This window comes from Embiotoca jacksoni, unplaced genomic scaffold (genome assembly GCF_022577435.1).
Source record: "Embiotoca jacksoni isolate LCO1_2020_lvr unplaced genomic scaffold, fEmbJac1.0.p SCAF_20, whole genome shotgun sequence".
NCBI lineage: Eukaryota > Metazoa > Chordata > Actinopteri > Embiotocidae > Embiotoca > Embiotoca jacksoni.
The window spans coordinates 9,048,602-9,336,959 of record NW_027185341.1 but is presented as its reverse complement, the minus strand read 5'-3'; the positions used below and the strand labels follow the sequence as shown (position 1 = coordinate 9,336,959).

The following is a 288,358-nucleotide window of genomic DNA, read 5'->3' as shown; positions in this document are numbered from 1 at the left end:
AGTGTCACGCCAACTAAACAAGTCGTTATTCGATAAGGTTTTAAATTAATTTATATCAAAATATGAAAGCGCATCAGGACAAACATGTTCTTGTCTGGAAGTGTCTGGAGGTTGATTGAAAGTGCTGTAATAAAAATGTCAAACTATTGTTATTGTTGTTTTTTGTTAAATTATTTTTAGGTCAACAAACAAATGTTTCATACATGTTTTTTTTATTTTTCTATTTAAAGCAGTACGGGGTTTCCATACAGGTACAAGCCGGATGTTTAAAAAAAAAAAAAAAAAAAAAAACTGCACTTGTCTGAGAAACATTAGGCTTCGCCGTACAATTTATAGACTGTTGTGGAGCCTTTGAAATGTTTCTTCTTGCTGTCATGAGGAGAAAGGAATCTCTGCTAGCGCTGTTTAATAATATCTCTCCAGGAGCAGTAGTTTATATCCACTGAGCAGCTTTATGGTGCAGTGGAGCAGCTGGAAGAAGCCAGCGCAACAACGGAGGGGCGCTGATAACATTCACACAAAGTGACTGAACGGGAGCAATAAAAGGAGCTACTGAGTCTCCCACCTCAAAGGGAACACAGCCGGCATTAAACGCAGCACTATGGCCATAATAATCTAAAGAAAAGTAATAAAAATCCATAGTGCTTTTTCCGACCACCCGACACATATCTCCGTGTCTCGCTCTTAAACTAGAACCGCCTCCTACTGACCTGTTGACTCTTTCTTCCTTCATTTGCGCCGTTCTCCTCTTCCGTTTGGTCTACATATTAATACTTCTTTCTCCGTTGTCACCTCGAACACCGAAAGCATTTAGATACCGTCAGATTCAACATTAGTTCATGTACGCAAGACATACACACATTGTGGCACATACTTAATCCACAGATGTGTAAATTCCACCTTTGATTTTTTTTTTTTCATTTTTAATTAAATAAATAAAAAAATGCTGTCAGATTCAGAATGTTGAATTACAGATAACAATGTAAGATATAGGTGGAAAAAAACCACCTTATTATGCTGGCAGATCTGTGAGGCTGTGCATTGGAGCTAAATGCTATCATGAGCATCCTAACATGCTCACAATGACACTGTCAGCATGTTAGCGTGCAGTTGAGGCCAGTAGTTTTGCTGGCATTTTATCGTTAACCATAGTATTTGAAAACTATTCTGACCCGAGGGTGGATGGCAGCTGTAAGGTTAATAAACATGTTCCTCATTTCATGGCTGTTCAGACATTTCCCCCCCAAAAAACAACAAACTCATGGTGGCACGTAAGGGTGAAAGAGAGTTTCAATAGGTCAATCCATCTTTTAGATGTTTCTTTTACCTGCTGGTAGCTGTGGATGAAAAGTCAGGAGATCACCAACCTCAGCAGGTATCCTGTTGATCAGCGGCTAAGTGTTGCAGATGTGGACAAACACACACAAATAAGACAAACAATCACGACCATTTGTTAATGGTCGTGATTGAAGTGAATAGTCTTGACGTGAGCGGTCGGCCGTCGTAGTCTGCGGGTTGAACGTGGGAGAAAAGGACATGTGTCGAGATCTCTGGATAAGCAGTGTTGAACTGTGAAGGGACAAACCGCGGAACCAGAGACGAGGTGTTAGAGGATGTACCGGAGCGAGTCTGATCTGCAGGGGCCCCCAAACTCAACCCAACTTCACGAGGCTTAAAGGATCTGTGGCGGCTGATAAACACGAGCTACCTCGTTGTGATCAGTGTCTCAGCTAGACGACTACTGTGCAGATAAGCAGAGGATGCAAACAGATGTTTGCGTGTTCTGATGGTACAATAAAAAAAAAAAAATTAAAAATAGTTGAAACACTTCTGGCACCATAACGGACCGAAAGTAAACACACACATGCTGTTTGTGTCGAAATTCCAAGATCAAATTGGGTGTTTGTCCTTTAAACGGTGCCTGTGACTCTATTACCTCCGCGCCTCCGTCCCGGCCGTCAGCTTGGCCCGACAGCGTCTGGCCGGCTGGATGCACTCTGCTGCTCATGACTGCTTTTGACACGCTGCTGCGTCCGATACGGTCTGAGCCATGATCCAACACCCAAATCTGTCATGTACATACAGCGTCGGCTAAAATGTCGCACAGAAAACAGCAGTAAAAAGGGTGATGGGTGTAGAAATGCAGCAATATGGGGTTTTAATTATGACGTGTCAATTTATAGCTGGTTTTTATCATCCTTCTATCCCTCCAGCAAACTGTAGAGAAAGTCATGATGTAGATGTTTTTTTTTTAATCTCCGTCCCAACTTCCCTCATCAAGTCCAATCAATCATTCTGGACTCAGTCGGTATTCTGATAACACTTCATGGCTTACAGCTCAATTGAAGGAGTTTGTTCGCCGACTGTTATGAAGCCTCCAGTTTGGGTTTCGGCCTTCGCCATCTAACTAGTTCGGAGCGGTTTGAAGCCAGAAGTGACCATATTTGGACGAGCTGGGGTGGAGTGAGCGGTTGATCTTCAAATATCTTCATTTGTCTTTGAACTAAAGTGTCAAAGGATATAAAATGAAGAAGGCAGCAAATAATGCAACCCTGACATGTCTGTTTCAGCATCTCGCAGCTCATTGTTTTGGTTTTAAAATCCACAATATTACTGATTTGGCTGCTGCACCAACTTGTTTCCAGCAGAAATGGGAACCCGTTGGATATCGATCTCTGGGGGCCAACATTTCAGAGGTTCTGGAGTGGCCAGTGTATAAGCCAGACAAGACTCCCTGATTATTGATGTGACACGTGAGAATTTAGTTGGAGTTGAAAGACAACCTCTACAGACGATTAGAAGCGGCCAGTTTACACTCAGTTTGCAGCTTCAAATCATTTCAACAAAGCTTATAGAAAGTTAAATCGTCGTGAGATCCCAGCCGCTGCGTAGCACCTACGCTGCTCTCCACGCAGACTGTTTACCAGATATCGATCTCTGGGGGCCAACATTTCAGAGGTTCTGGAGTAGCCAGTGTATAAGCCAGACAAGACTCTCTGATTATTGATGTGGCACGTGAGAATTTAGTTGGGAGTTGAAAGACAACCTCTACAGACGATTAGAAGCAGCCAGTTTACACACAGTTTAAGCAGATATCCGTTGAGAAATATGTCTGTTTCCTGCTCTTAATAAACCCAGAACATGCGACCTGCCCACTAAACTGCAGAGGCAACGTTAGCGCCTTGCTGGTGAACAGAGGAGCATTAGGCAGCTAAAGAAGTTAGTCAGGAGTTAACGGAGACTTACAGAATCAGCCAGCCATGACGTTCAGAGAAACAGGGAGCCAATCTTGGATGGCGTCTAACAAGGTGAGAGAAAACAAACTGCTGTGGTGACCATGCAGCGAGATGGAGAACTGAAGTCATCACCATGACTTATAATATGTATTGGATAAAAAAAAAAAAACCCGTCACAATACAACTGTACCACATCAACAGCATCAATTACATACATGGTGGAAGTATGTGGGATGTGGATGGCTTCCCAGGAGTCCCCTCACCTTTTAAGTCTATTTTGTGTGTGTGTGTGTGTGTGTGTGTGTGTGTGTGTGTGTGTGTGTGTTCTCTTGTGTAATCAACAAGCTACCAACCAACCTGAGCTGATCTGCAGAGGTATTGATTTTCTGGGAGTTCCTCAAGCTTATCAGGCGCCAGGGTTGAAATACCGAGTCTGAAACACATACACAACCCCCCCCCCCCCCTCCCCCCACACACACACACAGTGAGGTGATTACATACCTCAGATTATAGTAACTCCTTTCACATAAAGGCACATACACATACAAAATGCCGTTTTGCAAGTCAATTTGCAGCAGAAACAAACAAGAGTTTTTCATTAAAGAGAAACTTTGTGTCTCAAACTTTTTTTTCTTTTTTAAATGAAGCTACTTAAACAGTTCAGACGGTGAAATGTTCTGACGGACCTCATCTGAGCGGAGACACAATCAGAGGAGCTCAGTGACAGAAGAGCAGAATAAAAGCAGCCATGTCTTCACCCCAGATACCACAGCACCGCGCCTCTGAACGCTCCTCCTCTCTCAGTTAGTGTGTCGCTGTTGTCGGCCCCATGCGGCCTCATTATCACACAGACTGAGACACAGCAGCCATGTTTGATAGCAAGGATGACACACACACACACACACACACACACACACACACACACACACACACACACACACACAACCTTAGATAACCTTTCTTTACAGACACTTGCTTTCATCCCAAACATAGACTGTTGTGCACGCACACGCACACACACACACACACTGTGACACCAATAATGTGCATTCAAGAACCAGAAGAAAATCATGAAGTGAACACACACACACACACACACTAAATAAGACATTAGGCTAAATAATGCACACACATCTACCCCCCCAAAAAATAACACTACAAATGTACCTTCACTTCATTATTTGCACACACGCACGCACAAATGCAGTTTATACATGAATACAAATTACACAATCAACTACATTACGTCCAATTCTATTCTGAACAGGAAACACAATTGTGACACCCACAGTTTATTGATGGTGATATGAATTTTCAACAGAGTGTTTGAAAATGTCCCATTGATTTTAATGTGATGATTGCTCTTGTGGGTTATTTTTTGACAACTTTAGCCTTATTCAGACTGGAGAGCAAAAGAGGAAATAAAAACTTCAAAGGCCGTGCATTTTTTACAGGTTGATCTATTATCTTGAATTTAACCTGCTTCAGAGCAGGTGAGTTCAGCATCTTAAGTTACCATGGCGACGTATCCTGGTAAGAATTGAACTACCTTCGCAATCCTGAAAATCCAAATTTAAACCTGAAGTTATCTCGCTAACCTCAAATCCTGTTTCGTAGTCCAGACCTCTGATTTTACTTTTCACTTTTCGTTTCATCGCTGCTACTTGTTTGAGCTGTTTGTTTGCTGTCAGAAGAGCAACACAAAAGTTATAATTGATATCTAGTCAGATCTGCGGCGTGCAGATTACAGCTCCGTAATGAGCGGGGGCTGGCAGGTTAGCGGGGGTCAACCGCTAATCTCAGTGCTAATTAAAATTTAGCTTGTGCAGCTCATCAAAACAATTAGTGGCGAACAATAATGAGAGGAGTGATGGAATTGGAGAGGGGAGGGGGGATGACAAATGATGCAGCTATATGTGTGTGTGTGTGTGTGTGTGTGTGTGTGTTTGTGTTTGTGTGTTTGTGTGTGTGTGAGCAGGAAAGTATTGAATAAATGAGCAGACAGCAGCTCCAACATGCTCAGAGCGCTGCAGCACAGCCGAGCTGTTGGGAGACGGGTGTGTGTGTGCAACCAAAAGATAGATGGGTCCCAACCTGGTAGAGGATGATAGGATGAGACACTGAGGGAGGGAAGAAGGGGAGGGGATAAAACTGTGGAGGCATTTTGGTGGATATACATGAAAAGGAGCTCCCAAAGTGAAGAAAAGAAAGAAAAAAAAAAAAGCCTGACTTGTTCCCGATCTGACAGGTTCAGAAAAGTGAGGCTGGGACGCTCCGGAGATAAAATGGAACATTTTCTAACCCGTCTATCTCTGCGCCTCATGTTGCTCCTCCTCACCCTGTTTATTTTTTTGTTCTCCTCTCTTGGCAATTTCTTGTTCTTCCACAGCCGCCTGCCAAAAAAACGACTTCCCCCTCCTCCTCGAGGAGAAGAAATGCAAGATGGTCGAGGTGTTTTGGGGATTCGAGGGATACGAGGCCGACGCCGTCCTATCGCGATGGAAACCTCACACCTGCTGCCGTCCTTCCTCCCGTCTTCTAGGAGCGGCACCCTCCGAGACGAACTCCCTCGCCTCAACATCAGCGGTCCATCTGTCTCTTCTACACGCGCACACAAACAAACACACACACACAAAACCGCACCCTCCCATGTGCCTCCTTCTTGCTACAGCACACAGCCGCACAACATTGACATTACCTTCGGTGCAGCCTACAGGGGGACGAGATGAGGGGGAAGAACCCAGCTGAGGGTTTCTGTCTGTACGAGGAGTATTTATAGCGCGGCAGAAGAGAGAAGGCAGACGGCTGGGACTCCTTCACTCCCTTTTCCTGATGGAGTTTTCTCCATCCTGGACTGACTCGCACACAGAGGAACAACATAAAAGTATCACAAAACTACACAACACATCAGGTCACTTATTCTTCTCTGCGATTTAAATTTGTATCATTGTTTACATTGTTAACAATGCAACTTTATTAAAAAAAAAACCAAAAACAAACAGTCGTACACCCAAACAAATCCGTTCCAAAGATGAAATGGCCGCTGCTCGTGAGACAAATCTGTTTATTATTTATTTTTGTGCGTATACATGCGGTGTAGTCTTCATGTCTGAACCTGTAGGTAACATTTCACATGAAGTGAGTATCTGACGCAGTGGAGGAGAATCCTTTTGTGAGATGACGGATAAATAAACCAGCGAGAGCCGGTGGTGAACGGAGGCTCGTTCACTTCGACTAAATCAAACGCAGACAGTAAAACCAGGAGTCTTCAACCTGGCGCTCGGGAGGTACCAGCAGTTCGCCCGCTGAAGGCTCACACTGAGCTGGAAACAAACAGGTGTTCATTAATTTGGTCAATAACATAAATACAATATTTGTTTTAGCTGGAGCGCAAAAGCAATGCAGCGCTATAAAGCAAGTGTCACTGAGTGAGTGAGAGAACAAAGTTACACCGCAGGTCGGTTGAACGCCACAATTTTTCAAATTAAAAGCCCTCCAGTTTCACACAGGCTGCAGCCATGTACTAGGCCGACTTGTTTCTTTCAGAAGGAGCAGTGGGTCCCAATCAAAGGCGAAACACTGGATTTTATTAGTTGAATCTTATATCAGAACGCATCATTTGACACTTTTCAAACCAGTGTGGCCACACACAAGTTGTGTGCACTGCAGTAGGCATTTAAAACACATCTGTGTAATTGTAAAATAAACCCACCCTGCTCTCGACCGAAAACGTAAAATCTAAGATTTTTTTGAGAAGCTATACTTTTTGGTGAAGTTCAGCTATGTGAATAAATGTTGATCAGCTTTCAGACATTTTCATTTTGTCAACGCAGCTCTGGGAGTAAAAAAGGATGGAGACTCCTGGTTGAAACTGTGCGTACATCGTTACATACAAACCTCTAAACCAACCTTTTTTGATAAACATAAACACACACAGGCAGGACGGCCTCCACTGTCAGATCCACGGGACATGAGCGTGGGATCTGGAACTCAGGACAAGGAGAGGACAACAGCTCGCTTCATCTACAAAATGTTACGGGTCCAGTTCATCCATGTGGTCTCATGTTAGGCTCCATTAGCAGTCTGAAGTTGACTTCTGTGCCGACAGTCTTTTTATTAGGCTGCCAATGCTGCAGTGCGTAATTTCCTGATAAGGACATTTATACACCTGAATTTAAATCCGACTCAACTGATCAACGGTGCGCTGAAAGTCTGCTGAAATAAAAACCCGAGCTGATATTTGAGGTAATACTGAGCTGGTGATGCTAATAAAGAAAAGGCTGGAGCTACAGACCTGGAAGGACTGGCGGAAGGAGAGATGCTCCGATCACGTCCTGGTAACTACTCCTACCAACGTATCATAATCACCTGTTAAAGCCTTAGTATTCAATGAGGGCAGAGCCAGACTCACTAACAGCAGAAAGAAGCTAGGCTAAAGCTGCAGATCTGAAGACATCACAACCTGTTAAATCTCAGTCGGTTATCACTCTGCCTCCGCGGTCCCGTCCTGGAGCAGCCGGCGTAGTTCCTGCGGCTCGGTGACGGGGAGGGAACAGGTGAAGTCCTGGCAGACGTGGGCCGTGGCGACACCACCCAGCTGGGACATGGAGGAGAGGGCGGGCAGACGCTGGCACAGAAAACTGTCCACGTTTCCATCGGTGAGCATCAAGACCTATCAGGACCGACCGCAATCGAAATACAGGAAATGTTAGCAGCCAACAAAGACATTAGTGATTGTATCAATTAACAATATTGTTAGTTAAGTACATAAAATGGAGTAAATATAATTTCCTTTGACCAAAGAGTGTAGTATGAGGCGGATTCATTTCAGGTGAACTGGCTGCTGCCTGGCAGTGGTTTTACACTCGCTCTACTGTCATATCACACACATGCACACACTCAGATCCCTGAATCACACCTGTCCCGTTATAATTTAAGCTTTAGGAAACCTGGAAATGTTTTGTGAGGACAATAAGAGACGACCAAACAAGACAGAAGCAAAGAAGCTGAAATATAAAATGAGAAGATCAAGACAAGAGTAAATACATTTTATTTCTGTAATTGACTGATTGTTGATAAAGAAAAAAAATAAAATCCTGTCAATTTGTTTCAGTGTGCGCTGCTGCGGTAATATTTTCTTTGAGATTTGATTGTCAGCGTTATTTTGACTTTTCTCTGCGTGGCAGCAGCACAGTCACTAAAGATGAATGTTATTGTCAGGGAAGAAGATTCAGTGTAATTACATCTTTAAAACATTTTTGGGGTCAGTGGATCATCTCGTTTTGATCACGATCAATCTCTCTTTTCCTTTAACACAGCCAGAAGAATCACAAACATTCAGCCAAAATAAGCCAAAATAATTCCTTCAAAAAAACCACGCAACGACTCGTGGCTCAGTCGCTGCGGTGGTCTCACAGCCGAGTAAAAAGAGGGAACCCTTCACTAGAGAGGGTGTCACTGACATGACGTTGAAAACATAAACAAATGACTTGTCATTCAGTGTTTCTGATTTCTGTGCTTTCACACCACCGACCAGACCAGAGGCCCCAAAATATGGTCCGACCAAATTCCGTGGTCTCGGTCCGGATCCAACTGGACCGCGGTTCAGTTTTTTTGAACTATTAACACTTTTGGGATTTTGTTATTGTTCACATCAAAGAAGCTTATTCAGCTGGTTTGGTGGAGCTCAGCTATGTGAATAAATGTCAGTGAAAGTGTCACTTTCATCAAAGTTACCAAGTATTTAAGTGCGATTTGGTCCGACAAAGAGGTTGAAGTTCAACTTGAATTTTTTTGGGTGAAAAATGCAAAGAGGTATGACTGCTGGTGGTACTGCTATAATAATAGAAGAGGCTACAGCTGAAGTGACAACAAACAAACAAACCAATCGCTGTGGAGTACAGGGAGACGCAGCCCACTCAGCTGACGACGACAGGAAGTAGCTATGTTCTGCAAAGTTCTTTACTGCGCTCGTGAAACCAAAAGTAACCGGATCAAATGTTTACAACGTAACAGAAACATGAACCTCCATCTGACCTTGATCGGGACTTTCAGATGTGAGAGTCCCGATAAACATTCATAAAGACTTTTTCATGCTCATGACGTTCAGGTGTCATGCAGGTCTTATGCAAACCCCTTCAAGTAAAGTATTACTGCAGAGAATAGAGCGTGTGGACAGAAATGTGCTTCATGTGTTGGTGGCACCAAAAACAGACGTCAGTGTTGCTGCGTCACATCCAAACCAAGAATTTAATATCCAGAACTATTGACAAGTGTGTGAATACAGCTGAAGGTCAGAAAACAGCAGATGAAAGAGGTTGCAGTCGTTGTGTCTGCTTGTGTGTGTGTGCGTGTGAGTGCGTGCGTGCGTGCGTGCGTGCGTGCGTGCGTGCGTGTGTGTGTGTGTGTGTGCGCGTGTGTGTGTGTGTGTGCGCGTGTGGTCTTGGACAGCCAGCAGAGTGAAGTTAAAGAGGTTGCCAGTCTCTCTGTGTGTGTGTGTGAGTGTGTGTGTGTGTGCGTATGCTTGTGTGTTTGTGTGCGTGCGTGTGTGGTCAGCCAGCAGAGTGAAGTTAAAGAGGTTGCCAGTCTTTGTGTGTGTGTGTGTGTGTGTGTGTGTGTGTGTGGTCTTGGGCAGCTGCCAGCAGAGTGAAGTTAAAGAGGTTACTGCCCTGTCTGTCCCTGAAGCGGCTTCCTGTCAAACACGTGTCATTTCCTCCCGGCCCTGCAGCACCCCGGGTCCCAACTGAGTGAGAAATGACAACATAAAAAACCAGCGCAGACAAAAAAAATGACGAGACGAGTCCGAAGAGGGAGGAGACGGAAAAGAGGCGCGCGTGAGGCTGGAGGTTCGGTGATGTATCTCACGTCAGGTGAAGCTTCGCGAGGAGACGGACGTGTCTGTCGCTGTGATTGACTGAAGGTCAGTCAGAACGCATTAAAGGATACACAAATACTGATGACTGGAGGCTTGATGGATGAACGGAGCTGCACCCCGCAGTACACACACACCGTGTTATAGCTTCACAGCAGCTACGGCACCGAAACCCCAAATAATTAAAGCATTAAATCAAAAAGTTGCGTGAAGATTTTGAAAAGATGTTTCTGCCACAAAAGATCAACAGCAGAATGAATTCGTTTCAAAGACGATATTCTAAAAGAGACTATTTTCCACAGTGGGGTGAGGTAGCAACCTCAATACGTGTTCGTACCAAGTCAAACATGCTGAAACAAAAGAAGATGAATTACCCGAGAGCCGGCAATCAGTGTCGGATCAGATTTTGAACCTTGTTTACTCATTTCATCACGTTTGCTGAATTAAATCACATTTTGTTTCAAAACTACTGTATTTTTTTTGACAACGTAAACTACTGTTTGGATGCTATGTATCCTCTATATATATGTTGTATGCCTTCTTTGGTCAAACAAATCCTAATCTCATTTACAGGGTCAAAATGATTGTTCGAGTCGACACAGACGAGAAGCGTCAGAGGTTCAAAATAATGGAAATTGGTGAAGTGGATTTTGAGTTCAGATTGTTTTGTCAGCAGCAGTTTAAGGTCAAGAATCAACTGTGGTCACAGTTTATATGTATGTAATATTTAAGATGTATTTCCCCAGCTGTCAGTCAGTCTGTCCACACTGACACCCTAACGACCCCGAGGTTTCCTCTTGTGGTAAACAACTGGAGGAATTCCCGCCAGCCTCAGATGTACTTTGTGTTTCCAGCTAATTAGCAACCGTTAGCGTGCTAACATGCTGAACTCCAATCGTGAACACAGCGAGACGTAACGCCTGCTCATCATCAGCCCGTCGGGAACCGTCATATCCAGCATGGTAGCACGCCAATGTAAAGCTATCGTTCGGAGCGCCGCTGTGTGTACGTACGGCTTCACAGAGCCGCTGGTGTTCTCGTGAACTCTTAAACTTGGTGTTATTTCAGTTATTTTAAAAGATCTCTTTGGTGTCAGGTTTGAAAGGCAGATATTATATGTCGGATGCCCCGCTGATTGTCCCCCGCTCCGCCCAGTCCAACCAATTCATCTTAACCACGCACACATGTCGTCTGCTGGCCCGACCAGGGTGTCTCATATAGATGCAAAGCGAGGCCTAAAACCATGTGGTTAGCATTGGAGAAAGATCACGGTTTGGGTTAAATGGAACCCGGTCGCTGGTTGGTGAGGCTAAGACAACAAATCTACTTGGTCAGGAGAAAACCATCGTTTGGGTGGAAAAAAAAGTCATGAAATCCATTTGGACTTTTTTCTTTGTCATGTCCTCCAACTCCCGGATGAAAGTTCTGGGTTTGTTCGACCTTGTTCGTACTCGGACTTCAATTGTCTTATCAAACCTCAAACCTTAATGCTAACAGGGTTTCAAGACTACAATCACAGTTAAAAATGAAACTGTGAGCGATATTCAGGCAGCGGCCATGTACAGGTGGCTTTAAACTAACCAGTGCCTCACAGGTACACCTCATTCTGCCTTCACCGGGAATCTTTCCTTGGTCATTAGACACAGTGGTCCATTAGGAGACACTCGTCCTCTGTCCTCTAAAGGCCTGACAGCCAGCATCCACCCAGGCCACCATGCAGAACTGTTTCCATCCTCTCCATCCCGTCTCAATGAGCCTCGCAGTCTCATTCAGTGGCGCCTCGAGAGCTCCATTCGGCCATTTAGATGCTCATTTGTGCCGGCAGCCATCTGCACCTCTAATGCCAAGAAACTGTCGTTGGGCTACGCCGGCCGTCTTCCTGCTGGTGAAGAACGTCTCGGCAGAGGTGAGGTATTTCCGTTTCGATTACCGAACGCACTACAATTCTTCCTCGGAGGCCGGTGATGAAGTGATGTCGCTTCATCTCGTCTTGTTTTCAACAGTGGTTCACCCGAGAATCACCACCTGTACTGGCACGGCAAAGGAAACCATGGCTTCATGTGCAGCTGGCAGGATATCTTTAGATATGAAAAACACACACAAACCGACAGACGACTGGTAAGCAGCATGATGGGATGCGGTCATGATGGTGCGACCGTTGCTATGGAGACCGGTTGAGGATTTCCCCAACCACGCTGAACCTTCTCCTCTCCGCCTCGACTCGTCTCTTTGCTTGTCAGCTTCGCGCGGTCCCTCTGCGGGCTCAGACCGCATCCAGCCACGCGCCCTCGACTTAAAGGTTGCGCTGTTGTCTGTCTGTGTCACAACAATACTATCGGCACTGACCCCCCCGGGGACCGGACCAGTGTGTGTGTGAATGATGGAGAACAACAGGGAGACAGATTATGTGTGAATGTATACACAAGGCTTGTGAAGGTGATGGACTGAATGCAAAGTGTGTGGTCTTGTATTCGGTTCACCACAAAGCAAGCGTGTGTGTGTGTGTGTGTGTGTGTGTGTGTGTGTGTGTGTGTGTGTGTGTGTGTGTGTGTGTGTGTGTGTGTGTAACTGTGGCAGACAGCACAGTTGGCTACACATGAGAGCGCAGTCAAACTCCCACAGGGTTAATCCCCGTGTTCTGGGCAACCCTGACACAAACACATCAACAGACACACACTCACACATCAACACACACACATGAAGACGCACACAACTCCCATCCGTTAAATGTCCCTCCACTGACAGCTCCCTCCTACACTCCCTCTCTCATTCTGCCAAACCAGCTGAGCTCAGACACTTAAACAGAGCACAGTGTACCTGCGCTGATAGTAACACACACAGACACACACACACACACACACACACACACGCAGACACACACACACACACACACGCAGACACAGACACACAGAGCTTCGGGAGATGTTTTAACGCGTAACCCGGCGACCGTGCGCACGACTCTGGGGGGACGACTTCTGTCAGCGAGGGAGAGAAACAACCACGAACACACAATGCTCACTTTTGAGAGCCGCTGTCATACATGAGGAAGAGTGATGACGCTGCCTGCGAGTTCTCCGTGTGCAGCCAGGCAAGAGGAGACTTACTTCCTCCAGCCTCCTCGCTGTTGTTTTGTCCTACACACACACACACACACACACACACACACAGGCATACAGACAGACAGACACACACACACACACACACACACACACACACACACACACACACACACACACACACACACACACACACAAAGGGGACCAGTTCAGTCATCATAACAAGCTGGCATCTGGACGGCCGCCCCGGGACGGAAACAGACACACACGTTCACCCTCGGACATCAAATTTGGGCAGCGGAGGGAGTCGGGCGTTGCCACGGTATCAGTCATCCGTTGACTCAAACTTTTACCCTCAGCTTCGTTCGCCCGGCTGAATTTTCAGCAGGAAGGAAGGGAGGCGAGAGAGAGCAATGGGCAGGAGAAATTTCAAAAGAAAGAAAAGGTCAGAGAAATTGAAGCAACGAGAGACTGATAGCGCAGACAGATTGATTCGAGGACATCAATACGATTCAACAAGAAGGATGAGGCTGAGAGCGCCTGAAGAGCTGCCCGTCAATACACTTGATATATATTATTCACAACAGTAAATATGCTCGTTTCCGGGGGGCAGAGACGGTCCAGGATGTTGTGATGCGTGACAGAATGGGATGGCTACGTCTGAGTGTACAGACAGGTAAACAAATCTCAGGGGAAAATATGAATACACGAGTTAAAGATCCTGAGAAATACAGAGGTTGCGATACGGGACGGAGGGATTCGCAGTCACCTAATGTATAATTGTCGTGGACACGAAACGTGAAGATGCGTACGTGATTCCCCAGGAAAAAGTTGGAATCTATAAAAACAAACTTGACGGGAGACTGTGAATCCGTACCGGGACGTTGAACCAGGCGTACGAACATTTTGGAAACTGGCGACGCCGATGGTGAGCTGGTGAATTGACGCCGGAGTCAACTCTCACTTCCCCGGCTCACAATTGAGTTTTGCATTCATTTTGAAATACCGGTGCCGACTTTCAGAGGTCTGCACGGCCAAACACCACATTACATTACATGACATTACATTACATTACCGAGCACCTCGTCCTTCCTCATATGACCAATCGTGCCTTTAAGTCTGCAGATCAGAAATGACTGTTTGTGAGCACTTTTTGATTTTATATGTGAATATTTAAACCAACAATTTCATTTAGGCCAGAACTATTACATACGCAACTTCCCATTGTGAAATATAGAAGCCAACTTAAAATCTCAAATCAGATCCAGCTCAACACGTTCCCCACAGAGGAGGGAAGCAGCACGGCAGCTGTTAGAACGCAGGATGATTCTTGTACGCTGACCTCTACAATTCACATCCAAAAGGATTCAGGTCATTGGCAAGAGGGGAAGGTTATGACTGAAATCTTACACTACAGAAGAGTGGGGGGGGATGTAACATTTTAAAGACGTCTCAAGTCACAAAATCAAAAAATGACCTTTAGGCTGTCCAACATTTTCAAGAGTCAACTGAAAAGCTTAATACTAATAAATAGTTAAGTTAAATATGGAGTTATTAATGCAAAAATCATCCTAATCCACAATGATGTGCTATCTTTCCCACAGTGACCTGATACACGCAGAGATATTACAAAGGATGGCGGCAATCCACAAACTCTGTGACCAACTCTCTCAGAGAACTCCCACAGGGGAACGCATATTCAAATAACTTCACTTAGTGACATTTGGTCTTTCACTGAAAGAAAACAAACTATATCAAGGTAAGAGAGAAAAAAAAAAAAATCGAATAGATCTTAAAATAATTTCTTAAACTTAAAATATACAAAATGTAAACACACACACATACTTGTTTGCATTGCGACCTGAGTGAGACGGAGTGGGCGAGCCTGCGGCGGCGGTGAGCTCTGTGCTTTGTCACACCGGGCATCACTTCTCAGCTGCTGACAGTCTGAACAAGAACCTCTTCACTAAATCAACAGTGTCTGCAGCGAGATGTGAGGACGCCTTGTTGTCTGAGCAGAATTCAAAGCCTCTCTCGTCCATCGGGCCCCGACACTTACGGCATACTTCATCGGTTTATGTTGCGTTTTAAGATCGAAAGGAATCTTCCTGTAAAAGTCACGTCAAGTTTAAAATGCGAAGGTGATCAAATGTAAATGTTCCAAGGATGAGATTAGATGTTTAGAAAGATCCCAGACCCATTACATAAATCTCCAACACAGAAACATTTCAGAACACTGTCAGTGTTAGCAGCCCAGCTAAAGGTTGACCAACCCCTGCGCACGTCGTCACTTCTTGAGCTATACATTGTTGACTTCTTGGCCTGTTTAGCTCTAAGTACAAGGACTTAAGATCAGACCTACAACTACTCCCTTGATGAAATTATTTTTTTAGTAAGGATCAAGCGGCAACCAGCAGTAACGTTACCCATTAGTTTGTTAAAGGCCGGTGTGACGCCTCAAGTTCGGATTTTCGCCGCTGCCATCTTGTTAGTTCGGAGCAGGTTGCAGCCATAAGTGACCGTGACGAGCTGGGTGGGTGGAAGCAACGGTGGATGTGATTTGACCTGATAACAAACCCAACAATGTCCCACCCACTGATAGTGATCACGTTAGCGCACCGCAGGCCTGTCAATCAAACAGACACGCCGCTAAAAACGCAGCTTTTTGAAGCTTATTTTCTAATTAATGACGAGATTATTTTCAGATGGACCGCCAGAAAACTAATAAGGAGGAAAGAATTTAGCTAACGACACTGAAATAAGTTGTAGAGAAAATGTATTGGCTTCCTATTTCATGAGTGAAGTTGAATGGGAGTCTATGGAGCCGGAGGAACTTGGAGCAGCACTCGGTGGGTGGGTGGTTGTTTTTGTTTTTTTACCTCGCCGGTTATCTGCCTTTCTCCTAAAACAGCATTCACTGAACGAGCAGCGGCATCCCGTGCATCTTTTGAATTTTACATCCAGTGCTGACGCGACTAATCATGACAGCTCTTTAGCTGTCCGCCTCCTGCAACAGCTCCTCCAATTCACAACAACACAAGTTTTGCTTTCTCTTGGAGTCATTTTCTTGAAATTTTCATTTCCCCCCAACATCCCAAAACATGCATTTTAGGTTGATTGGTGATTGTTAATCGCCGGTAGTTGTGAATGGGTGTGATCCTGCTCAGGATAAAGCAGGTATAGATAATGAATGGACGGAGGATTATGGGATTATTAAATATTAAAGAACACAGCTGGGAACATCTGCGGGAAAAAAAACGTAAACGTGATTGAGGCCTGTTGATGGACCAACGATCACTCACTGTAAACGCAACAATTCATATACGTTAAAAAAAAAAAAAAAAAAATACACCCTAACTTACCAACGCAAAAGTGGAAAAAGAGACAGATTTGTTCTTTTGAAGTGACTGGAACAAATATACGTATTAATAATTCGGTCCTTGCCAGAGACCCTGGCTCTCGTTTCAGGTGCTCTTGCTCTGCAGTCGGGGTCAGATGAACAGTAATGACCCCTGAGAACCAATCTGAATTGAACTGTCTGAATGTGTGAGGTCAGAAACTGCAGGACTCCATCACAGGTGTTTCATTATCTCTCAGCTGTACAACGGATCTAAAATTCAGCTTCCGTCCCAACTCATCACAGGAAACTGAAAACTTAAGCGGGTGGAGACGTTGAGTCTTATGTCGTGTAAAAAACACAACGGGCACTACAACGTGACGGCTGTTACATCACTCTGTGGAGGAAATCATCTGCCGAGCCCATAGCTGATTTCACGCTACTGTAATGCACAGACATATGTTGTCTATTAATGACGGCACTAAACTACTTAGTAAACGTTGCTTCATTTACAGAAGGAGGGAAAATATAACAGAGGCGGGTGTGAAGAAGAGAAACGGAGGTTTGCCAGAGGGGAAAATGTACTACAGAATCACAGACCGCTTTTTTTTTTTTCCTCCCCTCTTTCCTTTGTTTCCTTTTCTTCTTTTCACAAACAGTACACATTTATGTCCTGTTTTTAAGACATCTTAGGATATCAGGATTTTGCCTTCAAACATTTAGAAAGATACAACCACAGGGACTGAATGATTCAAGGAAAAGATCTGTAGTATTTGACCCAAAAACATTTCTAACAAGCATAATCAAAAACCTGTCTTGTTTCTAGATACATAAAAAGTAAATAAAAAAAAACCTGTGATGTGAACATTCGACTCTTTTAACAGCAATTTTGATTTTTGAATTTAGGTCAAACATTCATGCATAGAAAAGAATCACTATTTACTGCATGTCGGTGAAATGTTATCCTGTATCCTACAAGAAGAAAACTTTAGAAAGGAAGTTGTGTTCAGGATTTCTTGTTTCACAGGAAGTCAGTGATTGGACATCTGGCTCAAATACTGCAGGCAAAAGCTCTGCAATCCACTGAAATGTGTCAATATTTGTCTGTCCGCTAACAGTAGAAAACTATTTTCTCAAGACTATTGATGTTGATTGAGGAAAAATTATATAAATTTGGAAGAATTCCTGAAAAAAAGAGCAAACGTGTACGTAAAAAACGAACAGCTTGAAGACCTAACAACAGAACATGTATTGTACAGAATCTAAAGCCCTTTGAGGCAAATCTGTGAAACAAAGCTACATACAGTAATTGACTTGACTATTTTTTTACCAAACTATTTTTTTTAGCAATACATGGGCTTTTTAAATACATGATATAAATGTAACCAAAAGCCATGACACATTTACATCTATTTTATTATTGAATGATACATATTGTTTTTAATTTAACATCCTTTTTAGTTGTGTTGAAAGTGGACTACTACTTTAGTGCTGGCTTTAAAGACCAGTGAGAACACAATCCAAACAGTTTTGAAGAAAATCATGTGGAGTAGCTGCCCAGTACTTCCTGGACTGCTTGTAGTTCAGAGACTGTAGAAGCAGGATGTTCTTCAACAGAGAGCCTTCCAGTACGTGTAAATGCAAATTGAGTCTTGGCATTGTCAGTGAACAAAATGCTCAGAACAGTTTTCCTTCTTTTGACTGCCAAGGAGATGTTGGCTTTCCTTTGAGTGCTTCCAAGTATATGTGGCCACACAGACTGTTCCGTTACAGCAGTTTTCAAAGGTTCTTTTTAAAAGTTAACGTGTAGGTTTGAGACCATATGTTTATGTTTAACATGTTTTTCAGTGTTTCTAAGTTAATACAGAAGTTATTCAATCTCACTTTTTCAAATACCACAGTAGGAGGTTAGCAACAGGACAATACACCCCGCCCACCAATAGCGGAAACCTGACTGCACCACAGGCCTGTCAATCAAACAGACGTGCCACCGAAAAAAGGCTTTTTGAGGCTTAATATCTAATTAATGATAAATTATTTTCAGATGGACCGCCAGAAAACTAATTAGAAGGACAGACTTTAGCCAACAACACCATAAGAACTTATGGAAAAAAGTTATTGACTTTTTATTTCATAAGAACAGTTGAATGGGAGTCTATGGAGTCGGAGGCTTTTTGGAGCCTAGTGGCCTTCAGTGGTATCGCAGTTTATTGCACTTCCGCATTGGCCTCATTTTACAGTCCCCAGAAGTTACGTCCAATTTTATATACATTGTATGTTTTGATCGACACGACTTGGAATAGTTACACCAGAAAGTTTTACCGCCCTCTGCTGCTCTATGTGCCTTACCGTGCTACACTGCGTTCATGCGCTACAGGAACAGTCGTTCTGATCACACCTCGTAGAGTTTCCCAGTCATGCAGCCCTTCACCAACTCCACAGTGCTTAAACTCAACTCGGATAACTCAGTCAACCGCCACTGCATCCCTGATTACGTCAGAGGAAAACATTCGCAGCCTATAAAGATAAAGAGGGAGTGACAGAGTGAGGTGAACACGTGGGCAACTCCGTACGTGTGTGTGTGTGTGTGTGTGCGTGTGTGTGTGTGTGTGTGTGCGTGTGTGTGTGTGTGCGTGTGTGTGTGTGTGTGTGTGTGTGTGTGTGTGTGTGTGTTTGTATGCACACACAGGCATCTTATCTGCTCAGCGTGGGTTTTATTTACGGAGCTGAGATGTGGATAAGTGGAGCGTCAAGCTCGACTGCAGCAGACGTACAGACCGACCGTTCGATTATATCAAACAACACCGCTGAAGCTGTCCCACTCTCTGCTGCACCCCGAGTGGACGCGCACTTCCCCCATAGATGTATGGATGTATGGACACGTGGGGGAATTAACTGGACAGAAAGATGGGGGAGAAAAATCACTCAACGGAGGCGCATGTAACATCTCAGATGAACACTTTTAAGAAGAACGAAGTGAGATAAAGGCTACGTGAAAGTGAATTTTAAAGCTCGACGACAAAATAAGAAGGAAAGCGGATGAGCGAGCGGCCTGCGGGCAGCGAACCATCGGGGACTTTTCCCACAGCTGTCAATCAACCTGGGTTCTGCTCTGCGGCTGGTCATTGGGCTTAGCAGGTCATTAACAGAGAACAGAAGAATCAATTCTTAGCACACAAATCACACACACACACACACACACACACACACACACACACACACACACACACACAGTCCCACAGGGAGCTTTAATGGGTGAACGGAGATGATTGTGAGAGGAGGAGGAGAGCAGCGGCAAGGTGGCAGTTTGGAGGAAAAGGGGGTTCAGAGTTCATCGAGGAGGACTGTGAGACCGCCGAGCTCTCATCCTCCTTCGCGCTGTGTTGTTATCAGCCTCTGACGAGGCTTTCTGTCTCCACCCGTCTGCCTCCTTCCGTCTCTCTGCGATCACTCAGCGTCCCGCTGCTAATTCTCTCCCCATGTCTCCAAGGTCTTGTTAGGGATTCCCACTTGTTTCCCTCAGCAGATGTTTTCAAAAGGTCTCTTTGTCCTCTAAAAAGGGCCACACGCCTTCCTTCCCGTCTCCCGTCTGTCCTCTATTCCACACCAGAGGTGATGCGGTGATGACCGAGGCGTTTGCTCGTGTCACCAGTCACGTTAAAAAGCACACCCTTGTGTGTAATAAGGCGATGACACAAGTTACCAACCAAATAAAATATGTAATCAAAGTGTGTTAATATTGTGAGGCAATTCAAAATACAAAACCTTTTGTTAGTGCGATCTCTGTTTCCATGGCAATACATGGGATTTAACTAACAGCTGGAAAATAATCAGTCACGTCAGTGGACTCGTATGTAACGTATGCAATGTTTACCACCCCACGAAGTAGGCCAACCCTTAGCAACCACCTAGCAACAGAGACCATTTCTAGTCCGTTTTTTTGCTTTGTAGAGATCGTGGGGTTTCTCAAACTGAATAAATACAACATAGAAACAAAAAAAACTGCTCAGCTAGCTCAGTTTTGTCGTAAGTAGGATATCCGCTGAAAAAAGATATCGATGTAGTCATGTGTTTCCTAAATTATTAGCATCGCTTCATTTGTTAAAACCAAACCGGTCAAGCTAGCTGCAGCTGGGCTTGTGCGACCATCGGTGGCGTTACGGTACGGGTACCAGGAGCAACGAAAAAGGACCCAAAAAGAAACGATTTCGCCAAATGGATCACATTCAATGGCAAGTAAAAACAACATTATATTATACATATTATATGAAATTTAATTCCAATTATATATTGCCACTGAGATGAGTGATATTTGTAGTGATGAGCACGGTGTGCTGTTATGCTGATTTGAGCACGTTCCAAATGTTCAGTTGACCAATCAGGTCGCTGGGGCGGAAATACGTGTTGTATTATAACCTGTCTGGCTCTCTTCTGGCAGGGAAACATGCCTTCTTACAGCTATCTCCACCCAGGAGCGCTCACATCTCGTTTCTTAAATCTGACAAAATCTCTGAAATACTTTTATGTCTTTCTGGCCCGAGCATCTTTCCACAACACCTGCCAGAGACACCTTCCCCAAGATCCTTCACCTATCAGTCGATTTCCAAACTCAAGTGCACTCCAGACGGGGCGAGCAAGCCAAGCGCTCTCTGCGACAGTCTGATTCTAACAGTGTGAAACAGAGACAGAGGCAGACTTAGTTTTCTGTGAGGCAAAAGCACAGACGGATTAATAAGCAACGCTGACGAAGAATTATCTGGTTTGTAAAACATTATTCAAGACCTCCCATATAAATCTGGCCCGGACAGAAATTTATACTTTAAATCCGCGCCAGTGCCACTGCCAAGATGTTTTTGTTGCTTCGGTATCAGAACAACCGTTAAAGCAGAGAAAAAAACAACAACAACATGATCTGTTCATGTAAATCTTCAGGTTCCCGCTGGATGGCTTCCAGTTACTGGAAATGTGTGAAAAAGTGCTAATGTAGAAAAAAAAGAAAAAAGAAGGAGAAGTCTACAAAAAGCCACCAGCATGCTGCTCGAGTCAAAACACAACTCCTTGTTTTTAATGCAGATGTCATTATTTATATTAGCATTAAAGCTGTCGCAATCTGGACCTGTTTGTCAAGCAGACTACAAGCTATATTTATGTACATATGGTGTGTGTGTGTGTGTGTGTGTGTGTGTGTGTGTGTGTGTGTGTGTGTGTGTGTGTGGAGGGAGGGGGGGGAGGGTGCGCTAAAATCTGGTGATAAATCAAGCATCAAGTCAGACACGAATCTGAGTGTTGGACAATGCTTTCCTCATTCATGCGGTGAGCCACATTTAGCTTCTGACTGAGCCGCTCCTACCCGGTGGATGACAACATGGACTGAACGCTGATAGAAGACGGCGTGTCACAGAAACAGCGGGGTTAGTAAAACTGATGGCTCGCTTCCACACCTACTACTTTACTAACTCGTCACAAACAAAGTCATTTTTGTGGTAACCCACAAAGAGTCAGTTAACATCAGTGAAGTCCACTGGAAGCCTCATTACATGCAGTTACTGTGATTAAAGTTGTCACTGGTCACAAACTGGATGCTTGTGAGAATTGCATTGAATTAAAACACTATTTTATTCTATTCTATTCCATTTGATGATGTCAGTTCTTACACTGATTCGCCAACATTGGTTTAGTAACTGGTATACGGGATTTAAATTAAAGTCTTGTCTTTCACTATAATACCTATGACAGTTAAGCAAATTGACAAAACAAGACATTTATACAGGTCAACTTGGAGTGTGATCAGTCTTTTCTTTTTAATCTCTCTCTAACTCTTTATCTCAGTGTGAAACTGAGAGAGCATGTGTGTCATGAGGGACCCTGAAACTAAAGCAGCTGAGATCATCCAAAAGGCTTCTTAACTGAAGAGCTCCTCCAAATGAGAGAAAGAAATTCAAGGAAGTCTCATTTCCTTTGGAGAACACCCAGACTGACCGTGACTGACGAGAGTTCAGTCACCATTATTTCCACATCTGCACGAGCGGTTTTCCTCATCCTTAAAATGTTTACCATGATCATGACCTCATGTCCTAATTAGGGAGCTAGACAACAAAAAGTGCTCCCAGTCCTACACTGTTCATCAAATATTGAGGGGAAAAGCTTTAACGCTAAATAGTCTCTTCTTAACCTCGTCGTTATTGTTTAATATCAAATCCAGAATGTTAACTATGTGCGCACAAAACTATGACGCACATATCACAGCACTAATTCTATCATATCACTTCCAACAATATTGGTACGCTCCAGTTTCATGCTTGCACTGTTGGCAACTGTCATTTCTCACTATCGTCTATGATCATGTGAAAAAGAGACTTTTCCATAGTAGGAAAACACTGTTGCTAAGCACCTGACCTGTTAACCAGCTGTGCCTATACACCCCTGACTGTTTCCCCGTGATAGCTTTCACACATTATTTCACACTTCCATAGGAGGGAGACAGAGAGCAGAAACTCAGGAAGCAGAATGATCACACAGGGCAGAAGGGTAGAGTGTGTGTGTGTGTGTGTGTGTGTGTGTGTGTGTGTGTGTGTGTGTGTGTGTGTGTGTGTGTGTGTGTGTGTGTGTGGAGAGGACTAATTGCTCTAAAGCCTGCTTCTCTATTTGTGCTCCGACTCCCTCCCTTCCTCCCACAATTTCAGCACCTCCACAATCAGCAAAGCTCGACCCAACTCTAATCAGGCTATATTTCTGCGTAATAGAAAAATTAACCACAATTTATTGCAGCAATTACAATCAGGGCCAATGTTTTGGTGCGACTGAGGGCCGTAATTGATTCCAACAAGCAAAGAGTGCAGAAGAGCCTCTGAGTGGCGGGTCAAACGGAGAAGCACGAAGAATCGTGGTGAATTAAAACAGTAAATAAATGAAACGAGGCAAAGATCTCAGTGTGTGTGTGTGTGTGTGTGTGTGTGTGTGTGTGTGTGTGTGTGTGTGTGTGTGTGTGTGTGTTTAGATTAGTGTTAGTTGGGTTCTGAGCTCCTCATTCACCACAATTAGTTTGTGCCAGCCCAAAACCAAGAAAACAGGCGAGGAGTAATTGAATTTAAATTGGACATGTTCTCTGCTCGTAGCTACCTAATGTAACGTGGAGCACAACCCCCTTCCTCCACTCCTCCTTCCGTTTATCTCATTTAACTTCTCTTGATCTCCTCCCACTCTTTAGCGCTTACATAATTTGCCCCCTTGATCATACACTTTCTCCTTTATCTGTCTCCTACGGAGTCCATTCTCTTCCAGTCTAATTGCTTTTCTTCCAGTTAATCTTATGCATTATCTATCAAAGCATACATTTTCTCCCGCTGCTCTTAGTGTACTTTGTTAACACTAGTAGGAATTAAATGTATAGTGTATTTGAGAAATCAATCGTTTAAGAGAAATCTCAGTTTCCCAAAACTCAGGCTAAGGACGTGGTGTGTTGTTTGATGGTGGCTTTTTTTTGTAGCCTTTCCAAAAATCACAGACACAAGAGCGAAAGTACAACGGAAATATTTATTTACTCCCTAATATTGGTATTGGCATCAGCCAAAAGAGTCCACTATCAGTCGGGCTCTAGATTAAACCGCATGTTTACCTGCTCTAGCATAAATTGCATTCTTTGACATGTCCTGCAAATAGCTTGCTGCAGTTTTCAACATGTACTGCTAACTAGTTTTCTACTGACCAGGCTAAACAGCAACTTCATTATTTGCTAACTAGGGTTACAGGTTATGTTAAAGAAATCTCAAAACTAATCCGTACACTACGTTGTGTTTTTCCCCCGAAAATAATGTTGTACTTTTTACTGGATTCACACCAGCAGCAACACCAGTGAACCTTCGCCAAGAAATTTGACATTTCATTAGTTTGTCCTAAAAAAGCTTTTGTCTGGCTACATTACAAGTGAAAACATGCAGATTGAAAATAGAAACAGGTGTCTGAGCAAAGGATCCAAACTGGGCTATACTTGAACAAAGTAACACTCTCATCTAAAGTTATGCAGATGATACACAACTGTACATCACCGCAGAACCAAACGATGATGCAGCGATGCGCTCCATCACTGAATGTCTTTTAGCAATACATAAATGGATGAGCAATAATTTCATCAAATTAAACGAGGATAAAACAGAAATCCTCCTAGTCAGTCCAAAACAAAAAGAGAAATCGTAGAAAAAGATCTGGGGCATCTAACTCCGTGGGTACGATCAGAGGTAACTAGTCTTGGTGTAATCTTAGACTCAGATCTAAGTTTCAAGGCCCACATTAACAAGGTGACCAAAACTTATGTTTTCCACCTGAGAAACATCGCCAAGGTGCAGCTGTTTATAAATCACAGATGCTGAAAAGTTGATTCATGCCTTCATTTCTAGCCGACTGGACTACTGTGATGCACTTTTTACTGGCCTACCAAAGAAAACAACAGAGAGACTTCAGCTCATCCAAAACTCTGCAGCTGGAGTATCAACCAGAACCAAGAGAACAGAACATCAGTCCAGTTCTGGCTGCTCTGCACCGGCTGCCTGTAAGACACAGGATTGACTTTAAGGTCCTCCTCACATATAAAGCTCTTAATGGGCTCGGACCGAGTTACATCACTAACTCTCTGGTTAATTATGAGCCTTCAAGAACACTGAGATCATCTGCTGCTGGTTTATTGGAGGTTCTCAGCAACGGCCGAAAGAAAATCGGGGATTTAGCTTTTGTCAGCTACGCTCCAAAGCTGTGGAACAAACTAGCTGTATGAAAGGTGCTATACAAATAAAGTGTATTATTATCTAACATTTCCGTCATCATACATGGAAGTAACCATGAACAGATACAGTAGATCAGTGAAGCTCTCTTTATTCACATGGATCATTAACTTGTTAGTAACTTTTGAAGGGGACCTGCCGTTTCAGCCTTGTCGACCTCCACTGTGCAATAAGATGAAGACCTTATTACAAAATCAGCTACAGGAGGAAATTTCACCTCTGCTTTTGGAGCTAAACGTAGCTCTCTTAGCGAGCTCCAGCTGACAAAATCTGATAAAGACAGCTGTCATTTCAGCCGATAAACTGGACGAGCTGTTGTAACATGTTGAACAGAGTAACGTGGGAGGGGTTTCGTCAGTTGTTCAATTATAAAAAACGGTTGGAGACAGACACACACACACACACACACACACACACACACACACACACACTTTTTTACCAGCATTTCTAATACCATTTGGATAAAAAAAAAAAAAAACTGTTTTTGCCTCCGTTTTAGTAATAAAAAAGCAGTTTTCCCCTCTAGGGAGTACTGAATGATCCTGACTCGTATCCTACTTTAAGTGGCTTTAAGTTCTGTCTCGCTTACTATCTTATGGCTCCCAGTAGTAAAGACCAGTGCAGCCCTCTGCTCACTATCATCTCTTCTCACAGTGTTGTGTCCTCAGCTCTGCAAGCATCGCAGTCATTATCAGACACAGGTCAACATCCTCAATCAGACTGAAGCTTTATTAGCTTGGATTGGGTACATTAAATAAACATTTGTGTGATGTTAATTAGACTGAACCAAACAGGGGTGGGTAGACCTTAGATGTACTTGGGTGGAAAATGTGCCTGCATGTGTTTAGCAATTTAAAAAAAACTGAATTATTGATTGATTTTACAGGAGAGGTATCATCAGGTTAAAATCCAAATATAACTTCTGCCTGGTAAAATGTAACTGCATTAAAACAAAATGTTATGACTATAACTAATGTTCCCTGAAGGAGAAGAACCAGGTACAACACACAATGTATGCAAGATATCCCACACAATATGTGTTGTACTGAGTGAATCGGCTGAAAGGGAACCGGTTGAAAGATTTGAAATGCTAAAACACTTTTTCTGTCTCCATGAAACTACACTTTCACTGACCTTTTTTCTTATACTATATCTTCACCAACACTCCCATCAACTCACCAAAAAATAGACCTGCCTTCGTAACATAATAAATCAAACCACTTCACACGATGTTTTTTGAGACATCTCTTCAGAGAGTTCCACGTGATTAACGTGACAGCAACAGGGCCGAGCATGTGACTCGTCCTGGCTGGATGTGACAGTACATAACATACATCCGCCTTAATAATACATCCCTCCTGATAATGGTGCATCCAGCTCAGTCCTGGTCGCTGCCTCTGTGCAGAGATCTGGGATGGCCTGATGTTACTGCAGCCTCTGCCTGATACTGCACAACTCATCTATATTTCAATCGACCCTGTTGAGCGTGTGAGCGTGTGTGTGTGGGTGTGTGTGTGTGTGTGTGTGTGTGTGTGTGTGTGTGTGTGGGAAAGAGAGAGATGGAGTGTGTTGCTGGACAATCACTGATTTAATTTAGTGTTCTAAATCTGGTTTCAGGCTGGTCGAATGAGCAGAACTCAGTGAGCAGTTGTACGCTGCACTCTTCGTCGGTGGGGGGGGTTTCTGCTGATCAAGCTTGCAGTCCAAACCAGAGCTACTAACATTAGGATCCTTGATACTGTCAGCAAATACAAGTAGGGTGTGTTTTGAAAATGCTGATATTCCGTTCTTGTATGAGGTGGAGGTTTTTCCATTGATAGCTTAATTGAAGCTTTTGTTGGGATCTTTTTTTTTTACAGTCACGTCATGAGTGCAGTTCATCAGCTCGAGTAACGTTCCCTTACGTCCATTTTCTGTCGGGCTGCGTTGCGCGTCTGTGTGAGGGAGGCACCGCCCCGTCCGTTATGAAACAGACACACAGCCCTCAGTGAAAATGACAAATTACCGCGACTTTCAGTGACATAAAAAATGCATGAGGGTCTCTCACACTGAGCTGAAAGGGATGCACAAGAACTAAGTAAATAAATAGGAGTTACTGGACGTAACTGCAGTTCCATGAGTACATTCGTATTTTGTTCCTTTCACGGGGGGGGGGGGAGGGGGGGGACTGAAGGTCCCGTCGGTGGGAAGCACAGCATCTCACAACAACATCTGCATCCTCATTCCTCACATGTGCAGCAACATCCATAAAAGACACCAGAAAAAAAAAAATCCACCTACTCTGCACATTTTAGTTTCTCTGCTGCTACTTCACGTAATCAGATACATTTAGTGTGAAATGCTGAGAAGTCTTTGAAAGTTAAAGGATGAAAGCACTGAGAAACGTAAATGTTGGCCGTCCACACTGAAGTCTGACTCAGACTGGCAGATGCCCAGGTCTTAACAAACATCCTGCGTTAGGGCCAGTAGGAAGACTCGCACTAACGCAGTACAAGAACATCACCGACTTCAGCGTTAAGATTTAGACCCACTATGCATTTAGCTGTCAGAAAATGGCTTTAAGGTCAACTGATGCCTGAAAAGAGATAGCTGGGAAGTTATTAGACTGAGGAGAGGAGAGAAGAGGAAAGGAGAGGAGCTCTGGCTGACCTTTAAAGAACCACACTTAAAGCAGCCAAGACCCCAGGCACTGTTCGAGGTCGCTCCCACTCTGGTGTCTGTGTGTATGAATGTGTGTGTTTATGTGTCTAAGTGAGCGTCTTTCAAAGGTTACTGCGAAATCTGCTGCCTCTAAAAAGGTACAGATGTTGGAGTAAATCAAGTTGATCTTTGCTGTTTTCGCGGTTCCTTCGGGGAGCGGTGACATGTTTGTCGAGATGAAGCATCGCTCTCGGGACGTGGCGCGCTCACCTTATACGGAAGGAAGAGGGAATTGACTGCCGCTAGGAGACTTGTGGTGTCTGGAGCGTCCCTCTGGCCGCAGACCACGATCTAAAAAAAGGGAAAAGGGAGTAGGAGAGGAAGAGAGGAGGGAGATAATGAGATGAAAGAGACCGTATGAATGGAGGGGAAAGGTGAAACATAAGAGGAGGAGAGACAGGGGAGGAAGGGATACAGGTCAGTGCTGTATTTGTAGCAGTAACAAGGGAGGCAGGTGTTTTGTCTGGGACTGGCTCGCCTTGCTTCACTCCTGAGCTTGTTACCTTCACCATGCCGCCCCGACTCCTCCTCCGCAGGTCACGCATGACTGGCAGAGAGCTAATGAAGCCTCTGTTACTACTCCTGTTATTCCCTTCTCTGTCACTTTGATTGGACACCGTTCACACTAGAACTTTTCCTCAGGCGACGAAGAAACTTTGGGGTAGCCCCTTGCTGTGCTCTGCTAGTACGCTGCTTTCAGGCTCAACAGGAAGAGTTAATATTTCAAATGTGATTATATAAGTGAGGCTGAACCAGCTCCAATAACCCTTTAAACGCATTACAAGTCATACAAACAGGGAGGAGAGATTTTGAGAGTCTGTGTGTCCAGAGATTGAGTGTACATGTAAGTAGAGAGCTGAAGTAGAGCCGGTGTCCTCAGATTACCTCCTGCAGTTGAAACGAGGGGAAACACAGTAGCTGCTCGCAGACACTTGGAAGCAGACGTTTATCCAAACATGGTTTAAATCACGGTGTGTTGAGCTTTCACTCAAGCTTTAGTGAATTCAGTTAGGTTGTTACTGTATTGTGAATAGTGACGTTAAAGAATAATGAGTCAATAAAATTCCATGTAGAAAGACATAAAGAAACGAAATGCAAACATACTCAGAGCTGAAGTTACTATTTACTACTATTTATTGACCCCGTTCCGGTGCACCTGTTTAATTTAAGCTCAGTGGAGGAGTTGCTCATGCATTTTTCTGTCACTGACGCTCTCAATAATTTGTCCTGTTTCTCTGCTCTGTGTGTGGATAAACATTGAAATCTAATAATTGTGTTGCTAAGCCCTCCAAAAAAATCTTTGAAAGGTGGGTTCAGCAATTTTGTCAATATGTGAAAAATGTGCATTGAAGCTAAAATAAATATTACGTTGCTTTACAAAGGTTAAAAAAAAACTGTTAGTTATTACTAGGATGGGTCATGATTTTGAATAGTCATAGTTTATGTGACTATTGTCTTATTTTCCTTTCCTCATCGCCCGGTAGTAATTCATCATTCTCGCCAGAAGGTGACGGTAATGCATCTAAAAGCTGTTTGTCAACTGCCATTAAAACAACAAGGTAACTATCAGCCTCCAATAAAACCAAGTGCTTCTGTGAGATTACATGTTACAGTACCAACAGCAGAACATGCAAAGACAACTACAGCAGTCAAAAACTCTTTAAAGAAATAAACAAAATTGAGGTGGAGTGCAAACTCCGTCAGGTAAAGCTAGCACATTGTAAGTCATTTTATAAGTGAAGTACCGAGGTCACAGCTCAACAGTCGATGGCCAGCTTGAGGATATTTGAAAAATAGTCGAAAAGTTCAGAGCAAAAATCAAATAAATGCACATCCCTAACTCTTACTTTGTAATACTGATGACCATAACTAAACTTAAACTTTACAAGGGCTTAGTGTTGAATTACGCCAATCAATCCAGAGGGAAATAAAAAATGTCATGCTACCACCATCACCTAGCTGATGTTTTTGTAATCTATAGTTATTGAAACCTTTAACACAAACTAAGCGTTACAGCTCGTACATGAATCCTAATGTAACTCTGAGCTTTTAATACATCTTTACCAGTTGTGTTATTAATGTGTCAAACACAGAGATGACAGAAGGGAAGAAAAAGTTTCCATCTACATGAAACCTTTCATCTTTTCTACTATTTCGCAGATTTAAAAAAAGCAATAAAAATAACTCCCTTTAGGCTCCGGCTAAATTGTGCTATCCACCGCATTGGAACTTACAGTAGATTAAGGGAATGAGTCAATTCATAAAAAAAAATATAGAAAAATCAATAGAGTTGATAATGAAAACGTTTGTAGGAACAGCTGTGGTTTAATAAGTATCATAGTATATGGAGCCTTGTCTCTGTACAGTGGCACTATGGGCTGCTGTAGAAGCACCGTTTACATGCACTGATGCGTTTCCTCTTCACTGCACGGTCAATAGAAGTGAGTCAGCACAATTAATTCGGAGATGTTCATTGTTTCACCAGCTTCTTTCTCAGCTATTCTTCTGCTACTCTGCATTGTTTTGTTCAGTTCCTGTTTACCGGTACACGCAACGTCTATTGTGCTCGCACAATTTGCAAGCACAAACACTTGCTTTCAGTAAGCGGACATGAAAATGAGTTTCGGCTAAGAGTCAGGTCACCTGCTCCCCAAACTAAGGTGGCTTTTATACACCGACTACTCGGTCAATAGCAATGGCAAAGTATAATTGTAATGGTCAATACAACCCAGCAGGAGACTCGATTCCTACGTAATTATCTGCATTTTATCGTATTTAAAGCCTACATATTCATTAAAGCACTTGCGACCACGCAGGACAAAGTGACTGAACTTTTTCTCAATGTGTGTGTTGGTGTAAGAATAACCTGTTTGAGTGTGTAGTGTTGGGCCATGAGAGCCCGGACCATTTCAGGCAGGGCGATGGGAACCCGGGTCAGACGGTCAGAGAAGGCTGTCAGCAGCTGCTGGGACTTCTGGAGCCACTCCTGTCTCCCGGTGAAGTGGGACAGACGCAGGAGATTGGACGCTGACACGGAGTTAGCACTGGGCTCGGCTCCATCCTGATCTGAGAGACACACAGAGAAGCACGTTTTCAGAGGGTTTTGAGTTACACACTGAGGCCGGCAGGAAACGCCGATCTGGGATATAATGAGTCTGGCGGGTTTCACAGTGTTGATGGACGGGAATAGAATGACAGTCTCTCCTGGTCATTACGTTCGGACTGTATATGGGGCATTTAACTATAGACAAATACAATACATTTAACTGATTCCTTTGGCTGAGGGCAGAAGAACTCATTACAAAGCCTACCTCTGACTTTGTATAGCTACATTCAATTTACAGCACAGATACACAGCAACCTTTGCAAGTGTGTGTGTCGGGTGTATCTGATCCAGTTTGCTAAAACGAATAACCAAAACAATAGGCTCAAAGAAACTAAAAAAGCAACGTAGATCTGAGTGGAAGTGCAGCATTGTGAGAACTTTTGCGTCTGGTTACTTGATCCATTGCAAAAATTAAAAAAACCTGAAAAAACAAACAAACAGTGATTTAGGGAGCTTCGACTGTATCAACTGTTGTGTATTTTTACAACAATTAATCTGTCGTTACCTTAATTATGAGATTATTAAATCCGTTTTCCTCTGGTCGTTTTTCTGTCAGAACATGAACTCAGCTTAATGTATCATACGTGCATGGCTTTTCCTTCTCCAATATTTTTTTAGTTCTGTACCAGGTGGAAAACTCTGTGCAAAGACACACAGGTTCAGTTAGGTGCTCAATCAAAGGCGTTGCTCAGGGATTTTTATACCTTTACAAAGAGGCAAAACTTCAAACATCTAAATTTCACCGGGATGGAGTGATTTAGAAGAAAATACATGTGCCTAGCAGCTATAATGAATCTCTTTCACGAGACACGAGTATTAAATTGTGTGCAAACGTGAGGCCTCCGCATTTTCTATTGCAATTTGTTAAGTCAAGATAGCAAATGCTTTCCTTTCACCCCCAGTAGACAACCATCCCAAAGTCACGGTGTGATGTGAAGTGATGTGATGTGATGGGACTAACAGATGACCTCATGACTTAGCTCTGTTAAGTGAATGGTCCTTATCTTTAATCAGCGTCCAATGAGAGCCTGGAGACGTTGTTAGCCTACGATCTCGCTGCCTGTCTGCCTCTCAGCAACGCCATGACGCTTGTGTTTTTAAACACGTGCGGGTATAAGCGAGAGAGAGAGGGAAAGACTTTTAAGTTGGGAACTGACGCAAGTCGCTTTTAAGTCAAATTGAAGTTTTAGGTCAAAAACTAAAAATAGAAACCAGATCCCTCCACGTCCATTAACACAAAGCCCCACAAACCGTACTGTACGGTGCACGTTCAGTATTTCTTATGAGAAGCATGAATTAACAATCACATACAGATGCACGTGAACACCCATGCATGACCAAACTGCAGAAATAATTTGATTTTATCCTGCAGTATGTCGCATTTCTGCCTGAGCCCCGTGGCAAGGAAGTTTCCACACATACACGTGTAATGTAAACACACAGAGGTTGAGCTCGAGAGCCTGTCTGCTTTCCACATTTCACATAGCTCTCCTCTTAAGCAGCCCCGTAGAAGGAGGTCACACACAAACACACATAAAGCCGTGACTGAACTGCTGACACACACACACACACACACACACACACACAGGGAAAGACTCATTGTTCTACAACACCACTTGCACTTTGATTCGTTTTTGGAAGTCCACAATAACGCTGATGTTTTTAAATGAGGTCCCCTCATCCTACATTTTTCGCCTTGTTAAATGATGTCACATCCCCGTGTGTGTGTGCGTACCTGCCTGTTCTGATTGTTCTCTTTTAGGAAGTCCAACCATCAATCAACAGCACCTGACCAATCAGTGGCACCTGACAAGGCTTAAAAAGGCCCGTCCTCCAACCCGCTCTCAGCCAGCACTCTCCGCACTACGTTATTTGTTCTTATAGTTTCCTTTGTCTTAATAAATGTAATATTTGGATTATCTAATTTTGGCTTTTCTTTAAATGTTGCTGCCCTTGAGCCATGATCGCAAAATATGGGGGCTTGTCCTGGATACAACTTTAGTAGTTAGTTATATTTAGGCCATTCTCCTAGATTTTGGTACAGTTTAGTGCAGTTTGCGTCCTTCATGTGGTGTGTTGGTGAGTAGCCTGTCTCTCCCTTTCATTTGCTGCACAGTGAAGCAAGTTATTGTTGACTTTAGAGGTAAACTCTGGTAAGTTAGGCAGCTGTGAACCAACTGAACTGATTTCTCACTGTGGCCTCAATCGGCAAAATCTGTGTACGATTTTCACAAACTGATATTTTTTAAGAAAAGCAGAAGAGATACTGTGCGTGTTTTTACCTCACTCCTCAAAATCAAACCCACACAGGGGAGTCTGGCAGGGCTGTAAGATGTAGAGTGGCAGAGTGGTGGGGTAATCCGTCTTGCACTGACAGGCTGCGCTGCTGGGACGAGCGTCCACACTGCAGCGGCTGTAGCGTCACTAATGGGCTTCAACCCTACGCAGCGCCGCCACCATAATGGCACCGTCAATCCTCTCAGATGAGAAACCTCTCGCACGTCAGCTCCGATAAACACAGACAGATGCAGGTGTGACGGCGCGCGGGGAGTCGGTCCCGAACACGCACACACAAGCTCGCATGCACATGCGGCCATCATCTCCGATCTGTCAGCGGTTCAAAACAAGAATAACTATTAGCTTTTTCCCTGTTCCCTCGCCAATCTATGGTATCGCATCCCTGTCTGAACTACTTGCTATCTGTCACAGGGGTTTGTGTGAGTCATGCTTTTTAAAAGGTGGGAAAAAATATATAGAGCCGTGGCACCTGGTGCATTAAAACTGACAATCTTCAAGATGGAATTCTCAGTTTAGAGGGTTTATCTTGTTATGTGGAGGTTGAAGGTGCAATGTGTGGTATTTTAGTTTAAAACATTCATTCGACATCCAAAACAAATAGCAGGGTTGACATTTTGTCAAAGTCGTCCATGTATGACGTTAGCATGGTAACCTTCTAGCCCTGGTCTGTCCTGTCTCACCACTTTGTAACACAAGAAGGGCTAGTGAGTAACTGCAGTATCTAATCTGCCCTCCAACGTGTCAAATATGAAGAGAAGACGTAACATATTATTGCTTCTTGTTCTGATGATTAAAACAGTTAACAGAGCAATGGTTTAAACTCTTCGCATACCAGAAGCAAAACAAGAGTTAACATGTTTCTTTCCACAACTGGAGACTAAATAAATGAAGTCTGATGCTGAACTTGCGTTTCTTCTGGACAGAAGAGTAAACAGCTAGTTTATAAAGGCAGCTAATCGTATAACGTCAGGGATTTACTGGCCGTCGGTTGCACAGGGGTTTGCGGGTGAGCCGCCACATCAGAGGTCCGGTGGTCCATCAAGAAATGCATAAAGTTTTGAACCGAAGCTGTCCGTCTCTTTAAAGGTACTATCTGTGCTCCTGTCATTCAGGGTGCACGTTAGAGCGCGCTATACATTAGTGGTCCACTCGCAGCTGATGAGTTCAGGATGGAATTTCTTTACCCAGTACACCTCTCTATAACTTTACTCACCGTGTTCATATGTTATTTAGTTGTTTGTTGATACGCAGTTCAGAACCAGAAGACTTTCTACCAAACTGAAGAAACCTTATGTAGCAAACAAACAAAGTGTACCAGCCTTGTTTGGACAACTTACAGCTGATATTCAGTGCAGCTAATAACGAGACAAATTGTTCAGAAAATCATTCCTAATGGCATTATTTTATTTTTGGATCAACTGCTGGGTCCATACAATCTAACGTTGTAAATATCAGCTATAAAAAAAACTATTACTTGTGGCACGGCCAGAATAGGCAGAATTAGACCAAACTGTTGAAACTCTGAGCCGGACTGAAGGCAGAACTGACTGGATGCTAAAATGACTCACTGTCGTCTTCTGAAGTACGACGTGGTATTAAAAGGAGGGACTTACTGTTTACATATTGAATCTTTAAATGTTTACACTTGGAAACTAGCTTTGAGTTTCAAATCAGGACATCTAAAGCGGACTGAATGAAAAGCTGTCAGCCCCTGGAGATTGAGTGAACTCATAAGAACTAGTTTATCAGAACACTACATAAAAAAAAATAATATATTTTTTTTTTTTTTTTTTAAACTGAAATTCCTTCTGGAAAAGCTATTGACAGAATATACTGTATTATGAAAGAAAATATGAAACTGAGTAGGGATGACAAGAGAATATGAATAAAAACACAAGTGGGAGAAGGAAGCTGTTCAAATAGACTGCTGCTGTCAGACAGAGAAATTGGAGAGCAAAAACACAAAGAAATAGGCAACTAGAGCCAAACGGGAAACTTGGATCCGACAGATCAAAGGTGAACGTCTGTTCATGTCTACAAGGTGTCAGTTTCTCTGACCTGCCGGCAGCCATCAGGTCGAGGAGTAGACTGGCAGCTGAAGAGAGGCTCGAGTGTAAATCAAAGTCAGAGGAATTTATATTTATATCCCATCAGGCCTTTGGTACAAAAATTTGATTTGCAACATTAAACTACATACTGATACTACAAAATATGAATATTTTAGTAAAGACTGCAGACTGCTTGTAAAAGATCACAGTTTAGACAGAATATGTGAGGAAGATTTCGACTAATGGTGTTGACCTCGTTATACATGTTACACATATACTGTATGTATTTGTGTGTGTATATGTAATAAGTCCATTTCAGCTTATAGTTAAATATACTGGTATCAGCCTATATGTAAAAAGTAACGAGGAATTCCCAAACAAATATGCCAAAGACATATTTGGAAAAATTCAGCTCCATTATAGAGTTTGTCCACTCAGTGTCTGTGCTCATCATTAGCGGAGTGAAATATATTTGGTTATGTTCTATATTTCTATAACCACATCCTGTAGTGATCGAGCACCGGTGCCAGTTTAGAGCAACGCTAGCAGCTCTGTGACGCTGTAATTACAGAGTGTGCAAACAGCTACACACTATTATCAGCATGCTAACAAGGTGTTAGCTAAAATACATCAGTTTATATGCTCACATTTACTAATTAGCAGTAAAAACAAAGTACAGCTGATACCAATAGAATCGTCATTGGTTTTGCAGTTAACTGTTCAGAAATCGACATGTAAGGCAAATTAAACGTTCTTCTTGATAATGCCAATAGGAGAAAAGTTATTTAAAGGAAGGGGCCATGAATATCTGTACTAAAATCTTGCACTCTATCCGTTGCTGTTGTGATCTTTATTAAATACTAAAAATGTTATGGCAGTGCAGAGAAAACAAAGTCAGTAGATGTCAATCTCTGAGACCCGAGTGCAGAAAAATGCACAAACATTTTGGGCCAGGGAACTCTATCTTTGGAAGAAACTGATATTTTAGTTTATGAAATAAATACAAATGACTTGTTTTAACATATTTTCTAAAGAAAATTGTAAAAGTTTCAACAAAACTGAAATACAATGACATTGCTGGAAGAAATTGCAGGCGACGTATCAATAACTGATCATTCAGTTGTTTTAACATGTCACACTGCCATGTCAGCAAGTTTTTTTTTTTTAGAGTTATTCCACTTTGCGTCAATGTGAATCTTATTCCTGAGCTGTTCGAGGAAAAAAAAAAAGGGGAAAGTGTAATGTAATAAAAAAAAAAAAAATCCAGATGAAGTTAAGACGTAAGTGGGATGAAATGAGGCAGAAGCACAAAGTGCATTCCAGGTCTCCGGCTCTACATTGTGCTGCTGTTTCAATCTGTCAGGAGCAGATGGACTGAGAGACGCAGAGGAGACGGATCTGACAGGTCTGGTGATCAGAATATGTGAAGAACGCGAGTCTGAGTGCTTTCATGGTGGAAAGGTTCAGCCTGGAACGAGTGAGCGTTGCACAATACTGACGGTAGCTAGAGGAGGTCAATATTCCTCTGCTCCCCTTCCTTCATCCTCCACCTATTCATCCATCTATCCCTCCATCCACCCGGGCCTCCCTCCTCTCTCCTGGTTTTAGAGTAGCAGCGGAGTGAAACTTGCAGGGATATTACAGCAGAAGCTTCCATCTTGTTGAGCTGGGAATCGATCGATAAGGATACAGGCAGGCGAGAGAGAGAGAGATGGATGTTGGTTAAATAGATTAATGAATTAATGAATAAATGATTACACCCATCCACGAACTCTTCTTTTGTTCCCTCCAGTCACTGCGGTCAAACTGTGTCCATGAGTTGATATTAGCGAACTGTCTGCGGGCCTCAAACCACGTGTTTATTCACCTGTCTGAGCTGTCCATCCTTAAACTTGTCTGAGGCAGAGAGGTGTGCTCCCGTTGTGCTATTATCAGCTCTACCCTGTTATTTCTTTTCTACAACTGAATAAACCTCCCAATATTACAACAGGTTTGTGTGTCCATGAGCTGGAAGTCAGTGAGAAATTTTACAAAATTATGACACTGCATCACATCATGCCCCCAATAAATTCCCAGAAGTCTTTGCCCAGGAAGGTTTTGGATGTATTCTATGTATAAAGGCTCATTAAGGGTTTAAAAAAAGAAAAGAAAAAAGGAAACAATAATAATGGTGATAATTGGCTCCGTCAAAAAATGTGATGTCACTTGTTGTCATGAGCCATGTCTCTCACATCATTATGTTAATGTCTATCACACATACAGGAGAGCTGGGTGTTAAAAATCAGCCCCATGAAAAAAAAAAAAATCGATTAAAGCCACACATGAGGCCAATTTTCAAAGCTATTTGTTTCATTAGTTATGTTTGTTTTAAGATCTATCCTGATGATATGAACTCAATGGTGGGACACTGTAACACTGTAACCGTCCCTCACCCTGTTTGAGTTGCAGCAGCACGGTGCTGTCGCTGGGGTCGCTGCAGAAGTATCCTCCGCCCTGATCGTCCCAGAACAGCACGTCCTGCCGGAGCTGCAGCTCCTCGGCCCACTGCAGCCACTCCGTCAGCAGCGTGGCCTCGTACAGGTCCAGCAACCCGCAGATGATGAAGGCGTAGTCGTCCAGAAAGCCGGAGATGGGCGGAGATCTGGAGAGAGAAAATAGAGAGAAGACGAGTGGGAACGAGGACATTTTTTCATTAAGAATTTATTGATAGATCAATGCGAGAAGCATTGAGACGTATTACTGCCGGTGAACTAGTTCAAGCCTCTTCATTTTTTTTTATACAAAAAATGCTTGCTTATAACGCCTGAAGATAAAGCTTTGGTTTCTGTCAAAAAAAATCCAGAATAAAGACGGACTACAGAGAGTCTGGAGGATTTATTTTGGGACAGTACAGGGCTGCATTATTATACACATAGCAGGCTGAGTATAATCTCTCCCTGAGGCATTTTTCAGCATGTGAAATTATTTATCTGCCTTCTTGGTGGTAAAAGCAGAGACATTCATATACACGCCCACAACTGTGTACACACCATCTCTGGAGTTTGAAGTGAAGCAGGACAATAATGAGACGAATCTGACCATAGTTGAACCATCCCTCCTCCCTCAGGCATCAGTGTGTCACCTCTTTCTTCTTCCTCCTGCACTCTCGGACCAAACAGCTCTCAGGACTTTTTCTTGAGATGAAAAACCCCCCAGAGAGTTTCCCCCAGAACTAAATAGGTTCTAAGGCCTTCTGCTGTTTGCATTCGCACCACCAATAGGAACTGTGAAATGACGTAGCACCAATGCCGGAACGACGCTCTGACAATTATTTTTCCAATTGAGGAAATACCGTTTTCAATTTTCTTGATCCGGTTGAAATTCACGTACATATATTACCTGTTTAAAGATCCAAAGCATTTTATTCAAGAGAGCCAATAAAAACCAATGGAATGGTCAAATTTGTCATAATTACATTTAAGATGTATTAACCGATTCACAAAATCAACTTGAAGCCTCGTTATGATTCGCTATCATTTGTGCTGTCATTGACTGCATTACACTCAATACAAACTCAACACTTCCTGTATTATTTCTAACTAAAACCCCATAAAAAAGGCTTTTATTGTTAAACATTTGCAGGAGCGCGTTGTGACTGAAGTCAGACGAAGACACTTTAGATGAATAATCCAGAACAACCTCCGGTACTTCAACAAATAGCACAACAACCCACGACGTAACTGGAGCAACTTTTAATATTTCTCTTTGTCAAATCGAAGTCACGCTGTATTTCCTCCGATTTGTAAAGACTTAACAAAGCCTGGACTTTGTTGTCGGCCCATTTCTCAGTATCGTGGGCCTCCGTTTGAAACTCGTTCCTCTGCTGTTTTAAAGGTTTGGTTCATAACTGTAGTTTACGGGGTTTAGTGTTTACACAATGTTTTAAACATGACGGTTGTCTGTGCTCCTGTGTTCAGAAAACGGAGTCATAGGAACTTAAAAAGGTTCTAAGTTCCCCGTGTCCGGACACACACACACACACAAAAAAAGGGGAACTCCCTCCCACTGTTCTTTAAACTGTGAAATAGTTCCTGTGGTCCGAAAACGCCGATGTCACCTCTTTCTTCTTCCTGCACTCTCCATTTCTGACATCCCCTCCACACCTGGACTTTGTTGTCCACACCAATCTGTCTCAATGTGACAAGCTGCCATTCTCCACCCTTGATGCTGCATGTGATTTATCAGTCTGGACATGCCTCTTCCTACATGTTGGTATTGAAGTCACCAAACGCTGCCCTTAACTCCAAATCAGTTTCTAAATTCTGCCGACCTTCGATTCTCACGGTGACGCCCCGTCTGAGTGGGTGCGGGGGGACGGACGGTGACGGGAGGAGAGATAGCGCTGTGTCAGGAGAGGCTGATGGCTGCTGGTTGGCTGAGTACAGGAGGAGGCTTCCGAGGAAATGACGGGCACGACTTTGGGAGATCACAGAGAGGTGAGGAGGTGAGGAGGTGAGGAGGCGTATCTCAGCCTATCTTCACCTGACTGACAGACAGAGGTCGAGCCACATGTCAGATTGAAAGGAACAGGGAACCCTCTTGCAGCGGACAGAGCGTGACCGGTTTAGTGTGAATCCCACATATTTCATGTAGCTACAATCCAGTTCCATGTAAAATCTCAAACAAGTTGAGATTTAGGGAAAAGACGAAATATGTACAGCTATGACACGGCTTCTGGGAAGTTCTGATGTTCATTGTAATGAAAACCAAACTGTAAAATGGATACAGTGCAATGTTTACCATCAGTTGAGAATATACTTGTGTTGGCGGTGGTTTATTAAATTCTGTGTATGCAACTCATGTGGGGCCAAAATAGTTTGAAAACTGTCAAATACAGCATTGTAATATATTAACAAGGAAAATCAAGTGTTTCTCCTTCGACTGGGACTCCCTGATCCTCCTGGAAGGAACACGTCTCGGTCAAAACCTAGAATATGACTGGACCCTACGTGAAACTGGAGGGCTTTTAATTTGAAAAGTTACGACATAGAGCCGACCAGCAGAATAACTTTGATCTCTCACTCACTCAGTGACAGAAATACTGTATTTATGTTATTTACCTTATTTATGAGCACCTGTTGCTTTTGGCTCAGTGTGAAAGTCTCTGCTGCTTTTATGTCCTCTGATCTCTGTGTGTTTCACAAAGGACGGAGCTCAACCCTGCCTATTCACCCTCCTCTACACTCACATAGTGGGGAGGAAACACAGGTGAAGGAGAGCAAGGGAGATTGTCCACTCATAAATCGATCACCATTGAAAGAATAAATAAACAAAAAAATGCTGAAATGAGGCATCAAATATACTTGGGCGGTCGTTAATTTATATGATACAATGGATACAACAGAGTTTAGCAATTAAATGACTTTCATTGAGGGCCAAAACTATAAAAATAGTAAAGTGAAACTGGAAATTTGCTATAACCTTTATAAACTTATAACTGGGCGGCACGGTGGTGCAGTGGTTAGCACTGTCGCCTCACAGCAAAAAGGTTCCGGGTTCGAATCCGGTCCTGGGCCTTTCTGTGCGGAGTTTGCATGTTCTCCCTGTGCTTGCGTGGGTTCTCGCCGGGTTCTCTGGCTTCCTCCCATCATCCAAAAACATGCACCTCAGGTCAGGTTACCTGGCGCCGCGCTAGTGGCAGCCTGCTGCAGCAGCTCCCCCCTGAGAGGCCCCCTGCTGTAGCGAAGAAATTTCCCCTCGGGGATTAATAAAGTGAAATAAAAAAAAAAATAAAATAAAAAATAAAGGCCTCGGCGGAGAAAAGCCCAACACATGATCTACACACACTCTATAAAGATTTAGAGCATATTTTGAACAAGTACAACTTTTTAACCTTGCAAAACAACTTTGGTGATTTGTCGCCATGCTGCCTGTTTCCCCACGGGAACGCCCTCCCGGCCGGGAGGATCCCTCCTCGGTCACACAGCGCCGTGCCATCTGGCTGAAGTGACTCCAGCCGCGGGGATGACAGTCTGAGACGAGACCCCGAGAGGGCCTCCCCCCGACACACAAACAGAGAAATGTAAAAGCCTTTCAGAGCCACTCGACAGCCCTTTCATTCACACCTTCAGCGGTGCGTGTTAAATGAGTCATTTCCCTGAGAGCGCGGATAAAACACCTCGTCAGTCCGCCGTATCGCAGCACTGGGAGACGGTCTTAGAATAATAGCTTCATAATGGGTTCCCTGATACACGAGCTACTTCACTTCCCCCTGAACAAGCCGAAGAAGTAGAAACCTGCTGGGGCGGTAAGGGTCACGCAAACAAAATGAGTCTCATCATTTTTACAGCAGCGGTAACCTTTACGTGAGAGACTGATTTACTATAATGGCTCATGCTACAGAATGTAATGTTTAACTCTGTTCAATTACATATGAAATAACATACAATAATGTCACATAGGAAATTAGTAAGGGAGGGTGAGCGAGAGAAAGACAGATGGGAAACGGAGTGACGAACTATAAGGCATCTGGAGAAATGTCCCCGTTTGACTCATTAATCGCACCACGTAGCCGCTGTTTGTTTTCCTGTGATAATCTGGAGACCCGGGGAATTCATCTCACACGTCCGCTATCTCTGGTGGAACTGCTCTTTGTGCACCAGACCATGCGGTGACACCAAATACGTTATCTCCGGCTTTCTATCTCTGCTTCTGTTTTCTCAAATCACTCACTGCATCTCTTTAAAGAATGAAGGATGCACTGCAAAAGGCACTGATATGAGCATAAGGGGAGGAGGTGGATCAAAAGTGGACTATCACAGTACAACTTGGGCTCATGTTTGATCACTGACAGACTTTGACACACTGTTTGATAATTGTTGTTGTTCTGGGATGTGTATGTAGCCAAAGACTGACATATCTCCTTCCTTTATGCAATATTATCCCCCAAAAAATGTGAAACTGAGCCACACTGTTGATCCTTCCTTACCATAAACATCAGCATTTGATCTTATTGTTAATTCTTATTGATAATTAATCTGTGGCTACATAAAGCGGAAACAAATGCACCATTTACTTGTATCTAAAAGCTGTTCTAGGAAATGACTTGGGCCTTTTTTTTTGTCTTTTTTTTTTTTAAACAGAAACTCTATTTTGTGAGGTGTTTTTAAAGATGTACATACTTAATAAAAACAAAGGATCTTCGGCTGAGAGCCACAGCAACAACGGTAGTGAGGTGGAAAATTACTGAGAGATGTTGAAAACTAAAAATAACGATGATGTGTTTTGTGTTAGCTGATAATGAATAAAAACACTATTCCATATTCACCAGTGACCCGTGCCGAGCATACACACCCACACACATATGCACAAAGAGAGAAAGAGAGCATCAAATTTTGTTTGCATGTTTTTCCTGTTTGTACGGTAACATCCGGTCTGACAGCAGCCTAATAGTAAGGTCTTCTTCTACTTCTTATTTTGTTATTTAATGGGAGTTAGAAAACAGCTGTTAGGTGCAGTACTGCCACACTCTGGCAGTAGTAACATGTTACTACCAAAGGCTGATAAACATAGGAAAATATATTTGTATTTTATGACTAGATGATAGGCACATAAACTACTCCATTTTATATAATTTAAAGACCATTCAACAATTTGAAAATGATGACCCCGCCTCTACACTCTATGGACCAAAGCGTATATAGTATGTGTTCATTCTGGACCTTTTCTTCCATCTGAAGAAATCTTAAAGCTACAGCAAAAAATGATTTGAAATTAATTTAAAACAATCCAAGTCAACACCATGTTTCCAACAGTTTGGGGAAGGCCTGTTCCTTCTGCAGAAATAGGAACTCACTGACAAGTAATCTCTGCCAGATGCAGAGCAAAACAAGCTGCATGTGACCAAACATGTTGACAAGTCAGCTAACAATGAGTCAACATCACCAGTGACCCACCAAGGACACTGCGAACCACATTGTACCCATTCTCAAGCCTCCTCGTGATCCCTGAAGACACTAGAAAGACTCTCCATCATCCAGGGTAAGACGAGGGCCACAGGAAATCTATGGCATCAGCTCCTCAACACCTCCACAGCCTATTAACCCGGTTAGTCTGAGCACCTACCATTCCTCCTGGTAAATTAGCCCCCAGCCCTTATGTGCCTGGCATAAGAGTGATTTACCAATGAATGGAAACTAAACCGGCCCTGAGAAAAGGGCCTTGGTAAGCATTCTCAGTGCCGACACCATCCTGAATTGGACAAATATGAATGAGACAAAGTTTGTGGAAGAAGGCCAGAGTGCAAAGTTACCAAGTGTGCGTCTGTGCATGGGTGGGTTTCAAAAATGTATGCATTTCATCATGCGTGTTGTGGGACTCTTGGCATACGTTTCTGCTGATTCGGTGGCATGTCCCACTCACTCATTCACAGTAACTGGGGCACAGGGCTAGCCAACGGAACGAGGACACCAGGAGTGGTGGTGGAGCATCGGTGTTTATGTTTGTGTGAATGTACTAGTGCTTAAAAAGATTCTCAGGCAAATATACTGACTGAGAGATGACATGAACTTCGGCTTTTGAAGTAACCTTTACAACGTAAACAGTAATGAATAAAAGGTGTATATCCTTTGGAATTACCTGGTTTTCAGCCATAATTGATCATAAAATGTGACCTAATCAAGATCAGATTCTTAACATGTCCGATGAAAACAGCTCTCTGGAGGGCGTGTTTGTTCGGTTAAGGTCTGCGCTCTGACTGGGCGACTCCAAAACCTGGATTTTCTTGGTTCAAAGTCATTGATGACTTCGATGACACCTCAATGATGCCAAGCTCCCGCGTCATGATGCCGTTGCCATGTACTTCAACTTTGGGGTGATGTTTTCATGTTGCTTTGCAGTGTCCTTTCTTAGTCCTACATATTGCTCTGTGTCCTTCTCAAACAATTAAACTCCCGTTTTATCAACCCAAAAACCACTTTTCCAGTAATGTGGGAAACTTCAGGTGTGCAGTGATGGTTTTAGTGTTTTGTATCTTGAAGAGCAGCAACTTCGTTGTGTCTTTCCATGGACCTGATTTAAAGCATTAACCAGCTCCAATGATTCCTTCAAGCTTTTAGATGTTATTACGGGTTTCTTCTTTACATCACTCTCTGAGGCAAAACAAATGAATGAGTGCACTGCAGTGTTTGAACTCCAGAAGGATTTCCATCATCAAGTTCGGGGTCCCGCCCACTTTTCCCATCCTACACTGAGGATGCTTGAATGAGTTTAGTTATTAGTTAAAATACATTGTTTATTGTTGTAATTTATATGCAGATCTGACCATATTTTAAGACTAATTTATATAAACGTGCAGATAATTCCACCTTTTACTTTTTGCTGCCACTTTATGTTATACAGTTTACGTTTTGTCAGGTTAGGGGATTAAACATATTTAAGATATTTATTCATGAGAAAACTTTTTAGCCTTGTTTAGTTCAAGCAAAACTTAAACTCTAACTCGTATAATACGCTGCTGTACTCCTCCACAGCAGAACAGTAGGCTTAAAGATGAAAATGCATACTCAGCACATTCTTCCTCTAAAGAGGCTCTCTTACCACATTAAACAATGTCTGACCAGGGAGAACTTTTCAACATCATAAGTCATTCAACAGGCCTCTATAATCCACTTATAATATAGCCAATCTTGTTTCAAATCTACACTGTGAGAGGCTGGAAGAGAAATCAAATTACTGACCTGCTGCATGTAAATGCAGCTTTTCTGTAACCACGTTACTGCAGCGCATGTGAGCGTGTTCTCTGATTTCTTCTGTAACCTGATTTGTGCAGATATCCTGGTTTCCTGTTTGCATATGAACAGCTAGTCGTCCTTGCAGAGTGCAGCTGCTTATTGTCCTTAAAAGTGAAACTCTTTCTTAAAGAATTTGCCACTTCATTATAAATATTAACAACAACATCCCACTGCGTGAAAGGGACTGAATGTTTCTCCAGGCATCGAGAACATTGAGACACAAGACCACGTAGTTTTGGCATAAAAAGGAAGAGAAACACAACATTGTACTCAAAGTGCGGATTCTAATTCTTGATATGAATTCTTAAAGGTAGCCTGTTGAGTTCCTGAGTGTTAGTGATGCAATAGGGGAAATGTTTTGATGATGTATTTCACACATGCGGACACTTCAGAGCATTAATGCTTTCACACTCCTCCACGGACTGCCGGGCTTACAGTAATGTGCAGGGACAGGAAGAAATATGCTGGCAAAAATTAGGCAAAAAAAAGACCGCAAGTCAGCAAATATGGAGAAAACAACGCAGACTTCTAATTTTTCAAGAAAAGCAGCTGTTCCTGTTTCATGAGGAAACAAATGTAATCGAATGTGCTTTTTGGTGTAAAACACTTTGTTTTGAAGAAAACTACAACGGATATTGAAGGGTATTTTTACAGCTGCCTCCCAAAAGTTGACAAAGCGCTGGTCCACTGAGAGAATCTTTAAGTCAGGGCAGCCTTAGACATTTCGGACAAGAGATACAATAAGTTTGAAAGATACCTACTTTAATAAATTAACTTACGACTGAAGCCTACTAAAAGTCATATTTAAAATTTGAACAAACATCCTTTGACATTATTTATTTACCAATCAAAAACTGGCCTAATCTGCTTTATCAAGACTGTGAGGGTGTACTTTGATCTATTTGACCGACAGCAGTGTGGGAATAAATGCAAACAGCACACCACAGTGGCCATTTAAAACCACAAAGAAAGCCACTGACGCACTTTATCAAAGCTCAGCCTCTTACATTTGTTGCACCTCCATCTCTTCTCCACGGTAACAAGACCGGAGGATGGTCTGCCGCTCTGCGTCCCACAGGTGCTCCTTCAGGAAGTTGCCGGACTGCACCGCTCTCTCCAGCAAGGCCTCGTTCCCCAGCACAGCTCCGACGCGGGCGTAGGCCGACAGCATGAGGCCTGCCGGGGAGGAAGCAGCGGTGATGATGTCGGTGATGGTTGTTTTTAGGTGATTAGCTCTAAAATGACTGCTGCTCATCTTGAAAACATCGTGTTCCCTCTCCGCTGAGGGACCAACGCGTTGCCCCAACACACTCCCAGGGGAATTATTTTTCCCGCTCTTTGAATTTTCCCTGTTCCCTCTCTACATCCGTTCCCTCCTCCCTCTTTCACTCCACTCCCCTTTCATGTCGTGTATCAAAGCCCGCCGAGCGCACAGCCTGGTCTTCAAAGTGTAGCGGCGGAGGACAGGTGATTAATGGAGGGGTTTCTTCATTAGAGAGGAGAAAGACAGTCTTGCGTCCAATTGAAAAGTTCTTGGGATCACCGAGGCTCATTACCTCACTAACACACTCTGTCTTGACACCTCAGCGCAACTTTGTGGGCGCAGGTGTGTGTGTGTTTGTGTGCGCTCCGGTAATTCATCACATCTGAGGCAGTGTGTTGGACAAACAATGTTAAAGAATGTCCAAATTGGCATCACGCTAATGCAAGATGACAACAAGTGTCTAAAATAATGTGTGTGTGTGTGTGTGTCTGACAATCTTTCAAAGTATAGTATATCTCGTTTCTTATAACTTTCTTATGTGCTTCATATCCTAAGATACCCTGTGTTGTTGTTTTCTATCTACCACACTGGACTGTTTGAATGATGCGAGATGATGTCATGATGTCGTGCAAACTTGTCCGAACTTTACCGTTCCAAGACGCCAACATTTTGGTGTCCAGATGTGGGCGTGGCCGACTCGTCCTCACTTCTGCCATCTTGGCTCGGGCGGAGGCCAGGAGCTCGTTGACTTTCTCCTCACTGATGCCAAAGCGAGCAGCTGTTAGCTCGACAGAATAACGCACGATCAGCACATTCTGGCCCTGCAGCTCCCCGTGGGGGTCCTGGCAACACACGATAGAGGGGTAGAGGACGGTGTTCAAAGTGACCCGCACTGACAGATGCCACGGTAACGGTCTTAATGGGCAACCTTTAACACCTCAATGCGCCGTCTGAATGAAGTGATAATCATTATCTTCATATGTAAACTTTATGAATAGGTTGTTTTTTTTAACATCAGTGTTACCTGCTCTAGATCAACATTGCCTGGATCCTTGACTCCGTAGTGGTGCATAAAGACGTCGGCCTGCGTGGCAGCTCCGGTGGCGTCTTCCACCACATCAGGCAGGAGCTCTCGAACCTCTGAGGCGGTCCACACGCAGAAAGCCCCCTCTCGCTTCTCTGGTCCCCCCGACGGTGGGACAGAGTCTGCATCCTCAGCACTGTAGAAGCCCCCGGACTGTTCCAGAGGGGACGGAGGGGGTGGAGAGGAGAGTCAGAGATGCTATTTTAGATGATCACAGATTAAAGTTGTACGAAAGCCAACAAAGATGTAAAACCGGAAAGCTCAAGCAAAGTTTTTCATCTTCGACTAACCTTGATAAAACAAATAAAGACTAATAGCGTGACACTTGGCTGCTGGGAAAGAAAAGTGACTTCAAATCTGTGTTATTCCTCGCAGACTGAAACACTTCACTTCGGTTTACTCACGTTGTTTCTCAGCTGATAACTGCCGTATTAATCTCAACTACATTAGACAAATGGCCTCTAAATGAGGCTCCCTCTTCGAAATCAAGGTCAACCAGAGTCTGACGCGTTTCCACTGTGCGATAGACAGAATGACTCTTTAACTTTCATTTCAGCCCTCAGTGAGATCAAGCTTCAGGAAATGGAAACACTTTAAAATAAAATACATGAAGCCTTAACAACAGAAGTCGAAGGACTTTGCTTACTGGACTAGTTTTTCACCAAACAGCTGGCAGGAAAACCATGTGACTGTAAAGGTAAAGAGGAACTACAGCAATTTAATCTCACGCTTCCACAAAGTTGGGGGATTTATCGGAATATTGTTATTAATTATTTAACTCTTTAAGTCTGAATAACCAACTTGATAAACCTAATGATATGATCCGTCTTATTTTTTAGACTTTATGAAGTTCCCTTCAGCGCCCCTAGAAGACAGGGTACATTTGTTTTCACAGGCTGAGCGGTAGTGACAAGGAAATTGAATTTTGAATAACAAAAGTGACAGTCATGAATTAATGAACACCTCTGAAGAATGTGATTATAACAACGTCATGTAAACCCTCTCTCAGGACCTGACCGCAACGGTGAGCTCTATTTTTTACACATCTATTTTTTATGACGAGGGAAGTTCCCACCCATTGTATCACCAAAAATTATTTTTTTTAAATAATGGAGCCTGCAGAAAATTACCTTTGCAGCGTTAATTCATTAGCCTGTAATTACATAATAAATCTTGGGGAATATAATGATTACAACGAGTGCGGTTGTAATTGTGTGCCCCGCTCGCTGCTGTCGCCTCATTAATCAACAGGAACAAAATAAAAGGAGGTTGACCCTCAGAGGAGAGCAGCGGTTTAAGAGGCTATTTGTCAGCGGGGTCCCGTCCATTTGCCCTCGAGAATGTGTGAACAAGCACACACTATACGCACACTGGTGGGAGCTACCGTATGTTCACACTATGTCATTAGCAGAATGAGACACTGAGACAACAGCCTACATTGTACTGGTCTTTAACTTTATCCCGTTCAGCTGCTGCTGGAGGAATTGTGGTTCCCAGGAAGCCGACCGTTACCATTTGTTTTGGGCTTGTCCAAAAGAAAATACTTTTTGGTGTCAAATTTATACAGAATCGGTGACTATATTTTGGTCAAAAGTTGCCCATTAGTGTGTAAACATGGTTGGACACTCCATCTATGGAAGATTGGTGTGATATTATTTATGAAAAATTTATGAAAGAATCACCTTCTCACTGTGGCTTCAAGAAATCAAATTCAAGGAAATATGGGACATTTTCATATGTATTTGTAAAAGCATAATACATGTATATAAGAAGACATGTATATGTTTGTACATCAATATTGGTGTGTGTACATATATTCTTCCTTAAATAACAAAACACCCGATGTTCAAATTTTTTGTTATTTTACTGTAAATAGTTAAAAAAAAAAAAAAAAAAAAGGGATCACTGTAAAACTGATGATGACTGTGAAATGACTTGTGATTCTAAATACAATTAAACAAAATAAAAAAACGTATCCTAACTCCCATTGTAGTTCTTTGTAAACCCTTCGGCTTTCGATTATTTCCACTACTTTAGTTTCCCATGCAAAACCACACGGTCCCCATAAGACCAGTAACACAAAAAAGCAGCAACAAGGCTGCAGATGATTCACCTTGTCGCTCAGGTCTCTGGAGACGTAGAGCAAAATGTCCTCAGCCACATCCGCAAAGAACTGCTCACCTGATACCTGGAGAAGCACACAAAAAACACACACACACACCTGCCTGAGAGTCATGATTCAACACGAGCGTAACATTAAAAGAGGGCGCCATGTGATTTATACGCGGGGGCATTTCCTGCAAGCGTCCAATGAGAGTGCTGAGGTAGCCTCCGTTTCCTCATCAAACCTGTCTGCATTTGAGTTTGTCTGCATGTTGGTGTCCTAATTAGGGTTTTTGTTTTTGGGTCTCTGTCCACATGCACATGCACCCCCCTCCTTTCCCCCACCACCACACACACACACACACACACACACACACACACAGAAAGCAAACACTCACAAGGAAACTAAAACCTGCGGTGTTCCAGAGTTGTTTGCTGCATCTTAATTCATCTCTGCCCAGCACTGAGGGAAAAGATTAAAACTGTTTGTTTGAAGTACTGTGTGTATTTTCAAGTAAACATTAGTCAAAATATTAAACATAAAAAAAACAAAAAGCCAACTGTGATATGTGTGAGATATCACAACAAATATTCCAACAGCCACTGTGACTGTTTGTATTTACTCCGAAGGAAAACAAACGTTTGCCAAGTCTCACCCTGAAAGAATTTGGTTTTCTGGGTAAAGATGGTGATACATTATGTGGATCAAAGATGGAGGCTAAATCACCCTGTCAGATACACAAACAAAAACACACACACAGAGAGACAATCACATACCTGGAAAGCGGTGATGTAGGCCACAGCCAGCTGAGCCTGGTCGTACAACATCTTTTCAAAGTGAGGAACGTGCCAGGAGCAATCTGTGGAGTAGCGATGGAAACCCTGAGGAAGATGAAGACGAAGAGGGAAACTGCGTCAACTTTCTGCTGCTAATAACGAGTAAATATGATCTACTGATGGCAACATCAGCTTCTGTCACGCAACTTAAACATATCTGACCTGAACTGAACGAACAGAACAGAAGATAGAATTCTGTTCATGTAAATACACATACAGCACATCTAAAGGTTTGTGTGTCAGGCTGCACATAAACAATGTTTTCATTCCTGATAAATCTGATGATTATCTTCATCAATTATTTAGTCAATAAGATGCCGAAACAGTAAAAAAAGGCCAACATATTAATATTAATTACGAGAAAAGATTCATAATTACTAGATTCGGATCTCAGAATTATTAAAAACGATAAAGGTGGATCAAACAGGATATTTGAGAGGAAGCATTATGATGCTATCTGATTTACCTGTCTGGACTATATAAGATATATCTATGTAACAAATATGAGCTGTTTTCTTTTTATTTGATTATATTTTAGAGCTGTACTGTGTTTAAAGTATTTTGGAAAAGCCTCATTAAATGTTAAAGATGTACATTTTTTACAAGAAACAGGACGATGTTGCCATGGATACAGTGAGTTACACTGAACATTGTTTTTAGCCTTTATTTGTTTATATTTTGGAAAATGAAATATGCCGAATTAAAGATAAACAGCTCCTGTTTGTTTTGTACTGACGACTCTCACTGGAAAACTTGAACGATGAAGGAATAAAAAAAAAATGAGGACCCTCAAGCAAGTTCTGCAGTAAATCCAGTGAGCTCCAGATTGGGCCTCATTTTTTTTTCAGCCTTTATTTACAATTCAGAAAATTAATTATGCCGAAATATCTTTTAAAAGTTCATTATTGCTTTGTATGAGATAAGGACTCCTTTTATGAATGCGATGCATTTCTGTCTGGATTTCTTTGAGATCCCACATGGGTTTTATTCATTTTTTTCTGCATCGCTCAGCAGACGTTCATGAACATATTGTACAGACTGCGGTGAGTCGCTGGCAACCGGACTCATTCAGCTGGAGTAACTTTTACACTTTGCAAGTTTTGCATTGTCTGTGACTCATGTTAATCCCCGTGTTTCATCTTTCCATCACCGTCCGACCTGGAGGGAAGTTTGAGGGCCTCATTTTATGCTTTCGCTATTTGGTAACCTTTTGTTGCTCTTTCCTGCTGTGACGTCGTCCCTCCGGGAGGGACGACCGTTACATCGCTGTGAGAACTTATTCATCAACATTTGTAACCGTCCCCGCCCCGAGTATGAACCTGCGCCACGTGGTCGTGGATGCCTCCCAGTGCCATCATGCGAAGCGTGTGCACGGCCATCTGGAGAGCCTCCACCCCCTCTGAGGTGGAGCGATTCACAGACCAGTAAGACATGAGGAACATCAGATTACCTGCAGAAGGACGGAGGAGAGAGAGAAGGGGAGAAAAATAAAGAAGCGCTGTGTCACGTGACGAGTATTCAATAGGTCCAAACACTGACATGAGCGCTCCTGTATCGTCTACCTGGTGAGGGGAACTTGGGAGCATCTCTGAAGCCTCCGTACTCCTCCTCGTAGGAGTGGGCCAACTGCTGGAAGCAACGATTAGCAACATCTTCGGCCAGTGGAAGACTGTCTCCGGGGTTCGTGGTGATGGCTGTGCCTTTCTTCAGAGCGTCAAGGATCCTGTCCCCACTGGACTCCACGGCAGGGCGATTATTCTGCCACTGAGGAACACAAGTTCAACTTCAGACGCGGCTTTACTACAGAGTCTTTATTTTTTTGTGCCAAATTATAGAGAGTAGTATCGATAAGAAAATCAATAAGTATTGGGTCTTAGTACCTGGTTCATGATTCTGGTGAGGACGGTCTTGAATCCAGGTCTCCTTCCATGGTCTCTGGGAGGGAAGTAGGTGCCTCCGATGAAAGGTCGAAGGTCAGGAGTCAACCACACACTCATGGGCCAACCTCCACCTCCGCTTGTCGCCTGGCAACACCAGCAACCAAAAGTCATGACGGTGCAGTCGCAGAGAAAAGTTTACAGAGATGTGTGTGTGAAAATCAAAACGTGCACAGTGTACACACACCTGTACAAAGGTCATGTAGACCTTGTCCACATCGGGTCTCTCTTCTCTGTCTAGTTTGATGCAGACAAAGTTGTCGCTAAGGATTTTACCGATTTCCTCATCCTCGAAAGACTCCCGCTCCATAACATGGCACCAGTGACATGTGGAGTAGCCCACTGGTGGTCCGAGACACACACAGATTTACAGGAAACCGATGCTTCACTAATGCTGTTTGCACAACTAAAGCAAGTCAGTATGAAATCATGTGACACGTGTGAAGAGTGTCTACACCCTGTATTATCTGATGCCATCTCATATCAGAGGTCTCGGTATAATTTACATGGAGTCATTTCTTTTCTCAGACTGAAACATGAGAAAATTCAAGGTGAAATGCTCCCAAAATGAAATGCATGTTGATAATAGGTTTGAAAAATGGCATGTTACCTGATAAAAAGATTGGTTTGTCTTCGTTCTTTGCTTTGTCGAAAGCATCTTGTCCCCATGGATACCTGAAAGAAACATGACATCAGGCTACGTATGACCAGCTTCCAGAACATGCACCTATTTGTAGTTTCAAGGTTGCTCACCAGTCCACGGGGTTGTGTGCGTGTTGCAGCAGGTAGGGCGACCTCTCCTCGGCCAACCTGTTGGTGTGTTTGCGAGGAGTGGATGACATCCCTTCACCCCCGGACGCCATGCTCATAAAGTCAGTGGGACTGGATGCACAAACACAACACATTCGCAAATGTAGTCTGTTTTGTAGTTTGTAGGTCACAATGCAAAAGAAAATATATTCATTTTGTGGGACATAAATTGAACCAGATATTCCCAAAGAGCAAGAAAGTGGAAAAAAAAAAAAAAAGACAAAAAATAATTCAGAATCGTGAATTGCTTTTGAAATAATGACATGGATATTTATTGATCAAGTTTATAATTGTTATCCCTTTCAATCATTAATATTTGCTAGTTAAAGAATTATTCAGCTTTAATAATTACACACACGTCATTGATTGAAATACTTGACATTCTGCAGATATTTGCTGTAATAATATAACAAAACGTGACATACGTAATGTTAACAGACACAAATCAATGCTTTATTTGACTGTAAAGTCAAATTAACGAGTTACAATACATTAGTCTGGCTGTTTAGTTTGTTTAAACCCGCATTCATACTTTCAAAATAAAGTGTTTTCACGCTGCCAGCTGATGATGATGGAGGCGTTTGTTCAGCAGCTGTCAAGGGCTGCAGCTGTTAGCTATCTCAGCACCGTGTCGAATCCCATTTGAATATTCTCTATTTTTATAAGACCTGGCTGAAAAGCAAATGCTCGAGCCCCTGATGAACACGACCGAGCAGCTCCCGATATAATAGACCTTTTATTTCAATTCGGGCAAAGTAGCTACGACACACAGGACACACAACGGCTCTATTTTGGACATGTAACCCCACAAGGACGACGCTGAATGTCACCGTCAGCTGAGGGAGGTCCTGGAGTCATCGGGGGAAACCAGCGACAAACACGGACTAAATATTGGGAAATAAACGCAGCTCGGCAGCTTCTGTAGTCGTGCCGAATTGAAAAACGTGGCATCCCGGCCCGAGTTAAATGTTTGTCCCCGCGAAGGCATTTCTCTTGGCGCAGTTTAAAGTTAGGCATATCTTAAAATGTGCGATTTTGTAGAGAAGTGTCGTGTAGCTCGTCAAAAAGCACGCTCACTTTTTCTTTTTTTTTTTACTGCTAGCACGACGCGAGCAACTCAACACGCATCCAAAAAAAAAAAAAAAATGAACCGCACACGACTTCTGCTGTTCAATCAGATGTTCACCGGTTCACATCGGGAGTCACGTCACGGTACAAGCCGGCGTTAGCGCACTACGAGCCGGGGGTTGGCTTTACCTGCAGTAGGCCGGCCGCGGGTGGAGGAGCGGCGACCTGCCGCCTGGTGGGTGGGGAGCTCGTCTGAAGCGCCTGACGTGACCCTCCGAGACGCGCTGCGGACTCTCCGCTCCCAAAACAACTCCAGTTAAAATGCGCGCAGGCTCCGCGGGGCTATTTCTGGACGCCGGCCGACGCCATGCCAGTCTTAACATCCTAATCCGACAAGCGTGTCGTTGTGTTACTTAAGCGAGCTAATGTGAGCTAATGTTGACAGAGACCGGCCAAACTTTCCGGGCGCGGGGTGAAAGACTTTATAGTAATACCGCTACACGCCGCACGATGGCGCGCTAACGGGACAGAAAGGATGAGAGGGGGGGGGAATCAAAAGTGTGAGTTGGTTCTTCCAAAGCATGTTTGTAAGAAAAAGAAGAAAGAAAGAATAACTCATTTATCATTTAAAAGAGTCTTCAGTACTCGTAAATAATGATTTCCTCTACAAAAGCCGCAATTACAACTGTATATTAAAAAGTGAAACTAACGTGAGTGTTATGGAAGTTATACCACTGTCAGCTGTAATGGGTTTTTTGTTTGTTTTTTTTGTAAAGTATTACAAAAATTATTATTTTGTGAAGCGTGATCATCTAGTAATATTTTGCTAAATTTGGAGAATATAATATAGAACCAGAAGAGAGGACAACGAAAGGCTAGAGACGAGGAGACAGGAGGACTGAAGTGGAATCTGAGAATATAAGAGGAACGCTTAAAGACAACAGAAACAAACCTCGGTCACAATATCTGGAAATGTCATGTTTGTTTTTTTTGTTTTTTTATGAATCCAAAAACTCCTGCGCCACACGCACACGCACACACACACACACACAAAACTTGACTTCCTCCAGCCTTGTCCTCTGATAATGTGAAAACAGTTATGCACCAAGTACCTGTATGTATGCACCTGTATTATTTATTTATACATTTGCATGTGGTATTAATTACTTGTCTTCTTTTTGAATTACGTTCTGTGGGGAAATATGATTTCAAAAAGTGAAGATTAATGTTTACAAAGAAAATAACAATAGGGCTTTCGCACCTTTGGTGCTCGGGCCCTAATAAAGTCAGATGAATTTTCACTGTGCTTTCACATGTTTCCTATTGAATTCCACAATCGTTGTGACGAAGTTATTACGAGTCACCAAGTCTGAAGCGACAATGTTGACGGGCGTTTTGGCAGACTGCTGTTTCACCCACTGCAGGAGCTTAAACAGACTCCTCTGTATGACGTTGAGGAAGTTGTCGCAAAGGCGAAGGACGTACTTCAGCGCCCTGGCATCATTTGGCAGAGTCAGGTTCAAGCCACATACGAAGAAATCTACGAGTCATAGGGGTCAAATTAAAGCTCATAATTATTTCAGAGAATAAAATGACTTTGCATTGTGTGACCAAATAAGAATCCAAACCCTTCATTAACATACGGCGGGAACACAGAAGACTCACATTTGTAAGGCCTTTCCTTTTCCAAAACATGAGCCAGCTCTGATTCAATTATTGTAGGGTCCATGCTATCGCCGTAGTAATAACGTATTTTTGTCCACAGCTCAGGATGCTGACTTGTTGGATAATCATATGAAACTATGACGTTACTGCCTTGGGTCCAGCAACTCTTCAGGGTGGGGCTGGCCTGTGGAGAAACATTGAAATGTATCTTATTTTGAAAGAATAAACTCCAGGTCTTTTAATTTGAAAGTCACGGTAGCTTAAGTTAGGTACATTAATGATGAAAAAAGAAAAAATTATACTTTACCGAATTAAGGACGAGTTTGGCTCCAAACGTGGTCTTGATGAAGTTGATAAGATGTTTGTGCAGTTGTGCTTTATTTTTTTCGTCGAACCCTTTGAAGTGGGATAAATCCAGGATGAGGATCTCTTTGGGGTGCCCCTCTGCCCAGTCACGTATGTCCCGGAGAACAGTCTGACCACAGGTAGTGAAGACAATAGGCGTCAAATATATAATAACGAATGTAAATAAATAATCTTCTCTGTTGTACTTTTTCTTTCATGTACATTTTAATTTAGTTATTATATATTTTAAAAAGAAAAACTAATTTCCTTCAGTGGATGATTTGGATTTTGTATTATATAATTTTTTTCAGCTCATTGTTCAGTTATTTTTTATATAGGCTATATAACTTAACCATTGGGTTAAAATGTCAAATATTAAATTGATATATATATATATATATCAATTTAATATTGATAATATATGTATATATGTATAGATATATATATGTATATATCTATAGATATATAGATACATACTGTAAAGAGTCTGATTTCCCTGTTTTTGTCCATGTACGTCCATCTTTACCTCCACATCCGTCTGCGTGTAGAGCCCGTGGTAAAAGTAAAGCCGAGTAGGATTGGTGTCGTTTGGCTTGCGAGCGATCCTCAGGTCAAAGTAGCGAACTCCTGCGTCCAGCTGATTTGTGATGGTCGCCTCCTGTGATAAAAGACAACACCAGTCAAACGGCTCCCTCTCTTTTGATTACTTGCACTAATTGGGGGCTGACAGGATATAAACTCCTCTCACCTGAGTGACTGCCCATTTACGCACTATTTGACGCACGCAGTACAACTTGCTGAATCTCTTCAGTCCGTCCGGCTCTACTATCGAGGAGTTGATGTCCAAGTCGTAACTCATTGAGTCATGGCTTCCTGGGAATGACACGCACGTCACAGCAAAGTCGTACTGTCGCTGTACAGTGAAAACAACGAATATACAAATTTGTGAGCGGCTCTAAGAGTCACATCATTGGTCTGTTTGTTAAATGAAATCTACTCCAGCAATCCAAGAATTGTGACACTTTCAGTGCTGTTTCACCATGAAGTCAAACTGTTATGTCTGTACTTCTTTATGTCAAGCCTAAGCTGTAGGCTACTCTGTTGGGGCGTATTTAGGGCTACTTTTTCATTGCTGGAATCTCAGCTCTACTCTGTTTGCTTTTTTTGGGTTTTCCATTGTCCACAAATATTTATGGTATTACCTCCGATACTAAAAAAGTGGCGTGTGAACACTGTAGATCACCAGTTGGTCAGAGGGAATAGTCACAATCTCTGCATCACTGCTTGTGCAACACGGGACATCCTACACACATGTACCATTGTTAAGTAGCCAAGTAAAGGCAGCCCGCAAAACCACGCGGCACTCAGTTGATGAGGTTCAGACGTTCCTCTTTGGTTGCCAATAAAAGGATCCAGTGAGAGTTGATGAGGCTACTTGGAATGAAGTATAACAAGTAGATGATCTGGTGACCTGGTTCTGACTCCATCTGATTGGAAACCCAAAGACATAACGTCCCGCCCACCGACAGTGGAAACCTGACTGCACCACAGGCTTGTCAATCAAACAGACACGACCCCAAATTCATCTACAGCGGAACAAAAAAAGTACATGAAACACACCCTGTTTTTTTTAACAATCCAATAAGGCAATGTAAGGCACATTTGACATGCTGTGTCTGGAATAAATCCCCTCTTCACTAAGCTATCAGTCCATATATAAAAACAAAGACAAAGAATTCTGCATCCCCAATTTCAGTTATGGAACTTTTGCAGGCACTACATGAATAAATTCTCACACAATCAAAATGGTGGACCAATAGTGAGAAGTGAAAGAGTGAACAAAGGGGTGACACCAACATTTTGCTCACCACGAAGCTGTTTGTGTGACTGCCTTGTTCAGATGAATTAAAGGAAGCATTCGTTGATTAATTAGGCTAACTCCTCTAGGTACTCTTTTGGCCAATCTCGAAAATGTGCTTCGTCCCAAGGCTGTAAGCAGTCGGCCTTCATACCTGGTACGGCCAGATCATAGAGAGGAATGGTATGAAGTTCAGCTGGTAGTTGCGACATCCAGTCACGGTTGTTTCGGACTTCTCCGCTCTCTTTGCCTTTTCCTCCAGACATCTCAAACTCTACACAAAATATTTCAAGCTCAATTTTCAGTCTTTTATAAATACAGTGATTCTTGGTAATAATGAATATAACACCATGACAAAGCACATAAGGTCAAAAGTTGACACCCCTTACCTTGCCCAGGTAATCCTCAGCTTTCCTTTATTTCCCCTCAGACGTCACGGTGCAGCAGCGTACATAGAACTGACGATTCATCCACCTGATTCCTATTTAACTGCTCATTGGGAGGCTGCAGGTCTGTTAATCTTGTACAAACAAAGAAATATGTGTACCTTTTGTGGGCTTGTATGAAGTAATCTGATAACAGATCTGGTAGTGAATGTTTGATAAATGTGAAACTTCCTCATACCGTCACACTTCACCAGCAGTAGTCCAGGGATCAGAGTGAGAAAACAAACTCTTTCAATTCAGTGTGAACTCTTAGACCAGAACTGTTAAACACCAAGCAACACAAGTTTGAGCTATGACACCTTATTTGTATGAGGAAACATGTTGTACTCCACAGCACATTCACCTTTAACCATCTTGTTTGCACTGATATTGAGATTCTCCGCAGATTAAGGATGTTCTTTGAACATTAAATGCAATTTAAGTGGGATCAAATTTAAAACAAATGGTCAAATAACACTATTTCATTCACAACTCAATAGCAATTATTACTTGACATCTGTCAAGTCATATTTAAAAGTAATCTACCAGGAATTGCATGTGTGTGATTGGCCAGTGCAGCATTTTACTGGATGCTGTTACATTGCAGCTAAAGTAGAGTTAGGTAGTCTCATGGAGGAGCTAGTCAGTTAACTTGGCTGAACTTGCACGTCCAAGCCAACACTCACATGCTAGTTTTGCACCGGGAAGGTGCAGTTTTACACTCAATAAATGCATTTTAGATTTTAACAAAATCTCCCGCATTGACATGCCAACAATATTAATGTGATTTTATGTACAATGCAAAAATAAAAGTGGTGTAATGTGGAGTTCCTCTTGAAAAAGGTTGGTTACAGTCTGACTCCCATCAAACCACAACTTGTAACAGTTCTACAAATAGGTCAGCTGTGGTTGTTTATATTTCCATGCTCACACTTTTGAAAGAAGAAATAGTTCTCATTCGCTTACAAAATGACAAACTGAACTCTTTTGCAGTACATCATGTCCTTTTAATTAACCCGGACCTTTACTCAGTCTGGTGTGACTGGTGGCTTATGGCGGCCAAAGTTTGCTGACTTTACCACTTACCTCTGTGCGTGCAAAAATTGACTACAGTTTTTTTTTTTGTTACCTGTGTCATTAAACTACAACATATGTTCTGTTGGGATTGCCGTTTTAAATGGTGTTGTGGCAGCTGTTCAGTGGCCTGTTACGAGGTCCTTATTCAACAACCTTCCTCCTAAAGCTCTAGATTCTCATATATGCAGAAGTTTCTGTCATGTAAAGAGACCTGAATCTGGAAATGTAGTGTCATATGTCTGTAGTTATTTCAGAGGAGCTGAGAAAATAGGAGGAAGGAAAAATCCAAAACACATAAAAGGACTTGTTAGACTGGTCTGACTTTCTGGGTGAGGCACTGACACTGTGCCACAATGGCACACACCACAAATACTCACTTCCTTTTCTCGGCTCTGCTGTCAAGCGTGGAACAAACAATCAAACTCATGTTTTTAAGGTTAGTTAATAGGCAGACTTACATTTTACCATCATGCTCAAGTTCCAACTGATGTGATAATGGAAAGATAACAGACAAAGCAGGCATTCACCTCAAGGCAGTATCAGTTATGTGATTAAAGGAACTCACACTTAAACTTAAAGGAAAAAAGCTTAGATAACTGCAGTACAGTACAAATATGAAGGTGGTAATCATAATATAAGGGTGGTAACTGGTGTTATTCTTTGTGGTACTCCTAATGATTTTATTTTAACTTGTCTTTGCATATAAATATACTCCAACCTGATTCTTTGCATTTTTCCTTTCCAAATATTGTAAAGGTGTTCTAAACACTGATTAAACCAGAACTGCACAATACCACCATGTATTATAAAATCACATTTCTCACACATGTATTTGATTTTAACGTTTAATATCATCTATTTACTTTAAAACAAACACCACAGTCAGACACCTTAGCAGATGAGTGTCCCCATTTACTATCATGTATTGACTCTTATTGTGGTAATATTATGAAATACTGATGATAAAATATTTATAGGGTCACTTAAACGACTGTTCAAAAAAATAAAACATACACCAATTTCTGGACCAAATGGTCACAAGTCTCTATTCATCTGTAGAGCAAAATATCTACACTTCTCTTTCCAATCATATTATCATTCACAGGTATGCAGTTTTGTAAAGTAGAGTAAGATGTTAAACAAAATCTCTTGAACAAACCCTTTGTTCAAAAAAGGACTTTCAGCCATTTCTTAGGAACTAAGGATGTTTCTACAGCCTACATAACTTCCAAGACTTTTATTTTGAAATAATTATAATGATGGTAAGAAGGAACTTCAAATTTAATTGGACATCTGAATCAATTATTGGCTAATGTGTAAGAGGAGTGAGTTTGAATCTCCTTTTGTCATTTCATCATCAGGGGTTATTTTTTTCCAGAGTTGGCAAAATTCCCCCAGAACTCCAGAAGAGGTTAAAAAAAAAAGAAAACAAAGTGCCCATTAAATTTTACTTGAAAGGTTCCTGTTAACAAACTGTTAACTCAATGTGATTGGTATTACTCCGTCTCTGGTCCTTCAGAGATCCAAGCCTTCCTTTTCACGGGTACCCCATCACTTCCTTCGCACCTTCTTACCCCGTCTTCACTTCTGGGTCGGGCGTTTTTAAATGCCAAATTTTCTCCTCCAATTCTATATAAAGCAACTCTTTGAAGCTGGAAGGCTCTCTGAGCAGCATCGGCTGAATGAGAGCTCCCAGCATGCCATGCTCTTCTTCTGGGGAACCTGTCAAAGCCAGAAGAAGCTTCAAACCAGCCAGAGATTCCAGGTACAGGCTCGGAGTCCACAGAAGAAGGTGTTTCGGTAGATGCTTGAGGCGGTAAAGATTCAGAGTAGGAGCTCTGTTTATGGAGAGAGATGCATATTGATGCAGCTGAAGAATGAAATGTGGAGGGAGTAAAAGGAAATGAAGATGGAAGGGAAACTTGTGTCCTGGGGTAAAGAAAACATGTCCTCGTGTGTCCAACTTCTCCAGTTACCCTTCCTTCATCTGTTTCCTTTGCCTGTCCAAACTCTTCCAATATTCCTTCGCTTTTCTCCTTTTTATTCATCCATGTCTGCCTTCTTCTGGCCTGAACCTCCTCTAGTTTGATTTCCAGGTTGTGAATATCCTCAGTTAACTGGTTGACCCGATCAAATTGAGACAGCAGAGCACCGACGCAGGGCTCCAGGGTGTCCAGGTAGGGTTGGACCTCGAACCCAGACTCGGACACTGACGAGTCCTCAGACCTTACGGAGAGAGATGAGGACGGGGGACAGGGGAATGAGAACGAGGAGGACAGAGACGGAGAACGGGAGGACGGGAGTGTGGAAGATAGGGTGGACAGATGAGATTCCTGCGAGGACCTGGAAGGAGGGACGTCCATGCCTTCAAACTTCACCCTGTGTCTGAACTAGAGGGGAAATCAGCATCATGAATTAACTATGAAGAGTCTTATTTTCTCAGTCCTTCTATTGAAGTGCTACATAACTTATTCACTCTTTACCTGTTTAGCTTTGGTAAGTCCCATCCACAGCTTGAGTCTCTTGATGAAGAACTCCACCATTTCATAGTCCTGAGGTTCAATAGTTGGATGAAACAACTCAGCCTCCTCTGCCCTTTAGGACACAGCAACAGTTAGCAAACAATCTCAATTGACGCAGTAACGAACCTGCAAAATTCCTTTATGGCACTCTGCTTGTAGGAAAAGTGTGAGCCATCATCACACATTCATCGTGCCATAAAGCAAAACCCTCCATCGCAGAGCTTGACACACTTACCCTGAACAGGTCACAGGAGAATGAAACTAATTGCACGTAACATTGAGCAAGAGGGGCAGTCAAACATCCTTCACTTGTTTTACCATTATACAGGTCATGTTGTGTACCTGTATGTACAGATCAGAACAGCTCCACAGAGTTTAGCCAAAAGCCAAACACCTCCGCCCATCACTAGAAGCCCATACAGAGGTCCCAGGACTGGGTGGACCCTGCTGAGTCTTTGCAGCACCATCCGGCCACGAAGGATGGACAGCACGGAGACACCGCTCTGATGGAGCGACAGGAAATCTTCCACTGACCGCGAGAAGAGCTGCAACCAAGACAGAACGATGTTAAGTACCTTTTGTCTTCATGAAGATTGATTTTAGCTCAACTTTGCCTCTCGTACCGTGTTTCCGAGGTGAGTGCAGAGCAGCAGCAGCAGCAGCACGAAGATGGCCAGAGCCAACAGCTCCCTGCGGGCTCTCTGCAGCACTCTGCCTATCAGCACCCACCTCCGCACAAACCTTAAGGTTCCCAGCAGCTGGAACACACAGCAATAGAACACATTCACAAAGGTGGCACGATGGTGCGTTCATAAGCAACCAGGAAGTGGGAAAGTTTCGACCTCTGAGTGGGAGAAATCACCTGAATACCTGTCGAACTGGGAATTTCCCACTAGGAAAGTCTGAGGTTTTCGAGAGCTCCTGGAAGAAGTTCTGATGTCACTCGGCATGGCAACGTTTGTGATGAAACCATAGGCTGTATATAAAAGTGGACGTAACTTCCGGCTCTGAAAAATGAGGCCGATGCAGAAGTGGCTAAAAGAGTGGAGCTATAGGTCTTCTCCAAAAAGCCTCCGGCTCCATAAACTCCCATTTAACTCGTCTCATAAAATTCTCATTCTCAATAACATTTCTAATCGAGTCGCTCCTTCTTATTAGTTTCACGGCGGACCATCTCAAAATAATCTTGTCATTAATGAGAAAATGAGCTTCAAAAAGCTTTTTGGGGGCGTGTCTGTTTGATTGACAGGCCTGTGGTGCAATCTGAACTCGAGGCTGCATAACGGCCGTACAAAAAACAATGGGTGACGTCGCTGCTGGTTGTTGTGCCGTTAAACAATAACAATTACTTTATTGACAGACAACGACAAGTGGAAACAGCTCACCAGCACGCTCGTTACCTTGTTGCTGTTAGTTTGCTGCCTGTTTTAAACGTTATCTGCTAAAAACGGCATGCAGAAATCTAGTGCACAAACAATAGTGACTCCATTTCATCCATGTGACAGTCTTCACGGGGGAGGACGAGGTTTTTTTTTGTCACTTTTCTGTATTCAGACAGCAGATATAGAGCAGATTTCCTGGGGTCTGCCGTGTTGTTGCTTTGTTTTGGTCACGTAAACGCTCTCAACTAGGAAGTCGGAGGTCACCAAACCCAATCATTCCCATTCACCAGCTGCCTGAAAGCACCACATCTTTGGACCAATGTTGTTGTATAATAATGAGCCAGAGCTCTGGTTTACCTTTAGAACAAGCAGAGTGAGCAGGACAGCCGCACAATGAGAGGACCTCTGTGCCAGAAGGGCGGCGCTGTGGAAGTCGACGAAGCTGTGTGGTTGGGACCACAGCTAAACAGTGCAAACAGGTTATTCAAGGTTAATCAGAGCCAGACGTTTTATTACCGTCACACCAGTGAGGCATTTTTGCAGTTATATGCTGTGTTCGTACTTCCCTCAGTACACAAACAAAGAGTGCTCTTCCATGTTAGAACTTTTTACTTGTGTAGTGCAGGAATTTTGACAGACTAGTGTTGTTATTAAATCTCACACTGCTGTTCTGACAGGAAATAACCTCATCATGTGAACACATCACCCGCCAAAATATCTGCAGCTTAAATTATTTGACCCAGAAATTAACATGTTTTCGTGGGGAACCAAGCTCAATAAACTCACTGATTAATCTGTCCAGCAGTGAAAAATAAACTTTTGTGAGGTGTTCAGGAACAGCTGCAGCCTCCTCAGATGCGTTAATTTGAAAATTCTTTACATCGATGGTCCCGCTCCCTTCTTCTACGGAGCCAAGATGGCGACCGTTTAGGGTGGAAAGTGTCCAGCGTTTCACAGTTCCTTTTTTTTTGGACCGTTTTGAGTGCATCATCCTGGTACTTGCAGTTGACTGCATGTTTCTATACTTGACAGTGTGAACGCACTTCTGTACTCAAAACAGTGAGAGTTAGTACATAAGTACGCCTTTTGGAACGCAGCATTAGTGTCAGTGGACGCAACACTTTTTTTTCCTATTTCACTCTTTACCTTGGAAACACACGAGGAGGCTCGAGACAGGAAGCAGAGCTGCAGGACAGACGTCGCCAGTGACAAGAAGGCCAGCAGGAGCTGAAACCAACGATGCCACTGATGCAGATACTGAGCACGCTCAGTGGCTACAGACCACAGCTCCCCAAACAAGATGAGCAGAGCGCAGACGAGAAGAAGAACCTAAAGAGAGTGAGATAATTGAGTGCTTATTTCTGCTGTTTCCAAAAGGACTGTATTGTCCGTCTGAAAGGGTTACAGGGTTTGTTACCGTGAGTGCCACCTGAAGGTCCGGTCCCGAGGAGGATGAAGGGACGAGGAGGGGATGGATGGAGAGGAAAGGCGTGACCCCTTGTGTCTGAGCCCACACTAGTTGTACAGACACACATAAAAATAAACCAGACTCTCTGTGGTAGTGTGTGAAGTCTATGGAAAGAGTTTTAAACCTGAAATAAAAATGGGATGAAAAAAAGAAGAAGCACCAAACCAAAATTAATATTCGTAAAGCAGTTAAAGCAGACATTTATAAAAACAAGATGATTCTGTGTCTCAGAGAAAATATGTAAAATAGTTTCAAGTAATCTATGTGAAAAAATATTCTACTCCATTTGTTTTGAGAAGAAAACAAAATTGTATTGTTTTGGTTTTTTGGCAGGTTTTGAATGCAGTGACACGCCTCGCTATTTCCAAAAGAGTAATTCGGCGTGTAACGAATGGAGGTGTTACTCATGCCGCTGTGACAAATCCACTTACTGCTTCTTGCTCTTGTCTGCCAGCTGCAGTTCAGCCAGGAGCTGCTGTGTCGTGACGCTGTCGCCTCCCAGCAGAAGGTCAGCCGCCCGGGCATCGAGCGTGCGCGTTCCCTGCAGCCGCGGCAGCCCGACAAGGTGCAACATGGGGTCGTGGTGCAGGTGTGGCACCAAAGAGTGGCTGATCCACTGCTCTGCATCTGACCAGCTGGATGGAGAAAGAGTGGACGTGAGTTTGTGGCTGTATATGTCAGGGAAATGTCCAAAATGTTTGCGCTGAGTGGCATCTTCAATCAGTGTCATAAACACGTATTGTGCTTTTCTTTGAAGCAATAATAATAATAGTAATACACTTTATTTGTATAGCACCTTTCATACAGGAAATGCAGCTCAAAGGGCTTCGCAGCAAGAGAATTAGATGCAGTGTTTTACATAAAATCAGATATAAAGGAACATTTAAAAATATAGAAAAGAAATGAGATAAAACAGATGAAATGCATAAAATTTAATACAAGTAGACTTGATTTGGTCGTTCTCTAGGATTCAATTTATGATATGAAGTCGTGGAAACAGCAGTTGTAGCAGTTGTACGTCTTGTGCACTTTTCTAGAACTTTACTTCACACAGTCTATAATATTAATACACTAGAGATGAAATCTCCTTTTCTCCTGTGGTCTTAGTAAATTATTGAAGGTAGACTCGTCAGTGTCCCTCCAGGTTTCTGCTAAACCTCGGTTAAAAACTCACACAGGTCCAACCTGTTCGTACATACTAAAGTTCCCTTTTCACTTACATATCAGTCTTTTTAAGTTTTATCAAAATAAATATAAAATGAGCAATATGCATTTCAAAGGCGCAGTAGTTGAAGAGCATGCAGGTGTGAGAGAGCTTCAAGAGTTGCTAGTTAAAGGCTGATGTAAAGAGATATGTTTTGAATTTTCTTTTGAAAGTATTAACTGAGCAGTTTCCCTGATATCGAACAGTTAGTTTGTTCCACAGCTTTGGAGCATAGCTGACAAAAGCTAAATCCACAATTTTCTTTCGGCCGTTGCTGAGAACCTCCAATAAACCAGCAGCAGATGATCTCAGTGTTCTTGAAGGCTCATAATTAACCAGAGAGTTAGTGATGTAACTCGGTCCGAGCCCATTAAGAGCTTTATATGTGAGGAGGACCTTAAAGTCAATCCTGTGTCTTACAGGCAGCCGGTGCAGAGCAGCCAGAACTGGACTGATGTTCTCTTCTCTTGGTTCTGGTTGATACTCCAGCTGCAGAGTTTTGGATGAGCTGAAGTCTCTCTGTTGTTTTCTTTGGTAGGCCAGTAAAAAGTGCATCACAGTAGTCCAGTCGGCTAGAAATGAAGGCATGAATCAACTTTTCAGCATCTGTGATTTATAAACAGCTGCACCTTGGCGATGTTTCTCAGGTGGAAAACATAAGTTTTGGTCACCTTGTTAATGTGGGCCTTGAAACTTAGATCTGAGTCTAAGATTACACCCAGACTAGTTACCTCTGATCGTACCCACGGAGTTAGATGCCCCAGATCTTTTTCTACGATTTCTCTTTTTGTTTTGGACTGACTAGGAGGATTTCTGTTTTATCCTCATTTAATTTGATGAAATTATATCCCACATTCACCCGCTGCTTTAAATACTCCACCACATGTATTTGAATCCACAGCTGTAGTCCCGAGTGAATAGTTGCTCCAGTTTGTTTAAGTTTACTTAAAACTACAATCGTCATCTGTTTTACAAAATCACTTGCGCTTCTGGCGAACAAGAGACACACCAGTGGAGTTTTGGTTGGTTGACAGTAACAAAACCACATTAAAAATGGAAACTGTATCCTTACTAGAGCTGATCGCTGCCATCCTAGAAAATGCGTCTTATTCCACCACATAGTGGATTCAGGTGATTTTACAATAATGAAAACATAATTATGAATATTTGATTTTGTTTCTGCCAATAGATCCCCTTAAAGCACCCACAATGAACCAACAAAAACACAGTGCACGCTTATGTTGGACCAAAAAAGTCATGTGCACACCCAAAAAGCCCAACCGTCTACTACTACTGTCTTGGCTGGAGCGTGTCTGTTGCATGTTGTAGTGCGTTAACAGCAGGAAGCTGCTCTTACTCTTTGAGTGAGGTGAGGTTCGGAGAGCCCAACGGTGCCGTGTGAAGATGTCGTCTGACGGCGGAGTACAGCAGCCTGCCCTGCCTCTGCTCTACTCTGTCCTGGTAGTTCACCATCAGCACCAGCAGCAGAAACAACAGCTGACACACACATTGCTGCAGGAAAGATGCAGAGGAAAATAAAAAAAAAATACAAATAAAAGAGACAGGTGCCATTAAATGTTTTTCCCCAGTTTTATTCTCACCCTCACGAGTGACCGCAGAGCTCGGACTTTGCGGGCCTCCTCTTTGGCCTGCAGCAGCCCGAAGCCACATGGCGCTCGAACCTTCCCACTTTGCTCTCCAAACGCCCTCACCACAGCGGTCTCCCGAGCCAGCTGCTCCTCCACCTCTGGATCCACCGGCCTCCACAGCGCTGTGTAGATCAAGGCCTGCGCACACACCTGAGCAGGAGAAGGAGGGGATTCAAATCAAAGGAATTAATCCAGCAAAGATCTAAGAAGCGAGTTAATTGGACCACATGTTTTGAACTCGCCTTGAGAGGTTCCAGCAGCAGAGCAGAGGTGAGAAAGGCAGAGAGAGTCGACACCAGCCACATGAGGACTACTCTTCTGGAGAAGAAAGCACCGTAGAGTCCCACCACTGCCAGGCAGGCTCCCAGCAGCAAAGCCACCAGCGGGTACATCACACACAGCACCCAGGGAGGGAGCAGCCGGCTGGGCCGACCTCGAGCAACACCTGCAGGGCGGGGGGGGGGGGATCCAGCAACAGATACCTCAGACACTGTTCACACCAGATGGGAATAAATAAGACAGGACTATGGTTATTGAAGATAACAGAAATTCAGATCTGATTTTTAAAAGGTAGCCCACATCCACATTAAGTCAGCTGCACTCGACACTATGTTCGCAATGGAGAATGCATGAAACAAGCGAGGAGAGGAGTTGAAAGATTTACTGAAAGAAGAGAAGAAATGTTAGAAACAGAAATGAATACCTCAAACAGTTAGCTGAAAGTAAAGCTAACAAACAAGCGAGTAACAATTAAAAAAGAATTAGCTAAAAGAAATGAATAATTGCTCTGTTAAATTCAGATAGTTCCAAAAAATGTATAATGGATAGGATCCTTTAAATCCTGATAACTGAAATACAACCGTAGTTAACAAAGCAATTGAAATGTTTAGTTAAAAAGAAATAAAGTGATGTAAAATGTTTAGCTAAAAGAGGAAGAAAGGTTTCAAATATATAGCTGAAAGTAATTGATAAACATTTAATACTGTTATGGACAAAAAGTTCAAACTTGCATTTAGCCTAAATCAAAGCTAAAAGTGTTGAATAAAAGAATGAATGTTTGAAACAGACGGAGTAAATCAGGCGTCTCCAACCTTTTTGTCTCCGAGAACTACTTTGACAACATGAAAGTATCCGAGAGTTACTCATGTTTCCGAACATTTATTCACATAGCTGAGCACCACCCAAACCAGCTGAATAAGCTTAAGATAAACAGTTGAAAAGATAGAATCTTTGGTCCAGATCTGTCTACAAGCCACATCATCTTCTCGCCCAGTCACGACCAACTGTGGGATCATTTGAAAAACCACCTTGGGTTGACTGTTGTCCCCGAAGTTCAGGCCAAACCTGACACAAGCTCATAATGCGTTTAAGCCAGATCAATGTTTCATTCTTAATGCAGATGAGAAGACCAACTTGTAACTGATCCGTGCCGGCCTGTAGCTGCTTCAGGTATGAATCCACATCATGGCCCCGAGCCATTTGGGCATTTGGACGACGGAGCAGATTTGTTTGCTATTCTGGAACCAGAGCTCACGGTGATTTAATGTTACTGTGAGAGCAGGTTGTCTCGGGTAGATGTTATGATATGTTCAGTTTTACTCTGCCTGACAAACAAATCCACTTATATATATATATTATTATTATATAATGAATAGCTTTAAATAACATCCAATTTTTTTTAATGAATTCATAAAAATAGAATAAAAACATGTACATTCAATGAAGGGGAACCTGGGTGTACATCTAACGAGGAAAAACGTGGCCTGGTACCTATGCGGGTTGTAGAAGAGGAGCGTGTGGAGTCAGGAGAAGGGCTTGGCAGGAAGGTGCTCGCCACCGAGTCTACAGAAAGTAAAGAGGGACACTTGCAGAGTCCTGCATCGTACAGAGAGGCATACGACTGAAGGTCCGGCTTGCTGATCACCGCTCCACACGTCGACTTCTCTTCACTCCGCTCGGACCAGCTGCTGCAGGAGGTGCTCGGCCTAAAAAAGGACCAAAATCACAGCTTTATAAAATGTCCTCGGGAACACAGAGCAGCGAGAAGGAGCGGGCGAGGCGCTCCTTACGTGGTTGAGAAGGAGGACGTGGTTCTCGGGGAGTCCCGGCCGCTGTCTGAGTTGCTGGTGGTTGCATCTGCTGCTGCTATACACATTAGCAGGTCCTCCTCTGGCACCAAGCACAAAAAAAAAAAAATCAACAATCAGACCACATTTGGAAGATTTTTGACTGACTAACTTCAGCATGGAAGCACACCCGTTAACTGCTGGGTACAGGAGATTTCTCATGAGTAATCAACCCTGATTTCCCTTCAGGGAATTAGAATTTCTCACCGGACAGAGTCAGAAGTGTTGTCAGATTGTAGTTGTGAGCTTTGAGAGACTTCTGGCCCGGTTCAGCAGGAGAGTCGTGAAACCTGGAAATGTCCTCTGAAGGGGAAGACAGAAGAGCAGCGGGAGAGACAGGGGACACAGGTGAGGCCAGGCGGAGCTGCATCAAGGCCTTTCTCCGCCTCAGCTGGCGTGTAGGACCGTGCGTGGGTGAAGCCTTGCAGAGGTCGGGCGCTAAGGTTATCTCGGTGGGGAGTGAACCCGCCGGCAGATTGAGGAGGCTGTCGCACGACGGCCACGCTGCTACGTCTTCCTCTCCGTCCGTCTGAGGCGCCAAGCCAGAGGCAGCCCAGAAGTCGAGGATGCTGGAGCCCAAAGCCTTGCTCTCAGGGAACTAGGAACAATCACAGGAACACTTACTGAGAATATGATTCAAAGACATGAGACAGCAGCAGAACAACAAGTATGAGTGCGAGTGCGAGTGTGTGTGTGTGTGTGTGTGTGTGTGTGTGTGTGTGTGTGTGTGTCTGTGTACTTACAGATGAAGGGCTGTCCCCGGCTCGGCCCGAGGAATCTGGCAGAGACAGGAAGGAAGGGCCAGAGAGCTCCGATTGGCCGAGGTAGACGTCCATCTCCACAGAGTGACAAACAGGAGAGGGAGGGACTGACATGTCCACGGTTACCTAGGTTACAGACACACATAAACACATACGCCTGCAGCCTGAACATGTGTGAGGACACTTAGAGTTAATTATCAAATAAACAAATTGTGATTTTATCGTCTTTTTCTGTTAGTTTTATGCCACGACTACAGTATGAGCCTCATTACAATTTAACAATTGAGAGGAAGAGACTGTTCAAGATTTTGAGAGGCACCAGCCTCATTCTTCAAACTTGAAGCCTTAAAACAACAGATGGCGTACATCTGTAGCCGTAACACAACGTGTCTTATGGCAACACAGAGTTCAGGAGGACATAGTGACATCATGAGAGACCGGATAGATGAGACAAGGAGTTTAAATGGTGAATGAAAAGTCCTTCACAGGTATATTCTTCTTTGTATTGTACTTAACTTATAATTTAATTTTAGTTCTTTAATTAATTGTCCATATCACGTGATAAATATGAGGTGCCCATGAACCCTCTCCTGTGTCGTTTCCATCCGAATATAAGAGTGTTTCACAATCAAAGCTTGACCAACACGACCCTTTAAAGACCTCTAATCAGCAACACACTGAAGACACGACGAAGAACAAAGCACAAGCTGCAAATTTTACACTGTAATCCTTCTTATTAAGTCATTTCAAACTGGTCCGGGACACGTGAACAGTAAAATATATAATAAAGGTGAAACGGGTTGAAGCCGTGTGGAGTTACCTGACTGTGAGCTTTTCTCAACAGAAAGCAGAGGAAACACTGAAGAGGAAACACCAGCGCGGCAACAGTCATCCCCACGGCAACCGTCTCCACGTTAGGCAGCAGGCGGGCTGACACGGGCCCACTTGTGTAAAAGGGACACAAATCTGTTTCATCCTGTAGATCTGTAAAATCGGTCATACGCTGACTAAGAAAATGAATAGCACTTTTTTATTCGCGTCTGTGAGCCGCCTCACCTGAGCCCCTCGGTGCCAACAGCTCCGTACCACAGAGCCCCCAGCGCCAGGTACAGGTGCAGCAGGAGGGCGCTGCAGGTGACCCTCTGACCCCTGGAGAAGGAGCTGTGAGTGGGACGTTCCCATAGCGACAGCCACAGGTGGCGCTCCACCATCCCAAACACCAGCTGGGACGTGAGCACCCGTCTAAACTGAGTCAGCTCCTCCGGACCTGCATATCGAAGGGTTGAAAGATGTCCGAGAAAATGTAACACAGGGATTTTTAATGACATAAAGAAGATGCACATGACAGTCTGTACTGGGAAAGTGACGTTTCTATTTGATACATCATCAAGTCTCCTCACTCTCCAGCATGGCGGCACATAAGCAAACAGCGTTTTCATGTTTGCAATGGTGCTCAAACTACGAGGTGTTCAGAATGGAGAAATATTTGAGACAAACAAGACAGTGTGACAGTAATTAGCCAAATAACAAGCCAAGAAAATGTGGCTGTTCACTTGAGAACAGATGTGCAGCGCAATCAAGGCTCATTGCAGCAGTTATAAGACTCAAATTGACTTGTGCATCTTTCTTGCGAAATACCTGCATTTGTTCTCTTTTGCACAGATTGTTTTCGTTACTGTTCTAGCAAAGCGAATGCACATTTTATTTTTCCGTATTTTTGAATAATCACGCAGACCTGCAGAGAAAATTTGTGAGCTTTATTGTTATTGTTGTCGCAAAGTGATTGCACATTTTATTTTATTTTTCTCTTTCTTTGAAAAATGGACTGATGGAGCAGTTTAGTGAAACACAAGAAGTGTTTCGATGAAGTGAAAGTTGCTTTTTACACATCGGCACAGCATAAATTACTGAGAGCAAGGTGAAAGGAGAGATTATGATCTTGATGTGATTTCAGTAAAAGTAAAACTTTTTTGTGACCGTTTTGTCGGGGTGAGGAGGGCATGACATTTTTCTCTCCTCCAAATGACCCGCGATGACACAAGAACGTTTGAGAACCACCACTCTAAAGAGCCAAAATGGAGAGCTACATGTGTTTATTTCTCATTTGTAATCACTAACTGTTCTTCTGAAATAGCCAATCGAATGATACGATTCTCTTGCAGCGTGGGAACTGAAAGTGATGTGTTTATGCTTACACGAGGCCAGAACTTCCTTCTCCACCGTGCCGTTCCTCTGGTTCTCCACGGAGAGCCAGTCCTCCAGCAGGAAGAAGAACATGTGGTCTGTCTGAGGGTCCCACACCACCACGTGCTGAACGTACCACGACGGCGACAAACCTGGGTTTAACATGCAGGACATGCAGCCATTTTCATATTCAGACGGCGCATAGTATCAAGTGGAAGAAATATTTAGATACTTAAGTAAAAGTACAACCGTGTAAAAATACTCCAATTCAAGTAAAAGTCCTGCAGGAAAAGTGAAGTATTAGCAGTGAAATGGAGTTAAGTTCTGATTTGGTCCCTCTGACTGATATATTATCATATATAACATTATCAGATGATTAATAGTGAAGCATCAGTGTGTCAGCAGCATGTTACTGTTGTAGCTGCTGCGGGTGGAGCTGCTTTATATGCAATTTTATATCCAGGGACAGCAGACGCTGAGAAAGGAAGAAGAAACCGAGTTCTAATTCCAGTTTTTGGACTTTTTCTCTCATCTTTTAATTTTGGATCATTGGAACATTTATTGAAATGAAACCATGGGAGAAGTTTAGAGGGAAAAATCTCATCATTTGTTGGATGTGTTAACAACTCTGACTCCGACTACACACTGCTGTTTGTGAGACCTCAAAAAGACAAACAGGTTGTCAAACACCCGAAGAATTTCTTGTACTTTTAGAACTTGTTATATTATCCACTGTTCTTCATCTGAAAAACTGCCAGATAACTGAAGTGGAGTTGAAAGTATGAAGTAGCATCAAATGGAAATACTCAATTAAACTACAAGTACCTCAGAATTATACTTGTACTTAAGAACAGTATTTGATTAAATGTATTCAGTTACATTCCACCATTGATCAAGTGAGAAGGTGAGTTTAATATGTAGCTCACTGACATGGCTGTGGATGACCCACACACACACACACCCACACCCACCCACACCCACCTCCCACACACACACCCACACCCACACACACACACACACACACACCTCCCACACACACACACACACACACACACACACACACACACCTCCCACACACACACCCACACCCACACCCACACACACACACACACACACACCTCCCACACACACACACCCACACCCACCCACACCCACCTCCCACACACACACCCACACCCACACCCACACACACACACACACACCCACCTCCCACACACACACCCACACCCACACACACACACACACACACACACACACCTCCCACACACACACACACACACACACACACACACACACACAGAAATCTGGTGCAGACATGTTCATTCCAGGTGTTATTTGCCTGGATTGGTTCTGTCTTTTAAAATATTATTCTTACTTAGAAAATTAAGCAAATTATCTGAAATAATTTCACTGTGTCTAAAACAAACGTGTATTTTTTTTTTTAAATGATTTGATTTTATGTGAATTTGATCCTGTAAGTGGAGATAAAATTAAGATAATTCCACTAATATTTTTCTGCCGATACCTGTGTTGTCATGCCAGATGCGTATTTTCCAAACTTCTCCCAGGTTGTCGTCGGTCTCCAGGTGAAACTGGTCCAGGCTGCCGCGCTGAAAGGCTGCGTCCCTCTGCAGATGGCGAGAGCCGCTCTTGTTCACACCGTACAGGCTGATGCCAACATGTGCTGTGGTGCCTGGTGGGTGATGCCGCAGTATTAATCATGTGTAATCACAGGTTTCATAAATTAAAAAATGAATCGTTGTATTTTTGCTTTCAGTTTTCATTCTCTAACATGTCCTCGGCTGACCTGCCCCGGGCCTCCACCCAGTCTTCACCAGCACTCTGTAGTGGTACAGCGCCGCTCGGCCGCACAGCGGGACCTGGCTCAGTCTCAGGCTGTCCAAGTGGTCCAGTTTGTGGGCGATGAGCCCAACCAGCAGGTGAAGCAGAACCAGGACAGCACACACGATTCCCACCACCATGTTCCGCACGGGTCCTCCAGACTGCAGACATACAGTACAGTAATGTCATGCACAGAGGAACACCATGATTGTCAAATATATGTTCTGTAACACTTTATGGTAACGGTACATGAATTATCATGAATTCATGCATTACTTCATGCATTAATACCTCATGAGGCATCAAGAAGTAATATGAGTTCAAACTCTTTCATTCATAAACCCATGCATGAACAAAACATGAATTAAAGCATTCACTAAGGTGATCAATGATTATGACTTATTAAGCATTATCATGATGAATTCTTTGCAAGAAACTTTGGGCCAATTTTTGGGTCGGTCCATTAAACTGCAGGTTACTATGAATAAGACATGAACACAAAAACTCAGACATCAAAATAATGTATAAACATTTGTTCTCATATTAATTGTTCTTGCACATTCTATCTTCTAGTACAGATCAAATGTTCACCACATCACGTTAAGGGCCACAAATATGATCAACTCACGAGTAACTAATGCTTATTAGTGAGTGATGATGTCATGATGTGCTGCAGAGTTTGGTTCAGTGGTCCACATTTTTTTGCAAACAATTGATCATGATCATGCTTAATAAGTAGTAATCATTGAGGCATTAATCCCTTTAGTTAATAGTTCATTAATGTGTTGTTCATGCATTAGATCACGAATGAAAGACTTTGAACTTCCTGATGATTTCATGCGTTATTAATGCATGAAGGAATACATGAATCCTTGATGTTTCATTCACCTTTAAGTGAAGTGTTGCCATGTTTTATGTGTATTGTATCGATGTTACTAAAATACTTGCGATTCTTTGTGTCGTGACATACCGGTGGCAGCAGCACGACGGCCCCGGGATGAACGAACAAACTGGCCCCGAACATGGTGAGGTGCCGGGTGAGGCAGTGCGCCGCGCGGAGTGTGCTGCCCTCCAGTGGCTGAAGACCTTCGCTGCTCCAGCGCCTCTCCTCCACGCTGTAGTACTGGCACAGAGAGCTGAACACACACACCGACACGTGGACCGGACCGCCGTCGAGCAGAGAGGAGGTCAGGTTGACAGAGAGAGGCCTGTCTGTCCCATTCAAACTGCGGCGGAGGGAAATGCATTCACGTGAAAGCCCATCGTTATTCATCAGAGCAATCAGAGCATGGAGCTGCAGAGAAGAGCTGTGACTCACAGTGGAGACAGAAAGATGGTTTCCTCTGAAGAGGTGGCCAGAGCGGAGAGAGCGAGCACCCACTCTCTCACCAGGGAATGCTGGGATGCATTAGTCCACGGCACTGTGGAGCTCACTTCTGTCTTGACATGTCCCAGGCTCACTGGAGTAGCTCCTGGAGATGTATAATGCAGTTTGAAAAACAGCCTTTTTATAAAAATACATAATTCATACAGAAACTTACGGATATACAGTGAGGTTAATAAGTCTGACAATCCTTACCATGTTTAAGATTTAATTGATATAGGGCAGCCCTCTACTCATTTTTTAAAATGCTTTCTTTTTAATTCTATGTGACAAAAGCTCAGAGGTGAGGCTGTCATTCGTTATGAATAACATGTCAGTCACTCTGTAACTGAAAATTTCTGACTTTTGCTGCCTGCTGTGGTTGTCAAGTCCAACTGATTTACCAATTTTTACAAAGAAAAACTCTAAGAAAGTATAAAATAAAACACAATTCTCTTCTACTCAGAATTATCAACATTTGGCTTAACGAAGCTTTTTAGCGACTTTCAGCTTGTTGTTTCGCTGTCCGGCCCCCAACTCTACCGGTTCACTCTCAAAGCTCTCATCATGTCTTTTTTGGCCACTGGTGGAACTTGTTTACATTGAAAAAGCTCTAAAACCTCACTGTGTACCAACTGTACAGCGCCAAACAACAGGTTAGCAACCAGCTGGTGAGGACAGTGGAACATTATGCGCCAACGAGCATTATTGAATTTGCATTCTCCAGGTTAAGAGTGTAAGGCTCCAAATGAATGATAATGTTGCTCTATCGTGATGTAAATCAGGACTGTTTACTAACGAGTTTTGGCTTTGCTCCCCCAAGTTCCTAAAATTGGTCACTACAGGTTTAAAGGAAAATATGATAAAATGTATTCTAAGAATGACATCAAAATTTGACAAAATTGGTTGTGTGTGGTTTTAAAATATATATCAACGTATTTATGATATTTAAAGCAGCACTTTTGAGTTTGACATTGCCTATCAGTTATGTTTTGGCCTCCTGATGAACGAATGAATGAATTGTAGGGTGTCGTCACGTTGCAGGCTATAAAAGAAAAAAGCAATGAGCTGACTAAAGGACTCTAGAGCTCTACGAGTGACACTTTTCTCCACATGCTGCTATGAAAATTTTGGTTACTGCACTATTAAACCCCTGTATGTACAATTTGAACATTTCTTACTGGGTGACTGCAAAAAACAAACAAACAAGGTTGTCAGTTTTTTTTGTGCTAAAAATGTCGAGCTGTGGTAAGTGTATAAAAAAAGAGAAATTAAATGTAAGAAATAATGAATGCTGAAGATGAGGGGACAGGTAACAGGATAGATTTAGAGAAAGAAAAAAAAAATACTATACCTGAAGTCAGGCTGAAGTTGAAGGAGACGTATAAACCTGCATTTTCATCCAGGTCATCCACAGCTTTCACTGTGAAGTTCAACCGTCCTTCAATGGGGAGCGCTACAGTCAGACACGTCCCGTTCCCGGCTCCGCCTCCTCTCCCAGCTCCGCCCCCGTCACTTTGTTCTACAGGGAGCTTGTTGGGCAGGGTGACCCGGATGGCTCGTTCAGGGTCTAAATCCTGGATGTGTATGGGCTGACCCTGAGGAGTGGTGAGCTCCATGGCAACCAGAGAGGTGGAGATCGGGGGGTCGGCAGCAGTCAGCAAAGGGTTGGAGTCTAGTGCTCCATCCAGACCAAACAACACCTGCACCACCTCGGACCGCTGACTCTTCAGGTGAGCAGTAAGAGAGGCGGGGATGTGAAACTGGCATGGGTGAGGTGATAACTGAGAGGGGGCGATCCGGTTCTGGGTGGACCGGTTTGACTGGTGAGCGCAGAGGAGGTCAGAAGGGTCTCCTTGAAAACCAACCGTGTTGATGTAGTTGGTGGAGAGAGAAAAGGGCTCCTCGCCGGGAACATGTGAATGCATCAGAGTGCGCATCAGGGCTCCGGCATGGCCCAGCGCTGACAAGGCGATTACTGAAGCTGCCTTCAGACTGCCTGAGTAGGCCGGGTCAGAACTGGAAGCACTGACGGACTCAGACGCTGCAGCCAGGGTGCTACCTGCAAACACAGAGAATGTTTGGTGAATTTCAACCAACCAACAGTGACGTCAACCATCGGTTTGTGAACGGCCGTTATGAAGCCACGAGATCGGATTTTGGACGTCGCCATCTTGCTAGTCCCAATCGGTTTGGAGCCAGTAGTAACCATATTTGGGCCAGCTGGAGGGGGGAGCGAGCGGGGGATCTGACCTGATCTCATTGGAACCCCGTCAATTCTATGTCCCGCCCACTGATAGCTGTAGCCTGACTGCAGCACAGGCCTGTCAATCAAACAGACATGCACCCAAAAACAAAGCTTTTTGAAGCTTATTTTATTGTTAATGACGGGATTATTTTCAGATGGACGGCCAGAACACTAATTTGGAAGAGTGAATTTAGCAAAAGACATCCAAAAAAACTTGTGGAAACATTTTATTGACAGAGAATTTCATGACAGAAGTTGAATGGGAGTCCATGGAAACCGGTGCTTTTTGGAGCCAACCTCTACTGGCACTCAGTGGTATTGGAGTTTAAGGCACTTCTGCATTGGCCTAATTTTTCAGAGCCGAGAGCTACGTCCACTTTTATTCTATTATTTACGATTTTACATCATTACATGATCGTTGCATGCAGGAAATGTTGGATGGTCGGTACCTATTACATTAAGGATGTTTCTTCCTGTGTCGACGGCTGGCAAAACAACAGGACTCGTCTGTTCCTCCACCACACGGATCATCTTCCCCACAGCTTCCAGAACTTTCTCCTGACAGCTCTCACACAGCAGCTCACTGGGAACAGCCTGGAATACAAAAGGAAACACACGACACGACACGTCGCCTCATGTCTGTATTTGCATGGTATCGTGGGATTTCTTATACAAGGGTCGACTAAAGAGTTCAGATGCAGCTTCTATTATATGTGAATGGAGTGCAGCACAGTGATGTGCACGGAGGAGGGAGAAGCTGCAATCAACGGTGGATCTGACTCAATCTGATTGGAAACTCGACAACAGTATGATGTCCCGCCCGCTAGTAGCGAAAACCTGACTGCACCACAGGTCTGTCAATCAAACAGCTTTTTGCTTTTTGAAGCTTATTTTCTAATAAATGAAAGGATTATTTTCAAATGCACCACTAGAAAACTACCAAGAAGGAGTGAAATTAGCGATCATAAAAGTGTAAACTGTTTATTGACTTTGTATTTCATGAGAGAAGTTGAGCCCAAGTGTTTTTGCAGTTTACGGCACTTTTACATTGGCCTCATTTTTCAGACCGGAAAGCCAGGTCGAGTTTTATATACAGTCTATGGCCACACTCAACAAAGACCCTGGAAATGCTTCAGAAAGCCTACAGCAATTAAGCAATGAGCCGTGCGAAATGTTTTGTGTCACTTTCACATTTCAAAAGGGGCAGTTTCACTGTCCAAGACCGGAGGAGGCGCATCAGGTCAGGAACACAATCAGGCGGGTTTTATTTGACATTTGTTGCTGGTTGATGTTGCCCGGCGAGGTGTTTCCCTCCACTCCCAGTCTTTGGGCTAAATGCAGGTAAAATGCTGCTGGCTGGAGCTAAATATTTAACAGACAGCTATTGATTATATCGATGGGAATCAAGAAGAGAAAAATGGAGTTGTGCTTTCTCACGGTGGACTGGGACAGTGCTGAGCTGATCTGATCAACATTCAGCAGGGAGGACACGGGGAGAGAGGCCAGAGCTCGGGTCACGTTTTCACGGATCTCCCTCCTGTCCAGGAGTTCCTCGGCAGTCCGTCCAAACTCCATCTGTTGGCAAAGGGGAAACTCATCATGCAATATTTTGAGCAGGCGTCCATCATAATCTTCAGTTGTCTTGTGGAAGACATCAGTGAGATCGTTATCATTTCATGCACTGGAATATGAAAATACAACACTGACACACCACCTGATTGAGCTTGCTGGTGAGGGCAATAGAGTATGGGATGATCTCCTGAGGGTTGCCATGTTGGACTAAAGCCCACAGTTCTGTCTGGCGCTTGTTTCTGAGCCGCCGGCTGGCGACTTCATCCACTGCAGGATTTTCAACTGTCAGCGTCCTGGTAAACGAAGGAATCAGGACTAAATTCGCTAAACGTAACCAAGATGTTAAAGCTGATTGGTTCTTAAATTAGTCTCCTGACTTGTGTCCAAGTGCAGTGGCTGGTAAAGCACAAAAACAGACACCTATGCTGCTTATTTTGCACCAGTTGCCTGGAATCTTGTTTTGTTTACCTGTTCATAGCAGTGACCTTCAACCCCAGATGGTCCTCGACCAGCAGAATAACTGTGATGACTGACATGTTTTTTTGTTGCCCAGGAATTCCCATAGGAACCAGGCTTCTGATCGTTGACCGAAGCCCCCTCAGGAGAAGAACACAAGACAAATCAAACCGTGTAAACTCCCATGAATAAAGGCTTGAACTTGTCAGGAAACAAAGGCAAACCTTACTCATGAATGCAGTTTTACACTTTGTCTGTTATATGATTGTAATCGGAGTCCAGTATTCACCTGTAGAGAGTGAGCACAGGGCACATAGCGCTGAGTGGGCATTGTGCCACCTGCAAGGTATAGATCAGCTGAGAGGTCGGGCTTTCATCATGTCGCCATCCTGCCAAAAGAGAAGATGTTTGGAAGACACAGTCAGATACAGCAACAGTGGAAGAAGCATTTCATATTCTGTCTTGTTAAAGACATGTCAATGCAATTTGGATGTTACAGCACCTCTGCTGACACCACATTGTTACCTGAACAGTTGTAGGTGACCACCGTCTCCAGCAGACGTATATCAGACTCTGGACTCAGATCACATCGGCCGCCGTGTGGTGGATTGTTTAACTTTATCGTCAGGGTGGCGCTGCCCCATCGCCCGCTGCCAGGATGGGATACATTGAGGGTAAATGAATAACTCTGACCTGGCTGCAGGACACCTGAACGCATCACCAAGTTAGGAGAATGTGTTCCTGTAGAGGGTGCGACCTCATCAAGGTCAAGGGTCAGGCCGCTCTGGTCCTCAGCTCTCCATTTGTACTGTGTGAATAGAGCAACATAATACTGAGTGTTTTATTATCTGTGTACACTTGTATATTTCAATAACCATTATATGAATATTTTATCTGCACATTACATGCATTTATTGATGAATATTTATATTTTAGGATTCTGTAATTCATTTATTTTCATTGTAAATTGTTATATTTATTTTATCTAATGTTCTCCGACACTGTTCGTTTAATTATGCCGTTGTTGTCTTTGGCCAGGACATGCTTGTAAAAGAGATTTATTTTTTATTTTTTTTATCTCAGTCAGACTTTTTCTGGTGAAATAAAGATTAAGAAATAATAAAAACTTGATTAAACTTTATAAATAATTAATCTAGATTAAACTGTCCAATCACAAGTACATTTTATAAGCAGATGAACATAAAAATCAACATCAGAGACTCAAATCAAAGCACCCTGTTAGATTTACTTTCCATTTGTACTACTGTGTTCATTTTCATGTGACAGGTTTTTCAGCAAGGAATTTCCTTATGCTGCAACTTTTGATTTATTCACAGAATTTATTTTCATTAAGTGGATTTTTCTGAAATTTAAGGGTCCGAATATTGACCTGAACCTGGTCATCACATTGTCCACATCGTCCAGCAAGCATGGCAGGGGTGGTGTAACTGATGTGGTGAGTGGAGGCGAGGACAGAACAGGATAAGCATTCCACAGTCACAGGAAGAACTGGAACTTCGCTCACAGTTACCTGAAAGAGATGAGACGTCAATAGGTGCTGTTTCTTCGAGGTCAAATATTTGCCTCATTCAGCTAAGTAGCTTTTTGCTAAGTTCTTTCATAACTGCCTAAATCTCCAATTTGCAAGAGATATCGAACATAACTCCATACCGTCTGGTTGACAGAAGCAGGCGTCCTCCCTTCCTTGTGTACCATGAGGGTGAAAATATAGACTGTGCCTGGGTGCAGCTGAGTGCTGAGTATCGTCATCCTCCTGCTGTTACTCCCAACGGGCTGCTTCACCGAACAAGACTTTTTGGAGTTCTGCAAGTACCGATTTTACTGTAGTAAGACAAGTGTTGCACAAATAATCTATCCAACCACTTGTTGTGCTTTTAATGCTGCCATTATTACTTGTACAATTTCAAAGACATTACAGATAGTTTCTCATCAAGAGGTGCTTACCTCTGCCATGCAGGCCCAGTGATACTGCAGTGTATCCTCTACTCCTGGCTCCATATCAGGGTCATGAGATTCAGACCCATCCAGGACAAGGTCACTAATACTGGGCCAAAGTCTGTGGGAGCCTCCCTTGATGGCAGCTACCAACGAAGAATGGACTACTGTGATGTTGGTTTTCTGTTGAGCGAGTAGAGGAGTTCCTTGGAATGAAACTGTGAATACCAGGCAATAGTGTCCAACATCAAGCATATACTTTGGGAGTAAGAGCGAAGGTGAAGTTGGGACCTCATGACTTCGTAGAATGACTTTGTTCCCAGACAAAATGTTGCCATTGGTACAGCATGACTCTCTGAATATCTCCCACAGATAGGTAGTCTTGTAAACAGAGCAGTTGTTGTCCACACTCGCTTCGAAGAAACTTGGTCTTGACCTGAAGATAGTGGACTGGCTCTGGACTAGAGAGGGCTGTGGGCTGGAACACTGAAGCTCCTCCACCTCCAGTTGTAGCTGGGTGGATGCATGGCTGACACTGTTGAGAGCTTTGACCGTAACACTGTATTTCCCAGGAGTATAATACGTATGATTGACGGCACTTGAGTTTGACACCATTACTTCAGTGGAACCTCCAAAGTCCCAAAGGTATATGACATTACTCTCTTTAATCACTGTTGCAGAAAACCTGACAGCATGTTCAACAAATATTTTCTCTGAATGACAGACAAGTTGGATCGTCTTAATAGGCCACTCAACTGTTAGAGTCTTGTTTACCTTCTGGGAGCAGACTCCATTGCTGGCTAGCACATTCACAGACAACAAACCACTCTCTGATGGAGTAAAGATCACTTCTTGCCCAATGAGCCACTTAGGCTCAAACCTTTCCAAGTGAAATATCCAGGTGTAGTTGACTGGAAAACCACTTCGAACTTCTGCCTTGAACTGGACTCCCTTCAGAGCCTCTAGAGTGGTGGAACAACAGTTTACAAGTCGTAAACCTTGAATATGCTCAGTTACTAGAATACTAGAGGATGCCTCAGCACTACTGACCTGGTTCAAAGCTGTCACTGTGACTTTGTGTTTCCCAACCGGAAGGCTGGATGTGGTCATCTGGCCTTCGATAATATCCTCAGTTTGAGTCCAATCTTTGTTTTGGAATGTTATAACAAAGCTAACATTGCTTCCTTCAGATATTGTTGGAATAAACGTAACTGGTTCCTCAGCGCAGAGGGAGGACTTGCTAATGTTCAGCAGAAGACCTTTGATTGATTCCTGGACTGTGACACTGTGTGAAACCACCTGAAAATTTAACCCATTGGAGACATTCAAATACACCTTGTAGATGCCTGCATGTGGAAATCCGTAGATAAAACTCTGGTTGATGGATGAAAAAAGGTTCTGTTTAACATATTTTACCCTCCAGTTCCAGTGAAGATCGTTTCCCTTGTGGGCGAACCCACGAAAAGAAAAAGAAGCACTTGCATTGACATAAAATGGGTTGTTTTTTTGGTCAATTTGAAAGTCCACCTCTTGGACCTCTTCCTGAACCAAAAACTGTTTGGTGTCGTTACTCTGGCTAAAGACATTCTGAACTGAAACCCTGACAAGACAATGACCGACTTTTGGGAAAGTGTAAAGCAGAAAGGGTACATGTGTCTGCAGAGGTGAAAGATCAGTATCCACATACCAAAGGTACTCCAGGTCTGATCCGGTATCCACAAATACAGAGATGTGAACTCCTTTCCCCAAAGTCACAATGTTTGATTGTGTTGCTATGTGTGCACTTGTTACACGTTCGATTGCCACTAGGGAAACACTGCCGGTAGCCTCACCCAAGATATTGCAGGCTCGAAGCTGGACAGAAATACTGCCAGGAGTTTCAGCTAACACATGAAAAAGCTCTCCATCACCTGTAATTCCTTGGTTTCTTCCACTCTCTGCAGCAAGCCAGTGATAGGAGATGTTGGAGCCTTTGGTGACTGAAGCAACAAACAGCATTTCCTCCTGAGTTGGTGCATATTTCATATTTGTCCAGCTTGGACATTCAATCTTAAGACCCTCTATTCTTTCAAAAACTTCAATTAAAATAGCTGCTTCTCTTTTGCTCACTAGATTCTGTGCTATAACCCTTACTTGATACACTCCTGGTTTGGGGAAGACAAATCGAAACTGATAAGTCCCCTGTTTGGTTGAAGTTATACCCTCTACTGTCCAATGGTAGCTAGTGCTGCTAATCGCACTGCTAATTGCTGTGATAAGAGTTTCCTCTCCTACCACAGCGTAAGGCTGGTTGGTGTGAAGTGAAAGGTCTGAAACAGGAAGTAAAACATTCACTTTGAGGGTTGTAGAGTCCCTACTAATGGCGTTAAATGCTGTGGCGTTGACTGTGAATTGACCCGTCGAGGTAAAGACATGTGACACGTTTCGCCTCTGTTCCACCGGAGAGCCGTCGCCGAAGTCCCACAGCACTGACACGTTGCTGCCAACGCAACTCACTACCCAAAATGATACAAATGTTTTGACCGTCAGTGTGTCACTTTGACTATCATGCGCAACAAAAAGCTTACTCACAGGTTTTTGAATGGAAATATTAGCTTTAGCTGTTTTGTTACTGAATTTGTTACTAACTATGACTGACAGCTCTTCAACACCTTCATCTCGAAATACAAAACACCTCCGAGAGTTTTCTGTCATGGCAGCAACACTTGAGGAGTTAGTCAACCAGTTATATTGGTAACCTGTTATTTGTTCAGGGGAAACTAACACTGTGACGCAAACCTCTTGTCCAACTGCCACAAAGTCCTGTGATGACCACACCGCAACATTAGTTATTGGACTTTGGACATAGATGCTTGTACTAAATGATACAGAGGTAACAGAACTGATCACAGTCAAATGAACGTGGAAAATCCCATGGCTTGGAAATGTATGCACGGCTGTCGACTGCCCCGTCACTACAGTTAAAGGTGAATCGTCTCCGAACAGCCAATGGAAAGCAAGAATGGATATGTTTCCATTCACCAGTGCGGTAAACTGTATGTCTTTTCCACTCATGACGCATTCTGTTGGCAGAACTCCGCTAACAGTCAAACTGTAGATCTCAATGGTGATAGTCTGATGAGCTTGGCTGACAGAATTAGAGACAGTCACTTCAACTTTATAGTTCCCTGGAAACTTGTAGGTGTGGGAGATTGAACCATCTGTAAGATTTTCCTGCAGGGACCCATCACCAAAGTCAATTTCCCACATGAGACTGGTACCAGTGGCAACTGCAGCTTTGAAATCTGTAGCAGACCCTAATTCACTTGGTCCGTTGTAGGTTAAACCTAATCCAGAGATTTCCTCCATAACTACCACCACAAGACAGGCGGTCAATGAAGTCAGGCTGTTGCTGGCACATACTGTGATGTTGTAAACTCCTGAAGATCCAAAACTGTGGCTGACTTTGCGGTGGATGCCTTGGACAGCTTTGGAGCCATCGCCAAAGTCCCATGTGTAAAAGACAGCAAAGGCTGAAGGCTCGGCAAAAGCTTCTAGATGAAAGGGTTTTTTGACGATGCGCACCGGAGTAGAAGGGGAAATGAGGAGGCTATTTAACTGAGGACGGACATTTATCTTCGTGGATGCGTCAGTGTTGTCATGTTGAGTGGAGACTTGAACACGAAGTGTGTAGTCCTCTGGAATGAGCAAACACAGAGAATAGGCATTTACTTTGATGTACTGATAAGTAAGAAGACAACACAGAGTCAACCAGAGTGTTGTTCTTGATACTATGATGTTGCCAAAGTAAGGTGTCGGTGTATGAACCTATGAATAAAAAAGACCAAAATGAGGTCTAAATATATCGCCAAACAAAACATAGATCTGTGTCAAAACAGCAGCAAACAGACACTTTAACTAGCTGACCTAAAATATTGACGGAGATTTCATTTAACGTTGGTTAAGTTGGCTGTATCTTTAACGATTGGCAACCCGCGATGATGTCACCTTTTGAACTGCACTTTTAAACTGTCGATTCTGGTATTTTGGCTGTTGCCATCTTGGTTTTTGGAGCCAGTAGTGACCATATTTGAAAGCTCTGATGGAGAAAGTGAGGACACTATGCCCGCCCATCTACACAGAAACCTGACTGCACTCCAGGGGTGTCAATTTAACCAGCCACACCGCCAAACATAACCTTTCTTTAACGATGAATATGTAAATAATTATGTAATTATTTTAAAAAAGAACCACCTGAACACTGATCAGGAGTGAATTTAACAAATGATACAAAAACAATTTGGGTACAAAAAAAATATTGTCTTTGCACTTCATGAAGCCAAGAAGTTGAAGCTTTTAATGGCAGTTTTTTGGAGCCTGGTGTTTTTTGAAGCCAGCCCCTAGTGGCCCTCAGTTGTATTGCACATTAAGGCTCTTTTGCATTGGTTTCACTTTTTAGCCCAAGAGACTGCGTTGTTATTTATGTACAGTCTATGCTATTTAAAGCACTATTAAATATATTTGACACTTTGATCAATTTGGGCACCAGAAGCATTTTACAAAATAGATAATTAGGCAATCACTCTCCTAATTACACATGCAGCAGATGCAAGAGCAACATTAGCATTCAGCAGGTTCTGTGTTTCTGTTTGTTTTGGTTTGCACCAACTGCTTATGGGAGATATGCTTTGCTTAATCTCCTTAATGCTCCAATATGTTCACCTGATATTTATTTCGTCAATGCTTGTCAGGTGGTGTGCGGTGGGTTTATCAAACCGTGTTAACTGAAAAAGGCTGCTGCTGTTAGAAGCAAAGGTGTTGAGAGTTGAGAGTCGTGGGATGTAAAACTAAGACAATAAGCTGAAAAACAACTAAATTCTCAGTAGAGTTGAGGGAAACTGCAGAGTACACAGTACATGATCCCTCTGTATATATTGCATTTGTGCAGCTTCTATAGTGGTGTGTGTGTGTGTGTGTGTGTGTGTGTGTGTGTGTGTGTGTGTGTGTGTGTGTGTGTGTGTGTGTGTGTGTGTGTGTGTGTGTGTGTGTTTACCTGGGATAGTATAGGTGTGGTGCATTGAGTCCTGGACATACGCCTGCTTCTCTCTTCTCTCCTCGAGCCCTTCCATGCTCTGACACGGAGCCGACTGGGTGTGAACGACATTGTTACCGCCGTCCCCGAAATCCCATCTACATGAGGCGCACGCACATTTTGAATAACCAGACAAGACCTCTGTCTTCTTGTAAAATGTGTATGCCATCCCTATATTCTCTGAGGATTTCTGATGGTTATTAATAAAAGACTGTATATATACAGTATGAGAGATACACTGGAGACGCCATTACCTGATTGTAACTGGAAGGGAGATATCCACTTTGACCCTCACGGTGTAGAGGTGAGCAGCATTTAGAGCTACGACCCCCCCGGCAGACAGGAACTCTGGCTGGGCCAGTGGTGCCATTTCATCAGCAGTCAGGAGGATCTGCTGGCTCTGAGAGCTCACAGGGTTCGACGCCGTCACCTAGCAGAGAGTCATTAACAGATGACTTTACACTGCTTTTTTTTTTTTTAAACCCTTTTTCTCGATTCAACACAAGCCTAAAGCAGAGCGGGCTTAAATCTGGGAACAGTTAAACGTTAAATTTTGATATTAAAAAACATGATGAAAACAAATACTGTGTGAGTAAATTGAACAAGTATCTTACCTGTAGATTATACTCAGCAGGTTTCTTGAACATCACACTGTAAGATTCCCCTTCGTGGGCAAACTTTTCCAGGTAGTCAATCACCCACGTGAAATTTACTGAAGACCCACTCTCCACCGTGGCTGTAAACGACTGCAGTAGAAAACATGACAAATATATCACTGTGACAACCTGTAAGGTGCTTTTTATTTTCATAGCCACAATCCTCTGGAAATATGTCAGCAAAATAATTTACACCATGCTTGCAGCTATAGCTAAACAATGCTGACAATGACTATGCTGCTGTATAGATGTTACTACGTAGTATAGGTTTCTATGGTACAGCGGAGGTTGATGGGAAGACCATTAGCTCTGCAGGTAGCCTATCTGGTCATGAAGTAAAATATCAGGAACAATTGACTTTTGTCTGCCTCATTGTATGATCCAAATCTTCGTCAAAATTTGACGAGTAAGTTTGCTAACTTTGAGGTGGTTGTTGTCGTTTCCTGATGCGACAGGGATTTAAAAAAAAAGGTAACACGCAGGTAGGGGAATGGGAGGAAAACATCAACTGAAATAGTTGGACGATGAAAGGTTTAAACCAAAGTTCTAAATCCAGTAAATCAGACTGTCTAACGGGTAACGTCAATATCTGAACCAAGTCTTACAGAAATACATCACACGGTTAAGTAAAGACATGCAGCTTCCTAATAACCACTAATGTCAACATTTCGGTGGTGCTGGTGGAGAAGACAGAGGATCTCAAAATTCAAGTCTCACATTATCCGGGAACCAAGAATAACTTGACCAGATGTTGTGCCAATCCAATCAGGACTTGTTGATATATTTGACATCATCAGTAATAATGAACTGTCGGGAAAAGTCAGGGGTAGTACAGAATCATTTGTTATAGATTACCTGTGATGTGTCTATGAGCATCCTCGGGCATCCACGAGGCTCCACACTGAGTCCTGTTACCGCCTCGTAGCTGCGCACCTTCACTGTCACACTTTGAGAGCTTTCTGCATCCGTCACACTGATGTTCAACATCTGAGCCCCCGGCGACGGCAACACCAGAGTCACAGCGGAGAACCAGGATTCATGGGTCTGTTTCTTACAGCCAGGTGAGGACTGAACCACCTCCTCAGGGCACGACTGTAGAAAGGGGACTCCGGTCTGGAGCACCGGGGCTGACCATGAGCTCCTGGCTGTTTCACCAAACAAGGCCTTCACCACAATAAGAGTTGGGACATTCATTTGAACATGAATCTGGTTGTTTTCATCCGGCAGGGGATGGATGACATCAAGTCTGAATTTAGAGCTCAGACCAGGATGAGGAGCTGCAGTTAGAGGCCTAATATGAGGGACTGTGGTCGTCTCTGTTTGAAAGTCGTCAAGGATGTCTTCGTGCTCAGTCGCTCCGTGAAGCGTGTCCACATACAACATCCTCAGATCACACACCACTCCGTCCACCCACTTGCTTCCCCGGGGTAGTGACGTGAGGCCTCCCTCCAGCCAGCCTCCCCACTCCGTCCCCCTGAGGGACAGGTAACTCTGGCGCCAAGGGGAGTTCAGAGAGGCATCGCCGTTCAGGCAATGCAGGAACGCTCCCGAGTCGAGAGTGTGTTGTACAGCCACAACATCATCGGGGTACACCGTGATGGCTCGCTTTGGAAGAAGCAGCTATTGCAGACAGAAAATGGCAAAGTGCAGAGATTGAATGTAGCCTGAAATATTCTGTATACAGCAAATGGTCCGTAGTGGCCGCAAAAGTCAACTCACGCTCATCGTCTTCAGTTCGGAGCTGGGGTTTACTCTCAGAGGCAGGTCCGCCACCAGGTGGTAGAAGGGTGGTAAGGCGAGGTACCTCGGCGGTAAAGCAAAGCCGCGGCCCGCCGCCGCCGAGTCGTAGGGGCTGCATGGACTAGCGGTGGGCACACAGGCCTCCAGCAGATGGCACCAGTACTGGCCCACGCTGCAGCCCCCGGTGGTGTTACACAGCGGCACCGCTGAGCAGCAGCTGAATGGATTCAGGAGAGAGCTGCAACCTGGCGGAGGGACGGAGGGAGTATTACCAGCGGCATCGGACACACAGTTAGGGGCGCTCACGGTAAGTGTTGCTCCGTACCTGGAGGTACCAAGTGGTGGTTGGGGTTGCAGTAAGGTCGAAGGATCTGGACGCGGGCCAGAGAGGTGGCCGGGCTGGGTTGTACCACCAGTTCCACTGATACCAGCTGACCTGCATGACTGAACCACAAGCCTGGGAAAAGCTGCATCTGTGGTGGATTACAGGAGCATCACATTGAACACAGGTTGGGTGTCGCTGTTTTAGACCACTGATTCCTGATCTTTTTAGCTTCTAACTGTTATCTACAATATAATATTATAATATATATCTGCAAGCCACGAGTTCGAACAAAAAGTTCTCATTTTGTCACATACTTTTATTTTGATGGAGTCCTGATTATTCCATATTTTTTCTTTCCCTTCTTGTTCATCGTGTAAAAACCCTTCAGATTTATCTTGATTCATTTGGTCAAGAATCAGTGTTTCAGCCTACTAACCTCCACTGTGCGCTGTCCAATGTCTGGGACACTGGGAAGGGGGTGTATCTGGGTGTCAGCGTAGACGCCGGTCATGAGAACCAATCCAGTCAGGTAGCTGTCTATAGACGGTAAAGACTCTGCATGAAGAGGAATAAACCAAAATCACCTCATGGTACCAGGGTTTGGGTCAATGAGAAAGAGAAATCAACAGGAATTTCTTATTAGTACCATAAGTAATCTTCTTACATAACGTAACATTTGACTTGTTTAATGTAGATTAAGTAACTTTTACAGAAATCAAACACATGAATTTCACAGTGGGCAAAAACTCGTGATTGTGCACATGTGAAACGTGTATTTTAGCTCATGGCAAACATGTGATTGTGGAACATTTTCATGGTGTAATGTGTGAAGCCCAGTGTAGATTCCCATGTAAAAACTTTTCCACACATTTTTCCCCATGTTATCATATGTTACGTGTCATACATGTGATCACACGTGGAAAACACTGAGAAACTGTTTTTATTTCTGAGTTAACTTACATGATGTTTGTAACATTACAATTCCTTATTTGAACCCAAACCACGATCTTAGTTTTTGTGCTTCACGTTAACTCAGAAGTGTTTTTCTGAACCTAACCAAGTGGTTTTTGGTGGCTGAAACCGAACACAACTTATTTCCACGCCTGGGCGAAGCTAAATGTGACACTGACACACTATCCTGGAGTGGACTGATGGATCTGTTAGGTGTGATACTGGGTTCCATACAGTATATATACCAGCTCCGCAGAGTACGCCCTGGTGGTTCAGGAGGCAGACAAAGGTCTTACCAGTTACTTCCTTTTCGCAGAGGAAATGGTATCGTCCACCACACTGCGCCGTCCTCCGCCTTCCCCGTGTCCCCAAGTCCATCTGAGTGCACCCCCCCTGACTGTCTCTGTCCTGCCAGGCTGCACTTGGTGGCTTCACCTCCCCAACACGGTCAGGCGCTTCTCCTCCCGATCCCTGCAGCCAAACCCACACGGTGGGTTTCCTATACAACAATAGAAAGGTGACAGTGGATCTCCTTTACAAGACTGAAAACAGAGGAGCAAGACCTGATATGAATGCAGATAGTTCATAAGACTCACACTGGAAACAAGAAATGGAGGAAATGTTGCTGCCCTGGGCCGTCGGCAGATGCCAGATCCCCTCCTGGATTCTCTCTGCATGAATCCCGAGCCTCGAACCACGACGACGTCACGTCAGAGAGCCAATAGCATCGCAGGCCGGACAGGTGGATCTGAGCTCCTTTAGGACAGGTAATGTAGTCTTGGAGAGCAACAGTCAAGAGTCAGCAGACAGCAGGGAGCAGGAGACAAATCGACGACTCAGGAGAATCAGCCTCAAAATATGGGTAAATGAAATCAAAGCGAGGCGGCTCATTCAACTCAAAACCAGCACTTCATTTACTTCAACAGACAAACTGAGTCAGAAGAAATATTACAGGAAAGATGTGTCACATTTAGCATGTTTCCGTTGATCACACACTCTCACTGATATGTTTAATATGGAGAGTTGTTCTGTTGTGTGACTGTGACTTCTGATCCAAACATACAGGATGTTCTCTGTGAAGTGACGTGTGTAACCTGTGTTTTAAGATCTGAAGGACATTCAAAGACGGCTGTCGCAGGAAGGTTATTAGCAGTTGCGGAAGAAATATTCACGTCTTTGACTTACAGTCAGTGAAATTAGAAATACCCAATTCAAAAATACTTTGTTAAAAGTAAAACTCTTCCATTAAAAACTAGAATTACATAGGAGATATCAAAACAAAAATTGTGTAAAGTATAAAAAGTAACGTAGTCATTAGGTAAATAAATGACCTGCTATGATGATATATTAGTGAATTAATTTAGACAATATACTGTATATCTATCTACGACATAAACCTTAATCTGAAAAGTAACAAGTCACTATACTGTCGCTGTTGAATGAATTTAGTGGTGTAGAGAGTACGATACTTCCCTGTGAACTGTTATGGAGTCAATTTATAAAGACAAGAACACAGAAATACAGAAAGAAAAGTACCTCAAATCTGTACTTGGTTGAGGGACTCGAATAAATGTCATTAGATAAAATAATATAAAAGGTAGTCGCTGCTGATACGGTTAAATACATGTAAATATGAATTATTATTAGTATACAGTATACCCTTACAGAACAAAAAAAACCCCGTGAATTTCACTTGATGTGATCTCCTGTTTTTAACCCTCCGCTTTTTAGAGTGTTTAGAGACTTGGACCAGTCGAGTTGGTACAAAGAACCTTTGGAGTATCCAACAAAAGGTCAAAGACCAACAAAGTCGTATTTATTCTCTAAATACAAATTCATCATTTGAGGTTGGTGCAACTGCATGTTTATTGTGCTTAAACATTGACAATAAATATCTTACAACTTGAACTGACCTGCTGCATTCCTTTAAAAAAAAAAAAATCTCACCTGCCGCCGTGCCGATCCACAGCACACAAAGAATCCAGAGCGGTGCCTGTTTCTGTGATGCCGGCGTGGCCGTCATCTTGCAGAGCGAATCACCGTCTCTGAAGGAATAAGGAGCATCGCAGAGACGAATCCGTGGATCCTTCTCATCTTTTTCTCGTCACGACCGCTCGTCTAAAGTTTGAAAGTGACAAGTCTAATCTCCTTTTAAATTCCTCTCGTCTCCGTTCCCCTTCACGCTCCCCTCCACTAAACGGCCTCCTTCCCTCGTCCTGCAGACACACCGTGAGTTACGGCGGTGTCGTCGATTTAAAGGCCTCTTCTCCGCTCTCTGTGAGCGCCTGGGCGACTTCTACTTTGTCTCTCGGCAACAGCCGTAGACGCAGAGTGGTCAGAGGAGGCCAGCGCTGCTCATTACCATGTTGTAAAACCCCTGAAGCTCAATGGGAGCAGGCGGACTCGCTCGGGCAGGACGCAACTTCAGGATCCCAACAGAAACATGTCCTGAGAGTCCTTGTGGTGTTTTGGGTGCCTCACTGTTGCTTTTTTTTTTTTTTTTTATAGTAAGAGGGATCAGTTTCTTCTTGGTACTGAGTTGCCGAAACCTTTTATTTATTTACTTTTTTTTGTCTTGAAATTCTTCGTCCTGCATTGTGTCCTCAGCCTTGTCGTCCCAGCACCAACACCGAGGCCTCGTCACCGAGCCAACAAAAGGCTCAGTGACGCACACGCAAAGACACAGAGAGCGCGCGTTAAAGGCGAGGATGCCATCTGGGTTGCCTGGAGAGGAAACAGATAAAGTTGAGGACAGCGATAAGGCGACCGGAGCTTGGCATTGTCAGTCTGTTGCCATGGAAACTATTGTATTTTTGTCTTTGAGACGTTTTTATTCCTCGTGAGAGCAAACGATTCAGCGAGAGGGAGCTGACATGGTGACGCCCGGCAGAGAATCAATTCCACCTATTTTTCTAGAACTCAATGAAACTTTTCAGTATTTTATACGTTATATGTGTCGAACACATTTCAGAGGAAATGAACTGCTGTCAGCTCTGCGAGGCCAACAACTGCGCTGCTTTTGGATTAACGATAATGTCAGTAGCTATTGGCAGCTTTGAATGTCAGTCATAAGCCAAAGTATTAAAACATTGACATGATAAGTGAAATGTTTGGGGGGGGGTTTCTACAATTTTACAGTGTATTTGTATTAAAATGTACAAAAGTTAGATTAAGTCTAAAATGTTATTTGTTCTTTAGTTCACAGACATTTTTTTCTTAAATTTTTTTTTTTAAATTTAATGACTTCATTTGTTTAAAACAGGACTTTATTAAAGAAAAAAAAGGACCAAAATTTAAGTGATCTTGATGAACAAAGGGTTGCGTTTTAATGTTTTCTTAAATTATTTCACAGTTTAGTTATTTATTTCTATAGTTTACACAATTTGTTCAAATATTGTGATTTCAATGTTTTGAATGTATTCATTATTTTAATCTTAAAAACCGGAGCTTTGATCATATTTTGATGTTGTTTTATAACTTTACAACGCACATTTAAGTTGACAATTTACAAAAGTGTTTTGTTGTCGTTATTGCTGTTCGACAATTTCACCAAATTTGACCAATTGAACACCGTGAAGGTCGACAGATGTTCCAGTGGCACAATTTGCTGCAGCAGTTTCCGGAGCGGTAGAGGGCGGCAAAGCTCCTTCACGCAAAACAGCGCCGAGGAAGAAGGAAACGGGAAGTAGAAGAAGAAGAAGAAGAAGAATGAGGCAGCTGATTGTGACACATCTCAGGTAAAGTGAAACGAAGAAAACATAACGGAGTGGCGTCTTTTCGCTGAAACAACTCTTTTAAAAACATGGAAACGTTTCTGCTGCAACGCGAAATTTGGGAGTATAAAAACCAACTCGACATTTCGACGGTTGTTGAAGCTGCAAAGTTGCTCTCGTCCGCGTATTATCTCTGATGCACGACGTCGTATGTTACGTGGAGATCGATGGGTAGCTGCAGTAATGTGAGGAAACGTCTGTGCGACGCGCCCACGATGCGTCGACATATTTCGCGCTGCGCCTTCATTCAGCAGATCAACGCGACGGCACGAGATGACAGTTCAAAGGTCACTCAATCAATCACGTGAACATTTGATTGATTATTCGTCGGCCGAATTTCCCGGAACTCTGTCACCGATCATAAGCGAGCCAGGGTTGGGGCGATTCGGTTTTCTGTTGAAGCAGATAACTTATTGAACATAAAAATCGTACATATTTTGAATGGAGTTTGGTGTAGGAGTCCAGTTGGTGTGGAAAGGGACCAGCCTTTCCCGTGTGGATATATTACTGCGCGGGTTGTGTTGCTGTAGAGCAGCAAAGGCTCACGTTAGAAACAAAGCAAATGTGGGGTCTGTTAAAAACAAACAAACAAACCAACCAACCATTGATTGTTGTTGTGTGCGTCTGTAATGTTCTCTGTTGTCCAGCAGGTTCTATGCTCCGACTACGGACCACTGAAGAAGAGCGAAGTACGTGTGAGATTTCGCAGCTCAGACAGGCGGTGTTGCAAAACAATGACCGACTCCTTGATGAGATGCTCTGCCAAGAAATCTACAAGAAGGTCATCAACTGCAGAGGCGGCTGGGGCATCGCGGGCACGCCTCTCCACGCGGCGGTGTCCAAAGGCCACCTCGGCTGCCTGCAGGTCCTGCTCGCCCACGGCGCCCTCGTAGACTGCGTGGACGTGAAGGCGCAGACGCCTCTGTTCGCGGCCGTTCGCGGGAAATACCTGGACTGTGTCTTAACCCTCCTCAGAGCCGGCGCCAACCCCGACGGCAGCTCGTCCAACAACTGCTCCCCCGTCCTCACCGCCGCCCGGGAGGGCGACGCGGAGATCCTGAAGCAGCTGCTCCGGCACGGCGCCGAGGTGAACTCCCGCTCCAAAGTCTTACTGTGGACCTCCAGCGCCCGGGTGTCGAGCGGGCCGCTGTACCTGGCGGCCGTTTACGGACACATGGAGTGTTTCAAGCTGCTGCTCCTCTACGGGGCCGACCCGGACTACAACTGCACGGACGCCAAGCTGCTGAGTTCTATCAAGCAGCCCAAGACCGTGCTGGAGATGTGCCTCCGGCACGGCTGCGGCGTGGAGTTCGTCCAGCTCCTCATCGACTTCGGCGCGAACGTCTACCTCCCCACGCTGATCATCGAGAAGTCCACGAAGCAGAACGAGGCGGTGGAGCTGCTCCTGCGGGAAAGAGGTGACGACGACGACGCTCGTCGGCAGCTCCCTTCTCTCGCTGCCGCCGGACGTTTCCCCGCTTCAGCTGAATTGTAACGGAGAGGGTAGCGCAGGGCTGAAGTGGAGCGCGTACAATAAGGCTCTATTCAGATGAATTGTTAGTGCTGAGCAGGTCGGGGAAGGATCGTAGACAAGTCTGTTTATTGAGGGCCGGAGTTGATTTCTTTTCAAATAATACCAAATTTTGTCGTCGTCGAGCACTTTCCATTTCTTTTAGCGCCCAGATTGGGTCCGTGTTCACGTTGGATGTTGGCATTAAAGCGGTGATACAATACACACCATAATACCGAGGTCACGGGACTGTCCCTGCTGCACATGAACCGAGCAGCGACGTGCACCGAGCGGAGGGAAGCAATAACTCTGATGAGAAAGTATTCCGCGTTACGTCTCTTCGTCGACATCAGCGTCCGTTACATGTTTTCGCGACCACTCGATCGTGCGCATTTGCGACTTGAAGGAATCGGCAACAGAGACGCTCAAAGTTCTTCAGAGAACCTTCGGCGACGCGTTCAGAGTGACGTTTTTTTTTTCTCCTGGGTTAGTTTACGTCGTTATGTTCAACTAAAAGAGTCAGGAATAGATGCGAACGTTTCTCCCCGGCAGCCGGGGCCCGAAACACAACCGCTTTTGAGAGTCACCGAATCGCAAATCACAATTTCTTACCCTCCTCTTCGCTGTCAACAATATATTTCTGCACCACCTGGATCAGAATCGTGAAATCACGTCATCGTGTTCATGTTGCACCTCTCTGCCGCCGCTGCACACTAGTTCGTCATCGACATCGAAACGAGTTACTTTGCCCGCTCGAATAGTTCAGCAAACCCTGAAAACATCGCCGCCGACTCTTTTCTCCTGTTTATTTACGGCTTTCGTTTTCTACCTTGAACTCCTCGTGGTGACGTTGGTCCTGTAAATCCATCCTTCATTATAAACAGCCTCGGACGGATCTCAGGAAAACAATGCGCTGACATTAAATAACCTGTTTTTCTTTTTTCTTTACACCCTGTCGTCTCCAGGAACCCCGAAAGCCTTGACTTCCCAGTGCCGACTTGCTGTGCGAAGATACCTCATAAAGATCAACAAGATCCAGTGTATCGAGCAGCTGGAGATGCCAACAAGTCTCATCAACTTCTTGCAATACAAACCAGTCCCAGTCTTCGTTCTGTAGCTACAGAGGTTCCCGTTATTTTACTTTGATTTCCGCTGCAGCTTTCGGTTTATTTGTGGACTCCTTTTTTTTTTTTTTTTTTTTTTTTTTTAAATGGCTTCTGTGTGTTGATGTGCTGTTTTGTTGAGTCACAGATTAAATGTGTGAAGAAGCAGCGTGTACTTGTGGTTTATTATTGTATTAGTACGAGCTGCTGGGAGATCAATGAAGGAAGCTGGAGCTGAACTTTGTCACACGTTCATCACAAGTTAGTCGCCTCTTTCAGAAGAGCTGTGAAAACCAAATAGCTCTCCTTAAAACGCATTCCAACACAATAAGTTCTTCATACGAGTGTTGCGACTTGTACAAAAACAACATCGGGGTCGGTGTGTTTAAAGGCCCTCGGGGGTCAAATTTGGGGCTTTAATTTGACAATTTTAGGAATAATAGAAAGTGAAATACTGAAAACGGTCACGCTGGTACATCCTGTCACTCATTTAAAGACTTGTATGAGAAATATCCACGATGGCAATTTATTCATAATGTCAAAAATACCTCAGGGGAACTGTCTTCTATGAGCTTTACACTTTTAATTTGTTGAAAAATGCAACCTTTAGATACAATGAAAGATGAATGGTTTCAAACGTGAAAAGAAGTTGTGATCCCTGATGTGAAGAAGCTCTGACACCCGGTGGTGGAAGAAGTCTCCACATCCTTTACTTCAGTGAAAGTACCAGTACAGCGGAGTAAAAGTACTCCATTACAAGTCAAATTACTGCATAAAAAAACCTAACCTCTGTAAAAGTACAATAGTATCAGCAGCAAAATGTAGTTAATGTATTGAAGTGAAATCCCTGGTTTGTTTCCTCTGACATTTCATATTTTGTATGACATCATTAGATGATTAATAGCGTCAGTGCTTCAGCAGCATGTTGTTGTTGATGCTGCAGGCGGAGCTGGTTTAATTTGTATCCAGCTTTATTTACAGGGAGTGCCAGTGGGGTCATATGACAATACTTTGTCACAGTACTTAAGTATTTTTGGGGAGTATTTGTGCTTTTATTTGTACAGTCATGATTATATTTCTGTCAACTTTTAATTTTACTCCACTACATTTCAGTTCCTTTAAAAGAATAAACCTCAACACAGCTGCAAGGAACCCGCCGGTCTTTGTTTTTATTCTTCTTCGGGCAGCAAAAACTGTAAATCCAAACTTTACCAAAATTTAGCAGCTCCGTTGCAAATCCCCCCCTCTACTGCCCAAGCACAAAACATGACAGACATTGACCTCTAGGTGGTGCTATAACAATCAACTTTACATTTTTGTGATTATCTCTGTTCTGTAATATTGTAATCTGTGAATGTATCTGCATCTTTGCTTCAATGGTCTTCTGCTTTAAAAAAATTCAACTTTTGTGACTTTTTTTTTAAATGTTCTCTAAAACCTGCTTTTGCTGACATCCTAGACTGTCGGGCCAATCGTCCCAAAGCTTTGGCAAAATAGTCTTTGGACCTTTGAGATCCAAAGTTATTAAAAGAACTTTGATATGTCAATCATTGCCAAACATTTTACTTTTTTTTTCCTGTAACTTCAATTATATATAAATGCTCAGAAATCAAAACTGCGTGAACCAAATGTAACCAAACTTGGTGCACATATCCGGATGCTCGATGCTTCGACGAGCAGCCTCGAGATGTTTTGCTGCAATTACAAATACAATAAAACTTCTCAGTTTCACCATGTTGTCTTTGGTCTATTTTCAAATATATATGGGTTTACATGATTTGCATTACTATAGATTAAACTAATCAACATTACATAAATTAGTTAAAATAAAGACCACCATAAATAACTACAACAGTAACATACACATTAATGCAACAGAAATATTAATCCAAAAACATCATATAGTAAAACACTGCCAAGGAGAATCTACTGCACAGTGTGTACTTTTACTTTTGATACTTTGAACTACATTTTGCTGATAATACTTACGTAGTTTTACTTATGTTCTGAATTCAGGACTTTAACTTGTACTGCAGTATTTTTCCAGTTGGCGTAAGAAGTAAAGCACTTAAATACTTTGGCCACCTTCGTGTATGAGTGCAAGAAATATACTTTATTATTAGCGCACAAAAAAATGCCAGTATGTGCAACAGACTGTTTGCATCATCTGTCCTTGAAACCTTCTCTTATCTCAGTATGTCAACAACCCTCCTCATTGGTGGAAACTGAACTTTTAAAGACTTTACAGGAATAAAAAGGGACAAATGTACCTACATTTGGTCAGATAGAAGAAAATCACTGCACCGTTGCTGCTGGATGATTTTTTTTTTTTTTTTTTTTTTTTTTTACAGTCCTGGTCTTGCTAGGTGAGTTCATAATTCTTACAAATAAATATTTTCTGCTCCCAGTCTCTTAATTCAGCAGATTTTCAAGTCATATTTCACTCAGAGTTGAGCCTTGATGGAGGGAATCTTTAGGGGGAAGGCAATTAAGGCACTGGCTCCAATAACACCCTGATCACTGACAAGTAAACATGAAAAGCCAGTTTAAGACGGGAAACAATGAGAAATCACGGCCCATACTATTGGTACAAATAAAACCAATTAGATATAATGTGCTAATTAGTGATCTTCAGAGGTGCTATCAGACAGATTATTTAACTGGACTGGACTGTGATGAATATTTATGATAAACTAAGTGTCCCCTGCAGCTTCAGTGAAAATGACTCGTCCATAACTTTTAAAACAGGAACATTAATCTCATATTTAGATTATTGACTGTCTATGAAAGTGAATGTAGCTTTCGGGTCTGAAGAATGAGGTCGATATGGATGAGCCTTAAGGTGCGATGCCACAGAGTATTCGGGTTGCACCTTAAGGTTGGCTACAAAAAGCCACTGGCTCCATAGACTCCCATTGAACTGGTCTCATAAAAGTCAACAAATTTTTTCCAAAAGTTGTTTAAGTTTTGTTAGTTAAAGTTGCTCCTTCTTATTAGTTTTGTGGCGGTCCGTCTGAAAATAATCCCGTCATTTTTAGAAAATAAGCTTCAAAAAGCTGTGTTTCTGGGGGCGTGTCTGTTTGATTGACAGGCCTGTGGTACAGTCAGGTTACTGCTTTTGGTAGGCAGAATGTAATATTGTCAGGTTTCCAATCAGATTGACTCAGATCCAGCGCTCGCTTCCCCCCCGGCTCGTCCAAATATGGTCACTTATTACAAACCCCAAGTAGCTACCAAGATGGCGCCGGCCAAAATCCGAACTCGAGGCTTCATAACTGCCGCTCACAAACCAATGAGTGACGTCACTGTTGGTTGCCACTTGGTTCAGAAGATTTGACATCTTGACAAGCACAGAACAATTTGAAATGAGATGTTCTCGTCCTGACATGGTGCTTAAAATACGGCTTCTACAGCTTCATAAAGTGGATGTTGTACAGAAATGCTCCTTGTTTAAAGTCAAATAAAGACAAAGTTGCTCATCAAGAAAAACAAAAAAGACAAGCGACATTTAATTCAATTCAGTCAAATAATCAGCTTGAGAAAGCACTCGATGATCCATTCACACTGAAAGAAAAAACAACACCAACTAGATTTTAAATCTAAATCTAACATTATTTTTCTTTTTTGCAGTGTGAAACATCTTTTTGCTCTGATTGCTTCTATTAAAAGAACCAAACTTAAAATGGGTCAGACGTTGTCTCCAGAGGAGAAGATGGTGGAACTTGACAAGTACAGCAGGGTAGTGTTCAACTCGCAACATTGGCCTGCGATCGGGATCGATATCGACAGGTAGGCAAGTTCCCGGCCAAAAGGCAACTATATATGTGTTTTATGGACTTCAGCCTACTGTGTGGTAAGTAAAAAACAATATTTGTCTTTTATCTAATTAGGTCCATTCCACTGGATCCAATTCACGTGTTTGATTAGTAACATTAGTCCTGGTATCACTGACATATTTTTTTAGCCTTGCTTAGTGACATGGTTTTAGAGCCCCAAAGGTCTTTTAATTCCGCAAATAATAACAGTGTAAAACATACGTGTTGTGCCGTAAGTCCATCTTCATTTTTTTTGTATGCCACTGGTCAAAGTGACTTGCTGAATGCTAAACTAAAGAAATATAAATCTCCACACAGTTCACTGCAGAGATTCTCCGGACTCAACTCATCTGCAGTGCTGAACGAGTATAGAGACAGCGTGATATACGATGATTTGAGCCAAGTTGCGAGTGCTGTGGAAAAGCTGGGCACTGCACTGGGTGAGCTCAGCATGGTGCCCGGCGCTGTGGGACTGGGGGCTCTCGTCATTTCTCTCGTCTTGGAGACAGTTGCCCATGGTTTTCAAAAAACAACCATGGGAACTGCTGAAATGCTCGAGAGGGTGTTTGCACACCAGAAGTCCAATGAGGTGAGACCTTGAACTTTCCTGGTGATACAAAGGTTGCTCTGTGTTGTCATTTTTTTTATTATTATTTTTTTTTGTAAACTGATCCAATGATTTGAGATACATTCAATTCATGTAGAATTTTTGTATTGACATCAAAAAAAAAAAAAAAGTTAATCAAAAACTTTTTGACCAACACAAAATGTACTCAACTGTGGAGGTCCGTGACCTGATGGACGAGTATTTGAAGCGGCTGCGGATCAACTTGGGGAACCAACAGCTTCAACTCAGTGAGACCCGGCAAATAGAGACTGATCTTAGTTTCCAGCTCACACGGCTAAAGGTACAAAAACAGCCATATTCTTGCAGTTGTATTTGAAGGATCATCAAAATTTTGTACATGAATATGAACTACCGTATACATGTATACTATGAAGGCCGGTATCAGATCAAAGCATGTAATACGACCATCAGTCCACTAGAGGATAATGTGTCAGTGTCACGTTTTGCTTGCCTAAGCGTGAAAAGTAAGATGCTTTAGGTTTAGGCAACAAACCCACATAGTTCAGCTTTGGAAAAGATCATAGTTTGATTGAGATAAGCATGTTACATAATATTCCTTAACCTACGTTGAGTAAGTTAAATATGTTACGTTGTGTGTAAAACTTACTTGTTTTACTTTAAAAAAAATTCATGTTTATATTTGATTCTCCCCCAAAAACTGTGTATAAAAGTGGACGTAACTTCCGTGTCTGAAAAATGGGACTGATGCGGAAGTGCCTGCAATACCACTGAGTGCTGCTGGAGGTTGGCTACAAAAAGAACCGGCTCCACAGGCTCCCATTTAACTTTTCTAGTGAAATTCAAAATCAATACACAGTGACTATTTGGATGAGTTGTGGAAAAAGGAGGGCTGAAAACGACGGAAACCCGAGGACACCACGCCCGCCGGCCCACCCACAACACAACACAAGCCGGACTGCACTCGCCACACGTGACACTGAAACAGTATGCTCGAGCGGACTAACAAGTGTATTACATGCTTTGGTGTGATATCAGGCTGATAATGGAAATATATGATCATGTGTATTCATTCTGTGATGCTTCTCTCAGAACACCATGCTGCGGGACGGACAAATGAACTCTCAGTTTCTCAAGCAGTGGGTAAACGGAGCTGCCTTCCACACCCAGATGTTGATCCATCAGGCTCGTCTGGAGGGGACAACTGGAAACAGAGCCACACAAGCAGCGGGGATTTACCAGCAACAGCTTAACCTTCTTCTGGGGAAATACAAGGACTACCTCAAAACTGTTATTGTTGTTCATATAGACAGTAACAGGATTTATCTTGAATGCTGTGTGGCGTACCGTTGGATTACAAACAATCGGCATGAACTCCGATGTTTTCAACTGAAGGAAAACTACTGTATGAGAGGAAGTGCAGTAGTTGATGTTATGTTTACCAAACGTCAGATTACTTGGGCAAAGACTTATTTTTCAGATTTACAAGCAAATATTCCGACCCTGGTGACACAAAATGACGTGTTTCATGTCAGAAATTGACAGCGTTCATTTATTCTTGTGAAGCCATAAGTGAGAGAGAAAAGAAAACTTGTGGTGAATTATCGGAAAAGGTTCCCACTAAATCATTTGTAAAGACTGAGCTTTCAAAGAATACTTTGATCCAAGAGTATTTACAGTTTTACACAGGGCCAATGACGCTTAATCCACTGGTTTCTAATATTTGACAAATCCTGGACTTTTTTTTTTTTAACAGTGAGAGCATCACAATAAGGGTTAAATTGTCATTAATACTTATGATCTACACTCAACAACAATATAAGCGGTTTGTTTTTGCACTCATTTTTCATTAGAATAAGTAAAAGACCTAGACCACTCTAAAAAGCAAAGGTAAAGTGCTTACTAACATGAATTTTAACCAATTTTGCGAACAAAATTTGAAATCAATTTAATATTTGATCTTTTACTTCAAGCGTTGTGTTTTTATTCTTTAATGGTAGAATTCCTATCCTCAAACTGATTTTCTGATAGAGGGTCATAAAATACCGAGCTAAAAGCTAACACATTCATTACACTTCTTCACATTCAGTGAAGCCAAAGATCGTGATAATGAACTCGCAAACATCCATCCGTTATCTATCCCCGCTGGAGCCCATCCCAGCTCACTTTGGGAGAAAGCAGGGTTTCATCCTGGACAGCTGGTCATTCACGCTCACATTCACATCTAGAGTTGTGCATTATTTTACTGTGCTTACGCGTGTTGCCCTTCTTGTACCAGTTTGGACACAAATGGTTTAATGTGTTGTATTCTAAAAGCTTGTAAGTGGAAAAGTCAAATATATTTCCCTCTGAAATTTAGTGGAGTGAAAGTATAAGGTAACATCGAAGTACAAGTACCCGATTGTACTCGAGTACTACACTTGAGGGAATGTTACTTCCCACCACTGCTGACACGTCACCTTTGCAGGCCTGCTATTGGCTGTTTCAGTGCAGGGGGGGGGGGGGGGGGGGCTTGTGGGCAGACTTCAGGGATTGTCGTCCTTGTTTTCAGGAATTCAGGACCTAAAATTACCAAAAAAAACGTTCACTCCCAAAATGGGGACAAAAATAACAACACCATATTAACTAACTTCAGGTTTTATAGGATCTGTTGTCCAGGTCATCCGCAGGGTGAAAAGGAATTTGAATGATTAACCTCTATTGAAAATGCAGAGGAGAGAAACGTCAGAGCTGGAGGAATCATTTGGGTATTTAATTATATAAATACTACACATGGAATTCACTGTTGAACTAATTTCAATCATTATACATGGACAGCAACACGTGACTCTTCAGACTGACCTGTAGATGGCAGGCTGTGCCCGAGCCAGACAAAGGCCCTGCATTCAGAAGCAAACAGACTCAATCATTTGTTGTAGTTTTGTTCCAGAAGGAGATAAAGCGAAGGAATATTAAAATGGATCTGAAGACGTAAACAAATTGGTCAAGAGGTCACATTTGGAGTTTGATATTTCAGTACATAGTCATCACATTGCTGTTTAGCACGGACAGATGATACAAGTCGAATGAAAGGAAGTGACACCTATTAATCGCCCATTAATGACCAAATCAAACACCAGCCTTCAAGTATCAGCATCATGAGGACATTGAACTAAAAAACCCATTCATTTAACTTTCATAACTGATGAAAAATAGCTCAACGAAACATTCCCCAGTGCTGGAATCAGAAGAATTATTATGAAATATTTATAAATTAGGTATCTGACATTTGAAAAAAAAAGTGTCAGCTGCTCTTCAGATACGTTTCAAAACACATGTTCAAGTACAGCCATCCTCATGACATGTATAAAATAGTTTCTGTTATCGCTGATGAACTTCAAGTAGCAACAATTCGAAATGGATAAACAGTGTTTCACAATAAAACACTTCATTTGGTCCCCATTTTGAAAAACTGAGGTCAGCATCATTGTGATGACGTCACGGCCACCGAGGGTTTGCTGGTCGTCATGGTGGCCTCAGCCCAGCCCCACGTCCAGTGACATCATCACTACGAAGCCCAGGATGGAGGTCCAGGATGCGAGCTTCCCGTTTCCGCTGGCGACGGCGAAATGGGAGACAGAAACAGGAGATTAGACGGATATCTAAAGACTCTAAAATCTCATAAAAATGACTTTTTTTTTCACAGGTTCAATAAGGAAGATCTGTAACCTCGCGTCATGGTTTATTTCCACCTGAGTGAAGGTCCTGTACTAACTCCATCCATCTGGGACATCGCTCTACGAAGCGACCTCTCAGCGTCGGACTCTAACCGCCAAAAGTCAAACTGTCGCTACTCCGATCGGCTGTTTTCCACTCCCGATGAGCTCTCCTCATTGAAATGTCTTTTCCCTCTCACCTGACTTGAGCCTCAGGGATGATGTCGTCCACCACCACGTAGACCATCGCCCCGGCAGCAAACGCCAGCGCGTACGGCAGCAGAGGTTCTGCCAGAACAACGGCGGCGGCGCCCAGCAGCCCTGCGAGAGGTTCCACCATGCCGCTCAGCTGACCGTACCTGAGGGGAGAACGGCGACGGGTGACACAGCCCTCAAAGCACACGGGTGGTACGGGTGCTCCGTCCAAACAGTCGCATCATCATAGCACTCTCTGTCACAGCGTTTTGGAACAGAAACGTCTTTCCCTACCAGAAGGCCGTCCATGTTGAGAACCCTGACCCGCGCAGTGGCAGGCTCACCGCCAAGCCTTCTGGGAAATTCTGGATGCCAATACCGACGGCCAAATTTCTGAAGGAACACAAACAATTAACAGTCAGACCATTTCTCTTCATGTGGGCTTTTAAAGAAGACTTTGATCCGAGAGTATTTACACAAGTCCAGCGATCTTATAGAGACTCAATCTGGTGGTTTTAAATTGAAAAAGGACCACTTTACAGAATATTCAAGGTGGATAGAGACAGAGATACACAGCTGACAAAGCACATTATTGGAAAAACAATCATAATCTGGTTCCAGTCTGCACCTCTTTGAGTCAAAGTGATGTCCTGTAAGAGCTGTCTCTGCAGTATCATTATGTAACCACAGGATGTCAGCACAACACAACACTACACAGGACCGCAGACAGCTATTCTGTCTGTTAAACTAAAGCCAACCAGATAGATTGCCATAACAAATACTGGATGGATTGCTTTAATTCAGTCTATCTATCGACCGACCAATCCATCTACCCTACCTTCATCTATCTATCTATCTATCTCTCTCTCTCTCTCTCTCTCTCTCTCTCTCTCTCTCTCTATCTCTCTATCTATCTATCCATCCATCCATCCATCCATCCATCTATCTATCCATCTATCTATCCATCTATCTATCTATCCATCCATCTATCTATCTGTGACACAGCCCTCAAAGTACATGACAGATAGAAATGAAAATGATGCATCGAGCTGGGATCATGTTTAGTTTATCCATCATGATTCAGGTGAGTTAATGCCCAACTATAATCAATCAACACATAAATGCATCCACTTATATTTTAACCACTCAATAAAACTGTTTTTAGGGACACAGGCTTGTTTACATAGTTTCAGATTTTTGGATCGTCCACCAGAGCAAAAAGAGGAAAAAAAATAGAGTTCTTGGCCCAAATCCTGGAATTTCTAAACAGTGAGAGCATTATATATGGGTACCAACGCCATAAATACTTATGATCTACACTCAACAAAAATATAATCACTTTTGACGCAAGAGCTTCTTTTAAGCACACATTTTGTCATGGAAGAGATGATGTGCTTACTAATAGGAATTTTAACCAATTTTGTGAACAAAATTTGAAATAACCGATTTGAACTTTGATCATTTACTTCAACCCATGAAAAATGGGAACAAAAACAAGTGTTGCATTTATATTTTTGAGTGTAGAATTCCTATCATCAAACTGATTTTCTGATTTAGAGTCATAACATGGCTAAAATCAAACACATTCATGAGACTTGACATTCAGCGAGGCCAAAGGTTGTGACCGTGAATACACCTCAGAGGGGCGGCTGGTGGAACTTGACCAGTTTCATTGGTAACACCATTTTTAGTGTATAACAAACAAGTGGATAGCAAATCTCTTTATCTATTTTCTCTAAAATATGATCACTGCACCTGGTTTATTTGAGTATTTTATTGGTACTTCATACTAAATAAATTATACTATACATTGCGGAGTGTATTTTATAATGATACCCTTGTCTGCAACATGTTTCTCTTTGTTCAAGATATGATAATGTTTCAAACTTTTATCAAACTGGTCCATAAGGAGAGCATGATTAGCTGCTGGTTCACCAGAGTGGGCTGTGTCGTGTCTAAAAGGTCGACAAGGGAGTTGCACCAGTACCGACAGTACCATGATTTAACCACTAGATGTCAGCAGCACGCAACACGGCACGGTAATGTGCACAGATGGAAAACTGCACAATATTTTTTTGGTAACCTTGAACACACAAAACATTTTATTTAATGTTATGACTGCCAATCATTTCCAGTTTGGAAAACCAGTCACAGCTCTTGTAAACAGATAATCCAAATTGGATCCATTATTCTGCCTCCAGCTCTGATGCTATATAAACTGTTGTTCCATATCTAATACCCAAATTGACAGATTAGGTATATTAAGAAATTAGGTATCAATTTCCTGCATATAAAGGTGATCTTTTGGATAAACAATGATGTGTTCTGGATGCATGTTTGCTTGCCGTGATATTGTTCTTACCTGGCACTCTCAAAGGTAGCAGAGGATGTCTTTCCAACAGCTCCGAAGCCAACCCCTACTGCCAAGCCCTCTGCAGATAGAGAAAATACACAATCGAACAGAGTTAATACAATTTCCTCCTCTTTGTGCCTTCTCGGAAGCCGTGAAAAAAAACACTTTAAGAAAAAGGATGGAAGAAAGAAGAAAATGTTGGAAAACTGAAAAATAAGTGAGCAGATGAATATGGTTAGAATGAGATACTGAGATTGTATGTATGGAACAAACAGAAGACTTTCACCCTGGAGACTGGTGTCCAAGTCCCTGAGAAAGCAAAAGTTGACATGAGACAAGACCTGACACTGATACAGTATCTTCTTGTGGCCGGACAGGTGTGTTCAGATTTAGACTTTATTAATCCCACAGTGGGGAAATTTAGTCGTCGCAGCAGCGTAGAAAACAAAAAAGGTGCACACAATATGCAAAACATTACACACACACACACACACACACACACACACACAGTCTATATACATAAAAAAAACAAATAAAATGAACATAAATAATAATTACACGCTTTGTCATGATGCCAGGATGAGAGATTAGGACTTTTTTTTACTGAGGTGATGAGATGTTTGAGATTGTAGTTGGCGTACACTTCAAAAAGCTTCTGCTTCTACAACTGCATCTGCTTAGACGGTTACAACAGGGAATTTTATGTCTTGTCACGCATCCCAAACTTTGAGTCGTTGTTCCACATTTTGATTGGCTCTCGCTTTGAAAAGTAAACACTGCAGGACAGAAGCTTTTCTAAAATCTCCCTCTTTTTTCCCCGCCCCACGGGCTGTAAAGAAAGCAGGGAAGACCGTCATCATGGGGCTGTTTAATGTCAATAAAACCGCACATACGCGAGTCAAGTGCAAGTTCATCTTGCCAACGTGACGCCAGACTGGGAAAATTGCAAATCACCCCAAAGGAACAGCAACATTTTCATCAGAATATGTGTGAAACTGCAATTAAGAAAAGGAAATGCAGCCACGACAAAGACTGGAAGCTACTCCGAAGTGGGTGACGCCAGTGGAAGAAGGAATCTTTTGCCTTTTTTGAGCTACAACTCAAATTCACTCGGGGGGGAGAATACGTTATGAAGCGGCATAAGCTCTTTTCCTTCTTTGGATGCTCTGCACACCCTGACCAGCATCCCTCTCCTCTGATGTTCCACTTGTCTCATTTGTTATGCCTGCCACGTATACTTAAAGTGCACCCTATCCAAACAGCAACAGAAAAGATCACAGACTGTGATGCATCTGCAAGTGCATTTATGCGTTTGAGATGCGTGTGTGTGTGTGTGTGTGTGTGTGTGTGTGTGTGTGTGTTTGTGTGAAGTTGGATCTGCCGGCTGGTTTCCATTTCATACCACAAAAGCAAAGGTACATTCTTACACTTACTTCAAAGACCGCCGAGCTGTCACATCTGGTCATGCCCTTAACGGCAAGGTTATTACAATGCTAAAACATGCTAATTCCCATGTCTGTCATGTTTTTTTTTTCTCTCACAGCTCGCATTAAAAGACAAGATAAGAGCAAACATCAAGATGTAGTTGTGCTCACAGTGGTTTAGATACCAGCATCTGGAAAGGTGACGGCGTCGATCAAATTCCAAAACATTTAATTTAGCTATTGTAGTTCCATCCTTTTAATATTCAGATATGACATGTTAGCGTGTTAATTTGAGCTTTTTTGCATGGAAACACACTTCATGACTAACACGCAGCGGTAATTCATGCAACAATATAGTCGTTGCCTATCTTCTAGTGTCACCTTCAGACTATCTCACTACTCTTTGAAAGACTGGTGGTAACCAATTACGAAAGGAAATGTGTTTCAGTGATTTTCCTCTGCTCTGCAATTTCATTTTCTGGTGCAAAGATCCGCCCTTTACCACACACTATGTCCACCTGCTCAAGTCATCACATATGATTCAAGATACACTTGGTATTATTATGCAATAGCCGGTAATACCATAAACATTCAATGGACCATCAAAACAATTGAGCTTGGCAGCAGATTTTGGCAAATGTGTGTGTGTTTGGCTGCTATGTTAACCGGCAGCTTCGGGCCGGTTAACACGAACTCATGCTGTAGACTCCAAACCACGGACAGTCAGTGTATTTAATAGCATTGGGACTGAAGAGGACCACAGGCAACAGGCTGAAGCGACAGATACCTTCACATATTGCCCCTCAGCAGCTACTTGTGCTCAACAAAAATAAAAGTTTAACACTTTAGTTTTCGCTGTTTTTTTTTGCACGAGTGGAAGTTAAAGATCAAACACTTTCACTTTATTTCGCTCAAATTTAGTTCACGCATTCGTTTGTTATAGCAGGGATTTTGCTGCGATAACTCATCCACCTGACGAGCCTGGCACATCAAGATGCTGATTAAACAGCATGAGGAAAGTACAGGTGTTGTTGTTGTTTTTTTAACTTGGTACAATCAAAGGCAACTCTAAAATGTGCAGTTTTGTCACACAACACAGAGCCACAGATGTGGAGCCACCTGCAGCAAAATATGTACATGTATTTTTTTTTACTTTTGACTGAAAAGTACGTTTTTGTTGTTTTATCTACCCTTTGAAAAGTATCCGCAGGACAGGACAGGACAGGACAGAAGGTAGGTAGGCAGAGAGGTAGATAGGCTTTTATAGCTTCATAAGTATGTGTATTAGTTATTTGTTTTATGGTATGCAAGAAAGACTGATCTCTTTCAGCCCATTGTCTCCATTGGATATTCTTCTACTGAATTATACATCTCTCTTACACACTTAGTGCAGTATTATAGGCAACATTAAGCTGCCTTATACCAACTGTAAGCGACAAAGACAGAGAATGAGAGAAATAAAAGAATGGAAAGGAGAGATAAAAAGAGTGGAAAGACGACATAAGCGTAAAAGAGTAGAATCTTGATGCCCCTGCAGCTGAAAACTTCCAGATTTCAGGAGCCACTTCATCATAATCTCACCCTGTCATTACCTCAGATAACAATGCACACCGGTTCTAATCAACTGCCAACCAGCTCATTACAAGCAGACATCCTATCGTGCCGTTATGGAAAAAAGCCCCCTCTGGGAACGCTGTGGGTTGTTTACCATCCATCTAAATCCTCTGGAAGTGTCTGAAATGCCAAAGTAGGACCAGTAGAAAGTGTGCATTGAAAAACCTTGAACTGAGTTTGAATAAAACGTAAGCTTTGAGAGTTTCAGGGTTTGCAGTTTGCCACGAGTAAAAGGCTCAGGGCACATTTTTAAATCAACTCACGAAATGACGCAACACCAAAAAAAAAAAAGAATTTATTTTTTAAAACTCAAAATTTTAAACTGTAAAAGAAATTGTATCACATATTTGGAAACATACTTTAATAGCTGAGATTCTCCTCTTATTTCCGACAACAGCCGCTCACCTGTGGGACTACTACACAGCTGGAAATGTGAGCTGGGGTTTGGGAATGTTTTGTGTATCCAGTGAGCTGGAAGTTTTTCTTCCAAAACAGAGTCCAGGGTTGGCGGGCGAGCACTACTGACACACCTGTCAGGTTTCACTCATGAGAATCACGTTTTTGTGTTTTTGCTTGATGAAACCCTTCTCCGTGTACAAGGAACAATCAGTTACCAACAAGGAATGATGAGCATGTGCACCATGTGACTCATGCTAAATGTGGAAATATCATTTTGAACCCTTCTTTTAACCCTCCAATACGAATCCAGAAACTATGCCAAGGACCAATGAAGCTGTTCTGTAGGCTTGTGGTGGCCGAACGCAGAGGTACCCCTAATGTTTCAGACCGTGCACTGTTTTCCCAAGTTCCCCTTCCCACTGCGGGCACCAATATGTGTTATGATCCATAAAACATATTGGTACATTATTGCAGCCATGTCAAACTTACACCTATTATGTTGCTAAAAGTCCACGTCTGAGGAGTCAGAATCTGTGTGGCCAAGCTGACGTTTGCGTCATGATGCGTGAGATTTAATGTGACATCACTCTACATGTAGCTAACCACAGGCAAGTTATTATTTCTAAAAAATGTAATGATTATCAACAAAAATTTTTTTTACATCATTGCAATGTCATGTGTATACGTATGAGTTAGGGCTAGCATGACATTCTAGTCTCCCAAGTTGATACCATCACAATACTAGGTTGCCGATTCAATTATGTATTGCAAATCTACAATTATTGCAATTCGATATTATAATTAAGTTAACTTTTTGCTTACTTTTTTAACACTAGAGCATGGGAAAAAGTTTGATTTTAAATGAAGTAAAATCATAAATTACTGTTATAAAGTTAGGAATCAAACACGATCACCAATGAAGCGCCCGACTTGTCTGAGCTCGAAGTGTTAATGTTGTCGCACCTTCTTGTCAACAAACGGTCAGGAAACAACCGTTACCTTTTGTGCAACGAGCACAATTTATCGAAGGTTTTCGAGTATGGGACGTTCACTGAAGAGGTTGCCTAGTACTTCCACGACTAAAGCAGGAGCAGCTTTTGATCAATTTTGATTGAGTTTACAGTAAGTTGAGACATTTTCAAACACACAAATGTCACCAAGTTAAACTGCTATTTACTCTAATTTACAGTTTTGATTAGGAAGAAGTTAAAATGTCAATTTTGGCTGGAGTTATTCCAATCTCATTCTGGCGTGGTGGTGCATGAGGAAAATATTCGGGATTTAAGGGATTGATACATTTTCCCTTCTTTGTTCAGTCCACTGTGCTGTGGTCAGTATGTGCTGGTGCTCATAAAAACAACAAGGTTTGAAAAAGAATCCCAACAACAGACATGAGGTTATGAAACGTCCCTACTGTGTCCGAGAGTTTTACCAAAGCACAACCATTAACAGCAGAATAAAGTCCAGTAGAGAGAAACTAGTGTCACTGGCAAACCATGAAGATTGGTTGAGAGCTGAGTCGTCATTCCTTTCATGGCTTAAACGAGAGGTGTCCTGTGAACACTGAAAATGGGTTTCTATTTGTGTGCCTGCATGTGCGCGGCAGCCAGTCCTATCCAATTCATGCCTGGCGTTGTATGCTGACAGGCCATTATCACAGCAGCCACTCATTTCCACTGCACTTTCCTTTAATCACCTGATGCACTCCTTTTTCCACCGAGCCGACCAACACTGCACCTCCTCTCTCAGCTCCTTTTTTGTTGTTGTTATGTAGTCCACAACTGTGAGGTCTTCCACTCTGTTTACTATCTTTTTTGTTTACATCTGTTTTTTTTTGTTGTGAGATCTTTGTTTCAGTCATATCAAAGCCATACAGTGCCTTTTAAAAGAAAAAAAACAAGAAACCTTGTTTCATCAGGAAGAACAAGGGAACATTTTAAATATAGTATAATCAACAGGATCACAAAGTAAAAAATGCGAGATGAAATACATGACTTAATACCCTGCAATACTCAACATCTAAGGGAATTTAATTAGCAGTAACTCCTCACTTACATTTAAAGGGGACTGCAAAAGATGTATTTGCCTGGAACACAATCTCCTACGGAGTATTTCGGCCTTGATAAAAAAATCTGTCGTACAATTAATTAAATTGGCAAATAATGCCTCATGGTCTTTATTTACCTCAAACAGGGTAGGACAGTGGATTAATCCCCCCACCCCCCCTTCATAGAATATTCTCTCTGAACTTAATTCAAGTATATTTGATCAAAGTTTGTGAAAGGACCTCCATCTTTCAGACCTGTTAATTTTTTATTTGGTGCCGATACTGCAGTTTGTAAAAATGCCTGCATGCCCAACAGATGTGTTGATGAACTGAGGACAATGCATATTTCCAGAGCATTTATTCAATCAGTGTAATGAGAGAGTCTCGTCTTCTTGTCAGGACAATTCTGTTCTAGGTTGCTTATTCAGTCTGATTCCTTCTACTTTCTTTTACTGTTCTTTCTTTTAGCAGCAAGTTAGTATCATTCTCACCGATATGCAAAATTGATCATGTAAGTTATTATACGAGTATTGTAAGCCATTAAGACATCGTGTCTGTGTGATGATCCACAAAACAATTCCATTTAGTTTACTATTAAGAAGGCACAAAGAAGCAACAAATCCCCACTGGACAAACTGGGACTACAGAATGTTGGAGGTTTTTGCTTTATTACGAATACAAATTATTAATCAATTATAAAATTGGTTATCTATCAATTTTCTGTTGACCAAGCAATTATTTCAATACATGTCCCAGTTCTAGTCTGATTTAAATCCTAAAGACAAACCTGATACATTGGGATGCAATTTCCATCTTTTTAAAATCACTGATGATCCGTGAATAATTCGTACAACTCTTCTGTCCCGGTATATTTGATACTTTACATTTACAAACTGTGATGATTTACAGCTACAAAATATATTTGTAGCCATTTAGTACTCGTATACTGCTCGTACTAGACAAGAATATTAAACATGTCTCTATACAGTCTTCCTTCAACGCATCTCGCGTTTCAGAATAATTGTCTACTATAATATCATATTCCTGGTTGACATATTCCGCTCAAGTCCTCTAGAAGCAGCTGTCAATGACCTCGCTCCATCCATCACACTAACAGGGATCAACCCTTATAAAGGGGAGACAGGGCTGCCGTCAATCTTCGTCTCTTTGCATCACAAAGCGCTCAGAGCCTCTTTGAAGATCAGTCCACATATCACGTCGTGGGAAAAGGCTCTCACTAAATGGCCGATGTTCTTCCGCACCGAATAACGGAACAAATTACTGTTCAATATCAGTGTTAAAGGCGAGCCCATATTTCTATGTTGAATACATTTCTTTCATCAGTCTGAATGACTAAATAAGGTTATTACAGAGCAAATCCCTCAGTATTTGTAGCTGGTGTTAAATGGCATGATTACTTGGTGAACAAGCACTTCAAAGAAGCCAAAAAAGTCCCACTTATTGCAACTTTGGGCAGAAACATTACACATAACACCCGTGCAACACAGGACAGACACCACGGGAGTAAGAAAGACATAGCTGCTTCAGAAAGAATACAGTAAATATTATAATTAGTTTTCAAATAACATTTTGTTACCGGATAATTCAGAATGGTGCTTATTTTTTAGAGCTGTCACTTATGACCCGATATTCAAACTTTTATTCTAACATTGGAAAAAAAAAGACTGAATTTAGAGAACATGTCAGCAGCGTCTATCTAAAGCTGTTAGCCTCGTGGCTCAGCAGAGGCTGTTCACAACATCAGCTTAACCTGCTACATGCGCCATTACCTTGACTTATCAGTAGATTAAGCTAATAAATGAAACTGAAGGAGGACAACAGCGAGCTAAGCTGTGCTGATTGGATAATCACGGCACCTGAGCAGCTGAGAAGTAGAGCACGGGAGTATTTTGAGTTCTACACTGTAAATGGCAAAATTACTAACAAACACAAGGTTTGAATTGCAACAATCAGCAGCCACTGGCTCTTCGGAGCAGCTGCCTAGCACTCTGGAATTCAAAATAATTGATGTCTACAAAGCAGGAAAAGGATGTGAGAAAGGAGCAGAGTGTTTTTGGGGAGCTGTTTCCTCATTTTGTGATGTTGGCAGTTAACAGGAATGTGGAGGTCAAGTTGAGAGCTGTTTGTAGGACTGCTACAACGGAAAATCAATACACTGGTTTTGGCTGCAAAAGACATTCAGAGACGTTTAGCAGACTCTGGAGTAGTGCTGCACTGCATTACTATGCAGTCACAACACAACATCCACTGGTCGGGAGGTTGAGAGCGGACATCTAAACAAGACTGAAGCCATTTGATAATAAGTTCTGTGGACTGATGAAATGAAATCAAAATTGAACTTGTTGTCTGCATTCAGCAAAGGTTTGTTTGGGGATAAAAAAAAAAAAGAGAGCAGAATTTCATGCAAACCTCACAACCTGCTAAGCACCGAGATGGATTGACCATACTTTGGGCTTGTGTTTCAGCCGTGCAAAGGATGTTTTGCTTCCAGCCCTTTTCCTGTTATTTCAAACCTAGAAAGATGGAAAGGAAAAAGTGATTGTGCTTTAAGTATTAAAAATATGTTTTGTCTTTACCTCTATGTCTTTTGAATATCAGGGCATCATTTACTCGCTAAGCCGTTCACAGTAACAGAAACGTTGACCAGGTGTGTCTGCACTTTTGCATGCCCTTGTATTGTATATACCAGCAGTTTCCACTACTTCTGCGTTTGCCAAAGCTTTTCAGCCCATATTTTCTACAGGCCTCAACAGAATACAGTAAAGATCGAAACTCTGGCATGTTGTCATTTTGGGAAAAAAAAACAAAAAACATTTGCATATGCAGATCGGCAGCATGCAAAATTAAATCTTACTCATACAGTACATCTACATAGTCATTTGATTCCTGTCCAGAAATACACTCACAGAAAAACGTATTCATTGAAGCAGTACTTTCCTCTGAGCTGCCAACACAAGACCAAACTTAGATCTTTTTCTGAGAAAATTGCCATTATTTGTTTGTTTTTAATCAGGGACTCACACAGTCTGTCCTTTACTTGTCATGGGAATGTGCTGGATTATTTTTGTATGCACATTAAATATCTTCTATAGGAACATGATTTGCATGCATATGTCACAATTCTGAGTATTAACTAGTAACAGCAACCATTATGGATTCTCCTCCTGTACACCATGTGTCCCTAAATTGCTTTTTATAAACAATTTATAGAGCAAATAATCATTCCACAGCAGTATGGAACTAGTATTGCTGCTGATGGAACTAATGGAAATCAGGTCAACAAGTCTGCTGCGGAAAATTATTCAAACAAGTGGAAGTGCATTTTTACATGAATTATGTGGGCTTCATGTTGATGGAAACAAATCTTTAATTTTGCATATCTCAATGCACTGCTCATAGTGATTTCTGTATTTCCACATTTATTTAATTCATAGGAAAAAGGGGAAAAAAAAGCAACAATTTCCTCACAAATGGGAAAAGTTAAAAATAGGAAATCTTAGTTGCCTGGTCAGAAAGAGTTGGCATGTTCACTGTGGAATAACAGCCAGAGGCACAACAATTTAGACTATAATGAGGTTGGCAACCTGTTACCAACTGCTAAAAATGGAAGCAAGCAAAGTAGCTGTGATGCAGCAGTGTGTGAATGTGTGGTGGAAAAAAAAGACAGTTGCCCAAATTTGTTGCAGTAGCAATTTGGACAATTTAGTTACCTTGCATGGAAGCTGCATTCACAAGATCATGCGAGAATCTACCATGTCAAGCTTCAAGTCATGAGCTTCTTGCCGAACCACAGTGGTTTCGGTCCAAACAGTGTCTAACGAGGACCTGATGGCAGCTACAGGCTGGTAGGTGTGACGAAAGTGAGAAGCCGTTCAACCAACGCAGTATCATAGCAAAGCGTGAACTAGACACACTGGTCTACTACAGCAAAACGTGAGATAGCCACGCTTTGGCCAGTGTAGGTGTGACAGTTACACATTTTGAAAGTGTGAAACTTACACACGTAAATGTCATGTGATACAGGATCATGTGACCAAGGTTCCGCAACAGAGGCGACAAAGGAACTTTTTTGGCGGTATTATAAAGCTGGAGGCAGGAGGGGAAGCGTGGTGAAATAAGTCACTGACTGCCATGAGGGACAATGAGGTTTGAATCCAGGAGGTGACACATTTTTTGTTTTTGTTTCCTAACATCAACCTTGTGCTTATTTTGTAACCCCAACCACATGTTTTATTTTCCTGTAAATCTCATGGCTCTACGCACGCAATAGGTTTCATTTTTGTCCACTACAGGAAAACGTGTAACTGTTAGTTTTTTTTACCTTTGTATGCTCTTTGAGTTCTGAAGTAATCATGCAACAAGTCGGTGTGGCTTTTTGCAGTATGGCGAAAACAGAGTCAAATGCTGTAATGAAAAACAAATCACACCGTCTCAAAAGCACTTTAAAATTCTCTGCAGTGACGCAAGAGCACATAAATGAGGCGCCACTTTATAGAGACATGTTAATTTTACATAAACTGTCTAAGTGAGTTTCAAAGGCTCAAATAGGTTACAGCTCTCTCTAATAAGACGAGAAAAAAGGTTCCTATAAACATTTGACCTTTTGAAACTCAAAAGTAAATGCTAAGTAAACAGCTGTTAATTGATTTGACGGCCTTCATGTTATTTGCTTCCCTGTAGCGTGTTTTTATTTTAATTTTATTTTTTTCATGAATTCTATCACCTTTATTTTCTGACTGAAATGTTTAGAGCTGACAGGAAAACAAAAATATTGAACTCAGTTCTTCCCCGGCTGTCGTCTTTGATGTATGACTGCCAGGTGATTAGTCTAATGAGCTTATTAGAATTGACAGGATAGCAACTCGCTGACTTCTGTGTAGCGCTCAATAATCAAAGGTTTCCTGCAGGGGCAACCTGGATGCTGTCTATTTGACAAGATTTTATTTCACAATAAATATTCAGACAGCTTATTTAAAGTGAGGAAAATAAAATAAATATATATTTACATTCAGTGAGCATTCCAGTCCAAACTCGGTATAAAAGCACCTGAGCTGGTAAACAGGACTCAGCTTCATAGTTGCTGTTCTGTGCAGCTCAGAAGCAGCAAAGCTTTTCCAACTGGATTGTAAATTCAGAGCTGCTGTATTTGTCAGCGACACGTCTTACTTCCAACTCGGGGAACATTACCAGCCTGTTCGCATCACTGCATTACCGTGTGACAGGCACACAAACAAACCTTGTTCACCATTCACTGGGATCTCCTTGAACTGATTCGGTGGTCTCATTCCTCATTTGTATTGATACTCGGTACACCTGAACTCAGTTAAAACCAACTTCCCATTCCCATTGAATTATGACAGGGTTACGCTCGTTACAGCTGTGCTGCTGCACACAGTGATTTGCATGTTTCCATAGCGACACTAGCCTAGCCATATGCATTCATTGTGGTGTGCTACCATGAGGTCATCTACAATATTTATGATATTTAGATTTTTTTTCTCTATTAAACCTCTATCAACCTGGTGTTTTGCACCATACTCCCCCTAGAAAGCTTTCAAATTTAAGCCCTTTACAACCTCATAAATCCTGTTTTAGCTGGTGACAATACTGATTACACTGGAAGCAAAAGTAGAAATGGAATTGTGAAGTAATGCATATTTCTTTTCTCCCAATATTAACAGTTTGTTTCTGTTGTACAAATGAATAAGATGAAAGGCCTTATTTTACACCCGGCGCAAAGCAGCATAAGTCTTTGCTACTTGCTGACTTACTGATGCAGTCATCACTTTCTGGTCCAGCACCCACGTTGTTTAAAGAGCAAAAGCACTTCGAACAGGATAGTGTTTACCATCATACTTTCGTACTAATTAGCACTAAAGACAAAGTACATCAGAGGCATCATCAGTTAATCGTCTTTGCACACTGAGCATTACATTTCTTTGCTGTTAAATTTCTATGAATCCTGTACTTATAACATGCTACCAGAAGACAAGACATGCACAAGAAGAACTCTAAACAAATGTATAGGTACTACATTTTATGGAAGGCCTGTTACCAAGCTGGTGTTGTTTACATATTCCTGATTGGATATTCAGGTGCCAGCTTCCACCTCTGCCAATCACGTGGAACTCAAACCAAAACTTTACCTCTTTAGGCTCGTTCTCACCTGGTATGTTGTGGATGGTGATGGCGAGGATGAGGAGAAGAATTCGTCGCCAGCTGCTGGCTGTCTGTCCAACCTCTTCCTGTTGTTTACTTCCGGTTTCCTGTCTGTCCGAGTTGCCTGCATGAGGTCCTCTCCTTCTCTGGTAGACATCTCCGTTCTCTGGTTTATCTGTGATGGAACAGAACAATGTTGAAAACAAATTCATACAAACACTATGCATAATTGATAATAAGACAAACAGTGCATTACTTGTCAATATTTGACCAAAAAAAAGTTTTGAGTGTCATTTAGTGCATTTGCTCAATCAATCAATCAATCAATTGGCTTTTCTTAATTTTGTTCTTATTGCTTATTTTGTCCTTAATGGCTTAAAGTGTTCAAGTTAGATTGTTTTACTTCCGTTTTGCAACTTTTATTGTGTGTTAATGTGTCATAAATAAATCAAATTTAACTTTGATTAAAGGCCTGTCAGTGTTTAATTGAGGACATGTACAAAAGGCTCACAAAAAGGTGCTTTAATGTTGACGCTCAACTCTGTGAGAACAAACATGTCACGAGCTCTATCTTATAAAAACACTCTAAACTACAATAATCAGGTTGATGAAGTTCTTTAAACAATCAGCAGTAAAAATGCACTTGTCATCCCGTCACCTGGTTTTCTGTTCTGCAATGAAACGGCCTGAGAAGCAAAAGCACTCAGCAAACACTCACCAGCAAGACGTTTTAAATCAAACTCAAATTCATTGGACCAGGTACCTCCGCTGGCTGCTTCAAATCTGATTAGCACCGCAATCACTGAAGTCATATCTACAGTCATATCTACAGCCTGAATCACAAGGAGATACAATATGCGCTAATAAAACAATGTCCCTGGTTTGTCCCTATATCAGTCCAATTATCAGCATACAATATCTGTTACAACATGAAAACAAAGTTAACGGCCCCTGACTATCTAATTAGCACAAACCCTGTGCTGGAGGCTACATAGACAAAGCAAATTACACTGAGTTGACATAAAAAAGCTTAAATATTGCAGGAAAAAAACAACACATCAAATAAATGGAAGCGATGGGGACATTCATAATGAGCGTCATGGTAATTAGCTGACTAAATGGTGCAATGTTTTAATATTTTACACGTCCCCTCCCAAAGGAGACTGCCTCGAGATGAGCACGCTGAAGATGGTTTAAATTATCCGTCTGTTCTTCTCATGAAATGTCATGAGAGATGGCAAGAAGTGGCTGAGTCAGTCTGCAGTGCTTACTCATGTCCTTATGAACCACAGACACCTAAAAACATCAGTGTTGGTCCACTTTCAAGCATGTTTTTTCTAAAAAGATTTTACAGATGAAGCCACTGAGGAAGGTTTTAATTCACTGTTAGTGTGTCACTACAGTGTGAGCACAACCAGACACCTTTCACATGACGGGATCCATTGGTAAAATTAGTATTAATTTCAGCCATTTATAATAATGCAAACCAGCAGTCACTATTTAGGAGATATAATGATCTGTTTGTTCATTTGAGTTGAGTTGTATGACCGTTCCCACACACTGCAGAAGGAAGCAGCACTGCACAGCAAATAACAGCCGGGTAATCACCCAAGATATCAATCTTGCTGCTTCTCAGAAAATTAAATCATCTTTATTCTGTACTTACTTGGAGATTTATCAATAACTAGTTGAAATGAAGTCACAATTCCTGCTTTTAAAAATGTCTCAATCTGCTAATTGGCTACAACTAAAAATAGATGGATCATCCTTGTTGAACACACCATATTTCATAATCTTTACTCTTCTTCCTGCAGCTTGTTTATCCTACTCACTGTGTCCTTCCATCTCTCTCTTTCCCTCTTCTACCTCCTCACACATCCCTCTCTTGGTTTCGGTCTCACATACTCAAACACATGCAATTGACCTGTATTAGTGCGTTCCAATAGTCTCCTCTTTGAGACGGTTGGACCACCAGCCATGTAGGTGGCTGTAAATTGGAATTATCGAGCGTGTAAAGGTCAATGGATTTGGACTATTGCTCGGGGGGTGCTCTGGTTCTACCCTTAGCCAGTGGACGTTTATAAAGTCTTTTTCTCTTCAGTTGAACTTATCGAACCACTGAACCACAGGGTTGTGTGTTCATACCCTTGTCAAAAAGTGATAATTGCTGTAGGACTTGATTCTTCATGATGTCCCACCCCCTGTTCTGTACACTGTATTTTTCAGAAATCAGGGTCAGTAGTTAAACTGGTTGGAAAGTCAGAGAGCTGCATCAGCATCGTAATATCAAATCGCTCTATGAATAAATGTGTAGCTAAAACATTCCATATGTGAGACAGTCCATCACACTAATTGACAAAATTAACATTAGCAGCTAAGGAAATTAGCCAGCAACAGTTGTTAATTATTAAATGTGGTAAAAATGTCTGCTCTATAAGCTAGTCTTAGTTATGTAACTGCAAATTAGGTCCGGGCTCTGGAGGTTTGAAAATTATACTTGTTTGAAGTGGCATTTTGATAAAAACATGACTAGTCTTTCACCCTACCTGAAGCCAGTAATACAGAGCTGTCTTAACCCAATTAGTGTATTGTACCGCAGTCATTTTAATATTCCAGTTTCTCTTGGTCAGCAGAGCAAAAGGACAAAACCAGGAGAGGTGATATGCAGCAATAAAAGGTCAGTCAGGCGGACTTTCAGATGCAACTCGCCAAGAAAACGACTTATAACTAACGTGTTATAATGTAATAGAAAATCTTAAGAATGAAACCTCCAGAGAGAAAAACATGAAATAAACCCTACATTACATTGGTGGCTAGTATGTATGTATGAAATAGAAATGCATTGACCAGTCAGGGCTATCATTAGCCTCCTTTTATGGCCATTGATTCAGGGTGAAATAAAAAAGCCAGACATCGCTGTGTGATATGAAATATTTGAAATTGAAGCTATAGTTATTCTGGCAGAGAAACAGTCTTTGCAACAGTCTTTTAGTCCAATTGGCCCAAAATTCAATGAGCCAAAACAGGACCTTTCTTAATATAAGTTCATCTATTTTCATCCATCCTTCAAGGCTCTTTTAATGCAAAATATAACCACCACAGTCCAACTCCAGAATCAAAGAGCTACTGAGTTAGAAATGGATCTGAATATAGTGTAATTTGCATCGTCTTGAACTCGAATGCTCGGATTGAATTTAGCTGTTTACAGTCTTGAACAGAAAAAGAAAAAAAGATTGACATGGAAAAACACCAAGGATGAAGAATGGGTGTACATTTCTAAACGTTACTTGAAGCTGACGATGGAAAGAAACTTGGCTGCTGATAATATTCAGATGTAAGTGCTTGTTATGACTATTCACTCTCTCCAAAAACCTGGCAGTTCTCAACAAGAACATGCATATTAACTTGGCATTCATAGACTTGGAATGAAAATAAAAAGTACTTTACAGTCCACTGAAAAGCCAGACAGTTGTAAACATCTTGGTATATATTCACAAATACGCCAAGCTAGAAAAACAAGGATGAAAAACCAACAAAAACATAATGATGATATAACGTCAGGCTAATTTTGAGGATATTTGGTTATAAACCTAAGCACAAATTCTGATTGGATAACGGTTCTGGGTTAGCCTGATATTACCAGACCCAAATTTACTGCGTAAATATATGCAACCCGGTTATACACACAGCAAATAGACACACCCGTCCACTACAGCAGAACTTGATATTGCCGCCTGCCGCTGCTCCGCGGCTGTTTATTACACGCCTCGGCCTCAAGCGATTTATAGGAAAACAAAACGATGTACAAAACCACATGGTTGGGACAAATGACAACTTTGATTAGATTGAAGTATAAAAACACATGGTTAGGTTTAGGAACAAAAACAAAACAAAAAAGTAATCGTTTCAACTCTTCGATTTGAACCTCATCGCCCCGCATGGCAGTCCATGATTAATGCTGCCTTTTCTTGAGTCAAGCTACTGGCATAGTTAAAAAAGCTTTCTTGAAAAGCTTGATAAAAAGTGAAAGCAGGTTCTAGTGCCAGCACACGAAAGTCAGATAGCAAGATCATTTGGGGTACCTGACCCAAAGGCATTCTAAGTATGTCACTTTAAGAACCTACAAACACACAGTTTCATATCAGCATCAGTGTGTGAAGTTAAACACTGAGCATTAAGTTTTGACCAGAAATACCTGCTTTGTGTGCAAGACACATACACACACATACATATTACAAATCTATCAGATATAAAAATCCGATTTTTTTTTTCAACGCATGTCAGGATGATTTTTATTTTCACTTTCCGATGTTAAAGCAGAGCTACTGCAATTAAGCAGGAACGAAATGACAGAAACGAAATAGAGAAAGACAAAATGAGATGAAGAAAAGGTGGGTGAGCACGAACAAAAAGTACATTTTCCAGGGACAATGCTTTTCTGTGATTAAAGGAATGTCGTGTCAGCTTTTGGAGTCCTCAAGCCTCTTTCACGAAAGCTATTTTCAAGCACTTTATAGACTGCAAATACACCAGCGTCTAGTTTTACAAATAACTCACTTGAGAACTACAGAACAATTTGAAAGTTGATGATGATTTCACATTGCAACTCCACACTGATAGGTCAGAGGTAGAACTTTACGTTTTCTTCTTTAGTTTCTCAGTGTAGTCCCTCTGTTTACTGGAATTATTTGGTTGATAAGTACTCTAAAGCTTTAATCAATTACACTTTGTGGCACAGGTATTTATTTTTATTTCCAAAAAATACATTTGTATAAGAACAAAGGATTTAGATGTTGAGTTTAAGGAACATGGACTGCCAATGTTAAAATGTCATAAACTCACAAAACATGACTTAACACATAACTTTTACACTTAACCAAAGCTATGGCTCAGTTCATTTCAAGGTCGGTGCATCTTATTGTTAATTAATGCTTCTGTACAGGAACTGTGGCAGTCTGGTTACTTAATGCAGGAAAGGAAACTACAATACTCCTCCATCAACCTCTTGGTAAGACTGTACATTACCAGGAGTAGTAACTAAAAATGAAATTGTAATCCCCTTCATTTGTTACTGAAAAACTTCCAGATCATGGGTTATAGCCTGATGGGAAGAGGGCAAACACAACTAATGATTTTGCATTTCATTAATCAGACAGTGTTTCTGTCTTATGTTGACATGTCAATGTGATCTGTAATTCCAGGAGGGAGATATCAGATCGAAAATAAAAAATACAAATAAAAATAAAATCCTTGGACACATCCTAACACTACTTCCCAGTTGGCGGCTCAGATTTATGGTAGATTTTATTTTCCTGTGAGTGTTATAGCTTTGTGAAGATTTCGGCTTCGATTGCCTCATCCTTGGAGATAGGAGGTACACTTTGCCGTCGACACACACACTCACACACACACACACATCTCATTAGAGCATATTTTTCAGTCTCCCCGAGCACCTAGCAGAGAAGCCAGTTACATTGACTGACAGGTGGGTGGAAACACTTCATTGAGATGATTATCTTTCTGCAGTGGAAGTCTCCCAATGCTCTCAGTGACCTTGGAACACTCACATAGAGACGCACACGTTGTCTTTGAAAGGCAAACCGGCCACCGACTATTTTATGACTTGGTTATTTTAAATTTGAGTAACATCTGGATGTGGTCTTCCATCGTTGACTTGTTTTCTTAATAATAGCGTTTTGTAACCAAACACCTGCCTTCATTTCCACTCTCTTTAATTTCCCCACTTCTACCTCTTCCACCCACAAACACTGCCTCAGTCTCTTTTACCTTTCTGTTTTATCTCTATGCTGCAGTCTGGCAGTCAGATTCATCCCTTGCGTCATCCCCTCTCTGTTGCCTCCTGTCTGTCAATGCCGGTTGTGATTTCTACTTAAAAAAAAAAAATTAAAAAAAAAAGAAATATGTAAATCTTTCATCCCTTATTTGGCTTGTTGACACTTCAATCATTCTTCTTCTTTTTTTTTTTTTACTCCACTGCACCTTAGTACCACAGTTATGGGAATAATGCAAAGTAAAAAGTTCCTCTTGTTTGTCTCCTAATGTGAAGTAAAACCATTTCAATGTGTGGAATTATTTACGGATCCATTAAATACATGCCTGCTTACAAAAACTGATTCCATCTCTGTCTACATTAGTGGCATTGCCTCTGCCTTGTTCATCTTTATAAATGTATGCACAACAATAGAGCACAGAAGATGCATTGAAGAACAGACAAGACATGACAGGATAAAGCAAGAATGCAAAATGCAAATTGTGTCAAGAAGTCAGCACATGTTCTAGTTCTTGACATAAAATGACAATAATATTCATTTTTGTTTTTTGTACGGGCACAGGCTGATTAGTAAAAGCCATAGATTGTACATAAAAGTGAATGTAGCTTCTGAGTCACAAAAATTAGACCAATGCGTAAATGCCATAAAGTGCAATACCACCAAGGGCCACTAAGGGTTGACTACAAAAAGCCTTTGGCTCCACAGACGTCCATTCAACTTCTGTAAAATGAGAAGTCAATACATTTTTTCAAGTAAAGTCAATTCTTATTTTTTGTTTACCGGCAGTCCATTTGAAAATAATCTTATAATTAATGAGAAGGTAGGCCTCAAAAAGTTGTGTTTTTGGTGGCGTCTATTTGATTGACAGGCCCGTGGGGCAGTCAGGTTTCCACTATCTGTGGGCGGGACATATTTTCATTGGGTGTCCAATCAGATCAAGTCAGATCGACTGCTTGCTCCTCTGCAGGTCGTCCACGTACGGTCACTTCTGGCTCCAAACTGCTCAAAATTTGCAAGATTGCAACGACCGTAAAGTCAAACTCAAGGCTTTAAAACGGCAGTTCACAAACCAATGGGTGATGTCAATGTTAGTTCCTGCTTGGTAAAAACACACCGAATTGTGAGATGAACTCTTCATTGCACAAGATACTTCCCCAAAGACATGCAGTGATTTCCACTTTCTAATCTCTGATCGTTTAGAGTCTGCAATTCAAAGACACAAAACAAATGACTGCAAAAGAAGAAATGGAGAAAAACAAAAACCCGGATATACGACTATGACGACCGAGTACAGCTTTATTCCCTCCTCAGATGGTGGAAAGCCATGAACACCAGCAGTCGCTTTACCACAGAGAAGGTCTGTGGCAATCCAAAGAAAACGTTCTGTTGCTTTTTGATCTCCAATAGAAGATATATTGTTTTTGTTTGTTTTGTAAGAAAATAATAATAATAATAAAAAACCTGTGCGGCAGTCCCAGCAAAATGTGTTTTGTTAATATTAACAAAAAGAAAAGTGCAATGCATCATTTCCTGTATTCATCCAAACAGCCATTCAACCTACACACTGCATTTTTGTGAGTTTGACTATTTTGGATAAAACTATCTGTAAATAAACATATCCAGTTATTAGTTAGGGGGTCATCTGCCGTCTTGCAGTGTGTACGTGCTCTCTCACACTGACACGTCTACTGAACACACCAGACCTTCCACACATCTCCCACTCAGCTTAAATCCCCTCTTGTCATTTTTCATCTCCTCGAGTGGTCAATAGCAACAGCTGCCTCAGCATCTGTTACAATGTCACTCTGCTAATAAACAACAAACAGTGTACCACTGTGTGACTGATTACTTTTTATTTAGGAGCCTCAAATGTGCCCTGCACTAATGCACCAGCCAGTCACAGTGGCTGCAGGAACACGGAGTCAGAAAAATGTAAATAATGTGACAAAGGAAAGATGTCAACTCACTGCTTTTCACAGCGATCTGACTCCTGAACTATTTCAATGATTAAAGAGTGTTAAGAATAGCGCAAGTTGGGAGAGTCAGGTGCTGGTAAGACTTCTTTTTTTTTTTAAGAGAGACATTTTGTCATGTTACAGCAAAGTCCTTGTTGTAATAACGAAAGCTGGGAAACGTATTGGAACAGAGCTACCATTGATTTCACATGTGCTTCCCCTACTGTGACAAGTCCAAATATCTATTCTGAAAAAGGTCTATTTGAGTTACAGATCCCGGAATCTGAAGGCTTATCAGATGCCTGAATATTGCACAGCGGTTTATTTGCAAACGATTTTACAAGTCTGGAAGGTACTTACGGCTGCAACCAATTAATACATCTTTTTTCAGATCTTTTGTTTGTGAAAAAACAGAAAAATACATGCTGCAAACTAACCTGGAGTGTGCACTTCCACAGGTATGATTAACTGCTGCGGCCCTAGCCAGATGACAGATGTAGTTACACCAACTGTCTTTTTGCTGCAAATCCATTTGCTGGAGCCCTCTGCACTGACAAGCTACAAGGTGAATCAGGCAAAAAAGGGAGCAGCTGCAAAAGTGTTTTGAAGAAAGTGACAATGAATCTTGTTTTTTTAAAATTTATTCAGGCAGTCAATTTATTTGTAGATTCTTGGTACAACTTGGTATATCTTTTATTCTTTGTGTTTTGTCTCATTTTTAATGGAACTTTATTCATTTGAATGTGTATTTAGTTGTATATTTTGGTTGGATTGTGCTACTTTATTTTGTCCAAAGGAAAGTAGTTATTTTTATAAAATTTGTAATTGAACTTTATTATTTATTTGTCTAATTTTTTGTATATTTTGGTCTACTTTACTGCTTGGTCTATTCTTTTACTCAATTTTATTCAACTTTTTATTCTTGCACCACAGGCCTGTCAATCAAACAGACACGCCCCCAGACATACCTCTCTTTGAGGCCTAATATCGAATCAATGAAGGGATTATTTTCAGATGTACTACCAGAAAAGTAATAAGAAGGAGTGACTTTAGAGAATGACAAAATAAAGAAAAATGTTTTAACTTTGAACTTCATGAGGGAAGTTGAATGGGAGTCTATAGAGTCAGAGCCTTTTTAGAGCCAGCCCCTAGTGGCCCTCGGTAGTATTGCAGTTCAAGGCCCTTCTGCATTGGCCTCACTTGTCAGACCCGGAAGCTATTTCAGCCACATCACGTGCTTCCTCAGGAGGTTTCTCAAGTGTCATGGGGGTAGCAAAATTGGCAAACTTTTTGATACATAGGCCATGCTTTGACAACTAGGCTATTGGCATTGCAACTGAGTTTAAAGTCAGTATCTGGATGTTGACTTATACCTTATTGACTTTATTCCACTGTCAAAACTGACAAAGCACACTCACTCTCTTTCACCAGCTGCCACGTGAAATCAGAGCGTCTACCGCTGACCACTGAGCAGGTCTGGGGCACATGAGTCAGGCTGAAGGTCATTTCTCATCAAGTCTTCTCATTGTTGTACATTCGCAGTTCTGTATCTACAAAGATGGCCTGCCAACAATTTTACTACAGCACAAGTACACCAGTATTTGGACATTAAAAACTGCACAGACCATGAAAACCATGAAAGGTAAAAGGAAGGATGTGGGGAAAATAAATCACTGGTATTTGGTTTGACAGCCTCCATCTATTATGGTTAGTCAGGCGGTGGAAGGCACTGATTGCTGACATTATCAGCAGTAGAGAAGCTAATGGTGCTTTACATGGCCTGAATGTGGCTGTTACGGATCTTGTCAGTCATGAATGACCATCGAGGGACAGGTGAGATTGGTCTTAACACAGACATTAATGAAATTCAGAGAAAATGTGTACCAACTAGGTGGGAGAAAAGGACAGATGAGGAAGAAAAATGGATTTATGTGAGAGATGAAAGCAGGAGAAACAAAGGTGGATAAAGACAGATGGGGAATTGGGGAGTCGTGTGGGTTAGAGTGAGAAGAAAGTAATGGGGAGAAAAGAAAAGGTGTATCAGATGTTGCTGCTCTTATGGTGAGAGCAAGCGGCAACCACCAGTGATTTCACTCATTGTTTTGTGAACGGACATTATGAAGCCTTGAGTTTGTAATTTGGTCGACTCCATCTTGCTAGTTCGGAGCCGGAAGTGACCATATTTGGACGAGCTGGGGAGGAGCAAGCGGTCGATCTGACTCAATCTGATTGGAAACTCTGCGATACGACGTCCTGCCCACTGACAGCTGTAACCTGACTGCACCTGTCAATCAAACAGACACGTCCCCCCCAAAAAAAGTTCTTGAAGCTTATTTTTGAATTAATGACAGGATTATTTTCAGATAGACTGCCAGAAAACTAATAAGAAGGCGTGACTAACAACACTGAGATAACTCGTGGATACATTTTATAAACTTTGAATTTTATGAGACTAGTTGCATGGGAGTCTACGGAGCTTTTTGGAGCTGAGGTCCAGCGGCACTCGGTGATATTGCAGTTTAAGGCATTTCCGCATCCACTTAATTTTTCAGACCCAGAAGCTCCATCCACTTTTATATACAGTCAATGGGTGAGAGCAAGAATAAAGATTTGGTTTTTAGTATAGCAATTTGACAATATGATACTGAAATACTAGAGAAGGAAGCCAGAACCAAGGAGAGAGTTGGAAAAGAGAACCAACCTCAGCCAAAGTCACTCACTGTACTGATTAACTGTCTAACGAAACAGCGAATAACCCAGTGCCCACAAATTATGTCAGCCTGGCAGGAATATCCACTAATTACCATGAACACAAAGCACTCTGACATTTTTCCACTGAAGGGAACAGCAGCTGGACAAAGCTTGGTCCATGCTGTTTCTGAAGGGCCATTTGTTCACTTTGGGGTCACGCATTGTCCCCGACTCAAACTTTTTCCACATCCTTTGTCTTCCATTTTCTCCATCTTGGCATCCAAAGTAAATATGCTGATCCAGTGGCGGTATGTGACTTTTTAATTGTTGTCTTGAACCCTTAAAGTCACGACTTCATACAGGCTTGACCAAGTCAGATTTACGCAATTAAAACGCAATATCTGGCGGCACTAATCTTATTCACTAGACTGTGAAGAAAAAGCACATCATGAGTAAGACAAAAAAAAAAGGGAAATCCTCCAGAGGGAAGACATAATTCTAGTCTGTTTCTCCTCATTGGGCTAATGTGACGATGTACATGTTCACTTGGCAAACACGGGTGTAGTTAAGGACATTAATAACAGCTGCATTCCATTTAGGTGTGCCAGCTCTGGTAGCGGGTGTTGTGTGTGCTGGCTCACTGACATGGCTGACTGGCACAATGTAAGTGGAACATTGTTAATTTCTATTAGCTACACCTGTCAAATCCAGTTATCTGCCATCAAATTGAGTTGGATTATTCTTTAGTCTGGCATTGGAATTTGTCTTGTTGGTTGCTGGGATTAGGGTATACATTTTCTATGTTTGGAGGTGCTCTGGTTAAAATTGTGTTTTATACGTGTATTTTAATTTGCTGGTTGGTTGTGGGATAAGGGCAAGAGTTTGGTTTGGTTGGTTGCATGGTTGGTTAGTGGGATTGGGGTTACAGTTTTGTTCACTAGGTTGGTAGCTTGACAGAGTTTTGATTCTTTTTGTTGGGTTGGTTGTGATTAGGTTTGGACCATTTATGTCATACCGTTTATGTCATGTGATGGTTGGTGGGATTAGGATTACAGTTTCTGTTATTTATTGGTTGGATTAGAGATAGAGTTTCTGTTATTTGCTGGTGGGATTAGGGTCGAATGTGTTTGTTTGTTGGCGGGATTAGGGTTGAATGTGTTTGTTTGTTGGTGGGATTAGGGTTAAAGTTTTGTTTGTTTGTTTGTTGGAATTAGGATTAGGCCCACTGCATATCAAGTTATTGTTTTAATAAGTGTATTATGGCGCATACTTTCAGACAGTCTTAAACAATGAATTACTATAAAATTTTCAGTTTTGGAAAGTTACAGAAATGGCCAAACAAAGCCCCTTGAATCTACTGTCAATGGAGGGTTAAAAAGCCATTTAACCGCCTAACAACTTCTGACAGTCAACTGGCTTTTTAAGATTTATGTTCCTTTTTTAGCAAGATGTGCACTAATAGATGACCTCAGTACACAAAGACAGTAGAAACTTTTGCACTTTAATACTATTACATGGAAATGGAAGAATTTAGTGATGAAAACTATGGATTTTAGTCTTGCAACAACATAGAATAACACGGAAAAAGACCAAATGATATAACATATCCACGATGGAATAATGTGAAACTTTCTTTTGCCAGCAGTTGAGAAATTCAAGGAGAGATGAAAAAGCAAAAAGGTAGATAAACAGATGGTGACACCAAATGACGAGTGTGAAGATCAGATATAGAGAGAGCTGACAGTACACTCTCTGCTCCCACTGTGATGATGGAGGATGGATGCAGAGATTCACATACAGAAATATGTAAAAAGCATCAGAAGCTGATATATCGCCCTTAATACTGACATAAACGGCATACTCAATTGGGATGACTCAGGAAATTCAAACTTTCAAACAAACTAGTACAATTTAAGCACCTTATCATTCTAATAATGATGACACAACTGCATTGCCTTTTAATTTATATGTTTTTCTATGGTTTTGCAGCTGCCATTTGTCATCAATAAAGCTCAACAGGTAATACCCCCTTTGACAAGTTTGATGGGCTAAAATCATGATGCAATAACACATTTCAAAGGGTCCAATTACTATCTTTTAACCCTTGTCATAGGTCATGTTTTGCATGTCACCTCCCACAGTCAGTTAAGAGCTATAAAATTAATATTCAGACTGTGATTAAAAGCCTCCTTCATGCTCCATCATGCTAATTTCGTCTTCATTAACCAGTGGCCTCTTTTAGTAACATTTATCAAAGTCACACAAAAAGTTGGGCAACGGCTTCAAAAAGCTAAAGGACAGTCTTGTTGCACAGCCTCCATAACAACAATGTTGCATCACCTTCACATGGGTTAATTATTCCTCTATGCTGTATGACAATATTTGTACAAATCCCTCTGACGCATGACGCAGCGCAGAGTAAACCTGCGCTCTTCCTCGCGACAAGACTGTCAACAGATACGTGAATTTTTGTATTCAATTGTTCCATTGTCCTCCTGCTTTCTCCTGTTGTAGCAGCAGCAGCATGCAGGCAAATACAAGACACAAGAAATGTATCATGAAAATATGACAACTGAAATGTTATTTTCTGTTTCCAACTTGTCTTGAAATGTACTCAGCGTACTGTGTACTCTTACACAATGTGGAGAGCAATCTGCAGCGCTTTATGGAACAAAAGAACTCCAAAACAAGCTGGCAGATACACAACCATGACAGTGTCACTTTGTAAAGTTGTAGCACAAACTTCTTGGGCCTATACACAAGCAGTCTGTATGGGCGCCCTTCTTTTCGATCGGTCACGCATCTTCAGAAATATTTTTACACATATTTTAGCCAATAACTGTCCTCATAAACCTGTAGTGGTTATTGTTGAACTGTTTATAGTTCATGTAAACAAATAATGATAATCTGTGATATGTGCTTGAGTCTGCAAAGTTTAAAATCTCCACATTTCAACTCTCTTTTCTCAACATACTGCAGCCTACAATTGCTTCACATTGGTTAAACGAGGTTTCCGTGGAGGATGACACTTGAGACAGCCTTCATGTTTATTGATTATTCCAGAACGATAAGACAAAAAAAAAAAAAAAAAAAAAAAACTTACATTTAAAAAAATACTGACTGCTTACAATAAAAACAGGCCGCTAGTGTTGGTAGGAAACATCTCAGTTAATACTGCTATAAATGACTGTTTGGAAACATTTTTGCCACGATATGAGCTGACAGAGACCTCAGTGACATCATCAGGGTGAGGAGGTGCCTGCTGCTCCATTTACTCTGGCTGTTTTTGTAACTCAGGGCCAAGTGTTTCTTCATGTTAAACTTTCCTCGATAATGTTGACAGTAGGTATGAGCATTTCAAGCAAAATTACTATTCAAAAGTCACTTGGAAGTATTCGATCATGAATCGATGCACCCTCCGAACACAGAACTTTTTGATGGCTGCAGTTATTCTTTGCATGTTTCTCCTGTTAAGACCGAAGAAGCTAATCTCACAGCGCCACACAGTTTTACCTGCAAAGCCCCGGAGCCTGATCTTTTTCTACTTATGTTGTTTAATGGCAGCTGGCAAACAGCTTTTAGGTGCATTACCGCCACCTTCTGACGGGAGTAACACATTACAACCAGGCGCTGGTAAAAACAGGGGAAATAAGGAAGAACGATAGTCGCATATAAAACATTTTTTTTTCTACTTTAACAACTATTTGAATTTTAAAAATGCATGCCCCATTATTAGTTGATAAATACTGTTTGATATGCCATTGTAGCTCTGATCCTGATTCATTTATGATATCAATTGATTTGTTACATAATGCAAATATATAGTCCAAACTTTCAATCTAAACTGCTGGTATTATTTTAAACCTCATCTTTCTTTTGAAAGAAATTCTTTGGCAGTTGTTTGTCCTCGGTTTGCTTTCTTTCTTTTGTCTTTCGGTGCCCCAGTTTCCCTTTCTTGGGGACAGTCATGACTCCAACACAGAGCCCTTTTATCTGCTCCAGCAAGCAGCCGTCACCGAGCTGTGTTTAAAGATGAATCCTTGTGCAGGTCGGACCCTTCTGAGCTTTTTGTGTGGAGTGAGAGGAGCTGCAGAGAGCCTTCGCTACTGTTCGGTTCTATATATTATCTGCCTTTCAAATGATTTATTCAGCCAATATTCATTCAGTCATCACACTAAATACTGAGAAATAAAAACTTGCAAACAAAAATAAACTTTTCACCTTCCCTCCCTCATGATGGCCGATTTACACATCTAGCCAAACTTAACTTGATCCTCAAACACAGCTGCAACATCTTATATCTGTCCCTCTTCAGTGCTGGCCATGCAAAACTAAATGGGCTCATTGGTCCTTCTTTGTTGAAAGCAGCTGCCTACTTCTGCTGAAAGGTTGGAGCATGCTGTGATACACTTCTATTTCCTGATTATCATCCCACTGATTGAAAACACCTGGCTCTAATATATATATATATATATTTATATATATATATATATATATATATTTATATATAAATGCAGAAAATTCTACACACATTTTCGAGCTCCTCTGTCTCGTAATTCATGCCAGTGACATTCATTGATTCCAAAGAGAACTGGAACAGAAAGGAGTCGGCTGACAGACAGCAGCATGTGAGAGCGAGTCCCTGTAAAAGAACGCGAGGGACCCATAAAAGGGACAAAGAGAGTGAGAGCGAGCGAGAGCAGCAGAGGAGAACAGGGGGAGCCAGAGAAGCCAGGAAAAAAAAATCAGGGACTAAACAGCTACACTTTCATGCTCATTGGCCATTGTTGCCAAGCAACTGTTTGACCCTGATGTGGGTACCATGCACGTGTATGCATACATACAGTTGTATAATAAAAAAATAACTACACCACAATAATAAGACTGTTCATGCCACCACTGAGAAACAAAATGTCCTTTCTCATTAAACTAAACATGTGAGACAGAGACAGCGACAGAGTGTGACAGCACAACAGCTTACAGCAGAGGCTATTGATCCAACTAGGCTTCATAATGACACCTTCTCCCCAGAGACATCACCACGTCAATATCTATCCACCTTATATGTTCACTGTCGTCTCTTTAAAAAGGCCTTCCAGTTCATTTCAACCTGGTGTATTTCCAATTAATGCGGCTATTATTGTGTAAGTCTCATTCCAGGCCTACGCTCCTCCCCTCTGACCAAACGATTCAGGGAAACAAAGAGTTGCAGAAAACAGTGTGAACTGAGTTTATCGGGTCGACTAGTGTGAGCTCCCTGCAGCTTTCCGAAAAACCCCCCCATCATTTTTACATTAATTGTTCTAATTAATTTGTTTTCAACCTGGCCAAAAGTAAACACTGATGCTAACTGCATGAGGCGTCTTCATCAGGGGACACCTGGTACCTTAGAGACCGAAAACAGAAAAACATTTCAACTGAGCAGAAATGAGCCCTGTTACGATGCATGAATCCTCCATCTATTTCTGTGGGGTTAAATGCCCCATTTGAATGTTTCCTTAGTCCCCTGAGGTTGATGGTCCGCTCCTCTCCTAGTCTCTGTGGTTGAGGTAAGAACAGTGATTGGCTTGGTTGCCATGGAATTTTGTACCTGGTTTCAAGACGATGATGTTTACATCTGTAGTTTTCAGATTTAATTCTCTATCACAGCTTTTCAAGTGGAGAGGATTGGATTGAGGCGAGGGGGCGAAGAGAGTGTTAATTCCTCTTATTTGCACACTAAGGAGAGGTCACTCCCCCACTTGCCATCCGCTCAACAGGCTCCATTATGGCGACACACCTAAAAAGAGTTCAGCTGGAACTCTCTCTACCTTGATAATCTTTAAAGTGCACAAACCAGTTTTATTTGCAATCAGGTTCTTCTATGTTTCTTTGTAGGACATTATGAGGCTATACCATTGCTGCTTTTTGACTTGATAGTGCATCATACTTCTGTAGGTGTTTGTGTTCTCTCTCTTCTGGGGTCTGTTTGGGTTGATTGAGCTTTAGATTGGGTCTCATTATCCTTGAGTCTATTCAGATTGGGTCTGGCGATGCTCTGACAAGTGAAGCCAACGCAGAAGAGCCTTGAAGTGCAATACCACTGAAGACCACTAGGGGGTGGCTAAAAAAAAAAACCTCTGTTTTCAATAGACTTCCATTCAAAAAGCGTAAATTTCTCTCGTAAAATTCCAAGTCAATAATCTTTTTTCCACATAAACTAAATTCACTCCTTCTCATCAGTGCTCTGTTGGTTCTTTTGAAAATGTATCCACACAAAGAGAGGTATGTGTGGGGGCAGGCCAGGTTTGAGTGACATGCCTGCAGGGCAGTCAGGTTCCTGGTATAGGTGGGCAGGTGTAGCGTGTCTTCGGCTTCTCAGTCAGATCTATGAGTCAGATCCACTCCTTTCGACTTCGTTCAAACATGGTCACCTCTTGCACCAAAAAAACCCCCAATATGGCGACAACTGAAATGTCAGACTGGAGGCTTCAAAACAGAAGTTTACAATCTAATGGGTGATATCCCGATGGGTTGCGATTTACATGTCCAATCATTTTTCAAAACTTTTCACCTATTGCGAGACAACTTCCGTAACATTGACCAATAGGAGCCCAAAGTGCTCATCCACATCCAAAAATGCAAAGTGAAAGATAGACAACCTCTTGTCCTTTTCATGCAATCCACGGATAGGTCTACATTTACTTTTTCTTGATTTATTTTTAAGGCTTTTGTAAGCAAAAGACAGTCTATATCATCCATACCATTGTTTTGTTTACATTCTTGTTTCCCCAGGTCATAAAAAAGGCAAGATATGATTGATTAGTCAGCAAATTCTAGGGAGATACCACTCATCCACTCTCTTTAACATCCAGCTCTGTATGTTTTTCCTCTCTTTATAGCAAACATGTCTGGAAATATGCAAATATCACTGAGAAAAATGAACAGGTTTCCGGATAATAACAAGTAACTGACTACATGCAGGCAAGGGAGGGGTTTGTGTGAACTCCCCGATGTCTCGTCTTTGTTTTTGAGGAAATATTTTCGCCTGTTCCGTCACCTTATTGCACATCATTAAAAATAAATATGCACTTGAAGACGTAAACATATCAAAACTGAAGAGAAAAACAGATCAAGCACAACAGTAAGCATAACGTCATCTGTGTTTGTTGCCCACAGTTCCGGGAGAAGGAAGTAAACACAGCAGACTTGGTCGAAGCATTTAATTTTGTCATTAGAGGATTCTTTTCCAATAGTGCATCGGAAGTGTTCATCTATAGTATATTCCTGCCTGCCTTTCCATCTGCCTGTACCTTTATTTTTCTTTAAATTAATGCTCTGTTTTTTCATCCTTTTTAAAAACGGTGCAGAATAGAAAACACCTATTGGTAACCACGGAACAACACAGATAAGAAAGGAAAATATTGCTGAATGAATTACTACATGTGACCTGTTTTTTTTTCCGTGTCAGTTATTGTTGTCTACATTTCATGTCGTTAGAAAATCAAAATTTATCCATGAACGTTTACTTCATATACCTTTTTAAACGGAAGGTGTTTTGACTTATCACAATAGAGAAAGCACTGGTGTATTAAGGATCGCTGCTTTACATTTAGGGAAAATCCTGCCTTTGCTAATGCCAGTTCAATGTCATGTCTTATTGGAATCCTTCATGGACCTGAGCAATCATTTATTTTACCGGTGCTTTGCCTACTATGACAAGTCAAAATGTCTGTAGTGCTCTATTGGAATGGAAATAATGATATAAAAGTTGGACCTGAGAATGGCACCCTTATCTGGGCAAACTGATTCCAGTTATTTCTGGTCCTGCGTTATGAGTCATGCAGATGACAAAAACACCCTCAGCAACTATACAAGTTCTTTGTCATTATTTAACGCCAGCAATTTATAAAATGTATATTTTCGCTGAGCAAAATGGATTTATATAATACTCCCTTAACCCCTAATACACAACAAAGAACAAAGTTATTGTTTGTATAACAAAACATTGTAAACGTATAATCAATTCTGTGGTGTTTAAATTGTTTGCAGTAGCCATTTTCCCTTGAACTGATTTCTGCCATTTCTTAAACTACACATCAACAGCATAAAAATGTTTGCACAAGCCCAATGTAAGCGGATTAAGGCCGTGCCGCTTTTGTAAAACACGACCCTTTTTTGGGCTAATTACTACCTCTATGAAGCTAGCAGCTGTGATGTTATGTGAGCATGTTAATCTGCTCACAAAGACTGTGCTTACATGCTGAATTTTGACATTTGCTAATAAGCACTTAACACAAATTGTAGCCAAGGGCATGTCATTTGTCTTGCAAGTATTTGATCAGGTATTTTGTCTTGCAGGTATTTGATCAGGTATTTTGTCTTGCAGGTATTTTTGTCAGATATTTTGTCTTGCAGGTATTTGCATTGACTGAAATTTTGACCAGATGGTGGTTGAAAACGTAATGGATCATTACAGTTCATCCTGAGGGGGACATAATGTGTGTTATTATTCATCTTCATTATTTGTTCTGAAGTTAATCTTCTCAATAGTTGACAAGCCAAAGCTACCTGCTGGTGATACCAGACGGCAAATCACCTATTGGTTTGTAAGCTGTCATTTAGAAGCAATGAGTCTGGCATTTCGGCTGTTGCCATCTTGGTATTTTGGAGCCAGAAGTGACCATATTTGGAGGGGAGCTATTCTAGCAACCTGACTGAATGCCCAGCAGATCAATGAAACCAGACATGCCCCAAAACATGCGTCTCTTTGAGGCCTAATATCTAATTAATCATGGATGTATTTTCAGAAGGACCATTAGAACACTGATCAGAAGGAGGAAATTAAGCTAATGACACCATAATGACTTGCAGAACAAATGTATTAGCTTAGTATTTCATTAGAAAAGTTGACACTTTTTGAATGGAAGTCTATTGACAGACAGTTTTTTTTTTTTTTTTTTTATAACCAGCCTCTAGTAAACCCTCAGTGGTATTGCACTTTAAGGCACTTCTGCATTGGTTTCACTTTTCAGACCCAGAGGCTACATCTATTTTTTTATTTGTGCCAAATAATTTGTGAGATATTTAAATCTGCACCAAACGGCAGATCAGTAGCTACAAATATGCAGCATTTAAGCCCAGATGACATAATTTGGGTTATTTTCACAGGCTGAGTGTTACTGCCTACAATCAATACTGCTCTTCATGTGTAAAGTCTGTGGAGTGCCCCTCACTTTTTTAAATCTTTTTATCAATCAATCCTACTTGGAATTCATAAGTACCAATTTAAATAACACTAAAATAGTAATAGGAATGTTTCAGCTACTGGAAAATTGATTCATCAATTTTTTTTCTCAATTCCTTGATTACTTTCATTAGCGTGGCAGTCCAAACAATTATCACCACTGAAAGGGCCTCAGGTTTAATTAAAGAGAGAAATTACAAACTGAAAATGAGGGGAGGTTCTGGTTTGATTTGTTTAGCTAAATGAGGAAACAAGAAAGGAGAATAAAGAAATAAAAAAAAATATAATAAGATTAGAATTTCTCTGTGAGAGAAAAGTTGTGGACCCACAGGCTTTTTTCTTGTTGGACAGTCTGCTAATTCAGTGGCTGTCAAGAAACCTGCTGAGCAGGGCCCCCCGGGAGACTATGAAGACATGGAGAGTTTCCACAGAGATTTCCTCAACTAATTAACTGCTGCAGATTTCCGTACCCTCCACACTTCTCACACACTCCAAAAAGAACAGGAGAACCAAAAAAAAAAAAAATGGAGAACAAGCACAGGGTAAGTTGCCGTCTCCATAAATCTGCGAGCGGCAGCCTGAGAAAGTGAAATATAGAGACGGAGATGAGAAAGTTGAGCAACATAAATAATACAGGAGGAGAGACGCACAAGTGGTGTAACACTACAGAAAGATCAGCCGCTGTGAGTTTGGAGTGTTCACCCCTTTGGTCTCGCTCTGCAGGGAACATCTGTCTCTCCATCACCTTCATCAAAACCTTCCTGCGACTTTCCACTGAGGCGTTTGAGGAAGCTTTAGTGTCCCTCATCAAAAAGGAAGGAACTGGAGTGAAACACACCAGCAGGAAACGCAGCCTCGGCAATGACATTACAAGGAAGGGGCTTTTGGCTACGAGGTGACGGACTGAGAAGGTTCCTCCATAACAACAACACAAAATGGTACCTGTTGGAGCGCTGAAGCACTTCATTGGCACTTTATACGATTTGTAGCTATATTTAAGTTTGAATGACTTTGCTGCAGTGCAGGTGCCCTCTACATTAGTGTTCTCCTGGTGGGAGATTTTATGGTCCAGACTGATTATTGGAGGACTCTCGTCTGACGTTACGGTGAGCGTATTGTGTCACTTCCTGTCTACAAACATTGTGACTAGTGTTACTTCTCTCTGCTATTTTAGCTTCTTTTCCTGAATTATACATATCTTAACTCTCTCTACACTTCTAATCTCAAATTAAAACTCACGCTTACTCTTCTTGAGCAATTCTACTGTTAAATCTTTGACCAACGTTCACTTAACTTGGCGTTTTGGTACAGTTAGCAATGGCTTCCCTCTCTCCCTCCACCTCTTGTTTTTCCTGCTTGGTGTGTGACATGTTTAGTTACGACCCTGCTTCCCTTAATGATAATGCTACCTGTAATAAATGTAGTGTAGTTCGGGCTCTGGAGGCCAGGGTCACCGAATTAGAATCGCGGCTGTGCGCCATGCTAAATAACCAGCTAGCCGTAGGAGCTTCTCAGGGAGGGGGTGCGGAGCTGTCCAGGGCTACAGGCTTAAGCACCCGAACAGCCGGGCGACTGGGTGACAGTACGAAGGAGGCATAGTCCCAAGAAGAAGCCCACGGTTCACCACCGACCCCTTCACGTCTCCAACCGATTTTCCCCACTCGGCGAAACACCCGCTGAGAAACCAACCCTGGTTATTGGAGACTCTATTTTGCTGAACGTGAAGTTAGCGAAACCAGTGGACAGAGTCAGATGTCTTCCCGGGGCCAGAGTCAGATGTCTTCCCGGGGCCATAGTCATTTGTCTTCCCGGGGCCAGAGTCAGATGCCTTCCCGGGGACAGAGTCAGATGCCCTCCCGGGGCCAGAGTCAGATGTCTTCCCGGGGACAGAGTCAGATGCCTTCCCGGGGACAGAGTCAGATGTCTTCCCGGGGCCAGAGTCAGATGCCCTCCCGGGGCCAGAGTCAGATGTCTTCCCGGGGACAGAGTCAGATGCCCTCCCGGGGCCAGAGTCAGATGTCTTCCCGGGGCCAGAGTCAGATGTCTTCCCGGGGCCAGAGTCAGATGTCTTTCCGGGGCCAGAGCGGGCGACATTGAATCAAACCTGAAACTGCTAGCTAAGGCTAATCATAAATCCAGTCAGATTGTTATTAACGTCGGCAGTAACGACACCCGGTTACACCAATCGGAGGTCACTAAAGTTAATGTTGAATCGGTGTGCAACTTTGCAAAAACGATGTGGGACTCCGTAGTTTTCTCTGGACCCCTTCCTAACCGGACCAGTGATGATATGTTCAGCCGTACGTCTTCACTTCACCGCTGGTTGTCAAGGTGGTGTCCCGCTAACAATGTGGGCTTCATTGACAATTGGAATAGTTTCTGGGGAAAACCTGGTCTGATCCAGAGAGACGGCATCCATCCTACTTTGGATGGTGCAGCTCTTCTTTCTAGAAATATGGCCATGTCTCTTAACAGCCCTAAAACCTGACATCCAGGGTTGAAGTCAGGACGCAGAGCTGCAGTCTTACATGCTCCTCTGCAAAACCATCAAGATCCTATAGAGGTTGTGTCTGTACCCAGACCACCTATATTTAAAAAACTCAAGAAAAGATGTATCAATAAAAATGTAATACAAATGTATCCTACCAAATTAATGGAAACTGGAAAGCACAGAAACCGATTCTATTTGTTGTTGTTTATTGCCCACCTGGTCTTTATTCAGAGTTTCTAACTGAATTCTCTGACTTTTTTTTTTTTTATCAGATTTAGTGCTGAGTTCAGATAAAGTGATGACAGTGGGAGACTTTAACATTCATGTTGATGTGGACAACGGCAGCCTCAGTTCTACTTTTAGCTCATTATTAGATTCTATAGGCTTTTCTCAGAATGGAATGAAAAACTTCTGACTTCTTAGCAAATATGAAAACAGAAATCCGCTATGGTGCAAGCACACCGGGCCTTAAAAATAATGGGAGATGACACTCTGATTGGTTTGTTTCACGCGACGCCCAAAACACACCTCTGATTATTTAGTAGACTCAATATAACCTCAGACGGTTGAACAATAGCAAAAGTAAATTTGGACATGTCCTAAATGCACATACGCCATGTGCTTCAGACCGTGTTCTAAAAATCAACAAAACAGAGCCATGGGAGTTCTAAAGGAGCTATAATAATGGTTCTTAAAGTACAAGTAAGAGTTTTTTTTTTTTGCTTTTGATGCCAAATAAATGCTCCAGGTATACCTTCAGTGTGAGTGTGTGGAGAAAGAAAATTGCCATCGACTCTAACTATTAAAAAGATTCCAATTGTGGGTCTGATTTGAAACCCCATGACTTCCTCCAGTTCCATCAGAAAGAGAATAGACTAGATTGTTTCTCAGCTCAGACGAGCCCGTACGAATGCACAATTTGGTCAAAAATGACGCTCGGTGTATAGAAAACAAAGTATAAAAATCCCCACCTAACAGAAGAATATGTGAAAGAAACAAAGACCCATGCAGGAAATGTACTGAGCAAACATTAACAACCAGCTTCTACTTCATCAGAAACAACACGTGATGATTCTTACCACTGACACATCAAATGCATTTGACACTGAACTTGCAAACTTGAAAAATATGTGATTATCATAAATCATGATCATATCAATCCCCTTTCACCACACACTCTCAGTTCACGCAGGTATCCTCAATTCATCTTAAATTAGTAACCGAACTGTTTAAAGGTGACAATCTGACATCACTGCTGTGTCTCAAACTAACGCACAGAAAAGGTATCATAGTGTTCTCTTCCTCTGCTTGCACACAGAAGATTGTGGAGTAGAAAACACTGTGTAGAGACACAGACTTCAGCAGCACTGCTGAGCTGCTTAAATCAGAACAAATGATGCTTTCGAAGTGTTTAGAATTCCTTTGCTGTATGATAAGTGTACGCTTATGATGAAATAACCAGAAACTTATATGATGTTAAGAGCAGCACAGTGCAGATCATGGATTCAGGATCTTTTTCGTAAGGCTTTCTTATAACCTTCATACGTCTGTGGGAATGTTTGAGTATTTCTCCTTTATGTTTGTCTGTCAAGCAGTTTGTAATTGTTGATTTTGACAAGTGCTAGTGAACTTTAGGGTTATTATCATATAAAGATGGTGAAGAACCGACAGGAAACCGTTTCAAAATCAAAATACAATTCTTTTTTGAGGAATCAGTAAAAGCCACGTCCTCTTTATCGATGTGATATGGCATCTTAAATTTGCTTTGTCATTCGCCACCGTAACACTCGCTTCATGCTGATGATGACTGTTGTTTTCTGACTCATTCACTTCTTTTTTTTTTGAAAAATCTGTTGGGCCTTTTTTCATTAGTGACCTGAGCATTAACTGTTTTCATGTCAATCCACTGATTGATAGCTGTTGATTAAAATCTGAGAAGAAATGTAGCTATGCACCAATAAAGGTAAAAACTGCCAGTGAGCAAAAACAGATGTAAACAGTGCAGGTTTTTAATCAAACTATAAATTTGGGATATTTCTATGAATAAACGAGTTAACACTAAAAACCACCGCCTAAGAGAAACTTGCTGAGTCAGAACACTTGATTACACTGGTCGAGTGTTCTCTATTACATGTGACCCATCCTCTCTTAGGCTGTGCTCAGACTGCCAGCCCAAATCAGATTTTTGTCATACCCAGATTGTATCTGGATTTTGAAAGTCTAAACAGCAAAAAAAAAAAAAACACATGAAAATGCAATTTTTCCAATCTGGATCCAAACCACATTTGAAGGTGGTATGAAATGCGATTCCAATCGGATATCTGCCAATGCGTTTCAGTCCGGACGCTCCGCGGGCTCAGATTGGATTCCTTGCATCATTCGCAACACGATATGCAAAGACAACAATTTTCAGAGCGACAGAGTGAGCCGAATCTGAGCAGACCGCTGTCGGAAAGTGTTGATTCTGGCGGTGTCAAGGACAACGACAACAACAGTCCACGGACAGAAGCCGAAATATACTGTCCGCCAGCACTTCCGTGGCGGCGGCTTCCGTGTTAGACGTAGCTGTGCCTACGTCGTTACCATAGCAACCCATGCAGATAACTTGGTGATGTGTGGACACGCCAAATCCAATCTGTTTACTTGCAAATAGCAGTGCGGATAGTCTGTCCTAAAGATCTGATTTTGAAAACAAATCAGATTTTCTTGCAGTCTGAATACCATCATAGAGCTCTGCCTATTAAAAGGAATTCAAAATTCTCATTGTTCGCGCCAACAGGTGAACAAAAACAAAGTGTGTATGCAGCAGGTTAGCTTGGTTTCAACACACCGGGATTCTGCTGCAGAGGCTGTTTTTCATTCATTTTCTGATCATGATTGTTTTTTCTTTTTTCTGTTCTGGTGAAGACCGGCGTGGATTTGTACATTACCCTACATGCATTAAATTGAGCCATGATTATTCCTATAGGTGCTTTTAGGGTGGAGAGAGGATCCGACAGGGACATTTCATGTTCATTTTGACAGGATCGTACAGATGTATAATGTGGTTGGAAAGATGCATGAAGACGTCACCCTGATCGCAACTGTAGCTTCACTTGATTAGAAAAGATCACAGTTGGCTGCAGCTACTGTATGTATGGATGTTTATTTATTGTTTTTATTTTCATTTTTTTAAAGAGGCAGATTGATTAGGCGTCACACTGTAAAACACAAGTACGCAGGTTCATTTACTTGCTGCTCAGGACGTACTGAGAAACTCCAATAAAATTCCATTTGGCATTTTATAGTATATTCAATAACTCAATGTGAAAAGCTGGACGCCACGAGGCACACTTTGATACCTCCTAATGCCGACTGAATTATTCAGGATGCCATGCATTAACTATGAAAAGGAACTGGGATAGTTTTGCGTGTGCATGCGTGTACATGTGAAGACAAGCATCTGTGAGCTGGAACATGCTTACGAGGAGCTTCTTGCCACTTCAAATACCCAGAGAGCAGCAGGAAGCAATGATCCGATCTATTAAACATGCTGCATCACTCGCACGCTCGGAGAAAAGGCTTCTATCGCCCGAAGCACGGCGGACCAGAAGATCACTTTATTAACTAGACGGTGCAGTTATGACCAAGAATAAACATGGAACCCAAATTGAGCCAAATTCGGTCTCATCAGATCAGGTAGGGTACCGCTGCATGGCCGCAGTTTAGAAGTCGCTGTGTTAGTGTTTCTAATCACGTGGCTTCACAACAGAAAATGTTGACAGTCATGCCTGCTTATTAACTGGTGATTATTTAATTAATAATTCAATGCTCATCATTTGTGGTTTCTTGACAATGTTGTGCAACAAGTGCTCCATTTCACACAGTGAGTCGTGTTAGCTATGCCAACCCTCTCCGGTGGAACAACCACTGCTGGCTTTAACGTCACCGCCTGATCCAGATTGTTCGAGCTGACTGCAATCATTTTGCATATCCATTAGAATCGTTTTAATTTATCTATGTAAAAACAGCAGGATAAAACTAACAAGTATCATATTTCCACCACTGTTTGAGGTTTGACTGGTGCTGTTTTGATGACATAATTTCGTTGCGCCCCCGTTGTCTGCTCTGTGTTAATGACACATGAAGAGAGAATTAGCACCACCAACAGTTTATCTCAAGGTGCCTAACCTCTCATTTATTATTGGCCGTATTTCGATGACCACCTATCAACATGAAAATCATTAATTTAGTTGCACAGCCAAACTCCACAGACATTTTGGTTTGAAGCCAGATGAAAAAAAGTAAAAGTAGTAGTCAAAGTAAAATGAGCAGAAGATTTGTTAACTAACTTATTAATCACAATTATCTCTATGACAACAAATTATCAACTTTAATTTCACAATCCTGACAGCCCGGCTGAGTGATGGAAAACTCTGGGAACGTCGCCACCGACACCGAACTCATTCAGTTCGTAAAACTACAAAAAACAAGAACGGTTGTCCAACAGCACCAGAACCACTGTTGTTCTGTACTCCCATGGCTGTATGTACTCCTGTATGTACTCCTGTAGCGAAAAAATTTCCCCTCTGGGATTAATAAAGTAACTACCTAACCTAACCTAACCTAACCCATACTGGTATGCATGGCTATTTATAGCACATTCATTTACCACATGCACCTGCAAACCAGCATGAACAATATCTCAATCATCAAGCGTAAACCTCAGAACGATAATTAGTTAGTGGAGCAGTTACAAAACGCTTCATGATGAAAGACCAGATGGAAACAGCAATAAAATGTGTCACGGTTTGATACTTTTATCAAGTTCATTCTTTTCTGCTTTGCCTTGTTTTTTTATTCCAATCACGAACTCTCCTGTCATTTCAGAACCAGCCACTCCCACCTGCCCTGCCAGTTAATCACTCGACCCCCCCCCCCTCTCCACCCACACCCACACATCTGCATCCACTTCTCTAATTAAGCTCTTAGTATTGACACCAACAGTTCACCTTCTGCCAGGTTGTCTTTGTGCTTTCTTCTGTTCTCTCACCAGTTTGTATTCTAACCATTTTTTTTTGGCACTGCCTGCAAATCCTGGACTCTGCTTCCTCTGCTTTGCCTGCCTGCTTGCTTTTGGCAACCTTTTATATATATATATATATTGATTTGGGTAAATTTGTTTTTTTTCTTTTATGTTGTGCTTTTGGGCCCAGAAAGATGATACCTCCAATTTATATCAACAGAATAGTAAAGCTGGCCAAACAAAGGAGGTTTTTAATGGACACCCCTGTTTGTCTCTTTAATTCAGTGTGCAGAAAAGAAATCTCTAAATAAATGACTTACTGTCTGGCTGAAGTTTGTAGGGAACAGAAAGAAGTCACAGAGCGACAATTGTGTTGATGCAGGTGATAAACGTGTGTTTTCAATGTGCTGCGAGTGGGCACCTTGTTGGAGAACCAAAGTGCCACACAAGACAGTGCAGGTCGTTTGCACCAAATGTTTTGACGCCTCAGAACGTCACAGTAGAACTCGGTGTTGACAGTCTGACCCTGGGGACAAATTTGAGGTGCACAACATGGCACATGTGAAGGAAAGATCACCGGGATCAGCTCCTGACCTGATGCACCTTTTTAAAAAAAATTTTTGAACAGGGACAGAATGTCCCTCTGGAAACACTAATGCCAGACAACACTTCGCCGGCCTCATTGCTTCATCGCCGTAGACTTTGTGAAGTATTTCAAGGCACCCTGTTGCCAAATTGTCAACATAATTAGATGTGATCTCTTTGGTTGTGACCATGGTGATGTAGATGTGTTGGACCAGTGCTCACAAAAACCTCTGTAAGCCTCTGTAAACCTCGTTTAACCTCTGTTAACCTCTGTTAACCAAACTTCGAACACTTACTCACTAAGGTTATAGCTTCCTCCTGCTCCGTGCTACTTACCGTTCATGTGACCAAGGCAGTTTTTAAACCTCTGTACTTTATATCATCTGTTGCTGTAGAAAAACTTGTAGTGTTTGTGGGCAAGCGTGTCAATATCAGAGTTAGAGGGTGTTGTAGTTGCCACACAAAGTTTCTTCCCTTTTTTAATTTAGGACTCAACAATTTAACAGCTCGATCCATAAATCGTAGATTAAAATGTTTAAATGAACTGTTAACTTGAATAAACATATTTGATGCCTTTGACAGGAAAACTTCCAACATTTTAATTATAATGGCACAAAATCAACGGGCACACTTTTCCTCTTTCATTTCTGCTGCGCTTCAGGAAAGAACCACATATTTGTTTTTTGAAGTGGAAATTCAAACGATGTTGTCTAGTGTTTGCAGCTGAGATGCCAAGGAGCTTCTTAGAGCTCAGAGAGAAAAATAATTCACCCTTTGGAACAGATGTCTGTCTTAGCAGCGAATGAGCAATTCTATTGTGGCTCTCACCAGATATCATCCTGTTTAGGAGATTAGAACAAAGTGAAAATGGCAATACATACCATCCGCATTCATATACCACACATCTAAAGGACCGGATTGGGGAGGGGTGCTTTTGCTTTTAGTTTGTTCATCTTCTGTGATGGCTGAAAAGACAGCGAGTGGCGCTTCGCAGAGAGCTCTTTGAAACCAAGAGGACACTTTTTTTTTTAATCAAGATTAAGCCAAAAATAAGAAAACAGAACAAAAGTAATCAAACATTTTGAGATCAGAAAGAGAAACCAGCCACCGATTATGTTGAATAATTTCAAAGGCAGAATAATCTTGAAAAAAAGAATTCAGATCACTGAAGGACACTGAAAGATAAAGAGTGTGTGAGTTCATGTGTGTAATACCCGAGTGAAGGTTTTGATTATGGATTCAGTAAGAGTTTCTCTACATGATGTAAATGAAATTGTGTGTGTGTGTGTGTGTGTGTGTGTGTGTGTGTGTGTGTGTGTGTGTGTGTGTGAGTGAGGAAAATACAGACAAGGTCATCCTTCTGCTGAGCATCGACTGACCTAACGTGTCCACGCCATGAAGCAGATCCACGTCATCTATTCTACAACGTACTTCACACAGAAGTGTGTGTTGACGTCAGCAGCATCTCCTCCTCCTCTTCCTCTCTTGATCCCATTCAAATGCAACCAAACTGAGGTTAATACCACTGACACGACTACAGAACAGTCAACATAACCTCACACAGGCCTCGAACATTTTCGAAGTTCAAAACCATTACAGCTCTTGGCGGTAAGCTGAGCACAGCGTGATGTAATTGCATACCTCCCTTCCTCCCATCAGGGGGAAGTAGTGAGGATTCAGGCTTAGGGTTTGAACCTGGAAAGACAGCGTGAGCCCACGAAGCTGTAAAGTGGCTTCTTCTCTGCGGCTGCTGCCGTAATACGTCGGAAAACAGGGAGTCTGACATTAACGCTGATGAGCCACGACTGACATACATTTCCTGTTTTGATCTGCTTTTAAATATGAATTAAGTATCTGCTGTATGGGTCAGTACGAAGGTGGATTTGAGGTTAGAGCTATCGTTGAGGAAGCAGTTCTTAGTGAGAAGCAACGACCATTCAGTGAAACCTCTCCCTTAACCAGGGATCATCCAATCTTAGCTCGATGCTACGCACGGCAGACCTGCAAGGCTTTGGATTTCTCTACATGTCAAAGGAGTGTGCATGATGTTGTAGTAAAAGAAGTATGTAAACAGTCTGGACTATGGTTTCCTTTTCCCATTTAAACAAAATGTAATATAAGGGCGAAAGCGTAAGAGATGGATTAAACATGTATCTGCCCAAACAATAGGCTGAAAATATTAGCATGTCCAGCAAACCAGCTTACTACCAACAGTACGATGGGCGAATGATCGCAGCTCATGTAGCGGGGGGAAGTCGCAATGTTAGTGAAGACGTTATGTCACTTGATCAACATCAGCACCACTATTACGCATGTTTTTGTAAACACATCCATTTCTGATTTCACCATGGACATTTGTAAATTTGACACAGGAATCCCTTCAAAGAGACTTAAGATGAGGTAATATGATGTGAAATCCAAATGTTCTGGCAGAGCTCCTGCTTCACAGCTCAGTAATGTACACAGAGCCGAGGGCAGCAGTGACTTCTGTGAGTAAGTATTCCAAGTTATGTCACTTGATCAACATCAGGCCGTGTTTCCGAGGCCACTGGTGGATACGCATTTTGTGTCAAACTCAGCAAATCAACAACGTAGCCCCTTTAAATTCTTCAGTAAGTCTACAGCAATGAAGCAATGACCTGGGCGAGGTGTTTTGGTGTTTTGAGGGACATTTACATTTCAAAAGGGGAAGAACGTCACTGTTGAAGACCGAAAAAGGCGCGTCAGGTCAAGAGAGCAACAGGATGGTTTTCTTCGACATTCGTGAGGTTGTGCAACATGAATATCGTCCCCCAGGGTCAGACTGTCAACGCCGAGTTCCACTGTGACGTTCTAAGGAGTTTAAACAAAATCATTCTCTGCAAATTGCCCTCAACGGTGACGCGATGACACTTTGGGTTGTCCAACATAACGATGGTTCTTCCCTACGAGTTGAACAAGCGCAATTTTGTCACATAATAACACAACCGTTGCTTCCCCTACTCAGAAGATTTGGCTCCATGCGATTTCCCTCTGTTCCCCAAAAATGTACCAAAAGATTTCTGCTTAAGTCCATGGTGAAATCGTTAATGTGAAAAGTACCAGTGGTCACAAAAACACGAGTACCACAGGTGCTGATGTTGATCACCCGTTGCTCCATGTTGTTGTACAACAGGAACGGTCCGTTGTAGTAATGACGTTAGTTTAACGCTATTGTCAACATTATTTTACGTTATGTTTAAAAAAAAAAAAAAAAAAAGGAATGGATTGTGTCAATAATTTCTAACAGTGTGAAAGATGGTCTGAAGGCTAGTAAAGATTAACACGTCAGTCTTTGCTAAGTTGAAACTCTTGTCCAAGTATAAAAGCAGGGTCCCGTTGGGATGAAATAACAGCCTAATCTTCTTATCATACAAATAATATTAGGTCTAAGTATGGTCAGCTAAACCCGAGCTGCTCCACTGAAGCCATTAGAGGACTCGGCACTGGGCAGCCGTATGGACTTTAGCCTATCTTAGATCAAATATTTACTACTTTTGATTTATAAAACGGCATAATAAACTCGGGTACTGAGAAATGCAGCTCCCTATTTTCATAAATTTTTACACAGCCGGATGGATATGCTGCATTTATGATCAGCGCAGTCAAACATGCAGTTACTTTCACTGCAATGCAATCCCAAGCGGGGCGTTGGGAATCAAACTGATCTTATATATACGTTCTTTTCTGTTTACCGTGTTGGCTGACTGACTTTGGACACCTTCAGGCACGCCAAAGGGATGCAATGAATCTGTAACTGATGCATAAGCTGCAGGAGCTCGTCTGAAGTATATATTCTGTGAACCTATGGACTTTAGAGCAGCAGGAAAAGGAGCATCGCTGAAAAGAAGGCCTACAGCTGGGATTCATGTGTTTGACAACACTGAAATGAAAACTCTCTCCAAGACAAACCCTAATATTTCAGGTGTGTAGAAATATTAGGGTTGTGGCTTATCAGAACAATAAGTGTCTGCATTTAAAAAGACTTCTTATTTCTTTTTTGTCTGAGTCAGGTTCTTAGAGGGTACGTTTCTCTCCTTGGTTTGTTTTCCAGTTGAGCATCTCTGCCTGCCAACTCCCTGAAAATAACATCACCACAATTTCATCGCACTTCCTTGAGAGCTAACATTCAGCTGCTGTACCTGACAACAGCTGTCACATCAGTAGCCTGCCAAATCTCCCGAGTTTTATCATCATTATAAAAACCTGAGTAAAAATGTGAGGTCACTGACAATAATGGAAATGAAGAGGAGTGAATCAGATAAAATCATTCAGATGTGCAAACACAGTCACAGAAGAACGAACAACGAAAACGGAACTCAATCTTCCGGCTATTTTGATTAATTAGCAGCACTCAGATTTCTATTTAACGGTCTCAGTCTGCGTGAATTAACCGAGGAAGAAGCTTTTTACTTAACATTTCATTACGGAAAAAGGCAGGCTATCCTCTACTGGGCAGGTGTATGACACACTTTGCCCTTTGTAATTAAAAATGGCAGCATTCTATTCAAGTGGAAACTTCAGAGGCATGCTGCTGTGTCTGGTAGCACACTATAGGGGTTTACCAGACGCTCGATTGGAACTAATGATAGTATTTCCACCTTCTGTTGTGACAAGTCCATATTTTTGTTGTGAAAAAGGTCTGCTACATAAATTAGAGACAGCATTGTTAAAGAAAAGCATGCAGGTTACTGCTTTTCCACTTCTTCCAACCATGCTTCAAAATAATCTGTTAGAAAAGTTAGAAATGCCTGCTGGCACCGACATTATATCCTCCATCTTTTTGTTTTTTTCCTTTTGGTAATTAGCCACAGATACTCCAGGGGAAATGCTGATTTGAAGAGATTGTGAGTTTTGCTGGCATGCAAGTCAAATGAGGTGCTAACTTTTTGCTACGTCAAGAATATCCCAGAAGGGGATACATTGCTAAGCTCCTGCAGCCTGATGAGGCTGAGAGTCGCCTCAGATCCTCGGGAACGGCTCTGCTGGCTCTTTCTGAGTCCCGACTGAAGATTTAGGTGATCAAGCATTTGCAACGTAGGTCCCTCAGCTTTGAAACTCCCTGCCTGACAACCTGGGGTCTGCAGGATCGGGGACATCATCTTGAAAAAAAAAAAGCCTTTAATGAACTCTAGCACACCATTTATATTTTATATAGTTCTATAATTATGTATTATTATTACTATTGTTGCCTTTTATTTTTTATTGTTGGGGATGTTTTGCATTGTATTTGTGGTGTTTCAATGGCTATATTTTATTTGCTTATGTTTTAAACAGTTTTAATCCCAGTTCTTCCATATAAATCACTGTGCTGTATAAATTCAGTTTAATAAGCTAGCAGCAACTAAAGAAATTAAAATTAAAAGAGGAAGTTGCTGAAAGAAGAAGCCAACCAGCATCCCGTTGAGAGGGAAGTGGTCTCATGTGTGCCCAAACCTGCAATACTGCTATTTTGATTTGGTTATTATTTGACAGAAATAATAAAATAAAAACCCTTCCCATTAAATGTGCAGCAGACAGGGCTCTTGCGTGCACACTGGCTGGCAGACATTGTTCAACTTCCTGTGTTTGTTTAATGATATCGTCACACCTAAACTAGTTGGTTCCATTCAATCAAACTCTGGCGTGTTCGCCCTTTTGATCTGGTTTGTTTGAGCCGGTAAGAAGGCTGTCAGTCAAACTCTGACCGAACAACCGGATCAGAGACCCTCATTTTTAATTCGGTCTCGGTTTGCTGCACATCAGACGATGGTGGGCTGAAAGCTCAGCGTATGTTATCACAGAGACTGGATTCTTTTTTAGCGTGATCTAAAAAAAAAACTGCACCGTTAGGGAAATAATCTATAAAAAATGTGAGGCGGTGTATTGAGCTACTACTCTGTGAATGTTTGACTTTCCTCATTAAAAGGCAGTGAACAGCAGCACTGTTTTGCATCTCCACCCATTATCTATACGAGCTTTATCCTAAACAGGCTCACTGAAAGGACACCGAAAGGTGACAGTTAACCACTGCACCACATCCCTCTGTCAGTTTCACCGTTGTTAAGTACATCTTTCACTAGAACTTCCTAATTTGCTCTTCTAAAAAACGTTTTGAGTCGCACTGCACTGACTGGAGGCTTCTCTGTGTGCAGCCAGGTAGCTAGCGTCTACTGACAGCATATTAGGCATTTAGGGAACGTCGGTAAATTGTAGCTACAGAAAACAACCTGGGTTATACTCTCCCCCCTCTGAAACGCATACAAACTAAAGATTGGTGCCATAATATGTCATGTCAATTTCTTATTGTTAAAATGGATTCATAAGATTGGTAGTTTAAAAAAAAAGTATTGTTCAGGAACTGGTATCAAAGTCAAGGTATCGGTATGGGTATCAAAACTTTTTCTCAATCAGTTATTTCTTCATAATCTATCTGTGAAATCGGCAAAGATGAGTAAACAAATAAAGGCCTCTAACAAGCAGCATGATGTGCTGTCAGTCAATGGAACTTAATTTCTACTCTTTTCTCTCTTCTACATACTTTAGTTAAAAAAAAAACAGACTGCAATTGAACAGAGACAGCCAGCCGCTTCTCAGTTTAACAACAAAGTCGACATAAAACATTCATTCAAATGTCATCGTATCTAAAATGGTCCCAGGCAAACAAACGTCCAAACACACACACACACACACACACACACACACACACACACAACCAATTTCCTTCCCATGGCCTGTTAATCAATCTTCCTTTAAACTCTATTTTTCCACTTTTCCTGATTTAGTCATCCTGCATTCATTCGTTCTATCATTTTCCACCTGGCTGTACTTAAGAGTCTTGTGCGTTTTTGCATGTAATTGCTCATTATCTCTAATGTGGGAGATGAGATGTGTTTATTACCTCTGCACCTTAATAGTAGAACAGCACCAAAATACACTTGTTTGTTGTCTTACACTCGAGAAAATTTAACCGATGTAGACAAAAGCTTCAATCTGTCCGAGCGTGATAACACTAATGTGGAGATCGGTACGTTATGTACGTGACTTATTGGAGATACTGTCTGTGTGAGATGATGGCTGTCGAGAGGATAGCGGAATATTTCCCAAGAGCTCCCCAGAAAGAAACACCATTTAAAGACAGGGGAAAAAAAACAATGAAATTCATAAAAGGACTGATAAGGCAGATGGAGAAGAAGGGAAGACGAATTATCAGGATAATGCAAAGATCGGTGAGAAGTAGCCATCAGAGAAGTTCCAGGTGAGCATTCAAAAAAGTTGAACCACAATAGCTTGTATCGGTCTGTGATGACATTTCTGATGTGGGTATATGAAGGGAGGCTTGCCTGAGGGGAGTCCGGCTCTACCTATCCTGATGGTCATCTCGTCAGAGTCCAGGAGCTGGAACGACGGCTCCTCCACTTTCCCTTTGGACACTTTGGAGTCGGGAGGCAGAGCCAAGGCAACGTGGGGGTCAGCAGCGACACCCTGACAATGACAGGAAAAAAAAAAATAATAAGCGAGACACAGAGGCTGGTTAAAATCAGCTTCACACGCAAAACAAATTGGGGATTCAGATTTTGTCAGTTCATTTTGTCTGCTGTGGAACACTGCCTGTAGATATCAGGGATCTGACTCAGTAAATAATTTTAAAAGAAAGCTCAAAATATATCTCTTTACTTTAGCCTTTAACTAGCTACTCCTGAAGCTCTCTTACACTTGCCTGCACTTGAACTAACGCGGCCTTTAAAATAGCATATTGCTTTATTTTATATTTCAACTCTATTTGTGTTTAATTTGATCCTTTTTTATGCATTTTATTTCTGTTCTATATTTGTTTAATGTTTTATTATATGTGAAACACTGCATGCCATTTTCTTGCTGGAAACTTAACAAAGGAATTAACAGCAATCCAACAGTTAAACATCGGATAAGCACACAGAAACATTTTGTTTCTGTGTGCTTATCTGTATGCCCTCAAGGCGTTGCAATATGATAAATGTCAAAACACCTTACAATTTGCCTCCCTTCCACATTAATGGTGACAGAACAGCCATTCAAGATTTAGTGTCTCGCCCAAGGACACTCCAGCATATGGACAGGAGGACCCAGGTATTGAACAGCCAACCTTATGATTACCTGGCAGCTGGCTCGACCATCTGAGACAAAGCAGCCTCAAGACCTCAGATAAGGCAAAGCCAGACTAGGCTGGGCAGCCCATTTCTCCCACCCTGTACATTCGCCTTGTTCGATTGAAAACAGGTTGTTATGCAAGTCACCATTCTAGTAGAGAGCCAGTAGCGCCTATGCAGCTTTGACACAGGGCGGTTAGAAGCTTATATGCAATACAGATAGTCCGATTTTCACTATAGCTCGACATTGTGTGTGTGAAAAATGAACAGTACTGCTCTGTATTGCTTCATTACTTCCATCCACACTTGTGTGAAATTTCTTGAGCAATTTTAACAACGTAGGAGATTGTAAATTCACAAAAATATTTGATTGATTCAACCTATGGTCAGCACTTATTCAGTCTATTGCCAAATCCAACCTGCCATCCATCACTCAGCCAATTCCTTTCTCATCCAGTCGTATCAAATAAAGAGGAATGACGATTTTAATCGGGTTGTTCATTATTTAAATCTTACTTTGTTACCGCATTCCAGTCAGTGTGACCAAGATGGGATATTGCTACGGTGGACTTATGTGACGAAACATAACATTTCACGTTGAAATGTTGTGTTTTGACCCTCAGGGGTTTCCGTACGCTACCATGGAAAACAAGGTTACTAAAGGAACTCAGTGCCGAGGAAATAATCAGTGTTTATGAACACAACCAATGTTTGAGCATGTTGATAACTCTGGAAACAAAAAGAAGAACTAAGGAAGGATACCATTACCCTGAAAGGACTCTAATTGGAGGATTACTTTGCATAAGTATTAAACGTTCTAATTTTCTTGCTTTGCTTGCAATACATTCACTGGCTCTTTTTGTACAAGTACGTATTAAAAGTTACTTTGATTCCCTTCTAGAAGAAAAAAAAAAGAAAAGCTAGTGAATGATCATTTACAGACATTTAATGCTACTCAATTCTATTTTAAAACAAAGATCAAACTGTAACCGAAAATGTATTAAAAATGGGTTTAAAAAATATCCAATCTGAGGCCAATAAACACACCGAACCGAACAATGAATCAACGCGACCAACAGATGTGGGTTGAATCGAGTGTCGCGGCAGGGTTAAAAACAGGGATGGTTCTCTTATCACCATGTTGACAATCACAAACAAATACCTCAGTGCTAATCATGAAACATTTAAGGCTATATTTTAACCATCCAAGCACGCAGTCTGAGGGGCATTTTAAGAATGTTTTCACACAATATTTTTAGACAATGTTATCGTACCTTTAAGAAGAACATTCTGGGAACAATATTGGTAAAAACAATACCAAAACATTGAAGAATATTGTCAGAAGGGTTTTTGACCAAAATAAAAACTAGCTGGGTGATGGCTTTAATAAGCATAGGTGTGTTTTGAGTGTAGCATGAAATAAAGCCATCACACTGTCATCTTTGGCACACCGCTGTTAACATCAGATATTTCTAAATTATAGGAAAGATCTGCGTATTGATGGACACAATAATAATCCGTCACAGTGTAATCCTTTTAGTTTTCATCTTTTGCACGTTCGTGCACTGCTGCACGTCACTGTGTCCGTCACCAGCAGAGTAGATGTAGCTTGTGTACCCGCTTATGTAGGCTGGGGTAATCAGGTGGCCCACTTTATGTGGACAGCGTTTTTTATCCCTTGTCTCTCGTCCCATATTGAGACGGTGTCCGACGTTTTAATTGGCTTTAGCTTTCTAAAATTGTGTTTTTTTTTTCCAAAGGCTGTGAAGAAAGGAGGGAAGGCTGTAATTTGTATGTTATGTCAAAGTGCAAGTTTATTTGTCAACATCTTTCCAGCGCTGCACCCAATTGGAAAAATTACAAATCACCAAAAGCAACAGTTTCCTCAGAATGTAATGGAAACTACCACAAAGAAAAGAAAATGAAGAAACAACAAAGAGTGGAAGCTACTTATGACCAGATGAAACCAATGGAAGGCGACTCTCACTGAGTTTTTTTGCCCTTTTTTGGGGTTTTTTTTTGTTACGTCTCGGGAGAGAATATGTGAAGCAACACAGTAGATTTGAGCCTCACGACATGTGTGGCTTGAAAAGAGAAGTACTTATCAGTGGATACATTCTCACTGAAAGATGAATGCAAGACAGATAAGGAAGCGGTGGCGGAAATAACTCAATCATACAGGTCAGCAGACTGTGGTAGAAAACTGGCAGCATGCAAGAGCATTTCCTGAGAAACTTAAGCTTTCTGGATTTACTTTTTATGAAAGTATAATATAAGTAAACACAATCTTTGCACCACATTTGGTTCATTAGGATCTGGTCACCCAATATGTTGGTGCATATTAATAATGTGGCCTTAAAATAACAATTAAATACTGCGCCACTGATGGAAGACCTCCTTTATAGCATTTTCAGCCTTCTCCACGTGTTGTGCTTAGTATTGCTTTTCCCCACGAGTAGCACGGAGCCATAAGGGTCGTCGTAGATATTGTTGTACATGTTCATCATTTTTTAAAGTGAAGGCTTCAGATAAGCCCACTGGGTTTTTGGCTGATAACTTTTATTTGTTTTCTCTAATTAATTTTAGAGCTGCAATTATAGCAAAATGTTTTGGGGTTGTTACATGAACCAAATGGAACCTGAGATGGGTTTCAGATTTATAATCTGACATATTCTAGATTTAAATACTGGAGTTTAAGCATCCAAGTATGTGTTGATTGGCCTCTACAGCTGCAGGGGATCCGAGCACAGGAAGCTTTTGTTTAGTCCTGGGGAGCTTCTTACTCTGGCATGTGTAGTAAGATCCACTGGTAGAAAACAAACATGTGAGTCATCCTCATTCCCAGAAGAACACATCCAAAACCAACATGCACTGCCTCAAACAATCGTCCGCCGCCTTCAGAAGGCTTCATATTTAATTCAACAAAGCACAAGGCCCCATCCAAATTTTAGAGAAAATTTAAACCAATTTACAGACGGTTGTCAAAACAAAATGTGAATTAATGTGCTTTAGATCAAGTAAATATGAGGAAGTGGGGGTCACCGAGGTGTACGGCTGGTCACACTGATTCCAGTCCAGTTGGGTGACATGAAACCACTGCGGAAGAAGAAGGAGCAAAGAGATGATGGGATTTCAATAAAAACAGCCAAACCTGGAATGCAGTGCGGAAAACCTGATGGAAATACAGCATTATTTCTTGATACAAGTATTGATTTGTGAGCTATTGAAGTTTCCTCATTAGTCCACACAGATTTAATGTTTTCACCATTTCAAATATTTTCAACGAAGCAGAAGCTCCAGTTGAATTCAGGTGTGTCATGATATAATCGCTCCTCGCACTTTATTGAATTTTTATATTTTACTGAACAGCTCTCCCAAGTTTGTTTTGTTTTGCAGCAATTCCAGTTGGAACTTTTATGAATAAATGTACTTTTTAACACTTGTTCAATGTTGTAACACAAACAGAAATATCCACAGGCACAATACAACCAACACATTTTTCACTGTTTTCACTTGATGCAGAGGAAAAAACAAAATCAATGTTTGTTAAATAAGTGTGAAGAATAAAACTGCAAACAAAACCAAAAACATTTTCTCTGAGCCAGTTCTTCCAGTCTCTTACTTGCCAATCTTGTTTTTTAGTTTGTACATGCAGCAGATGAGGAGTATGGGAAGGATGCAGCCAAGAAAAAAAAAAGAAAAAAAGGAAGTTTGTTCAGAGAAAAAAACGAATGAGTGAGTTGAAGCATGACGTAGGGAGGTCGAGTGACTGTTAGGCTGAAGACACTGCAGCCTGATCACCTGGCTGCACACACTCATCCACTGCGAGTGTGTCCATCATTTCACCACAGGTATTTAGTGCATCTATGGATTCATGTGCAAGCAGACTGTTGCAGAAGAGACTTTGTTTCAAATGCTGGTCAAGTACTTGCTGTGGAAATCCTAAAACAAATCTTACAATTTGCTTTGGAAAATATTCAGTCTCAAGCATTAAAGACTTTCTGATATGAAACCTGAAACAGCCTTCACAATAAAATATTTTCTGAATAGAATACTACATGAAATAGATTAACATGCAATGTTTTAGTGCTCTAATGTTTAAATTTCAACCAGTATTCTGTGGTTTTATGACAATTTCTATGCAACTGCTCACTTTTTCCCCCAAAGGGCACATGTGGTCCTAAATGAACAAAATGCAGGAGCACACTGGAAAAATGTTCAAGTAACACCGATTTATATACATGAATTTATACTGCACGTATGTATACGCCTTCTCTTTATGTGCAATTATAGTGTGAAAGCCGGAGAACTATAGAAGTGGCAGAATATTATCTCGACGCTCGGCATCGGTCTGAAAATACGAACTCAACTTTTTAAAATATTGAAACTTTCAAAACACTTAAACAGTGTTTTAAATAAAATATCAGAGGAGAGTTTTTTTTAAACACTGAACCGACTTTATGAACCACTGCAATGGTTATTTAACATTTTGACACTTTTAACAAACTAGTTCTGCAATAAAAAAAAAAGAATTTCTGACATTGTATGTGTGCAAGCATTTGTGTACTAAGGGACACATTCACACATTGAGCAAATACAACTCTGGTTACTGCCATCAAAATCTCCAGAACGTTTCTTATTTCTGTAGTAATCATCACCATGTACGTGTCTGAGTAAGTGTGTGTTCAGCTGAAAGTGTGTGTGTGTGTGTGTGTGTGTGTGTGTGTGTGTGTGTGTGTGTGTGTCACATCTCAGAGGACGCTATTAACCTACAGTAGCCTTCGGTGACGAACCGTGACACAATCTCATCAGCAGGTCCGGACTCACTATTAAAACACTTCTCTGTTCATCATTGAAAGTCACCTCTGTGTCTCTCTCTGCTTCTGTTGTCTTTAACTGCATCTTCCAAAAGCGTTTGATCACCTTAACTTCAGAACATGCAGGTGCTGCTGGCAGGAAACCGCGCTGGCACGTTTGATGACAAAGCTTGACCTGACAGTGAGCCTCCGTGGCTGGGTACGATTATTACCGAGAACACATCAATCACAGACGTGATTCCTCGTGCAGATACAAATAATTGTATGCCAACAATATGAAAAACATCAAGGAGGGGAAGAAGGAATGTGAGGCAATACGCAAAAGGATTAAAGGGGAAATCCTACACCAGTGGTTCAACATCTGTATACCATAAAAGGCTCATTCCTCTGCTGCGGACTTTTACACTTTAGAATTTTTTCCAATTTAACATAACTTATTTTCACTGGTTTCCAATTAATAAACCTGCAGACACTTGAATCAAGCCAGAGATGCTCTCATTAAAAGTAATCAAGCCAGAGATTTTCTTATAAGATCTTTGGACCTAACAGTTCCAGGAACTGTGGGACTACTGGAACTAAACTCAGGAGCTAAAAAGAGTCCTTTTTTTTCATTCCATCACAAGTGAAAACTGGAAAAGTTAATTGAATTAAACCAATAACCAATTAAAGAGAACTGCTGTTTGCAGTTTTCATCCTGTTGTTGTTGTTGTTGTTTGTGTTTTCTCTTCTCTGACTATGATGTTTCAGCAGATGTATTGAATGTAAATGCACATATGAAAAATGAGACTCTGGTTTCAAAGTCAACAATCTGCTGAGCGTTTGATGGATAATTTATTTCTGCTTTTCACATTTAGTTTTGGTTTTCTGTCTTTCCTTCACTTGCTTCCATTTCGTTTTGCTGCTTTCTTCTTTGTACTCCCCAACAACATAACTTCTTTATTTTTGTGCACAAGTTGTATCAGCGTTTAGGTCTTTGACAACGTGCACGGACATCTTTTGATCCATAGACTTTATATAAAAGTGGATGTAGCTTCCGGGTTCGAAAAATTAGACCAACCGCTCCGAACTAGCAAGATGGTGACGGACAAAATCCGAATTTGAGGCTTCATGAGGGCCATTCACAAACCAACGCCATGTGTAGTGTGCAGATTTGTTTATATTTTGTGTTCTGTGGTGTATATGCAATTTTTAGTCAAGTATTTTCAAAAGAGCATTAATGTTGCTAACGGTGATCAAATCAAGACTAACTCTTATTTCAACTACGGCCTTATTTGTTGTCAGCAATAGCATCAAAGATGCAACTAAAAACTAAGCTTGGCTCAGGCAATTACACACACACACACACACACACACACACACACACACACACACACACACACACACACACACACACACACACACACACACACACTCCTTGACTTACGAAGAGCCGACTGATCCTTCATGTGTTGCAGCAGGACTCGATATGAAAGCACCCCGGCTATCTGATGTTTATGTGATTCCTTCTGTGAGATTTAGAGGCCCGAGAGACGTCTCAGAAGAGTTGTCACAGTTTGATGGGAAGGCAAGGAATTGAGGAAAAAAAATAGTCAAGGCATCAACTGCCCTGTTTCGATCAAAAATGCACCAACACCCTGTCACATCTTCACACATTCCTGCACTGACACCCCTCTGGAAGACTCGTGTGCTCTCTCATATACATTCGTACTATCTCCACTTCCCACCAATGACTGGGCTCAGTCTATTCGATCAGGGAGAACCAACTTTTAAACGCAGACCTAAACCTGACGGGTGCTCACACTGATTTATTTCTTTATGACAATTTTCTGCCTTCGAAATTTCAATCACAGCATTAGAAATTACCTCCTAAGCCCCAATTTATCCACATGGATGACTGAGTAAGCTGCACAGGTTTGTTGACAGTCTGACGTGTCAGTACAGTCTGTTATATTCATTGGTCATACTCATGATCATACATAAGCCTGGACTTTTTGTTCCTGAGAACAAGCTTAACCTGAGCTTTACCTGAGTTTTACTTGACCCGAAACTTATGTGAAACTTATGTTTGTTTGACCCGACTTTTAATCATCCATTTCAGCGACTAACATATTTCCAAATAGCTGCGTTATTTCTTAAACCGGCACCACAACACCCTGATACAATGACAAGTCTGAGAGGAGAACACATGTTAAAAGACTGTTTATATCCTGTGATGTTTGAAAGATAAAGGTTTAGCTGAGGCTGTCACTCAAAATTCCCACCTTCCCACTGGCTGTAATGGTTCGAATACAAAAGGAAACTACAAAGATGTAATGTGGAACACAAGATAAAAGTCTAAATACAAAGTGAGAGCAACAAGTTGAGATGAAACGGCTCAAAATGAAACGTAGCACAGCACAGCAATATGTAAGGAACACTGGAAAGCTATCATTTTCATAAGTAAGTATTCCAAGTTGCATCGCTCATCTTAGGTCAGCACCTGTGTTTCACATGTGTTTGCGACCACGGCTACATGCTCATCAGTAATTTAGTGAGAACACATCAAGTTTTATGTCAAACTTGGGAAATCAACAACAGAGAGACTTGAAATGATCCAAAGATGAGCAGAACCTCACTGTCCAAAACCGAAGAAGGCACGTCTGGACAATCGTACCACCAGGTGTGTCTTCTTTGACAGAGTTGTGCACCTCTGAATTCGTTCCCCAGAGTCAGACTGTCAACACAGAGTTTTACTTTGACATTCTCTGAGGGAAACATTCGGTGCAAACGACCTGAACTGCGGTGAAATTGCTGTTTGGTTGTCCAACATGACAATGGGCCTACGAGTTTCACACCCTTAACAACACAGTCACTGCTCCCGACCACCCCTACTTGCCCGGTTTGGTTCCCTGCGACTTTTTTCTTTTAGCCCATAAAAGTGGTCACAAAGTCACGTGTAACTAAGGTGCTGGTGTCGATCGCATGACATAAGTTGGAATACTGAAAATGATTTTACAAATCCGTTTGCATTAGTGGGCTCCGCACCGTGTCATATCACAAACACCTGCACCAACACACCTCGCATCACATATAACATGTATATATAACATATTTATCTACAGTTTTTTTCTTAACTGATCTCCTTTTACAGGGTGTGGTAATTTTGTATGTAAATGTTACAAACCGTACTCCCTTCTATCCCTCCAGTGTAAAAAGAAAAACTCCATCTAAAAGTGAAGCTTCACCACGTCAACACACTGCACACACACAACCCTGTCTGCAATTAGTGGTACAACCATTAGCGTATAAATTAATTTATCACAGCCAAGATAATAGCAACCACAACACAACTGTGACTACAGCCACAATCACAGAGATAGCATGATCACATGGTCACGACTGCAGCTGCTGACAGCTTTCCTCTGTAGAGCAGAGTAACTGTGAACTGAACGCAAATTTAGCTCAGAGAAAAAAAAAAACGATGCTGCAGGTGCTCCATAACATCCAGATGCAGATTAGAAGGATCATTTTGCATCATACACGTTTCTTTATTTAGCCAACACATGAAGTTGATAAGTTTCGCTCATCCAGTTAAAACATGCAAATGTAATGTGGGAACTATAAATGCCTGCACAAGCTCCTTTTTAATGATGTTTTTTTTTTTTGCTTTGCAGGTGCAGAGCAGCAAACATTAATACTGAAAAAAAAAAAAAAAAAAACGCAGCAGTGAAACTAACTGCTGCCGTTCGTGTTCAATTTGCCAGGTTGTAGGCTTAGAAATGTAATCACCTGTTTTCAGCAGAGAACCTCCAAGACAACCACATAGGATGCCAGACCTCTCTGCCAAGCGTACAAAGTTACGCATGAAGTTTTGCCACAGGAATCAGAATCAAAAGATATTCAAAAAGCTGGATTAAGCTATTTCTTTTAGCTGTGAGTAAAATAGTCTTTGACTTTTACAGTGGCACCTGGTTAGTTGTTTAGTTTTTTTTGAAACTGTTGAGGTGCTACAGTCATATTACCAGAAGCCCAGTGTATTATTGCGCTTTTCAAAGCAAAGTTTGTACTAATTCTGAATGGTAGTGTCAAAAGAAAGCCCGTCCAATCCAAATGTTCACCTTTCAGCTGACAGAGAGGTCAGCGGGGCTGCTATTAGAAAGGCCGTCCGACACTGTAATCACCACAGTAATTCAACCATGCATGCATAAATCAATTACAATAAATGCAACACATATTGAGAGCAGAGAGCTGTAATGCATTCCCCCTCTTTCGTTTGCCTTTTTTTTTTTTTTTTTTATACATTTATTCCATTTCAAATTCAGATAAGTGTACACCAGTGCTTTGTTTTGCCCAAATTGCCAGATACTCAGTCTTCCTGTTCACAGATGGACGTTTTAATGATGCAGGCAACAGAGACTCAGCTGTTCGATGGCCTTTACCACTCTGTCGGAACAACTGACATTTAGAAATAATCAAGGGAAGGACACAATGGGACATGAGGCCTTTTTCCATATCAGCCCATTATACCCAAGGTGGCAGTTAGTATATTCATATGTAAATGTATCATAAAAGCAGGAGTACACATAATGTTAATTCCTGTTTCATCAGACTCCAACAGATTCAACTCTGTGGCCGGTTTTGCATCAGTCCGTTTAGCTTTACCCAAGCGGGCGAGCGTGTTTCAGTGAAGCTCAAGATTGAGATGCGAGCCCTCTGAGGATGGCTTGAAATATCATCATTACAAAGACAGAGCAGTTAGCGCCTGGACAAGGAGGATAAATGGGTCTCTCCTGCAGCTCAATGCGCCAACGGCTCAGTGTGTCTCTCTTAATAGATCAGTGGTACGCTGAGAAAAGTGCACAGACACCAGCGGACAGCAAGTCAGAGCTTCTGTTGATCAACGTCCATTTTGTGTGTCCAGCACATCAGCGGTGTTCACGCCCACTCGCAATCAGTTTTTTTCCCAGAACTTGGGGGAAGTGATTGCATGTGGGCGTGCAATTCTGTTTTTTTTGTTGGGATTTTTCAATGATTGAAAAAGTCTTGGTCACTCAACTTTTAAGGCATCACAAATGTTTGGTACCAGGAGAAAAAGAAAACGGCTGATAAATGTTCGGATTGGTAGAACCATGACAGAAAAACCACAAGGTTTTGTCATGTTACCCAGCTGTGATCACATGTATGACACATTTACCACATGTCGAAAACATGGGGAAAATATGTGGAAAAGTTTCCACATGGGAATCTACATGGGTTTCACACATTACACCGTAAAAATGTTCCAAAAGCACGTTTGGCATGTGTGTGTGGTCACATGTCATCACGTCAGTTTTTGCACTTGAAATTAATGTCGGTTTTCTGTCGGGGAACTTTGTAGAAAAGAGTAAATAGTCGCACACATACTGTACTGTCCTCAGTCAGAACAATACACACAAAGTGTATGTTGGTCAGCTTCAGTTTCTTAGAATTGGAAATGCTGAAGAAATATATCATTTATGTGGAGACAGCATGTAGAATTTGAGGCCTCTAAAAAAAACTGAGCTCAAACAGCTGCGGTCAGACACAGATAGGAGGTGAGATAGCTTCATAGAGCTAAAAATTCCATAGTTGTTATTTTGAATTGAAAACATACCAATTTTGACAAAACTGCAGAAGCACTCAGCTCAATGCACCGCAAGCTGAGAAACACGCCAATAGACAACACAAGGACATTAGGAAAACATCTTTACCAATAAAGAATATGCAGTAATAAAAAATGTTTTTAAAAACCCGCAAAGTCCTTTCAGGAGTTATTTTCTGATTGTTGCGATCAAAATGCTTGATTTTGTGGAGGCTTTTCTCAAAAACTGCGATATAATTTGAGGAGTTTTAAGTGTTTTTTTTTTACAGTTAGAAAAGTTGAGTCGAAGAAAATAATTGCAAACATTTTTCAAGTTAAGACCTCAGAGTCAAATGTCATCTCTTCCTATGATAATAAGCATGCTGCAAATCACAGAAATATTTAGTTCTGTTATTGTTTTTGTTTTCTTACTTATAGAACAATGGGGCTAAAAGTTAAAAAAATATATAATTAATGGAGGTCTATAAAAAACGAACAATCTGTGACTGTAATATAAAATACATATGCTACATCCTCTGGCTTTAACTGCTTTTTAAATTATTAAAATACAACACAAAGGCCTACTGTATGAACAGAAAGAAAGAGCAGTTTCTTATGCTTGAAGTGTTTCTAAAACTAATTAAAAATTATAATAATGCAGAGATTGATTAAAATTGCATTAACTATGCCAATCACAAGAGCGTGATGTACTGGAGGGACTGCTAATGTTATGCCGGAATTGCAAAATGAGGTTGTTGGGAACATCAACATTTGTTATGTTAATACAATGAAAAACCTTGTGCGACTAAAATTACAATTGATTGACTCATCTAACGAACGAAACACTCAGCCTTCTACAGCTCCTCTCCTCTAACCTGTGTATCATCACTACACGAGGGAAAGTAAGTCCAGTTCGACCAAGTTTACTTTCACAGTAAAATCAACTCTACTTATTCAAATGGCCACTTTCACCTGAGCTGCTTTTACAGCTGTGCTTTTACATCTCCTGGTGTGTAATTTCAAAACGGTGCAACAACTACAGAGGAACAGTTCAATGTATGCAGATTTCCACCCACATCATTTTGATCTATGACGTGTCTTGTGTGTGTACGGGTGATGATTTATTGATGTAAGAGGTTTGAGGGACAGAATCTATACGGCAGAAATTGACAGGATACACGGTCCCTCTCAACAAAACTGCATTAATTAACAACGGGATTAATTACTGTCACATGAAAGCTTTGGCAACATACAGTAGCACACACACACACACACACACACACACTGTAACAAAAAATATGGCACGTCTGAAGCAGCACTTCATCTTCCTGTTTCTCACACACACACACGCACACACACACACACACACACACACACACACAACAATTTTCTGAAAATGTTGCCATGTCATTATTGATCAACTCATAAGCCCCAACCAATGACAACATGTGTGTGTTCGTGAGTACAGTGTGTATGTGTGTGTGTGTGTGTGTGTGTGTGTGTGACTTTGTGCATGTGGGTTGACATCCTGTCGGATAAAATGATGTCTCCCGGTCTGGAACGCAGCACTTAATTAATGAGTTATTAGACTGGTGGAGACTGAAGTAAGCACACCCAACTCACACAGAGGCCAGCACACACACACACACACACACACACACACACACACACACACGCGCACACGCGCACACACACACACACACACACACACACACGCACGCACACACGCACACACACACATTTATGTGTGTAATAAAGTGTGGATCCTGTTGACATCCAAGTGGAGATAATGATGATTATGATGTCAAACTGACATCCTGTAACGCAGGACACACGGTGAAAACACCCATTTCACAAACATTGCTGCCACCAAATCACAATAATCTGCTGGAACTTTTGGAAATGTGACTGGAGCAAAAAGGTTTTCAGAGTCACTTTTTCAAACCTTTAGCCGTCAGAGATATAATAAAGGAAAATACATGTTACACAGTAGTAGAGAAAATGGCTTTCTGCAGAAGAGTAAGATAAAAAAAAAAATAAATAAATAAATCCTAAATAACAATCTGTTCTTTCTTGTTGTACAGACTGTTACTTCAAAATGTCTCTAACCCCGTGTTTTGTCTGCTCACATTAAGTGTCCTTCTGTGGACCCCTAGTGTGTATTAATGTTTTTCATTCATAATTACTTTAAATCATTGTGTCATAATTCCGTAAGTATAACACATAAATGTGTAATACTTTTGTGGGCATGGGAGCAGAAGAACTTGTCTCAGAAAAGCTCATCTTGTTGTCTGGGCTTCCTCACATCAGGTCTTGCACCAAATTAAATTCCCTCATTCTGAAGTGATATTTCAATCCATGACTTCCATGAAAAGGACCCCTGGATGTCTGCTCTCCTGAATACTAATAGAAATTACCGAGTTTACTTTTTAAGTTGAAACCTACTTTTTAGATCCTTGTGAAACAAAAAAAAAAAAACACAAAAAGAATCCCAACATTTGACTTCCAGGAAAACATCCTGATATAACTGGTTATGTTATTCTAAACCTGGGAGCTGAAAATGATCCTTAAAATAAAGCAAGTTGAGTATCACACACAGAGCAGAAATTCAGTCTTGATAGTAAAAATGTAATATTAAATTCATTGCATAGCTGAATAGAGGCTGGAAAAAACTGTATTCTGCATTGAGGAAAGTCCAGCATGGACTGAAACATTTTGCACTCTATCATATGTTCTACCGTTTGTACAGCCATGCAAGGAATATGATGTAAAATGTTTACTCTCCAGACTTCAGTCTGAATTTTTTTTGCTCTCATTGTGCGAGTCCTTAACTTGCTGTATAGTAAATAATTCTTCACATTTCACACCTGAGAAGAAGAAAAAGTATTTTACTCCTGTTGCTTTCTTCATTGATTTGTTCTTTGGTAGATTTGGTAGTTTCAGGTACAAATGACATGATAAAACACAATTCAGGAATGATTAAGCGGCACATGTATAAGCTCGAAGGCTTACCGGTGCTAAAATATGAATGAAATGCCATTCAGCAACATTAATGCAAAAACAGAGCTCTTTTAAATTGTAGCGCTTCCACACTCAAAGGCAGGACAAAAGGCCAAGGGACTGGCAAGCTGCAATAAAAGGTTGTCAATGTGCAGGCACACGTTTTCAGACAGTTTCTCCATGAAGGCATTTGTAGCATGGAACTCATTTGCACACACAAAAAGAGACAGCAGGAGCGGTGTGAACAATTGAAAAAGGAGCTTTAGAGAGAAAGGTAAAGTCCTGTCTACTCACACACCACCACATACCAGTGTGAAGTGGGCACGTTTATTGTCGATGTCGAATGCAGTCCACGCAATCCCAGCAGTGGAAATAGTTCCACAACACTTGAGATACACATTGCCTCAGTTTATCTGAGTTGAATATTTCAAGTATAATGAGTTTTCAAGTGTTGGGTACGAGTGGACGTAAAAGAATACCCTGCCATATCCTTTGAAAATATAAACCTGTAGGCCACGTGCAGCTGTACTCAGGAATAATTACCGTCTTCATGGTACTGATGATACTACAGTTCCTGTAACGGTTCTACGAAATAAATCATTTCAAAATCGACCCAAATCTTACAGTTGAATGTTAGACATTCACCAGCTGATTTCCTTCAGGTACGTAGTACGAGCCAGAACAGGCTCAATACAAACAGAACAATCATTTGGACGTGTCGGGCACTTACATTATGGAGATGTGATTTTACAGAGTCAGAACTCCATGTCTGAGGCAACGGTTCCTGGGATGGAGTGCCGGCCCTAAATGAAGGAGCTGAAGTATCTTGGGATCTTGTTTACGAGGGAAGGTAGGACGGCGTAGAAGATTGACAAGGGGATCGGTGCTGTGCCAGCAGTAAAACAATCATTACACAGGACTGTTTTGGTGGAGAGGGAGCTAAACTGGAAGGATTTCGAGTTTCCAGTCGATATACGCTCCAACCCTCACCCATGCTCATCAGCTTTGGGTTGGTAGATAGATGGCCATATGGATAGATAGATGGATACTTTATTAATCCCTCAAAGGGATTTTTATATTTTACAGCAGCATATATAAAAGAATGAGTTTGTGGATATATGCGTCTATAGTTTCCTCTGTATCAGCCTTAGAGAAAGAGTAAAGAGCTCCAACATCCAGAGGGAGTTCGAAGTAACACAACTGCTCCTTCCCGTCAAAAGGAGCCAGGTAAAGGTGGTTCAGACATTTTATTATGTGGCTCCAGGGCACCTTCCATCTGAGGTTTTATGGATACGTCCAACTGATAGAAGACCCTGAGGTAGACCCAGAACACACTGGAAGGATGACATATCGTATCTGGCCTGGGAACGCCTTGGAATACCCCAGGAAGAGCTGAAAAATGTTGCTGGGGAGTGGGATGTCTGGTCTATCTTGCTCACCATTGTGCCGCTATGACCCGGCCTTCAAAAAAGCGGCAGGAAACTAATGGATGGATGGATGGATGGATGGTCTGTCTTTTGGTTATTCTCTATCATTCACCACCCTAAGTGAGTGTGCCAACACAACAATATACAAAGGAATGATTAATGAAAGCCAGCTGAGGCCTGCTGCTGCTGCATACTAAAAGGAAACCAATTTCATAGCTTGTACAAAAGGTCGTCTTCAATAGACTGAAAACGCCCTGAATGTGTGAAAATGTGTTTTTTAGACAAAAAAATAGGGAACAATAATAATGAAGCAATGAATTAAGATGTAGAGAGTTGTAAAATCAAAAAGACAGTTAATCTTTACTATAACTGATTATTGCCATATTTTTACGTGAATCATTGAGCTTCCCACTCAAATTCATTCATCCATTCATTCCGTTTGAGTCAAACTTTGACCATTTCACGTTAAATGTGTAATTGAGGAAACAAGAACAGACATGCAGGCATAAGAACAACATCTCCTGTGGACATCTATGACACAATCTTTTTGTGAAAAAACAGCCAATTTTCACAGAAATGCAGCCAATCAAGCTGGGCATGTTTAATGAGTTAGTTATGTTGAGTGCCACATTTTCTATCCACAAAGAAGTTGGTAAATCATGTGAGTTTGGTTGAAATTTAAGAAAAGAAGGGTTTGGTAGAAGTAAGCTACCGAGTAACCATCGGAGAAAACATCTAAAAAGGAAAAGCAAGATGAAAATGAAAAGATAGAAGGTCGTGACATTCTCTTTAAATCGCTTTTGTGTCAAGCACTCACATCTCTTTGATCTGCCACTTGAAACCTTTCCACTTATTGCGATGAGAAAGTTGAAGAGTGACGAGAAGAAAAAGCTGGAGAAAACTCAAAGCAAGGAAATGAAAGGAAGTACAGCCTTTTAACAAACACACAAATTAAATGAGGCGAATGTGCATTAGGAACTAGGCTGACGAAGCTAATTAGTGGAATGCTGGCTGGAATAATTAATGATGTTAATGACAGCGTGTTTGTACTCCACATGGCAACAAATCTTTGGGGTCCAGTCTCCAATCCACTCTACTTTTGTCTTTTTCCTCTTAAATACAGCCTGTCCACTTCTTTGCATGTACATGTGCTTCAAACACTAAGTCCTCAGTGATTCTACATATTTTCCACTCATTGGAGGCAGTTTGTACACTGCTATAGTTGCTTATGTTCCTAAATGTGATGGAGGGACTTTGCTCAAGGTCATGTGGCTCATTGATCAAGCACTCACTTGTAAACATGCCCAGTATTTCCGTCAGGTTCCTATGAGTTTCTCTATCACTTGAATGACTGTTGGTTCAGTATACAGATGAATATTTTTCTTTTATTTCATCTCAACACAATTATACTAAAGTTTGCTACTAGTGATAAAAGCAAGTGTAGCGACACTGCAGCAAACACTCCAGAAGAGCGACTTGTGTGTCTGTCAAACAAACTCACTTTTTTAAATAAACGATCAGTTGGTTGGCTGTTTTTAATTGTATCACAATCTGATCGATTCAACAAGCGGGCCGCCGGTCGGATACGGTCCTTTTGAATTGTTCCATGTCTCACAATAGTCCGCCTGCAGATCAGACTTAACCATAAAGATTTCAGGATGTAAGCAAGTAGGAGTGTGCATCTTAAGTCATGGCCGATCTATGTGGGTAACCTCGGTGACAGGATAGTGTGGGGACAGGAAGGATCAGGGAAACCCTCTGTGTTAGTGATAGACTGCAACAAGTTTGTACTTGCTCTGAACCTGCTATTTACTTGTTCAAGCCTCACGTTGTGTTCTGGACTGGCAGGGTCCAAAGACACTCACATTAACGAAGCTAATAAAAAGATTGAAAAACATCTTTCTGGTTGCTAAATATTTGTAAATTTGATTGAGAAAATTGGCAATTCCAGAGTAAATGGACATTAATTTATTAATTTAGCTTGCCAGTAATAAACCAGGCTGCTGTCTGGAATTGATGATCACACTAAAGTGAAATAAAAGGGATGGACAAAACTACTTTATAGTATATATGTAGTAATATATCTATGAACATTATGTTGTAAGTTATTTGTATGTGGCCTACAAACCCCCAACAATTTTCCTAATTGCCCAACTTGCTATGGAATCAAATAGCTGAAAATCTTTTCCTGCATGTGAAACAAAAATATGCATACAATTAAACCACTATTCTAGATAAAAATGCTTAACTTGTAAAACTGCTTTTGAGAACATTTCAAGGGTTGTAACTCATCGTTATCCTAAATAACAGGCGTAAATCCACATCAGTTGACAAAATAAAGTCCTCATACAGTAACTGGCAGAAGGTTTTGCTAAACTAAACTAATGAATGTGAAAACAAAACTTGTGAAATACAAAAACAATAAATACAAAAGATTTTACAAAATATCAATTCCTTCTCCAGTCAGAGAACTTGCCAGTAGTGACAAACACAGAAGTTACTGAAGGTGGAAGTTTTTTCCTGGTAACTGCAGTGGAAATAAAGTCAAAGGTAAAATGAGGACTGCAAAGTTTACAGTCCTCAGAGATATTTTTTCTCCTGCTGCAACTTGGGGCTTCCAAAATATCTGTTTTTTGTTTTTTTACTGAAGCTTCGCTGAGGAGTAAAAAAACAAGTTGGGAATGTATTTCCCACAACACTGTAAGTTGGACTTTTTCTTATGAACTTTGGAAATCCTACATCCTTCAGCCACCTGGCCAGTGAGTAAAAAAATTACACTTGAGGATTCAAGCAGAGACCGTCAGTAGAAAGTCACCTTATCATGACAGAGAATGGGATATATTACAAAACTATGAGATCGTGTAGGACAGGGGTGTCAAACATATGGGCCGGATCCGGCCCGCCACGGGGTCCAGCTCGGCCCGCCGGATGACTTTGTTAAGTGTGAAAATTACAGAAAGACATAAATTGCATTTCTATGAGAATATGGAGGTTTATGAGTACAAACATTTTGTAATTTTTTTTAATCGATCCAGTAATTGCTTCAAAAACAGTGTAAATGCGACGTCTGCTCTGGAGGCAGAAGCGCTCGTTGCCACAGGCAGCAGCGCTCGCTGCTAGGGAATCTGCAGAGGAGAGCCCAGGCAGATAAACAGTGGGCTGATGTCTGAGTTTTTGGTCTTTATGTTTCTAGTTTATTGTAGAAAGAGCTTAAAATAGGGTTTATCATCCAAAAACCTTCACCAATGATTTAAACATAGAGAAATATTGTCGTTATTATGCTATAATTTTACTGGTCTGGCCCACTTCAGATCAAAGTGGGCAGTATGTTGCCCCTTAACTAAAATGAGTTTGACACCCCTGGTGTAGGAAGTTAAGACCTCCCTGTGTAAGGTAGGAAATTGCTAATCTTGAAAGAGTATCTCCAAAATCAAATCCCCATTTCCCATCAGGTCCTAACTCATATTAATATTATTCAGATAAGACAGGATATTAGAGTTAAGATGTGTCTGCAAAAAGACCCCAAGAGAGCTTTTTCACACAGATACAAAAAGAAAAAGAAACAGTAAAATGTGTCTGTTAGGGATCAAATAGGCCCCAGAGAAAAAAGACAGATCAAACAACTAAGAGAGGAGCCAGAGGGAGTACAAAGTGGGGTTTATGCTTTTAGAAAGTAGATAATGGTGTCTGTGTGCTCAGTGAGATTTTAGGTAGCACATTAGTAATATTGAATTTCACTTTCATTTTGTAATCTACTAATTTCTTTGTATCAGGAAAAAAAAGGCTAGGAAAATAATTTGCACTGCAGTAGCTGATTCTGGAGACATACAAGCAGACACTAGGCTGGTTAGACATCTGGAAATGACAAAGAGGGAAACTAATAGCTTTCAAGGACACATCTGAGCTGGTCAGTAGCACTACTCCAATCTGTCCACCTCCTGCTGCAGGTGGAGCTCTTCTATTCCTTTTATTAAAGTTGTTTAAAATGTGTTCAAACCTGTGAAAGTAATAACATGTAAATGAGAAAGATACCCAATTGCTTAAAGGAATTTTAGCGGAGGCTCTTATTCAATGATTAACCAGTAACCGCCACAGTTTTTAAAAACATAGGCCCAAGTGATGTCACCTTTTTAATATACATGAAACATTCTGGTTTATAAAGTACAGCCAGAAATTATCTCCAAAGGCCACACAAGTTCAGGTGATGAGAAGCTCCAGGTTACGGGATGGTCATTTCAAGAAGTGAAACAAAATGCCTCGTTGAGCCTTAGATAAATAGTATAGAATTTAATAAAGTGTGGCTCGTCACACTTAAGGCGACTTACAAGCCTGTTTTTTATGCATCACTGCTTTAAGGAAGTACCAAGTTGTTGTAAATTCATGAGGATAAAATGTGTGCGTCGATTAAAAGAACCTAACAATTTCCTGCCCAAGATTTGAACCAACCAAAGTTAATCCCAATTTAAATTACACAGGGTCCAACACAGCCACTGGCCTGCTGGCCCAGAGCCTGTCAAATTTTATGGATGGCAAGACGGCCAATCAGAGTCTGCAATGTGAGCACGTTTTAGATTATGTCATTATTTTTTTTAAATGCATGACTGATGAAGTCAGGTATTGTGATTGGCTGAAATACCAAGTTGGTATCAAGGCAAAGTGTGTAATACACCCACTAGAGGATAGCGTGTCAGTGTCACGTTTTGCCTCGCCAAAGAATGAGCGATGTCTACAAAAGGGGCGTAGACATCTGTAATTTCTTAATATAATATGTAAATTATTAGAAATTCAAACAATGAAGTATTTAGGGGGCATCAGGGAATTCTAGCATCTACCAATGCCCTTCATGTGGGTGTTTAGAGAACATTGGTGAATTGTAACTTGAGAAATTAACCTTACACTCTCCCCCTGTAAGTCCCTGCATGAGCATCTATCTCACACTGTACCACCCAACACCACAAGTGAATCTTCACCCTGCGAGCTTCTTTAGTTTATTATTAAAGTCATCCACATGCACTGAAATGTTATTATCATGAACTCTGTTCTCGTATCATAGATAGACACATTCAAAGGGAATGCCACTGTTGAACATATTGTTTATAACCAACATTATGGAAAGAGTGTTGTTTTCTAATTTTGGCTGCCGGGCCAGTGAATTTACACAAGTGGTCAGTGACACTCCTACTGGGAAATAAATGTCACATAGGACACGGTATACAACTGATTGCTTTTTCCTCTGAGGGGAAGCGCAGACGGCAGAAAGTCTGTTTCTTCTATTTGAACAAACCGAAACGCATCAGTGGAGGGCCAGGACAAAACAATGACGATGAAACACAGAGACACGACATGTTTATGCATGACTCCAATATGCAGGCTGTGTTTCTGTTACACGTCCTCTCAACAAGAGCAAAACTGCGATAAGAAATAAAGAGATTTTTGATGAGATCTGAGTGGATTTATATGGGGAACAGCTTCAGCTCACTCAAGTGACAGAAAGAGTAGATATCAAGAAATGTACAAAGTCGAGAGGGATTCAATTTGAAATACCATGAGATAGGATTTCTGCAGGCAAAATATATACAACCATTCACTGTTGCTGAATTTACATAGTTCACCAACTGTATAATATTAATCTTCTCTTAGGCTTGCTCCCAAAACATTGTTGTTGTTTTTTTTACTGTTTCAAATCATGTCTGTGTTTGAATGCTTATTTCCTGATATGAGTGCGGAATAAAAACAAAATCCAAAGTGAGAATTTTTTTTTCTCCAGTAACACCAACTTGTTTTTGAATAAGACAGAAAGGCTTCCAGACGACTTGTCAGCCTTCTCATGTATTTTCGTCTGACATTTTTCTCACTGTCGCAAAAAAGAAGCCTTTTTTTTCCCTACTTTTTACTTGTTCTATTTTAGCACCAGCCTATTAGAGAGTCCTAATGCATGCTGGCTGCTTTTTTCCCCTCCTTTGATTTGAAGGTACACGTGGAAAAACATCCCTGAGCGCACTCTGAATACTTCACAGTCACCTCCTCAAGACAAAAGAGATGTCATATTGTTGAGAGAATGTATGAAGAAACACAATAAAGTGGCTTCGTATATCTACAAAAAGGCTCCCGTAATCTGCACATAACAGTTTTATTCACCCCCAATCCTTTTGTCTTCTCTGTTGGCATTTCCATACCAACATATCGCACCTACTTCATGAGATACAATTTAGTTGTTATGAATATAAAATCCTTCAAACAACCAAAACAAAATGAAACAACCAGCACGGCACTAATAAATACAACGTGCAAACAAAGCGAGCAGCCAAGAAGAGCGCTATGCAACTTAAATCTCCATTAGGATTAAACTCGGTAATTTACTTTTTGCTGGATTCAAGAGGAAATTTCGCCAGTTTACTAGAAAAGAAACGTACAAAAATACAGTCACATTAAACTGTTTTGAATTTGAGGTCATCACGGTTCAAATTGGAAGAAAGTCTTGGGAGTTTTGTATTTCAATCAGCCTGACTGATGAGTGAAAAATGAGCAGTAAAGAAGCAACTCTTCTCGGTACAATGGATGTTTATTTCACCAGGGGAGGAGATGAAGCCATGAGAGATCTCAACTCCGCCAGATAAATGTGTTTCTAAGTTGATCCCATTCTGTCAGAGCCCTTCGCCTCACTTCCTCTCCTGTCTTCATCAATATCGCAAACTCTTCCTGTCAACTAAAAGGAATATTTTAACAAACGAATTTGACTTCAGAGATGTGAAAGCTGATTGAATTGAGCTGAGTAGCATAAAAATACTAATAATAAAAGGTAACAAGATAGCGCCCTCCAGCCAACATGGAGTTTCCAGTAGTTGTGAAACTGCATGTTTCTGAGCTTGTGCTCAGATTTGTGGATGTGTGCAAGAACACAAAATGGGAATGAAGAAGAAGCAAACGTGTATACAAACCGTTTACCCTATCTGGTATGTGCTTTTTTAAAAATGATTATTTTCTAAAAAGGAAAGGGCAAAAAAAAGGAGAGGAGTGGACTCCGTTTTATCTCTTTAGAAAGTAACGTTCTATTATTCTGCGCAACGGATGCTTTATATTTAGGTGAACTCACACACGTGTAAATGAAGTATATGAACTTCAAGCTTTACGTTTATGATAATGAGCACAATGATTGTAACAAAAAGCACCGTGTCGACGTCAACAATGAATCAGCTAACGTGATCACGTTTTTAGGATTATCATTCGGCAAATGGAAATTAGTCCTTCAGCTTCACGAGTGTCGCACAGCAGCGTTAGAGCAAACGCACTCGTCTGATAGGAAAGGAAACAACACTCTGGTAAAGTTGGTAAGATATTGTCTGATTTGAAATTTGTTGTTGAAATACAAACGGTGTTAAATTTCTAGGTCAGGAAAGTAGGCAAGCTAACAGTGTAATCCCCGGTCTCTAAGCAGCCGGCTGTGAGACGAGTGCAGACTAAAAAGTGCAACGCGGGGAAAGACAGGGAAATCACGCCCGGCATCAATGGTGGTGATTCTACAACACAAACACATCCTCTTACGTGTTAGCACACTTACATGCGTAGTACTCACATTTCAACAGGCTGAAGTTGTCTCGGATCTGTTCGGAAGTTACCACAAATAACCGCGTTTCTAAATGTTTCCATTCATGAGTGTGAATGCACTCATGCACTACAAATGATGAGTGTAGGTGCGTACGTGTGCGATTTGTAACAGAAATAGGTTAAAAGTGGGTTTTTGAATAATTTAAAGGAGTTTTGATGGGAAAAATGTTTAATAAGTGCAGTCTTTTCTAGTGTCGTGTCACCAAAATCACATCACACACCAATGATCTCCTGTTGTTGGAGTCCGTTGATATGTGATGTGATTTTGGTGATGCTACATTGTGAACAAGTGCAGTTATTGAATACTTTTCAAAATGAAAATTCCTCTGAATTATGCAAAAGCAGATATTACGAAAGGAAGTGTTGCAGTATAACTAACAGGAGGCCATTGATGTGTGAAATGATCCAAGTTAATTCCAATTAAGTTCATTGGCCCCATAGTCAAACCTCGTTTGTATTCTTAGATTTTACTGGGTGGTGATTGAACTATTCTTAGTTCAGAATTCAATAAAAGTTGTTTAGATCTTGAGACACTTTATATCTTAGAGGTAGTTTTAAGATAGACAGACATTTCCCCCGCTCATTGCTGTGCACAAATGTACTAAACGCCATGTGGTGAGCCCTCTTGGTGCCAGCAGAGACATAGAAACCTCCTGGCAGGGCACGCTTGCGCACAAAACCTTTTTTTCTTCAACTCAACTGCTGCAACTCAATCCTTGAGGAAACAAGGCGAACCAATACATGCTATTTAGATGTGTACATATATATGTAAAAATCTACAAACAAACAAAAAAAACAAACAATCTGGAAGTATTTAGCCTGAAAAGCTCGGAGCCGAAAAGATCGATGTCATTTAAACAAACCCGTTTTCCCAAAAATGGCACAAATAATCATAACATGTTTCTCGAGCACTTTGTTTTGTTTCCTTTCTGCATTTTCTTGTCTCGTAGTCGGTTTGTCACATCTTAAGAGCCTCGTTCTGTGATAAGTCCTCTGAGGAGTGACTGATAGCTGAACGATGTGTGCCTGGGAGAAAAATAAAAACTGAGAAAAAGCCTCTACAGCACTAGAAAATAAGTGGGCACAGCAGGTGCACGGACTTCAGAAATGTCAGACAGCCTTTTCACTGAAATAAGAAGCTCAGACATAATGGAAACATTACAATCTCCGACCACCATCAGCTTCATACCTTTCTGCAGCACAGACTTCATGCTCAAGCCCTTTTTTTCCTCTGACCTTGAACCTCATTTTACCTCATAAACAAGCCATTATATATCAATACAAAGATCAATAAAGAGATATGAAACTCTTGTCATGTCTCATCAGCAATCACTGTCATGGCTGAAGAGCACTGTGTGTTAGGAAGACAGATATAGAATAAAAGTCCCAGTGAATATATACTATTTCTCTTGCTCTTCTTTTAGCCACTAAACATGCTTACTGTGTTTGTTTATTTGTAATATGGACAAAATATGAGAGCCTAAAACAATATATCGGCCAGACGATTTGATCGGCTGATATTGGCCTATCAAAGATATATCACCGATATGCGACGATGAGAAATCCTTTTTTTTTTTTTAAAGAAAACACTGCAGAAAAAGATAATTGCGTTAACTTTTTTTTTTTATTTATAGTTATTTAGAATTCTTAACTTCCCAGTAAAAGTTTATTCCTCCAGTGCGCTGATGTCAGTCTGGACTAAAACAGTAAAATATACTGCCTCCATTGGATATCTTGGTCACAAGTGTGCCCAAAGTGTTTGATAACCACATTTAAGGGGATCATTGTCCAAAAAAAAGTACTATTTTTACTTCCGAATAGCACTATTAGCCTCAAAATTCCAGTATTGGTTGAACTCTACAAATTAAGGTTCACTGCCAACTGGCCAGAGCAGAAGAGGAAAAGTGCAACTGAAATGTCTCAGACAAGCAGTTATGTTTGTTGGACAAACAGAGAGACCTCTCAAGTCAAACAACAGACAATGAGACGGTGGAGCTATTATCTTAACAACTTTGCGACAGTGTGACATAGTGATGCCCCAGCAAAATGCTAATTACGAAGCTATGTCTTGCGTGCTAGAATTGAAACTGATGTAATAAAGTGTTTATTTTCTTGTTATACAGCAAAGGGAAAGACATGAGCTCAGTCAAGGCATTCTTGGACGGGCAGCCCACCACTACGGCTGCAAAAGGTTTACGAAGTTAACAGATTACCGCTTTGATTTATTATCAGAGGACTCGTAGTTACATCTGTGTGTGACAAGGCAATTGAATCAATTGTATGGTGGTTTGTTTGAAGATTTGACTGACAGCTCACCTGCCTCTGTGAACGCGACTGAAGATGAAGCGGAGGAGATCCCGTGATTCAAAATATTAGTTATTTTGACACATTTGACAACATCTGCCTCGAGAGTTTAAATGTGTTTGGGCCGCAGCCAAAGCAACCTTGCAGTGACATTGTTACAGGGGTTGAGGTCACCTCTTTCTCTTCCAGTAATAATTCAAGTTCACCAGCAGGGAATGACGCTTTTTTTTCTCACACCACTGGCTTCCAGGAGGGCACAACACTTCTTAAATAGCTCAGTGTCAATTATTGTTTTCGCAGTTCAATCAAATCACCTCCACTGCAGCTCGGCTCATTTCCTCCTGCAGTGTTACTAAATGTGACGCTAAGTTTTAACATTGTGGAGTAGAATCACACACCCTTGTAGGCCGAAAAAACGTTGACAGAAGAGTACAATTCCCAAGCTCCTGTTTGTGCGTGTTGATATCTTCACGGTGCACCGGGAGCTTATCAGGACCAGCATGCTGCCCTGTACAGCGAGCTCACACTAAGTTTAGCGTCTCTATGGCTACACAACATCCCCACTGAGTCTCTTTGGTAACTTAGAAAAAGTCACTCAGCAACCTGCTGGCCATTTCGTTTGATCAAAGATAAGTTCCACACGAGGACACAGGGCAAGTATTCCATGAGCAAGGAGTTCTCGAGGACAGCTTTGATCTGACAATACCTTACCATCAAAGCACCGCCGTGAGCGTCCACCGCCAGCGTCTGGGTGGGTGGGTGTTTATGTACGCGGCTGTGCGGGCTGAAAGACATCCCTCCCCGGCCAGATAGAAACCCACCACGGGGATACTCTGTCCTGCAGTATGGTGCCGTCCCAAAGTGTGCAAGCTGGCTTACAAAACTGTTAAGTCCCACCAGTTCTGCCAGCTACTTTGCGGTGTAAAAACATGCGCTGGGTGCTCCACTTTGATACAGGAATGGTATATCTTAAGCTAAGAAGCTGCTTTGCTACCGGCGAGAAAGACAATCCTGTCCAGACGTCACTGTGCCTTAATCCCCCGGCTGTCTGGAAATAAACATTTTTGCATAAGCGGAGAACTGAATTGACAGCAGCGATGCTGGGTGCAAATATGTGTGACAGGGAAATAACCGTCAAGTCACCAACACCTCAGAACTAATGAAGCACTTAATGGTGCGCAGTGTTAACCAGCGGCAACGCAGCTGTCTAACGGTTGGGTCAACACACACACAAAAACAAGTCGTAAAACTGCACTTAACATAAATAATGTACACGGAGTAGTGACCTGAATAAAGCTGTGTATTTATTGCTCAAGAGCTTTTTATACACCTTGCCATGTGAAGTTAATTTGCTGGTGACTCCACTAAAGTTATTCTGCCTCCCACATAGATTAGTTTTGGTCTACACAGGGCATTTCAGTCCAAAATTTATTCAGTTTTCCATCATGCCAACAATTTTACTGCTCCATTTTCCTCTTTGATATTCATAGAGGAACATTAGATCACATCCACACTTTGGAAAAAAAAGCTGCTCGGAGGAAAGTATATACCAATGAAATAAGTCACTGCTGGAAGGAAGGAAGGAAGGAAGGAAGATAGATAGATAGATAGATAGATAGATAGATAGATAGATAGATAGATAGATAGATAGATAGATAGATAGATAGATAGAAACAAAAAACAAAGACAGAAGAACAAAGAAAAAAAGAAATAAGAAAAAGAAACTATAAACAAACAAACAAACAAATCAAGACAGAAAAAGAAAGAAAACAAACAAACAAACAAAGCAAAGAAAGACAAAAAGTTATTTATTTATTTTTTCAAGAACCCAGTCGTCGTTCCTCCTATTGCTCCAAAAAGTTGACTTGTCATGCATCAAATCAACTTATATTACTAAGAAGAGGTATTGATTGTGTTTACTGTTTAGAAATACCTTGTTGGTGGCAGTGATGTTAAGTTAACTGTCAGAATGAGCTCTTCATATGGACATATGCAAGCAGGTCGTCTTTCATGGAGCTCATCATGTTTCTACAATAGCCCAGAAGAAACCAACCAAACACTGAATCTATAAAGATGGTGTTTTCTGGGGTTTGGGGTCACCATAGGCGTGTAACAATCTGCAATTTTCAAGAACTTTTTTTTTTTCATGCAACTGCTGAAAAAAAGCTGTAAAATAAAGCATATCCTTTCTTCAAAAGCTAATTCATTGCTGCTCATGACTCATCAGGTGTTAAGTGACTCATTTCAATTGTAAGTGAGGAGAGGGACAATCAATAGGAATCATTAGGACTTCAAGACAGAAGAACTCATGTTGTAAAGTGGTCTGGAAAAAGCTAGAAATTGTAAGTTGCATTATATTGAAAGTAATTGAATACATATTTAAAAGCAGGCCTATAGGCAACTTTTAAGAAAATGTTTGATTTTTTTTTATTTTTTTTTTGCTACTTTAATTTCTGAAACTGCTCAAGATGATTGTTTCAAGATAACCGAGCCCATGTCTCTGGCCATGTCTCCCCCATCTGATGCTCTGAACACAAGCAATTATTACACTGCATTAAAATTCTGGACACCAGGAAGACGGCAGCGCTTTGCAGTACAAATCTACTTAATAGGAATGTATAACGCATTGTTCTTTTTACTGGTTGGATGAATTAAGGGGGGCCTTTTCTCTGCACCAAAAGTACGACTATGGATTTTAAAAGACGTTTCCATGGCGACGCGGCGCCCCCAGAGACGTGAGCATGAATACAGAGATTGTAACAAGGGCTATAAAGATGCTATCACCTTGTTTCCACACAAGCACACACAAAGCAAACACATATTGTATACCTAAGAAGCCCGTCTCATTTGTAAATCTCAAATGTTTTCAGCTCCCATCCTTGGTTTCTTAATTACCGTTTCCCCTGGTCTAGATCTGACTCTCTATATCACATGCTGCTCACTCTCACTCTCTCACACACACACACACACACACACACACACACACACACACACACAGAGTAATGACAGCCCCTCCCACTGTGACCCGCTTGGGGCCACTGAGTTTGGAAGGTGACATTTCAAAGAGGAATGATTATTCATAGGTAAGCCGGACGGCAGCCAGCGCAGTCGGAAAAACACACCTACCCCCGCACACAGACACACACATATACACATATATGCGCACACACACACACACACACACACACACACACACACACACACGGTGACTTGCGTGCCTTTTCGTCATGTGATATTCAGGATGGAGCATGAGTTCTGCGTCTATGTGCTGAATAAATGAGGTGGAGAAACGCTGTTGGCTACATGAATCATGGGGCTCTGCCGCACCTTTGCTATCTGCAACGCCGGTCAGGCTGGGAAAACACTGTCGCTCCTGTATGTGTGTACGTACACACATACACACGCACACACACACACACACACACACACACACACACACAATCACTGCAGCCATCAGGCACCAAGACCATCACTTTTCCAAAGTAAATCATCCACATCCTCTATAATCAGTGAAGGCTGCCTATGTTGCAAGTTTGACGAAGCCTCTTGATAGCTGGCACATCTGCTCATCTGCATGTTATACACTCAAGTGATCAGACATTAATCCGAAATGGTTAAATCCTTCTTTTTCTCCGATTTCAAACCACTACAGAGCAGTCAGAGAATCCCACACAAGTTGAACCCATTAGGATCTACACCTACACTTTTTTTTTTTGAAAGCAGATGAATTTGAAAGAAATGCCAGTATTGTCGTATGCACTGAAACAAGCAGCCATTGCTGTGTTTTCATTGGACAAACAGGATGAGAGATACAAAGTAGGCAAAAGGGTTTAAATTGCTGCTTTTCTATAGAATTGAACAGGAAAACATGTTGATGTGCTAATGCTACCAGCTTGTGAGCTTTCAGAGGCTGTTATGACCCAGAGTGAAGTGCTATTTGTTGAAGTACCAGAGTTCACCTGTAACGTGTGACAGCACACACACGGCACCTTCACTGATACGTTGTGGCTTGTTTCTAAGGTTGTGTGACATTACATTATTGACAATCGTCAATGATGGAGCCCAGATATTTCAATTGCTTTAATTAAATGAAATCATCATCTGCTATTTTCAACAAATGTTCTCAATTATTATAAGGAAGAGTATGACCAGATGTAGTCATTTCTCCCTTATAGCGCCTCCTCACTGGCCACCTGTATGTTAAGAAATTACTTTTCAAACCCTTTTCCTTACATACAAAACCCTTAATGACCGAGCTCATCATATCTTAAAGACTTCATCGTACCATTTTATGCGACTTCGCTGGCCTACTTGTGGTTCCCAGGATTTTCAAAAGCAGAATGGGAGGCAGAGCTTTTAGCTTTGAGGACCTTCTTCTATGGAACTAGCTCCCAATTTTAAGTTTAGGCTAAAAACGTTGCTTTTTGATCAAGTTTATAGTTAAGCGTCAGTGATCCAAAACCATCCCTTAGTTTTACTCATCTCTTTCTCCAATTGCTTTCAGATTGTTATGCAATGTTAAAAAAAACCAAAGCTCCACACTGTTATGTAAAAGGCTCTTCGTTAGGACGATGAAAGCAGAACCATTCCAGTGCAACGCCCAGTGCGCAGACGTAACCTAAAATCTGAGTTGGCATGTGTTTTGACACGAGAGCCTGAGTCTCACTGGTTCACTTTTTATCTCGTCATTGAGCAGCTTTAATCCACAGAGTGACTGGTTCATTCAAAAGCAGGTGTCAAACACTTAAAATATTCAAATGTCATAGAATAAATCCCTTAATGAAATGTCAACGTCCACCTCATTTTCTACGTGCTACAAGTTGAGGTGAAGCACCTCATTCCTTTTTTGATTGTTCATCTATGGCTAACTGTCCAGGGCAACCACGCACTGCTCGCATACACACACACACACAAAATTTACAATACAGAAAAAACATGCTTCATTATTCATGCTGGGAAATTCTTACCTCAAATATGAATAATAGAACGAGAAGGAGCTTCATAAAACTATGGGTGGCTGCGTCCTGTTGTGTTTCTTTCCACAAGAAATGGCATCATGTCAGAGTGTGTTGTCCAGTGATTTATCAAACGGACAGGTTTTGTTACATATGCGAGCCACTTGGGAGGAATTTGAATAACATTTTAATCAAATAATGCAACATGTAAGATGAGATAATATTTATGAGGATAATTTGTTGTAATAATTTACCGTCTCTCTTCAAAGTGGCCAATGAAACTGAAGCGACGAATGAATCACACATCGATAGAATTACTTTGTACATGTCACTCTTTTCCCCCCAGATTTCCCTCTTATTCCGTCTCTATCATTCTCTCTTTCTGTCTCTCTCTCACACACACACACACACACGCCCACGTCCACACAAACACACACACACCCACACACACACCAGGAGAAGAGAGACGCTGTCCAATGACGTGAGCACACTGGGAGGTGGTCTCGATGTGAAGTAAAGGGCCATTACTAATGCATCGCCCAGCATCGCCTGTGCTGACGCACCCTCTCACCCTGACGGCGGAAGGAACAATTTCACTCAGCATCGTGCGTCTCTCTTCATTTTGCCTTAGAGAGGTGTGAAATTTCTTTTATTTCAGTTTTACATTTTTTTCCTGCTCATAGAAGCCCACACAGCTGGATGCACAATTCACCTGTCGACAGTCTTTATGTAATCATGCATTTATGGATAAATTGATAGAGGATAATTAAGAGTCACACAATTTGTAATGTCACGACTTTACTGAAAATGTCTTTCTCAGCTGGTGGCGGTGTTTTGAAAAGGAAGATTTATTTAGTAATTTCCAAAGTGGCAAACGTGAAACGGACATGAGTCACGTACACATCAATAGGCCTGATGTTAATCTCCCATCTCTGAAAAAAGCCCATGAAGGACAGTTTATAGAAGGTCTTGTTTTATTACGCCATCAGCACAAAGATATTCAGTTCATCATGATGAACTGATGGTGCTGCTGTGCTGATGGAGTAATAAAACGAGGCCGTCATTAAATCCTCACTTTAAGAAGACGGAACAAGCTAATATTGAGATTTTCTTTTGCTTGAAAAAGACTTTAGTATTAAATAAATACTTGTAAATTAAGTTTCTGTAAATTGCTAAGCTCATTAGGCAACTAATTCTGTCAGATCTAATTTAACTGACTTTTTAAAAAACTAAAGAAAAAGGATTACAGCTGGATTTGAAGTATAAACTGTAAATAAAATTGTGATTTTACATGGAACTGAAAGAACTTTCACCCCCACTACTCCACTCCTCCTCCTCCTCCTCGTCCTCCTCCTCTGCTCCCTTCACTGGTTACCAGTAGCCGCCCGCATCCGTTTCAAAACATTGGTACTTGTGTACCGTGCTGTGAACAGATCGGTCCAGTCTACATCCAGGACATGGTCCAACCTTACATCCCAGCCCGCTCCCTCCGCTCTGCTTCTACCAATCGGCTTGTTGCTCCTCACTGAGGCAAACACTCTATAAAATCACGAGTGTTTGCTGTCCTGGCTCCTAAATGGTGGAATGAGCTCCCCACCTACATCAGGACAGCGGAAACTCTGTACATCTTCCGCCGCAAACTAAAAACACACCTCTTCAGACTTTACCTTGAATAGGAAGCACTTTAGTAGGACTTAAAATGGCAATTTGAAGTTTGGCTATCTTGAAGAAAATTGTATTTTCTTGATTATTGTTCTGGGTTTTGTACCCTCATGGTTGAAATGCACTTATTGTAAGTCGCTTTGGATAAAAGTGTCAGCTAAATGAAATGTAATGTAATGCAACTTGATACAAACCTCAAAATATAAAAGCTGTGACTTTAGCTGAAGTTACTATATTTAAAACCTGACAATACGTTTTGACACACTGAGCACATGGGCAGAAAGTGACTACAGGCTTTAATATTGACAGAATTGTTTTGAGAACTTTCTGTGGGTCTTTTTTTCCCCTTTTTTGTTGCTGTGAAAACTCAGCATTCATCTAAATTGACAGGATTTTCATTACAGCGGCTGCTGCTTGAAGGAGGAAACCCAATTTTTAAACTTATGCAGCTGCAGTATTTCACATCATAAAGATGGCAGCATGTAAAGCTGACTCAAAGCCACAGCCTCCGTACATGAAATGAACATCGGCAGTGCAACGATCTTCCCATCCAGGATATGACAGCCTAAATGCCACCTTGCATGAATCAATAAACAATCAAAGCGCTTCTGAGCACGTTGACAACTGTTACCCTACTGCGATTATAGGACTCGGTAATCAGCCTGCAGTACAGGCAATTCCAGATGCTGATTGCGTAATTTGCTCCTACCGCGGAAAATCAGATGTTAATTCCATGCAGACTGAGTGCAAAGTGAACGAAAGGCGCTGTACTTTCTTGTACCCGAGTCTGAACCACAGTAACAGATGGTCATCTACTCTAACACACACCTGCACACACAAATGGAGACACAGATCCATGCACGAGGAAGCCTCTGGGGAAGGTACTTTCTAAAAGGTGCAACAGGGAGCTTTTTGTTTCAAAAGCAGGTGACCATCAGTACTGGTGCTTCTTGGTGCAAAAGTTGCTGATAAACCAGCGTTCAATTTCCAATTTCTGATGAACATAAAATAAATCGGACCATATGGAATGGGTTTCATGGTTTTTGTTTGATTTTTGAGAACAGCAAGCTTTTATATAATTTTGTATCTGTTACAGAATAATGGGGTCGATGACTGTGTTGGAGAATGAAAACAATCTGGGGGAGTGGAGTCACAAAGAAATAGAACTGCCTGCTCCTCATCACTTCTCGAAGCGATCAGTGGCACGCCACCATGATGTCACCCACTGGTTAGTGAACTTTGAAGCCTCCGGTTTGGCCATTGTTTTTGTTTTTTAGTTTTAGAGCCAGAAGTAACCATCTGTGTGTTCCAATATCTATACTAACATGCTATTTAGAAAGGCAGAGAAAGATTTAGTATGCCCCAATATATAGTACGAAAATTGTAGTATGCAAAAAGTAAGAAGAAGAAGTAGGAAGAAGAAGAAGAAAAAAAAGAAGAAAGCATTAAAAGGAAGCATCATTTCTCCTTTTTTCTTCAAATGTCGCACTACAGATCGCGACCGATACGACGAAGAGGGCTAAAGTTCAAGGCGCAGTTTTTATTACGAAGTGGTACGTCCCACTTGTATGCATACTGCATGCAACAGTACATTCCTTGAAGGGTAGTCGCAGTACATACTGAAAGTGGAAAGAAAAAGTACGCGATTTGGAACGCAGCTCACATTTGGACGAGCTGGAGAGGAGTGATGGGTGGATGTGATTGAGAACCCAAGAACTGTGACCTAACTGTAAACCTAACTGCACCCCAGACAAGTCACTTAAACAGCATTTTGAATAAGAGTCTACTGAAGCCAGAGGTTTTTTGTAGCCAGACCCTAATGGCCCACAAGGGTACAGCACTTTAAGGCACCCTGTATTGGCTTTACTTTTTAGACCTGGAGACAACATCCATTTTTATATACAGTCTGTACATGAAACACAACAAAAGTCACCTTGCATAGTGGGGAATCACTACAGGGAATCATTTTGATGCTTTAAAAAAAAAAAAAAAAGTCTATTGTGAAACTGATAAAAGCCATCGGAGCGCAAGGCTAAATCCAATAAGCACACCTTCATCGTGACGATTTCCCTTTGTCTACATCCTAATCCAACAGAGATGGCTCATATTATATTCTGTCACATGTATGGAAGACTGTAGAGTTGTGCATGTACTGGGTGAGCCGTGTCAAAAACACCTCAAAAGCCGTGCTGCTTTGCAGCCCAAATGCAAAAAAGGTCATGAATGACACCTTTTCGTCTTCCAACTTCACACCTCCAACAGGGGCTGTACAACTCAGGACACACTTGCTTTCCTAAGTTTTAGGTTCAACAACAAAACTTTGCCTCTGTAATCCCCCCCCGAGTCCTCGTTGGAATGGAAATGCATCATACCAAGACTAATTCTGGAGGTGTGATTGGGCAGCAGGGATTTTCTTTGGCCTTCATGGACTCATCAAATTTTATAAATGAAGTAAATCCTAGTTGTACTGTATAAATTTTAGGAGAACTCTGCTTGCAGTTTAGGGGAATGTGTGGTCTCATACAAGCAATCCCCCCCACCCCACCCCCGCTAATGCAAATAGAGCATAAACATTGTGGGGAAAACTGAGCAGAGGAATGAGTCAAAATCTCAGTTTTAATACAAAATTAATTGTGCAGGACTAACTCCAGCCATAAACACATGCTGCATAATTAAACAGAATATTTGCCAGGGAATCCATCCCTGCCTGCTGTTTACTCAGTGCTGTAGGAAGAGCAAGAAGATATGAACAAAGTTTTAGTGGCAAAATAATACAAAAAAATATCGTTTTGTACCATTAGACCATTTCCAACTGTGTCCCTGTAAAGCGAACAATGGAAAATGTAATGTAGAGTTAAAATACTACGAAGAGAAAGTGAACGAAAACAGGTGAGGACAGGAGGATGTGTGGACACATCACAAAGGAAGTGAAAGAGGTGTGCCTGCTGGATCGATAGAGACACAGCAACAGGCGCGCACGCACGCACGCACGCACGCACGCACACACACACACACACGCACGCACACACACACACACAATGAATGGATTAGCTCATCATGAATAGGCAGGTAGTCAATGCGTGACTGTACAATACCCTCGGTAAGGTTTTAATCAGCCAGTTGCTCGTCTGTGCCTAAATTTGCAAAACTGTTTGCCAAATCCAAATACCCCAGGTATTCGCTGCATGCCATTAAAACTTTGATCTTTTCCGAGGCCGACCTAATCTTGCAGTTTAAGTAGCCCTAAAGAATGAAGGTGGGGGGGTTTGCAGAGCAATTTGTTTGCCACAAGGTAAATACAAGTGATAATTTGATATTGTCAAAAAGCCACAGTCTGCAGGATTTTCTGTTAAAAATATTCTGTTCATTGTTTTGACAATTTACATAAATAAAAAATAAAGTATGCAAAACTATTAAAGGTAGGCTCCATCACATATTTTACAAAGACTGGAAAACATTCAAATGTAATATTTCAGTCCAGTATCAGGCCAAAGTGTGTAATACACCCATCAGTCCACTTGAGGATAACATGTCAGTGTCACGTTTTGCCTCAGGAGAGCGTGAAAAGTCCACGCATATATTGTTGTCGAAGAAGGAGGTCATGTGATGCAGTACAAAGAATGATGAAGTCCATGTAGAGAGGAGGTAGCGAGATGGAGCAAACATTGGACTTTAACTCAGGAGACTGGTGTTCAAGTCTGTGACAAAGCAAAAGTCAATGTAAAATTTAACTTCCATAACTCTGGGCAACATTACAAATTTAATACTACTTATCTTAACTCAAAAATGATCGTTTTCTAACCCTAAACAAGAGATTTTTGCTCCCTAAACCAACAACACCTTATTTTTCATGCCCAGGTGAGGGAAAACGTGACTCTGACATGGTATCCTCTAGTGGGCTGATGGGTGTATGACACAACTTGGCATAATACCAGGCTTCCTTTATGGTTTAGAGCTAGTTTATGGACATAACGTAAACGTGCCAAAGGTTTGTGATGCAGTAAGACAACGTTGCTCAGAGCAGTTGGTAGCTTCTGAAATGTTCTTCATTAACTATTTTGTTCCTCTGCAACTGAAATTCAAACCTACATTAATTTCTCGTCACTTATTGGGCAACAGAAGCATCGTATAAATACTTCCCTTTTCACAAACAGTAGCTTATTAAATGTCCAGCAGATATGGAGTAATATTAGCATTTAATTGGCAGAACACAGGGGTGTTCACTTGTCTGCTGTGCCTGAAAACGACACCGATGAGAGCGTGCGAGGGAACCAAATCAATAAGCAGGAGGACTGTAAAACACTCTGTAGAGCTGAGGGGGACTGCTGAGTCGGGCGATCATTTTCTGCCTGTCGCAACGGGAAACCTCCTCCTCATATCATTTGATCCATTGCTTATAGACAATTATTGTCTATTGCAGATTAAAATGGCCCGAGGTTACTCCCTTGGCTCTCCTAGTCATTCACATCTTTTAAAGCCGTTGACTCGACGCAGCCTATCAGAGGAGTCATTTTGAATCATGGCTCCAGAAAGTCGATTTTAAACGACTGAGAAAGTGATTGATTTTTACATTTGTTCCTTAGGAGCAAAAACACATTTGTACTTCAGGACTGTGGGGACACACAACAACATTTTTCTCTATAGTTTGAAATGAAAACAACAATCAGCTAATATCAATTTCCCTGACAGACGTTACAAAGTAATACTTTAAATTTACAGTGATTTTTTTTTTTTTGTGGTATTAAATGTCTCTAAGGAACATTTGGCATCCTGGTGTCTCCCCTTTTACTCTAAACATTGACAAGATAGCATATCAGTGTTTCACCAGCTTCATTCATTAAACATACGCATACACAGAGGAGTTCCACAGCCCAGCCAAACGCCTCAGATAAGGGAGACATCACTTATTCACAGGCCAATATAAATCTCCATAACAGAGAAGAGATTGCAAACGAACTAGAGGGAGCCGAGCGAGACGACGCATACTCATTAAACAGTGACCGTGCTCCAGTATGCGCCGGGCTGGGAGCCGGGACACCGATGATGTATCGGGGGGGCTGCAGAGAGCAATGGTGTTCATAGATGCAATTATGTTGGCTTCAATTCAAAAAGAGGCAGGTGGAAGAGAGTCAAAGAGTAAAAGCCAGGTTTGTTTAACGCAATAGCATACACAGAGAAAAAAAGATGAAAGCCTCCGTGGTCAATCAAAAATGGAATAAATATGTGGTCTAGAAAAGACCGGAAATAAATAAACAACATCATAACAAATGAGTTGAGCACAGAGCTTTCAAGGTGTTTTGACCCTGCTGTGTACGTGCATGTACGTAAGTCGCATTTCTAAAAGCCTTGAACACAGAGTGATTAATTGGAGTATTAGGGATAACAGGTTTGTGACAGGTGCATTCAGGGGTTCCACACTGGTGCCATTCTCCTTAGTTAAACGCTGTCAAAATGAATTAATTTGACTAATGGAATTACAAAAATGAGTATGTGTGTGAGCACCTTGGCAATTGTGTGTAAGAACTTGTCAGAAACAAATAGAATATTTCTGTAAATATCAAAAGCTATTTTAATTTTCATTCAAATATGTGTGATACGATCACATTGTACATTTAAGGGCTTCTTAATGTTGCATTACTAATAACGGGAGAACATTATATACCATGGCTGTACTGTCGTTAAGGGTTAGTTAGGCTAATGTAGAGGACGACTTGGTTATTGTTGGGAAACATCGTTGTTTTGGGTGAAAATGACTTCTTACACGCCATTTACACTTAAAATGGAGTTGAACACAAACTACAAGTAAACAACTCTGCAAACCCACATAGACAAGGGAGCTATGGGTAAAAGTAGATTGCAGGGGTTTGGCATACACGCCTCCAAATTCACAACCGTGCATCTACCAGCACATTAAGTAAATTGATGGGTTAATTAAGCGCCTGTTGGGAGGCTCATTAGACTTAACAAAAATATAAACCCAACACGTTGGTTTTATATTTCGGATAGGTCACAATAATTTTTTTTTTTTTTTTTTTTTTTTTTTTTTAAAACACTCTAAAATGTGTAGTTGTATCTTTTGGCATACTTTCTTTTTGAGGGAGGGGTATGAAATTTGTCAGTGTCTGAGTGACCACCATTAGCCTCATGCATTGCGACATAGTTCCTTGATAGGGAGTTGAGTAAGTGTTTGATTGGTGCCTGTGAATGGCGGTCTACCCCTCTTCAATGGTTGTGTACCATTAATGGATATTGGCAAGAATTGGAAAACGCTATCTTATACGCTGATCAAGAGCCTCCCAAACATGCTCGATGTCTTGAGTTTGCCGGCCAGGCAAGAACTGGGATGTTTTCAGCTTCCAGGAATTATGTACAAAACCTTGCAGGCATGAAGCAAGACATTGGTAAGGATCTCGAGCCCTCAGATGAGCTTCCCTGAGACGGTGTCTGACAGTTTGTGCGGAATTTTTTCAATTGTGCAATCCAGCTGTCGCATCAGCCGATGGATGTTACGGTTCTAGGCTTACGTAATTACATGAGGTCTGTGGTTGTGAGACCGGTTGGGTGTACTACCAAATTCTGTACTACCAAATTCTCTTAAAACGATGTTGGAGACGGCTAATGATAGTGAAATGAACATTCAACTCACGGGCAACAGCTCTGGTGAACATTCCTGCAGTCAGCATTCCAGCTGCGCGCTCTCTCCGCTCGGATCTCAAGGAGCAACACACGTTAGTCTCTCACTGAACTGGACATCACTTACTAAACGATTCAGAATTAATGTCCACACTGTTACACCCATAGTTACAGTGACACATACTGAAATTTGCTTCAGTAAATACAGCAAATATCTCATGATTGGTGATTGAACTGATCAGGGATAAGAATTGATCTGTAATGGTGAGGGAGTAGCGTGAATGAGACCCAATAAAGACACCCAAATGTACTCCTAGTCCGCAGATGGAATTCATCTATGAGGGTCAGTCGAAAGATTTTGAGATTGCTCCTGTTGCGTGTGAACAGTAAGTAGCACCATGATGTGCACAGAGCAGAGGGAAACTATAACCTTTGTGGGTAAGTATTCCAAGTTTCATCATTCAATCATCATCAGCACCTGAGTTACACACATTTTTGAGAGCGCTGGTCCCGTCTGTGATTTTGTCATGGACATGTCATGGACAATTACAGTTAATGGGGAACAGGAGGCAATCTCTCTTTTTGATTAACCCTTGTATTAATGTGTTTTTGTCAGTTTTGTATAAATCTTAGCTGGCTAGTAGTGATAGACATTTTCTTCCTCTGATGTTTTTGGCAATTACCCAACACCACACTAGCACAATACTGTCACAGCAAGTCCGGACATTATACTCCATGAAAACTGAGACACAATGTAATCAGAATCATGATATAGGTAATAAAAACATGTAAATATGGCTAAGTGTCATAAAAATTTTTTAAAAAAAATAAAGTATTTTAAACTTTTAAAGCAATTGTGGTCAAGAGAAAAATAACCCAACTTTGATGGGAGTTGAGAAACAAACAGCAGTCTCCCATCTCAAACGGAGATATGTTGTTGATGTTTTGTTGATCCAGCTATCCAGGCACTTGTTGACGTCACCGATGCCGGGGCTTTCTTCTCGGAGAGGATTGTCTCAAAAATCTCACAAATGGTACCCAGTGTTATGTGCACCTACAAGTGCCAAACAGAGAGAAAATTGGCAAATTGAATTATTTAGTCAAGTCCCTTTGATTCTGTACCAAGCTGAATACACTTGATTTGATTTGCTCTTGCACGGACGTCAGCCAAACCTGTGCCAAGCAATCAGAATCAACTAAATAAATGCAGCTGTGTCCAATTCCTTTCTTTCATACAGTTATGTAAGCACGCCCTTTTTGAATTTATCACACACAGAAACAATGAAGCAGGTGCCTTGAGCGATTCTGAGCAGCTCACATTATAGTGGAAGGCACTAATGCTGTAGGGATTATAAGTCTCATTCCTGCTGGGGCCAACGTTGTTAAATATTCATAACCTCCTAATACTACAAGGCTGTGTGGTTAACAGAGCTCATCAAACTGCATTCCACATTATTAAAGTTCAGTTTGGTTTAACAAAGTCAGGCGCAGCAGCCATTGGGATAGCTGCAGTGTCTCTTAGCACGCTTATCTATTACAGGATATGACTCCCAATTGTCAGTCATTTGAAAGTGTGAAGGGAGACAGGGGAGGTCATTGCAGCTTTCACAGGAGAGAACAAGTATGTTAAAAATCCACGCAGTGTTCGTATATTCCTCCCTTCAGATCACGGGGTTGTCTGACTTGCTTGGAATAACTTCATCACTTAAGATATTGCCTTTATCTTGAAGCTAGTCTGACTCCTGTTAAAAATTACTGTTGCATCAGAATTGTGCTTTAACTCAGCAATGAAAAATATATTTACCACAATAGTAGATGAGGTGTATTGAAGAAGAAAAAAGTAGTATTCAGAGTATTTATAAAACTGAAACGTATAGATAAGACAAAGCATTAAAAATACAGAAGACTATACCTGATAATCAGCCTCATGATGTCATGTGGACAAACTGAGAATAAAAAGTCATAAAGTTATAGGACTATAGACTGTATATAAAATGGATGTAGTCTGAAAAGTGAAGCTAATACAGAAGCACCTTAAAGTGTAAAGCTTCAATAAACTCCCATTCAAAAGGCATCAACTTCTTTCATGAAATACAAAGTCAGTATATTATGCTGTCATTAGCTAAATGTACTCCTTATGATCAGTATTCTGGTGGTCCTCCTGAAAATAATTACATAATTAGATATTAGGTCTCAAAATGAATCATGTTTGGGGGGGCGTGCCTGGTTTGATTGACATGTCTGAGGTTCCAGTCAGGTTTCCGAAATAGATGGGCAAGCAGTGTCCTCGGGTTCTTAGTCAGATTCACTCATAGGTCCTTTCTATCTGATCACTTCAAAAAAATCAATATGGTGGCAGCCTAAATGCAGATTCAAGACCTACTAAACAGCAGCTAACAAACCAATGGGTGATGTCACAGTAGACGCTACTTGTAGGGGTCTAAAAGTCAAAACAGCTTGCGTATCTATGGCTTCAATCTGTCTCTTGTGAGTTCCCCACCTTCAGGGAGTTGAAATGCTGGTCTATATTTAATAATCACAAAGTACTCAGCAAGTCAACATAATTGAATCACATCCTTATCATTTGTATATAATTGTAGTTAATATTATAATATTTTCTTGTCACTGTAAATAGTGTGTTAATATTGTAAAAGAAATGTTTCTATTAATATGGCATGTGAGAAGATACTCTGACTTTTTTTGTGCAATATTTTGTAATATCCAAGTGCCTGAATTTCCATCAAGCAACAAAAGCAGCAACTTACTGTCTGGAAATACATTCCATATATTTACAAACCATATTCACTGCAGCAAAATACAAAAGATATTGTTTTTTTTCATTATGTTCTGCAGGGTATCCTAATATCCAACTCAGCATAACATTTCCTCTAAGACAGACAACAACTTTGATCAGCCTTGAAAAACCTAACTGAGCAATAGACACAGCTGAATTGTAGGGAAAAAAAAAATCAAGAAGTATCTCAATCAATTTTCTCAATTGTTTATCTGAGACAGTAACGATCAATCAAATCTCTGTGAATGGAGTAGACGTAAAAAAAACAAAAAACAACGAAGAGAATTTCAAACATCCAAACAACCATTTTTACTTCATTATCCAGAGGCTCTAATGAAATGTGAAGGAGCAGTGAGCTGATTTCCATGACATCACATTATGTATGCAAAACAATGTAATGAAGTCTGCTAGGCTCTTTTGTGGAGGAAGTTTACTAAAGACACAATGTTCTGTCAGAACAAGAACAATTCCACATGTATATAATGTATTGAGAATCAAATCTTGGAATTTTCTTTACAGCATCTTTAAAGGAATTTGGCCAATAAAGCTGATTCTGATAGAACACAAAGTTGAAGCCATGACAGTAGACAGTGCTTCAACTATAGATGTTGATGCAAAGAAGCGTGGATGCTTATCACACATTTCTTCAACCCAAAAGCACAGACGATCAATACAATTAACACAGTTTGAAGGTGGACACCCAAGATTAGCGTCACCAATTCATTATCCATCTAAATGCAAAACATGGTCACAATCTCCCCTTCTGTTTCTAAGTTATGGTGTTGACTAATGGCCAGAAAAGTGTCTTTGTAGAACATTATAATGTCATATTGAAGCTGACATTTGACCTTTTATGACAGAAAATGTATGTTTGTGACAAATTTAAAATTAATTCCGTTTGTAAGATATTGCGTTCACAAGAATGGGACAAACGGACGGTTAAATGTCTCCGGTGACGGCCATTTTCAACATGAAGGAATACAAAAGAATGGTTTATTACACACCGCAAGGCAAAATATCGACCACCAAAATCAAATCAGTTTATCCTCGAGTCCGTTTGTGCCAAATTTTAAGAAATTCCTTCAAGGTTTTCCTGAGATATCGCCACAAGTTATGAACCTGACAGTCTCTCTCTAACATGCACTGAAACCAACAGAATATCATAACTGCTGTAACCTTTCAGACCTGTGGCCACAAAGGGTTAAACTACAAACCCACTCAACTCAGCAAGGATCCTGGTCATGACTCAAGTCCTGCTGATCGCTCCATCGAAGTGAGTAAAGAGAGGCAAGCGGACGATGTTAGAGAGGCCGGGCAGGACAAAATAAACACATTTCCTCCAGCTTGTTTTTGGGGACTCCTTGAAAGAATCCATCTTAAAATATTGACATGCCATATACTGGTCCTTCTGTGTCCTTGCACAGCGCTGTATCTCATGTTGAAGTCTAAAAGGTTGTTGACCATCCTGATCCTTCTTGGACTCTCTGGCTCTACAAAAACTCCTGCAGCTGCTCAAGTCCTGGTCACTTGAACATAATCATGTCATTTTTGTGAATTTACTGAAATGACTGAATCTTTTGTTTTTGTGGGAAAGGACAGTCTCAGTTATTTGGTGTCCTCTGATGAAGAATTCCATTGCCCTCACCTGGTCGGTGAAAGCAAACAGAAATCTGGTGAAACTCTGCAACCTTTACTCTTCTAAAAGCTTGGTGTTATTTTACAGTTTGAGTGTCCCAGTTACAGAGTCCCAATGGTTGAGACTTTGTTTCTGGGTAACCATGACTAAAAATCCCCGTCAGTCATTCCAGTAAGACAGTTATACCCCAGTAACAGTAAACATTGAAGATGTCATGTGTTTGCGGTGCTTTGGTCATTGTTAGTGCCTCCCTGTATACTGTGGAAAGGAAACCCAGATCTGGTGTACCATGATGCAATTCTCCTCCCGCAGCCTGCCAACACTTCCTTTCCCCCTGACGACTATATGTTGTTATGGTGATGGCTAGTAGGGTGGGAGACAGAAGTTTATAAGGTGAGAACTTAGAGATGTATTTCATTCAAGTGTGCAGATATATCAGAGGATCTGCTAATACAAACAAACACTTTGGTCACACATATTATCTGAGGAGAAAAAGTGGGAGTTTGAGTGATGTTTGAAAACCTAACAGGATTCGTCAGCCCCTTCTTTAACTACTTTTTTTTGCTCTCTCAGCCATCTCTTGAATTCTGTGAATTCTACAAAGGGAAAGTACCACTGCTTTCTAAAACCACTTAATCCTGCAACCATTTGCTCCCAATTGATCTGACCTCTTTCCGGCTCCAACCAAAATGGGACAACCATGCTTTTAGAAAGGTTAAATTTAGGACTTCTTTGTGGCCTTACATATCTATCTTGTATCTTCTGAACTGATTCAACCACCAAACTAGGCTGGGTTCCAAACTTATTATAGGTATATTATAGGTATATTATAGGTATATTATAGCGCCTCGTGATAATTTCCATGTGACATCTTTGTGAGGTAATATCTGTTAATTGTAGCTACAGAAAAGCACCCAGGTTACACTCTCCCCTTCTTAACGGCATAGAAACTAAAAATGTATACCGTAATGTGTTATGTAGTTTTTCTTGTGTTAACAAGGATTTTATAAAGATGGCATCAAAAAAAGTATTGTTAAGAAACTGTTATGAATGTCAAAGTCTTGCTTTCCATACCAGAATCAAAAATCTACACCAAACACATTCAAAAGACAGAAGAAAATATAATTCTTATAATCATAGCTCAGAAATTATTGATATCAGGTCAGGTCAACCTTTTTAAACAGCATAAAATCCCACTACAATGGAATCAGAGCAAATTCACAAAAGCAGCTTGTTTACAAAGTTGTGCTTAAATATAGTGAAATGTTAGACTAGAGACGAGAAAATAAAAGAGTTCCATGCAAATTGAGTAAAACAAGGCAAGGTGTAACTTTTTTGAGGAAAATTTAGTTTCAAAATAATATGTGGTGTCACTGAGCATTTCGTTCTATACTATGATTAGCACAGCTGTCGAGACGAATAACGTGACTGGGACTATAATGCCGAACCAACACATCTGACTTCCATTATACTTCCCTGCCCTTTACACTGTACCTACAGTAGTAACCCATAATATAGCCTGTGCTCTTTGATTTGCCCTCATTGTAGTGGCACATTTAAAATCATTGTTATTTTTTACACTAAAAAGCAGGAAATTTTGAGCAGAGAAAAAGCACCAGGAAATCTAATGCTTTAAAATGTCAATAATAATAATAATAGTAATAATGACATCTCTTTCAATCTAAAACTAATTACTCAGCAATTACTTCAAAGGTGTGGAGATCTACTTTTTTTCAATATTCCTGCTCAGGCTTTGTTCTGGGACAATTACCCACAAAGGTTTAAGACACACAGCATTACATGGTTTATTTTTATGGACTCAATTTACTCCATTTAAGAAATGTGAAATTGTTCCTTCATGTCCTTTAGATTCCCTAAACTGGAGGAGTACAATACAAAGATGTGTAAGCAAGAGATGAAATGTTGTACTGGAAGAGTTACACAGTGTCTTGGTTACCTGGCTTCTTCACTAAAAGGCTCCTTCCTGCTCTCTGCTTTCCTCCCTCTCTCCATCCTCCCCCTGTGTCCATACGTTACCTTATCACTCTCATCCCCCCCCCCCCCCCCCCGTCAACCCCTGCTCGCCCTTTTCTGGCCACCCCCCCCCCCCCCCTCTTTCCTCCATCGTTCTTCTCATTCAGCTCCAGTGTTTGCTGAGGAACCAGTAAAAGTGGCCCCAGCAGCTGTTCAAACACTGATGGCCCCCCACTGTGTATGTGTGTATATGTGTGTGTATTCCCAGTTGATTTCGTGCTAGCTATTATCACAGCCCAACGTTTCCACTACTGTCACCATGGCACCCGGAAAAGAAAGGGCAGAAGAAGAAGAAGGAAGACGGAGGAGCGGTGGAATATGTGGTGACATGAAAGAGGGAGGAGGGCTGCAGGGAGCCGAGGAGGAAACCAGGAGACGAGGGGAATAAAGCAGAAGTGAAAGGGCCACGAAGGATAAAGTGACATAAATAATGTGATGTGGTGAGAAAATAGGAGTCAAAGAGGATGTGTGATGTGGGTCAGCAGGGGCTTCGCGTGAGCCCACAAAAACCTCCACGATAATGGTTAAAGTATAAAAACAAAATATATTCAAACATTTTTCCCATCTGCTGTAGAAATGAGCGCCCAAGTAGATCTTCGCTGGGAGTCCATGTTCTAGTTCAAATGCCAAAAACAAGCAGTGGAGTACAGTCAGCCAAGATATATAGGATTCAACAACAGGGAGAGGGAAGCAAGCAAGATGTCCCACTCAGTAGCTTCAGCAAGCAGACAGTTTTAAACAGTTGTAGGCTGATATAAGCTTGAAAGATTTGAGGCTCGTGCGGCAGTTTACACTAAAACTCTACAGTTAATGTCTTGTTTCGTGACTGAATGAAATCTACATTCCAGGCTTGCAATACGAGTCACCGAGATTTACAATAGCTTATCTTCACAAGGCCATCAGCATCAGTTTGACTTTTGAAGCATAAAGTCTTTTGAATATGTGTGATTGTGTGACTAAATTCCACGAAAATAAAATTTAAGAACTTGAAAAAAACTTGATATCATCTCAACATTTCAGAGGTCACAGCTGTCCAATTTACAGTGGTTTTAAAACGCCTTTCTTATAATTTTGCCATGGTAATGTATAGAATTTTGTTTTTGTTCAGTAGATTTCTGATTTATTGATTTATTCTGGGATTTTTTTTTTTTTTATATTTTTTTATATAAATCAATAAGTTGAAAATTGGGAAAATGTCCATCACAATTAATGACAGCCCATAATTATGTCATCAAATGCCTTGTTTTGGCCCTACCAAGGGTGCAAAACCCAAAGACCTTCAAATTCCTGTGATGTTCATCATTCTTAAATGTGAGAGAACTGGTCCATCAACTGTTTGCCATTTGCTTGTGCAATGATCTATTAGTTTTACAGTGCCTGAATGTTACAAATACATCTCCTTTCTATAGTGCTACTCTTTTGTTAAATATAAAACTCTTCATATGCAAAAGTGGTTCAAATATGACCCGTTATACGCGTGTTTTTTCTGACGGACCAGAATAAACAAATAAAATGAAAATAAAAAATGAACTGAAATCCATCAGCCTCAGGGTTGCTGTCCAGGATTATTTTTACATTGCCTTTAATAACTGCATAACATAATTTCCATGACTGTCATATTTTGACAAACTACCATCTCGTCATGGGTCATTTTACTTTAGCAGGAGGTCTTTTAGTATCTAAAACTTAATGTCTAATGATTCTCTCTTGATGTCTGCTCTGATGACATGTTGTTTTGGCAATGGTGTATTTTCAACAACTCATTTCTGGGACTTGATGGTGTGAGGCTCTACTTTTTACTTTCCCTCTAACTCTTTTACGTGTTTGTTTTTAGTAATAGTTTCAAGTATATTTTGAGGGATTTTTGCCTTGATTGCAGATGCAGTGAGAAAGAGACAGGAAATGTGGGAAGGGAGCAGGACAATGACATGCAGTACATGTACCAACCGGCCGGGATTTGAACCAGAGATTCTGTTTAGAGCACTAATGCCCATTTGGTATGCACCTTAAGCATTCAGCTTTGGGGGCGCCTCCACAGAATATTTATACGGACTCACAAAATTTATTCAAAATTATTTTAGACAACAGTATAAAAATGTTCTTCCATAAGGCCTGAGGTGTGTCTGTCTTTCCTTTGCTCACCATACACACACACACACACACACACACAGTTTCTGTAACAAAAACACAAGAGTAGAGACACATCTGACCATAAAGCAATACACCTCAATGTATTACTTGGCAATAACATAACACTACAAAATATCAGGTGCAAAAGAACTACTGCCTTCACGCTGAGAACTCTTTAGACCAGCAGGTGCCATTCGTGAAGCTTTTAGACATGAAACCAATTTTCAACACAACTGGAAGGCGAGTTTAAACGCTTCAAGTGTGGCTTGTTTGCCCATCACTGCAGACACAGATCTCCTCCCCATTGCATCACTCTAACAACACAGTGGAGGTACTGAACTGGTGCAGTCCCTCTTTTTCTGCTCTGACTACACCATTTCTTTATCTGTATCTTTTTAGCGACAAACATTTCTTCTTTTCTCCCCTTTCGATTCAGGGCATCAGTGTTAATTTGTTGAGTGGGCTTAAAATGAAAGAAGTAACTTGGCATGTAACATGTGATTGTAAATGATGACTAAGGACGATGACAGGTCACAAATGAAGTCATCTAGACTCGTAGGTGTAGTGCCGCCGGGGTGTGGCAAAACAGCGCTGCGCCACTTTTTTTCTCCAAGCGAGGAAATAAAATGTTCATGGTTCTCTTGATCTGGTTGATATTCATTTAAATGTTTTAAGTACTTGTAGATGGTCAAAGTTTTCGTATTGACATTTAAGGTGTACTGATGAATCACAACATAAACTTGAAGCCTTGTTTTGATCCGCCACCATTTGACCTGTTGAAGTAGTAAATTAGAAAGTTAAAAAATTCCAATATTGATATATAACGTATGACGAAGATATAGAATTCAACATTAAACTTTGCCATCCAAAAAGGCATCAGTGCCTTGAACTTCAATCGCAATGTAATAACTATAAATAACAATAAAACCAATTGATTTAAATGAGAGGACTAAAACAGGTGTGAGTATAATTCAGTGCAGTTCAACAGCACCACAAATTACAGCCTCCAAATTGATCATTAAAATAAATGAGCACCTCTCAAGCCGATTGAACAACAACTGAACGTTACAATCCTTATGAAGGCAGCATGTATTGCTCTGATGTGGTATTTTACTTTATGCTTCACCTGCCAGGGGTCATAATTGTATGACTGATGGGTGTATGTGTATGTATGTTTCTCTTTATGTTGTCCTTACAAGACTGTGTAGACCTGTGCGCGTGCGCGCGTATTGTGTTGACATGAGTGCATGTCATCTCGTATGAGTGTGCATGACAGCGATGTCATCCGCTCCTTCATATGTAATTCGTGTCATTGCTGCTGCCCCACTGTGACTGCAGGAGCTTAAGGCAGCAGCTGTTCTCTGCTGCTACGACTGTGGCGGCTGCATCACATTTCTGTCCCTGTCAGTGCCGTCTCTCCTCGTCCGTCACACCCCGTTCGGACGGACGCTCGGAGATGTTTGGGCTACAATCATCCGACATTGCGCGCAGAAATGATTGAGTCATCAGGTCTTCAGCTGTGCAGATCAGCTAATTCTAATTCAAGGTTGGTCCGGCTCTTTAAATATTAACCTATTATCGGTAGCCTCGCTTCACCTTCTCATTCAGCAGCCCAAAAGTCATTAATCAGAACACATCACATGCCCAGCAGAGCTCCACATTAATTGTGTTGAAATAATGAATGACCATGCTTCAATTTCTCCAAGTGAACCCAATTAATAAAACACTCAGATCTGACATTGCCATTTGGTGATAATCAAAATGGGAGATGAACTATAAAAATACAAGTTATATTTTACTGCAGTAAATTGGAGCTGCATTGAAGTTAATATGGTCGGTGATACGCTGGGGAAGTTACAGGCTAATAACTCTACAAAGGAGACGTTTTCACTCAAACTGTTCACTTGTGTTCCAACCAAGCAGAAACCAGCAGTGACGTCACCCGTTGGTTTGTGAACAGCCGTTATGAAGGCTCAACTTCGGATATCGGCCGGCGCCACCTTCTAGTTCGGAGCAGTTTGGAACCAGAAGTGAGAACGGTGGATTTGACTGATCTGATTGGAAACCCCCAAGATACTACGCCCCTCCCACCGATAGCCGTAACCTGACTGCACCACAGGCCCGTCCATCAAACAGACATGCCCCCAAAAACACAGATTTTGAGGCTTATTCTCGAATTAATGACGAGATTATTTTCAGATGGGCCGCCAGACAACTAATCAGAAGGAGAGACTTTAGCTAGCAACACCAAAATAACTTGTGGAAAAAAAATATTGCATTATAATTTTAAAAGACAATTTGAATTGGTGGAGGCATTATTTAGCCAACCTCTAGTGGCCCTAGGTGATATTGCAGCTCAGGGCCATAAGCTATGTCCACTTTTATATACAGTCAACAGTTGCAACACCACAGTCATCATTGATCTAAATTAGCTTTTTTCAACAACACTAGGGGGGCATATCCTTGTACATTAATGTTTATAAATTCATTAATAGCCTTAGACCGGAAATAAGCCACGGTGATCTGGATGTTTTTGATTACTCGGAGGTTACTCGTTCCAGGCAGACTTTTCCTGCTCGTAACAGCTCTAAACTACCCGCAAACCCTTATCCCGCTTTTAGATAAATTACCGCCACCTTCTAATGGGAGCAACACATTACACACAGACGCCGGAAAAAAACGAGCGACATAAGAAAGGACGATAGTCACATATAATAACAGATTTATTTCGAATATTATATTCGAATATTTAAAGTCTCTAGCAACGTTTTACAAGAGTGGTGAAGTTGGTGGTGCTATCCCCATATTTGATGGCATTTTTCAGTTTTGTGACAAGAAAGGAGCAGAGCTAGAGTGAGAAAGAAAAACTGTATTAAACCAGAAAATTAACAGGCAAGACCAGTGGACAAGTCCATGAAAAGAGATCAAACAAAACTGTTAATCTATGTAGCACTCGAGTAAAGTCCTATAGAAACGTCTATACATCACAACAACAGGCTCTAGCAAGCTCATCCCTTCTTGAGAAGTAAAGTTTGTTTGTTCTAAACTATTTTCTCTTTCATAAACAAATTTCATTGAGGGGGAGTCAATGTGACAGTGACACACATGTAACCAAAAATTCATCCAGACTGCTTTTGTCAATATTTGGGATTCTGTGATTTTTGTTTTTTTTTATATATATATTTCTCTTGAAAGTAATTTCTGACAAAGTTTCCAAGAAAAGATCATGTAATTACAGACTACTCAAAGCAACAAGACTTTGAAAGGAGCCTTCCTTTCTTCAAAGAAGAAATATGAAAATAATAAGTCAATTGATAAAAAATAGAATGAAGGTCTGTGTCTTGAATTAAAGAGCTGTCGTCATCTTAAAATGGACATTTTCTATCTTTGGCTGTTCTTGGTCTAAAAATACATCTTTTCTAAGAAATCACAAGGTTACTAAAGGCTCTTACTTGGCTCTGATTGGCTTAAAGTTGTGTTTGCCATCAGCAAGAAAAGCGAAACAATAAGCAAAGGCCAAGCAATGGATTTCAAAAGTTTGTTTTCCAAAAGTTACAGGCATGTGCAGCAGAGGACCCCTGATTGATCAATCCTCCATGATACGCTTTAGTTGCACTTAGCCCAGACTAATTTCCTCTGTCGTGTTTTCTATTCATCAACCAGCCGTTGCTCTCAGCAGCAATCATGCAATTATCTAGGCCACTCAAAAGACTGGTGTAGGCAAAGTTGAACAACAAGTATGAGTCACCTCAGGTAGCATCCAAATGCTTCTACACACTTGTCAGCTCTCAGCCAAGTATTTGTGCCCTCAACACCACTGCTATGATATGTGACTCTTCTGTGGGTTGAAAGCCATTTTGTTCCATGTTGTCTACTCTCTGTTACTGTACTGTAAAATAATTGTTTGCATACAATACTTAAATAGTCACGATTCCAAACATGAGAACAAAGCAATTCCAGTATTTTCTTCCGCATTGTCTTTACAGTTTATACCTTCAGGGACTCAAATGCTGGCTTGTCCTTAAAAAAGCGACCAAGAACAGCAGTTGTAAACATATGAGCAGCATCTGATATATTCATTGTTGACATATCCCCAAAAAATAAAGACTATTTTTATGTTCTTCTTCAGATATACAGAACGTATTTATGTTTTAAAGGTCCCACGATGGGGTTCTTACCAGCAGGGGCATGGCCAGGTCAGCAAAGTAAACAAAGGCCGCCCCGAGTGTGAATCCCACAGCCACAGGCACGAAAGCAAAAGAGCCGTACTTCCCAGAATCCTCCGCCATGTCGATCGCCGGCGCAAGCAGTGACCAGTAGGAAGCAGCCAACATCACCTGAGATACACAAGAAGAGGGGGATGGAGGGTAGTTTTAAAAAGATGAAGCTTACACAAACTTTCAGACAGTTAGGTTTAAAGGTTCTAACTAGTGGCAAAAAGTCTTGTGCACCATAGTAGTGTTATCTGATGTGCATTCAGACACAGATAGAAACAATATGTCACCATTAATTTATATTATGAACAAGGGGATATTGTAAACGAGCTCCTTTAAATAGAAATACTCCAAATGAGTCTCATTGAAGTAGTAGAATTAATGCATTATGTAGGCGTAACAGCAATGTAATCATTTGGACTCAAGAGCCACTTGTGAGACCAGAATTGCTTTTAAGTGGCACATTCAGGTGATCCTTAGTTTGTTGTCATTTTGACTGATAAGTGTGTTGATATTTGTTTTGTTTTATTGAGAGACATTTCTTAGTTTGGATTGTTACTAAAATTGTTGGATGTGTAACCATGATATCACACTTCTGGTTAGTTACACCACAACACGTGGTCTAGTCCGTTTATGTGGGCTTATTATTGTGTAACAAGCTAATAAAATTATCAAATAAAATATATGTGAAAAAACTGGGTGAAAAGTTTGGTTTTGGATTTATATTCATTCATCATAGTAATGATGGTACGCGACAACTGCAACTAATTTTAATAACCGCAGAGGTTATTAATGACCTGCATTGGCGAGGTTGTGGCTCAGATGGTAGAGTGGGTTGCCCACTAATTGGAAGGTTGGTGGTTTGATCCCCAGCTCCTGTCCACATGCCTAAGTGTCCTTGGGCGAGACACTGAACCCTGAGGTGCTCCCGATGGCATACCGTCGGTGTGTGAATGTATGTGAATGTACTCCTGATGGCGGGCACCTTGCATGGCAGCTCAGTCTCATTAGTGTGTGAATGTGTGTATGAATGGGTGAATGGAAAACCATATAAAAGCACTTTCAGACTGATGAGGTGATAAAGTGCTACACAAGTGCAGACCATTTACCATTATTATACTGATAAGATGTTCTTGTCATTATTAACATCAATCTTACGTACTGCTGCAATACCCAGTAAGATAATTATTCAATATTATTCATAATATTATAATATATTATATATAATATTATTATTGTTATTCAATACATATTTAATTAAATTCATTTTAAGAAAAAGAAAATTACATCACACAAATCTTTAGTTTTAATGCAGTTTAGAGGGGGAGAGCGCTACCCTGGTTATTTTCCAATGACCAGAACATTTCATTCAGATTAAAGGAACGGGCACTTGGTTGGTTCAAAGCATATCTATCAGATGCATCCCAATTTGTCCATTTAAACAATGGATCTTTTACACACACAAAGGTTAGTTACGGAGTTTCACAAGGTTCTGTAATGGGTCCAATATTTTTCACGTGATACATGCTTCTCTTAGACAATGTCATTCGGAAACATTGCATACATTTTTATTTGTATGCAGCTGACACTCAGTTATGTATTTCTATAAAACTGCACAAAGCAAATGAGTTGAGGAAACTTTAACTATGTCTAAAAGACATAAAGGCCTGGATGACCAGTAGTTGTTTACTTATGAATCCAAATATAACGTTTCTAAAGTTGTTTTTCCTTCAACCCACACATCAAGCAAGTATCTAGGACTGCTTCCTTTCATTTACACATTATTAATAAAATCAGGAACATTCTGTCTCAGTGCAATGAGCAGGAACACATCTGTCTTTTAATTACTTTCAGACTAAACTATTATAATTCTTTGTATTTAGGATGTCCTGGAGGCTCTCTGAAAATCCCCCCGCAGGTTCCGAATGCTGCTGCAAGAGTACTAACAGGAATTGTCAAGGAACATCATATTTCACTCATTTTAGCTTCCCTTCATTAGCTCCCTAAACTTACAATAAAAATCAAAATTTTGCTACTGACATACAAATCCCTTAATAGTCAAGCTACATCTTGTATGAAAGATCTCTGGGTACTTGATCATCCCAACAGAACACTATAATCCCAGAATGCAGGTTGCTTATGGCTCCCAGTTTGGGTTCAAATGGCAAACACGCTTGCTACGTTCAAGTTTAAGCTTAAAACTTGCCTTTTTGATAAAGTACAATTAGGGCAAGCTAAAGTAGCAGCCCTTGTAGCATTCCCACGCAATGCTCTCTCTTGCTGTCCGTGCATGTGCCACTCCTGCATGCTGTTTTAACATTTCCCTTAACAGTGATATTTCAACATTGCTAATTTACGGTGTTTTTCTATTGTTCTATCCACTGCAATTGTTTAGTGCATAATTAAGTCCCTTAGTTGTACACTTGTTGGTATTTCTTTAACATTGATATTCTAATATGGTTGTTTTGTGTCTGTAAATTGAGTTGAATTAAATAAAAGTGACTGGATCTCAATGACTACGGCAAACCGAAAGCCTTTCTGATTTAAAAAAACAAAAAACAAACATGCTTTAATTTGAAAAGTCTTTTGAGGTTCCCCATGTTTGAAAACTGCATGTGCATGCGTCCATGTTTGGATATGTGTGCCATGTCTGAGTGTGCAAGTGTCCAGTGTATTCAGTATCCTCTTAGGTAATTCACCCTGAAAGCATCTTTCACTCCAATGCATAGTCTGTTTGTATTAGCTGTCAAAGTCCAAAGAGAGATGGGAGGGTTTAGAATCTTTTAAAAGCCTAGCGTGTCTTTTCAAGTTACATGTTTGCACACAAAGTATCCACATCTGCAATTGTTTATCACTGAAAGGCTGCTACATGCCCATTTGTATTTAGTTTGTGTTCACGCAGCTCCTCTCATATCGGCTTAGTGCATTTCTCGTGTTGTTATTATGTCAAAGTATGAGCCTGTAGTCAGCCCTGCCAATCAAAAGTAATGGAAGCACACTGTTAGCATCAAAACGTATCAGCTTTGTATAATAAAGCAAACATTGATTGCAACTAATTTGGTTTGGCTTAGAGTAGAACTGGGCACTCAAAACTCTACAGTTTTCTGTCTTCTTTGTTTTAAATTGTAAAAGATATGGCAGCAATCAAACCCTCACCATGGTTGTAGCAGACAAATGATCATTGCTCTACTTTCTAAAAGGATCCCATCCTGTTTTCCATCTACAATAAAATCTGATACTCCCAAACAGAATGTTTTAGCCATTTTTAACCCAGTGTATCTTCATGCCACTTTCACGTTGGCAGTCCAAAATAATTTACACCAAATTTCGCAGTTTACATGACATGAATGTCACATATTGTGACTGTATCTGCTTTCAAACTTGAGCCCCAGTTGGCTGTGTAATGCAGTAACCAAAAAAAGGGAACGCAGTTAGATGGCTAGAAGCAGAAAGCTGGATTCAAAAGAACATCCACTTCATTTATTTGTATTTATGGCAACAAAAGTACAGCAGAGATCAAAGAGAAGCCAGACAAATTTAATGAGAATTTGAGCTATGAATCAAGTGGTGAGCTAAATGCGTTTATAAAAAATTACAAGGTATTTTTCTGGGAACAGTCTGTATTATTATTAAAATAAAACTGCATAACAAAGCAGCGAAGAAGATTAGAGCAGCAACAAAGATCATTGATGCAAACAGACCTGCTGCAATCCGAAACTTTAAACTCATATCTCCATTTCAACCTTCTGGGTAAAACGAGTTGGTGTTCATCAAACTTAACTTTATCCTGATGTTTGAAGGGCAGTTCTGGCTGTCCTCCAATGCTTGTGTCATGACTTTCTAATTCCCACAATCCCACCCGAGTGTGACAGACAGAACTATTTCAGTCTACCTTTTCCCAGCTCGTTAAATGTCACGACGTTGCACTTTCCTGCTCTAATTGGAAACCTAAAGTGCCAATGAATAATTTTTGACATGAACTGAATCATGTCTTAACTCATCTCATCCTGAATGAAAGTAGTTCTGTGTCTTTTTAAGGCCACTATAAAAGATTTTCAAATTTCTCACACTTACACAAATCGAATGTGTAAGTAAAAACATGAACTAACAATGCAATTATTTGGATTGCAAACAAATTATCTCTTACAATTTTGTTGATTTCAGTCACAAACTTCTGAATTTTGTTCATGAAGATAGCCTTGCATTTTTGAAAGTCAAAACTTTTGGTTGCAAGTTGAATTTGATGTAGTGGGAGGAATCCACAACAATCGGTGGATTTCAATAGTGTGGCTATACATACTCAATTCCACCCTACATCCAGGTCAAGTCTAAAGAGTCCAAAGTGGCCAAAAGAAGCCAGTGGCACCGAAAAACAAAAGTGCAAAATACTTTTTGGTTAGTGTTATGGAGAAAGCAATGGGAGGGAAAACGGTTTTAAGAGAGCACCTGAAACTTTCAAATGTATTCGTTTGGCCTGGAACATGTCTTACCACGTTCAAAAGCGACAGAATCTCTGTGTATTCTGTCAGAAATCTGTATTACAATTAGATTTGTTATGCTACTGCATTTTTTTTTTGTATCGTTTTGAATTTTCACAGATATTTCCCTGCAAAATGTTTTCAGTTACATTCATGTAACTGACTGTGTGGCTGCTTTAGTGTAAGAGGCTGACAAATTTCATAGAGTTGCTCGGTGAGGCATGACTTTTAGTTTGAAAAAGGTTTCGATTCACCGAGAAGCCGCAGGTTATTCCAACATCTTCAATTCATGACACCTGTGCATATTCGTTTGACCATGACACAAGGCTGAAAAATGCTTCTCTTGCAAAAGCATGTTTCAGTCTTGTGCCATGTATTGAACTGAATATCCATGTTTCCGGGGAACCAATCAATACATCAATGGATTTTTCTGATTGGCAAAACATTTACCAGAGAGAAAGGAATTTGTCAGTGAAACTGATTAATGTGGCCTTTGATATGAATTAAATCTTAAAATACTGTTCAAAGCAAAATGCTGGATTAATGGTAGCATTAGTTTTAGATGTGTATAATTATCATAGAAAAAGCAGCCTGATTGAAAACTGCAAAGCAGGTTCACTTTTCATCCTGTTCCTCTTCAAGTAGCTTCCAATCAGAGTAGGTTCTTTCACCCAAGCAATGTCGTTGGTCAAACCCAGCAGCTGGTTCCAAAGGTTTTTGTTGCTATTCAGGCTCAGGTGTTAACTTGAAAACTTGTTAGAGTTTGTTTTCTTTCACAACTTGACCTCGTGCCTAACTGCAACTGCTTACTTTTATGGCACTAACCAAATTGCTTTGGTACATTCTAGTATTAAAAGTTGCCTTGTCATTTGGAAAAAGAAATTAAAAACAACCCACAAATACAATTTCCTGTTATAACGCAACTTTTTCTTCATTTATGCAGGATTATCAGCATCAAGTGAGCCTCTGTTTGGGCAGCCCACCCATGTAAATAAAATCACTGGGTTTTACCCGAGGTAAAAATTACGTTAGGACATCTTATTTTACTCTTTTCAAATATTTTTTTGGGCCAAATTTTCATCTACGTTGCATGTATTGCAGTAACTGGAGGCTTCTCAGCCGGCTAGCAAGCAACTAGTAGTAGCATGTGAAGTATTTACCATCCAGTGATACCTTATGTGAAGCGCTTAAGAAATGTCTGTTAATTGTAGCAGAAAACAACCCGTGTTACGCTCTCCCCCTCTAAACTGCATGAAAACTAGAGATTTGTGCTGTGATGTACAACTAAGTTTTCTTTTTCTGAAAATAGATTTTCAATGATACATTGGTATAAAAGTGTCATTAACATACTGCTATTGGTCCGGCGACAAAGGATGGGGAGCAAACAGACAAATGGTTTTCTCTTTCAAAGTATTAGTCATCAGGCATTACATGAAATCCCCTAATTTGCTTTTTTGATTGAATTCAACCAATACAACTGTCACAAAAGATTTCCATTTCCCCACTAATTCCACTTCCACCACAAATAGTACCAATTACTGAAAGAGGCAAGGGAAATAAAATTAATCACGGTATAGGTAATTACAATAATTATAATAATTCATGATAATTATTTTTGCTTTAGGGAACTGATTGAAAAATCTCTTCACAAACCTCACAAACAAGCCCTAATTTGCAACAAAGGAGTGTTTGCAGTACAGGTTCTCTTTAATACCGTCTACTAAATAGTACATTGCTCTTGCTACCTTTTTCAGCATATTGGGGAAAGGAATCCTGCTCGGGTTTGTACAGACAGTCAAAAACTATTGTGTGACTCAAACTGCATGGTTTAAGACTTATAATATTTTGTGCTGCTCGCTTCCCAGTTTAAAAAAAAAAAGATGCAAAAAAACTCTCTGGGACACAAAGAATGGTTTAATAACAATACGGTTGCATGTCTCATTTCACAACTGTGGTTAGCTGTAATATACAGGATTCAAAGAGTAATAGGCGGTTCAACATGTTGGCTGCTCCAAATGACAGACAGAACACATTTAAAAATTTTAATTTTAATATTAAAAAATACTTCACTTAACCTCACACAGAACACTCAAATCATCTTGGGTGATCTGTAATACCAGAGGGCAAAAACAGATAAGGAATATAATTTTGCTGAACCCAGCTTCCTCTAACATAGCTCTTGTTGACTGCTATTTAAGAAGGGATGGATTTAGATGGTGATAATAGACTGAGGATTTCAGTGTCAATAAGTAATTATCCAGAAACGCACCTGAGATACAACCCGGGAAAAATAAATCCACCTGTGTTTTTACATCTGTACCTTTCTGTGACTTTCAGCAACGTACTTTTTGTTCTTTCTTTCTCTCTTGTTCCGCTCTCTGATTTGCACTTGCAGCAAACCCCAGATCCATTTCAGAGTCTCTTCTCTCACACATAAAATCTATTCATGAGCATCTCAAGGCTATTTGAAACATCTGTCCAACACCTAATTACTACTTTCCATCTTATCTCACTCACGGCAAAATGCTAAGCTTTTTGAAGCTTGTTTTAGGCAGTCTGCTTCAGAAATATCCCTATTGTCATACAAGGTGCATACAAAAGTAGAGCAGGAATTCATGAATTTGTATGTACTTCAGGGAGCACTGCACTTTCAAAATGTGACAAATGTCATTGTTTGTCATTAATTTTTGTATTCTGACATTGCTCTAAACAAACTGTGGGTGAACTGTGTTAAACTCTTTCACTTTCATCGCCTAAGGCTCAAATTTTGTTACACTGTTCAGCTATGACATACAATGAAAATGAGACCCAAAATCACAGAGGAAAGCCTGCTAGAGGCTTAGCTGATGGAGTGGCAGTGTCTAGACAGAAATATATCAACAAGCATTGGACTGATTAACAGGAAATGATGTGCAAACTAGGCCTGCATGACACAAGGAAAATCAGCAATATGCTATAATATTGTTCAATTTTGTAATGATTATATGGTTGGTGATAATCATATTAATGTGGAACAGTGCATTGCATATTAGTTACACAGTTCTATGTATTTCTGCTTGATAAAGGTACACAGTTAACATAGACCAAATATATGAAACTAAACAGAGCATTGATGGTATGGCCAATGTATTCAGGGCTCCATGTGATTGGTCAAATGTTCACATGATGAGTGTCAATGCAAGTTAATACAAGTATTTGTCTTTTCAAGCACAATTCAGGCGGTCCTCTGCAATGTGCAAATGAAAATACTATTTCTTGATTAGCACTGGTTCAAACATTCATTCTTTCCAGAAGATGCAACATACCAACTTTGGTGATCTCTATTGCCACAATGACGATGATTTTTTCCAACAATTGGTTGGGTCGCAACAAATTTTTGTGCAGACATTCATAGTTTCTAGGTGATGTATCCTACTAACATTGGTGATTCCATGACTTTTCACATAGCACCACCATGAGGTTGACGTGTGTCAACCACGTGTGTGGTTCTAAATAAAACCAGTGGATCTATTGTCATGAAACTTGGCACAGACATTCATTTTCTCCACAGGGTGAATTATCATAACTTTTGTTATCAGGTCTAAATTCTAATTTGTCCAATTTTGCAAAAACCTGCAAAACTAGTAACATTCTCTTCAGATGCGTACTTCCTCCACCAGCTGAAGAAATCCAACCTGCCTTAAGTAATGATGGTGCACATCTACTCAGTCATCGCCGAGTCCATCCTCACTTTCAACTTAATCATCTGAGGTGCTCATGCCACGGCCGGAGGCCGAGGATGAGGGCAGGCTGCAGCGCATCACTCACTCGGCTGAGAGGGCGATTGGCTGCAGCCATCCATCCCACCAGGACATGCGTGCCTCCAGGACACTAACGCGAGCAGAAAACATTGTGGCCAACCCCTCTCCAAAACTGACAGACATTTTTTCAATCACTCCACTACAGCAAGAGGCCGAGGTCTATCTTGACCAAAATCTCACACCACAATAGCAATTTGTTCCAGACATCAGCTGGACCCATCAAAATTGTCCCCCAGTGGAATAGACTCTACCTTACTCGTACACAAGTACACACTTGTGCTACACATCACTTTTAGGGGAAATCTATAATCTTTCATCACACATCTGTGAACTCATCACAACTGACACAGCGTGTTAAATTCACATGAACATTAGTCTTTGTATTACACTTGCACATAATCTTTACATGGTGTACATTTGCCTCTTTACTGTAAAATTTGATTTATATATACCATCTTTTGTGTCAGCTGCATATTCTTCACTGTTTTTTTCTCTTTCCCTTTAGTTTTTGATTGGCATGTACCACTACACCAAAACAAAATCCTCGTACTGTATATGAAAACTATTTTTGCATTAAATCTGATGATCTACACTATCATCATAGTGTCAAGGTGGACACTCAGTGTCGCCAATTCAGTATCTCACCAAATTGGATAATATAGTTACAATCTGTTCCTCTGCTCCTGAGTTATGGTGTTGAATAATGGCCAGAAATACATTTTGTCTGAAATTCTGTCAAAATTAGCCAATGAAATCTTCAGTCGTGGCCAAAAACGTGGTTTGTGGGGTGACAGTAACTTTGACCTTTGACCTCCAACATCTAAACACCTTAAATTCATGTGAGCATTTGTATCCATTTCGAAAAAAAATTCCTTCATGGTATTTCTGAAATGTAGGTTCAAGAAAATGGGACAGACAGACATATGGATGGACAGAAAACTCGAAAGCATAATACCTTTGCCCAGTAGTCTCCTTGGTCAGATTTACCTCACAATGTCAGAGCCAATGACTGTCGCAATGAACTGTGCACACAGATGCAGTGAATTGAATACAGATTGACGGGAACCACAGAACAAGTAGGAAGCAAAAATGCTTAATATGTTTCTAGAATCAATGTTAAGGCCAATGACGAAGAAGACATCCGTTAATACAGCCAAAAGTTTAAGGTTGCCTCTTGCCCAAGGACAATGCCTCATCTGATGTCATAATTCTACCATATCTGTGTAAATAATAAACTCTTTTAGGTCAGCATATCAGCTCCTTTTCAGTCTAATGACAGGAGATAAGGAGTCGTTTTCAAAATGTATCTTTCCAAGTACTGCTCACAGAATTATCAATATGTAGTCTATGATGCCCTACAAAAGGCACCAATAACCATTTTTACATTAATTGAATAATTTTTAGATAAGCAGAAGTACAGACATCATCGAGTAGCTACATTCAGTATTTTTGGGAGAAAGGGGCGCACTACGACCGGGCCAAGCTTGGCAGATGTTGGTGGACTTTGGAAAGCATTTGGTTTCCCCTATGAGAAATAATAACAATTACACTCCAGCCACATATTGTAATGTGCAGCAGGGAAAATGGTCCATTGAATTTATCATCCCTGGAAAACAGCATGACTACAGACCAAGGGAGGAAATGCTTCAAATATATGAACGGCAGTCAAAAAGTTCAGAGATAGCACCAGGACGTGCACACAGCCGGGGAAAGCGATAACCTTTCTGAGTAAGTATTCTAAGTTGTCATTTGATAAACATCAGCACCCGAGTTACACGTGTTTTTGTGAACATTGGCATGTGCCTCTCTGAGGGTCGTTTTGCCATCAATCGGAAACCTCCACCTATACATGGTTGAGGCTGTCGCAAGCCCAGACTTTTAAAACAACAATACTAACACACTTAAAATACACCTACTATAGAAGCTGCCAAGAAATGAATAAACAACCAAGTAAAACCCTTTTAAGACACTAAATATGATGTTCCCTTTCTAGCTACTTATAGTGCGCATTTAGAAAGGATTCAGACTTTAAAATTCTGTTCCTCTCACCAATCGACTATCAATATCCCCAAATGACAAAGCAAAAACAAGATTCAAGGATTTTTTTTTTTTTTGCTAATTTATTTAAAAGCAAAAACTAAAATATTCCATTGAATTCAGACCCTTTCCTCAGAACTGAGTTTAAACACCTCCGGCAGTGTTTACAGCCTCGAGTCTTCTTGGATATGACAAATCATGCTCACCTAGATTTGGGGATTTTCCACACTTCTTCTCTGCAGGTCCTCTGAAGCTGTTAGATTGCATGGAGACTGTCAGTGTGCAGTCCAAACATATGGATATTAAAACATCAGATTAACCCTGAATTTAAAAAAGCTTTTAATAACTTGAACAATTAATGAAACAGCAAAATAGTAGACAAAATGTTTCTGAGTGATTCAGCCCCACATTTAAATCTCTAGTGTTGTAAAGATTACTGACAGACTTCTAACCAGCAGACATTCATCACGTGGATGACAAGTCTCCTTAAATAAACAGTGAGGAATCTTAATCTTGTCATCTCACAATCTGACGCAAACTAAATTAAAGGTCAGATTTAGAGGAAGAGCACATACACAAAGTAACCTTGATGATTTCTGTCCCTCTGCTGAGCAACGTACTAAAGAAAACAGCGAGCTTTTGGTGATTTATTGCCTCTTAAATGCTCGAGTTCTTCCACTTTTTGAAATAACGTGGTATTTTTTCACCTACAGTGGTTCGTGGCTCATCTAATCACAGCCTGTGGCAAATAGAAATAGTGTGATTGATATGATAAGAGACAGGCATACAATAACTCAACCGCTGCGCTACACAGAAGACCTACTTTACAAAATGAGCATAAACTGTCACTGTGAACTGTGTGTACATGGCATGTGAGGCAAATATGCCCTTCATTCGAAGGGGACGACACAGATCATATCATGCATGTTTTTACCCCGTGATGTATACCGCTTTACTGCCTATAGATTCTTAGATAAAGATTCCACTAAATTAAGCACCGAGGGGGTTCTGTTTAGTTTCCAATTCGTCATTCCCTTCAAATGGCCTGAAAGTCAAGTGATCACAAAAGTCATTAGAAGTTATCCTCTGGGTACCATAAAGGTACTTTTGTGTCTTTTTGTATGCAAATGGTGCAAGTCTAAACCTTTTGGTTGCAAGGTGAGTTGGATGTAATGGGCTGGACCTTCGCTCTTGGATGAGACATGGGTTTCTATTGGCGGGTTTGACTTGGATCCACAGCATTGGCTGTAGACCTCGCTCCCTCTGTAAACACCGAACAGAAAAAAACACTGTGTTGAGCTACAGGGAGGTCTGTTTATGTTATATTGCTCTTTTCTATTGAAAGGCTTTAAATGTAGTCATGTACCAAATTTCACCCCAATCCATTAAAAAGCTGTTAAGATATTTCAATCTATTTGACCGGCCTTCGAGCTGCACCACCAGCATAGCTGCAAACAAAGCCATTGACAGAAGTCAATCCCAATGTCACAAAATAATAAATTCTAATTGAATGTTTTCCACTGGCAATCAGTGTTGTATTGATTAGTTCAAAAAGTTTATCGCCAATGAAATGATGATACCAGTCAGACATGGTGATCAAATCCTTCAGTGGATTGATGGATGTGCAAAGCTTCATTTCTATTACCATCCATTGATTTTTGCTTCAATTTCTATTTTTCCTTCATGTAATGGCTTACATCAAGTCCATGTTTAAATGACTGAGGTAGTCCTTTTCCATGATTAATGTAGTCAGAGGAGTGAAAACTTTTATCAAAACTCTCCCCCATCATTGTTTATATCTCATTCTATCACTGATTGTTTGTTGAGCTGATAAAATAAGTTCAATCTTTTTTTCCTCTGAGAGCTATAGACAAAATTAAAGTGTCTGAGATCTACTTATATTTAGTAACATTTATTCACATAACTTAGCTCCACCCAAACCAGCCCAATAATGTTCTTTTATGTGAGCAATAACAAATTGATAATCAACACACATTTTGTATCACAACAGCTTACATTTAAAAGCATGTGCGTGCTGTGTTTTGCAAGTACATTGCAGGTTGCAGTTTCTGTCCTCTGACCTCTGTGTGTTTCAGTCAGGGCGGCACTCCACTTCTGCTGCACTGAAACGGTGTGGAGCTGACGCGGGTGAAGGCAGAGTGTCGTTATTTGATCGCGTTCATAGCGTCATTCTCAGGGACAGGTTAAAAAATAACTATTTAAAAAAAAAAATGCTGCAATTGATCTCCAAATATACCCAGGCCAAGTAAGCCTATGAATGGGAAACACTGCATATTGTTCAAACCTTCCACGATCTACTCAGAACCAGGTCCCGTTCTACTGGTAGTTTGCGAGCTACGAGCTGGAGATCCCTGCATTGGTCCATTAACTGTGAAATATACCTCATATGTAGACTTCCTTTTGCCTGACGAGTACACGCTTGCAACTACAAACGTCTTCAACACACTTTGCACACATGCAAAGCACAGCCTGGCATCACATTGTATTTATCAACTGTTGACTCACTACAGAAGATGCAAATTAGAATGTCAAATTAACATATCCCCCAATATGTTGTATATTTTTAAATGGCTTTGACAATTTAACATCTGTTTAGCTGACAAAAAAAAGATTTGCCATAAAACCCTACTTTCATCCTGTGGGAAATGTTCTCTTTGTGCTTCTGCCTATCTGCATTGTGTGAGCATCCACGATGGTTTGCACTGTCAGAGCACAATGTAGCTAGAAATGGGCAGTGAATGAGACAATTAATTATTTATACAAGGAAAATCAGCATAGCAGATATGAATATAGCAGCCAATGTCATTTGAAAGACTCGATATTGTTCCAAATTATATCAAATAATTCAGGCGTCAAAGTTTTGCCTGCATCTTTCCAAAAAAAATGAGCAAAAAACAGCAATTTAGCATAACGGCAACTGAAAAAACAAACGTATTTCACAATCTGAGAAACATTATGTTTAACATCGTTTGACAATAGAACCCTGAGGAGGCGGATATCACATGCGTGGCTTTTGTAGTAAGATCTAATCGTACATGATGCCGTTGAAAGTCAGGGGAAAAAGAAAAGTGCAAAAAAACTCAGAAACTAATCCTCATTCATAAGAAAGCCTGACATTTCAATTCCACAGTGTGATGAAGCGGATCGTCAAGTCCCACAATATATATTTTTGTACAGATCACTATGAATATCAATGACAAAAAAATACTTTTTTAGAAAGAATTAAATAAAGTGTGCCAGAATATATAGGCAAGAATATATGCTACAGTATCACACTTTCCAGACCTTCATGTTCAGTAACAAGGTTATTTGCCACGAGTGGAGGCATATGTTGATTATTATTTTTCTGTTTTCATGGTAAGACTTTTCAATGAACACAAAATTTCTCCTCCTTCAAAGATTGCATAAAACTACTTGAAGGTCAAAAACATTTGTAATGCAAGGAACCATCTCACAGCAGAGCTGAATCACAGAAAAGGACTGCTCATTTAACTGAGAAATAGAAAGTCACAGTGGGCCAGTAATTGCATTTCACCTTCAGCATGTAAATTTAATCAGGATGCATATCACTATGTATCTTGAAAACGACGACATCATCTAAATCACCGCCACATCAACTTTACATATGAACCCCACAGGATCAAGGAATTTTAGGAATGTTTTTATTCCAAACAGAAAATCCTTCAATAAAATGTCATTCTTTCAAAAATAAACTATTTAAATTAAAAGTGAATGGGTTTCAAACGAAATCTTCTTCTCATAACCACCAAGATTTTCATTTAGGCTGGGTGAGTTTTCTGTACAATTAAGTCAATTTTTCTAGTCATTTACAGTCAAGGTCATAATGATGCACCCCTTTGGAGAATGAATGAATATCAGTACAAAACTTGGCATGCCATCCACTAGCTGTAGGGATATGCTGCCAGACTGGCCCAAATGTGCCACCAGCATTTCAACGGTCTTGTTTCTTTCCCCTGCAGGACATACAATTTCAATCCAATTATTTGCCCAATTTAATATTTACACTTCAAATATTCTCACCTAAAAGTTGGAGCATCCTGAACACAAAGAATTATAACACTACTTGAAGAAACATGGTCTCTCCATCTTTGTTCTTCTCAAGATTTTCTAAGACTATAAACAGTTTAATATGGAAACCTTTGCTCACATGCCAACTTTTAACTTGTCAGTTGCCAGCTGGCCTTTACACTAGGATGTAAAGGCGCCAACCTTGATTGCAAAGAGTTTATCCAAAGAGGGCAAAGATGAAAATGGGATGAGGAGCAGAGGTCTCAGAAGACAGCCATCTCTGGAAGCTATACTGCCATGCTCACGACCCTGCGATCTTGCTAGCGAGTAAATAAATGAAAGTTAAGCATTAGGTTTCTGTCTCTGAATACTAATTTAATCAGTGACATTCAGCCAATTTTCCAGTTGCTGTCAGGCTGCAGGGCTGGTTAAGCATGCTGTAAGAGGCAGCAATTCCAGCTTGATGTCATTCAAGGATAAAGTCATGTCTTAAAAAGATGGTTAAAGCGGTGAGGAAAGCAATAAGGGATGACATGTTTACATTCATTCTACGACTGCTGTTGGTTTTCTTTGTGCAAACAGTAGAAGAAATGATTCAATTAGTTTGATTTGCACTCAACTGTGTAAAGACATACGATTGAGTCGCACAGGAATAATAGCTTTTCATGCTTGGAGAAGAACTGTTTGTCTATGACAGAAACGGTTCGGAACGTTTGTAACTTTTGTTTGATTTTCAACCAGCTGAAACCAATTTTTTTTTAAAATGTAACTGCTTACGAATAAAAGGACAAATCATTCGACAAGTTAGTTCTTTAAATTGTTGGTATCTGCTTTCTCAAACCTTAATCCCTTTCCAACATTAAAATGAGTATATGCGGTATCCGCAGAAAAGTAAATTACTAAATTAATTTTATAAGAAATCTTCGACACACATGTTTGTCATATCCTACAATGCAGTCTAAAATCGGTTACATCTTAACAGAGTAAAAATATTGTTTTCTGTAAATCACATCTATCTTTCAAATAATGCTGCCTGTTGTAATAAATTAATCCTATTTTCAATGTCCTTCTCGCAACGATACAGACAGAATTTAAATGTTTTACAGAACTTTCTTGCTGTGTACAAGTAGTCAAGTCTATTGTGAATGCAAGAAAATGATGGAATAGAGTTCACTCTTATGGGCATGAATATATGTGAAATATCTGTCTTAAAAATGCAAATTATTCTAGTTACTGAAGGTGGCACATTAAGTGAAGAGGCTGCCTGGTACGACAATCACTAAAAAAGGATGTAGAATGTCTTATGTTTTATTTCTGTTGCATCAAATTTGGTGGAGTTGCAGGCTGTTATTTATCTCTATTCGCAGTTTCAATTAGGTGGAAAAATAAATGTCAAATTTTGCTGGAGTTTTTAAATCTCACTTCCAGCCTGGTGATAAGAATAGGGAGATTTACTGACTGAATTTGGGATGTTTTTTTAAACTGGGGTTGAAGTAAAGGTTAAAAAAAATTAAAACATTAAATCCTGAGCCTACTAGTGTAAACCAGTCAAAAAGTACATCAACCTTTAGTTTACACAGACAGTAAATCTAGGGACCTAATCATCCCGGTGTTTTGCCAAGAAGACATCTTTGTCAGGTTTTACTTCGGAGGATTTAATTATGACTGTGTTCAGTGGGATTTTCAGGACACTGAAAAAAGGAGCAACTTTATGTGATTTCACTTTTCTTAACTTTCTTGGAGTAAACAGTGCACAAGGCCTTGTAAAGTAGCAACTAATTTGCCCTTAATAACCTTGTGCGTGTAATCTCATAGTGGTCGTTACTGTGTTTAAGCACCACTCCATTTCTACTTTTCATATTCCTTCTACAGGCATGTGTGGGTAAAGCACCGTTATGGCTACCTTTAAAAACAGAAATAACTGAGTGTAATGCAATTAAAAGTAAGCAGTTATCTGCTTTCATATGTATCATACTTCCCCTTTTCCAAAATAGTTGCGTAAAATGTCTCACAGTGAAAACATTTGGCACATCATGAAACAAAAAATACGACAAAGGAGACCCTGAACTGTTGAGCAGCTGAAATCCTATATCGGGCAAAAATGGGACCACATTTCACTTTCAAAACTCCAGCAACTGGTCTCCCAAGTTCCCAAACGTTTACAGAGTGTTGTAAAAAGAAGGGGTGATGCAACACGGTGGTAAACATGAGCCTGTCCCAACTTTCTTGAGACGTGTCGCTGGCATCAAATTCAAAATAAGCATATATTTATATAAAACAATCCAATTTATTTTGCAACATTTGATATGTTGTCTTGGGTAAATTTATTTGAGAAACGGGGTTGTAAATCCAAACATCTACTGCATAATATGAGTGGATCTTTGTCAAAGAAAAAACACAACCCTTCTTATTGAGTATTCCTGATAGGTACCGTGTTCCCCTCAGGATGCCAATGCTCATTAACAGAACAGAAACAGAACAGAACCCATATGGACCAATTCCTCAACCTTGGCTACAGCTTCTTCAAGCTCATTTTCAGCTTGTGCGCACGAAATATTAATCACTGTACAGTCTTTAAGAAGTGTCGTGGGCTGAATTGTGTGATACATGATACCCAAAGAAAATCCCACACAGTGTAATTACACTAAATTCTGTTTACTGGCAAATATGTCTCCTTCACAGGGTTTTGTGCAGAACAAAAACCATGCACTGCGAATAACACCTCCAAAAATCTCTGCGTCATCCACATGGGGGGTGAGCTGTCAAACAGGTGGTGCCAGGAAACGTTGCACAGCCTCCGTGTTCAGATCCACTCTTCTACACATCAACGGCCAGACTAAAGTTAACGGTTAAGTAATTGCTGTTTCTGGCTGAGAAAGCTTTTTGTCACCTGCAGTTTTATTTTCAGATTAAAGATTTGAGATTTATATATTTTTGCCATGAAGGGCAACAAATGTCTAAAAATTAATGGAGAAAACTGTGATGGTGTAACCTAAGGTATGACTCAAAGAGTATTATAGGAGTTATATTTGAAGATTCTTACAAAGCTTCATATGTTCTCTGTTAGGAGTAAATATATAACACTTAAAAATGGTGAATGAAATATACCCAGATTTTCTTGATAGCTATGTGGATCCAAAATATTGTGACCAACTCACAGGCTGCTCTAGATTCAGTAACGTGTTGCAGTAAAAGTGAAAAGAAAAACAACTGTAATGTAAACTAGGCTTGGATAAAGCATACAGCCAAATCTGCTGTATCCGACTCAGTCACTGCTGTAAAACTATGGATAAACCGTTTTAGTTTATTAGTTTTACTATCAGAATTTGATCAATTTGGTCCGTATCCATTTAAAAAGTCTAGAACAGCCACACGATTTAATTATTTTATTCCCATTCAAGTTATCTTAGGGCTAAACTGGAAAGTTCGACAGCTTGGCCAGCGGAAGTCTGGTGTCTGATGAAACCTGCCCATAGAGCATGCAGAAATTTTGGTAAAAAAAAAAAAATTAGCCTAAAGGCTCAACTGATAAAAAAGTGTCGTCACACCTTTTTTTGGCTTCCGCATTCTTTTGTGTTTTATTGCTGTATATGTATTAGAGATTATTAATGTGCAATTATGTGATTGATACTGCTGTTGCTCTGCGCTCATTCTCCAGGCAGATTTGTGTGCCATTTGAATTTAGGCCATACAGCTACAATATCAGGAATTATACCTGCATAATCAATTACATGAGTTGCGACTGTGGCAATAATTAATGTAGATTGGGTCTCCAATTAATGGAAGGACCAACTATGTGACTTTCCTCGATAAAGGCACGGAAATCAATAATTGTCTTTAATCAGATTGCACGGCAGGGAAACGTTTGAATCCGTCTTTGATAAGCTGGAAACACATCATTGTGATGTTTAGTGTGAGCCGTTTTACTTGATGCCTGTTTAACTGTCATTTTCACCCGAGGTTTTATGTGGTAGGTAAAAATGCTAAATCCTACAGGAGAGGAGCTTTACAACTTGGAGAATTGATAGTAATTTTGAGCCACGAGACTCATTCTTCAATCTGAGACATTTGATGAAAAGGAAGTAAGAATATTAAACTTTTTTTTTTTTTTTTTCCCCCCCGAAAGATGGAGATTACAATTCTGGAGGTTTGTTTCTGTTCTTAGTAGAAATCAAACTTAGCATTTAACATTTTCTTCTGATCACAACAACAGGAAACACTTACAGTATCGCGTATTCTATTCATCCTGTATAAAAGTAGTTGACCATGTTCTCCAGAACAGTTTGTTCCAATGGACTGACATTCTTTCAATCTATGAACATAATTCACAATAATCATCTGAAGTCATGAAGTGGAATTACTGTTGTGTTATATGAATAGGGCCTTGATTAAAATAATGGCATCGATTGAAATTTGTCTAGTTCGTACTTCATGACAAAGCAGCCTGAGATCAAGTGTTTCCCGTTAATGACATTTGCCGTAACTGCTTTCTCCGACACTTCTGCGCGAGGATAAACATCACCATTATCTAAACAAGACGGCGAAACAAACGCGGCTGAAGACGGAGCAAAGAAAGATGTATAGAAACACCAATTACAGTAATTTGTTACGACGCTCCGCCAACAATCACAGCTAAGACGCAGTGTTCTGAGACAGCAAGATGTGATAGTCTGCAGTGGCATCGACTGTATGTTGCGTGTGCGTGCGTGTGTGTGTGTGTCCATCTGTGTCTAAATCTGTGTGTTTGCATATGTGTTGGATTCAGGGCATGTGAGTTGGGGAGGACAGCAGATGCAAAGCATGGGAAGAGGATGGCATCTGATTTACAGGACGCAAAAAGCATGACACATGCAGGTCTTCAAATACCCACAGAGCTGTGCACACGAATACACACACACACACACACACACACACACACACACACACACACACACACACACACACCAGATTTTTCTTGTCAGGCTTAAAAGTATTGTTCAGGAAGTGAGCGAGGCTGTCGTGCTGGGAACAAATATATGTATTTAGTGTTTCAAGCTGAGTGCATAATGTGCTGTTGAAATGTGACAATAGAAAGTGTAGTAACGGCATCACACCAGCCCCGTCTCTGAGAAAAGCTCTGGAAAAAGTCTTCTGCACTGCGTCTGTTTCACTCAGTCGGCTTTATCATATCTGCACGCAAACCAGTAGACCATTAGCTGTTCGTTTTGCTGTCACCTTGCAACCCGTTTTTATCTTACTAACAATTATTTCACGCATTACAGACTGTCTGAGAAGACAGTGTGTTCATGAGTCACCTGCAAAAACATCTGAGGAATTCATCTCACGAGTACGAGTGCATCCAAGGTCAACGTGGAAAGTTGGAAATAGGAAAAGTTGTGCCTTATTTGTATATTAAACTTAAGCTGGGAATCACAAAATTGAATTCAGACTTGATTTTCAACCGTCAATTCTCCATTTAATACACAGAAAATGGGGTTAGTGAAGTGATCCGTCTCGCTGTTATTAAAGTTATGTCCCCAGCAGTGGAAAAAATTATCTCTGCTTTGACTGTATCAGTGAGACTTGCTCTTCACAACCCTGTACAGGAGCAGCTCTTTGGAAATGAAACAGAACATTTCCTTCACGCTACAGGAGCTGCCTGACGTTTTGTGGTGCAGTGGGAATTAGTCACCTGCTCTCGTCCGTTAATGCACAATTTTGACACGTTGCCAACATTAGTCAGTGGGTGACGGTGAATCGCAAAATACTTCGCTATGTTTAAGATAATTATCAGAACTGGAAACTCCACATGCTTGCCTTCTGTAGAAAGGATGACTCTGGTGTGCGTGTGCCCTGTATGCCATCCGGATGTTACTTTTCATCCCACCAGTATAACTTCACATTGGCAAAAATTTTATTTTGGGATTATCAATTTAGAATCATTAAAGAGTAAAATTGTGATTCTTATGTGAGAAACCCAGGTTTACAGGTTTACAGAGGAAATGTCCTGTTTATTTTCTTAAAGATCTGTTAAGGATTAAGACATGAAACTCTCAATCACCAATGTTGTCAATTCAATGTTCCATTGTCAGTCAATTTAGTGCTGACAGTGTGCAGGAATTAAAACTTTTGAGGGAATCATTGGTACAAAAGATGAGCAGTTGCATTAGAAAATATTTGGTTCTTGTGTGCACATGTATATGTACATAAAAATGCAGGAAGGTTACTTTGTCTACCAATATGTATTGTGGACGGCAACATCAAACAAAACAATTTTGTTAACTCGCTTACTCAGTGACAGACATTCGCTTTACAGCACTGGTCCCGCCTTTGTGGTCCAACCGAAAGTATTATATTGATGTTATTTATCTAATCTATGAGCATCTGTTTCATTCCAGCTCAGAAGAGTTTGTGTCCTTTGTTCTCTGTGTGTGTCATAAAGGACGGCGCTCAGCCCCCACTTTATATACACAGAGCACAATAGAGGTAAATAAATTGCACATAACGTTATTCAATTTGTTTTCTCGTCACTTTAAGAGCAATGATAGCTAATGAAATTATTTTAATGGACAGACATCGACACTAAATGCCCAAGTTCTCCCAAGCAGCAGAACGATATGGTATCGGAGGGGATATTGTCCAATTGTTAATCAGTAGTTGATGGTATTATTCTCTGGGTCAGATAAAAAAAACATAAAAATGTTAAAAGGGATTTACCAAGACACGTAGGCAGCCGTTAAAATACCTGGCGTGGCCATTCAAGTAAAGTCTTATGTTTTCTCACTGAATGATGCCAAAAACAAACAAAAAAAATGATATTGATTAAAAAAAACAACTTAGAGATTTATGTACTGTATTTTCAACACATAGTACAGCTTACAGACTTACTTTAAAGTAAATTCAGTATTCTCAACTTCATAAATCCCTTTTCAGGTGAGACTCCGTGTGAGGAGATTTGAGAACAAAGCAGAAGCTTGTGAGATTATAAATTGTGGTCGGATGTGTGTTATCGCTTTGCACCATCAAATAAAGGAAATTCTGAAGTATAAGGGCAGGAAGAAAAAAAAAAGTCATGAAGAGGGATAAAATATTCTTTACTGAAATAATTACCATAACTTAATGCTGTGTAACATCCCCTCCCACTATAGCGAAACAATGTCCCCTTGTGGAATTAATAATCTCTCTCTCTCTCCATCTCTCTCCATCTCTCTCCATCTCTCGTCTTTAAACTTGCTCGAATCAGTTTGACCTTCTTTCACTCTGCATCTGAAGCCAACAGAGCTGGTCGGGCTCTTCTTTGAAAATAACAAAGGGAGAGCCGATCTGTTCCCATCTTCTTTTCATCTCCACTCACACCCTTCCTCCCCAGATATTTTTCTCTTTGACGCTGATATGGTGGAATTGTAATTTTTTTTCAAAGGGAGCAACAATCCTGCCTCTCTGCACAACCTGAACATTCAACAACCACAAAGCTCAAAGATGATTTGGTGAAATCGGGTCTCTTCCGTACCGTAACACAACAGATACTCGGGAACTTCAAATCCTAGCGGCGGCTAGTTTGACCGGTTATGTTTTAACACATGACACGGTGCTAAAATCGTACAAATACATAACTCCATTGATGTGTTTTTTCAGCGGGTATCTTACTTACAACAAGATTCAGTAAGTTGAGCAGTTTAGTGTTTGTATGTTGTATTTATTCAGTTAGAGAAACGATCTTTAGAAAGCAATAAAACAGACTACATCTCATCTCTGTTGCTAGGGTCGTTGCTAAGGGTTGGCCTACTTCCTGGATGGTCAACATTGCATACATTACATTCGCCTCTACTGACGCGACTGACTCCAGTTGTCAGACTGGAAAACAATCAGTTTTAGTTCCAAAAAAATGATTAGAACTAAAGCATTTCTGTGATGTGCCTCATGATTAGTATCAAGGGAAGTGATTACATATTTATTCCTTTATCAGGTAGCGCATTTTTCTTACTCGACTTGCAATTTTTTCAAATTCCTAAAACTTTATGCCAAAAACTCACTTAAATCTCTGCAAATTACATCGCAATTTGTGGAGAAAATTCCGCTGCAAAATCAAGCATTTTCGATCGCAACAGTCACAGAAAACTCCGGGAAACCCTGGAGGGACTGAAAAATGTAAAGTAGTACCTCTGGAGCTGGAATCTGTTACTCCAACTCATAATGTAGGCCTATTTACAGAATGATCCGGGCCAATAACCTACATATAGAGTATGTAAGGACCGTATAAAAAATGAGTTTCTTATTCAAATAAAGCACACTATGCCAACAAGAGACTGTGAAATTGGAGAGACTGACAATTTCTGCAAATAATTCATAGTGTTTGTGCTGAGTGGCTAAGTTAATGAAAAATATATTTCAGAAAGGCACGCAACAAAAACTAAATTGGAAAGCGGTTCAGCAAATGGTGGACAGAAACAGCTCTGAGCACTTCTCTGTCTATATACGTAGTTTCATTAGGATGTATCGGAGCAGCAGCGGCACAGCCTGTAATTTAACAGCTGTTCAGACCAAACTGGTGATAACGGAGGTGAGGGCGAGATTAGATTTGTCGTTTCTGACGTTCTCTGTCTGAAACATGGACAATCTCTTATCATTTAGCAACGGTCTTATCAGCTCACTTATCTGAGCCCGTGATTATCAACAAGCTCAGAATCACTGGGAGGAATCACAATTAAGTTTCACAAGGATTAAAAAAAAAAAAAAAAAAAAAAAAAAGGAGGATCAACTGTACACAAGTATATGGAAGTCATTTGAGAATGCAAGATGCAGATTTGTCATATGACCTTGTTTTGACGGGGTGCCCTGAAGCTTTTTAAATATGCAGAAGTTCTACTTAAAAATGAATGCTCTCATCTAACGAGGCAAAGAAATGTCATGCAGTTTTCTCAGTGAAACACATTAAAAAACAGAAGGTAGATCTCCACTATATCTTGGTGTGTGGGGGAAAAATGGGAAGTATGTGAATTATACTGCAAACTAAGTACACACAAGGAAAATTAAAACTATATACTTTGTCAAAATGATAATCCTGTACAGGGGTTACACTTCTTGGGGGTTTTAAGAGGGCTTACACCAGTTCCCAGCACTGCACCCCACACTTATTCACTTGAGCTTTTGATTGAGAAGTTCTTTGGCACATAACTTTAATAAAAAAGAGACTTAGCTACAAAAATAACTTCTAAGGTTTTGACTTTATTGGTGGTGTGTTCAATGCCTTATCTACAATTTAATATGAGCTATTTCTGACGCAGCCTATTCGTGAATCTTTTTGTGCAGAGAGGGATTTGTGGACACAATCAGTCACAAAGAGGTTTTGATATATGAAGTTCGATCCAAAAGTTTCCAGACTATTTCTGTTGTACACAAACTATGTGCAGCACAGTAATGCTCTCGGAGCGAGGCGAAGCAAAAACATTCATCTTTAATCAACATCAGCACCCGAGTTACACGTGAATTGTTACCCTGGGTACGTATGCATTTGCAATTTCAACATAGGCTTGAGAGCTCAAATTGTGCGCTGTGGGTGTCAAATTTTTGGGGAACAGGAAGAAGTCACAAGACCCAAGTGCCAACCGTGCTACAGTTCAGCGCTGAATGTTCTCCCTCAGACGTTTCAGAACGTCACAGTAGAACTTGGTATTGACAGTCTGTCTCTGGGGGACGAAATCAGGAGTACAACCCAGGGAACGTCCAAGAAAACACACCTCAATGGGCTCCTGACCTGACGCGCCTTCTTCAGTATTGGGCAGGGACTTTCTGGCCGTCTTGAAAATTATAAATGCCACTCAGAACACCTCATCCCGCTCATATCTTTATTGCTGTAGGCTTTCTGAAGCAATTCAAGGGTGTTTCACTTCCCTTATTTTGACACAAACATTGATGCGCGCTCTCTGCTCAAGCGCATGATGAAATCGCACATACAAGTGGTTAGAAAAACGTATGTAATACAGGTGCTGATGACGATCAAAACGATGTAACGTTGAATACTTACTCATGAAAGTTATCACTTCACACTTCTGTGGCACTTTGGATTTGCCACTAATTTACTACTTTTAGACACTCGATAAATATCAACCATGAACTGCTTCCCCAGCAGGAGATCAAGACATGTAATTGTAAGAGTCAGATATTTGGGGTTGAGGGAACGTATTTTCTTAATTACAGCATGATACTTCTTTAGACATGATAGGACCAAGTTCAGCTTCAGGGAAAAATTTGTCTCAGACCTTTATGAAATAATCTGAAAGTGTCAGACATCTGAGTCAGGAAGAAACGCAGACTGCTGCAGCGAAACCTTCACACACACCCATCACATCACAACATCCGCCTACCTACACCGTGTTTGAGTGTCGTTCAGTTCAAAAGAAATGTAACTCACCCCAGCTGCAAAGCCCAAACTTCCATCCAAGATGCGCTTCTGAAAAGACGGGAAGAGAGACTGAAGTTCAAGGCAGTCGAATCAATACCCTGAAAGCCTGACAGCTTAAGAGCTAACTCTTCAGAAAAACCTGTAACATAACTGGCAAAAACTGCAATATGTCCCAAGAGTCAGAGGTCAAAAGATGAAAATACACAATTTAGTAGCGAATACAATTCTGTCAATAGAGTCGTTTCAGACGGTGTGCTGGAAAGCAATATCAAGCAGTCAGACCGGAGGTCCTCAGCTGTTGGCGACGGCAGCTGCTGTGAATATGTCGCTCATGACATTTGAAAACAAAAAAGCAGACGATACCAAACATGAGCAACATAAACTTTCTTTACGAGTTAGTTTTATATAAGAACTGACTAAACATGCCCAAACTGCAGAGGGGAAGTTTAAACCTTTTCATAAACCGATCAAAAATAAAAATATAACCATGTAAATGATAAAACTGGCTTCTTTCTGTCTGCGCTTATCCTCCGTCTTCACGTAAATGCGAGCGGATGCATGTTTCTCCAGCTGACCGGCGCCACAGCTGAGATTGTTTTTGACACAAACTCTTAAATAACTGAATATTATCGGCGCAGCATGTGCCGCAGTGTCTTCGGGCAAGACAGGGAACACAGAGTTGTGAGGAGTGAAGGCCTACTTTGTAGGCTACTGCAGCAAAAAGGTGCGACATAAGTGTAGACCAACAGGACAGTAGGACATGAGGCACGCTTTTTACATGCAAAGTTCTCCTTAAAAATGAATCTGATCATTTCCCAAGGCTAAGAACTGTCATGCAGTTTGACGTATCCATCACTTTTGCACGTGTCACATTGGACAGTGCACGCAAATAACAGTCCTTCTCAGATTATATCCCATGTCAACAGCTGACCTGATCTTCAATCTGAATGAAAAAGTATGTAACTGCAACTAGTGATGTTCAGTATCTGACTGATTCCGTGTTTAAATATCAAATACATAGAAATCACCTATAGCTATGCCTGAACGTGAAAAGCAGTCACATTGAAAGAAAGAAGGTTGAAGGGTTAAATGAGAGAATTGATATCACTGTTGATTAAGGAAACAATTACTGAGCTCAGCGTTAGGACCGGAAACACTGGGAACCAGCTCACAGAGCAAATGCTTCTTCACTGATTTATTGGATTTTTTTTTTTTTATGGAAAAAGAAAAAGTATTTCTGTTGTAACGAAAATTAAAGAACAGGACTAGAATCTGTTGAGAGTGTAATGAAGTTACAGACTCAAAAAAGTGCATTTTGAGTTAAATTGCTCTCGAACCCGTCTACTAAACAAAGTAGAAAAAATAAGTAGCCCAGAATTAATCCAGTTTATATCCCCTGAAAACCCACAGTTTGTTGTTTTTGTCTGGATTAAAGAAATGAGATACAATATGCTAATCAGAGGGCTTTAGAGGCGCTGGCAGGAGGATTTTGTTACCTTTGGACAGAGCCAGGCGAGACATTTGTTTATCTGCTTACAGTCTTTATATTAAGATACACTTGCTGGCTGTGGGAGTACAATCAGTTTTCTCTATTCAATATTTCCGAACTCTTTCTTTTAAAACAGTGACTAAAGCGAGTACTTGAGCTCGGTCGGTACCTGTCGGCTAGAGAAGACAAACACCAGGGCGGCTCCGGCGGCGGTCATACCCCAGGTGAACAGAGTCCCCAGCAGGGCCTGCGTCATCGGGCTGTAGCCTTCCAGCATGGTGCCACACCTGGACGAACAACAACACACAAACTCAAAGTTATCCCACGGCACATTGAGCTTATAGAAGCGGTCGAATTGGACACGCAGAAGCGCCCGAACTGCCACATCTTCAAGTGGCAGACGTCTTTAATGCCCAATTATCGACAAGGGAACAAACAGAAGACGGGTGAACGCAATCAGCGTCCTCCTCTTAAGTCAACACGCGAGCATTAAAGGCCCTCACGTCACCGGCTGCGTTTGTGTCAGCACGCCGTGGAGCAAACGGGAGTCAGATCCTGTTTGCTCAGGATTTTAATGTCCTGGACTTTCTTATTTGCATTTCTGGAACCAAACCTGTCGGGTTTCAGCTGTCGCTTCACGTCCGACGTGTAATGAGTGAAGTGGTGCACGAATTTGGGATTTTTATTCCATAAATATGCTGATTTTTTATTTTTTTTACACAAGTTCGAAAGAAAATCGATAAACAAGAACTCTATTAAATGAAAAGTGAGTTTACTGAGGAAAATGAACCGATATTAAAGATCTGCGAGCGGTAAAAAGTATGTGAACCTTTGCTCTCGGTATTTGTTGTGATATCCGTCTTATTTGAACGATGTCTTATTTCTTCTGTCACTGCAGAGCGCCTTCGACCGACAGCCCCTACACACGTTCACCTGCAACACATATTGTCGAGTTGTGACTCCTGGGAATAATTACCGATGTAAACTGTAGGAGCTGCTTTCACGGCATCAAGTGATATTTCCATGAGCACATAAATAAGTCTGGGAATATTTACCTCTGTCTGCAGCACCGAAGGCAGATTTCATAATGCACAGCAACTCATACAAGTATTGATTCATGTCACACATGAGGAATTAGTTTGAGAATTGAATTACAGTTCTTGTGTGTTCAAAGGTTGCGTTTGGTTTTGAATGGCAGGTGATTTATTATGATTTATTTTTACAGCTGAGATGTTTGTTTTTTTTCAGTCAAAGTCCGTTGAATAAACTGCTTCCTTAAAGCTTCCCTGTCTGGTACAACCGGTCCACGCCGTTATGAACACAGACACTTACATACCTCACACAAGCTGCAGCACACAGGCAGCTGGAGAACAAACTTTTAATTCTTGCTCGCTTTGCATTATGAAATACTGACGCTATATGTCACCCAAACGCTATTTCCGGTATTGCAAAACAACACGAATGAACTCGGCTGACATTATTTGCGTCCTCAGTTTACGCCAACGCGTATTTTTGATGATAGTTTTAGGTTTACTCACTTGCTTCTGGTGGCACTCCGGCTCCTCTGTGTTTACTTCCTACTTCCTGGTACACGTGTCTATGACAGTGAAAGCTCCGCCTCTGCTCGCAGCCTATTGGCCATTTATATAGACAGCGGAAGCAGTGGGGCAGATGTCTGCTGAGGTTAAAAACCTAAAGATGTGAGAAGTTAAACAAAGACTCAGGTTGACTGGGAAAAGCTGGTTGTTGTTGTTGTTGTTGTTGTTGTTTTTTCTGGGCATTATTTAAGGGCAAGAATATTGTATTAAACATTTCACATTCAAAACGAATCTGCAGTCACATTTCTAAACCTGAGGATCTGATCAAATTCTAAAGGAGAAAACATGAAGTTTTATAGATATATGCAACACTTTCAGTGGTGCTGATGTGACTCACCTGTGGTTTGTACTTATACACTAGCGTAATGTTTCCATTTAATATCACTCCAATTAAAATATATATATATATGCTATTTGTTTATTCATTTCGGTCATTGGGCAGAAATCCTATTTGCCATTGGTCAAATGCGGATGCACATGCACTTCCCTTGAGACATTAAGCCTGGATGAATAGTGGAAAATCTGGAAAAAAAAAAAAAAAAAAGTTTCTATTGCAGCATTGACAACAATTAAGAGACATTATACCTCCCAATTAAGCTTTCCTCCCACTGAGGCCCACAGGAGGGCGACCATTGCAAAGTCACTGCACCATGCTCATGTTCAGAGTGGTGGGCTCGGGCTGGGCGAAGGCCCTTCACTGGCCACCACGTGCTAGCCACCCAGAGCGCGTCACTTAAGTGGAGGTTTTGGGGTCATTCAGTGGGGAGCGAGGTCTAGAATAGGGGGACGTTTATGACAGCGATGCCCGTCTAGCGAGGCCAACCACTGATTCCTTCCAGCTTCCACCAGGTGAGGACTGCAGACTGCAGATGCAGATCAAAGCCACTGGATGCATCGGCAGCGGCGGACGTTGCGCACCTCCGAGATCTGCACGGAAGCCACGGGGAGAGCGACGGCGGGTCCAACGGTCACGCCCCCGACGCCGTCGAAAGCGAGGCCGATTGGGCCGTACCAACAAATATTCGGAGACTTCTCTCGGAGAGCTCCTAATTTCTAGAAAGGAATCTTAGCTTAAGAGTGATTTTTTTTTTTTTTTTTTAAACTTCTCAGAGCAACTCAGAAACTTTTATCTTAGTGAGGAAGTGTGGTTGACCCTGTTCACATAGGTCGATCCTGTACATTACGTATGACGCAACCTTTTAAAGATGTGATTGGCCCAAAAAATTCACTTTTGTAATAATGGGCACAGAATGGACAGTGACATCCAGTGGAAATGAAATGAAATGAAATGCGTCCAAAAATAAGATTGAAAGCGTTGTAACTGTTTTTGTGATCCGTACTGATGGAGGTCAAGACAAACCCGAGTCATCACTGCTGCACTGTCTCCGTGCTGTGATCAATTTCATGGTGTTATTGCTGTATTGAGTGGGAAATGTAAGCGCACGTGAGCTCAACCATGAACATCACCCCTGATATCGTCTGTAGCGTTCCAATAATTCACTTTCATTCTGCATTTGAAGAATATTTCTTATTCCTTGTTGTACTTTTGCAATTTTGTCCTCGTAAAAGTCCTCAATGCTCTTAAAGGTTTTTCACCTGAAGAACTCTCTTAATGGTTGAGATGCTTTGAAAGTAATTTTTAATCTTTTGTAGGCTCTACTCTGAACTTGATGGGAAATTCTTCAGCAAACGCAATAATTCGTACAATTTGCTTCGATTTCCGTCACAAGGATACACGGAGGATTTATAAATAGGGCCACTCAGACCAAGAAGAGGAGCTCAGCTGCTTGCCCGTGTGCAGGTGAGCAGGCAGGCGACTGTTGTGTTGCGTATGAAGTGTTTCCATGTGCCGCTGCTACTGTCTGGTGGGAGAGGATGAAGGAGGACGGCTGTATTATTTGCCTGCCTCGTCATAAAACGTCAAAGGTTTTGTTAACAACACATTGAAGAAGACAAACAGGCTGAAGAACTCCTTTGTCCCAGCTGCCATTGGCTTTTGAAATAATTTTAATTAACTGTCTTTTTTATGCTTTATATATTGTCTTGTTCTTATATTTATTCTTCAGATTTCTTTATTGCATGTATATTTCTTTTATCCTTCTTTTACTGCTGACTGTGTGAATTGGTGTATTATAACTGCCGACTGCACAACAAATTTCCCCCTCAGGGAAAATAAAGTTATCCTTGATCCTTGAAGATATGTATGAATAGTTTATATGTTGGATTGGAACTTGTTGGTGTTCAATAAAAAAAATGCATTCCTGTAACTTCTTTGTGGTCTATTTTCAATGTAAACATTGATATTTTTAATAATGCACTATGTTAAAGGATTGCTTATACAATTTACAGAATCAGTTCTGTTTCATATCCAAGCAAAATTGGTATTGTAACCATAATATTCCTAACCAAATGGATAGTAAACCGAATTAAATCGGAATTGAATCAATTTGGAAAATCAGTGGTGATATCCAGTCTGAGATTAAACTACCCTGCAGTATATACACTGTAGAAAATAGGAATTTAGCAACACCTCAATCAATTACAATATTAAAGTGTTACTCCTAGAAAACCTTTAATGAGTCATAAGTTTAGAGAAGTTGTATTTTTCTGTACTTTAAGTACATTTTGTCACTAATAATGTTTCCACTGCAGTAACATTTTTGATGCTTGACATTTACTTGTAATGGAGAGGTTTTTTTTTTTTTTAACACTGTGGTGACTTGAGCAAAGGATCTGAATGCTTCTCCACTTTCGGGTACACGTGTGTGTGCATGTGTGGATTTTTTTGCTTTGACAAGGAACAGATTCTGGGGATGATGCAGGGGAATTTTTCTCTTCCCAGTCGTATACGTTTCCAGGATTGTTGCTGTCATCTCTCAGCGGGAATTCCTGGTAATCTCAACCTTTGACCTGCAAACTGATCAGGCAAATTTCGAGTCTTTCTCCTATTGCAGAATTTCCTATTTCCCAATCTTGACTACTCTGAAAGCGCCACAGCACTGAGGTTGTATCACGTCTGACAGTAATATGAATTAATAATGGTTCAATCATCAGTCTGACTGTTTTGTGTGTGGTACTCACCTACCAGCCAACCTGACTTTGTTTGGGAGTTTGTCTTCTGACAACAGCCAACGTGGGAGTTCAAGTATTTAAAGCATTAAATCGTCTGTTTCCACAGAAAGTTGACTCATCATGTTTTTCTGGGAATAGCCTCCTCTTTTCACATTCACAACAACATAGTTTACAGTCTTCAACTTCTGGAGAAATAATAGTCTTCACAGGAGGAATATGATATAGTCAAATAGGGATTTTCAGTGTATTCATTTCTCCCTCCACATTGTTACCCCTGCTGCAACTCTGTACATGCAGGTTGCTAAATCTTACCCTGGAAATAAATGCTCATATTGGACCGGTGAGTTATCTGAATGCACTATTTGCATTTTCTCATAAAGCCTGGCGGCCATGTTGAACTTTTAGTTCCTCATTAACATCACTTAATGGAAAACCGATTCCAATGAAAGGGACATTTTCTAGAGCAGAAAGGGAGAATTTAATTTATAAATTGAAGATTTACAGCATTAAATCCAAACACAATAACTTCTATACTTTTCACAAATACAAATAGGTACAACAAATCAAATGAAAAAAACATTTATAGAACGTCCTTTTCAGTTAAAGACTATCTCAATCCTTCTTAAATGGTTTTATAGGTGAAAGACGGTGAGTTTTTTGATGTTTGTAAGAACAGGTTTCAGGCTCAAAATGCAACATGTCCTCTGTGTCTCCATAGCTTTTATTTTGTCTGTTTAAATATCCTTCTCCCCATCCTTCAATGGATTTCTGTCCTGGCAGGATCATTGAACATCTGTGCAAAATGACGGCTCAAGAAAGAAGCCCTCATTCTTTGATTGCAAGTGACATCAAATACTAATGTTTACTTCTGATGTGTTCGATCCTCGCTGCTTTATGCTAATAAAACTTCAAAACGCCTGCATTGGAAATATCACAAGGTGACATGATGCTGCAGATTTGCATGATAATAGCAAGAATACACCACCAAACAGGGACTCTCACCTTTTTACTCTTACATGAATAAGTATGTGATGATGTATTCTTTTTTTTCGAATTAGGTCCCTTGTTTGAAAATAATTGATGAAATCTGGAACTATTAGGGAGAACAGCTTTTAACATGCCACTCTGGACATGTTAAATCCATCCAGTGTTATATTTAGATTACATTATGGCAGCGTTGTCTCTCTTATTAATGAAGCACAGGTGTAGAGTACACATAATAATGTATTTATTCTGTTTAATATTTCACATGTATGTGTTGTAATACCAGAAATCCGGATTTATATTACTCATGCATGAGCTATTCTGAGTTTATAGTCAGTGCTGGGAAACAGGAGGACAATGAAAATAACTGGATACCAACAAACAATAAACAAGAGAATGTGGAAACATATGGAGTTTCCAGATTTTTTTTCTCTCTGTCTTTCTCTCACTTCCAAAGTATGCTGAAACTATTTGGTGTTGCATGCCATTCAATATGTGACATGTTTTACCGAAAATGCCCTCTTATGAAACAGTTTTGTCAAAGTTGCAATAACACTGACTGATTCACATTGTGTTGGAATGATTATATTATTGCATGCAAGCTGCAGATGGTCTCTGTTTCATTTTAGCAGCGCTGGCAAACCGGCGCTGTGGAACGTTTGTCCGCCCGTCGCTCCACCACTTTAATGCTGTATCTCGGAAACTATTGGATAGGTTACGATGAAAGTTTGCAGATTAATTGTGTCCAGAGAATTAATTCCACTGATTTAATTATCCCCTTTGGCATCATTAAATTATTGATGTTAGCAGTTTACAATAAAAAAATTTGCCAAAAACTGAATGCGTTGCATTCAAATTTTCTTAAGATAATGTAGTTCCATTGAGGACCCAACATCGTGATTTTGGTTGTCCTCTGAAGTTTATTCTCGGGAACAATATGAGGTCAAAATGCTCAGTTATTTGGTGACATTTTTGGTTCTGAGTGAAACACATTAACAGGCTATTAGATGGATTATTGTGAAATGTGCTGCAAATGGTCTTGGTCCCTTGAGGATGAACCCTTAATGTGTTGGTGATCCCTGACTTATTTTCATACACCAACGCACTATCATAAGGTGTAATATTCAATTTGTTCAATACTTTGGTTGATGACCAAATTTGTTAGTTACCCATCACCCTCAGTTGTGCTTTGTATTTAGAGTCAGCAAATAATCACGCTAACGCTGCAAACTAAGATATATTACCCGATAAACATTAGCATGTTAGCATTTCCATTGTGGGCACATGAGCATGCTGACTTCAGGAGCTCTGTGTCTGAAGGCGTGTTGACGTCATGACTGCTCCGCGGGTGTGAGACAAAACTTCAAATGAGTTGAACTTTGACCTGAGCTGCGCTAACCTTTGTGGGCACAAGCAATTACTGTCAGTCACGGCTTGAATGGGCGCAAAAATTAATTAGCTTATTATCACCCGCATGTTGAGACCAGACAAAAAAAACAAAAAAAAAGACAATCTATTGCATCAAAGAAATATTAGCAAGGCAAATTCAGCCAACGCTACAAAAACACACTGAGGAATGGAGCAATAAACTGCGAAAACCATCGGCCTTGTAGCTACGGTGACATTGGTCGGTCGATTCTTTTGGTTCGACCCTGGTTGGAAGTCAGAAGTGTTTGTAGTCGTTCCGCTGTACACTCAAAGGGGCAGTGAAAAGCTGCTGTCAGAGAGGGGGGGGGGGGCAATAATTGGTTCAATATGGGGATAACGGCACATGTCACCAGGAACGCATTCACCGTGTTGCACACAGAAGAAAGCGACCTTTTGGAGTTTCAGGGTGAAATCGTCATCTCAGGCTTCTTTGATCTCCGCTGCAGAAGACCAGTAAACCAGCGCTATTTCTAAAGTATTAAAACAACGAGGTGAGCACAAGAATGGATGACCTTGTTCAAAGCCACAACTATTTGACAGTGGAGGCAAACATCTGTTCTCGTCACCTCACAATGATCACGTCAGATGGCGAGAAGAAAGGAAAGTCCTTGGAGAAAAATAAAACCTGAGAACAGAAGATTTTTCTTTTCTTTTTTTTTTTTAAAGTTTCTTTTTCTGACAAATAAGCGAAGTAGCCCTGAGCCTCGGGTTCTGCCGCTGAGGAGTTGACATCCATTTGATTCCACACGGCTCGTGCGCTCTGCAGCACGTGGACACGAATGCCGGCACGTCTGTCGAAACATCACAGTGAAATGCCGCCCGGTGAAATACCAAGCTGTCGAACGTCTCCTTGAATATAGCACTGCGTAAACAACGTGTTTCAAGTGATGTTTTTCACGGAGGGCGTCAGGTCGTGGGGTGCGGCGGTGGCCTCCGTCATGTGAAGTGGCAGTCCCCGGGGGGAGGAAGTTAAGACACAACCTAATCAGGAGTTTAGACTACAAAGGCAGTTTTCTCCAGTTAATTGGAAGCAGTTAAAAAGCCGGGGAGTCGGTGTGTCTTGGGAAATCTCGAAAGAAATGTGCGGTGTCGGATGAATGAGGTTGGTTATTAAGTGTCTTTGAAATTAGATGCATTCGCTGAATAAAGGTCGAGGTGATGAATTGAGAAATTAGCCAATTCTGATTGAGCCTTGCGGATGTTTTTTGCAGCAGCAGCAGAACACGCCGGAGGACTTTTCTGGGCGGGGTGGCGGTGAGGGGGGGTGGGGGGGGTGGCGGTCCCGGGGTATGCCAGCTATGCGTGTCGGAGCGGCAACAGGACGGAGGTCATGGCTCGTGCACGCCTCCCTCCCTCCCTCTTCTTCTTCCCCACCTTTCCCTCCCATCCTCTCCTCTTTTTTCCTATTCACCTTCTTCCTCTTTCTCCTCCTTTTGTGTCGCAAGAAAAACAAGGTGGAAGGGTCGGAGGAGGATGGACGGAGTCGAAGGAGGAAAAGAACAGCATCCCATGTCAAATGTCAAAAAACAAAAGCCCTGAAAAAACAGACAGCGGACTTCTCTTTCCTGTCGGCAGATTTGCTCAGTCTGGGCTGTGAAGGTGGGTGGCCCCCCGAGTGATGAGATAGTGTTATTATCTGTGTTTGTTTAGGGTTACTTCTATGACCCCCTCTCCCCACCCCACTCCCCCCCTCACACACACACACACACACACACACACACACACACACTGAACTGTGAAGGAGCACAGGAGGCAGAAAAGAAGGGGAGCCCAGGCGTGGAGTGTGGTGAGACAAAATGGATGGTAGCAGAGACAGGGGGGGGTTGAGGTAAACAGAAATGGAGGGAGAGAGAGAAGAAAGACTGGAGGGAGAAAAAAGTTATGGAAACAAAAGTATTGTAGCAGATGGGGCCGGGTTTTACCTTGGAAACACCATTACAGCCGAGGAGCTGGGGGAGCAATCAGGAGGGGCGTGAGCCAAGCTGGAGTTTATCACAATCTTTGGAGACTGATGAACAGGGAGGAAGCGTGTGTGTGTGTGTGTGTGTGTGTGTGTGTGTGTGTGTGTGTGTGTGTGTGTGTGTGTGTGTGTGTGTGTGTGTGTGTGTGTGGTGAGGCGCTGTCCCACGCACACAGCAGCCGACACACTCCTCGCACACTGAGGGGGGAAAAGGAGATATAAAAGGGCTCCCAGGGAGAAGGAGCGATCAGGCAAGCGTCCGAGCCTGCTGCTGCCTTGCTCTTTTCCCCGGTGCTGTACATCACTGTTTTACTCGTGTGTGTGTGTGTGTGTGTGTGTGTGTGTGAGAGTGAGAGAAAGAGAGAGAAAGGGCCACATGGGTATCAGAGAGAAGCGTGCTGCCTCCACCACAAAGGAGTAAACTTTTACCGTTTTTTTTATTATTATTATTTTGCCCGAAGGTAAAAAGAAGTTACGATTGACTGGATGGGGAAAGTTGACGACGTTGCTGAAGCCTGATTGTTCTTAAACCTGAGATTTTCTGTTTTTTTCAGAAGAGCTGTTTACTCGTCTCTCTCTAAGTACTTTTTACCTCCGCGACGGGGCGTCAAGAGGTGACTTTCACACTGCTTGCAGAGGAATTTTCACAGAGGAAGAGCCCGCTGAGCTGCCGCAGTCCTGAGCGTCATTTTATATTTTTTATCCTCTTTTTTGATCATTCATTCGGCAGAATGGGTTCCCCATTTTTATTAGAGACCGACCTCAATCAGACTTACATCGACGACCATTTTTACTTTGAGGACAATATGGATGGTTTTGGCATCACCATGGCCGTCCTCTACCTGGTGGTGTGCATCGTGGGGCTCGCCGGGAACTCCCTCGTCATTGTCGCCATTTTAAAGTTGGACAAAATGTCATCTTCCACGACGGTGTACATTTTCAACCTGGCGCTGGCCGATGGACTCTTCATGTTCGGTCTCCCCTTCATAGCGAGCCAGAACTTCCTGAACCAGTGGATATTCGGCGACGTGGCGTGCAAAGCGGTCATGGTGCTGGACGGCATCAACCAGTTCACCAGCGTCTTCTGTCTGACGGTGATGAGCATCGACCGCTACATGGCGCTCGCTGAGCCGCTTCGCTTTGCCCGCTGGAGAACGCCGCGCTGCGCCAAGATCGTCTCAGCGTTCCTGTGGCTCTTCTCCCTGCTCACCATCCTCCCCATGGCGCTTCACTTCACGGCCGATCGAGGCCTGTGCATACCGGACCTCGTTTCCGACGCCTGGTGGCTCGGCATCCTCTCTTACACCTTCGTCATGGGCTTCGCGTTGCCGTTCACGGTCATGATGGCCTCCTACGCGGCGCTGCTGCTCACCCTGCGCTCCCAGCGAATCCGAGCGTCGACGCCGAACCACGAGAGCCACCGGCTGGAGCGACAGGTCACCAAGATGGTGGTCGGGGTGGTGGTTGTGTTCGGCATGTGCTGGCTGCCGTTCTACACCTTCAACTTCTGCTCACTGTACCAAAGTGGCCTGGTCCTGACCTTCGCCAGAGCCTTTGAGTTCGTGGTCCTGCTGTCGTACTCGTGGAGCTGCACCAACCCCATCCTCTACGCCTGCCTCTCTGACACCTTCCGGAGGCACTTCCGCACTCTACTCTGCCCTGTCGCCAAGACATCTCCCAGCATTCAGTGCAACACTGAACGGTATGACCTTAATGACGCTGGTGTGCCGGATGTCACCGTCCTGGCATAAAGACAAGAAAAACTGACTTACCATTTTTTTAAATTTCCTGTAATAATGCACTGCATGATACTTTTAAAACGTATTTAACCTTATTTACTCGTTTGATGGTTCCTAGATATTTGATCAATTCTTTTGTAGCCTCCTCTTAACTTGGAATGCATTGAAGGTGCATTTTTTTCTTCAAGAATAAAGCTGTACATATTTTCCTTGAGACTGTTTTTACCTTCGTGATTGAATTTGCTGTCTTTGTGACTGTCAACAAAGGTGGGTCAAAATGTTCTGAGACTGCTCCTGTTGTGCATAAACAAGGCGCAACACGTGAATGTGCGCGGAGCATGGGCAAACTGTGACCTTCATGAGTGAGTATTTCCAAAGACCATCACTTGATCAACACCAGCACCTGTGTTACAGCAATCTTTGTGACCATTGGTACATGCACATTTGCTATTTCAACCAATTTGAGCAGAAAGCTTTGGGGGACGAATTTACGGTGCTCAAAGTTCGGGGAAAACTCACCTGACATACTTCCTTCTGCCTCAGACAGGGAAGTTTTGCCCTTCATGAAATGTAAATTCCACTTAAAAGCACTTTGACGGGCTCATTGTTTCATTGCCGGAGAAGAATTACTCGGGGCTCTATTGTTGATTTCCAAGGTTTGGCACAAAATGTTATGTGCACTCTCTGCTCAAATCCATGGTGAAATTGCAAATGGGCACAAACCACTGCTCACGAAAACACAGGAGGTGATGTAACTTGGAATACTTACTCTCAAAGGTTACTACCCGTTCCCCCATGCAAAATCACTGTGCTGCTTTTCATTTGCACACAACAGGAGCCATCTCCGAACTGTTTCATTCACCTTCACACTGAGTGGTGCCTTCATAAGCTTTGGATTCTGCTCATCACTGTATCGAGTGCAGGTGTTTGATCAAGTGTCTTCGGAGACTGGGGTTAGAACAACCTTCACACACTTCACTATTTGAGTACTGACAGTGAATCGTTCTGCCCAGCTCCGCAGTTTACCAAGTCCTCCCGATGGAAATGAAAGACTTGACTTCATGTTCTCCTATGTCTTCTTTCGAAATGTTCCTTTCGAGGCCAAAAAGCAGGGAAAATGTATTTGAATAGTGCAGCCTGATAAAGTGACGGTCTACCTTCTGCTCTCTGTGACTCAGACCTGTTGTATAATTTGTCCTCTTGGAACCCGCGACCTCTGAGGCGATGTGCTCCGCAGCGTCGCCTCTCAGTGCTTTTCAGCACAGCTAATGAAATGCAGCACAAGAGGGATGGAGTGTGGACAGGTGGAGTGTAAACAGAGGGGTCACATGCCTTTGGTTGTACAAACACACACACACACACATACACGCTTAGCAAATAACATCGCCACAACACCCACAGCTGGATTATGTCCGAGTGGCTGTTAGTGTGGGAGGGCGCCACATGAGTGTGTGTGTGTGTGTGTGTGTGTGTGTGTGTGTGTGTGTGTGTGTGTGTGTGTGTGTGTGTGTGTGTGCGCGCGCGCTTGGGTGGTCGTGAGCGTGCTCTTGCATTTGTGTGCAGGTCTTTTCACATGGGAATGTAGTGTGTGTCAGGTTTACAGTGACATTGTGTTTGATGGTGAATTACAACAAGGTCAAAAAGTACAAGCATCTGTTCACTTCATAAATTGTACATTGTTTCTGTGTCGTATTTGAAAAATACCCGCATTTGTTGTGTGTTACAGTTAATATCACTCTGTAAATATTTGCTTCACACCACCTCTGGATGAAAACCTTGCGTATTTGGACTTTATCCGGTGTGATTGAGAGGATTGTGTGAAGTTGCAGAGCAGATAATCCATCAAAATATCAAGATTATAGAATCAAAGAGATTTTTCTTGCAACAACAGATCCATTTTTTGTCTGTCTTTATGGGTTTTATTGGTATAAATCCGTCTCTCCCCAGAGAACAATGTGTCTGAGATGATTGGGTTTCAATACACTGAACTCTGGCTCTGTATTTTTATGTGATGTTGAGGTACTTGTATTTTACAACATTTATTTGACAGTTTATGTTTCTAGTTACTTTTCAAATTAAAGTTGCATTAAAACATATAATGAAAAGATAAAATGTAGTGTACATGACACATTGTCATGGATTAATGTATCCAACACTGGTTCTTCAACCAGCTGTGATGCACTGCGTCATTAACATTGTTCCATATCGCTCTGAAAAGGGACTTTCTGTTAAAGGAAGACTTTTATTTTGACATTTTGCATTTCTTTTCTACCTGAAGGAAAACCTTTTATTATAGCAGAGTATTTTCATATCGATACTTTTACTTAACTGAGTTTTGTTCCTCCACCAGAGAGTAAAGAGACATAGAAGAATCAGACCACAGCATTTTGTCAATAAACAAACAATAACTTTTTTTTTTATACAGATGTATAGAATGATGCTTGTTAATGATCAGTCTTGTAAATATGTTTGAAAGCGAAAATGATGTCTGTGACAATCTCTGTGCTGAGATATGAGCACCTGACTTTAAAACTGGTTGTCAATGTGATGCATTTATGCAGCATCTAAACACACAAAAAATATTTTGTTATTGAGGTTGTGAATGTTGCTCGGTCTAGGATTTCAATAATATATGCTATTATTATTATTGCTACTCTTATTGATTATAACTATGGCTACACCACAATGTAAGTGCATTTCTATATATTTTATAAATAAATATTGTATGTCACATTTTATGCTTTTGCTGTTTCCTTAAATATTGTAATGCAAAGAAATGAATCACAGTCATATTTGTATCATCTGTTCCATTATAATAGTCTGTATGAATGTGAAGAAAATATTTGGATCCATCTATTTATCATATAGTGCATAGGACTCAGAAGCACATTTGGAAATTACCAGTGAAGGTAACCATTGTTGTAGTTGGCTGAAGTTAGTAAAATGCTGCTTACTCCTCAATGCATCAGTATTGACAATCAGTTAATGTAATATATGATGATGAATCAGTTCAGTATGTTTTGATGATAATACTTTTGTTTTTTACTCCTGGTTTTGAATGTTGGAGCATTTAAGTAAAAAAAACTTCCCTCCTTCATTGCTGTTTTTAAGGTATCCAGCCACCTCATAGATGTTCAATTTAAAAAGCAGCCGACACTGAAAATAACTCGACAACTTTCAGGTTTCCAAAACACCATGTTCTTCATAGGGTGAAGGAAACTGTCTTTACTTGCTCATCCCCTGAGGCTGCTCTGTGAACCGGAAAGACTGTAAATGTTAAGCCTGCGAGCTGAGACCAACTGCCAGCGTGGTTTTAAGGCCACTAGTAATCCCCTAGCAAAGTTTTAAAGATGCTCAAGTGCCAACGGCAAAGAGAAATTTGACAGACAGCAGTCAAATCAAGTCAAAGTTCAAAGTCAGCCTAAAGGTATACAAGACTTTCTAAAAGATTTTATTGTATGGCTAATTCATAAATAATTTAATCATTAATTAGGTTGTTTGCAGCGTTGCACAGTTTATGACTTTTAATGTACTAACATGAGTTTCCGACATCTATCACACATCTAAATGTTTGGTAGAAATAAATAACATTTGTCTGTTTTCATTGATAAATATATATGAATACAGTTCAAATTAACCACAATTACCTGCTCTGTCTTTCTTGTATGTTTTCCAACCTGCATTAATGCCTTGGCGTGTGTGTGCACTTCACCGTGACATAATACTGATGGCTGAACAGCTGAACTATGGCCACCTCGAGCTGCTGTTCTATAAATGACCACTAGAGGCTCACTGCTTGATCTTTTAAATTAGTGAGATATTATGTTTTGTCTTATTGTCCCAAATAGAAAAAAATAGAAACAGATTTAATTATAAGCCTCAACCAAACAGTTGAGATTGCTCATTTACAGCCCATTAAATGTGTACTTTCAACAATTTGCACAGACTAGTCTCCATTTAAGAAAATAAAATGTTTTTATATACACCGTTCTTTTATGGACACACACAAAAAAGATACTACATAGAAATGAACATGGGACACATTTTTTAGGGATTATTAAACAAAGAAAGATATAATAGTCATGAAAATAGTAAAAAGTTATTGTACACAGTGCAATCTTTGCAAAGTTCAAACCTGCTTATATCTGTATGTGATTGTGATTCTACAAATATTTGCTGGCATGCATGCAGAAAAAAAGAAAAGAAAGATAAAAGAGGGTAATTTATCTACACTGACACAAAGTGAATACAGACACAAAAATATACAGAGAATTTCTCCAAATTTTACTGAATCAAATGGACATCTCACGAATGTCCCAAAAAAATCAACTTGATATATTAATTTCAACAAATACACAAAAGAATATAATCAGATTTATTGCAATGCTGCGAGGTTTTAATCAAAAAACATTGTATGCGATGGCAATATTAAACTTAGATTAAAGGATCTATTTTAATGGGCATCTGAATTTTTCTGGCATGCTTTTCAAAACATTGTTTCAAAAGTCGTCAGACTGTTTTAAGGTTTATCGTTTACATAATTTTAGTGGCCGGTTTTGCAGTAAATCACCAAAAATAATCACCATGATACGGATGTTTTCTGCCAAAAAAAAAAATACCTGGAAATGGCTCCTTCTGGAAACAACAGTGCACCATGGTCTGTTTTTTGGACACATTATATAATTCAGCTGTGCTAGAGAGGGCTCTGTCAGGTTGACCTATTATTGTTTTCAACGAGCTGTCAAAGCTCGAAATGTGCTTTGCAACAAACTGGAGAAAACCACCAAACTGCTGGAAATGTGGGGAGAAAAAGTAAAACTGGAGTTTGGGATGGATATTGGTGAAATGCGAGTCCCACCTTTGCTGTAAAACTAATTGTGACATTCAATTGTGTTATTCAGCGTAAACTAGTGATGTTACGAGGTGTGCCGACGCTTCGAAGCGTGTGTCGAGTAATGGAGGGGGCGTTTCCTTGAAGCGTGTGTCGAGTAATGGAGGGGGCGTTTCCTCGAAGCGTGTGTCGAGGCTTGCATCATTTAGGGGAGGAGCCAAAAATGATGACGTCCAAAGCCTCGCTGCCCGGCTGTACCACGTGACTGCTTCGGGAAGTGGTTCAGATTTTGCCGGGAGGTTTGACAGCAATATAAACCCCTCAGGCTCCATTCAAAATGTGGGTTGTTGGTGGAGAGTTGGGGTCAGTTAAGAGTTTGGATAGTTTGGAGAGTTTAGAGAGAGAGAGATCGTTTGGAGAAGTTAGAGAGAGAGAGATAGTTTGGAGATTTAGGAGAGTGAGGAGAGAAGGATAGGTGATAAGATGGAGCCAGCTGGGAAGAGGAGGATTTCCCCTGTGTGGGAACACTTTGATTTGATAACTCCTAATAAGGTAAGCTAAATCTAGCTCTATTTCAGACACATTAGGTTTGCTTATCAAGAACTGTATTTTTCACAGTTTCTTATTTTATTCAAAGGTGAGTTGGGGTACAATAACAACACCTCATCCATGCTGAAGCGTTACCGTGCCTTGTATGAGAATAAGGAGGAAACTGGAGCTTCACCCAGCCAAGGTAAGTCATTACAATATTACAAATGCACCATCACAATTTTTCCCTGTTCACTTTTGTTTATTGTGCAAATAAAGACAGGTAACAGACACTGTATTTATTCTCTTTTAACCAGCCACCAGAAAACAAGAGCTGGATGAAGCCCTCGTCTCCATGATAGTGAAGGACACACAGCCCTTCAGTATTGTGGATGATGTTGGATTCAGGGCATTTGTGTCCAAACTGGATCCTAATTATGTTCTCCCTACAAGGCAGGTATGTATGGGTGCATGCATGAAACAAATGAGTACTTTATTGTGTCTCAGTTCAGCACTATATATTTTTTCCTTTAGGCTCTGAAGGCCATGGTGGAGGCCAAGTAGGAGTCAGCTAAGGAGAAGGCTAAGGCTAAAGTGGAAAAGGTGGCTGCTGTCAGCCTTACTTCTGACATGTGGACATCCACAAAACCAAAAACTGTTGAGAAACTGTTATTTCTGAATAAAAATGAATAAAATGTCCCCTGTCCTGTACATCATTGTCCAAGTTACACAAGCATATTCAGTCCCCTCTTCCTAGTTCCACAAGCACTTCCACTGTCCTCTGCCTGCTTAAGCCCATGCCATTTTCCTAAAGTGACAGAAAAACATTATTACACAACCTGCCATATCATATGATACTACCATTTTGGGAAAGTTTACACACACAGAATACATTCAAAAAATATTTTATTATGCACATATGTGATAATTTATGAACAGAAATTATTTGGTCATACATTTTTGTAATTCATAGTCATTCCCAACAGCCATAACAGACACAAACATTCAATGCATCACATGTGGTTCAGATACAGCTGACTGTGATTATACACTTGGCCAGTAGGTGGTTTCGTGTGCACATGAAGCTTCGAGTAATGAACCCTTTCTAGAACCAATTGGCTGAAGTGGTTCGATGCCTCATGAGGCTTCATCTCACCATCACTAGCGTAAACAATGTCCTCAAAGTTTTGTCACACTTGGGATCTCCTGCCGAGCATACGCCACACGTCCTCTCCACAGCCAGCCTGCTGCTCTGTGTCCTCAGGAGTGCGAGCCCGTGTGGTGACCTGCTCGGGCTTATATCTGGAGAGAGACAAATCAATAATAATTGCCTGCAGCTGTGCCAATTAAGCCTCTTTCAGGCACCTTTCCCTGAACCACTCCCCCAATCAGTCCCTCCTGCAGCTGAGCCAAACCACGCCCCGCCACCACACTAATGAATATAAAAGTTTGAAGAACCGGCTTTGAAACAATACCTATTTCTATGTCACACAAGGAAATTTCATTAAATGTAGTCGTAAGCTTTAAGATAAGCCCACTCCCACCCAGCACTGCACTGAGTGTATACCATAGACTGTATGTATAAAAAGTGTGTATGAGGTGCAATTAAATACTTCCAAGACCGCACCTATTTGGCCTGAAGTAAGCCAAATCTGGAGAGGAGGTCAGATGGGGAGCGACAAATTGTGTTGTTGTGGGTGAGAGGCTTGCACATTTCCATTGTCATGTTGGAAAACCTAAGTACCATCATCACAAAATTCAGGTCGTCTATAGCCTCGACGCTGTAGGTGATGGAGTCTAGTATGCATATTTCAAAACTTTTTATTTATGAAGCACCGAATAACAACACACAAATTCTCAGGGCCCTTAAGACAGGAACCCAACAATTTAACAATTCCCACATGAGCTACGGCTGAAAGGAAAACTTCCCTTTTAACAGGAAGAAACCAACGACAGAACCAGGCTTCAGAGGTTGGCGGTCTTCTGCCTCGAGTGTTTGGAGGAATCGGAGATGAATGATGGGAACTTCAACGGAGCAGGAAAAGCACCCCGACAGAAGAATGAGGAGGAAACAGATCCTCCTTATTGAACTTATGCATGAGCATCATTTGTATTCATTGATTTCATGATGAACAGTTTACCCTTGACATAGGCAAACACATAGTATATTATGCAATATACTATTTCATTTTATTCATTGTTTCTTGTAAAGCAACATTATACAACTGCAAAAAAAAAGGTAGTCCAACTTGATTATATGAATGAGGTGTTGTGTTATAATTTAGTTTACAGTCACAACAACTTCTGTTCTTTCTCTTTTCTGCTTCAGTTTGTTCGTTTTGATCGTAGTTCGTATTTAACAAATCATTTTGGTTGTTAGGCTGGAGATCAAATATTAAGTGCCTTATGGCGCATTATGTAAGAGGTCTGGAAGAAAATTATAAAACATACATGCTTATTTTACCTATTTACAGTCAAACTTTATGCCAATATTTTTTTACCATAGCCTCACGTCTTGAAATGTTTGATTCTGACTAGTTAAATCTTTAAAACTATCCAACCTGCGGTGGGACGCTCGCATTGAAACCACAAGGTTATCAAACATTATGTTCTTTTGTCAGTTCATTCACAGCACAGAGCTCTCTCCGCCTTTTCGCCATGGCCCTCTTCATCACCAACAGATTGCTTCAATAAATCCATTATCTAAGCACACTTTGGAGCGTCAGCCAGCAAAGCCTTTTTCGTTCATTCTTTTGTTCATTTTTTTTTTTTTTGGCACACCTTCTCTGCACCAGCAACTGCAGGTTTTCTTGAGCCACTAAGGGGCTGTCTTAAAAAAAAACCTGTGCCTCCAACAACATCAACTTCTCTCATGAAATACAAGTCAAAATTTCACTTTCCACGAGTCATTATGGTGTCATTCGCTAAATTCTACTCCTTCAGATCAGTGTTCCAGTGGTACTTCTCAAAAATAATTCTGTAATTCATTTGATATTTGGCCTCAAAGGGAGGTATGTTTGCGGGCATGTTTGGTTCCCAATCAGATGGAGTCAGAACCACGGCTTGTTTCTCCCCAGCTCGTCCAAATATGCTCACTTCTGGCTGCAAAAAATAAGATGGCGGCGGACCAAACTAACTCGAGGCAGTTCACAAACCAATGGGTGACTTCACGGTGGGCTAAGACAGACACAAGAAATTTACATGTTCCTGCAAGATTATTTTTTTTGTTTGTTTTTCTTTGCAGGTGAAATCAAAATAAATCCATCTGGCACTGCAATGAAGTTGCATTCTGCAGTGTGTGACGTTTGCTATTCTCTTTCTTGTGTAACTCTGTGCCAGACAGCAGGAACATCCAACTATTGCTTCAAACTAAAGCAATAATTAGAGTAATTGTTTTTCGTTTCACATTCTTTACAACTTGCAACAAAATTTTCCTTTTAACTTTATAAAACCAAGGACTGGTCCAAAACGGAAATACCAGCCACAAACCAAAGCATTGAACTGTTTAACTGGCTCAACGAAACATGTTAAATTGTTCAATTGACCATCATTCAAGTGAATGTGCGGAATGAAGGTTTACAATGTCATGTTACGCCACAATCAAAGGTCACACTAATTAATCGGCCTGAAGCGTGTGTGTGCGTATGTGTGTTGGTCCTAATTAAAGCACTGGTGGACAGCAGTTATTTTCATTGGCCCCCTTTACTCTGACTGATCCAGCCTTCACCCTCTATGTGGAATTAAGACCAGATGCAAACTGCCAGAGAGGTTTCTCAATAAAGAATATTGATGGGACCCCTGAGAGACAGAGAGCGAGTGTGTGTGTTTGTGAATGTGTGTGGATTTGTCCATGACATGATTAGAGGAGCAGATCAATAAATGTCAGTTAGGCAATTTACATACCCCTCTCGCTGTTGGGCATTTATTCATCTCTGTCTTGTCTCTGCTTCCTCCTTCTCCTTTTTCTTAGGCCTACCCCTCCCCCCTGTCAATCGTTCACGTCATTTCCCAACAATGTATTTATCTATTTAAATCTTTCCTTCCTTCATTCAGGAAGGAATGACACAAACATTGTGCAACATGTTTACAGGAAACAAAAATAGGCTGCTCAGCCAGGGTTGCAGTATTGGGGGGCACAGACAGCTAAGAGATCCAGCCAGGAATTATTTAGCACTTTCTGTGTTCTTGGGAAGCTCAAAAATGTGAAACATGAACCCATGTAATGTTTTTCTAAACAACTGTTTTAAATTACCCTCCTAAAAGAAGAGAATTGGAGTTGTGTTTACCAGGAAAATGTTATTTTAAGCTTGTCTGCTGTTGTGAGTCACAAGAAAGAATCTTGTGAGGAGTCTGAATGATGCACATGTTTGCTGATTATGTAATAATGTGGATTATTCAGAAGAGATAGTATTATATGCACCACTGATGCAATACAGGGAAACCAAGTTCATGATGATGGTCATGTTGCCCTGAGGCTGGGGCCCAGATCAGACGATATATACACAGTAAAAGGGGACGTAGCTTCCGAGTCTGAAAAGTGAAAACAATGCGCAAGTGCCTTAAAGTGCAATAAAACTAAGAGACACTTTGGCTACCAAAAAAACAAAAACAAAAAAACTCTGCTTCACAAGACTCCCATTCAAAAAGTATCAACTTCTCTAATAAAATACAATGTCAATACATTTGTCTCGTAAGTCATCATGGTATCACTTGCTGATCAGTGTTCTGGTGGTTCATCTGAGTACAATTCCATATTTAATACAACCTGGTATCACAGAAAAGTGTGAAATACACGTGTCCATCCACTACAGCAAAATGTGAGAAAGCTACTATTGGCACAAGCTATAGAGAAGGGAAAAAAATGAAACAAAAGCAAAGGGAAAGCTTTACTAGTCTGTCCATCTCATGATCATGCATTCAGCTTTTAATTATTCTCCCACTTTAATAATTTATCGATAATATCTGGACAGGAAAGTAAATGACCTTGTGTTTTACATGAACTGGTCATCAGAGAGTGAAGCAGACTGGAGAGAAGTATCATCAAAGGATCAGACAACATATGAAATTGATGGTGGTTTGACCTTAAAGCTGAAATACATCATTTGTATTTCAAGTTACCAATGGGGTGATATTTGATTATGCATTCCCCCTTTCAAAGCACGTGCCTCAACTTGAATTTCTCAATGAATAGTAATGATATTTCAAGACTCATCTTAAGAAACTGATTACCCTTCAAAGCAATCTTGGGTCTTCCTTCCTGTGTTCATATTTGAAACAATATATGTATATGTAAATGACTTGTTTTATAATAAGCACATAATGTTGATTCGATTATTCAGATGAAAGCTACGCTGGTTAATATTCTGTTGTTTTTCAGTCTTTTCACGTCTCAAAGTGGGAAGGAGTCCATCTCTGGGCTTTCCTGTATTTTAAACATGTCAAGAGTACATCATTTGAGCCACATCTGAGCACAAAGACTAAAACTGGGTAACTTTCAAAAGTGTGTGTTCAAAGAATTGGGTGTAAAACTAAAACCAAGATGTAATATGAGTACTGTCTACTGTTTCAGATGGTACAAACACTGCTGTGCTTTTTTGGTAAATCCAGAAGTGAGCCAACTTTTCCGTGGATTCTTTTATTTTATATTTCCGTCATCTAAAAAGTATATTTTTTCCACTTCGTTCTGCATCTAAAATCCATCCATCTCAATGAGGGATATGTCCTTGTCAGAAGGGAAACAACATATTCTAGATTCCCATTGGAAGTCTTCCCAGGATCATGCAAAGGGCAGTGCATCGGACCAAATGAGGTTTATCAATGAGCCTATTTTTATGTGCTGGGGATCCCATGGTGGGCTGACTCTCACAGTGATATGGTATAATGATGTCCGGATTATATAATAAATATAACAAGTTATCAGTTTGTCCCCAAAGCCAGATAAGGCAGCACTGTGTTGTTGATGATATTTAACGTTAAAGTTGTGAGGCAATTACTGCTCAACTATTGACCCAGGGAGTGCAAGTAGTAATCACAATATAAACAATATAATGCTAAAAAAAAAATCGGGGTTTTACTATATGTTCTAGGTCCAAATCTGGCCCTCCTTATTTACATTAAAAAATAACTGAACACATGCATTTTCCACAAATTTGCTTTACATAGAAATGTAAATACAGTGCTAATGTAAATCTCAATAAACGTGAGCTTGTGACATGTAATACAACCATCTCTGCAGTCTCATAGTGCAACACACCCAACGGCATATGAAGGGATACTGCTGTAACTGGTCAAATCTACTTCTGCCTTTAGTTACAATTCTTGTAAAAACATGGTTTTAGGATTCAATTTTATATTTAAATTATTTAAGAAAATAAACAAAACCCTATGGACTGGAAGACCCAGGGATCAAACTGTCAACTTTATGATTACTGGGCAACCCGCTATACCATCTAAGTCAGGGGTCTACAATGTTTTTCAGGCCAAGGACCCCCAAACTGATAGAGAGATGGAGCAGGGACCCCCTACTATATATATTGAATAAAATTGTGTTTTATATTAAACTGGAGGAGTGCAGGAGGCTTGGAGGGACATGTCCAGGCTTGTCTCACGCTGTGAGTGAACCGGTGTCCAGCTTGAGAGAGCTCCTGTGTCACTGAATGGGTGCATTTCTGACTGAAAGATAGCATCTTCTGCCTCCATTCATCCATTTGCTACAACATGTTTGATTCATGTTAATGTGTATTTAAAGACATTTAAATTTGTGGGGAAAAAAGTTGGAAAAAAAAGAAGAAAAATTGTCTAATCAACCAAATATTTCACGGATCCCCTGCAGTACCTCTGCGGACCCCTAGGGGTCGCGGATCCCCTGTTGAAGACCTCTTATCTAAGTGATATCCACCTCATCAATTTAATCAGACATTCATTCGCTTAGATTGTTTCCATGCATTAACTGCAATGTCTTTTCAGACCTTGCCACTCCCAGCTGCCTGTCCTTTCCTACCAGTAGTGTCACCTGACCTGCACCTCCTCTCCACTCACCTGATCCCTCTCAGCTAATCATCCTTGCAGGGTATATATACTCCCAGCCTGCTAGTCCTCATTTTCCAGATTGTCTTTGTGCCATTGGTCTCCAGTGACCCATTTGCCTTGATTACTTCTAACATGTTATTTGAACCTCGCCTGTATTTCTGTGTTTGCCTCCTTGTGCTGCCTGTGCTTTGATTTTTTTTTTTTTTTTTTTTAACCTTGAACCTACTCTTTAAAGTAAAACTCATTTTTGTTTTGCTTTTTTATTCCTTCAAGTCCCTAGAGGTGTTTTAGAGTCATCATCTCAACTCAATGTGGGTTTGCTTATTTCTGACTTTATTTTATCGCTTAGATGAAAGAAAAGGCTTCAATGGTGAGGACTCCCTTCTCTTAATTGTCTTTGTGAGTGTAAAAGTGTTTAATTTCCTCAGAAACAACAACTGTTGGAAAAGCGGAGTCGTTTTACATTGAGGGTAATTGCAGCAGTAATTATCTAACACATCCCCATCCCGAGGGGTAATTTTATTGCTTTTCTATTATTATATTATTCTATTCTATTATTTTATTCTATTGTTTCTATTATTGTCTTATTGCTTCTGTATGTATGCTGCTGTAGCGAAAAAATTTCCCCTCGGGGATTAATAAAGTAAATACCTACCTACCTACCTACCTAATTCAAAAGTTATTTGTTTCAAAATAACACATGGTTTGGACGCTCTCTAGTGAAAAACATACCTGGAGAGGTAACACCGTGGTTTGGTTTATGCTTTAACATGGTCTATAAAACCAGCGTCTTTGGAGATAAGCGTGGTAGTATCACAAAATACTGATAAAACCACAAACACCCTGAAATGAATGAGAGGAAAGGGGAGAGGATTGCCGACATCAATTTTCACTGGGCTTGTCTCATTTTGCTACAAACTGGCCGATCTGAAAAGTGACAATTAAAAGAAAAAAGGTTTCATTTTTGCAGGTATTAGGGATTACTGAAATGCTCCAAACAACATTTTAACCCTGTCTGAATCTCCACTGGTTGCCTCTTTTCAGACATGAGGGTTTAAAATTTCTAACATTTCCTCAAAGAAGGGCAGAACTTTGACAATTTGAAATCAAAATACCCGGACTCAGCAGGTATTTTATGTCCACGTGTATTGCGTACCACGTGTTAGTCGAGGCCATCATAGTAACAGCTAAATATTTGCCAGGTGCTTTGAGAGGACATGGGAAAGATCTTGACCATTGATTAAACTGTTAAAAAATTACAGAAACAACAAGGCACTGTCATGTTTTGGTGGGATGTGACGTGGACCAAAACTCCCACCTCTCCTTATCTCGGTCCAACTGGGCTGCTTCATTGGCACGACATCAAAGCAACCCCTACATAATTGCGGCAAGTGTGACCAAGACATTTACGTCATGATTTGGGATTTAAGTCTGCTGTTTTAACTCAGTCCTGTTGTTCTGCCACTGACTGGTGACACATTTAAACTCACCAAAGAGAAATAACACCCAAAATATCAGGAGCTCAAGTAGTTCTCTCACGGAAACATTTTGAACAAAGGTGGAGTAGTTTTTTCAACATGACTTGCTTATATTTTTCTTTGTAACTCAGAGGTAGTATTTCACAAAATGAACACCGCCTGACCTCTTGTTCTGTCTCTGTCTGCCAGGTAGTGTCCACTCAGTCAACATGTTGTCAATGATTTCTCAGCTTTTAGGGTCAGTCGTGTCTGCTTGACTCTTGGGTCAAACGGAATGCGTTGAACCACGCTTGTGTCTCTCCAGCATTAGTTTACATTTATCATTTTGTTCTGTTTGTACTAAATTTCCAATACTTGGCCGTATTTGTCTTTTATACTATGTGTTCTATGTGGTTTGAGATTTGGCTTTTAGCTGATCTTTCAGTAACATAAACCAATCTTGCATGCATGTTAAACTCTTTTGTGTTTCAAGGTTAGAACTGAGTGGGTTGAAAAGGTTTATTAACTTTGATGACTCACCCTGAGCTTTTGTAGGTGGAAATAATGTGAGTTGTGATGCTCTGAACGCCAACCTTGTGATGAAAGGTTTTTGATGAAGACCTTAAAAAATGTCTTTGACTGTGGCTCACATCTCTGAAAGAAGATGCATGGCTGCCACCAATAAACCTTTTAATTCTGGTATCAACCAGGATTTGATTGGTCGTGTTTTTGCTGGTTTTAGACACCAGTAAGAGGGAGATTGTAGCACTAGACCATTTTTGTGAAGAGGGAACAGAGCCAAAAGGCAAAGCTTTCGATTTACCAGTCGATCAACGTTCCGACCCTTACCTATGGTTATAAACTTTGGGTAGTGACCAAAACAGTGCGATTAATGAGTTTCCTCCATAGGTTGGCCGGATCAACCTTAGAGAAAGGGTCAGGAGCTTGGACAACAGATACGAGACAGCGTATAAACCCACATCATGCTGGAGAGATTATATATCTAATCTGGCCCGGGAACTCCTCGCAATCCCCCAAGAATAGCTGGAAAAGGTTGCTATAGAGAGGAACGTCTGCCCTAATTTGCTGCTGTCTGACCTCGGATAAGCAGCAGAAAACAGATGGATGGATAGACGGACAAAGGTGTACCTTTTTTCACTTCTTTCCCAGCCTTAAAACTTTCTGTAGAGGTTATCATCATTCTTAAACTAATGTGACTATTCTTAAACGCATTTCTATGTGCACAGTTATTGTGCTTCCTAGTGTACATTTGTTTGATGTAAAATGGCTTTTCCTTTGAAATTTGTTATTCTACAGCATCAACAGGTAAATATCCAATTTTTGGCATGTAAGCCATCTTTTGAGGATGCTCAACATATGTTTTTTGCAAAAACTAATACTCCGTTTGCTTCGAGTTTTATATTTTACCTACCAATTCTATCACTTTTCTGTATCTTTTTTCATTTCTATTTGTCTCATTTTCTTTATCATTGTTATGCGGCACAGTGAAAACTGGATTTGACACTAATTCCATCACATTGTCAAATGCTGTCGCTGAGAAATATTAGTTTATTTCACAGGATCCAGGCTAGCCCTGATAGTGTTATTCAGTTCAAGTAGATAGTTACTGTTGTCCCTCATCCAGGAGGTCTCCGGGGTATGGGGAAGGAATTAAAGTCACTGTCATGTTCCTGGAACCCTCCTGAGAATGGCATATACAATCACATCGACTGCTCTGAAAAAGGTCAGCTGCAGGCATATGGAGATGGTTGCCTGGTCAGCAAAAAGGTTTGCTGCCTAACTTCAATTTTTTTTTGTCTAAATTATAAAAAGCTTTATGCATTTAATGGGTGACTGTTGTATGTACAGTTGCTACTGTAGTTTATTTACAATCCGTGTCATATTGTGTTCAGTACTCACATTTGTTTGAAGCGTAAAACTCTTGTTTGGCAAAATAACTGAAAGCCCACTTATTAACCAATCCTGAGGCTTTCAACCACAGTTGAGACAACAAAAAAAGTCTCATGTCTGGGCTCAGTCCCAAATTAAGAACAAGTTCTGAGTCAAAACTAATACTTACCAACACCAACAAGTCCCTGTTTGGTTTCAACACCAACATTTCTCAAGTAAAGTATCAAGTCAAAACTTCAAACTCCCAAATTAAGATTAACAAGTCCCACATCAAGACCAACAAGTATCAAGTCGAGGCAGGTCCCAAAAGAATATAAGTCTCAGATCCCAAGACTGGATAAGCCCATACCAAGTCAGCACCAACAAGTCCCAAGTTAAGTTCCACATCAAGACCAGCACGTCTCAAGTCCCAAGTCAAAACAAACATGTCCCAAGAAAGAACAAGTCTCAAGTCAAATACCATGTCGTGTGTTCTGAACTAAAAAATGTTTATAATTTTAAAAACTGATTATGACCAAATGTAATCATCAGTGGTAGTAATGTGTTGATCTATACAGCTAAACAGATGTTTCTGTATGATAAATAAATAAATAAATGTGGGAAAAGCACCAGGACACAGTTACTTCTTATGGATATATTGTCTATTCTCTTCTATGTGAAATATTTTTCAAGATTTCACCATTTTGTATTATTCTGACACTGTTTATTCAAGAATGAAGTCATGCCGCATGAAGTGACGACAATCCATGTCAGTCCATAAGGGCAGAAACTTTTTGGTGAAATCACTTTATTATCTCCCTTTCACATCTGCAACATGAAAAGGCAGAAGGTCAGACGTGGAAACGTGTTAGAACAGCTGCCTCACAGCATTTCAGTTCATAATATTATTGTTATACTTATTATTTCCTGCCGCCACAATGATATTTGTCTTGCATGTATGCCCCTAGTCTACAGTTCCAAACTGCTGAGAATGAACTGGAATAAAAAACTGAATTAAAGGCGATTACAGCACCCTAAGGTATAATGTCATTATAATTTACAGTGAAATTGCCAGTGTTATTAAAATGAAGCTTTTACAGGTGTTAAATGCTCCAGCCATCCTTTTGCCGCTCTTGTATTCACTATTAGGTAAGCAGATTATGGCCACGCTTCTTGACAACCTTTCAGTTCATAAAGGGGCTCCATTAGAGGGACAACATATGCTTATTAAGTGGACTTCATGTCAATGCACTGTGGGATGTGACAGTGAAAGCCCTTGAAATATCCATTGACACATTCAGCTCACAGACTGACCGCAGCAATAACACAGGAGCATGTAACAGTGCTGTCATCTCAGGGTGATTCACTTTTCGGAGAAACATTTCTGCACAGCCTCGAACGTTTGTGCCTGAGACATATTAAAACGGCCATGATATGTACATGTTGTCTGGGTGAGTGGAGATTTCTTATGAAAGCCCACAACTTCCTTATGGAGCACTAAGATAAGAATGTTTAAAGTTTAATTCAGGCAGCTGGCAGCGTGCCTGTAGGTTGTGCGCACGTAGTAGCATGAGTTTCAATCCCACACTGGATTGACTTTGTTTCATAGCTGTGCTGTGTGCAGCATCGCATTGGTTTTACCCTTATATGTGCACAAAATTGGACTTATGTTAGGAATAATACAGACTCATCAGCAACAGCTGTACCTTACTGGTGTCCCACCGCACGCTGCCATTATTCAGTCTCCCGATCATTTGCATTAATTAGTACGACTGCGATATTTAATACATATTCAACCAATCTCTGAAATATTTGCAGGAGCTTGCAATTCCTGTGATCATTCTATATAAATGCTCTTCTGAAGGTACTGCGGCACAAAGTTTGGCTTTCCAAATAAATCTTGCTCTATCAACAAAAATCTGAAAGTGAAGCGGTTCATGGGAAACGTGGTCCTCATGAGAATCAGGCTACCAATAGTTGTACCTCCTGCATCACTCGAATCATTTAGTGTGTTAGATATGAGTTTATATACTCTTCCGATTGTGAGAAATTGCTTTTTTTTTTTTTTTGCATTCAATAAGTGTTGTTATTAATTTTACATTAATTATTTATTATTCTGAGAGAATTTAAATCACTTATTTTTACAGTCCATATTGCAGTCATAGACACTTTTTTAAGCTTTGTCCTTTTTATACTCTGGGCTTCAAAGTTACAAAGAAAAAAAAAGAAAATTCTGATCATTTAAAGGTGTAATTTTTAAGAATTAAATCTCATCTTGCAATACCAGTGTGTACATTAGGAGCCGATAGTGAAGTCACTGACGTGTCCAAGCAGTGTGCCTTTAGTTTAGTCCCACCGAAATCTGTGACCTATCAGATTCCCTGACCGACATTACATTACATTACATTACATTTAGCTGACGCTTTTATCCAAAGCGACTTACAATAAGTGCATTTCAACCATGAGGGTCCAAAACCCAGAACAACAACAATCAAGAAAATACAATTTCTTCAAGAAAGCCAAACTACAAAGTGCTATCAGTCAGTGTCATTTTAAGTGCTACTAAAGTTCTACTGTTCAAGGTAAAGTCTGAAGAGGTGTGTTTTTAGTTTGCGGCGGAAGTTGTACAGAGTTTCTGCTGTCCTGATGTCGGTGGGGAGCTCATTCCACCATTTAGGAGCCAGGACAGCAAACAGTCGTGATTTTATAGAGTGTTTAGCTCAGTGAGGGAGCGACAAGCCGATTGGTGGATGCAGAGCGGAGAGAGCGGGCTGGGATGTAAGGTTGGACCATGTCCTGGATGTAGACTGGACCCGATCTGTTCACAGCACGGTACGCAAGTACCAATGTTTTGAAACGGATGCGGGAAGCTACTGGTAACCAGTGAAGGGAGCAGAGGAGGAGGAAGAGGAGGAGGAGGAGGACGAGGACGAGGAGGAGCGGAGTAGTGTGAGTGAATTTAGGAGGTTAAAGACCAGTTGAGTTGCGGCATTCTGGATGAGCTGCAGAGGTCAGATGGTACTAACAGGTAGACCTGCCAGGAGGGAGTTACAGTAGTCCAGACGTGAGATGACGAGAACCTGGACCAGAGCCTGGACCAGAACCTGCGCCGCCTTCTGAGTGAGAAGAGGACGTATTCTCCTGATGTTGTGCAGCATGTATCTACAGGAACGTGTTGTTGCAGTGATGTTGGCAGAAAGAGAGAGTTGACTGTCGAGTGTCTCCGAGGTTCCTAGCAGTCAGGGTTGGGGATAACACAGAGTTGTCCAAGGTAGTAGTCAGGTCGAGGGTGGGAGAGTCTTTCCCTGGAAGGAAGAGCAGTTCGGTCTTGTCGAGGTTGGTTTTCAGGTGGTGTGAGGACATCCACCAAGAGATGTCAGTCAGACAGGCAGAGATTTGTGCTGCCTGTGTTTCAGATCGGGGAAAAGAGAGGATCAGTTGGGATCAGTTAACTGCACTATTATAACACAGTGAAGAGAAGCTCAAATCCTCCACTCAGGTGGCACTCCTCCATCTCTTGGCAAGCATCTGCCCAGTCCCTCTGAGAACCCTGTGGTCACTGATCTTGATCAAGGTGTTGAATTTAACTCCCCACTGTGGACAAGACAGCAGAGTCATTGCCAGTGATTTGCCTCAGGGTGAAAGTCAACATTTTCAAACTACTATCTGACACACAAACACAGCCGGCTGGAGAATATTTTTTTTTTACCATCACTAAACAAACAAGGGATATATTAAAAAGTCTGAACAACAACACTGCACAAAATCTCAGATAAGTCCATTAATGCACACACATGCACACGCATGCTAATGTTTCATTATCCTTCCGTCAGTGTTTGTTGTGTCTCTTTCAGTGTCTCTCAACTGCTTTAATTCAACCATGTTTCCAGCTATCCCAGTTTTTTTCAAAAGAAAAGTGGGACTTGAACAAAAGCTGAGTCTGTTCTCGAGACTGGAGAGGTCGCAGACAGCACGGCGTTGTCATAAAATTCACCTTTAAATTTCTATATCCACTCTAACGCCTTCGGTTCTTTATCAGATGAAGAGACACAGTGTGCCAGTGTCAGAAGGGCACTCCTACAAAAGAGTGGAGTGATACAGGTGACCTGACATTTACAGAAAGATAAGCATTTAAAGTTTTATCCACAGGCTCGTGTGTGTGTGTGTGTGTGTGTGTGTGTGTGTGTGTGTGTGTGTGTGTGTGTGTGTGTGTGTGTGTGTGTGCACTCACGTGCAATCAATATGAACTGCATGAACGTGTTTTTTCAGGCTTAACAGCAATAAAAATAAAAGTTATTTACACAGAACTTATGAAACTCAATGATTACAAAATGCTTGGCGGCACCAAACTTTAAACAATTATAGAAAACAATTTAAAAATGAAGGTAACAGTAAAAAGTTACACATTGCAAGAGAGTTAAATTGCTTTAACAATCAAGTCAAAGAATCTGAAAAGTCAAATTATTGTTCTTTGTTCTTTTTCCTTGGGTTTCATTAAGAGTCAAGCTGCTACATAGAGTTTAGAGTCTCTGAAGAGCATGTACTAAAGGACCCATCCATCTATTATCTATATTTATCCAGTAGACGGTCACAGGGGAGGATAACCCAGCTGACACTGTTCGAAAGGCTGGCTACCATCTGAACAGTCTACCACAGGTATGCTTAACAGGATTTAATATCATAATTATCTCATAAAGTAGAGAAGGTGGATGTCAGGTTTCACTGGTACTGTGATTACATCTGAGAATCATCTTCCAAAAGGTGGAAAGAAATACCATACTACACTGTAGTGTAGCAGGGGCATAATAAATACACAAAAGGGTCCCAGAATGGAGCCTTGGGGAACTCCGAAGCTCAGCACAAACATGAAACACGTTCACCAATGAAAACAAAGCGTATTTTGTTTAATACGTAAGTTTAACCTCTTCGGGGCATAAAAGCGGGACCAGATGTGGACGTCTGTCACTGAATGAGTGAAGATTTCAAAGTTACAGCATTGGTTGTGTGAATGCTGCAACTTCCTGTGTCTGTTTCAAATTAAAAGCCCTCTGGCGTTTCTTACGTGGTCCAGCAATATATCAGGTTTTAACTTTGTCTTATTTCTACTGCTTAATAACATACTGAGACTAAAGTAAGCATATTAGTGGAAAAAAAATAAATCAAAACAGCAGAAAAGGGACACTTTCAGAAAACGGAACATAGATCATCGTACTACAACAAAAAATACAAAATATAACACGTGCAGAGGACTATCAGAGTGAATATGATGTGGCAGAGTGTTTTGGAGTAAAGTCGGACAGCCTCACTTTGTCTTCAACGACATACTGAAGTTCAGCAGCAGATCGTGAGCACCTAAAAAGCTTCAAGACTAAAGTAAGAACAATGAAAAGGGCTTGTAAAATCAACTGCAAACATACAAAAAGGACAACAAAGACACACAAAATGACTATCAGGACATGGAGATACAAAATGGCCATAAACAAATGCAAAACAACAACTAAGCGATGGAAAAGGACAACAAAGAGACGCAAAATGGCTACAAACGTGCAAAATGATGAGTAATAGATGAAAAAACAACAACTCAAAATGACACAAAATGAGAAGCTAAAAGCCCAAAAAGGACTGATCTCAAGGACCTGTCCTGTCCTGACCTCGTGTGACACCAACAAGCATCGAAGCACCAGAATATTGAAATAATTTAAACATTTATGTGAGTAAAAAAACAAATATCCTGAAAGCATTTCTAGCACGAGTGAATGCCTTTTGAAAGGAGCCTTTTTACCTTTCCAAGTCAAGCAGCAGGAAACCTTATATGTGTGGGGTGATTTTATCTTTTGTTGCGTTGTTGCTGTCACAAAGGATCAAACACAACTCTGATGCTCAGGTAGAGAAAATATTCAAAGAAATATTCTTATTCATATTGTGTTCATGCTGCATGATCCAGTTGACGCGCGGCACCTTGGCACTTGCTCCCGGCACTCGAAGTGTGCGATATCATGTGCCGCAGCGCTGAGCTGTCGGCGGGACTCAAGGTGATCAACGGGAGGTGAATCGCATCACGAGGAGAGCTAACTTTCTCTCCGGCAGAGTTTCACAAACGAGCGCAGCGTTAAGGTTCTGCGCCTTGTGACGGCACTGAATCAGGCACTCTCCAGCCACTGTGTTTGTACGCTTAATACGCCTGGAGCCACGAAATGTACGTGAAGCCGGGGTGAGAAGAAGGCGAGAGGATAGCTCATGACAGTAGAACAGGCGGGAGCTGCTGGGCTGCGGGAGGAAATGGAGGCATACAGTATACGGTGTGACACATTTCTCTAGCTGCTTCGCTCTTTCCAGCAACACCTTGTCCAAAAAGTGAAAACAATTCGTCAGCTGCCGCCGTCCCTCCGTCAGCGTCTGTCCCGGTCCTTGATCTGTCCAAACGGACTTGACAGAGATCACAATCCTAACTCCACAGTCGTGGACCAAATGAGACACCCAGCTTTGAGTCTGTATTTTTTGTAGCTGTAGGGTGAATTCTCCGATCTGCATGGACCAAGTTGACGTTGCTTCCGGATCTGAAAAATGAGGCTGAGGGCCTTAAACTGCAACACCACCGGAGTGAGAGTCAGATCCACCGCTCGATCCCCCCCCCAGCTCACCCAAATATGGTCACGACCGGCTCCAAACCGCTCCGAACTAGCAAGATGGCGGCAGACAAAATCCAAACTCGAGGTTTCATAACGGCCGTTCGCAAACCAGCGGGTGACGTCACCGCTGGTTGATTCTTGGCTAAGACAGAAGAGTGTGAGAAACTTAGCTTCCGATCTTTCCGGTTTATCGTAAATGGACTTTAAACTAGGCTTCATATTGACTCAGAGTTCTAGTAAAAGAGTTGTTGACCAATGAACGTTCAAGGCTGTGTGTGTATTTGTGTTGAGAGGAAAGCACAGAAGTCTGACATACTTTATACTGTGTATCATTTATTTAAAGGTACAGTGTTTCTTTATTTTAAAAAGTTACTGTATGCAGCAGGGATCATTGGCTGAACATGGTTCCACCGTTGACTGTTTTCCTTGCCTTTGATCGTGCTCTTTCTCTGTGGGTGGTGGTATTGAGCAGGAGAATTGATCATGAAAACGGAATTTAAAAAAATATATATTTTAATGAGTGCCGCTCTGCTGATCACACATACGGCAAACAGACTAATGAGCTTTAGAAGTGTGCTGTAGAGCAATTTGCACAGCGTTAAATAGACTCTATTAACACACAAGATCAGGGATGGAAATCATTTGTGTTGCTCTGTGCTGCTGTTTCTTAAAACCAGCCTCTTAATTAGTCTCTTGATCGCCTCCCCACACAGACTTATGCACAGATTTATGTGTCGTGTGCAAGTCACCCTTTTGGTTTGTGAACTGCTGTTATGAAGCCTCAGGTTCAGATATTGGCCCTCACCATATTGCCAGTTCGGAGCGGTTTGGAGTCAGAAGGGACCATAAATCGGGGGGGGGCAGTGAATCTGACTCGATCCTATTGACCTCTAGTGGCCGTCAGTGGTATTGCAGTTTATGGCATGTCCACATTGGCCTAATTTTTCCGACCCGGAAGTTAAGTCCAATTATATAAACAGTCAATAGTTTTGACAATTAAATCTAAGCGAACCATCAGCCTCTGGCTGTAGCTTTATGGTTAGCTTCATATTTAGTGAATGGTGTCGATCTCATCTGTTAGTGGGTCAATCGTTAACACATCCTTTGATGCTTTTACTGTGCTCATTTTTTTGTATCTACTCTGGTCTTGTTTGATCATGAATGAATCAACTGAATAGTTTGCTGGATTGATGCGGATCTCGGTGACACACAGAATAGTGAACTCACCAGACAAAACTTGCTGACCTCAAAGCATAACAGCAAACACTCACCTGAACCGATAACCCTCTGCTTTCAGTAACTAAAACATGGACCCGTCATAACCCCCTTTTTTCTCAACTTATGTTATCATGCCCCCTCCCCCACACCCCACAACCCTCCATAGCTTCAGTCCCTCCAATCATTTTGGACGTAAATAGAACTATTAATCTTTGATAGGAAAACAACTGGTAGTAATAATAGCTGCACTTTTGTGTTGCTATGCTGAGAGAAGTGGCAGGACATTTTCTCATGGAGCCCTCCACTGAGAGAGGTCGTGGAAGATACCCACCATCTGCACTTACTTGAAAAACTCCCTCTTTATATAAAGACAGACGAGTGGCGATTAGCTTCATCTTCGTGGTCCGAGTGTCATCGCTCTTGGCTGACAAAATCACTGAGTGCGATCTTCATGTGCGAGGCCTGGGTAGAATAATCTCAGTGGAAACTGGTAAGATTGAAGAGACAATCTTTTTGCAGCATTATTCTCTGACTCAGCTTTGGGTTGAAGAATAAAAATGAAAAAAATGAATTTTTTTTGATGCATCTGGAGGACAAAGGAAACCATCTGTTACCGATATTTAGCTGCTGTGAAAGTTCAGGTATGTGCTTCACACCTAATTTGGGACATCTTTGAGACACTCTTATAAAACAGTTTGTAAAGAAATGCTGCAGAGTAGTCTTCAGTCATAAAAGGCACCAGAAAAAACAGGCATCTCACACGCATCACTCTAAATCAGCAAACTGACTGACATCGACGTACATTGATCTGTCGCTCAAACCATCACCACCCACCGCACCTCTCTTTCTCTCTCTCTGTCTCTCTCTCTCTCTCTCACACACACACACACACATACACACACACACACACACACACACACACACTCTCTCTCTCTCTCTCTCTCTCTCTCTCTCCTCCGTGCAGCCGTGCGCGTCCTGCCGCTCTGCCTGACTTGTCACCGAAGAATTGGTGCCGAGACTTTCTCGTTGGATGCAGCGCACTCTGAGCGTACGCCGGCTTTCTATTTTTTTTTCTCATGTCCTTGTCGCGCTCTGCTAAAGTTTCGATTAATAAAAGCGGAATATTTCTTGAAAAGAAAAATGACCTGAGAGATGTAGTGTAACCAGCATCTGAGGTTAAAGGCGGCAAGTGGGCGGTTGAACGCCAGCGCCGTGCGTAAACGCTGTGGGAGCAGGTGGATGGAGAGGCTGGCGGGATGCAGCTTTCCAGCAGGTCAGCGGCTGCTTCGGAGCGGCTGGACTGCGTATTCTCTGCTGAAAGACATATCGCCGGTATGGACGTAATATGAAGATGAAGTTTTCTGTTTCAGAGTAAGTGATGGAAATACATGTTTTTTTAAATTTAGCGCGGATTTTTAGTACTGCTCTTTAAAATCGTCGTCACCTGTAGGCATTTCTGTGGACTTGTGCGCGCTGTAATGTGACCATAACAAAGTCAGATCCATTTATTTATTTATTTTTTTGGTTTAAAGTTACATTTTTTATCACATCTGTACTAAGGTGGGGTTTTTAAACCTTTTTTTCTGGCGAAATCATGACGCAGAACTTGTTTGACAGCTAAATTAAATTCGATATTAAACCTAAAACGCGGTTTATGCGCAATCTTATATCTGTTTCTGCATTTTTGGTATAAAAGTAGGGCAGTTGTATAAAGCCAAAATGATTGGAAGAGATGCAACTCCTGCAGAGAAACAAGCATAATTATGTGGGAAACATGGGAAACATGTCAGGATTATTTAGCCTTCTGCAAGTGGTTTGTCTTTCAATTAAGAGGTCAAAGGTTTGATGCGCACAGCAGCCATGTTTTCTCTTTAAGTAGAAAGATCAACTAAAGCTGATCACTGTTGGATGAGCGTTTTCCACGTTGATGTGTTTGCTAGTCTCCTGTTGAGCTGGACATTTCTTCCTCACACAATCTGCAGGTCCACTGTGAGGCTGCTGCTGCTGCTGCTGCTTCTCTGGCATCACTTCATCTTTTCACACAGTCAGTGCAGAGCTGAGCTGCAGTTCCTGACTCCCATCCTGCAATATCTGCTTTTCTGTGAAGTAAAGTTTCATTTTTAATAGAGAATTTCCTCCTCTGCCATTTGCATTTAATAATACAGTTACCCTGCTTTTTAATGAAACCATAAGATGTAACAAAAAAAAGCTGACAGTAATTATATGCATCCTGCTGCAAGCAAATAACACTATAAACCCTGTCTGTCTCTGACTCACCGGCTCACCATCATAGGCAGCGGTGCCACTGCAAATGCTGACACAGTTTTTGTGGATGCAAGATGTTTTCATTGAAAGATGGAAAACCAAAACTTTCATGAATTCAGATTTTTTTTTTTGGGACAAATTTAAGTTTTCATGCAATTTTTGTTAAATTCATTTGAATTCAGTAATGACCTCCCTTTGAAGTTGTCTGCATTGTTAGCTGTGGGGTCCACCATTCCTTCATTTTTATCAGGAACAACAGGTGTTTGGGAATCAACCAGCATTAAAATCTAAAGAGTAATAAATGTAAAATTTGACTGTATGAGAATACGTACAGAATGTTACTCCTGATAAAAGATGATAAATGTACTTTGATTTGGCCTGCACAATTCTACACTGAACCTTAGAATAATAAATTGGAGGTTGAAAACCGGTTGAGGCAAGTTTCAATCACAGATTTATCTTCCTTCACACTTCCCCAACAAAGTGATGGAGTGTGGAGCCATGTGAAAGGGAAGTGGAAGAACCTCCATCTTTTTGGGCAGCTATCGGCCTGCTTTACTAATAATGAAGTGATGAGCAAGTGACAGTTTCCAGGAGCAAACTTTTGTTTTGAATTCCTTTGGATCTGTTCTCTGATGGGTGGATAAAATATGATGTTTCAAGACATTCCTTCCAGCTCGGGTAACTAGTGCATTGAATTTTACACACTGGGCGGTTCGATTATGAGAAAATCTCTCCATAGATTAAATCTACAATGTAATCCAAACATTTTGATCCTCTGGATACTTGTATTTTACCTTTCCTGACCTCACCTCATGTAATTCAGGTAAATAATGAACGCAGGAGCTGAACTGTTGTCCCCGTTGAGCCAGACTCTGTCACTGCAAGGGAAACGTGACTGATCCTGCTCCTGTGTCAGAGCTGTTTGTCCCCAAGATCAATTGAATAAACATTTGTCTTCTGTGCCCTCATCGTTCTCTTGCTCAGGTGTACCTTTTTGCATGTATGCATTGGTGGAGGGGAGGCACATACGTACACAACCTACCAGGACTACCGGGCTCGTTTGAGCTTGAGAGGGTTTATGGTCAGACTGACAAAGCAAGAGAAAAACAGAAGAGCAGATAAGACTCAGCAGAGACTGTGTAAAACATAGAAATATGACTCTTATGTAGAAGTCGTAATAAGCTTGGTAGTTACCCACACCTTTAAGTGTCGGATATATCCTGTCCTGGTAGCTGGAGGCTCAATAATACACCCTAAAGCTGCGTTATTTTGGGTATGACCCTTTTAAATTGGTCTTTCCTGACTGTGTTTCCTAAATACGGAAGGAAATGGCCAGAGGTTTTCATACAACTTGTGAAATTTTGACTTGGCAAAGTCTTCCATGTCTTTTGTCTGCCAAATTCTTGTTGTGACAGGAATAAGAAGTATTGAGGATAATCAAAGAGTGTAAGAGTTAGGCATACAGTATACCACTTGGATAATTCTCTTGAGAGAATATTTGACTTGTAACTCTGGTGGAGGGTGTGAAAGCAGTTATGTAAAGTAACCTTGCAATTGTTGCCATGGATCTCAAAGGACTATTATTGTCAACGGAAATATTCCCTGTTCTCCAGCAGTTTTTTTGATTAAGTCGTCACTCTGTTTCAGTGTCTCTCTCTCTCTCTCTCTCTCTCTCTCTCTCTCTCCGTAGACCCGTCTTGCTCTCGTACTTCCTCTCTACAGCTGGGATGTGAGAATTGTGGGTCATCGTACATGAAAGTCCCCAGTTGTCCCAATCCCCAGAGCCCCAGACCGTTCGACCTCAAAGTCTCAAAATTCCCAGTAGCCAAGGCTCTTATCTTTTATCTTAGACAGACACCCCTGAAGTCCCTTTAACCTTATTTCTAGAGCCTTGTATGGTAAAATGAATGCGTTGAAGCATCAAACCCATTAGTATTTACCATCACCGTGCTCCTTTATGATCACACCTTTACCCTCTAATCCTCACTATCCTTAGAAACCTTTGATAGTCCTCTCAGCAGTCATGGCTTTAGATCAGTGGCCCTTCCTCCCAACGTCCCCCAACATTTCCATGCCCGAGCCCCTCCTGTATGACAGCTACATCCCGGGGAACGAGTCCGACCTGGACCTCAACATCACCAGGACCAGGGAGCCCCACCAGGACAAGACCAGCTCGGTGGTCATCACCTTAATCTACTTCATGGTGTGCGCCGTGGGACTGTGCGGCAACACCCTGGTCATCTACGTTATCCTGCGTTACGCCAAGATGAAGACGGTGACCAACATTTACATCCTGAATCTGGCGGTGGCAGACGTGCTGTGCATGATGAGCCTGCCGTTCATCGCCCTGCAGCTGACGCTGGTGCACTGGCCCTTCGGAGAGGCTCTGTGCAGGGTGATCATGACCGTAGGTGGGTGTCATAGTTCAGTGCAAGTTTTACCTGGCAAAGACACATGTTTAGGTTTCTCAACAGTAATATGATCGCGGAATCACTGCCAGCTATGGTTGCAAAAAAGAAGATTCAAATTGTTCCTTTTTGAATTTCAAGACTGGAATAGTGCTTTTTCAAAATCCTGGACACCAACCTAGTAGATATGTTGGTCCAAACTGCAGAACATAGAAGTTTCACAATAGATGCCTGGTTTTTCTGTCTTTCCCATTGGCCTGCGTCCACGTCACATCTCTTTCCAACAAAGACCGCTGGCGTCTCAGACACAGGGTGTCAAAAAAAAAAAAAAAAGGCACCAAAAAAACAAGGTTGTAGGTTAAAGAAAAAAAAAATCATGGTTTGGATTAAAATTAGTACGTTACTTACGTAAGTGAGGTTATATCTTATCTTAAAGTTACGTAATTTAAATACACTAAGTAAGATTTGTACTTTCTCTTAGACTCTCTTGGGTGAAAATCCTGTGTTTGATCCATCCAAACACCCCAGCCTCCTCTTTACGTGGCCTCTGTCACTATTTCCGTACAAAAAACAGATTGAGACAAGATGTCAAGTCCTGGTTTTCAGAGGGGTTCTTTGTGGGACATTTTTTTCACAAGACTCACTGACTTCCTGGTCTGTCGTTGTCACAGCAACTTCTCATATTTACACTTTGGATTTTGCATTGATTGAACATCTAATGCAGTATTATTATGTACTGTGTTTAATGAACCAATTGGCAACAATATTGTCATCCAGTCTTTATCAAGGGAAAGAGCCAAAACTGATTAAAATGGATTATTTTTCCTTTTTAATCAAGCATTAGTGATTACTGAGCTGTAACCTCACTCATCTTCTTCCTGCTCCCTCTCTTCCTGCCTTTACCCCGCCCCAGACTCTCTCAATCAGTTCACCAGCATCTTCTGTCTGATGGTGATGAGCATCGATCGATACCTGGCTGTGGTTCACCCTATTAGGTCCACAAAATGGCGGAAACCCCGCATAGCCAAGCTAATTAACCTCACAGTATGGGGCGTGTCGCTGTTAGTCATCCTGCCGACTATGATCTTCAGCGGCCTGGACAAGGTGCCGGTATGTGGGATCGTGTGGCCGGAGCCCCAGGACGTCTACTACACAGCCTTCATATTCTACACTTTCTTCATTGGGTTCTTCATGCCGCTGGCGGTCATATGCATGTGCTACCTACTCATCATAGTCAAGGTGAGAGCCTGCTTTTCATAATTGCAGACCATTTTTGGCTTTGCAATTCCACTATCTTCTAAATTCAACAAGAAGCTATTTTATAAGTGTCCATGGCAACAACGATGCACCTTGACCATTGAGGGATTTGGCCACTTGAAGGTGGAGTTAGAAACAGTGAATGGATCTATTTTAATCAAATTAAGTTGTCATTGTAAAATTAATAGTGTAGTTTATTTGGAAGGGGATAACAGTGTTCAGTACTTGCCACATTTCATAAAAGAAACTGTAAACATTGAATGTTTTACATTTTAAGATATTTTTTGATTTAGCTAATATATATTATACATGAAAAACAGCATCATGCTAAAGATTAATACAAAAAAAAAATGTACAGTGAAAGACCAGAGTTCTTGTGCATTTGAGTGGAAGCTATACCCAAATTCACTGTGTGAAGATATGGTTGTGGCCATGCTCCATTGAGGGCTGTTTTTAGTTGTTGCATCCAACTAAAGAAAGGGTTACTATTCAAACTATTAGGACAGCCATTAACCAATCGGAATTGACCACCATATACCATAGTTGTGCACCGAAGCCCTACGATCACTGTCATTTTTGCAACTACTTCAGTCTCATCGCACGTAACCACTTCTACTGCCCCTTGATTGGTCCTCCCTTCAGAGCGCCTGAGAAAACTTTAGTCTTTCCAGACTATAATCACACTTAAGACTCAAGCTGTGAGTAACAGGCAGGCATAGCCAGGCTAGAGCTCAGTGTACTCAGTCCAGCCACTGGTTGCCAGAAGCAATATGTAAAATAATTTATGTTAATTCATTATTTTCTAATTTTATTTCTTGCAAAGAGTTACATGAGAATATCCCTCTCCTATCTGTCCATTTGAAATGAAGCCAGAGCCAGAGGCCGGTTATCTCAGGTCAGCTCAGAGATCAGTGCATCTAACGTCACTATGCCCAGTGAAGGAACAGACAAGCACACAACTTATGTAAAATCCTAACTTCATGTTATTGGACTTCAATTATTTAGGACAGAACCCACATATTTGCTTATAGTCTGGGTTATAGGTTGGTTGTTGCTTCATATTTGATATCAGAGGTGGTATTGATCTTTTAATCTAACCTTTGACATAAAGCAATAAGCATATATCCTAAAATGCCAGGCTGACTCCTCTAAGGTGTTGGTGTGCTTTAATGTTTGCGAGGTTTGAATCCACTGACAATCATTCCCTTTGCCAGGTGAAATCGTCTGGCATGCGCGTGGGTTCCACAAAGCGCAAGCGGTCCGAGCGTAAGGTGACACGGATGGTGTCCATCGTGGTGGCGGTGTTCGTCCTCTGCTGGCTGCCCTTCTACGTTTTCAACGTCACCTCCGTCACCGGCTCCATCAACCCCACCTCTGCCGTGAAGAGCACCTTTGACTTCGTGGTGGTGCTCGGTTACGCCAACAGCTGCGCAAACCCCATCCTTTACGCCTTCCTGTCGGACAACTTCAAGAAGAGCTTTCAGAACGTTCTGTGCCTGAAAAAGGTGGCGGGCCTGGACGAGATAGAACGCAGCGACAGCAGGGCGGACCGGAGCAGGATGGTCAACGAAGCCGTGATCATCAACGCCAACCTGGAGACTCACAATGCCGCCTTGCTCAATGGCGAGCTGCAGACCAGCATCTAAGGGCCAAAGGAGCCGGCGGTGGCATCCAGGGAGGGAAGAGAGACAGAGCAGTGGTAGTTGGAGCTTCCAGATTGATGGGCTGCAAATGCACTGCTAGTGACCTGAGGATGATGTAATAGTTGCTCCTGAACACTGACACATGAGCAAAGTGCAAGAGAAAAACAAACAGTTTCCGAAGGGGTTTTCAGAGGTCAGGGAAAGTACATTGACTCCAGCTCAAAACTTTTGATAATTGGGTTAATGAGCTAGTTAACCCTGAGGCGGAGCAAATATATATTTTGACTGATGTTCAACGCTGTACAAAAAGTGAAAGCAAACATTCATAAGAGCACTGTTTCTGTGTCCCAGCTTGAGGCTTGTATTGAGTGGTCAGTGATGCTGATGGAACCAAAATCCATATCAATACGCAACATCTGAGAGTGGACTGCTGTGGGCGCAATGAAGAAATACCGGGGCTAGTTCACCTCGGGTAGAGAGAGGTCTGAGGCGATGGAGCACCACCCATGCCCTGCTTGATGGATTTTTTTTTTAGATTTTTTTTTTTTTTTTTTACTTCTTTAAGAAATAAGAAGGTTGAGCATAGATTTTGTCTGAATGTGGAAATACCACTGAAGAAATCGGCCAAACATTTCAGTGGCCATCTCCGTAGTTCTCGAGAGCCTTTCAAAAATAAGAATCTGAAACCACAACCCAAAGATGAACAGGTCATATTTTATTAATATCAGATGATTCACCTGGTCCTACATGAAAAGGGCAACAAAAAAAAGGCAAAGCCCTTTCATTTCCCGGTAAACATATGGATGCTCTTTTCACTTTAGCTGGCCTTTTCAGAGGAGAAGCCGCACTGATCTATAAACTCTTGAATTTAACATCTCGGATTATTGACTTAAGTTGAAGGATGGGAAATCACCACTGCAGATGCTCTAACTTTGCTCCTCCAAAACTGTTTGACTTTGTATATAGCAAATAGTTTTCTGTCAGCCTCCGGCTGAAAGGCAAACCCTGCTGTAACATTCTGAATTCTTGAGATATTTAGTTTGTGAATCCCATCATATGTACTTTATACTGCATCCTGATCTTTACAATAGCTGCTCCTTGCACTGTTTTAAGGAGCCCCTATCTACTTGTACAGTGCTGTGTTTTGACAAGGTACGAGTTCCTGATTTCATGTTGAAATGTGACCCTCAGAGTCACATTTGATTGAGCCAGCGTGTGCTTGCAACGATCCAAAATTTCACTGAAGGTCGGAAGTTGTGTTATGTAGTCCACCAGGGAGGGAGACCGGGTAGAGATGGAGAGCAAGACATTGAAAGAGCTGAAGATCGATAACAGAACACGAATGGAAAAAAAAGTTTTAAAGGTAGAAGGGAGCTGCATGAATACAGGAAGAGAGCAAAGATTTGTACGTATAGGAAGTTGCTGGCTCGCGGGTACAAGTGACTCAGAATAACTGCTGTGTTTACATACAATCAATTTTTTGCGTGTTTGGTTGATCTCAAATGCTAATTAGCGGTGTAATGACCGTGAAAGCTTACAGGTGCACCCCAGTAATTTTATTTTGCCCGTCCATAAACTCACTGCACACAAATTTTTAAAAGAATGTTCAAAATCAAAGCAGCAGGAGCCGAGCTGTCCTACACTTTAATCTCCAAAGATAACAGATTCTACATTTCCCAAGATGCAAGTGGGCAGTTTATTTCGTCAGACCTTTCCTGTGTGTTGAATGTTTCAAGTTCCACACCTTTAGTTTGTAACACAGACTATTGCTGCCTTCAAATGGGTTCGTATTTTCCGTGTTCACGAGATGAGACATGAACTATGCCCTCTCGTGGTATTCATGACCTCAGACTTTGGAATTATGTTGACGTTTTAGAAAATGGCGGAGGCTCTGGTATCGTTGTTCGCGTGATGATAAGTTAATATACTGTAATGTTACGTTATTTCTTTCCCTTTGTCATTATGCTTTTGCATTTCCTCCATTACGTTACCCGCTTGCAGGCTTGTTCACTTGTTAGCCACTGACGCTTCTCGATGCCATCCATGTCGCTGTTGCCGAGAAGCGGTGTTCTCAAGACACGACTTCCCGAGTGGTCGCCGTGAGCTCACCACTTCCATTTGAGGGCAGCATATATCCTGCATAGTAAATAGCGCTCGGCGTCCCGTGCAGTGATGACGATGATCTGGTGACACCCCTGTTGGGTGTGATTAGAGGTGCAACACAGCACGTTTCTGACCACATCCGACCATGTTCACTAATCATGCAGCGATGAAGCTTTCAACCAACGAAGAAGGACACAAATGACCAAAGTTCCTCTTCAAAAGTTCGTCTTCACATGTCCACATAGGATCGTCATGAAGGACTTTCCCATCAAGGTCACATATTGGTCAATGAACTGTATGCTCCCACTGATAACATTATCAGGTCACAGGGAAGTCATAAACAACGTGTGGATGGTGTTTACAGTTACCAACCTTGCTGCGGGACCCAGTGTTGTTTGTTGCTATGGATACCTATGACCACTACTTCACTGTTATTGTTACAAATATAACAAACATATTGCTATAAACAGGACCTTAACTGATTGGAGCTGTTACTCTCAGCTGCATTCAATACACTTTGAAAAGTGAAAGTAATAAGCAGGCAGCTATAGTCAAGTGTACTCACAAATCTACTATATCCCAACTCTCTATATAATGAGAGGCTTCTTTTGTGGCACAAATGATGGCAGTGTTGGTCTGTCTGCTTACCATATGACTTAAGATGAAATGTAATGACTTTGATCCCTTAACTTTCCATTTATCATCATCAGGTTGTGCTTTTTATTTTTTAAGGCCAATACCTTAATTTACAAACAAATACCTGCAAAACTACTGTTAATGCCCGTTGGCCACAGCTGGAAAGGTATCATTGATTCCGGACGTGTTTATTCCCATCTGTAGTCTTTAAATGATGTTTCAAAATTGCTAAACATAAAAACACAGGCCTCTCCTAGATGATGTTACGGTTTATGTTACGGACACCATTATTTCAACTTTGTTTCTGTAAATTCCTGACAGGTCTAAGGACAATGATCCATCAGTCTCGGCCAGTGCTGCTGGGTCTTTGTTTAGATCACAAGTTTCCTTCAAAACAGTCCAGGGCACACTGTAGGGTTTGCGGAAAATGACAATGCCTTTATTTTAGGTGTCAATATGTATTAAAATGACCAATGCATTGCGACCCCCACGTCTCCATCAGGATCAGATTCAGATGAAGCAGTGTGCCTTGGATTGTTTTACATTTTGAACTGAGAAAATGTTTCCACATATGCAGTGAGCCCTTCGCAAGATGGAAAAAGCCTACAGTTGAGTCCCAAAACACAATGCCATAGTTTCTGAATCTATACCTAAAATTTACCCAGAATTTATAAATAAACTGACTCAGACTACAGTTTACATTTTCAAATGTCCTCAACCACATCATTTTTCGCTCTGCGCTTGACTTAATGATATCTTTATATAACATTGAGAGTTGTTTCTAATGTTTTTTTTTTATGTTGTTGAAGGGCCCCAACTTCGGAGTACTTGACATGGTTAATGGGAAGGATAAATGGAGGTTTTGCTTCTAGAATTAGGGGCTTTCCAAGTCTCGGGAAATGCTTGCATAATACCACTCTAAACAAAGATGGTGAACAGAATAAACACACCACTAGGCTACTGACAATGTTAGCATGTTAGCATTCTAATGTTGGCAGTGGGACACCTGCATGGCTTTAGACTGTTAGTATGTAAAAAAAGAAGAAGAATACTAAGACAGACTGAATATAAAAGTGGACGTACCTTCCAGGTCTGAAAAATAAGGCCAATGCAGAGGTGCCATAAACTGCAATACCACTGAGGGCCACCAGGGGTTAGCTCCAAAAAAAGCCTCCAGCTCAATAGACGTCCATTCAACTTCTCTCATGAAATATAAAGCGAATCATTTTGTTCTACAAGTTCTCATAGTGTTGCTTGCTAAAGTCCCTCCCTCTTATCAGTTTTCTGGCGGGCCATCTGAAAATAATCGGATCAATAATTAGAAAGTCGGCCTCAGAAAACCTTGTGTTTAGGGGCGTGTCTGTTTGATTGACAGGCCTGTGTTGCAGTGAGATTTGCGCTCTAGGCAAGCTGGACGTGGTGTCGTAGGGTTTCTAACCAGATTGAGTCAGATCCAACGCTCGCTCTCCCACAGCTTGCCCTAGCCAGCAAGATGGTTACGACAAAAAAGTCAAACTGGTGGCTTCATAAGGGCGGTTCACGAAGCGATGGGTGACGTCGCTGTCGGTTGCCGCCAGATAGAGGGAGCTCGAACCTAAACTATTTAACAGCATCGGCTTTCAGAAATTAGCTTGGTGTTCACAGCACTAGGTAAGTTAAGCAGCTAACTGTTCTGACTCCACGATGCTACGACCTCCCGGCAGAGCAAGTGCTGAAGCAGCCACGGCATAAAACCTTGTCACAATAACTAAAGTTGGAAACCTTAAAACAGACTGAATCTACATCCGCAGCAGACATCGAAATTCCATTTTAGATATCAGGCTTTTTGTACTCAGTGGACCTCACCGTGATTTATCAAACGACTGCGAAGCCCTCACAGCAGTAATAAGGTCGTAAACTAAATGCCGCAGTGTATATCAGTCATGTCAGAAACCATCAATCGTTGCAATCAGAAGGGATGAGGAGGCAGACGGGGCCTGTCATGAGAGGTTACTGTTGACAATCATAAGAGGTCTCACACACACACACACACACACACACACACACGATAGGCGTGTCATAGATGGTAGTGGGCAACACGGCCTATAGTTTATCATGACATTTTCTTTGTGTTGTCACGGCTGTGGGTCCTATTTCGAGCAGGTTCAGTCACAGGTCAAACACATACGTACGTTTGCAGTCATGTTCGCAGATATTTAGTCACCCGTGTAGGTTCATGTGCTGCTCACAATGTCTCACATGCACGCAAGCTCCTTGTGCCATGGTCTGACTCATGCATACGACAATGAGGGCAACCAATTCTGCATCGGTGGAGTCATCGTGACCTACTGGATTGCGTATGAGCAACAGCGGTACAAGAACGAGGGCATTATGAGTGGGACGCCCCCAACCAGAAATATGTTCATTTATAATAACGAAAAACATGATTCAATTATTTTTGTGTATTTTTATTGGTGTACCTTTGTGAACAAGGTGTGTGTGTGTGATACAGTGAGAAGCTCATTTAATTTCTGTCCAATTTCTCTTCAGGTATTTAGCACTTTTCAAGTCTGCAGTGCAACTATTCTCCCATCATCCACGGGTAATTACTTTCGCTCTCTGGGTTTCTTCTATCTATTCCTCTCTCCCTGTTTGGTTGGCATGCTCAGCTGGTGAAGAGTAATATGCGCTGACGCACATTTTAAACCCACCCAAACTGAACTGAGCCGAAAACATAGTGAACCATATTGAAGAAAGCACACTAATGTCACTGCCGCCGGCTGTTTGGACATACTTAAATGTACTTAATGGACCATTCTGATGTTTAATAGATGCTGATAAAGACAGTTTGTGCCAAAGTCAACGCAAATGTAGCGCTGGGGCATCGCCTGGAAAAGCTGCTTTCTTTGTCATTTTGTGAAATCAAGACCTCGGTGTCTTTCTCTTATGAAATTATGCCATTATCTAAAAAAAGGAGTTGGCATGTACCTTGGCTCCATGTTCACTGTATTGTATAGTGTACAGATGAGAGGCAGAAGCAGAGGAATGGGAAACCTCCGCCCTCCTGCGCTCTATTTCTTCTTCTTTTTTTTCTTTTTTTTCGAAACCTACGTTCATTTGCGAAGGGCTATTACGTGCACTCCTGAGGATGCACTGTTGATGTAAACTATGTATTTGTGGTATCCTCTGCTTGTTCTTGCATGAAGAGGGTTGCATATCCCACCTTCTTCGACACCTCACTGACCAAAACCAGTGTTACACATGTTACTGGGTGCCACCTTTGTTTTAGCTGAATACATCTCAGAAAGAAAAGCTACAGAGTGGTACTTTAGTTTGGCTTCATATTTAGGTGCAGGTGCAACTTTGTATCTTTTTTAGGTTATAATCAAACCCAGTATCACAGCAAAGCGTGAAATAGCCACGCGTTGGCCTGTCTAGGAGTGACAGTTCCACATTTTTAAAGTGTGAAACTTACACGCATGAAATGTCATGTGACGTGGGATCATCTGACCAAGGTCCTGAAACAGAGGCAACAAAGGACATTTTTTTTGGCGACATTACTCACAGACTGCCATGCAGCACGATGCGGGTTGAATCCAGGAGGTGACAATGTTTTTGTCGAGTAGTTTTTTTTGGTTTTCTAACCCCAACCATGTTTTTTTCTAAGTTAAATTATTCTGTAAATCACATGGCTCTACGCATGCAGTAGGTTTCATTTTTGCTCACACCAGGAAAATGTGTAACTTTCACACTTCGATAAGGCAAAGCCTGGCTATTTCACGTTTTCCTGGAGTGGACCGTCGTGTCTAATTCAAGCTTGGCCGTGATAGCAGGTTGCATAATCAGCAGCGTCTGTATGAATTTCACGTTAAAATCCCGACTACACAAACTGCGGGCGAGTTGGCCATAGCTGCTTCGGGCGTGGATATGTACTTTTCTGTGCTGTTACTTTTATCTATGTGCCTTGAAACTGAATATAAAATCATGTGATGACATCTGTGTACAGCAAAAACAACATTGTAACATGTTTCTCCCAAAAGCCAAGCAACCAAAGGCCTTTGCGCTCTGCAGACACAGACCAAACCATAACAGAGCTGTATATCACTTTCACTGCTTTCCCCCCCCCCCTCCAGCTTACATAGCTTATGTTCGTGTGATATAATGTCAAAAGCAGATGTTTATTTGTGACTCTTTATTGTTGCATACTGTAGATTATAATGTGATCAATGATTGTAATGGATAGACCGATGTCCTTGTCTCTGCAATTAAAATGCAGGCCATGCTCAAATCTGTGTATTTGTGAGTCAGTGTACGAGCGTGTGTAATGTGGCCTGTGTGTGTCGACAGGTTGCGTGCATTGACGGCTGCGTATCTCACAAAGTTCCTGGAATTCCAACTGTGTACATCCGCCAGGAATGCGTTACTTGGAGGAACTCCATGTTTTTCCTCGATCCCCTGAACACATCAGTGCAGAAGACACTGTTACATATGATACCCGGTGTGGGATTAAGTGAGCGCCAGCATTCCTCGAGGGGCTTTGAAAGAACTCCCAAACACAGAAACAGTTAAATCCCATAATTTATTCCGTCACGGGCTGGCTCAGAGTTGGACAAAGAGATGGAGAGCACACATGAGGTTGTTTAACGAAACAGAAATTAAACCTCAATTAAAGAAAAGGGTTAAAACCAGGGGTATTTTATGAGTCAGTCCAGAGTGAGCTTTCTTCAGCAGTTGTAGATTAACCTTCCATCCATCCATTATCTATACCCGCTTTATCCTGAACAGGGTTAAATTAACCTTGTAAAGGATAAAATAGCTGATTTGAGAATAAAACAAACTATCATGTAGGGTTATAACCTGGTAAAATCTGGTTGCAAAACAAATGTATCTTGGATTTTTATCACAAGGATCCAGTTCACACTCAGTTAACAGTTTAAAACCAGTTTTAAGAGAAATTTGGGTATTTTCCAACCTGAAACTTATCAATTGTCCTACTGTAGTGGCTTTTCTACCTGTAGATCGTATTAATGTCACATTTTAAAGATAGCAGTCGAGAGAAGCCACAGGTCGCGATTCACAGGAATTAGGAGCCAAAGGGGCGACAGACACACGAGGATATACGCAACACAAACCAACAGGATTAGTCCAAAACACACAGAACCAGACACGGGTACAACCTTGACATGCTGTTGATTTATAATCCACCAAAGAATCAACATCTGACAAGTAGACAGCGTGGTTGATTAAGAAGTGGCTACAGCCGGGGGCAGATTGAAAACAGGGAACAGGTGAGGCGGGCGTGGCAAAAAGCAGTGGGGAGAAACCAGAAACAGACGGGGGACCCCGGGTGGGTGAACAGAGGGAATGATGTGAATAGAAATACAAGGGACAATGAATGAAAATGAGCTGAGTTGCATGGAGAAGAAAGAAGATACGCTGGATGGCCGGTGTTGCTAGTCGGAACATTTGAGAGGAGCACCGGGAATGATCGGAGAGGTTGGATGGTGAAAACTATACAACAAAACAGTCGGAGGAACCTGACAGATGATCCTGTCATAAAGGCACGTCTGTCAGGTGCAGGTCGAAAAGGAGAAGTTTCCAAAATGGGGAAACACAGTGATCTGAAGAAAACCGTGGTGGGTCGGCACAGCTGTGTTGTGAATGGACCAGAGTGGGGAGACTATAATAAGATATTATTATAAGATAATTTGGTTTGCTTAAATGATGGTAGAGGGACGAGATTAGATGTGGATGTTAGATTAGACACAGGGGAACACGTCTGCACTGGATTTAACTATTGTATCTAGGAATTTAGCAGGGATATGTGAGTGGGAGGTAGAAGATGGAACATCAGTGGGCAGTGATCATTTTCCAATAACAGGGAGATATGGTAGGTAAATGGGTATTTAGTAGGGCAAAGTGGGAACTTTTCAAACATATATGTGAGCAAGAAATGGATAAAATAGACTTAAATGAAGATATTGACGAGATTGATACAAAAATGAAATTTACAATACTGGAAGCGGCAAATCAAACAATTGCTAAAAGTAAAGGAAGGATGAAAAGAAAGCTTGTCCCCCGGTGGACAGATGAGTGTGGGAGAGCAGTGAAAGAAAGAAAGAAACAAAGCTCTTAAATTATTAAAAAAAAAAGATCACATCATTTCCATAATTTAATACAGTACAAACAAGCGCAAGCAAGAGTTTGGAGAATCATTCGGAAAGTCAAAAGGGAAAGCTGGTGGAATTATTGTAGCAGAATTGGGAGATCGACACCTGTGGGACAGATTTGGGGGATGATTAGAAGCATGAGAGGAATTAAAAGAGTACGGCAGCATCCAGTATTGAAAAGAGGGGAGGAAACAGCAGCGTCAGATAGGGAGAGGGCAGACATGATGCCAAAAGCGTTAACAGAAATCCACAGCTCTGCCAACCTGACAGTCGAAGGTACGAGAGGAAGGGAAAGGACGCGGTCAGCTCAACCCCAGTAGAAAAATACTAGAATTTTGCTTTACAAAATCCACCAATTTAATGCTTAGAAAGATCCAGAATCTAGTTTCAAATTGGAGCTGATAATCTGTTATTTCTATGTTAGGATCATTGTGACAAAATCATATGAAATGTGGTTTTTGGGGTTTTTTGTTTTTTTTTTGCTTAAATGTGTCTTTATTTAGACTTTCCCTGAGACGCACAAGCAGGTGAAACTCAATCTAAAACCTTCCACAAAGAGGGGAGCTTATTCACGACCGCATTCCCTCACCACTTCTAATTTTCTCTCCTGCCTGAGTCGCCTCCGTATGACTCACGGCTCTGATCACACTGCCAATCTGCAGTGCTGAGGACTCAATTCCACTGAGAGCAAGTAATGTATTCTGTAATGAATGTCGTGCTTGGGGGTGTTGTATTGTGGTGGCAGCAGGTGAGAGGATGGAGATGAGGATTAAATACACAACGTAGAGAGATAATTCTCACATTCAGTTTTAGCCAGCATACATACAAGTTGTGGGAGAATTGAGTTTGAATGTCGCTGTAAAAAAAAAAAAAAAAAATCACATTCCCACAGACTTCTTTAAATGGGTTTGGCAGGGTACGGTCAAGCTTCTCCATGTACACTACGACCTTTTAAACCAGATGGAAAAATTACCATTAAAAATGCTGCTGAAAAATTGTGTTGACTAGTTGGAGTTAAACCAGAACCAAGTTCAAGCAAGTAGCCCAAACTAGAACCAGTGGAGGAAATCTGAGGTTCCTAAGGCTAAATCAGACTAAAGTAAAACTCTCCGAGACGTGACTATTACACTTTTTCAGCGTGACTATCACACCCTTTCAATTTGTTTTGAGAAGGCCTTCATACACCCAAAATATTTGCTACTTCAGACAAATTTAGCAGCACCGAGGCGGTGTTACAAGGCTTAGTTTTGTTTGTGACAACTGTACTACAGAAAAGTAGGCTTTTAAAGCTTTCACATTCTTCTCTCACAAGTAATCAATGGTATCAGCTTCTTCTGAAATTATTTTAACAGATAGCTCCGGCATGTTGACCCACATGTAGATCTTTATAAAGTTCAACATAACGGACCCTCCAAGAGGCAGCTGTCGGGGTTTTTTCAAACTCGGATGTGAGTGTTTGAAGTGATTCATGTAAAACCGATATTTATTTAGAAAGCTGTTGGAGGCTCGTGCAGCTTGCCCTCCTATATGCTATGTTGTATGAGTCCGAATTCGTGAAAGTGCAAAGTTAACATGACACATACAGTCAAATAGCCCCATTTAAGGGAAACAACTGAGGTTGAATGTCAATTTTCTGGAGTGAAGCTACCGTTATTTATAACCGATATATTATGACTTAATAACTAATTAATAACTTATTTATTAGCAAACAGTCCCCTTTTTACACAACCAGGAGATACGATGCAACATTAACATTAAAATCAGGAGCACAAGCTGTGTCTGTGAACACTTATTTTAAAAAATGGGTCCAATAGACACTCTTAGTTCTTTTTTTATTTGGCCTCCGTTAACTTTGGAAGGAAAAGTCTTTAAGGTTAAACGCTTCACTATGTGCACTAGTTGGTCGCTACCTTAGGCTAGTCATGTCTGTATGTCTGATGCTGGGCAGGTAGTGGACAGCTGGTTTTTACAGCTTCGCTGAAAACAGCTGCCTAAAATGACAGCGGTGAGAGTGAAGCATGGAAAACAGTGAAGTCATGAGCTCCAAAAAAACAAAACAATGGGCCAAAAGGCACAAAAATATTTGATAAAACTGAGGGGAATAGTTTGGTGTTCATTTTCTGTTGCGACATCACTACAAGTGACCCATCTCACATAATAGTAGTCAAGTAATCCAGATCAATCATCAATATTGACTATAACAGCTTTAGTTACTAATTTTACAACTGACGAGATCAACTTTTTAAACCTTACCAGAGTAATTGATCTACCTGGAGAATGATTATAATTGAATTGTGTGACACGGGAGCAGGAACATATTAAAGACCACAGGCAGAGCTGTCGAAACAGGTTGCTACACTGACACCACAGTTAATCTGCTTACTTGATCACACCTGTCACACCTTATGTGCCCCGCCATGATTTGTTTCACCCTCGTTATCCTTCCCTCCCTGCTCTGGTGGATTTAGTGCCTGCGCTCTCCTTCCCCCTTGTTCAGTTCATTTGAGTTTTCCTGTCGTGGTTGTGCCGTCGGGTCTGCCATTCCTTGAACGTTAACAGGATCAAATAGGTACCTTGTGGCCATCTGGTAGACATGATAGCAGTTGGTTCATTTTTAGTGGAACAACATGACGGCACCAAAATCAGACCCAGTTTTTCTCCAATTCTATAATGAACCAAGCCTTTCTCAACACGGCTGAGACCAGAGATACCGCCTGCACCGCTGTGGTAACACAGACTAAAGTAAAGGTGCTGCGCGGCGTGTTTGATCTAACAAAGATACCTCCTGTGGGTGGACACATTGTTCAGTGGTCCAGTAGGAATTCCAGTGGCTCTGCACAGCATGTCAGCTCTGCCCTTTGATCATACATGTTCATACACTTGTCTCATAGTACGGCTCCTTTCATCCTCTCCAAACCTCTACCTGAACCTATTTCTAAATGTTGAATCTTTCAGTTTCGTACCACTGTAAAAGAAAACGTTTCACTTTTCTGCTGTGGGATTGACATTGATGAGCAGAGTGTTTCTAGGATATAAAAAGAGGACTGAAAAGAGAAATTGGGCATGAAATCCACCGCCATCTACGACAAGAAAAACAGAGATAAGATGGGAAGTCGTTGTTGATCCTGCACTGAACACCTTGTCTTGTCATATACTGCAGGCTGTCTCCATCTGCTGGTCTACTTCTGCTACTGTTGGGGTTAGCATGCACTTCTTATGATGCCAGATAAGATGTTTTTATGACATACATAAAGGATACCTTCACAGTTTTTCAAGTCTGTCTCCTGGGGGGAAAAAAAAGTCTCTTCCTAATGTGCTACAAATGGAAGGAGCAAATCCGCTGTCCTGATTTCACACAAACATGTATTCTAGTTCAGTTTATATGAAGCAAATATGATCCCACGTTTCAGTCTTTTTAATACACAATTCCCTCTTTTTGCTTTTGTCCGTCCACCTCTCGATGTTGTGCATTAGAATATCTCAATATATCAAATGTCTTTAGCTCACCCAGACTTTTGCAAACTTTGCCTAGTGACTGATTTTGGGCCATTTTTCATTGCTCTCTGTTTTACTCATGCTTCCTTTTTTTCTTTTACCAAATTTGACTAACCATCTGCAGCAAGTCTATTCTGGCGTGAACTTGGTTTTCTGATTCTGTTTTTTGTTTGGTTAAAGGTGCGATCCAGACGATGTTAATCAGAATTCACACCAATGACTCAGATATTTTAGTTTGTGTTCCAAATGAAGCATGCAAGTGTCCGACTTATTATTTTTGAAGCCTTCTCTCACTTCCATCTTAAATTCTTTGCTTTTATTCTGAATTTTATGTTATAGAAACAAACGAATGCATATCTAGAAATCGATTTAAGAACTTTTTTGCTGCATGTCCCCAATTTAAAACGCTCCTTCCTCTTTGTATTCTTTCATCGAAATGATGATTATCATGTTTAGTTGCTCTATCTGGAGTTTTTGATGAGGTAAGCAGGAACGCAAACCGTATACAGTTTACATTCCTGCTGCTTTAGGTTTTTGTGTGCCCTGCATTTTTTATAAGACGGTCTACTGGAGACTTTGCCCCTTTTAACATGCAAAAACTGTACTTGCATTTTTGCTTATCCTGCCTATGTGCAGTGCATTTTTATTTATTTTTTTTAATCTATTTTTCTGCATCTTTTCATACTCTTTAAATCAACCGAATGTCTTTGGAGAAATCATGAAAAGAGACTGACTGACAGAGACGATCCTTCTTATCCTTTGTATGAAGTTACATGACATTTAATTAACTTTTGTGTTAAGTTTTATATTCTTTTAATGAGCTAGCACACTCCTCCATTTCTACTTATACTTCACAAACAGTTATTCATGTTTAAAAAAAAACAACATTTCTGTTTAAATGTCTGTTCATTTTCATTTTTAATACATCTGCACTGATCAGGTAGCATTTCACTGTGACTCAACATGGAGCCAAGTCATTTTTGTTATCAGTGCTTCCTCAAATTCTATCTCCTGGTTTTTCTCTTTGAACTTCTCACGCTGAGTCGCATTCAGGTGATTTACATAAAAATGTAGCCAAAGTGGAAGTCCCACTTATTTACAGCTGACTTGCTGAAGTATGCTCCTGCAATGTTAAACCTGAAGATGAAGTATTTTTTTGAGATCAATCAAGTTCAGATTTGGGGGATTGCATTTTGTTGCCACAATCCAAATATATGAACCTACGATAACTGTTAGCATTGTGAACTGTTAACTTCAGAACCTGGTACATTATTAAAGGGTCATAACTCAGTGACCATTTAT

General features: G+C 41.2%; 8 protein-coding genes across 12 annotated transcripts; 4 read left to right on the top strand and 4 right to left on the bottom strand.

Annotated features, from left to right (window-relative positions):
• Positions 1-6,283: 6,283 nt before the first annotated feature.
• Positions 6,284-55,320, bottom strand: spata20 (spermatogenesis associated 20). The gene is made up of 16 exons (XM_069156158.1): positions 54,489-55,320; positions 53,175-53,303; positions 53,032-53,096; positions 52,609-52,763; positions 52,365-52,508; positions 52,047-52,248; positions 51,804-51,934; positions 50,425-50,529; positions 49,658-49,732; positions 47,485-47,697; positions 47,110-47,302; positions 46,204-46,372; positions 37,859-38,067; positions 30,841-31,040; positions 28,185-28,265; positions 6,284-7,908 (listed from the first exon to the last, which is right to left on the bottom strand). Exons 1-16 carry the CDS (start codon positions 54,680-54,682, stop codon positions 7,720-7,722), a joined length of 2,454 nt encoding a protein of 817 aa, XP_069012259.1. The 5' UTR covers positions 54,683-55,320; the 3' UTR covers positions 6,284-7,719.
• Positions 55,321-55,416: 96 nt separating this feature from the next.
• On the bottom strand, positions 55,417-58,663 carry LOC138202278 (PI-PLC X domain-containing protein 1-like). 2 transcript variants are annotated; one of them, XM_069156159.1, is made up of 7 exons: positions 58,557-58,663; positions 58,322-58,441; positions 57,058-57,182; positions 56,836-56,967; positions 56,272-56,439; positions 55,965-56,148; positions 55,417-55,839 (listed from the first exon to the last, which is right to left on the bottom strand). In XM_069156159.1, exons 2-7 carry the CDS (start codon positions 58,431-58,433, stop codon positions 55,598-55,600), a joined length of 963 nt encoding a protein of 320 aa, XP_069012260.1. In that variant the 5' UTR covers positions 58,434-58,441; positions 58,557-58,663; the 3' UTR covers positions 55,417-55,597. The 2 variants fall into 2 exon arrangements, with proteins under 2 accessions (XP_069012260.1, XP_069012261.1); XM_069156160.1 differs by lacking the exon at positions 58,557-58,663 and having other exon boundaries at positions 57,627-58,369.
• A 1,869-nt stretch (positions 58,664-60,532) lies between these two features.
• Positions 60,533-93,168, bottom strand: pkd1b (polycystic kidney disease 1b). Its single transcript, XM_069156149.1, has 40 exons — positions 93,093-93,168; positions 91,742-91,922; positions 91,442-91,644; positions 90,631-90,749; positions 90,195-90,342; positions 89,849-90,114; positions 88,985-89,749; positions 88,088-88,219; positions 87,728-87,873; positions 87,435-87,571; positions 82,412-86,079; positions 81,837-81,977; positions 80,972-81,254; positions 80,736-80,835; positions 80,459-80,587; positions 80,133-80,283; positions 79,856-79,993; positions 78,868-79,012; positions 77,525-78,232; positions 76,126-76,279; positions 75,778-75,943; positions 74,773-74,968; positions 74,491-74,658; positions 72,977-73,117; positions 71,838-72,048; positions 71,602-71,725; positions 70,764-70,907; positions 70,228-70,618; positions 69,964-70,063; positions 69,665-69,879; positions 68,137-68,339; positions 67,847-68,044; positions 67,603-67,757; positions 65,473-65,676; positions 64,991-65,165; positions 64,695-64,902; positions 62,815-62,949; positions 62,534-62,720; positions 62,153-62,264; positions 60,533-62,059 (listed from the first exon to the last, which is right to left on the bottom strand). Exons 1-40 carry the CDS (start codon positions 93,166-93,168, stop codon positions 61,166-61,168), a joined length of 12,117 nt encoding a protein of 4,038 aa, XP_069012250.1. The 3' UTR covers positions 60,533-61,165.
• A 1,651-nt stretch (positions 93,169-94,819) lies between these two features.
• On the top strand, positions 94,820-99,262 carry LOC138202275 (ankyrin repeat and SOCS box protein 12-like). 3 transcript variants are annotated; one of them, XM_069156153.1, is made up of 3 exons: positions 94,820-94,882; positions 95,569-96,336; positions 97,394-99,262. In XM_069156153.1, exons 2-3 carry the CDS (start codon positions 95,574-95,576, stop codon positions 97,543-97,545), a joined length of 915 nt encoding a protein of 304 aa, XP_069012254.1. In that variant the 5' UTR covers positions 94,820-94,882; positions 95,569-95,573; the 3' UTR covers positions 97,546-99,262. The 3 variants fall into 3 exon arrangements, with proteins under 3 accessions (XP_069012254.1, XP_069012255.1, XP_069012253.1); XM_069156154.1 differs by lacking the exon at positions 94,820-94,882 and adding an exon at positions 94,894-95,205; XM_069156152.1 differs by lacking the exon at positions 94,820-94,882 and having other exon boundaries at positions 94,894-96,336.
• Positions 99,263-99,866: 604 nt separating this feature from the next.
• LOC138202274 (uncharacterized) lies at positions 99,867-103,898 on the top strand. Its single transcript, XM_069156150.1, has 5 exons — positions 99,867-99,897; positions 101,162-101,320; positions 101,665-101,935; positions 102,132-102,254; positions 103,025-103,898. The coding sequence occupies exons 2-5, from the start codon at positions 101,214-101,216 to the stop codon at positions 103,472-103,474; spliced, it is 951 nt and encodes a 316-aa protein (XP_069012251.1). The 5' UTR covers positions 99,867-99,897; positions 101,162-101,213; the 3' UTR covers positions 103,475-103,898.
• A 765-nt stretch (positions 103,899-104,663) lies between these two features.
• Positions 104,664-234,321, bottom strand: LOC138202276 (zinc transporter ZIP11-like). 2 transcript variants are annotated; one of them, XM_069156155.1, is made up of 10 exons: positions 234,273-234,321; positions 232,904-233,021; positions 231,255-231,293; positions 206,464-206,622; positions 154,946-155,066; positions 119,847-120,014; positions 108,185-108,254; positions 106,117-106,215; positions 105,828-105,986; positions 104,664-105,526 (listed from the first exon to the last, which is right to left on the bottom strand). In XM_069156155.1, the coding sequence occupies exons 2-10, from the start codon at positions 233,009-233,011 to the stop codon at positions 105,448-105,450; spliced, it is 1,002 nt and encodes a 333-aa protein (XP_069012256.1). In that variant the 5' UTR covers positions 233,012-233,021; positions 234,273-234,321; the 3' UTR covers positions 104,664-105,447. The 2 variants fall into 2 exon arrangements, with proteins under 2 accessions (XP_069012256.1, XP_069012258.1); XM_069156157.1 differs by lacking the exon at positions 231,255-231,293.
• An 8,186-nt stretch (positions 234,322-242,507) lies between these two features.
• LOC138201856 (somatostatin receptor type 2) lies at positions 242,508-243,681 on the top strand. Its single transcript, XM_069155363.1, has one exon. The coding sequence runs from the start codon at positions 242,508-242,510 to the stop codon at positions 243,525-243,527; it is 1,020 nt and encodes a 339-aa protein (XP_069011464.1). The 3' UTR covers positions 243,528-243,681.
• Positions 243,682-268,103: 24,422 nt separating this feature from the next.
• sstr2a (somatostatin receptor 2a) lies at positions 268,104-281,679 on the top strand. Its single transcript, XM_069156148.1, has 4 exons — positions 268,104-268,468; positions 271,056-271,776; positions 272,687-273,012; positions 274,245-281,679. Exons 2-4 carry the CDS (start codon positions 271,389-271,391, stop codon positions 274,674-274,676), a joined length of 1,146 nt encoding a protein of 381 aa, XP_069012249.1. The 5' UTR covers positions 268,104-268,468; positions 271,056-271,388; the 3' UTR covers positions 274,677-281,679.
• Positions 281,680-288,358: the final 6,679 nt, after the last annotated feature.

Coding starts and splice junctions, on each gene's coding strand:
- spata20 (XM_069156158.1), bottom strand. CDS start 54,682: ATGTTAAGACTGGCATGGCGTCGGCCGGCGTCCAGAAATAGCCCCGCG. Junction 53,097..53,174: donor GCACACAACCCCGTGGACTG/GTGAGCAACCTT, acceptor TGTTTCTTTCAG/GTATCCATGGGGACAAGATG. Junction 52,764..53,031: donor CAAACCAATCTTTTTATCAG/GTAACATGCCAT, acceptor TCGGACCACCAG/TGGGCTACTCCACATGTCAC.
- LOC138202278 (XM_069156159.1), bottom strand. CDS start 58,433: ATGTCTGGAGGAAAAGGCAAAGAGAGCGGAGAAGTCCGAAACAACCGT. Junction 57,183..58,321: donor CTATGATCTGGCCGTACCAG/GTATGAAGGCCG, acceptor TGTCATTCCCAG/GAAGCCATGACTCAATGAGT. Junction 56,440..56,835: donor ACACGCAGACGGATGTGGAG/GTAAAGATGGAC, acceptor ACCTGTGGTCAG/ACTGTTCTCCGGGACATACG.
- pkd1b (XM_069156149.1), bottom strand. CDS start 93,168: ATGACGGCCACGCCGGCATCACAGAAACAGGCACCGCTCTGGATTCTT. Junction 90,750..91,441: donor CTGCGAAAAGGAAGTAACTG/GTAAGACCTTTG, acceptor CTCTTCATGCAG/AGTCTTTACCGTCTATAGAC. Junction 89,750..89,848: donor CCGAACTGAAGACGATGAGC/GTGAGTTGACTT, acceptor TGTCTGCAATAG/CTGCTTCTTCCAAAGCGAGC.
- LOC138202275 (XM_069156152.1), top strand. CDS start 95,481: ATGTGGGGTCTGTTAAAAACAAACAAACAAACCAACCAACCATTGATT. Junction 96,337..97,393: donor GCTGCTCCTGCGGGAAAGAG/GTGACGACGACG, acceptor TGTCGTCTCCAG/GAACCCCGAAAGCCTTGACT.
- LOC138202274 (XM_069156150.1), top strand. CDS start 101,214: ATGGGTCAGACGTTGTCTCCAGAGGAGAAGATGGTGGAACTTGACAAG. Junction 101,936..102,131: donor CACACCAGAAGTCCAATGAG/GTGAGACCTTGA, acceptor TCAACTGTGGAG/GTCCGTGACCTGATGGACGA. Junction 102,255..103,024: donor TCCAGCTCACACGGCTAAAG/GTACAAAAACAG, acceptor TGCTTCTCTCAG/AACACCATGCTGCGGGACGG.
- LOC138202276 (XM_069156155.1), bottom strand. CDS start 233,011: ATGCTGGAAGGCTACAGCCCGATGACGCAGGCCCTGCTGGGGACTCTG. Junction 206,623..231,254: donor GTTTGGGCTTTGCAGCTGGG/GTGAGTTACATT, acceptor TGTGTATCTCAG/GTGATGTTGGCTGCTTCCTA. Junction 108,255..119,846: donor CACCATCCACAACATACCAG/GTGAGAACGAGC, acceptor CTCTATCTGCAG/AGGGCTTGGCAGTAGGGGTT.
- LOC138201856 (XM_069155363.1), top strand. CDS start 242,508: ATGGGTTCCCCATTTTTATTAGAGACCGACCTCAATCAGACTTACATC.
- sstr2a (XM_069156148.1), top strand. CDS start 271,389: ATGGCTTTAGATCAGTGGCCCTTCCTCCCAACGTCCCCCAACATTTCC. Junction 271,777..272,686: donor CAGGGTGATCATGACCGTAG/GTGGGTGTCATA, acceptor ACCCCGCCCCAG/ACTCTCTCAATCAGTTCACC. Junction 273,013..274,244: donor ACCTACTCATCATAGTCAAG/GTGAGAGCCTGC, acceptor TCCCTTTGCCAG/GTGAAATCGTCTGGCATGCG.